Source organism: Sturnira hondurensis, unplaced genomic scaffold (genome assembly GCF_014824575.4).
Source record: "Sturnira hondurensis isolate 20B ecotype Veracruz unplaced genomic scaffold, ASM1482457v3 Scaffold0019428, whole genome shotgun sequence".
In the NCBI taxonomy this organism is placed as follows: Eukaryota; Metazoa; Chordata; class Mammalia; order Chiroptera; family Phyllostomidae; genus Sturnira; species Sturnira hondurensis.
In genome coordinates, this window is record NW_028092059.1 from 11,732,411 (window position 1) to 12,005,023 (window position 272,613).

Genomic DNA, 272,613 nt, shown 5'->3' on the forward strand with positions numbered 1-272,613 from the left:
TTGTAATCTCTCATACATTTTTCCTTAGTAATTTTACAGGCTGATCTACTAAAATACAAGAAAATAGATTAGAGGAACCCAAAGTCCTACTGCTTTTATTTTATTTTACACTGGGGAAATGGGTGAAAAGGGAGGACTGAGAACAGCTCATCATTGTGTCTAGTTTTCTATAAAGTAGAAGTCAATTAAAACCACAGGCTAATTTAGCATGATGCTTAGTTAATATTACTAACATTAATGCATTTTGTTGCCTTTGTGTTACTCAAGGAACATTTGAGAGAAGAAAATGTTTTCTTTGATGCATTTGACCCTCATTCAGTCTCTCTTCAACTGAGCTGCCATCAGCTTGGCCAAAAACACTCATTCTTTGTAGCATACGCTTCCTGACACCTTTCATTACCCAATACCCTCCTTCAGTAGTTCCCGAAACATTTTTCTACATAATCAGGTTAGGCTCACAAGTGTACATGAAAATTATATAATGATGATGAAGATTTCCTAAGAATTTACAATCTCACTGGAAAACAATGGTTACTCAGAAAAGTGTCAATTATACCATAATAAAAAACATGGATATTAAGATATGTTTTTTACCAAAGTAAAAAAAAAATATTTAGGAAGCTTAACTAGTAAGGGGTTGTGGGATGGGGTAAGGAATGAACACTGGAAAGCCAAAAGGAGTAACTGGGGCTTGTTACATTATGTAACAGGACACAAATAAGGGCATTTTCTGAACCATCAATCAACCAGTATTATATAGAGCAGAAATTAAGGGCTTAGCAATTTTATTTCCAAAGAATTCTCATTTTTTTTGCAGTAGTTAGTTAATAAGACAATAAGTCTTGTTATGGGTACTGATGGCTAGTCCATGATGCGTTTGTGTTTACAGACAGTGATCTGTAAGTGGATGTGATGAGTGGAAGTGAGTATTAGAAAAAATACTTGGGATTTTGTTGTATTCATAAAGGGTATATATTTTAGTCAGTAAACTGACTAGTCTCATCCATTAAATATAATCAATGTCTAATAATTATCAGGTGCCCTCAACTACCTAAAAATATAAGACACTTCTCAGACAGACCTAATACTTTTATCTTGCTTCATATCAAAACTTTTATTCCAATACAAAATCCAGAACCAACCATATTGGAAACTTGTAAATGCTCATTAAAAGTGAAAATTGACATTTTCAGTGTCAGATACATGATTGTATACCTGATTAAATTTGGAGGTTCCTATCTTTTCTCCCAACCTAAATTAGTTACATTATTTTAATCACTCCCTTTTTGCAGCCAACAGCTAAGTTGCTATATTGCCTGATAATAAATGTACTATAAAAGACATAAAAGACATAAAAGTTTTATGTTCAAACTACAAAGTGAACAAGTAAGAAAGTTACTGATTGTTATGTAATCTTCTCATTGATTGACAAAATTTCTTCCTGTGATGTCTACTAATCTGTTCACACCAGTCTTTAAAACTCTTAAATATTTTCAAATAATATACTTAAAATTACTCTATGAAACTAACTTAGGCTATGAAACCCAAAGCACAGGTCAGCTAAATTGAAATATGATGGGTTGTAGCTTCCTACTTCAATTAACACGAGTAAAGTGCACAAAGATTAAGTTTAAATTTAAACATCTGGTTTCTTTGAAGGTGTTCATATCTGTCTTTTTACTTAAGCCCAAGTTTAAAAATAGAAAGAAATGGAGGAAACTATTTCTTTTGGAGCAAGACTTTTACTGGATATACAGAAATAAGTGATTCCAATGTAGGAATATATTGCAACAATGTATTGGTAAATTATTAAATAAACAAACAAACAAACAAACAAACAAATAACTACAATGGTTAAAGGCAGAGCCTGACATTGACCTCTGGTAGCGTACTGTGTTGGATAAGGGAGGAAAGACCAAAAGTGTTGCAAGAATTAACCAGTATGCCTGACATGAGTCAGAGGGGTACTCCTGGGGTTTGAGTTTAAAGGTTGCTTCATGGAGGGGCTAGGGTGTATTGCTGCATAAATAAAGAATCCATTGACATGGAGTTGTTTTATCATGCCTTCTGCTGACACCCTAAAAAGGGCACTGGAGGATGGGCCAAAATGCTTTGGGTGGCACTTAGAAATTTAGACAATTTTATGCCATCACACAGCAAATTGGGAATGTCTGAGTTGCTTGGCAGACAGCAGAGGAAGGGAGACTGAGGAAAATGGGCATTCTGGATCGGCTATGTTATGTAAAGGCAGAGAAACCACCAGAGGATTATGTTTTATGGGAGGCACAAGTGACCCTTCATTCACTAGTACAATAAAAAATGTGATGGGATGAGAGACACTGACATCACTCCAAATCCAGCGCTTGCTCTCTCCTGGCAGCCATGGTGAGGATCGAAAGGGAGTCACAGGCTGCTGTGTGTTTTTAATATACACTGGGTGGTGGGGCCTCAGAGGGATAGCAGGGAACACCACTGAGCCAGGAGCCATGAACTCCAATTACCTTTATGACCAGAAAATTCAGAGGGGCCTCAAGGGGGGCCCCTCTATCATAAAGGTCTCACAGCTGTGAGAATTTGATGCCCATATTTTGGAGCTCCTAGATTTACTCTGTCATCTAGTTTTAGGATTGAGACTGTGTGTTTTGCTTTGCTAGTTTATTTACTCTATTTTTTATTGTATAATTAATTGATTTAAAAAACGATGCTGCCTCTGCTGTTATTTTCCCCAAACCCCATCAAATATTTTTAAATTATGAATCAGATTATGTCATTGTCATGTTTATAATGCTTCAATATATTTTGCAATTGAAATAATTGATAATTGTCATGCCCTATATGAACTTTATGAAATTATTCTTTCTCGATAATCCCACTTTATTTTGCACCAGTTCATTTCTCTGCTATTCATTCTCCATTGTGCCTTTTTCAGTTCGTCATATGCAACATCCCCTGGCTTAATGCCTTCACACATGCCATTATCTCAGCATATTGTGATCTTCCTTGTCTCCTCAGTCCCCAGAGAGACTTGTTCTGAACCTTGTCTGCACACACATGTGCACCACCATATATCCTTGCATAAGTATGCCCCTTTTGTTATTCCTACCCGACAAACCCATATAATCTTCCACCCCATTGTTTCCATCATTGTGCCCTGGTTTTCTACCTATTTTTATTATATTTCTCACATTTTAAAATCACGCAATTACACATTTTTACAATCTGTTTATCAGTCCCATATTGCAAAATGAAGCTCCATAAGAGTAGAGGCTGCCTGTTTCATTCGTCAGCATAAAGACATTTTTAGCACAATTCTTGGTACCTATAAGTTACTCAGTAAATATTTCTCCCACAATATAATGCCTTCCACACAGTTGGCTTAACCCTTTCCTTCCACACTACGGTTGCATTGAGAACAATTAAAACTTGCTATAAATCACAACAATCTGTGGTTCCCCTCACTTCCCACCACAGTCACAGGTCCTTGAATTGTATTCCTATGACTCCCGTTACACGTGTGTGTGTACCAGAAGCTTGTTTTTCTTTACAAGTGCAGTCAAGAAAGAGAAACACTCCAGCTTATGCTACTGCTCTTCTCCGATGGAGCTTCTCTAGGCATCACCTCTATAGCATGTCAGTGAGGACTGATGCCCCAGTGGACTATGGTCTTCTGTGAGATACCTGCAGCCACATTTCAGCCTGTTTCTGCCCTTCCTCTGCCTTTACTCAATTTGTGCAATTTCGACCTTGTTCAGAAGTTTTGTAGATACGTGCTCCCTAATTATACTCTCCTTTTCAACCACACTTATAAAACTACACATCATTCTTGTTTGAAGAATTTAAAGAACGTCACTAGGACTGGTCCAAAAACTCTGCTGAAGTGGCAACATTGGGCTTTGTCCTCCTGACCATCTTTAATGCCTTTAAATTTGTGCTCTAAGTATCCATAGCTGGGCACTTTCTCTACTACGTTTGTATGCATTCTTAGAAATTAGAATAGATTTTATTCATATTTTTGTAATATTCTTAAGTGTTTTGTTTTGGTTCTTTTTTTTGATCTTAATATTATTATAACCTAGGTCATGTCCACATCGCCACTCCTTTATTTCCTCCAAGAGAATGCAAGATCTTTAAATAAGTCTTTATTTGTACCATTCACTTTGGACTTTCCTCATGTTCCTTAACTTTGAGTGGCAGATTTGTATTTTGATCACATATAATAAGACAGTATCTCCACACATGCTTGTTGTATGGATATTGTTTTCTGTTGCATTTTAATCCACTTATAATTTGTCTTTGTGGAGTATACTTTGCAGAAAGTATAATATGCTTTCAGATGAGAGGTTCCAATCCAATGTTTCTTTTTTCTTTGTTTCCAGAAAGCTAAGAATAAATTTCAGTGCCATATGGTAGCTATTAATATATCTCAAGTGTTTAGCAACATTTACTCCTTCTGTTTTCTATAAATGTATTCTACAGTGGTCAACCAACTATTTTTTTCCTCTTAATGTCTTTTCATATATGGGATACTCAAAGTCTTCTCCAAATGGATCAGTCATAAATGACATACACACAGACATACACACAAGCACCCCTTCCCCTCACAAAAGTGCATAAGAAACTGAGTCACTGGCTACATGATAACAGCGACATTAAATGGAATAGACACCTATGTTCTTGAATAGAAAAAGAGACTTTCTGTTTCATCACATGTAGAAAATAGCACTAACTCAATTTAAATTTTATATAGGAATTATAAATACAGAGAAAATATGACCAAATTGATTATTGGATAATATGATAATTAATCTTAGTATACTAGTCAGGGCAGCAGCATTATGAAAGACAGAAGAAAAAGTAAGAAAAATATGGATCGATTTATAAGAGAAAAAGACCAATAATTAGGAAGCTTTAACTATACAAATTTTATTAGAAGAAAACAACTTAAAATAATTTTACAACCACAGTTGTTTTATCTGCACTTTTGAATTCATGTTTACTTTCTTTGTGAAGAATAGTACCAATGCAGCTGCATAATAAAGGTGAAAAAAAAAACTTTAAAGCAAGAAAAAAGAACAGAAACATTTTGTGAACCCAGACATGAAAGCCATCAAAGAAAATTCTAGTGGAGAAACACAAGATACCAGTTTCTTCAAGTCTCTATGAGACTCAAATAATTTTCATAGGCTTCATAACCTGTAAGGATCAAAGAAACTTTAGGTGTTTTGATATTCACCCTAATATTCCTACTTAATTCAATGAAAATATACATAACCAAGTACACCAAAGTTTCAATAAATTAAATTTTCAGGTACATTTATTTCTATATGTGTGTGCATGTTTTAATAAGGAGGTAGGGGGGAGCAAAAAAATCCATAATTACATGGTATACGAATCAAGATAAGTAGAATATGGCTATTCAGGGACAAAAATACATGGCTGTTTTCCTCTTTATTCATTCCCTGGAAGAACTTAGAGTTTAATCCTCTCCCTATGCTCACAATTCACTGAAATTTTCTACTCCTCTACTGCTTTATTTTCCCTTCCCACCAGAATGATACATTGATGGGTACTGTTCTTAGTCCCTAGAAACTCCCATGATGAACATCTTGTGCTCGTATCATAGATGAAAATGTCAGGAGCCAGGGATGGACCAAGCAATTTACTAATTTTTAGTTTCTCTGAAGCAAAATCATGCCGGTTTTATTCAAACTGTTCCTACATGAAACACCGCTAAAATATATGTGTCTCTTAGACCTGGGCAACAGGATGGGGATAGCCAGAGGGAATGGGGCATGGGGGTGGGGTGAAGAGCGCAAAGCGGGTAAAAATGATGGTGGAAAGAGACTTAACTTTGGGTGGAGAGCACATGCTGCAGTATGCAAATAGAGTCATACACTTGAAATCTGTAGGCTTTTAAGTACATTTTATCGATCATGCTATTATGTAGGGGCTCAGTTTGTGTTGGTCTGGCAAATGTGACTCAGCTCTGCATGGAAAACCTACAGAAGCAAAGTGGTGGGCAGTAGCCAGACATTCAAACCGAGTTTTTCTGTGGGAATCAGGCCTAGAAAATGCGTGCAGATTGTTACAGCTTGCTCTTGTTAAAACTCCATCACCCTGGTCTAAAACAACAAATGTGTATTGTCTATCTTCAAGGTAATTTCCAAAGCCTGTGTAAGTTTTCCCAAAGACAGAGCTAATCAGCTCATCTATAGCTCATGCTATTCCCCTCTGCATGTTATTTTTATTTCCTTGATCGTACCTAAAATGTAGACAATAATATTCTATGTAATAGATAATAAACCTTTCTCTGGTGTAAGACCCCAGGAAAACAATAAAAGCCTGTAAAGGCAAGGGTCGGGGCGCTCCCCCCTCGAGGGAGTGGCTGAGGCATCTATAGGCACTCTTCCCTTGAGAGAGTAGTCCTACTGTTCCCTTTTCCTCCACAGGATTGTTGTCACCTGTGCATTTGTTCTCATAGCCAGCCACAACAGGTGGACTCTGCTGGATGGAGTACGTCACACTATTACAGTTTTCCCATTTTTCTCCTTTATCCCCTCTCTGACCTGCATCCCTCAACCCTCCAGCTTTTTCCTACTTAGTTCATGTCCATGAGTCATACATATGAGGTCTTCGACTTCTCTGTTATCTATACTATTCTTAACCTCTCCCCATCTATTTTATGCCTACTAATTATGCTTCTTACTTCCTGTGCCTTTTCTCACCAGTTCTTCCACCCCCCTCCCCACTGAAAACCCTCCAGGTGATGCCCATTTCTCTGCTTCTGTTCCTGTGCTAGTTGTTGGCTTAGTTTGTTTTTGTTTTTGAGGTTCAGTTGTTGACAGTTGTGAGTTTCTTGTCATTTTACTGTTCATAGTTTTTTTTTAATATTTTATTTTTAGAGAGAGGGGACAGGAAGGAGAAAGAGTGGGAGAGAAACATCAATGTGTGGTTGCCTCTCATGTGTCCCCCACAGGGAACCTGGCCTGCAACCCAGGTATGTGCCCTGACTGGGAATCGAACCGGTAACCCTTTGCTTCACAGGCCTGCGCTCAGTCCACTGAGCTACACCAGCCAGGGCTACTGTTCATAGTTTTTTATCTTATTCTATTTCTTAGATAAGTCCCTTTAACATCTCACAAAATAAGGGCTTGGTAATAATGAACTCCTTTAACTTGACATTATCTGGGAAGTACTTTATCTGCCTTTCTATCTGCCATTCCATTCTAAATGATAGCTTTGTTGGACAGAGTAATCTTGGATGCAGGTCCTTACCTTTAATGACTTCAAGTACTTCTTTCCAGCCCCTCCTTACTACAAGGTTTCTTTTGAAAAGTCAGCTGATAGTCTTATGGGAACTCCTTTACAGATAAATGTCTGCTTTCTTCATGCTGCTTTTAAAATTATCTCTTTATCTTTAATCTTGGTTAACTTAATGATGATGTACCTTGGTGTGTTTTTCTTTGTGTCCAATTTCTTTGGGACTCTCTGGGCTTCCTGGACATTCTGGAAATTTACTGCCTTTGCTGGATTGGGGAAGTTTTTTTTCATCATGTTTTCAAATAAGTTTTTAATTTCTTGCTCTTCCTAGGACTTCTCCTTCTGGTGGCCTTATGATTCAGATGTTGGAACATTTATAAAGTTGTCCCAGAAGTTCCTCAGCCTCATTTTTTGAATTTTTGTTTCTTCATTCTGCTCTGGTTAGATGTTTATTTCTTCCTTTTGTTCCAAATCTTTGATTAGAGTCCCAGTTCCCTTCCCTTCACTGTTGGTTCCCTGTATACTTTGCTTTATTTCACTTTGGGTAGCTTTCATTTGTTCTTTCATTTTGCAACCAAGCTCAGTCATTCTGTGAGCATCCTGATTACCACTGTTTTGAACTCTGTACCAGATAGGTTGGCTATCTCCTCCTTACTTAGTTATTTTTCTGGAGTTTTAATCTGTTCTTTTATTTGGGCCATATTTTTGTCTTGGTTCACCTGTTACATTGTAAATGAAACCTGTATGTTTTTTTTTAAAAGATTATATTTATTTATCATTAGAGAAAGGAAGGGAAGGGGAGAAACATAAATGTGTGAGAGAAACATGGATCAGTTGTCTCTCACACACCCCCAGCTGGGTAACTGGCCCACAATCCAGGCATCTGCTTTGGCCAGAGGTCGAACTGGCAACCTTTCAGTTTGGAGGCCAGCACTCAGTCCACTGAGCCACACCAGCCAGGGCGAAACCTGTATGGTTTTATTAACCAATGTCACCCCTACAAATTCAATTTAAAAAATGTGAATCTGTTACTATTATTAAAGGTACCTTAAACATAACTTTACTCATATTCGGGACACACATGCAGATTAAAAGGGCACACAATTTAAAATATTCACAGTTGCAAATTGGGCTTAAAAATGGAAATGTGCATAATTATATTGTCTTTCTGGCATAATAATGGTATAATTCCTCAAAGATTAAATCTTGTTTGTAGATGAACTAAACAATAAGCTAGTGTTACCATTATGAACCTAACAGTAACACGTGGGAAGTAGGCCAATAGCATCACTCTAAACCAGCCTTAGAATTTCACAACCCTTTGAATGTCACAGATGGAAACTGTTACTCCTTCACCTGCTTGACGGAGAGATTTAATGATAAAAGTTCAGAAGCAAAATTAAAATGGAGGCAGGTAAGCCTGTCTCTGCCATATTGGCTATAATTTTTGGTTACGTAGCCATTGCAGAGGCCAGAGGTTCACACTGATCATCAGGCCATGGCAAGATGACAGTACCTTAACTCTAATAAAAATGTTGAGGAATCTACTTTACCTGAGTAAGCAAAATCTCGTATAATTCTCCTTGTAAGGAAGATCCTTTAAAAAAGGGATATGGTAAGGTTATATATATATATTATGTATATAATATAATATAATATAATATAATATAATATAATATAGATAGATATAGATATAGTGTATGTGTGTGTGTAATTTAAGATCAAACCAAGTGGAAGAAATGACTAACACTTTGTTGCTAGTTAGTTAACTTACTGTTCTTTATTTTTCTTAAATTTTTATATTATAAATCCATGTTAATTATGAAATATTCTAACAATACAAAAATTTACAAAGAGAAAAATTAAAAGCCCATCTCTTTCCCTTTCACATACATAACTAAGCCTCACTCCTGCCCTTCAGTGACCTATATACACATATAAATACATGCTACATATTTACTTTGCTTATGTACACAGGTATTATTACTACCCACAGAAAGCGAATTAAATAAATATAAATTAAATAAATATAAATATAAAATAATAAATATAAAATAAATATAAATTAAATAAATATAAATCTTATATAAATTAATAAAGAAACATAATTTTGTATTGATATAAATTATGTTGTATTATGTGTATTTCTATTTGATATTTTTAGTCAATAATACAAACACATAAAGATGAATAATTTTTTAAAGTTCTGTATAGTATTTCTTATAAAAGAGATAAGAGCATTTATTTAACTATTAGTTTATTGAATAATGTTCTTTTTATTTTAATTTTTCAGTACTATGCAAATAAGCCTGGAAAATTATATAGATATATGAATGAAGATACAGCTACCAATAGAAACACATAATGAACACACCCGTGAGTGTGTACATACAACACACACATCAGAATGTTTCCCCACCTGCCTGAAGAACACAGAAATCTCCCATTGATGTATGTCTCTTTTAATTTTTACTTCTAGCCCAATGTTTTCTATGCATATTTATTCTCTAGAATATTTATAATGTGTTTTAATATATGTGAGAAAATCTATTTTTTTATAGTTGTAGTGGTTGTTCTTATATTTGTGTTCCTCAAGATGAACTCGGAAGTTTTGCCTGGGATTACTTCTTTAGGTTATATTAGAGAACTGTTAATATTTCTCATCTCAATCTCTTAAGTCTTTTAACAACATTTTAGTCATTTCCACAAACTATTTGCATACATGTTTTCACATTTATTCCTATATATTTACAGATTTTTATGAGTTCATAAAAGTAACTTTTTCTTATAATTCTTACCTGAGCTTTGCTGCTAAATGACTTTTTAGTTTTATTAAAATAGAAACTAAACAATACCCAAAATTCTCTGGTTTGAAACTGAAAAATGAATCAAATGATTCAGCCTTAAAACACTTCTAAAAAGATGCAGGTCTTTATTGAATGACCTATGACTGCATCACAGTTATAATCAACCCCTTCCCAGCAGGTTTTAATAGATATAGAGAAGTTCACTTAAAAAATTTTAGGGTAAGAAAAAATAAACTAAAATAAGAAATAGATTGTCCAAAACAATTTTAATAAAGGTAGAATAAAGGTACCTGAGTTTAGAACTATTGTAAATATATAGTGAATGTGAACATTTAAATTGGTAAATGTATAGACATACATGAAAAGAATAGTTCAGAAACAGACCAAAACAGAGATAGCTAATGATTTGTTTTTTAAGTACAGAAGCAAATAAAAAATGTCTTTTTAACATATGATGTTGGAGTAGTTGGATATGTGCAAAAAAGAGAAACTTAAACCTCATACTTTATTTAGAAATTAATTCAAAATCAATTATTAACAGCAATCTAAAATGTACAACTAAAGAAAGAAAAGTATGTAGAGCAAACCTTTACACCCTGGGGTTAGACAAGAACTTCTTAGATTATATCAAAGTAAAAAAAAAATCACTCTGCTAAGGATACTAGTAGTAGAATGAAAAAGAATATCTGGCAAAGAATTTGCATCTAGCANTATGTATGTGTGTGTATATATATATATATATATATATATATATAATATAAACAGATATAGATATAGATATAGTGTATGTGTGTGTGTAATTTAAGATCAAACCAAGTGGAAGAAATGACTAACACTTTGTTGCTAGGTAGTTAACTTACTGTTCTTTATTTTTCTTAAATTTTTATATTATGAATCCATGTTAATTATGAAATATTCTAACAACACAAAAATTTACTAAGAGAAAAATTAAAAGCCCATCTCTTTCCCTTTCACATACATAACTAAGCCTCACTCCTGTCCTTCAGTGACCTATATACACATATCAATACATGCTACATATTTACTTTGCTTATGTACACAGGTATTATTACTACCCACAGAAAGCGAATTGTGCATTTTATATAAATTAATAAAGAAACATAATTTTGTATTGATATAAATTATGTTGTATTATGTATGTTTCTATTTAATATTTTTAGTCAATAATACAAACACATAAAGATGAATAATTTTTTAAAGTTCTGTATAGTATTTCTTATAAAAGAGATAAGAACATTTATTTAACTGTTAGTTTATTGAATAACGTTTTTTTTTATTTTAATTTTTCAGCACTACACAAATAAGCCTGGAAAATTATATAGATATATGGATGAAGATACAGCTACCAATAGAAACACATAATGAACACATCTGTGAGTGTGTACATACAACACACACATCAGAATGTTTCCCCACCTGCCTGAAGAATACAGAAATCTCCCATTGATGTATGTGTCTTTTAATTTTTACTTCTAGCCCAATGTTTTCTATGCATATTTATGCTCTAGAATATTTATAATGTATTTTAATATATGTGAGAAAATCTATTTTTTTATAGTTGTAGTGGTTGTTCTTATATTTGTGTTCCTCAAGATGAACTCAGAAGTTTTGCCTGGGATTACTTCTTTAGGTTATATTAGAGAACTGTTAATATTTCTCATCCCAATCTCTTAAGTCTTTTAACAACATTTTAGTCATTTCCACAAACTATTTGCATACATGTTTTCACGTTTATTCCTATATATTTACAGATTTTTATGTTCATAAAAGTAACTTTTTCTTATAATTCTTACCTGAGCTTTGCTGTTAAATGACTTTTTAGTTTTATTAAAATAGAAACTAAACAATACCCAAAATTCTCTGGTTTGAAACTGAAAAATGAATCAAATGATTCAGCCTTAAAGCACTTCTAAAAAGATGCAGGTCTTCATTGAATGACCTACGACTGCATCACAGTTATAATCAACCCCTTCCCAGCAGGTTTTAGTAGATATAGAGAAGTTCACTTAAAAAAATTTAGGGTAAGACAAATAAACTAAAATAAGAAATAGATTGGCCAAAACAATTTTAATAAAGGTAGAATAAAGGTACCTGAGTTTAGAACTATTGTAAATATACAGTGAATGTGAACATTTAAATTGGTAAATGTATAGACATACATGAAAAGAATAGTCCAGAAACAGACCAAAATAGAGATAGCTAATAATTTGTTTTTTAAGTACAGAAGCAAGTAAAAAATGTCTTTTTAACATATGATGTTGGAGTAGTTGGATATGTGCAAAAAAGAGAAACTTAAACCTCATACTTTATTTAGAAATTAATTCAAAATCAATTATTAACAGCAATCTAAAATGTACAACTAAAGAAAGAAAAGTATGTAGAGCAAACCTTTACACCCTGGGGTTAGACAAGAACTTCTTAGATTATATCAAAGTAAAAAAAAAATCACTCTGCTAAGGATACTAGTAGTAGAATGAAAAAGAATATCTGGCAAAGAATTTGCATCTAGCATGTATTTAAAAAAAACACTAAAAATGCCACAGTAAGAAAATAAACAGTGTAATTAAAAGTTAGACAAAAGCCTTGAATAGACACTTGACCAAAGAGCATAAATTTATTAAAGTAGCAGATAAAATAATACTTACCATCAATAGGTAGTCAAGAAGTACAAATTCATCCCCGACCCCTGACCGGTGTGGCTTGGTTGGTTGGGCATTGTCCTGCAAAGCAAAAAGTTACCAGGACATATTCCTGGTCAGGACATGTCTGGGTTGTGGATTCGGTTCCTGGTTAGGGTGCATGGGAGAGGTAACTGATGAGGGTTTCTCTCCCTCCCTTCCCTTTCTGTAAAAATAAGTAAATAAATCATTTAAAAGAAGAAATTCAAATTCAAACTATTGTAAGGTAACAGAATCATTACAATTAAATATAAATACTTAATTACTGACCATAGGAAGTGCTGGTTGGGATTCAAAGTAATGAGAACTCTCCTACATTCCAGCAAGCATGCAAAATGATACCACTGCCCTGGAAAGAAGATTGGCGATGTTTTCAGGAATTTAAATGTATGCTTACTCCATTACCCAGCAAACTCACTCTTAGGAAAGAGTGAATTTAGTCAAAAGGAATGAAAAATTGTGTTCACACAAAAACTGGTATATTATTGTTCATAACAGCTCTGTTCACAATTCTCAAAAACTGGTAACAGTTCTGATGTCTTTTCTGAGAAACTGTGGTACGTTCATACAATGGACTAGTATGCTGCAATAAAAACTAATGAACACACAATAACTTGCACAGATTTAAGAGAATTATGATGAGTGAAACAAAGCCAATCTCAAGACATTGTGTACTATATATTTCCATTTATTTGACATCCTGAAAAAGACAGAACGATAATGATGGAAAGTGATTAAGTGCTCACAACTTTAAGTGAGAAAGAGGGTGACTTCACAGGGAGAGCAGGAGAGGGTTTTGGGGGAGGCCACGGAATTGCTCTGAATTCTGATTGTGGGAGTCACGGCCACAGGAACCTATGCAGGTATTAGAATGCATAAAACTCTACACTCAAAAATGTGTTAATTAAAAAAATTAAGTTAAAGTAAATTCTAAGGAGAATGGAAAAGTACATTTTCTTCTTTTCTAAAAGATTTCCTCCTGCATAAGTTTTCACGGAGTACTTGTTCCAAAGAGTAGTTTCTTCTTATCTGCAGTTTTGTTTTTCATGGTGTCCGTTACCCAAAGTCAACCCTGATCTGAAAATATTAAGTGGAAAATTCCAGAAACAATTTATAAGCTTAAATTCTGCATAGTGTGATGAAACCTCACACAATCCCACTGCAAACCGCATGGCATGTGGATCATTTGTGTGTCTGGCACACCCATGCTCTACACACTCCCATTCCATAGTCATTTCATAGCCTCTCGGTGGTATCAGCCTGACTGTTGTGGTATCATAGTGCTCGTGTTCCAGTAACCCTTCTTCTTGTGATGTCCCCAAAGTGCAAGAGTAGTGATGCTGGCAATTTGGAGATGCTGAAGACAAGTCATAAAGTGCTTTATTTAAGTGTAAAGGTACAAGTTCTTGACTCAATAAGAAAAGAAAAAAATCATATGCAGAAGTTGCAAAGTTCCATGGTAAGAACAAATCATCTCCTTACAAAGTTGTGGAGAAAGAAAAAAATTGTGCTTTTTTTTTCATTGAACCTCAAACTAAAAGTTAAGGCCACAGTACTTAAGCTAGGAAAGGCATTAAACTTGATCATAGGCATGCATGGACAAGGCAAACATGTTATATGAAAGGTTTATACTCTCTGTGGTTTCAGGCATCCTCTGGGTCTTGGAACATGCCCCCTTCAGATAAGGGGGAGAAATCATGTTACAAAAAATTTTACTTCTATTCTTTGATATACACCTAAGTTTGGTAACTAAGGGGATGACCAAATTGTTTTACCGCTGTGAAAGGAATAAAGTGGACTTTGTGGGTGGTGGAAGAACAGGTAGCTGATGTCTTTTGAATGCCTACATACCAGGAACTTAAAATGAAAATGCGTCTCAGTTTCAAATAATGCTCCAAGAATATAGGCAACAAGTACTTTGTGGCAGACAGTGTTTTCAAAAAATAACTGTAATGATACCTCCATGTCATTCACTTTTTACCAACATCACCTTGCCATCCTCACGTCAGAAGAAGGCATCCATCTCTCCACCCCCTTAATCAAGTCTGCACAGGCCCTGTTACTGCTACAACCAATAGAATAATCGCCCACTCTTCTGTGCCAGTCCCCAACATGATTCCCAACAGCCCTGGCAACTTTTGCTTCTTGTCTTGAGGAGAATTCTGATAACTCTAAATCAACCTACTATTTCATAAAAGCCCATGGAAAAAAAACCCAAATGAGATAGATCCTCCAGCAGAGCCAAATAAACCATGGAACTCTAAGAGATAATAAATTGTTGTCACTAGGTTTGGTTAGGTTGTGATAGGAAATTAGCATGTACACCCTTTTCCCAAAGTCAAGCAGATGATTTACTCAAATAAATAAAGTAATTGTGTGATCTACAGCTAACTACACAGTTCCAGCCTATGGAAGATGTGGAAAGATCAAGAGAGAGGTATGATACCAAGTTTCAGTGGAGCGTCGTTAGTGTCCTTCCTCCTAAACCCAGGCCTACTAATGGGGGCTCCAAAGAGGCCATGCAGAGGACTTTACAAGTATTCTCAGGAATTTGGCTGGGGGGGGGGGGTGCAATAGCAAGTGGATTGCAGTAGATACATGTCTATGTTAATCCTGAGCCTAAATTCTAAAGGGCAGAAGCTCGACGCAGTGCCTTGCATCAAAGGCAGGCTGGAGGATTGTGGAAGGGAAGTTATTGCTGTCCCACCACCAAGAAGTGAAATAGTTGTTTTCTGTGCACAAAGTGCCTGAATATCTGGAGAAAGGAAGGGAGAGAGAGACAGACACTTTAAGAGCATAAAACCTGTCCCATAAATGTCTGCCAAGACCACAGTGTACCTCAGCTAACCCTAGCAAATAAGACCTTTTTATGATTCTCTATCCCTGCCCTTTTCTTCGCTTTGTCATGAAGGAGTGAGGAATGACAGTTAACGGGAGGTGGGGGCTGAGCTGGCAGATTAAAGAGAGAAGAGGCCTGTTGTGCGCTTCCTCTAACCACCCCACTTCCATCTGAACCAGGAGAGAAAGCAGATTCGAACTTTAAGTGACCTGCAAGTTTGACCATAAGGTGGAACATATATTTTAATTGCATAAATAGGAGCAGCTTTGCACCTTAAATTTCTGAAACGGGTTTTCTTTTTCATTATCTAAATTGACCATAAAAGACACAGGCCTGTCCTAGATATCACCCAAGGGTCAGAACAGATGGTGTTGACATGGAAAGAGGATGAAGTTGGTTCCTGTTCATCTTAGGAGTCCAACTTGTTTATTAGTTTGATTACAGTGTGTATGTTCTAAGGACAGTGATAAGTGATTTATTTGGCTCTCAGAAGCACCCAGTAATGTAGTCATTAAAATCTTCATGAGAAAAACTGAAGGTTGGGGAACTTCATGGCCAAAGATTTATAGTTAGGGAACCGCGATGGCACAGTCCGCGGCTGTGCTCCAGAGTCAGGTTGTGGGGCTGGTCCTTGGCTGTGGCTGTGGCACAATTTCTGTGAGCAGGACAGGGGCAGAGGACAACTGGTGAGAATGACCTTGTGTTTAAATGAAGCCTGTTCATTTTTAAGATCCTTAGTAAAATAAGTACTATTGCTCTCAAATTGAAAATCCTTTTTTTTTCAGTCTTGTGTTTATAAGAATGGTGACTCTTTCTTGAAATCTAATCATTATGTATTTTTTAAAAGAACATTAAGATAAATTAATACAAAATTTAAAATATGTAATACTTTTCTTAACCATGATGATTAGGTTTGCAATATTATGCTTTCTTTTTGTCTATATAGAACTAGTTAATGTTGCCTTTTTTGAACTATACTTCTTCTATTTTTAGAAATCTTTCTCTTTTATGTGTAACATAATAATTTTATATTTTAAAATGACCTCTCCTTATTCATAAGCTGCCTTGAAATATGTTTTATTAAAGATCACATACATCTAAGAGATAAGTGATTCCCATTAAAAAAATCTCAACATATTTTTTAGGCAGAGTAGCTTTAATGGCGCACCTTCTTGTCAGCAGGCAAAGCCTTTAAAGTTCTTTAAATCTTTTCAAATTGGAAAGATTATTTTAGTAAAAGACTTTTATTCAAAAAGTTAACTACAAAAGACAAAATAGAGGTATTCCTGAGTATTCACACGTGCCCCTGTTCATCCGAGGTAAACTTGACTTCTAAAACTTTCTTTCTTGAGAGTTGAGAATTGGAAATGAGCACATAAGTAAAATATGGAGCTCTGAGTACTAAAGAATAAGATGTTTTCTAGAAGCTAATAAAACCCTAAAAAGGAGAAAGTGGCTTTTGAAAAATAATATTCAATCCAAAATTTTGAAATTTTTGATGACTATCATTACCTGTCTTTAAAGAATCTTCTCCCTCTTCTTTATCTCCCTTCTGTTATCTGTGGTTCTCTCATATTCCCCTCTTCCTCGCATAGATCTGTTTCTTATCTATGCTTTAAGATTGTCACTCATATTAAACAGTTCCTGGTCACTGAATTTCAGTAACTGCATTAAATACATTACTAAAGATACCGTGCAGGTTTTAACTTAATTTCTTTTTATTTTAAAAAGAAATTGCGCGTTTGAATTGATTTTGAAACTTTTCTAAAGTAGCATTACAGCGTAACCATTTGGGTTGCTAATTATAAAATGTATTTATCTTACTTAACTGCTTCATGCACCCAATAACTGTAGATGGTTTATCTGTGATAACAGAAGAACAGAAAAATAAGTTATATTTGTGACATCTTTTATTCCGTCAAATAATTCTGACATTTACTTTAAAGAGCTTGATATGCTTCTCTGTGGGATAAGTTTTATAAAATCATCTTCTTCATTGACCTAATTTGCTTTTCTCTTAAATGTCACATAGATTTTTTTCCTAACACAGGATAAATATATTTTGTCTCCTAAGCAGATAAATATTTAAAAAAATCTAATCTCATTTACATACACTAATGTGTGACTAATTTAATTTTGTTAAACACAAAACACAAAAATAAAGAGCACTTTTACAATTAAAAGTTTTTAAGAACAAATGTCAAAAAGCTCCTCATCACCACTGTCTAAAAACAGAGTAAGTTCTCTTTAAACATCTTACACATTCCTGAGTTAAATTGCTGGAATATTTAGTGTTGGGGTGGTTGGTGATTAGTGGTTAGGGTAGGGTGGTTTGTGCTTAGTGTTAGGGTGGTTAGGGTGGTCTGTGAAGAATTCACAAAGAGAAGGAAGTGCAGAGAGTAAAGGTTTTATTTCAACTTTCCCAGGGGAGAGAAAAAGCTAGGCATGGTGATACGCACAAGCACTTGCATCAACACCAGCCCTGAGGGTTACAAGTTGCTTCAGTGAGGTCTCTGGGTGCAAGGTCTGGTCCTTTGGTCATTGTTGTCTGGGGTCTGGTCATTGTGGTCTGGCATGTCCTGTTTTGGGGGTTCCTGGAGCCTCAGTGCTTTCAGGGCACTTCCAGCAACTTTCTAGTCCTGAGGATAAAGGCTCATGAATCAATTAATGTCAATCATGCTTGGGGGTCTAGCCAGCTCTGGGAGAGTCCTGAGAAAGTGGTGTTTGTCCTATTACTTAGAATTAATGTGAGACAAAAAAAAAAAAAGAAGAAGAAAGGGTACTATCTGTCACTTCTCAAGCAATTGATATGAAAACATATGCTCTACTTAATTATCAGTAAATACGGGGAAAAATAAAGAAAAACAGAATTTTTTTTTTTTTACTTTTCTTCCCCCCTTAAGAAAGCTACGATAAAAAAAATAAATAAAAGCGATGACTGGGGTTGAGCTGTTACTGGGCAACAAGGAAAGGAAGATTCAGCTAAGAGGAAAGCTAAAGATCTTTACATCGTAACAAAACATTTGGGAAAACAACAGATTAGGTTAACTGAAGGCTGACAAAGTCCCTACTGAGTCTGTCGTCCTAGAAGTGGTTGGCTTTCCTTGCTGCTTTACACAAGACATTCAGAAAGCACTGAGGGGAGGGATGAAACTACCTGGTCTGCGCACAAATGGAGGACGATATAAAGCATCCAGAGCTTCAACTCTTCCCACAGTTGGAAAAGCCAATTGTTCCTGAAGACTGAAGAGTGGAAAATGAGATGGACAAAACTTGAAAAATTAAAGCGTCTTATGGGACAGGGCAATACAGTCCTCCTGTCCCCCATAAAAGGTTTGGAGCAACAACAACAATAAAAAATGCCCTTGAAAAAACACAGACAGACTTGCAATTCTGTGGCAAAATAGGATAGAATAGAGTAAAGCAAAACAAAACAAAAAATTTTTAACTTAATTTACTTTAAAAATGAAATGTATGGCCTTACCAGTCAATTCTATGATTTCAGATCTCTTCAGGTAGTTGCCACTAAGATGGCAGAGAAAGACACAGAAATGTAAAATCAGCAAAGAAATAAAACAGGCTCAAAAATATCTCCAGAGAATAATTTGAGGTATGGTTATAATTGTACAGATTTGTTTAGAAGCAGAGAAGTAAAACATTATAAATTTTTTAAATTAAACTATTTATTGAAGTATACATACATACTGAGATAGGCAAAATTATAATTGTAACTAGATGAATTTTAACAAAGTTTTAAAAATTCCTGTGTAACCAGCACCCAGAGGAAGAAAGAACATGTTACCTGTGCCACTGTAGTCTCTGTGCCCATATTTATACCAATAAAATATACTAATATTAATATTTTGAGATATATTTTAATAGATAGTTTAATATGGAGTTACTTATAACTGTCTTTCAAAAATGGAGACAACTGTATTCAAACATTAATTATAAATAACTTAAAAATACAATAAAATAAAAATGATTTTCTAATAAGTATGCTTTACCAGGAAAATTCTAAGGGTTTTCTCTGGTTTGCCTTTTTCCATATAAAGACAGTGACATTTTGTTTAAAATATATTTATTTCTTTATTTGACTAGGATGATTAGATCATTTAGACAGACTTTATAGGTATGCATCCTTTCCAGTAGAGTATGAGTTCATTTTGTTTAATATGAAGCAGATGTCTTCACTGATTCTTCCTTGTTTCTTAAAAAAAATGAAGTGAGAGTCAAAATGAAGCCCATTCATCTTAGGGAACTGTAGTGAGTGACGAGAGCTGAACAATCACCCTCATGATCTGATCATCAGCTTCTGGGCATTGCCTGTGCATATCCCTGACCTGTAGAAGAGGGTTATTCCCAAAGAATGCCGTAGATTTGCCTAGGATGAATTCTAAACTTGAATTGAGGATTGAATAAAATATGCTCTAAGCTGTCATAAATATACTTAGATTCCATATCTGTCTATTCAAAGTGTTGTTTTTAAACTTTTCTTTAAAAGTTTGTATCTATTTCATATTACACATTAAAGTACCAACAAAAATCAAAGAAGAAAACAATGTTTCTGCCCTTCTACCAAAGTATTTACATAGTCAATTCTTGGCTTTTCAATCTTTGAGTTGTGTTTGTTTTTATGATAAAATATTCAAAAATATGTTTTCATATATTTAAGTTTAAATTAAAAATTATAAAGATACAATCAAAAATTTAATTTTAACATAATTTTTAAATAAAAAGTAAATCCACATTGCTATTTCCAGAATTGTGGTTGTTTATTGACCCAGTGAAAATTATAATGTATTAGAGAATCAACTATTCTCTCAACAAAAGTAGTTAATAGTGGCATAGGCACACACAAAATTCCCTAAAGATTTGAGAATGCAAAGTAGCCTCCTGTCCTTCATAGTTGAAGGGAATTCTTTACTGAAATCAGGGAATCACATTGGATGATAACCAGTTACAGGTCATTTAATGGGCACTGAAGGCAGAGAATGATTTGGGAGTCATACACAACTCCAGTGGGTTAAAACTTTGACTCTAGTGTTCACTTGCCATTGATATCCTGTGAGCTTCCTCTGATCTTCTAAAAGTAAAATTCTCAGTGTGAAAGAAGAGTGGCAAACCTTTTATAAATGCAAGTCTGAATATTTAAAACAGCTACCCCATACCCAAATGCTAACAATTAGCAGCTGTCAGATTCGGTGTTGGAGAAGGACTAAGAAGTTAGTGTATCCCTTTGGTGCACTTTCATGAAACTCAAATCAAATACTATCAGGAGGATTTTTCACTCCTTCAAACTACAAAGAATATTTGTCGCCAGACATTTTTCACAGCTCTAATTACAGCACTGCTTTTGCAGCTCTATAATTAAGAGTGAACTACAATTTTGCTTCCTACTCTTAGCTGTAGAAAAATAAAACACAAATAAAAGAGAGTTAAAAAAAAAACTTGTTCTGAATTTAACATGGTATTTTATTTCTTTAGTCTTCAGCATAGTTGCCTCCAAAATTTTGTTGAAATCAAATTTAAGCCATCCCTATATACCTCTAGATGTCAGTCTTTAAAAATGTACGTCTACCTCAAAATGTCATCTTATGATAATGCCTATGTTTTTTTCTAGATTTCTGTGCAATCATTTTCAGTAGTTCATCTGCATGACTCAACATGCCTACAGATAAACTACTTGATTTCCTGCTTTTGTTCTCTTTCCAAAGCGTGTGAATATTTTTCTTTATTTTACAATGTTGCATATTTATATTTCAAATTAAATGTTATTTTTAGAAAATGATATGATGCTTTAGAAATTTCCCCAGCTAACTTTTGCAAATAGCTCCTAGAATCATGATTCCAGGTACAGTAGCAAACCATTATACAATTTATGATTTTCCTTTTCCCCCATATACTGCATGCTTTTACAAATTTTGGTGTAACTTCTAAATAAGCATTACTCATTTAATATGGCAACTTGGAAAGTGTTTAACTGTGCAGGTAGATCCATTAGTACTGCTTGTGCACACCTCACAACCCAGGCTGACTTTACAGAAGACATCAGAAGGCAAGTTATTTGTAGCCTCGCTGCAGTCTGGGAAAGTGACCCTTTGCACCACTTCCTGCAAACACGGGAAGCCGGAGAGCTTCTCAGCACGTCATTTTGGTATGGGTCACAATCATGCTGAAACAGGGAACCTACGTGGGGTCTCCATCAGCTGGGAGTCAACGAGTCCAACCCTTCTCCTACTTTAGTCAGACAAGGCTGCTCCAACGTCTTTCCTGTGTCCGTCACCACCCAGCCTGCCTCCTCCACCCCACATCTGCCTCACCTATCCTCCAAATTCTTGCATGGATTCATCTGCTTCCCTTTATTCTGCTCTCTTTGTCTCCTTGTCTTGCTCTTTCTCTCTTTTCTCCTCTTTCTCCTCTTTTTACTCCTTACTCTCTTCTTCTCTCTCTCTTTTCTGGTTTCCTTTCTTCGATGAAAGGAAGAATCTAGGTTTAGAAGCAAACCAAAACAGAGCAACAAAACTTTTGACTAAAAGTTTCATCTTCCTCTGTACCATGAATCTCTGAGACAAAAACTGTAATACACTATAACAAGAGCACTAGAGAAATTGTAGCAATAATAGTAGTAATAATTTTAAATTGTATATATCATGTGTCAGGCATGACCTGAGCACTTTACAGATACTAAAGCAGTTCATTCTCACAGCAATCCTGAAACCAAGGGTCCTTATCTTGATTAATTTTAACTTTAAATCCTAGCTCTAAAAATGTCTCTCAGACACCCAGCCTTTCCCTTTGAAAACCTCAAAAGCAGCAGAAGACAGTAGTCCAGACCTGACAGCTAATCATAATTTGGGCCTCTGGCCAGCTAAAGATAACATCTTGACCTAAGCTATGTTCCTGCCCCTAAGCCTTACGGTAAAGCAGCTCCCTGGCTACTTTCCCATGAGACTTGCCAGAGGGATCCTGGAAAAGACTTCAGAGCTGTGATCTCCAGACCCAAAGAAATGATTTATTACTCTTACCTCACCTCTGACCAATCATCTCCCAGCACTCCCCCAATCTCCTAACCCAAGGTGCCTTGTGATTTTTTTGCCCAGATAACCTGTAACCTACAGCCATTAGGGAGTTCAGGCTTTTGAACATTAGCTTCCAGGTGTCCAATGTGAATCTGTGTTTAGTGTTGCCTCTCCAAGTGCTGGGTGGATGAACTCTCACCGTTCTGTGACAACCCAGGGAGGTGGATGTCATCACTACCCCCTGTTACTTATGAAGAAACTGATTTACGGAGGAGTTAAGGAACTTGTCTAAGGTCAAAGAGCTGGCACATGAGGAAGCAACGGGGATTTGGTTCTCTGCTTCATATTTTTAAAAAAGAGATGATTGACCTTAAGAATCATCTAGCCCCAAACTTTGTGTAAATTCAATGTAAATATTCTCTGTAAATCTTCCAGGAAGATAATTAACTGTCCCACTCCCACTGTAAAAATATGTTTAAAAGTGGAATTTATAGTCTTGTAACTTTTAATTCTGTCTCTAATTACATTGGAGGCATTTCCATAAATGTGAGTACCAGCATAAATATCTATGTCAGTTATTATTGACAGGCCACACATAATGAAAAATAAGAACTGTGAAGGCCAGGTGGCTTTATGAAACACGTGTAGCATAAAAGTGAAAAGAGTAACAACAACAAAACCATGGAGTCTGCTAATCAGCTTTTTGTAAAATATCCTCTCTAAATATTAAGAAAAGTTTGGGGCCATCTGAAGCCATAAGGATTGGTACTTCCTGAGGTCTAATGATTGGATCAAAAAATACTTGCCCTCACAAGAACATTGAATGTATTTGGTACTTCTCAATCAGTGAACTTATTACCATTCCTTCCAGCAACTCTTATTATGCTGCTTACTGTGATTTACTGTGTTTATCTGTGTATTTCTAGATGAAAACTGCTTTGCCAGTGCCCTTACTTATCTATCACCTGTAAAATTTACATTGAGTGATTTGTAATTTTACTCTTCATTATGATGAGGATGAAGACACAGTGATACAGCTGGAATTACTGACCAGGAGCAGACAGTAAACTAGCTTTGGCTGCTCACTACCCAGCCAGGTGTCCCTCTCCTTCTTTCTCTGGGTGTCAGTTGGAGATGACATCTCAGGTTATTTTCTGATCTAATAGTCCATGATATTTTTTTCTCTATTGGAGAGTTAAAAAGTAAATAAATGTGTGTGCCTCTCCGAGAATAGGCTGCTTTTCTTATTGCATGCATTAGTGTTTGCCTCTTTTTGTTACAAGGGATGAACATTATTTAAATAAAAGCATCTATCTTGGCTCAATGAGGGGTTTGTTCTTGCTCCAGGCTGCTTATTCTAAGTTTATTCTACTTACTTAAAATATTATCAATCATGTTCACATTTTTTAACTTGAATAAATTAATATTTTATTTTTATACATATAGAGGCAGAGTATGAATGTTTCTCTGAAAAACATAGAGTCAATTTTTATTCAACACCATTAGATTACATTATCCAAAAAGAAAACCTTAGTTGAAATCCTTTTTATTTCACTGTTTACTTCAACACTGTCAATGCCAAGTGCATCACTGTTCCCTGAGAAGAGGGACTGGAATAGCTGCTGGCATAGTCTTACTCTTATTGAGAAACCCTGTTTATGTAAAAAGGTATAAACTGTGATAGTGAAAATGTATCAGCTGTTCTCTTTACAACAAATATTGTTGTAATGCTTTCATTAATTTGACCATTCAACAAATATTTATTGAGCACACAATTTCTCTTAGACTGGGATTACAGCACAAAACAAAATAGACAAAAACTATGCTTTTAGCCAAAGGTCCTGCTTTCAAATCACTCCTGTTTTAAATTGCCCACCATTTTGAATGACATGATAAAATCTCACACTGTCCATCTCTGTCCCTTCTGGGACAGCGATAATCCCTTTGAACAGCTATGCACCCTTTAGTCACTTAGCAGAGAGAGAGACAAGACATCTACATAACTTTTATTACAGTATATTGTTATAATTGTTATGTGTTGGGAACTGCTCTGCCTGGTTTCAGGAGTTGTAACTGCCCCTCATGACTAAGGCTGAGTGAATGACCTCCGAAATGCGAGACGCTAAGGAGACAAAGCTTGTCTCTGGTAGCAAGTGCTGCTTCTGCTTCATCCCCTGCCCCCAATGCATGGTTGGATAGTCAGAGATGGGTAAGGCCCCTCAGAGGGGGGGCAACCTAAGCCAGACATGATCACTTGGGAGGCCATCACGGAAGGACTTGGGGGGCTGCAACAAAGAGGGAGTGATGGACCCTCACCCCCTGGCTATTCTGACATAGCTGGAGTCCCCATTTCCATCTGGGAGAAGCACTTCCTGGCTCTAATCCACTTAAACCTGAAAACCTATGATGGGGAAGGTAGTGCAGCCCTGTCCTGGAAAGGGCGGGTTCCCTGGGGTGATCAGGCCTAAGAAAGAATATGTAAAATCCTGTGAAAACTGCTTTGTTTAGAATGCTCTTGTTTAAATGATAAGGGTCCAAGCAAGAAGTTTGTTCCTCAAAGCTTTATGGTTCTTTAGCTATGTGACCCTGACTGAGAATAAGCCCTCATAGTTCTTTGAATGCTATCTATTGTTTGAGCCTTACCTGTATTCTTGTGCAAACTAACCCAATAAAAGCCCCTTGAAGAAGGGGCTCTTGGCCCTTCTCCTTTGAGGGATCAGCCACCTATCCACCCCAGGCAGATTATGTCTTGGTAGTGTTACTTTCATCCGTGGCAAACAGGGGGACTTTGTGGGCAGTTATTCCCACAGTTATATTTTATTATTGATTATTATTGAGAAACTCTTATTGTGACTAATTTATAAACTTTATTATAGGTATGAATGTATAAGAAAAGCATTATATACATATATATATATAATATGTATATTTATATGGACTTCTGTATTATCTGTGCTATTATCTGTGGCTTCAGGCACCCACTGGATGTCTTGGCGTGTTTTCCCTGTGGATAGGGAGGTGCCGCTGTATAAATAAAGCTGCTACAAACATCTCTGTGCATATTTTTCAGTGGACTTAAGGTTTCAACTCATTTGTGTAAACACTGAAGAGCCAGATTATCAAATCATATGGTAAAAGCATGTTTACTTTTGTAAGAAACTGCCAACATGTCTTCCAAAGTGGTTGTACCATTTTGTTTTCCCATCGACAATAAATGAGAGCTCTGGTTGCTCTACATCCTAGCCAGCATTTACGGTTGTCAGGATTCCTTATTTTGACCATAGAGGTATCTCTTTGTTGTTTTCATTTGCACTTTCCTGATGACACGGGATGTGGAGTATCTTTTCATACATTTATTTACCATTTGTGTATCTTTCGTGAGATCTTTCTTTAAGGTCTTTGGCCCATATGTAAATTATGTTGTTTGTTTTATTAATTATTGAGGTTTAAGAAGTTTTGTATATTTTGGATAATGGTCCTTTATCAGCTATGTCTTTTGTAAACGTTGCTTTCCAGTTTATAACTGTCCTGTTTATAATTTGTCTTCTCATTTTCTTAGCATATTCCTGTGCAGAGCAGACATTTTCCATTTTAATGAAGTTCAGTTTATCAATTATTTCTTTCATAGATAGTGTCTTTGAATACTGCATTTAGAATGGCATTACCATACCCAAGTTCATCCAGGTTTTCTCCTATGTTGTCTTCTAAGAGTTTCATACTTTGGTGTTTTAAATTTAGACCTATGATTCATTTTGAGTTAATTTTTATGCAGGTGTAAAGTCTACATGTAGATTTATTTTCTTTTGCTTGAGTGTGTCCAGTTGTTCCAGCACAATAATGCATTTTTCATGTTTTGTTTACTTATGATTTCTACTAAGGCCTGTTAATTTAGTTGGCAAGATTTTCGGTACATTAATATGAATTGTCATTTTAATAGAAAGTAGTTTGCTGTGGACTGTATGAACTAAAACATATTTATGGGCACTTGATGATACATGTTTCAAAATAACTATAATTGATATTATATATTTCTGCATATTTGCACGTATACAGCATACTGGTTATATACACATATATATCACCTAGAAATATTTATATATGTTTGTGTTATACTAAATCTCCATTGAAAGATTTGTAAAATGATTTAAAACATTTTTCTGCGAAGTAATTTTTTTCCTTTAAAACCCTCACACAAAGCTCTAGACACAGCGTAGGCTCAATGAAGGTGAATGATTAACATCTAATCACATGCTTCTGAATGTTTGGATGATGTTTCTCTCTTAACATTGTTCAAATAAGAAATGTTTTACTGAATAATTTACCTACAAATGATTCATATGCCGCTCAGAATGTTTTTAACCTAATCTCAGACTTTTTTCTTTCACAATTAATAATAGGATTTCAGATAAAAAGAGGACAGGAAATTTTCTATCAATCATTTCCCAAGTTTTCCACCTCACAGTGTGATTATTGAATTAGAGTACACACAGGAAAGCGCTTGCAAGAGAACTACACAAATATTATTTCAGAAAGTAATATTGTTTCACAAATAATATTTCACAAATATTATTTTAGTAGATCAATTTCTACTAAATTTCAGCTTTGCCACCTACCTAGATGCATGGCTTTGAAATATCCCTACAGTGATGTCAATGTCTGGAGACTGATTTCCAAACTTTTCATTTCTTGGGCTCTTCTTGTCCTTTATGTTCCGTTTTATTATTCCTTCCTCAGGGAGAGTTTCCATGTATTAATCCCCTCTCACTATTCTCTCTCATAGAATACTATTTCCTTCTGTACATGACTTCCCAGTTTGTAGCTATATAATTTCTTAGTTGTCTTATTTGACTGTAATGTCCATAAGGCTGGTAACTCTATCACTTGTTCACCACACAACACGAATCACCAGGCCTGGCTCAGCCACTGGTCAGGTGGGAATAATTTACTTACAAAAAATTATCATAATCAAAAATGAGATTCTTTTTGTTATACTGATTTACAAGGTTGAATAAATAAAAGTTATATAATTATTTTGAGAAATTAAGGTTTAAGATGTTAATTCCCTTCTTCCTTCACTCCACCAACCACCTGCAATGTGAAGTACAAGGCACACATAGAATGCAGACGAATAAATGAATGTTTCATCATTCTGGTTTTTGGCTTAAAATTTCCGTGTGCAGTCATGAGAGAATATCAGGATTATATATAGAATACCTTTGCAGAGATGAGAGGTAGGGAGATGAGAGACGAGGCCTAGAATCAAAGCCAGACCAGTGGCCACTACTACTTGTCCCTCTTTGACCGCTCATGACTCAGGGAGGAAAGAAAAATGCCCAGAGAACAAATACCACTTAATGGGAGCTATTTCATGCACAAATGGAACACAGTCTGGTTCCTATAATCTCTTCTAGTTTGAAAACGGCTCCCTGTGCTCTTACTCAGATATGAATAACATCCATGTATCCATCCTGATCCCGTCTGGACTGTCCTCTTTGGTGGAATGCTTCTGATACGTCTGTGTGTTTTGTACCTGTGTGAACATACAGAAATTGAAAAATTTTTATATCTGTCTATAATGTCTCTAGTCTTTGAATTTATTACTGAGCCTCTTTCAAAGATATATACATCTGTGGTAGTTTTTCCTGTTAATTATCATAGAATTCTATGTCAATGTTGGAGGTTCAGAAATCTCAAGTCCTGGTATGGATTTTCCCAATTTTAGATTCAGTAGCAGAAAGAGTGAAAATGGGGGGAATCACATAAACTATTCTTGTTTGGGGAGAGCAGGGAACAATTTATAGGATTAAGACTCCACAATTAATGAAGACTGCACCCTTTTAGGGTAATTTCATCTGTCATAATCACATGCACTATTCACTAACTCTAGCTGAACATACAAAAAAGTTGTGTTTCAATTTTTATTCCTATTTATATGTTAGCAGATGTAGATATTTTAGTCAAAGTGAAATGCATAATCTCAGGCAAGGAAACATAATTATGTCCAAGAAAAGAAGATATCACTTGTGGTTTGTATAAAGACATGATACTTGTTTGAGGTGGTGGATGGTGAGATTTAATCTAGAATATCAAGCCTTGGGAGATCTCAAGAAATATATATTAAAGTAAAAATATTCTAAACCAAACAATAAATATCTGGTGCTTTCCTTTGGGGACGTACAAGCATAATACACGAAGAAGAATAGGAAGAAAGAAGGCCATAAAAATAATTTGAGTTTCAACAAGAAGGTCCTTTCACATCAAGAGAAAACGTGATAGTTGAAATAAGAAGTAAAATGGATACCTGAAAGACTCTTAGCAACGGACTTGAACAATTAAAGATTTAGTGAAATTCCTCCAACATTTATGAATCAAAGTGAGAAACAACTAGAGCAGAGGATGAGGGTGTTTTGAACAATCAAGAGATCGAGTAACAGAACCAGGTAAAGGTGACCAAACCAGAAACGCGGCTGTCCAGATAGATCAGACAGAAAAACTCCAAAAAGACTTTTCATTAAAAATGTAAAGCTCAAGGTCAAATAACAGTAGATACAAAGTTTTATAAATGTGTTGAACCTTTGATGTTACCCCCAAATGAAGCATTTAATTTTTCTGCCTGCTAACAAATGATAGTGACTCAACAATTGTTATTGAGACAAAATCAAAGTCAATACACACTTATGATCTGAGTAAAACATAATTAAAAATGCACAAGAGGAGGACACAGAAATTAATTGAAATGATAAAACTGAAAAAAAACTCTAGACTGAGACTTTGAAGATACTTTCTCACAAGTCAGTAAGCTTCATGGATTTCACTTCTTTATTTATATCATAAGTATGAATATATTGTCCTGTGTGTCCATACCAGCTTTCTTAAAATTGTGTGATCTTTGAATGAAGAATTGGGCATTTTAAGCTAGGTACTCTATAAAATTGTTACCAGCTATAATTTTATATTATTCTATATAATTATTCGTACTTAAGGGAGATAGCTGGCACAATCAAGAGGCTCAACTCATTTATTTCCATTACTTAGACATCACTGTCCTTGACTGCCTAATGTTTAATGCCTGGAAACCATCATATCATATAATTTGTTCATGTGTGTGCGTATGTTTGTGTTTTCTGGGTGAAAGGTTCAATTCATTTTTCAGTTTGAGTCTCAATATTTCAAAGATTTTTTTAAAGTTGCAAGGGTATTCCACTTTTTAAAACTTTCTTGTTTGTATAATTGAACATATTGAACATATTCATTTGCTCGGGTTAACAACTTCTTATGAAAGAATACTTATATAAGCCTTTCCATTATGTTTCCTCTACAGGTCTGTCTATCTGGACATGTAATATAAAAATTAGAGACATTTTTGCCCTGGCTGGTGTAGCTCAGTGGATTGAGCGCGGGCCGGCAAACCAGACGATCGTGGTTCGATTCCCAGTCAGGGCACATGCCTGGGTTGCAGGCCAGTTCCTGGCAGGGGCCAGTTCCCAGCAGGGAGTGCACGAGAAGCAACCATACATTGATGTTTCTCTTCCTTTCTCCTTCCCTTCCCATCTAAAGATAAATAAATAAAATATCTTTAAAAATTAGAGACATTTATCGAAGAAGATATAAGACACATGAAATATTGTACATAGAACAATGACACCTCAGTGCCCATTCAAAGTAGGCACCTTGGGACCTTACATGGTTCTCCCAATTACTATCAGCTGTCACATTAGATTTTCATTAATTTCATTGACAGTCTGAAATATCTTCACTTTAAAAAGTGATTTTAGTTTCGGGAAAAGTCAGAAGTTACAGGGTGCCACACCTGGGCTGTAAGGGGCTCAGTCACCTGGGTGATTTGATGTTTCACCAGAAAAACTCTGTATGAGATGTGATGCATGAGCAGGCATGTTATGATGGTGAAGCTGCCAGTCACCAGTTGCCCATAGCATCAGCCTTCTGATTCATCCTAATAGTTTCTACGAAGGAATGTTAAAGCTTAATGCAAAATTTGATGCAGATTAATTGCTCTACTTGCTCAGTCATTTTGAATGCAGCAGCCACACAGCACACATGCTCACTCAAAGGCATCTACTGCCCCCACTGACTAGTACAGTGAAGTCGTCATTGTTTACCCATATGCATTCCAGTCTACTTTCCTTGGCTGCCAGGTTACATGGATGTCCCACAAACTGTTCTCTTTATATTAACAACATCTGGATTTTTTCCAAATAGACCTTGTATTTACTCTGTCAAGGTCTCCCTGTCACCATGAAAAATGTGTCATATCACCTGGGGGGAAAATCACTGACAACCAGGGATATCTCTGTGAGATTGGCATGTAATTTAAACTCTGCTCTACCTAAGGTCAGTCCCTTTACTTTGGCAACAAAGAAAACGAGTTATATCAGTATGCCTGGACATAAGGTGCTTGAGATTCCCAATTTAAGCCAAAGAATTGCAACATTTTACACACAAAAAGCAAAAAAAAAAAAAAAAGTAAAGCAATAAAAGAAATAAAATAAACAAATATAAATTGAACCCCTACTATATATAAGGCACCATTTTAGATATTGACACTAACATGTAAAACCAAAATCCCTATTTATAAATTTACAATGAGTAATATAATTGTTATGGAGGTCAGACATTTTCCTGACATATTTCTTTCTATCTGCAAGCAATATGAAAAGTCAGCATGCTGAGTGACTAAAAATTTATATGTACAATATTATGGACTCAGTTCAATACAAATGTACTTATCAGAGTATGTTCATTGTGAAGAATATATTTCTAAATAGAATTAGTGCAGAATATAAATCTGAGTCCATAAAACCAAATAGAAAAGCTGTCTGGAGTGGTTAAAACCTTTCACTGTATCTTAAACATGATGTGATTTGAAAACTTCTCCCTATATTAGATTCTGAGAATTTGCTGTTTTAAGATGAAGGTCATTGTATCTACTAGGGCTTTGAAATAATATTACATTCGAGCTACTAAACAGATTTCTTCAGCACATTTATAAACGTCTTACAAACCATTTTAAGGAATCTCAAAACATTCTAGTTTTTGAGTCTTTGCACTTAGGATTTGCATGGCAAAAAGAGAAGATTAAATTTGGGTGAGAAATATTATCATCATGATTTGTTCAGTGTGAAGCTCATCTATGCCTTTCTGTACTTAATTCTACAACATGAAGAAATTCCATAATTTTCTTAGAGGGGCTGCACACATCTGCGTTCCACTTTTCATGGTACCGAATTGTCCTTGTGTTCAGAGATAATGTTACTGGATACTAAAATCAAAGAATTTAACTGAAGTTCCCTTTATAATATCTAGAACTCTCCAATGTTTCTGTAATAGCAGTACAATATTAAGAAACCGGATGGGTTTTGCTTGAGGTACCTGCCTTTATGCTTTTTAGAGAAAACTGCTCTCATCCATTTATTTTTAAACTAATCCCCATTCAAATTGTTGTATCATAAAAATATTCTCTCTGTATTTTGAAACTGGTTTTAAAGTTTAAATATTTATTTAATAAAGGAGAAAATATAAAATGAACAATGTTTGGGAGAACTGACTTAGGAAATCTTACAGATAATTCCCTGAGTGTTGAAATTTTTATAAATAATTAATTTCCCCTGTTATTTGTGGTGGTATTGCTATTGTGTGGTTGTTATTAGATATTTTTATAATGTTTGTATATTTATTTTTTAAAGAAATAAAGTTTCCATACTTATATAAGCAAATAGCACAATAATTTCTATTAATATATATTAATATTTGTTTTTTAATTAAAACTCTTACAAGGACCTCTATAAATGTAAAAGTCTATATAAAATACATTTATTTTATTTCACTTTATCATGTTGTCATCTATAACTTACTTTCTTACACTTTCATTTTAAATTATTGAGTTTTAAAATTTATATCATTCAAATCTATTATCTAAGGTTACATAAGAGTAACTGTTCTTTACAAGGGGTAAACAAACTCATCCTTAGAAACTGTGTTCTTTTTGTCAAGCTGAACTTGTATGAATAGAATTAGATGATTTATTTTTAATATATGTTGGATCGTTTCTTTAAATGTTATGTTTTAGCTGGGAGCTGACCATTACATTTTCTTGTGACATACAAACAATTGCCTAATTTCATTGTGAAAGCTGCTCTGGATTTCCAGGGAAGCAGGTTTTTTTTTTCTTTAAATATATTTTAAAATTACTGATGACATTGAGATAATTGAAGGAATAATACAAGCATAGAGACAAGCTTTCAGTTTTACCTCTTATTTCATCAAAGCAAAAGAACTCTGAAACTTAAAATTAAAAAAAATACCAATAGCTGTTAAATATTTCTCTTGAAAATAAATACCAATAGCTCTTAAATATTTTAAACAAACCTTTAAATATAGTTAAGCATGGAAAGCAAAACCAAGTATTTTCAAAGACAAGAAATATAATAGAAAAAGTTACAATTTGGTCACAAAAATTTGGGAATCAACCCCATAGTATGTTAAGATATATGGAACTAAAATCTAAATAATAACAAAAGTAATACATCTTATATACCTTCAAAATTATAAGAGAAGGTAAATAGTAGGTAGAATAAATGATGATAAAGAAAGAGGAAGAAAAAATGTATCAGAAGGTAAGGAGAAAAGTTCAGGTAACTTATCACCCCTCTTCATTCATGGGAATCATACAATAAATTTTCTAATGCAGTCATCAGAAGAAGTGCAGAACACCACCAGCAAGGTGAGAATGAGGTTGTCTAGAGGGTTAGCAGCAGATGACAAAAGTCTGCGAGCAAAACCTACGCACAGAGAAGAGAACATGCTTCTCTAAACAGAAACCAGAAGCCAGAGGCATTAAAGAAGAAGAAAAAAAAAGAAAACACGAATAATAACAGAACGATAAAACACATTTCTTTCCTAATAGAACCATCAAGAAAATCAGTAACAGGGAAAATGAATGTTGGCCAACGTGATGTATGATTAGACAAACTTACTTAAATTTTCCCTACACTCAGAGCAGCACACTCAAGAACGTGGACCCAGCTAAAGATGTTAGCACTACCTCTTGCAATGGAAATCCTAAGAGGCCACTCTCAAGAGTGCGCATGGGTGCCCGGGCCTCAGACTCAGAGAAGTGCCCATGATAGTCACACGGTGTGCTCTGCCTCAGATGCAGATGCTCCCTCAAAAATCATCTAAGTACGTTGTTATAATCAAACAGTATGGCAGAAAAAGATTACAACTCCTTACAACTTGAGAAATAGACTTCATTTTCCAAAAGTCTATGATTTACCTCCTTGTCCACAACATGTATATTGACAAAAGCAATCCCTGGTCTTTGGAGATTTCCATTTCTGTGGTCAGTACCTTAAAAAGTATCTGAGAAAAAGCAGGTGGTCAATGTGTGTGTGTTAGATGCATAAGTCTCCATTTTAGTTGGTTATAACTCCCCAACCCCCAGCTCCTTTTCCTCATCATGAAACTGGAGAACTCACAATGGAGACAGATATTCTTGGGACATTCAAAACGACTGAGGTAACAATGGACTGAAGGAAACAAACAAACAACTGTGAAAGATAACAGTGATTGTTACCAGAGGGGAAGCAGGGCAGGAGAAGGCAAAGTGGGGAAGGGGCATCAAATGTATGGTAATGGGAGGAAACTAGACTTTGGGGGTGAGTATGCAGCAGAGTGCACAGATGTCTCATTTACATGCTTATACCCCTGAAAATGACATACAGTCACTAACCAATGTCACTCCAAAAAATACTTCACCAAAATAAGAAAAGAAAAGGTGTGCAGGTCTACACACTGTACCTTGAGACCACAGCATCTTTTCCTTGGTTTCTTTCTGGAATGCCAGTGTGCACATCTTTCTCTCACCACTCCCATCAGATAGGATATCGAACTATTAATCTCTGCAAATACTGAATGTCCTATGAGTAAAAACCTCTATGCCTTGCAAATTGGAAGTCTTTCCAGAGAGAAATCAGCCTTTCTCCTCCACAGCCTGCTGGTAGGAAGCCCCACTGTTTACCCCAGAGCTCTAATGTCCCGTTCTTAAAAAGAACAGTTAAGCATCACCTGCCTTTGGGAGAAATCTGTGTGAGATCCCCAAGACTGCCCACGCGCACAGTCAATGAATGCAAAGAAATGCAGACAGCAACAGAAAACTTCAAACTCTGCTCTATCTGATAGCAACACCTGTCCGTGAAATAAAGCAAGGGTGCTATAAAAAAGTAGAAGAGAGAACACAAAGAAATGCATAATATAGACAGTTAAAATAAAAAATTGAAGGCTAACAAACTAGCACTGAGAAAATTTTCATTTCTATTTTAAGTTGAAACAAAGTAGTTGAAAAGAAAGCATGAACAAATTAGAGGATCAATGCAGAAGAACAATGTCAGAATGGGCACCATCAAACCAGCCAGCCTGCTTGGGGTTGAAACCTAGATCAAGTTACCAGGAAACTTACTTTATTATTTTCATTACACTGGGTGCCAGTTACTTTACCTGATATAAATTAGGGATAATAATAGGATATTCCTCTTATGAATGTAAGAGATTAAATGTTACTATTAGTAAAACTCCGGAGAAAGGAACTAATACATTGTGAATAGTAGTATATAGAGTTCATTACCAGCTGGTGTTTCTTCCCACCTTCACTAACCTTAATTTTCCCTAATCAGTTTAAGGTTTACTGCATTTACTATTCCTTCGGCATGGAAGCTCATGCCCTGTTTTTACCTACGTCCCTTTTTTAGCCAGAATTATTCAGTTCTGTTCAAATAGCACCCTTACAGAGAGGCAGCCCTGAACATCCTGTCTACAATATATTACCACATCTTCTCTAACTCTTTACCCAATTTTATTTTTATTTATGGCGTCTATTTCAACTAGAATTGAATTATAAATAGATCAATTTATTGGATTATTGCTTTTCTCTACAACTGGAGTATGTGTTCATGTGGCAGAAATGTTGCCAGTTGTATAAGTCCCTGACACATAGTAGGTGCTCAGCAAATATGTTTACCACAACAAAGTGTGTAGAATAAGAACTAAGGCTTTGGAATCAACCTGTTTATGTTCAAATTCTACTTCTACCATTTAGCAGCTGTTGGCAATTCACTTAACTTTCATGCCCCTCCTTTAGCAAAATTTAGATAACAGTAGCACCTATTTTTTATATTGTAATGATTCAATACATAAAAAAGACATTTTGAAATCTGTTTGACACATATTATTTATAGAAGTAGGTCATTATTGTTGCTAAAGTGTTGAGAGGATGAAAACATGAATGAATTTATGAATGAATTCATGAATGAACAGCATGGAAAAGGGGGTTTTCGTTTGTGCATTACCTTTAATTCTCTTATGAGAATCATGTTATTCTTTGTTACCTTTATTACACTCAGATATTAATTTCATCATTACAGGATATAAGGCATGTCTGTTTTTTTTCAAGCAAAGAAGAAAGTATATATGTCTTACTAAAATGCCCTTCCCACTTCTCAGTTTTCCCTGCCACCAAACATCCTGCCCTCGACCCTGAAGTTTATTTCAGCTTACTCAAAATGACAACAAGAACAGGGTAAAAATGCCAATCACAAACCCGTTAGCCGCCCGGGTTCTCCCTTCAGCACCCTGCTATACAATCGCAGAGGTGACCTTTGGTGACTTCATTGCTTTAGTCTTTTGCTTTCAGAGTTCCAGTTGTATTCAGCCAACACGAGACACTGATAGGAAGTCGGAGAAGAGAGAGCTGAAGAAGGGCAGCTGTATATCCCCCATCCGCGTTCCCAGTACCAGCAGTGTTGGTGGCTACATCCTTTAATGACCACAGCCTTGGTAGGGCTGGCTGCCCCTCTTTGGTAAACACTAAGTTCACTGGACTCCACTCCCCTTGTCCCTTCAAACCTAGGGAGGGCAAATGGCCTCCTTCAATTGTTCATCTCCGGGTGTCTCTTCATCCTAGGTTGGTGTTTGTAACCTTGCTCACAGTTTTGTAAATAGTCCCTTCATTAAATTATTTTCAGTCAAAGTCTCTTAAACACACCATATATTTCTTGTTTATTAGTCAGAAAATTATGTTCCATGAGATGTCCTGAGACGTGGCAACTCTGAAAGTGATGCTGTATCCACTGTCAGCCCTCACGGCATCAAGGTAGTGAGCATCCAGGGAAGGAGGTCATTCAGTTTCTGCTGCGTCTATAGCCTCTTTGTTTGTTTGGGGTTTCTCCTTCCTGTATTGCCAGAGGTTTCTCATAATTATCGTAAGGGGAGTGAGAGTGGGAGGAAGAGAGCCTTTCCCACTGAGCCATTTTACAAACAAGGTCTTTCCTTGATTTAGTCTATAGAATGTTCTGCTAGCCATCACTGAAAAGAAATTAAGTTTTGCTAAATTCTCAGGAGTCATTACTTCAGAATTTTAGATAACAATTTTGGGATCGACAATCACAGGGGGAAAATAACTTGGCACAGAAATGCTCAAAAACTCCTCTATCTAGACAAATTAACTTAGGTCTCTTGGGCATGCATTTTTAAGATGGAAATATCTACTCAAAGTATTCTAGCTTCAGTTTCAAAGAGAACCAGTGAAGCTACTTTGTGTTTGGATTGAACTGGTCCTGCTCCTCCCATTCACCACGTGCCTGTCTCCCCTGCACACCACTTTTTTAAGGGAAAAAGAGCTCTGGGCGTGGATAACTGATGAATCAAACCTTTGCCACTGACAGTTAATGTACTCTAAACACATGCCTATTATTTCTGTATTTCTAAGATGTCCATGTGAATTTCGAGGTGCAAAATCTTTGTTTTAGGAGCTAAAGAGTAAAATTATTTACCTGTTAATGACTGCTTATATTATTCTTGGCTAGTGTTATCTATTTATCCAAATTCGTGTTTCATCTGTTGGTGTCTTTGTAAAATATTTAACCTCTTTTGAGTATAGACACGTAATTTAATCACCAGAAAAACTAGGCTTACATATTTATTAAATAAAAGTATAAAAGAAGATATATTAATTTTGTTAACTTATGGAGGTTTTAGTTACTTCATCTTAAAAAATGGAGATCACATGGAAGGTTAGCAATAGGGGAGTGGGAGGAGAAGGGGGGAGAAGGTGCAGAGAATAAGTAGCATAGACGGTAGGTAGAAAATAGATGGGGGGAGGGCAGGAATACTATGGGAAATACGGAATCTAAAGAACTTGTGACACATGGACATGAACAAAAGGACGGGGAATGGTGGGGAAGGGGTGTGCAGGATGGAGGGGAGTGAAGGGGGAATGGGACAACTGTAATGGCATAATCAATAAAATATATTAAAATTTTTTAAAAATGAATCATTTAAAACTTTTATTTTTTTCAGTTTTTAATTTTGTTTAAAAATAATTTTACTTTTTCCACACGTAACTTTTAGTACATTTGAGATCTTTATTACTGAACCAGGGGAAAGAGAATCATACGGTTTCGTGTATGGGTGTGTGGAACCTTGGGAAAGCTCATAATGAGGCTTCAAACGGGTTGTTGTTTTGAACTCACCCTTGTTGGTTGTCATTGTTATCAGTTCCATGATGCCCCATGTTAAAACACATTAAAAACTTTTTTTTTTAATTAAGAGACTCTGGAGTACATTGGTGGGAGGAGAAAAAACAGAGTTAGAAGGAAAAAGAATACCAAGTGATAGAATATGGTCAAATACATAAAGAAGAAAGAACATGTTAACTTATAAAGCCTGCTGCAAAAATAAATGCAAAACAAGGGAAACAACTGAATTGATGGTAGAAAATCTCCTGGAATATTCCAATCGGTCACTGGTAAGTAGCATAAAGTGAGGAAGTGAGTTTGGACATCTGAACCACTTTGAGCGTTTTTTCCTTTATTTTCTAGGTGTAAAAGCCGAAAGGTGAAGAGCGCATCTGCCTTGCAAGGCTTCTGTTAGTAGGGGCTTGGTGATGGTAGGCAGCCCCGGGAGAGCTGATCAGAGGAGTCTCCTCAGCACCCGCTTTCTCTGCGGGCTCCTTGCAGTTCTACCGTCATGAACACTATTTCTACAGCTGGAAAAAAAGCAGATAATTATTAATAATAATAATAGTAAAAACCCATGAAGCTTCATAAAAAATGTAAACACTACAGTGGAGTTTATCCAGTGCCTTCTTGAAAAGAAGTTTTCAAGAAGTGACCAATGGGGGTATTCCAGGATTTTTTCCCACTGTTTATTCGGTCATTTCCCTTGTTCTGCATTTATTTTTGTAGCAGGCTTAATAAATGAACATGCTCTTCTTTCTTCTTTATGTATTTTGGCCATAGAATATTCTATGCCCAAATAATTTTTCAGACTGAGGATAAAGAAAAAAGGAGTAGAATCCTGCGTGTCTTGAATTTTTGGAGTGGGAAGACATCCAGTGTGGCTGGGAAGGAAGGCCAAGGAAGGTATGAATTTGAATGCAAAGGATAAACTTGGCTTACTTTGAATTTTACCCAAAGTGACATGATAAAACTCTGTCCCTTAGGCACATGCAACATCTGACCACCTTAAGAGGAGAAACTGCCTGAGAAAGAGAGATGGATTTATGAACTAAACAGAGTGTTAGCATGACATCTATCATTCAACAATCCTTCAGTCTCTTTATCCTAGGGAGACACGGGATCCTTAATTCAACTGCCGCTAGGCCTTCATAATAAATGTATACCACATAGTTTGTTTGCAGAACAAAAATTCCCTCATAAAAATTTTCTGCTCCTGACTCTCTGTAGAGATTTTGAAATTACCATACTAATATAAATCAATAAAGCTTGCTCACCTACTCAGAGAGACATAAGGCAGTGACATTAGTTCATTTTCCATTCTCAAAAGAAGGAAGAACTATAAAGAAAATCTTCCAAATCAACTGGACTTGATTTCGATTACTATGCTATCTGCTTTCTCAATGGTTTTATCAATTCCTGATTGAGTTGTTGAGTGTATAGTTTAAAATCTAGTTTTCACATTGCAATAGATTCTGGCAGTCTACATAGGGTCCCCAGGATGAATTACTACCACAGTCATTGTTCTACCAAATTTAGGTAATTCTGTCAAATCAACTGCTAGATTCCGATTTTCTATTTCTTCAGTCAGTGAACTATCCGACTTCAGTCCAACTGTTCTGATGTTTTGAAATTCCAACAGAAAGAATTTGAATCTGCCATAAATCGTAGGAGGTTAGCAGAAGAAGAAAACACCTGCAGCCTTGAACCAAGACTCTTAGTTATGGTATAACCTGCACAATGCTATGGAATAATGCAGGAGAATTTACTATAAAAGGAACAGATTGCAACATAAACCATAAGTCTTTAGTCCTAGAATTTTTTATGAATTCCTGAGTGCATAACTCAGTTACTTCCTGAAATAAGACTTATACACAAAGTGGAATTTAAACCATGGCAACCACCCCACACCTTAAACTTGCTTCTATTCCTATGCACTGTTTTTGGTTTGGGAAACAAACATCCATCCAGTTCCCCAATCTTCTAACAGTAAGCACTTGTAATTCTTTGTTTCATTCTAATTTCCATGTCCATTTAGACCAAGTTGCAACAGTCCTGATTCCCACATATCTCTAGAATCCAACCCCTTCCATTTTCGTTTCTACTTCTTTAGCTTGTGCCCACCTCATCTTTTACCTATAATATACTAGTGTAATCATTACGAACTGGGCCCCCTCCAAATCTCATTCCATGTCTATATGATGTTCACACTGCTTACCAGAGTGTTTTTTCAAAGAAAAAGTTAATTTAATAATATATTTTAAATAAACCTCAAATATAAAACTGTAAAGGATAGCAAGCAAATCTGGGTCCTTTCAGGATCTGGCCTGTGTCTATTTCTTTAAACATACTTATATGCATCTATACATGCCTTAATATACCACATTGTGCTAGATGAGTCATGTTTTCTTTTTCTGGTTCTTTTGCCTAGAATATTTTTTTCCCTTTTATCCAGTTAGCAAACATCTACTCATTCTTTAAGCTTCATCTCAGCTATCACTTATTCGGTCAAGCCTTCTCCTGAAAATTCCTTCCCCAGTCAGAGAAAAATGGCCCTCCCTCTTAACTTTCCAATAAATATGATCATGATTCTGTTAAATAGTATATATGCACATATAGTACTTAAATATGTACTATATTCAGTTAAATATATAGAGAGAGAACTGAAACTTTCCACATGTAAATTTCTCCCCACCAGGCTTGAGCTGTACGAAATTTAGGGATCACATCTTACTCTTCTTGGGTTTTAACACTGAGCTTCATTCATAGTAAAAGTGCCATACAATTTGTTGAGAGTAATATCTGAACTCCATACAAACTTACTGCATTTTTGCTGATACTATGGCTTTTTAGACTCAGTTCTCTTAACCATGTATGTTGTTTCAAAAATTTTTGAATATTTTCTGTGAATTTCTACATTTTAATTTCTTATTATTGTACATTTTACAAGAGTGGTAGTTTTGATGTGGAATGTTTTATGTACACAAACCCCATCATACACCAAACCTCTGCTGACTCTCAGAAGATGCTTGCTGAAGTAGCTGGATGGGGCAGTGTTAACACTCAACACTCCCAGCATCTTAAATTAGAACTAGCTCACAAGAGAGAAGTGAACTTTAAAAAGATGTGTGCCAGGGAATCATCTGGTAAGAAGTTATTTCTGGGAAGTAATGTGTGCTAATGAGAAAAAGAAGTGAAGAGAAGCGGGATGTGGTCTTTGCTATTTTCAGCTCTTTGTTTTGATTTCAGCGAGGTGTCTGTAACCCTTGCTGTGGGTACTATACAAGCTGTCTGGGGCTCACATTCTGAGAAGTGCAAATGAAATCATGCCATGCCATGGCACATGCCATGTGTGAAAATAACCTAAATCATTAACTTGAGGGTAATTGCCTCTGGAGATAGTTCTGCTAAAAACAAAAGACACAGTTCATTTTACTATTTTGGGCACACAAACCTCAAAAGCAACATGGCTGATTGAATAAACCAGCACATACGTGGCAAGCCATGAACACATCATTTTGATGGTTAGCCCCTCTGTATGTCCCGGTTTTAGAAAGACAGGGTTAGAGAACTCAAGCTTGTGGTCTGTCTAGGAAAAAAATTAAAAACTTGTAGCCTACCTTGATTAATAAAATAATAGGGGAATTTTTTCAGCCCAAAATGCGATGAGTATAAAAAAATGTCGTTTGTAGCTTTAGCCTTACAACTTTCCCTGATCAAAGTAAGAAAACCCAAGTCACTCAGTATCTTTCCATTTATCTTCCTCTTTACACTTCACAAATAAATAGTTATTGTACCTGGTTTAATATTTCATTTTGTACAATTTTGCTTCACTGCACATATTCCCCACAAATAAATAAAACACATTAGACTCTTTTCTCTCTTTACATGAAAAGCTAAATAAAAGGTAGTATCCCTTTGCCATTTCATTTTGTGACAGAATCTTTGCTATAAGTGAACACAACCCCCAAACTCACTGAAGTACAGCTAACACTTTTGTATTCAGAAACAGCCTCATCTTTTAAAGCAAAGAAATGGAATTTTCTCAGATTTACCTTCTATCATGCCAACTCTTTTGATGCCTCTTATGGAGCTCTAAAATAATTTAGTGAACTTCTTCAGTGTTATGTAGCAAATATAAGACATTTTAGGTAATTTTTTTCAGATGAGCTGTTCATTTAAGATATAAATATTACTAGTTAGAGATCTGGGATATTGATCAATAACTAATCTGCTCAATGAGTCAATAAAAATTAGCTTATTCTTGGCTGTCCTCATCTTCCCTTGAAAACAAAATCACAGGTGGATGGTGTGTTGCTGCAACAGACACTGTTGTTGTATCATTATGTCCCATGGTACTGTCATTAGATTCATAACTGTGATCTCTGTACATGGTAAAGAGCATTTCTGCTCCATTAAGTCTTGGGCAACCCTAACTTTGTTTCATCTTTTTATTAAAGTTGAAGGTGATGGAATTACTTTTTTAGTCATTCCTAATAACCAGCATACCAGCGTATTCAGGGCGGGACAAAAGTAAGTTTGTATGGAAAATAATAAAATAATGAATAAACAATAATACAAGAATAAACTGGGGTTCACATACTCACAATTGTAAACTTACTTTTGCCTCACCCTGTGTATGTATACACATAACTGGCACCTTGCAGATTATAGGGTAACTGACACAGCAGTTTGTAAGGTATGTATTGTATATTATTGCCAATTTGCATTTGCTCAAATGAGAAAACACTACAGCTCAAAATTGTGTAACTTGATAGGCATCACTAAGCACGACAGTGGTAAGCCCAAGATTTGAACAAAACCCATCTGTTTCTACTAGATCAGCACAGTCCAATATGACAGCCACTAGCCATATACTACTGAACACTTGATACATGGCTGGTTCAGATTGATACATGTGAAATTCATTTCAGGTTTTGAAAACTTGAGTTGAAATAAAAGATGTAAACTATCTTCTTAATAACTTGTATATCGTTTGCATGTTGAAATGTTAATTTTTTCCATTAGGCTAAATTATTAAAACTTACATCATCTGCCCTGGCTGATGGAGCTCAGTGGATTGAGCACGGGCCTGCGAACCACACGATCGTGGTTTGATTCCCAGTCGGGGCACATGCCTGGGTTGTGGGCCAGTTCTCAGCAGGGAACTCACGAGAGGCAACCATACATTGATGTTTCTCTCCTTCTCTCCTTCCCTTCCCCTCTAAAGATAAACAAATAAAATCTTTAAAAAAAAGAAAAAAACTTACATCATCTGCTTATTTATTTTTTAATAATGTGGCTACTAGAAAATTTTAAATTTTATATGTGGCTCACCTTTTGGCTCATGTTGTATCTGTATTTTATATCATTGTCTTAGACCATACGGTACATCTGTACAGGAAAATTCTGTTGATTTCCTACTGTCTTTTTAAAAGAAGTAAAACACTTTCCTTAAAAGTGGATTATGATTTCAGACTCACGCTTAAATATATGGTTCTTTTTTCATGTATTACAAAGACTGATCACACTTGAAAGAAATTCACTTTTACCAAGGTTGTGCTTTTCCCAGTGTAGCCCTGGAGAAACATCACACTGTGTGCTCTGTGTGGATTTCTTTGTTGTCTGAAAGGACTGTATTGTGCTATTTGATCAAGCACCACCTGTTCTGGTGCGTATTATTTGCGCTGCATAATTCTCAACACCTTGATGCTCTGCGTGACTGGACAGCTTCTCCAGATAATAAAAAATGGCTGGGATTGCATTTTCATATCGAAAGAGTGGCACATACTGAAAGAATGGAACATTGAAAAAGTTGAGCAGCTGTACTCACACTTCAGTGTATAGAGCAGTGTTGAAGGAAGCTTTGTTAAAATGATGAATTCCCAGGTTTCTGTTTCCTTTGAGCTTTACTCGGGCAGTTTGAACAGTAGGCAAATATTCGTTTTGCCAGATTTCCCAGGTGATTCTAACGTGTGTAGCCTGTAGACCACTCTCTGGGAAGCGCGTCTGTATAGAAAGGGCTGTGTGTGTACTTGGGAGCAGATAACACAAATATCTCAACAAAAGGTAAAGTTGTTCATTATCAGAATCCAGGACTTATTTTTATGGAGAATCTGCAAAATGACATTGTTATAGAGCCCCATCATGAATCAGAGTCACATTAGGAAATAGAAGCTGATCAGAAAAAGAATTTATGGATGCATTCGTGAATTTCCAATCCCTGTTTTTGTACATTCAGTAAAATTATTTTTTAATTCTTTAAAATTAAATTTTATTAACTAAAATAAAGCAGAATGACTTAAATAACTAGAAAATGCTGAAACACATTTTTATTTTTCAAACAATCTTATTTATTCACCTTTAGAGAGAGGGGAACATCAATGCGTGAGACATACATCAATCGGTTGCCTCTCACGTGCCCCTAGATGGGAACCTAGCCCGAAACCCAGCCATGTGTCCTGACTAGGAACTGAACCAGTTACCTTTTGGTTCACAGACTGGTGCTTAATCCACTGAGCCACATCAGCCAGGGCTAAAAAATATTTTTAATTCTGTAAACTTTTTACACCAATGATAGCTTAAATGGATGAATGTCTGGTAAGATCCAGTATGTAGTCTTCACTGTATCTCAAAAAAAATGTACACCCTAAGTTAGAAATCCATCAACATTCTGATATCTATTATCTGATTCAGACCATAAGGTACCTTTCAAAAAATTGAAATAAAATTGATACTTTTAAAAGATTTTATTCATTTATCTTTAGAGAGAGGGAGAGAAATATCAATGTATGGTTGCCTCTTGTGCATTCCCCTCTGGGAACTGGCCTGCAACCCAGGCACATGCCCTGACTGGGAATCGAACCACAATCCCTTAGTTTGCAGGCCCACGCTCAATCCACTGAGCTACACCAGCCAGGGCAAAATTGGTATTTTTGAAACATATCACTTCACAGTGAAATGCTTCCTCTCTCAATAGATAGAGAAGAGGGAAGGACTGTCCAGAGTCATTATATATAAATATATATATATATTGCATTTATGTTATTCTTATAATGGTCAATTATTGATCTTCTCGACCTTTGTCTTTAAATGCTATTACTTCCAAAATTCATATGAGGGTATTTCCAAAGTCCAAAGCCATCTGATCCTGCATTCTAGAGTCAGTTATTGAAGTTTTCTGTTTATTAAAAGATGTAATTGGAATATGGAACTGGCAAGGATGTGGCAAAAGTATATGATGCAATACATTTGATTGATTTCTCATAATTAAAGACCAGTACATTTAACATAAAAAATAAAGTTATTGCCTTTATATTAATAAAATTCACCAAACTATCTCCTTTTCCTTACTCATCAATCATGTCACGAGGAGCCAGTGAATACTAAAGAAAATGTATTGCAGCAATTATTTCCCCAAAAATAATTTCATTAGAATTGACTGATCACAATGCATAAAGCATCTTAGAAAGTACATGATTATGGGAAAGCCAAAGTCATGGTCTATTCCTTGCAACATATGTCTGACAAACACAATATATTCTATTTAGAACATAATGAACAGTCATTAAACAATTAGTCATAAGTAATAAAGGAGTTAATGGATAGACAAATGAATAAATACAAGTGGTGCTAAGCAGCTCTGTCAACGTTCAGGAAGTGACACATCCTCACCACGATGCTGTCTCACCAGCGAATATGAAACATTGTTCTTAGATATCAATAGCCTCTGACAAGGTTGCAGGAAGTTTTGATGGCTAGGTTTAATTTTAGTACACAGATATGTGTAAATGTATGGCATAAGCTAAAGATTTCTGTAAATTAAAAACAAAAAACAAAAACAAGAAAACAATTGCCAGCTATGGGAGTAGAACCTGAGAAATTAGGAGAATTCACTTGGTGTGTCCAAGCCACAGTAAAAAGGCCGCTAGACCACGTACAATGACAAGATGGGAATCTTTCAGCAGGTAGTTTTTTTCTGCTGGTGCAGAGGTGTGACAAATGCACACCTTAAATTCACAACTTAACATGAATTAACAGTTATACCCACCCTCCCCCCAAAATGCTGTGAAGAATTAAGACTGAAAGCATCAGGACAAAGCAAAGAAGGAAACGGAAGAACAGGGGTTCAGCATTTGAGGGCTTGTTATGTGCTACACCCTTAAATGTGCCTATTTAAACTAATTCTGACACCAGAGCTGAGTAGAGTGATACCTAACACCAGGCATTACTATAATTTTTTAGCAATGGAATTTGAGCTCCTGTATCAGCTTCTTAACCAAGCTGGATGGTAAGTAAATGGTGGAGCCAAATGTCCATTTTAATTCTTTGATCTCCTGTTCTGCGTTTTCTCATTCTGCTACCCATCCAGGAAGAATATCACTTTGCAGCCATCCGAATCATCCCTGGGGTCCCAGCCTTGGTTTTAACTTCCACCCTATGCAGAGAGCCTCTGGTGCCTTTTAATGTTATATGCCATACAGTAAGATAAATAAAGTAATCATGAATAAGAAAATGTCCTAATGTTCAATTCAAATGAACTCCGAATTCCTAAATAATGTGAAAGGTGCAAGTACAAGCAGGATGAATCTATGAAATAAATAGAGACTTTGACTTACGTAGCTGGTTTGGTACCATCTATCGTGGAAGCCACTTACTGGCTATGTCACCCACAGGAGTGACATACATTTCATCACAACAAATTAGACAGGTGAGAGAGAAATAAATAAGTAGCACTTTGGTCAGTTTCTGTAGGTTTTTCACTTTAACTATATGTATGATTTCATTCCACAGCAAGTTTGGGGTTTTGAACAATTACAGAACCCAAATAAACACTTTGGTGCCTCTAAATGATTCACATTCTATGATACTTTTGTGCCGTCACTTTAGGTCTCCAGAGAGAGAACTTACTGTACTGAAATGAAAGAGGAACGTGTAAAAGAGTACAGAATTTTATGTTAAAGAGGGAGAAAGACAAATGTTCTGAGAGGGCAAGTCCTAAACCAGTCCCATTTGGGCAGGTGAGTAAATGTACAGAACTGATGGTAGCTGATAGAAATCGGGGACCACTGGGGAGCCTTTGGGAAGAAGATGCTGCCGTGCAACAGAGACAGTGGGTCTCTGCAGGAACATTCCCGGGACTCTCGCCTGCATGCTGACTTACACTACTCTGGAACTTATCCAGGAGAGGTAACAAGACACATAATTGGTACTCCAAAAATACTGCTTGCTAAGTAAATATTTCGAATGTAGGAGGCCTTGCAAGGACCAAAGATGATATCATAAAAAAAGCACAAATTAGAATTGATCCATTTTGTGCACCTGACATCCATAAAGAAATAAAAAGCTTAATGTGGAATTTTGAAATAACTTAAAAATAACTAGAAAATATATGGGTCTTCTCAGATATATTAATTTCAGAGAGAAATCCAAAACACACACACACAAGGTGAGACAACAAAATGTTACCATTTTTGAAGATTTTTATGCTCAGACATTAGGAATTATGACATGAATTAAAATATAAATTCGTTATAATTTGCATGGGTTTACCAATCCTCATATGCAACTCCCAACACAGAGTACAACAGTATTCCCACTATGGGAACATCAAACTGCCTGGGTTTCTAGGGTGTCCCAGTGCTTGTTTTGGAATTGTTCACACACAGATTCAGATGCATTTTAATTTCCAACTCAGCCCATATGGTCACCCCATGAGCATTCAGAATAATCCCCAGGTACCTAGTCACTCAGCTCTAAAACAAAAGTGTGAGCATATCAGTTGTGTAACTTATTCACGGTCTTCAATATAGTAATTCATGAACCTCAAGGAAAATGGTAAAAACTTTTCTGAAGCTTATGACTTTCCAGTTCTCTTTAATAGCAGGATCAAAAGCTGCCTCTGCTCCCAGTGTGCGGGGCCTGCATGGTGAGAGAATGGATATTCAGAAAGGCTTTCACCACCAAACCAGGGTACAAAGCTTCCATGTGAGTAGGAGTTCAGGATCTGTTCTGTGATTTCTGTTGCTAGGCAACCGCTTCCTTTGTCTGCTCTGTTCGGAACAGTTGCTTTATTTATACTTGCTTTAAATGATGCAGATCATAATGTGAAATCATAAAAGAAAATAAAAAATATTAAAATTGTTTCATGGAATTATAATTCTGTGTGAAAACTAATGAATGTTGATGCAAATAGAGTTCCCACAAAAAACCCAAAGAACTAAAACCCACCAGTCCCATTTACCTAATACTTTTTGAATAGGCTATATAATGACTTAGAGTTAACTTCTGCTATCATCTATGACAAAGCAAAATAAAACCAAATATCTAGACAACAATTAATAAAAATATATCTTGAGGGCAATTTGCAAAAATATGTAACTTTGTTCTGCATGAAATGTTGAGATAATTTGTGGAAGATTAAAATGTGTGAAAAATAAATAAACTGAGAAACAAAGAAGGCAAAGTAAGAAGGTTAAGAAATATATATTTGTAAACCTTCCAAAATTTGAGAAACCTGGAAATGTGTTATGTAATACATTTTCCTGTAACTGTGAACTTCACAAAGTATAGGAATTAAACTGAATTTAATCTCCTTTGGTGACAAAAATCTCACCTTTAATCTATCACCCAACTTTTTAAAATGCCTCTGAATGTGTTATTTTAAAGGGGACTATTAAATGAAGCAAAAAACAGTGGCTTTCCTCTGACACTGTTGTCATTTAAATTTTGCCAATGCCTACACATTCATTGATTTTCTCATGAGTTAGTCCTTCAATTTTTCTTCACCTATTAATAACAATAAACCATCAAGTGCCCACAAGGTCCAGATATTTTAGCACTTTCCAGATCTTAAGGCAATCGATCTTCAACGCGATTGATCTTCAATTGATCTTCAAATGGCCCTATGAAGAAAGTACTTTTGTTATTACTATCCCCATTGTATAGATAGGGGAAATGAAGCACAGAGATGTAAAATACTTTTCCCAGAGGCATCCAACTACTAGGGGGCAGAACAAGGACTGAAACCCTCATTCTCCAGTGTGGATCCCATCTGCTGAGCTACTAATTTATTAACTGTGAATATTTTCCCCTGTGATATGATTTTACTATTGACTATTCTCTTTTCAAACATACTACTTGATTTGTGTTTTCATAAAACAATTAATAAAAATTAAATCAATATGTTTTGTTTCCAGCTATCTTTATTCTTAAATTTATACTGTGGGCTATAAAACATTTGAATTGGTGCATTCTAGTTACAGTTAGCCCCATCGAACATGCCACATTTGTGTCATTAATTTTTACACCCTTCCCACTGTTGACTACAATATTAAAGTCTCATATTGTTGATGTAGACTAGCTTGTCTGCATACTTATGAATGTCTTCAGGCCTTTGGTTTCTACATTATGTAAAAAAGTGTTAAATAAATAGTAATAATTAAGGACCAAACACAGGCACTGACTATATGTAAAGCCTGACCATTGATATTGTGGTAATAAAATTTTGGCTTTTACTAACATAAATTGAGGTCTCAGAATGATTTTTAAAATGCCCCCATAATTAAAAAACCTTTATTTTTTCTGACTCATTATTACTTATAGAGGAATAATTTGACAATTTTTTGAGGCAATAATAATCTGGTGTCATAAAAGTATTCGTTCGTTAAGCTTATGTCTAAATGAATCTTGAGTCCTGGACTGTGTGGCTCAATTGGTAGAAGTGTCCTCCTACAGCCAAAAGGTCGTAGGTTAAATTCCCTGTCAGGGCACGTACCTAGGCTGGGGTCTAATTCCAGCAGTATGATCCCTGGTCCAGGTGCACACAGGAGGCAACCAATCAATGTTTCTCTCACACATAAATGTTTCTCTCTCTCTCCCTCCCTTTCTCTCTAAAAGCAATAAAGAAAATGTCCTCAAGTAAGCACAAAAAAAATACAACTGAATTGATCTTGAGTTTGAGGGGATAGTATCTTATGCAGAGGCATTACTGAAAGCAGAAACAAGAAAGGGAAGTGCAGAGAGCTTTGATGCATTAGTGTGTGTTGTTTTAAAGCCAACCTTCAACAGGGGTCCCATTAGCTTTATTCCACAAGCAATTGTCTCCTGATAAATATTTAACTCCAGGTCAATTCTTCTTAAACCTTGGGTTCTAGACAAATAGAGAAGAGAGTCTCAAGAGTATATTGTTACCACATACTTCTTCATTGAATAGAGATAGAATAGCAGGACAAAGCACACCAAGAATTAGTGACCACGATGAGGGGGCATTACATTTCCTTAAGGCCTGCAATTTTTACATGATTCCATCCAATGGTATTTTGACCAAATAAACATCATCTCAATTCATTTCCAAAATTATAATTTTTATACTACAAACTCTTTTCTCTATTAATGATATACCCCAAATAAAAGTATTTGTTATTGGAATATTACCATTATTAAAGTTCTAAGAAAATTATTATTGTTCTTTAAGACAGATCTTTCAAGCACTGCACTAAGACAATAGACTGTGCCATATATAAGGTCATCTTAGCAGTTTTCAGTTTCTAAAATAATACTTAGACATATTACTGAATTTTCATATATTTATATTTTTTAATAAAAATTATTTTTAAAATACGTAGATAAAACAGATAAAAAATAAATTAAATAAAATGTTGAGCCTGTAACAAGAAGACCCTATGTGAACATGTGTAGAATTAAAATATGAACTAACAACTTCAACAATAAATATTTTTTTAGTTTACTATGATACAGAGAATACTTAGGGTTCAATCAAAGAACAGAGAAGTGTTGTACAAAAGCCTACCCTCAGATGTTACAAAGTCTCAATATTCACTTTAAAAGGAGAGGCATAGGTAAATTAAAGGGCTCGCAAGAAAGGAGAAATGAGATTTTAAATTCCTCATTTTGGAACATATATAAAGGATACATGGACAACAACTGAGAAGGGTGGAAATGGGAGGGAGGGGGGAGCAAGGGGGGGTGGGATGGGATGAGAGTAATAGACAGAAAACTGTACTTGAAAAATAATTAAATAAAAAATGGAAAAAAATAAATAAATTCCTCATTTTTTTGTAAATACTTTGAAGTTCTCATACTTGTTACTTTAGAAATTATATTTGAGTACAAGTTTCTCTCCATAACATCCCATCATAAAATTGAATGACTGCAAGCGTGACACGGGTCTCGGGAGAGTTCGGATCAGGCACGGTACTGAAATATAGCGCTGCTTCTTTGAAAAAAGACTTTCATACTTGTCTTCTGCGGTTAGATCACAGTCAGCCTGCTGAACATGAACTGGCAGGGACGTCATTTCTTACAGCAAGATGGAAAAGTTCTTTTTTTACTTAAATAAATAATAACCACAACAAAGAGGTACAAATATAATACTTATACCAAGCCCTACTCTAAGAACTTTTATATAAGGGGTCCGGGGGAAGTAAAGCCTGCTAGAATGTGGTTGGTAGGGTAATAATATGAATATAGTAATCTACAGCTTTAATTTGAACATTTCACCTAAAATGTCATATGCTGTGCTTGAGTGTGATATTGTTGTTACAGAATTACATGCTTATGATTTTGTAATAAAATATTTTGTAATAAAAGGGGCATTATTTGTGCCAGACTCTGTATATTGATTAAATTCATGTCCTACTCTATCCCCATTTTAGAGATGAGGCACAGAGCAGGTAAATAATTAGTCCAAGTTCACAGAGCTATTAACATAGTGGAGCTCGGATTAGAACCTACGCAATCTGCATCAAGAATGTCAGTGTTTACATTGATCTATACTGATTAATTTTGACTTCACATTGCCTTTCCTTCAAAGAATTAATGATAATGACTTTCTTTGAAATATTTAGTTTAATTATAATTTTCTCTATGCCAGGTACTTGCCAACTTTTTCTTAGACATTTAAAATAGAATCAAATGTGGTAGATGAGACCCATATTCTCTAAGTATAACCTGATACCATGAATTCCACTAAGATTGTGGACTGCCACCTCTGCTCAAAAGATAGGTCCACTTAAAATGAATAAACTATGTCTCTGTATTATCATACATCTTCTTGTGAAATGTCAAATTATCTTTAATTTTATAAAGCCAATTGTAGGTAAATAATAGCTGAAGTTCAAATTACAATGTCAGCAACAAAAGTACAAGATTATGATAGATATTTCAGCAAAACAAACTATGCAATACTTCTCAACCACGTGCCTCTCACAATGTGTGTGATTACACATTTGAGCACTGAACACTTACCATGAAATGCAATGCTTCTTCACATTTGTCAGACTATAATCACTGAAGATTTATAGGCAATATCTTAGTTTGCATCTTCATTTCATATTAAGTTTTTGGTATTTCTCACTTGATTTACATATATTTTCCTTTCTTCCCTTACTACAAAGCTATAATGAGAGCTCAGAGTGCAGTGAGCAGTTGTAATGGAAGAGCTCAAGCTTTTTTTGAACTCTGATTAATATAAGATTCCAGGTTGGGGAATTAAAGTAAATTAGTCTTAGACTATAAGAAATCATATCCTAGGTAATTAAAAACACAGACTATACACCTGCCTGGTATAGCTCAGTGGATTGAGCACGGGCCTGAGAACCAGAGGATTGTGGTTCGATCCCCAGTCAGGGCACATGCCTGGGTTGCAGGCCAGTTCCCAGCAGGGGACTCATGAGAGGCAACCATACATTGATATTTCTCTCCTTCTCTCCTTCCCTTTCCCTCTAAAGATAAATAAATAAATAAAATATTTTTAAAAATTAAAAAAACACACACTATACAACAATACTACAACATATCTATATTTCAGGAAACAAAACCAAAAATGATTCCAAATGGCCAATAGACTATGAATCTACTATTTGTTAGTTAAAATTACCAATAGACAAAGAGCAGGCTGACAGTGACAGCTGCGGGGTGGGGTGCTGGGGTGGAGAAATCAAACACAAAAGGAAAAGACTTGTGGATGAAGGACAACAGTGTGGTGATTACAGGGGTTGGGACAGAGATGGGTAGAGATGGAAGAGGGTTTAAGGGGGAAAATAGTAATAGAAAAAACACAATAAAAATAAAACAAAAAGTAGGTGCCCACAGAAAAATAATTACCAAAGAATTGTACTGTTATACTCAAGAGTCTTCAAGGCTAAACAACTAAATACTGAGTCAAGCAAAGATGCATTGCCTAGTTGTATTTGGAGCCATCAAAGGGCACAGGATGCCATAACATTCATCATCATTAAAAAACATTTGAAGTGCTAGATAATTAATAGCATTACACCCGTGATGAAACAAAACATCTGTCTAATTCTGGTAAAGGGCATTCAAATACATATGCGTATTTAAACTGATAGTGTTTATTGGCCCATAATGGGGCTGTGCAAATGGGGAAAATGTCACTTGTGACAGATAATAAATTCATATTAGTTGAAGTATAAGAAAAAAAATCTCATTCTGGTAAGAATGATTACATTAGAATAATTGGGCTGCCTAATGAAATGGGAGATTTCTGTCCACTTTGGTCAACTCACATTTTTTCTTTAATTATGAATTTTCCCCCTAACTGGAAAAATTAGAGGATGTATGGGTTTGTTTTAAAATATCTCTCAGTTTGCTACAGGCCAAGTCTGAGAATTTCATGCTGGTTTACGTGTGTACCACACATTTCTATAAAAACAAAAAGTTAAAACTCAATTCATAAAAATCTCTTTTTAAAATACTCTTTGATAGAAACAAAGATTTGTTTTTATCCACAGGCCAACAAATTAGACACAATTATATGGAGATCTTAGCAAAAGCGGGATTCACATTTGAAAACACAACTTTTCTGTTGTCCTCCTTGGTTATAAGCTCTGTGCCTCCAGGATTTTAAAAACTCAGTGATTAAATGATTGTGGATTAAAACCAAAGACATTTGGCACACAGAGAAGGTTTAGTGCATTGCAGGAGGTACCATTGGTAAGAACAGCAGGGGTGAGCTTTATTAAAGTGGTTTTGGCACTCTTTGTCTATAAAACTCAAGCTGCTCTTAAACATTAGTCTTAATGTAGGTTGCCTCCAAGAAATGGAATGCTTTGCAAATTTTCACAATGGAAGTTCTTGCCCTGGGCACACCAATAGTTTTCATTTGTTTGTTTGTTCATTTGGGTTTTTTTAAGGAACAGAAAAAAAATCTCCTATTTTTTTAAGTATTCTGATATTCTTTCTCTCTACATTTTATTTTTTTCTCATAAACATATGCCCCTATACTTAAATGGAAATAATAAAATTGTATATTTAAATTGTGTGATTGTGATTGCATTACATGTTTTTGTCCTGTAGCATTTGTGTGCGCAAGCTCCATATAATTTTTCAATTTTAGTTTACATTTGATACTTTACCTTTGATAACCCCATTTTGCCACAGTTAAGTCTGCTTTTAGGAGATGCTTCAAAACTTGGATGACAGCACCAGATAATACATCTAGTCAATTCCTGGCTGGGACCCAAGTGATTCTTGGTAACCTTGTAGATTGATAGGGTTCTCGTCTGATTCTCTTATGTATTCATCAGACTGAAACTGCCTGGAACTTCTAGCTTTAGCATTCTATAGCTTGCAGATTCTGGCAATGACTTTGAACGTCACTTAATGTGTTATGTGATAAGGTAAGAAAATATGTGATTAGAGAGAAGAGTGTTTGTGACAAATTCACCTTTATATCTATCTTTATGCTATGTTGATGGAGGATGATGGGAGAGCGTTTCTGATTTGTCCTGTGGATTCCTCCTAAAAAGCATTACACAGTTAAAAACTGATTTTTGAATTTGTAATAGGGAGTTTAAAACAAAAGAATTGGAATATCATCATAACATAAGGCACTTAGATAAAATTTTATAATCACATATGTTTTTAACTTTACAAAACATGAAAATTTACATCTTTTTCCAGCCTAACCCCATAAATCAAAAGAAGAAGGGACTGTAGAGTGTTTGGAAATCCATTGCTGTGAACAAGTGGGATTTAGAAGCAGTCTGTCAGCCTATGAACCGAAAAAAAAAAAAAAAACCCCACTGGCAGTTTAACAGAAATGAGACACCTGGACAACACTGGCCTGGGGTTACTAGGTCCTGCCCAGAGTTCTCCTAGCTCCACAGCTCAAAATATTTTAATCTGTATGCTAATCAAATAAAATTTTTTCTTCTGCTATTTTCTATATTCCTTAACATTTCCTAGTGCTGAACCATATTCTGATTTTGTCATCTTCATTAAAACATCCCCGTAATCCACGTGGACTTAAATGTGGTTCTACATAATGCACATCGTTTTCCCTTTGCTCATTCCTGAACTCTCACCTATCAAAGTGGACTTTCTAAATGCCCAAAACCAGCCCGTTTGGAGTTTTTAGTTTTTTGTTTTTAGTTTATGTTACCCTTTTATAAATCTTAATTTTCTTCAAAAACAGAAAAGATCACCTGTTTCTCTTCTTTTTACTTATTTCTTTGTTAAATCAGCACTACCTTGCAGTAATTACCCCATGAATTACAGTACCTTCTGTGGCTGGCACTACGCCTACCTACTGTGAGAAAGCTAATTATGGAGTTGGATTGTTCCTATTCCTGCCCCCACTCCAGGAGTTTAGAAAAGTATAGTGATCTTTTTTGTTCATGCCATGCCATCAATAAAAAGGTAACAAGCCTCTATTTGTCAGTTATACCTGAAGAATTAAAATAGTATGAGTCTTTAATTATTTGTGTCCTTAAGGGATACAAAATAGGAAACTAATGATAATTGGAAACACAAAACTACTCTTATGTGTAAGTTTTAAAGTGAGAATTAAGCCCCCTACCTTGGGGATATAAATCAATGGTGGTCAGATAAGAAGTAAATGGAAGATATAATGCATGATTATTAATTAACCATATGCTTTTTTATACAGCATCACAGGATTTATTGTGGGACATATCCAATCCCTTCATATGATACCTCAAGGTTTGACCCAACTTCCTTAACTTTTCCTAGAAGAATGGCCTTAAAAATATATCCAGTGCCATCAAGACATGATTTTAAAAAGGTAGATGTTGACTCCATCACTGCCGTAAGCATTTAAAGAGAAAAAGGCTAGACCGCAGAGACCACTGAGCAGATACACAGTTTTCATGAATTCCCTTTGAAGATGACAAACTGCACAAATGCATGATTCTTCTTTCAGCCACAAAATCCTTGTAAAATAAAATTCTAATTACACAAAAGAAATGAATATATAACAGCAAAGAGAATGTAAAAAATAGTGGTTACAATAGAACAAGATTTTTATAACTTCAAGAAGATATCAACAGGAGGCTAGTCATAATGCAAAAGGGGTGGTATCATGCAACTGTGGGAAAACAGGGGAGGATCAAGGCTCTAAACCAGCCTCTATATGTTACCAAATAGGGGTCCAAGGGGGAGTAATATTTGGCCCACCAAGGGACGCCCAAAACTGTTACGGAACACACGGTCCCTCCCAAGGACAGTATACTAATACCTACTGGGCTCATCTGTCCACCGCCAGAGTAAAGACATCTCTCAATGCCAGATTTGTGAAAGGGAAAGGCTTATTTAAAGCTATACAGACTTAAAGTAGCAACCCAATGTCCCCATTGATATATCAAAGTCCTTAAGGATAACAACAGACGCCCACAGTGCTTCCTTGTCCCCTGCCCTAATTCGGGGTACTGTATCTCAGGAAAAGAAGCACACATCTGTGTTTCAGGCCACTGGCACCGTTAGCTGTGTCACCATTCAGGCAGGATCTCCAATTAATCCAAAGTCATGTGGCACCTTCTCATGGTCCACTGGCAAAGAGTTCTTTCACTCTGCTTCCAGGCAAAGTCTCTCCTGCTTCCCAGGCCACGCAGCCAAGGGGAGCACCCCAAAGCCCCGTGGGCCTCTTCTACCAGAGCTGCAGGGGTCTGCACTCTGACCAAAAGTGCATGGTAGTCCTCTCCACCAGAAATGCGGAGAGGGTAGGGTCACCACTCTGGCAAAGCCGAGTGGTGATTCTCTGCTAAAGCCACATGGTGATTCCTCACATGGTTGCCTGGGTCCCCACTCTGCAAAAACCGCTCAGCTCTCTCTCTAATGGTTGCCGAGTCTGCGTTTAAATCCCAAGCCAGTCCTCCTTTGCAGCCCCATTTCCAACTCCTCCTACAATCAGTTACACCTGCCAGGACTCCCATATCCTCCCAGCTTTACTGGGCTGCCATAGTGAGTCTGGGCAAGTGTGGTCCCATGGTGTGGAGCCAATCAACTCTAAGCGCTCACGCAGGCGCTGTAACTCGGGGCGACCAGCGCCCAGTTACATCCTGGGTAGAAGTCATGTCCTTCTCCCTGGCTCAAAGCATGGCCACAGTTATTTAACATATCTGTGAAACCAGTTAAAAATTATAAATATGTTAAATGACCATTCCAGAGGTTAGCTATGAAACTGTTGCTATGCAAAACAGCTCTCAATGGCCCTGCTCCATTTGTCCCTTCCCCTTGGGGGGGTGTTGTGAGGACATCTTAATATTTCCTGGACACCTTGAATTCTGGACCCCATTCCAAATCCTTTTTTGTGGGACCCCCTTTGGATGTGCCCTGTTACATATGGGGTTTGGGGAAGAGACGGGGGATAGAGAACAGTGAAGTTCTGTCTGGGGGTTAGCTGCAATAGTCAAGGACGGTGTCATTAATCAGAATGAAATTGAACTTTAGCATGCTAGGGTAAACAATATTTGCCTCAAAATAATGATAAAATTGCTCTCAAATTTCAGAGGTATGTGCAAAGATTTAGCTATGATCGAGGATGTAATATAATGTTATTTGTGTGGGCAACTTTGCCCTTAAAGTCCCCTTGTTCACCACGGATAAAAGTGGAACTACCAAGATATGATCTGCTTGGGGAGAAGAGGTGGCTGATCCCTCAAAGAAGGTCCAAGAGCCACTTCCTCAAGGGGCTTTTATTGGGTTTGTTTGTATAAGAATACAGATAAAGATCAAACAATAGATAGCATTCAAAGAACTATGAGGGCTTATTCTCGGTCAGGGTCAGATAGCCCAGGAGTCATAAAACTTTGAGGAAAAAAATTCTTGCTTGGACCCTTATCATTTAAATGAAGTCATTCTAAACAAAGCAGCTTTCACAGGATTTTACATATTCTTTCTTAGGCCTGATCACCCTGGGGAACCTACCCTTTTCAGCACAGGTTTGCACGACCTTCTCCATCATAGGTTTTCAGGCTTAAGTGGATTAGATCCAGAAAGCACTTCTCCCAGACAGAAATGGGGACTTGGGCTATGTCAGAAGAGCCCGGGCATGAGGGTCCATGGCTCCCTCTTTGTCACGGTCCCCCTCCCCCAGTCCTTCCTTGATAGCCTCCCAAGAGATGGTGTCTGGCTTAGGTTGCCTCTCCTCTGAGGGGTTGCACCCATCGTAGACTAACCGACCAAGCACTGGGGGTAGGGGATGAAGCAGAGACAAGCTTTGTCTCCAAAGTGGCTCACATTCCGGAGGTCTCACACTCAGCTTTAGCCATGGGGGTAGTTACAACTCCTGAAACTAGGCAGAGAGGTTCCCAACAGTTATTTACCTTGAAAGTATAAAATTTTAATAAAAAGAGATAGGGTATGGGAAAAGGGAAGAAAAGAGAAGTTTACAGGCACTATTATTTGCATGCCTAAAATCAGGGAGTCAATAAGTACTGTAAAAAGTGGCTGAAACGAGAAATAAAAATGTAATTATAATATTTAATAAGCCCAGCGGTAAAAGACAAATACCATATGATCTCACCTTTAATAGAAACCTAAACAACAAAACAAACAAACAAGCAAAATATAACCAAAGACACTGAAATAGAGAACAGGGGGACAGTGACCAGAGGGGAGAGGAGAGGGAATTTCAGGGGAAAAGGGGGAAGGATTTACTGGAACTAGTATAAAAGACACATGGACAAAAACTAAGGGGGCTGGAAATGGGAGGGAGGTGGGAAGAACTGCGGGGGCGGGGCTGGGATGAGAGTGAAAGATAGAAAACTGTACTTGAACAACAATTAAAATAAGTAAATTAAATAATAATAATAATGATAATAATAATATTTAAAGTTATATAAGATACCAGTGCCAATAAAATAATAATATTACTATCAAACATTGAGAAGGTGAAAGAACAAAAAGGGAGAAGATCAAATGAGCTAAATCCTTAGTTTTTAAAGATACAATCAATATATTTATAGTCAGGCAGAGTTCCCTTCCCCCGCAGAGGACAAACCTACAGGCGGGAACGACAGACCCAGCCCCGACCTCCTGCAAGATGGCAAGTGCCATATCCAATGGGGGAAGCTCTGCAAAATAGGCAGGACAGGCTCAAGACCTCCCTATAGGCTGTGTATCCACAGGAGGGTCATAGCAGGAGAAATGCCAAAAGGGCCTATTTTGTACCTCTCTCAGGGAGACGAAATACACTGGTTCCTAAGGGCCGTATTCCACTGAGGTCAGCAGTGCAGGAAAATCAGAAATTGGGGCAGCAAGGGAGAATCAGGGCCCTGCCTGGCCTCAGCTAGCACACCAAGCTGCCATTAGCACCCATCAGGAAAGAGCTGACCCTCTTACACAGATTGGTCCCTCTCCTAAAATGGAGTGCTAGCTAGTTCATCCATACATTATTGGAAATAAGCTGGGACAGACCACGATGGGTGGGGCAGGGACAGGGGGAACACACCCACAACTTTCCAGTGAAGACTGAATAGTGCTTCCCAGGGAAAATCTAGGGGTATCACTTCCCAATCACAATAGAAGCCCCCTCTAGAGGCAGGTGAAGAGCAACAAGAAAAATAAAGTACCTAGGAATAAATTTAATCATGGATGTAAAAGACCTGTACTCACAAAACTACAGACAACTGAAGAAAGAAATCATGGAAGATACAAATAAATGGAAGCATATACGGTGTTCATGGACTGGGAGAATTTACATCATTAACATGTCCATACTACCCAAGACAATCTATAGATTCAATGAAATTCCTATTAAAATTCCAATGGCATTTTCACAGATATAGAACAAATATCCCCCCCCCCAAAATTACATGGAATGAAAAAGCCCCGAATAGCCTCAGCAATCCTGAAAAAAGAACAAAGCTGGAGTGATCACAATACCTGATATGAAACTATACTACAAGACCACTCTAATCAAAACAGCCTGGTACTGGAATAAGAATAGACCCATGGATCTATGGAACATAATAGAGAGTCCAAAAGTAAATCCATGTCTCTGTGGAATCTAATGAACAAAATAAACTAACAAGAAAAGTAGAACCAGAGACCCCGAAAAATAGAACAGACTGATAACTGTACAGGCAGAGGAGGAAGGGAGAATAGTGAAAGGAAGGAGAAGGGGCTAGTCAAAGAACATGTATGAATTACTCATGAACATGGACAGTGGAGAGTGGACTGACTGGGAGAAAGTGTTAGGCTGGGTGGAGGGGAGCAAAAGAGAAAAAAATATTGGGGTGACTGTAATAGAATAAACAATAAAAATAGATACAGTTTTTATAATAGATAAATATTATCTGAAGTTGATGAATTAAGAAATTGATGTAATAATGGTATCTATAATTATGGAAGAAATTAGCAGGAAAAACTAAAACAAACAACTATTAGGGTGTTGTCGCAGATAGTGTTAGTGTTGGGAAGGGAAATTTGAAAACATGATTTTAACAATAAACTCTTCTACAGTGTTATTTCATTTTTAGTACTTACTGCATTTTTTATGACAGGCTAATATAATCAGATTTATTGAACTCCTAAATTTAGATATAATGCTTCTTACACAATGAGAGCTCAGTAAAAATTTTGTCATTAATATTTTTGTTCTCTTCATTAACATTATTTTTATTTCCTTGGGTGATGAAATGGCTTGTATGGAGAAAGATAATAAATAATATATCGTGTGGTTTTATATCCTCATTGTTCTAATGAGTAAGCTGGAACTCACTACAAGAAACTAAATTCCAGAAATCGGCAACCTAAGAGCAGAAAAGTCATACTCCCACTATCCTTTGTAAAACATAAACAGAACCTAAAAAGCCTGTATTTGGACTTTTCTTACTACCATTAACAGCATCACAGGTTTGGGATTGCTCCAGGCAGAGATATAAGCTGGAAGCTGGCATTAACGCAGTGATTGTAAAGAGTTATTGCATCTCTATTAATGTCTAGTCCCTTAAGTATGATAAGGATTCAATCCATTCTGACTCATTTCATGTAATTTTTATGCAACCTACTCACAGGAAATGATGTTTTTCATACGGCTCAATGTTTTAACTTGAAATGCTTACCATATATTAAAAAAGAAATTCTGTTTTTAATACATTTTTCTATTTAAGTGTAGGAGGTTTTGATTAGAGATGACATTAATTATAAGTACAGCTAATTTAACAGATGGATGATAGTGAGATTCATTGACTCACCAGTTGAGAGAAAAATACAGGCTTAGAGGAGAATGACTATTCACAGGTCATGTATAAGCTGTGTGTTCAATATTTAAATAATCATATTTAGAATAACATTATTTTTATCAGGTAGGATATATGTATGAAAAATGTGGGTTATACTTATACCAAATTACATCATTTCAGTGATGCTAAAATAATTCATCTATATAAGGACATTGTTTCTGTGTTCATGAATGGGCCAAAAGTTAAGGCAACAATTATTTCCACAGCATCCTCTTTTAAGCTCTCTATTAATGTTGGAATTTAGCACAATAAATTAATGTTTTTTAAAACATAGTGAAATGGATGCATAAATTTATTTACACATTCTATAAACATATAATATACAATAAAGTAAAATCCTAAGATGCTTAATATTTTTTAAAGGCATATTTAATGATTTAAATAATTTTAAGGAAGTTAAAGCCTTGAGGAAGATAAAACATTAATTGAGGAGAAATGTGTGATTCTGCATATATGCTGGTAGATTAATGTATTGGTGAATATACTAAGATATCAATACTCCCTCCTAGCATATCTAAAGGATAAAGAGCGTATCTACTGCATTACTTTCATTCTCTAAACACGAAAGGGTCTCCTCTGGAAAGGACCATAGTGAACATATTTCAAAGCCTTTTATTAAATTTGCTTTGATGACTCTATCATTTTTCAGCTATGTCAAAAAAAATTTTGTTTTGTGGAATGCCTTTATATTTAATTAGTCGACTCAAATAAGATATTTAAACATTAACAAACATATTCTTGCGAGTTATTCCTCCATTAAGATTTTTAAGAAATTTGTCTCTATTTGTTGATGATTTAAGCACACACAAAATACACATTTTGTACTTCTTTGATAATCACTTTCTAATGAGGCACTACGAATCAAGTGTAATGCCTGCATCTCAGTTTAGGGTGGATTTAAGAGCAGACTGCACCATTTTATTTGTCCTGGACTGTTGAAAAAGAAAATTTAGAGAGAGTTAAGTCCTAAGTTTTGTATTCAGGTCACGTGAAATTCGAATGTTTTTCACAATGCTCTTAAGAATATATATTTTTCATTCAATTAGAATGTCTTGGGTATCAAACTAAAAACACAACAAAGGAAAAAGCTAGCTAAGTTGGATTTCATTAAAGTGAAACTCTTTTTCATTAAAGGACACTATCAAAAAGATAAAAAGGCAATCAATGAAATATGAGAATATTTCATATTTCAATGAAATGTGAAAATATTTGCAAATCATATATGTTATAAGTGATTAATATCAAGAATATACTAAAAACTCCTTCAGCTTGACAATAAGTAACCTGATTTAAAAATGTACAAAGAGCCCTGACTCGTATAGCTCAGTGGATTGAGCACAGGTCTGCAAAGCAAAGGGTTGCTGGTTCGATTCCCAGTCAGAGCACATACCTGGGTTGTGGGCCAGGTCCTCAGTAGGGGATGTGCCAGAGGCAACCACACATTGAGTTTCTCTCCCTCTCTTTCTCCTTCCCTCCCCCTCTCTCTAAAAATAAAATAAATAAAACATTTAAAAAATGTGAAAAGAGCTCAAGTTGACATTGTCCCAAAAAAGATAAAAAATGGTTAACCTATACATGAAAAGGTTCTCAACATCTCTAATTTTTGCCGAAATGCAAATCAAAATCAAAACCACAATTAGATACCACACAATGACTGATGCCCACAGCATGGGGCAAAAAAATTTAAAAATTGACAGAACTGAACAAGTGTTGGTGAAGCTGTGGAAAAATTGAAACCATGTGCTTTGCTGGTAGGAATGAAAAATAGTGCAGAAAGTGTGGAATACAATATGGCTCCTGCGAAAATTAAACAGAATTACTGTATGATACAACAATTCTACTTCTGGATATATACTTTAAATAATTAAAAACAGAAATTGAATACATATTTGTATACCAATATTCATAGAAGTGTTACACGCAATAGTCAAAGGAAGCATAGATAAACAAAATGTGGTATTTACGTACTGCAGAATATTGTTGAACCTGCAAAATGGAAGAAAATTCTGATATATGTTACAACATGAGCAAATCTTAAAGACAACATACCAAGTGAAATAAGCCATTCCTATAAGAACCAGTATTGTATGATCCCATTTTATAAGGGGCTTCCGATAGCTAAATTCATAGAAATAATATAAGTAGATTTGTGGTGGGCAAGGGATAGGGGAAGATAGCTAGTTAATGAGTAGGGAGTTTCAGTTTGGGAAGATGAAAAAGTTCAGAAGACGATGGCGGTGATGGATGCACAACAATATGAATGTACTCAATGTCACTGAATTAAACATATAAAATAGTTCAATGGTAAATTGTATGTTCTGATCATTTTAAAAATTAAAATTAAAAATGGGAAAAAACTTTAGAGGGTGTCTAAACATGATAAACATCAACTCAAGGGAACTTCTCTAAGAACATTATTTCTCACAACCTCACGTTGTACTTACTGTGGGAGTAAGGGCGAGATTCGCTCTTGGCCATGACAACATAGCTATTGTAGTTAGCACAAAATGGAAACTGTGATACAGAACTTAGAAAAAAGTTGAAATTGACCCTCTCAGAGGCTATTCTTATTTTTGAATGTTATGCATTTCTTGGCATAGAAGTCATTAAACCTGAAGAAAAGATATTTACACAGTCTAAAAATATATAAATATGAAGCATAGCAAAATCTAGTATAGATATTGCTAACTCTCGGAACACTGAATTACTAGAGCGATTTTACTTTTTTCTCTGCTGGAACGCAGCTTGAAGCCCCCAAGGGCTTTAAATTATTTCTTGTTTTCTGAACACTTCACCATTTCATAATCTAAAAAAAATCTGTTCTGCTTCATAACATTTCTCTCAAAACCTTTTAACTTATCTGGATGAAACAAAGTTGAAACATACAAAGTTGTCATCTTTCTTTTCTAGTATATTATGACAATATCCCCTGAAACAAATTATTGAACTTTACATTCCTGCCTAAACAACAATGAACAATATTTTCGTGAAAATGCTTTATTAAAATACAAATAGCATTATATAAATTGAACTGATTTTGAGTGCGCATTCAATAGTTGTGTCAAATGGATACACATTTAGCCACTAGTATAATCAAGATGCAGAAGGTTTCTATCACTGGACAGTGTTTCCCCATAACCCTGCCCAATCATTGCTAACCCAACCTGTGGCAACCAGGAAACCGCTGATCAATAGACTTGGGTTTTCTAAAGTTTCATATGTGAAAGTTTACAACATGTGTTCTTTCTATGTATGAGACCTTAAAATTGAAGAACTTTCTGGAAGCAGAAAAGATATGACAGGAGGAAAAGTCAGAGAGATTTGAGGGACCAAAGGATTTGATTTGTTGATTTAAGGATGAAGGACGTAATATGGCAGCAATTTAGGTGGCATTAAAGAGCTGAGCGAGAATCCCACCTGTCAGACAGCAAAGAAATGAGGACCTCAGTCCTACCACAACAGGAACTCAATTGTACCAGTGGTGTGAATGAGTTTAGAAGCATATTCTCCTCCAGTTAAGAACCCAGGGGAGCCAACAACCTGATTTTGGTCTTGTGAGACCAAGAACAGAGGAATTAGCTGCACTTAGCTAGGTATCTGATCTACACACTCTAAGATAATGTGAGTGGCTCAAGGCCACTAACATTTTTAGTGACTCATTACAGCAGCAATAAAACACAAATGGTAAGTAAGAAAAGAAAAAGAGATTGTACCAGTCTGCAATCCCACCAACAGTGAACTAGGGTCCTCTTTTTCCCACAACCTCTCCAGCACTTGTTGTTTGTTGCTTTGTTTATGATGGCCATTCTGCCTGGTATAAAGTGGTATCTCATTGTGGTTTTAATTTGCTTGTCTCTGATAGCTAGCGATATTGAGCATCTTTTCATGTGTCTCTGTATCCTCTGTATGTCCTCCTTGTAGAAGTGTCTGTTCAAGTCCTTTGCCCATTTTTTAATTGGGTTGCTCATCTTCTTAGAGTGGAATCGTGTAAGTTCTTTGTATATTTTGGAGATTAAACCTTTGTCTGAGGTATCACTGGCAAATGAACATGCCTTTTGACCCAGCAATTCCACTGTTAGGATTAGATCCTAAGAACCCTGAAACCCCAATCCAAAAGAACCTATGCACACCAACGTTCATTGCAGCACAATTTACAATAGCTAAGAGTTGGAAGCAACCTAGATGCCCGTCAGTAAATGAATGGATCAAAAATCTATGGTACATTTACACAATGGAATTCTATGCAGCAGAAAGAAAGAAGGAGCTCCTACCATTTGCAACATCATGGATGGAACTGGAAAGCATTATGCTGAGTGAAATAAACCAGGTGGTGAAAGAGAAATACCACATGATCTCACCTTTATCAGGAATCTAAACAACAAAACAAACAAGCAAGCAAAATATGACCAAAGACACTGAAATACAGAACAGGCTGACAGGGACCAGAGGGGAGAGGGGAGAGAATCGCAGAGGAAAAGGGGAAGTACTCACAGGAACAAGAATAGATGACACATGGACAATAACTAAGGTGGGAGGTGGAAATGAGAGGGAGGTAGGGAGCACTGGGGGGGTGGGCAAGGCTGGAAATATAGGACAGAAAACTGTACTGGAACAATAATTAAATAAATCTAAACAAAAAAGAATAAGAGAGAGAGAATTATAATTGCAGGAGTATTAAAAATAGGAGAAAAGGACAAAAATTACCAAAAAAGGGGAAAACGTGGCTCTTTAGAACACTAGTGAAAGAGAAAAACTGAGAGCAAGAATGGCTAAGAAAACAGGAAATCTAAAGGTTTTAGTAAGTTACATATGACAATGCTAAAGACTCAGACTAGTGGATATCTAGATTTATTCAATATTTATATTATATGTAAGACAGAGTGGTTTAACATAAGTTTTAAAAAAATAAATCATTGGAATAGAATGGAGTCTATAAACAGTCTTACACATATACATTGGCTGGTTTAAAATAAAGAAATATCCAGTCTAGTTTATAGGGAAAGAATAGCTTTTATCAAAAAATGAGTGTACAATCAATTAAATTTTTCTTAAAAAATGGGGAAAACCCTTTGACCATCATTTCAAATAATTCATAAAAATTAATTTGAGCCCCGGTTGGCATGGCTCAGTGGATTGTGCGTGAGCCTGTGAACCAAAGGGCCACTGGTTCGATTCCCAGTTTAGGGCACGTACCTGGGTTGCAGGCCAGGTTCCCGGAAGGGAGCACAGGAGAGGCAACCACACATTGATGTTTCCCTCTCTTTCTCTTTCCCTTCCCCTCTCTCTAAAAAAATAAATAATATTTTAAAAAATATTTTAAAAATTAATTTCAGATGGAACTTAGTCCTAAATGTTGATTTTAATGTGTGTGTGTATATATATATATATTATTAATTATGCTACTACAGTTGTCCCATAGTCTCCCCTTCATTCCCCTCCACCCTGCATACCCCTTCCCACCTGCAATCCCCCCCTTTAGTAAATGCCCATGGGTTGTACATACAATTTCTTTGGCTTCTACATTTCCTATACTATTCTTAACCTCCTCCTATCTATTTTCTACCTACCATTTATGCTATTTATTTTCTGTACCTTTCCCCCTCTCTCCCTCTCCTAATCCCCCACTGATAACCTTCAATGTGATCTCCATTTCTGTAATTCTGTACCTGTTCTACTTGTTTGCTTAGTTTTTTTGTTTGTTTGTTTGTTTTTAAGGTTTAGTTGTTGATACTTGTGAGTTTGCTGACATTTTAGTGTTCTGATTTTTTTATCTTCTTTCTCTTAGGTAAGTCACTTTAACATTTCATATAATAAGGGCTGGGTAATGATGAACTCCTTTAACTTGACCTTATCTGGGAAGCACTTTATCTACCTTCCTATTATAAATGATAGCTTTGCTGAATAGAGTAATCTTGGATGTAGGTCACTGCCTTTCATGACTTGGAATACTTCTTTCCAGCCCCTTCTTGCCTGTAAAGTCTCTTTTGAGAAATCAGCTGACAGTCCGATGGGAACTCCTTTGTAGGTAACTGTCCCCTTATCTCTTGCTGCTTCTAGAATTCTCTCCTTCATTTTAATCTTGGCTAATGTAGTTATGATGTGCCTTGGTGTGTTCCTCCTTGGGTCCAACTTCTTTGAGACTCTCTGAGCCTCCTGGACTTCCTGAAAGTCTATTTTCTTTGCCAGACTGAGGAAGTTTCCCTTCATTATTTAGACAAATAAATGTTCAATTTTTTGGTCTTCTCTTTCTGGCACCCCTATGACTCAGATGTTCGAACATTTAAAGATGTCCTTGAGGTTCCTATGCCTCTGTTCATTTTTTTGTATTCTTGTTTCTTCATTCTGTTCCAGTTGAATGTTTATTTCTTTTGTTTGCTCCCATCCGTTGATTTGAGTCTTGCTTTCCTTCCTGTCACTGTAGGTTCCCTGTAGATTTTTCTTTATTTTACATAATGTGACCTTCATTGCTGCCTGGGTCTTTTTTATGCCGTTGAAGTACCAAGTGAGTTCCTGGAGCACCCTGATAACCAGTGTTCTAAACTATGCATTTGTTAGGTTGGCTATCTCTTCATTGCTTAGCTGTATTTTTTCTGGAGCTTTGAACTGTTCTTTCATTTGAGCCATTTCCTTTTTGTCTTGGGATACCTGTTACATAGTAAGGGGTGGAACCGTGGTCACCATGGCAGGGCAACCCACGTAGCTGTCCTGTGATGCTGTATGGGGGGGAGGGGTCCGAGAGGGAAGAGTGCTGTTTTCTCTGCTCTCTGCTGGTGTTCAGTCACTTCCTCTGCTACCCACAATCAAATTGGGCTCTTCTGGTGCTAATTTCTGGGTAGGTGGGTTTGTGTACATTCTAGGACCCTGTGGGTCTCTCCAATGAACTCTCCTGTGAGGTTGGGAGTTTTTCCTGCTGCTGCGACCCCCACAGGTTTTTCTCGGTCAGAGCCTTTGAGGCTTTATTTCCTCACATTGGAACCTTGGGTTGCATGGTCTGTCTCTCTCCCCAGTTGTTTCTCCAAGCTTATCTGCACTCCAATGTCGGACTGTCTAGTCTGCCAGCTACTGCCTTGCCTACCCCTGTCCTCTAGCCTCTGCTTTGCCTTGCTTCCTCTCCAGCTGGCTGCCTGTTTCTGCTCCTCCTACCCATCCGGATGAATGTCTCTTTTTTAACTCCTTGGTTGTCACACTTCCATACAGTTTGATTTTCTGTCAGTTCCGGTTGCTTTTTGTTTTTAAATTGGTTGTTGTCCTTGTTTTGGTCATGCAAGGAGGCACAGTGTGTCTATTTATACCTCCATTTTAGCCAGAAGTCTAGCCCTAGATGTTAAAGATATCACCAAATGGTTGCTAGATTAAAATCTAGGGCAATATATTCTTCACCTTGGGATAGTAGTATAGATATTTTAAACAATATATAAAAGGTACTACCATAAAAATGGCTCTGTGTATTAAATGACAATAATAAAAAAGTGAAAAGAAAAGTCCCAAACTTGCAATAAATATACTTGAATAAATATATCCACAAGGTCTGTAGCATTCATATAATAATATGTGCAACATCATTAGTCATTAGGGAAATTAAAAGTAAAACCAGAAGATGATTATACCACATAAGAATGGCTATAATTAAAAGGACAATAAATCTGCATCTGATAGGTTGACTATCTCTTCAATGCTTAGTTCTATTTTTGGAGCTTTGATCAGTTCTTTCATTTGGGCCATCTTATCACATGCAGAGTTTGGAACACTAGCGATCAGGATGCTCATAGAAATGGCTCGCTATGGTCTCAAAACAGAAAAAAGTGAAGGTTATATAAAGTGAAATAAAGAAATATATATAGGGAACCAACAGTGATGGGAAGAAAACCAGAACTCAAATAAATGATTTGGACAAAACGAAAGAAATAAACATTCAACTGGAACAAAATGAAGAAACAAGAATTCAAAAGAATGAGAGGTTTAGGAACCTCCAGGACAATTTTAAACATTCCAACATCTAAATCATAGGAGTGACAGAAGGAGAAAAGGAGGAGCAAGAAATTAAAAACTTATTTGAACAAATAATGAAGGAGAACTTCCCCAGTCTGGTAAAGGAAATAGACTTCCAGGAAGTCCAGGAAGCTCAGTGTCTCAAAAGAGTTGGACCCAAGAATGCACATACCAAGACACAAATAATTATATTATCCAAGATTAAAGATAAGGAGAGAATCGTAAAAGCAGCAAAAGAAAAAGAGACAATTACCTGTAAAGGAGTTTCCATAAAGACTATCAGCTGACTTCTCCAAAGAAACCTTACAGACTAGAAGGGGCTGGAAAAAAGTATTCCAAGTCATGAAAGGCAAGGACCTACATCCAAGATTGCTCTCTCCAGCAAAGCTATAATTTAGAATGGAAGGGAAGATAAAGTGCTTCCCAGATAAGAACAAGTTAAAGGGATTCATCATCACCCAGCTCTTATTACATGAAATGTTAAAGGAAATTATCTGAAAAAAAAAAAGATCAAAACTATGAACAGTAAAATGTCAACATACAACTATCAACAACTAAACCTATAAAAACAAAAGCAAAAACTAAATGGGAACAGAATTACAGAAATGGAGTTCACGTGATAGGTTACCAGCAGGGAGAGGGTGAAGGGAGGATCAGGGAATAGATTCAGGGAATGAGAAGCATAAACAGTAGATACAAAATAAACAGGTGAAGGTTAAGAGTAGTATAGGAAATGAAGAAGACAAAGTGCTTTTATGTACAACCCAGAGACATGAACTAAGGGGGAGGAAAGGCTGAGGCAAGGGATTTGTAGGGAGGAGAGGAATAAAGGTGAGAGAAAATGGGATAACAATAATAGCATAATTAATAAAATATATATTTTTTAAAAATTTTAAAGGGGACAAATAATACTAAGAGTGTGACAAGGAGATAGGCATCTAAAACTCTCATGTTTCTGGCAAGAGTTCAAATTGATTCAACTACTTGGGAAATTGGGTGTATCTATATGTAAAAGTTAGTCAAGTCATACACAGATGATTGGTGTATATGTCATTTTTTCACTAACTGGTAAAAAATGCAATGTAGAAATACAAAAAGATATGACTATAAACAATACTTATAGGATAATACAGTAAACTACATAATGCAATATACTCCAAAAATACTTTGTTACTTAATCCAAGGTATTACACATTTTAAGACATAAATAAATTTTTTTGTCAATGCCATTAATTAGTGAAAGAAACTAGGTTTATGTATTGAAAGGAAAAAAATAAAAGTGTCATTATTCACATATAATGGGTTTCTTCAAGTGACATATTTTAAAACACAGAAATTCAGAACCAATTAACAAAATAATTAACAAAACTTGTGAAAATTTCAGCAATATTGTTAGCTCTAAAAATAGATATATATATAATTTGTATAATTTCATACACTATGAACTAGTTAGATAACATTTTAAATACCTAAATTGCTGTAATATGATTACAAATAAGGATATCAAATGTTATTTGATATGTTATAGGTTAAATTAATAAAATACTATTAAAAGAAATTAAAGAAGACAGTACAAAATGAGAAATACCATGTTGCATGGAAAATTGAACATTTAACATAGGAACAAAAATCTTAACATAATTTTTATGAAAATTATCAAGCTATGTAAAAGGCATGTAAAGAAACATAAGAGTGGCCATGACAAATGTGAAAGTAGCCAAGCACAAGAACTTGTTCATAAGATTTGCAAATGTATTGACTGATTAAAACTGCGTGGTTTCAGGGTAGTGGTAGCCAAATATATATTTATGCTACAAAATAGGGAGACTAGTAAAGAACACAAATTTCATGAAGATGTGGCAAAAACCGAACTCTGACTATATTAGAAGGTGGTTTTAGTGGAAGAAGTGTGAAGCATCAGCAAGGAATGGATGCATTCTTCCTATAAGACAACTTCCTAGGACAACTGGCTCTCCATATGGAGACTGAAAACGCAGATGCCTACCTCAGACCTTACTCAAAAGTAAATTCCAGATGGGTTAAGTACCTATATGTGAAAAGCAAAGCACTGAAACATTTATAAGAAAATATATAAAAAGATCTTTATGATATTGATGCAGAAAGCTTTAAAAAAGACAAACAAAATAATGCCCATAGAGTTAAGAGGAAATCCAGTCTGAGAAAAATGTTTGCAATGCATATAACTAATGCAATTTTTATAGTCGTTTTTTTTCTTTCTGGAAACACATATACACAAGAAGAGCTGTGAAGAATGTTAGGTGAAGTATTGTTTGAAATAGTGAGAAAGGGTGAAATTTGGTGCTGTACACATACATCGACATGTATGTGTGTATACACTTTATATGATGCCAATTCTACAGTTTTGAGGCATTATATTTTCTACTGACAATACAGTACTTATAAAGTGCAATGGTATTCCTTTCCCCTGTGCACAAATTCCATGTTGAAGATCCAGGATGACCAGTTATTTAGCAGGGAATTTACTTTGCTTCAAGTTTGGGTCTTTCAGTGTTTTATCATGTGCAACAGTGCTAAGTCTCTGCTAAGGTTGGGTCCATCATTTGGTTCCATCCTCCTCCTTACGGGTGGGCCCAGAGGAGACACCACCAGATGGAACAGTTCCATCAGGAGGAAGCTTCCAAGCATTTCCCTGACATGCCCCCTGTATTCTGGAGCTAAGGTTGCAGATTTTCCAGCTCTTGCTGCTGATGTTCAGATCCTTCTCTGCAGGCTGATTCTTATGAAGTCGTTGATTTTATTACACTTGTCAAGAATCTTTTGTTTGTCATCATTGTTAATTGTGCCTTGAAGTTTTACATCTTCAACAGTTGCTTTCATGTGAAATGCATAGGATTTGAGTGAAATCTTGGAAAATACCTTCTGCCACTGCTTCTTGCTTTCAGATTTGTACTTCTTAGCTTCTATATACTAGATGCCTTCCTTGCTCTTATATGTATACATATGGGTGCAAATTGTATATAGTCTCTGGGTTGAAGTAGATATAAGACTAACATATCCATATGCAAATGTATATATTCATTTACATATATTTGTTGTAAAGTCTTAAGTAGAATACTACGTGAGCTAACTAACATGATTTTTATAATACTCATTATTTAAAAGGATGCTTACTAAATACATTATAGAAAAGCAACAGAATTATGGAGAGAAAAAAGAATATATTTTTTGCTTCGTTATCTTTATTATTTTAAACTTTTTATTGTATTTTTTCCACTCACCTCTCTCATGCAACCACCAAACTGTTGTCCATGTTCATGAGTCTTTTTTTCCTTTTTGCTTGATCCCCCACCCCTAACTTACTTCCCAGAGCTGCCATCCTGCTCTCCCTCTATGAATCTGTCTGTATTTTGATTTTTAATTCAGTTTGTCCATTATGTTTCATATATAAGTGAAATCATATGGTATTTTTCATTCTCTAACTGGCTTATTTCACTTAGCATAATGTTCTTCAGGTTCATCCATACTGTCACAAAAGCTAAAATTTTCTTCTTTTTTTGGCTGAACATTATTTAACTATGTAAATGTCCCATAGTTTTTTATCCACTCATCTACTGATGGACACTTGGGCTGCGTCCATATTTTGGTGATTCTAAATATCACTGTAATGAACATAGGGGTGCCTATGTTTTTTCAAATTTGTGTTTGGGTTCCTTTGGATATATTCTCAGAAGTGGAATCCCTGGGTCAAAAAGCAGATCCATTTATAATTTTTTGAGATATTTCCATACTGCTTTCCATAGTGGTTGCACCAGTCTGCCTTTCCATCAACAGCGCAAAAGAGTTCCTCTTTCTCCACATCCTCACTAGTATTTGTTGTTTGTTGATTTATTGATGATAGCCATTCTGAAAGGTATGATAATGTATCTCATTGTGGTTTTAATTTGAATTTCTCTGATGATTAGTGACATTGAGCATCTTTCCGTATGTGTGTTGACCAGCTGTATGTCTTCTTTGGAGAAGTATCTAGTCAGGTCCTTTACCTATTTTTTTAATTTGAGTTGTTTGTTGTTTTTGGTGTTAAGTTTTGTAAGTTCTTTAAAATTTTAGATCTTAACTTATTATGGAGGCATCACTCTACCTAATATCAAAATATACTATAAAGCCATAGTAATCAAAGCAGCATTGTATTGTCATAAAGACAGACACACAGATCAGTGGAACAGAATAGAAAACCCAGGAATAAACCCACGCCTTTATAGTCAATTAATATTAGAAAGAAGAAGCAAACACATATGAGGAGCTAAGGATACTTTATTCAACAAATGGTGCTGGGAAAATGGACAGATAGGTGAAGAAAAATGAAACTAGAGCACTTTCTTATACCACAAGAATAAATTTAAAATGGATCAAAGACATAAATGTTAGACTTGAAACCATAAAATTCCTAGGAAAAAATAGACAGTAAAATTTTGGACATTGCTTGTAACAATATTTTATTTAACATATCTCCCTAGGCAAAGGAAAGAAGAAAAAATAAACAATGGTAGTACATCAAATTAAAAAGTTTTTGCAAAGCAAAAGAGACCATCAACAAAATAAAAAGAATAGACTTAAAAATCATGTGTAATATTCTACTTTCATAAAAAATTAAGTAAAAATATATATTAGCATTTGACAAGTCTATTCTGTATTTTTATTATTATTATTAATTCCCAAAATGTTCAAATAAAATACTTTGAGAGATATGCTACATCACAATATTGTCTCTGTATGTATTAAAATTTATAGTTCCTACTTTAATTGCAACTATATATACAGGGTCTATTCTGTGCAACTTTATTTATAAGGAATGAAAAATACATATAAAATGCTATCTCCATTCTAAAGGACACCATATCATTATAAGTGATAAACATAAAAGTACAAAAATAATTGACAAACAAAAATAAAATAAATGTAAAAGAATTTATAGATTCAAATAAGCTTCAAAAATATAATTTGTAAGGAAGAAGCAAGAAAAAGAAGGAAATCATGGAAGTTAATATCACTTGGGTCTATTGCAGGGTGAATGATCGAATGGAGCAGATTTTACATTCTTGAGCAGAGTGAGGAATAACCGAAGATTTAGAAAATGGCGTTAAATTAGAATGAGCCTTGAACTAGTCAGAGACATTAGTAGTGTGTATATTTCCCACATGCAAGTTTAATCTTTATAATTAAAGATTATTTGGTTGGTCCTACAAGGGATATATGTAGTTATTTTTCAGGGACTGTGATCCTTTCGTCAACTTATTGCTCTCTACAGGTTCAGACTGTTGAAGAATGACTTCAGGTTGGTCCAGAATGACAGTGATGATTCTGCCATTTAATGAGTAAATTCTGCCTAACCTTCCACTCCCCAAACCTCTTCTCATAAGAAATAAACTCTGTCTCAATGGAAGTATTAAAGGAGCTGGATGGAGATTAAAGGAGCTGGATGGAGATTATTTCAAAACAATAGCATGTAGTTGAGTTGGTAAATCGGGGTCGTCTACTGTGCTTGATTTTCTCATCTTTTCCCCCTGGGGTTTTCTGAGTTTACATCTGCTGCCCTTGGACTTTCAGTAGATCTCCCAAATAATTCCCTCACTTTCCACCCTCTTTCTAGTTCACGTAAGAAATGAATATTTTCTTATTCTCACAGAATTTTGACTCCATACCTTCCAAAGCAAGTTGTAGAAACTTTTCTCTGAAACCTCACTCTCTGATCTGGAATATGAGTTCTGTTCCTCTGGAAAGTTATTCCATTTTTAGATTGTCCATTTCTTCAACATAGTAAAAGATATATGTTATAGGGTTTTTTATATTAAGTAAATTAATACCTATTTAACACTTGTAATAGGGCCTGGCAGATGGTAAGTGCTCAGAATAACTAACTGTTTGCTCTTTTACTATGATACTTATTTCACATCTCTTCTGGTAACCTCCCACTGATACCTTCTAGGAGCACAATCAATCTATGTGCTTCTAGAATGTTAGATTGCTGCGACTCATTGCTATTCTTGCTAACAATAACATTAAGCAGGGTGTTTTACTGAAGAGCAGACTAGCTGTCTCAAAGGAGATACCCAATCCAGAACAGGAGTAGGCATTTTCTCACCACTGAAGGATAGTTGACATATTAGGCATTGATCTTGTTTGAAACTATAAAAAAGTTTTGTATCTCATTGTAGTTAATAAGACAAAAATAAGGCCTTTAGTAAAAGGTATTCTGTTACCATAGGCATGAAGAATAGGCACTGAGACTCCATTTAATTATTAAATTTCATATTAGAAAATAAAAGACAAGAAAATATTTTTAGTATAAAGAACTAGAAAAGGGAAAATGTCTATGGAAAAATCTATCCAAACTACAGATAATCAGTAGACTCTGCAAACTGAAATATACAGAAAAGATTCAACAGAAAGTTGATCTTAAATATGTGTCTGGCTACTCTCTCAAAGATCAGATTGCCTTCCTTAACACTTACAGGTGGGAAACAACTTTAACTGTTAATGGCCTGTAAGTGGTTAATTTTAATAAAATACATTTCAAATTTTCAAAGAAAATCATTGCAAAGACTTTTGATTACACAGAGTATCATTTTATTGTCTTTAACATCATATCACCACTTTTCAGATGTGCTTGCAGAGAGAAATATTCTGACTTTGCTTTGAATCTTGGTATATATAGTGTAGTTAATATTGAGATGCAAAAAGAACTACATTTCACCTTCCCCTTGTAATGCAAAATAGAAAAAAAATTCTAAATTAAATTTAGAATTATTGGTTTTAGAATATCCAATTCCTAAATAAACTTTTTGTTTTTTTATTTAAATTTTACAGTAAGAGTTGTTGGAAAGCTACCTGTTATGGTGACCAAACTGAAAAGGAAGGCTAAAATGATAAAACATTACATAACTAATTTTAAGAATCTTAATAATGAAATGCCAATAGTGATTAAAAAATTAAATAACAAAAATGCGTAGAGCGTTACCAACTAAAAGCATTTATTACACCACTGATTATTTATGATATTGTATTAAGCCTCAATAATAAAGTGTATTTAGTTACAGTGGCATCTGGTATATTGTGAGTTCCCAAAAGAAAAAAATACACTACCTATTTTTAGAATTCTCTGTAGTCTGAAATGCCATTGGTGATTGACTATAGTTATAAATAAGTAACAAGAAATGTTATACCTAATCCAATGGTCAGGGACACCTTTCCTAATTTTATAAAGACTATATTTATTTTAATTTAATACATTTTAAGTTATATCCTTGGAGTTTAACTTACATATAACAAAAACTACATTTTGTAAGTGCATGGTTCAGTGAGTTTTGCCAAATGAATGTAGTAGTGAAACCACATCATAATCAAGATATATTTTTACTGCCTCAAAAGCCCCATCATGCACTTTGCAGTCAATTCCCCCTATTCATCCCAGGCCTCTGAAAATCATTCATCTAAGTTCTGTCTTTACAGTTTTTTTTTCTTTTCCATAATGTCGTATAAATCCCAGCATAATATATGTAGCTTAATAAATCTATTTTTTCACATGGTGTAATGCTTTATTGACTCATTTATCTTGTATACATTGGTAGGTCTTTCCTTTCAATTACAAGTATTCCACTGTATAGAAATACCACATTTATTTTCCATTTGCATGTGGACAACCATGTGAATTGTTGCCAAGTTTGAAGGCATTATGAATGAAACTGCTATAGCTACTTGTGTACACATCTTGTGGACATATGTTTTCATTTACTTTGGATAAATACCCAGAAGTGGAGTTGTTGGTTCATATGTTCAGTGTATAGTTAATTTTATTAGATATTGCCAAACTTAAGTGGTGTCTCACACTGCATTCTCAAAACAATGTAGGAGAAAACAGTTGCTCAGCATCTTCATTAGAATTTGGAATTATTAGTATTTCTAAATTTAAGCATTATAGCAGGTGTGTAGAGGTAACTTTTTATGAGTTTAATCTACATTTCCTTCATGAGCAGTGTGAATTTTTATAAGTTTTTTCATAATTTATTTGCTCTCAACATACGCTCTTTGGTTCACATCTTTAGCCTTATTTTTATTGTTGTATTCAGTATTCTTCATATAAATTGGATAGAAGTCCTTATTCAGATATGTGTTGTGCAATATTTTCTGACACTCCTTAGCTTCATTTTTATTTTTTATAGTGTCTCCCGAAGATGATATAATTAATTCAGATGAAGTTTAATTAATCTTTTTCTTTTTTTATTGTTGTTCAAGTCCAGTTGTCTCCATTTTCCCCACCACATGCCCACACCTCAGACAGTCCCACCTTCCCACCCTGGATTCCCCCGACTTTGGCTTTGTCCCTGTGTCCTTTACATAAATGTTCCTTGAACGACTCTTACCCCTTTTCCATATTTTATTTGTTGTCACTCTAAGAAATTTTTGCCTAATTCAAGGTTCAAATATTTTCTCTTGTGTTTACTAAATGTTACAGTTTATGTTTATCTTTAGATCTCTTTCTTCAGGTTAATTTTGTATATAATGTGATGTAAGGTTAAAAGTATATTTCTTTTTACATGTGGAAGTCCAATAATTGCAGCACCTTTTGTTCAAAAGATCATTCATTGTCCCTTTAAATTAATTAGAACCCATTCTCAATAATAATAAATTTATATAAGCCAAGGTATTTCTGGAGTATTTCATTGATGTTTATGTCTTTTTTTTTCAAAAACACAGTGCCTTCAATTCCCTCAGCTTTGTTTTCCTGATAATGTCTTTATTTATAGTAATTTTTTAATCTGATAGTCTGTATTCTTCAATTTATTATTTTTTTAAAATTACTTTTGCTATCCTGATGATTTTCCACATAAATTTTATGATTGAGTGGTTGATTTCTACCAAAAACATCAGGAAACTTATTCAGATTGCATTGATTTTATTGCATTGATTAATTTTGGAGATAATTCAATTGCTAACTATTTTTTTCTTTCAATCACCAAACATCATACATGTTTCAATTTATTTAGGTCAGACATACATAGGCAAGCAAACAAACAAACAAGCCAACAATCTACAGCTTGCACCTTATACTGACCTTATGAAAAACTGACTCAAATACCGTATGATCTCATCTTTAATAGGAACCTAAGCAACAAAACAAACAAGCAAGCAAAAAATAACCAAAGACACTGAAATAGAGAACAGGTAGACAGTGACCAGAGGGAAGAGGGGAGGGAATTTCAGGGGGAAAAGGGGAAAGATTTAGAGGAACAATTATAAAGGACACGTGGACAACAACTAAGGGGGGTGGAAATGGGAGGAAGGTGGGTAGCACTGGGGTTTGAGCTAGGATGGGAGTAAAAGACAGAAAACTACTTGAACAACAATTAAATAAATGAATTTTAAAAAGTAAAAAAAAAACGGACTCAAAATAGATCATAGACATAAATATAAAACAAATGTTACAACTTCTAGATAAAAACATGGGACAAATCTTTAGGATACAATATAAGGGAGTGTTTTTAAACTTGAGATTAAAAAGTTCATTAAAGTACTCATAAATTGGACTTACTCAAAATTGAGAACTTTTGTTACACAAAGGTCTATGGAAAAAAATTAAAAACTACAAACAAAATGAGAGAAAATATTTTCAAACCTCAAATTGGAAAAAGGATTACTATCTCATAATTAAAAGACCTGAAGATCAGCTGTAAAAAAACGTCATTCAACTTGAAAATGAACAATATGAAAAAACATTTTTAACAGGCTTAACAAATGGCGAATAAGCACATGGACATATATTTAACGTCATTAGCCATTAGGAAAATACAAATTGAAAGCCCAGTGAGACATCACTACACACCTATCAGCATGAGTAATTTTTTTAAAGTTATAAATACAAATGCTGATGAGAAACTCTAGATAACTCACACACTGCTGATGGGAATGTAAGAGAATACCACCACTCTGTAACCTTATTTAGCAGGTTCTTAAAAAACTAAACATGCAACTATCATGCAACCCCAAACTTGTAATCCTGGATAATTATTCAATTATTCAAGAAAAGTAAAAAAATATGTTCACACAGAAATGTGTACAAAATGCTTTTAGTGATTATATTTATAGTACCTCAAAACTTGAAACAACTCAGAAGCATTTCAAGGAGTGAATAGTTAAACTGTGTTATGTCCATACATGGAATACCAATTAGCAATAATGAGAACAAGCTTCTGATACATGAAACAACTGAATACATTTCCAGAGAATTCTGGATTTTTAAAAAATCCCTAGATGTAAGTTCTTCTTATGTCCACTGACATAACATTTTGTGAAGAGGAAGCTATGGGAGTGGACAATTAGTGGTCAAGGACAGCGTGAGCACGGGCAAATGAGTGTGACTCCCAAAGGGCAACATGAAGGGTTTTGTGCTCATAGAAACATTCTGCATCTTGCCCTGGTTGGTATAGCTCAAAGGATTGAGTGTGGGTTGTGGACCAAAGGGTAGCTTGTTCAATTCCCAGTCAGGGCTTATGTCTTGGTTATGGGCCAGGTTCCCTGTGGGGGCCATGTGAGAGGCAACCACACATTGATATTTCCCTCCTTCTCTTTTTCTAAAGAGAAATTGATATTTCTCCCCCTCACTCTAAAATAAAATAAGTAAGTGCTCGCTTCGGCAGCACATATACTAAAATTGGAACGATACAGAGAAGATTAGCATGGCCCCTGAGCAAGGATGACACGCAAATTTGTGAAGCGTTCCATATTTTTAAGAACTCACATGACTTCACTCTAAGAAGACAACTAACCCAATTAAAAAATGGGGAAAGGACTTGAACAGACACTTCTGCAAGGAGGACATACAGAGGATCCAGAGACACATGAAGAGATGCTCAATATCGCTAGCTATCAGAGAGATGCAAATTAAAACTACAATGAGATACCACTTTACACCGGTGAGAATGGCTATCATAAACAAAGCAATAAACAACAAATGTTGGAGAGGGTGTGGGGAAAAGGGGACTCTGGTCCACTGTTGGTGGGATTGCAGACTGGTACAACCATTATGGAAAACAGTATGGAATTTTCTCAGAAAACTAAAATTGGACTTGCCTTTTGACCCAGCAATTCCACTGCTAGGATTGTATCCTAAGAACCCTAAAACACCAATCCCAAAGAACCTATGCACCCCAATGTTCATAGCAGCACAATTTACAATAGCCAAGAGTTGGAAGCAACCTAGGTGCCCGTCAGTAAATGAATGGATCAAAAAACTATGGTACATATACACAATGGAATTTTATGCTGCAGAAAGAAAGAAGGAGCTCCTACCTTTTGCAACAACATGGATGGAACTGGAAAGCATTATGCTGAGTGAAATAAGCCAGGTGTTGAAGGACAAATACCATATGATCTCACCTCTAACAGGAAGCTAAACAACAAAACAAACAAGCAAGCAAAATATAACCAAAGACACTGAAATAGAGAACAGGCTGACAGTGACCAGAGGGGAGAGGGGAGGGAATTTCAGGGGAAATAAGGGAGGGATTTAGAGGAACCTATATAAAGGATACATGGACAACAACTGAGAAGGGTGGAAATGGGAGCGAGGGGGGAGCATGGGGGGTGGGATGGGATGGGAGTAATAGACAGAAAACTGTACTTGAAAAATAATTAAATAAAAAAATAAAATAAGTAAAATCTTAAAAAAAAGAAATGTTCTGCATCTTGACTATATTAATGAAATTTATATTAAGCATTTACAACTATAGTATTACCATCTGTTTATTGAAGAAATATATATTAATGCATACTTATTTTTAACATATACATTTCAAGTATAACCTGAACAAGCATAAGTTTTACAGAGATATTTGACTCAAAGTTTTATAAGGCTGGATGTTTAAATTGCTAGTCTTTTGAGTGGTATTGTTAATATTATTAATAGCATCATTTATAGCAATGATATATAGCAATGAATAGCAAACTATTCAGTTTTAGCAAACATTTACTTTTCCAAACTGTTACTAACATTAACATTTATTTGATGAATACTCCTCTCCATATTTGTTCATGTTTTCTTCCAATTTTTCATTAGACATATTCCCTCAAAAGATATTGCTTAGGGAACATGTTTTAATTTTTGCAATTCATTGCAAAATTTATCTTCAGAAGCCTTCCTATCCCAAGTGTGTGAGTGTTTGCAGTTATCTAATATTAACTGAACCTCAAGAAATGGCTATTAGCCAGAAAATCCTCACTTTGAGAAGCCCAGTGCAAAATTGCTAGCTATTATTCTGATAGAGGCTAGTTGGTATTCAAGTAGTAAAATTGTTGCTCAGGTTTGAATAGTAGGGAGGGAAGTAAAAGAATGGAAAGGAAATTTACAGTGTTTAAATATGTAAGGAGAATTCAAGACAAAATGGGGTAAAATCAGTAAGTTAATGGTAGGTTGCTTTTTGCAAACAGCCAATGATTGCATTGTTTCGTTTAGGTTAATATGATACAAGTCATCAGTGTTTTATTGTCTCAAATTACCAATGTACTATACATTTTCAGCCATAGTTTTTGGAACATAATTCTGATGAATTTAATTTTGCTGCTAATTGATTCAGGTGCCAGTTTTCATTGGGCATGCCCATCTTTATTCCCCCTACACTGTCTACATGTAGCTGTAGGACTTGTGCCCTGCTTTGCTTCCTGTTTGTTACACAGGAGGCATTTTCTGAACATCTAGAGATTTTGAATGGGATGGACTTATTGTAGCTCATCAAGTCCCAGTGAAGACAGAAGACAACAAAAGAAGCGCCCTGTCTTCCAAAAAAATCATCAGGAAAAAGTCTTTGATTCTTCAAATATAATAAATATTTTTGATAAACAATCTAAAGTCTGTTATCCTTTATTTTGGATATAGCCATATAAAATGGCTGTTTTAGTGACTCAATTATTTTTTTTAATTTTTTAAATTTAATTCTTATTCAAGTACAGTTTTCTGTTTTATATTCCCAGCCCTGCCCCCACCCCGTGCTCCCCTTCTCCCTTCCATTATATAGAAATAATTTAGATAATTCTAGGCAATAAATTTAAAACATGTATGTTACCTTTATATTATTACACTTCAAAAAAAGAGGCTCATGAAAGAGATAGTGACTTGTAGCTCATGAAGTTGCAAGCATAGCGGGCTCTGGCATGCAACCTTGACTCTACCCATCCTTTTGCAACATAATGACATTAATGAGTGATGACCTCTTTAATCTTCCTTTTCCTTATCTATCAAAGGCAAAAGGACATCAGCCTTACATGGTTTTGTAATAATTAGAGATAATGCCATATATAGTGCCTGCCACCAAAGAGCTGATTAATAACTGTAATATTTATGGTGACTTCCATGAATTTGGTCCCTACCGGTTATTTCACCTAACATGCCGAATTATAATTACATACTGCATTATCTGTATCTGCCAAGTAGACAGTGAGTTCACTGTACACAGAGCCCATGTCTTATCTCTGTGTCCAACTTCTTAACACAGGGTTGTTGCTCCATAAGTATTTGCTGGATCAACTGAAAAAAAGCCCCTGAAATTATCTTATACCAGATGTAAGAATCACCATATCAATTTTAAACATATGAATAAAATGCTTATATAAGTAATTAAAGTAGCCCACAGGAATTTTATGTAATTTAACTCACTACTGAGTGTAATATTTTTAATAAATCTAATCAATGCAGCTGAAGGGTTCATTCTTTATCACTTATTCTTATTATATAGCTATCGATATCTTCAGTCTTATAAGCCAGGTTCTGATAAATGTTTCTAAATTTAATTAATGATATATGTGTGGCCAAATTTATTCAAAATTTTCTAAAACACTTTTTAGGTATCAAGAAACTAAACTGTATATTAAAAGTGATAAAATATGTATGTGTTTAAGAGTGAAAGAAGACACAGAAAAGTGATATAAATGTTTTGTGGTTTTGAATTAAAGATTTTTGACCCTGTAATAAAAAAGAGATAAAAAGAAAAATATTTAAAATTCCATATGTTACAGGAGAAAAGAAAAAATGATTTGAGTATTGAGACTCACAGAAAAGTAATCAGCCTTGACTTATTATTTCTCTTTGGTGATAACCTAGTACAGGTACAATATTGGCTAATTGATGTCAGTTATAGCTAGTTCTTCTAAACATATCTACATGCTGAGTCTCTTTGTTTATCATGTACCTACTATTTTATATAGAGTATAACATGACACATATATGTATTGTGTCAATATTATATATTAATCTAATTTATGTTTATTCAGCATATATCATTTCTTATTGCTATTATACATTGCCCACTATGAAAGGCAGAAAACTACTTGAACAACAATTTAAATAAAAATAAAAAAAATAATCAGCACATGCCCACAATCAAAGTATGAAAATTTTAAGATATTTTTCACCCTCATTTGCTTCCTTATGAGTTTGAATTTACTCATTACTTTTATCATTGTACCCCTAACTTTTCAGTGTGAGTGTATCTCTTCTATAGTCTCTTGTCTATCTGACCCCCGCCTCAAGCACCCGTTAGAACCTGTTGCTTTTCGTGAAGCAGGGCTCACAGTTCTGTCTTCCAGACCTAAGTGGGACCATAAGGTTTATACTTCTAAGGTCCTGCTATCAAGATTATTTTAGTATGTTCCGACATAGAAATGGCAGGTAGTAATCTCTCTTGTATGGCTCATCTCTGTGCATTTTTCAAGTAATCTTTTAGAGGGAAGATCATTCACCATGCTGAATATTTCAGGCTAGAAGGGAAGTTAGTGCTTTGTGTCAGTTCCACCATCTATAGAGCATCAGCCAGCTAGAAACACAGAAGTGGTTGTTTCTTCCTGTGTCCGCATTCATAGCACCCAAGCAATCATGAGGTTGAGGCAATTCTCCTACTTACGTATTTCTTAAATTCTTTTTTCTATCCCACTAGCTTCCTTTTAACCAAGGAACTGAACTTCCCTTTCTTGAATAGCTGATAGCTGCCTCAGTGGACCCTAGTACTTGTGATGACCCTTCTAGTCATCACTTCTGTCAGGGAGACTTGTCATGCAAATCACATTGTGTCATGTCCCTGCTCAAAGTCCTTCAGTGGTTCTCATCACCTGAAATAAGTTTTCATGACATGCAGAGCCTTGTCACTTGGTCCCTTTTCCCACCACTGTCATCCCCAAACTTCACAGTTATAATCACTTGTGGTTTCCATGGTACAATTCACTTTTGCAATACCATCTTGTCTCTGAAATAGTCAACCTGACTTACTCGCCAGGAAAATCTTACTCTTCTTTCAAGTCATAGATTAATGTTGCTTACTCTGTGACACTCTACATCACTCTTGCAAATCAACCTAATATTTTCGACCATCTTCCCACATCATTTTGCACAACATACTCATTATTGTTAGTGTCTTTTGCATTTTTAATTTGCACAGCTATCTTCCTACTAAACTAAACTACATATTTTTGAGGATGGGGATTAATTATTATCATCACTGTGTTACTAAGTCATATCACATATTGGGAGCTCAATGAAAATTTGTTTAGTATGTGAGTGCCTGAAGGCCCTGGGCTACTCACCACTCACATAATGATTTGATATACTAATTGCTATCTCACTGCTTAATCATGCCATGTTTCTGTTTTCACTACCCGGGAATCTGGGGGGAAAAAACCTCAGTACGAATTACCTGGTGCCACCAGCTCCTATTTCATTAGTATGAAGGACTCAGGGAGAATTAAAGTGAGAAAAGGAAACACTGCAGTACAGAGGATGTGCTGTGGAATTATGCACCTGAAACCTGTGTGAGTTTGTTAACCAGTATCACCCCGATACATTCACAGAAAAGGGAAGGAAGGAAACATGGTCACTGTTCGTGACTAACTCATATTTTTGCGAAATATCAATATAATCTATCACATATCATTTATTATTATATAATGCATAGCATTTCTAATACTTAACATTATCTAGTGCTCTGTGATTTTGAAAATTTTCTAAAAACTCTGAGTGGGTCAAATTCAATGAACCTATAGCTGCTAGAATTATTTTCATTTTATAAATTAGGGAATTGATACACAGTTGTTCTGTAGGCTGCCAAAGATGTTACAGGAAGGAAGTGAATGGGCAGGGATTCAAACCCAGGTAGTGAAGCTATAAAGGTCTGGTTTCAACCATGGCACTACATCACTCTATAATTTACTGTAGTATCAAGAGATTTTGGCTGATCTTGTTACAGAACAGAGTCAAGGGGGAACAATATACTATTACTGAAAGGACCCCCCACTAAGTTCGCTATGCCCACCACCAGAGGAAAGACATCTCTCAATGACAGAGATTTGTGAAAAGGAAAGGAAATATTTATTTAAAAGTTATACAGACTAAAGTCCTTTAGGATACCCAAAGACACACAAAGCCCTTCCTTCTCCCTCTTTCCTAGTCTGGAAGCAGGGCTCCTGGTTGGGGACTCCTGGCACCATCAGCTGTGTCACAACCATGATTTCCAGTTAATCCAAAGCCATGAGGCATCTTCTCATGGCTCACCAGCAACAGTCCTTCCACCCATTTTTTTCCAGGCAAAGTCTCTCCTGAGCCAAGTAGCAAAAGGGAGCACCCCCAAACCACATGGTCTTCACTCTCACCAAAGCTGCATGGTTCTCTCTGGACAAAGCTGTGGAGTCTGGGTTTAAATCCATGCACCAACTTCCTCTGCACCCCCATTTCCGACTCCTCTTACCATCAGTTACACCTGCCAGCATTCTTGTATTCTTCCAAGTTTACTGGGCTGCCATCATATGTCTGGGCAGGTGTGGCCCTATGTCATGGAGCCAATCATCTCCAAGATCTCATGCAGGTGTTATAACCAGAGGGAGCTGCCCCCCAATTACATCTTGGGTGGAAGTCACTTCCATCCTCCTGGCTCAAAGCATGGCCACAGCTATTTAACATATCTATGAAACCAGTTAAAGGTTATGGACATGTTAGATGACCATGCCAGAGGTTAGCTGCAAAGCTGTTGCTGTACAAAACAGCTCTGCATGTTCCTGCTCCATGTGTTCCTTCCTCCAACTCAAACCTTTGTCAGGGGGAGAAATTCTATATATTTTTCTAATGTTTCCTGCACACCTTGAGTTCTGGACCCCATTCCAAATCCCTATTTTGGGCCCTCTTCTTGGCTGCACCCTTTAATAATCTCTTTTTTAGTTTTGTCTGATGAACAGCTGGCGAGTCCACCAGGAGTTACATTCAAGAATAATTCTTTTAACCTGAAAAAAAATTAGGAAAAACATATCTGTGTATGTGTCTGGGAAAATTAGAAAGGGCTGTAGAACATAGCATGGTGTCTATCTTGGGTAAAAATTCCCCAGCAGGGACAATGAACTTGTGCTTGAGGTGTAAGGGGAGAGGAATGCTAGGCTGAATATAAAAAGCTGTTTTTACAAGAGACACAAGGCATAAACAGTTCTCTGAACTCCAGATGACAAATAGTGGGAAGATAAGCTTTTACTTCACTTCTGCACACAACACAGCATGGACTTGACCTTTCAGTACTATAAGATTGTTCTTCTAAAACAAACGTGTATAGTATACACCTGTGGCATTGTCAACATGCGGATTCAGTAGATCTGAGATTCTGTGACTTCATTCCCAAGTAATCAGCATGAGCAATCAATAAAATCACACCTTTTATAAACTTTCAATTCTTTCATAAAAGCAAACATCTAAATCATTAATGTGATGACAGAATTGTATCGTAGGAGATCTCCTCACACTTCAAGGTATAACAGCAAAAAAATCAAAGTTATTGGTTATTGTGAATTCAAAATAGAAGGCAATCATTATTTCTCTTGGGTAGAGGCATTGATGGAGAGATCATTTTTACAAGTTGTATTATAAAGGCTATATTTGGAAGACTCACTATGCTTCTCTCTTCTCTTTTATGCATGTAATGAGATGAGACAATATGTTTTCTTTTGCCAAACAAAAATCATGAATGCTTTTCCTATAGTAACAACTTTATTACCACTTTCAATGAGCCACAGGTATTGTGTGTTGAATTAAATTTGGTTCAATACAAAAAAAAAACTCTCTGGTTACTAGCTATTACTAATAGTTCAGTAGACACAATGCCAATTAACCTCCATGGTCTAAATGGAAAAGAAGTATAGGCTACATTCAAGTGTTAGAACAATGCAAAAGCCTATGCTAGAACATTGGGCCAGAAGATGGTTACAGGAGGGAAAGAAGAAGATATTAAGAAGAAAAGAAAACACATTATAATTGACAGAGTCAAATGACAATACAATATGTGTTTGTACAAGACTGTTTAAATAATGTTCATCTCACAAGCAGTAAATAAATATTTTGTTCCCTCTTTCCCATCAGTAATTCATTATTAAGAGAGATTACAGATATTTGCCTTGGACAGTAAAAGACTATCTGACATATTTCCATGCCTACTTCTGCAAATCCCTGACATGAGACGGCTAGGTTTTTGCACAAAGCAGGTCAGAATATGCCTTTCTGGGATGCTGGAGTGTAAACCGCACTGCTACAAAACTCTTTATCTAAAAATTTCCTGTTCCGGGTCCCAGCTTGGCCTCTGGTCTTTCTTTTCACAGCAGGAAAAAACGTTAACACTGTTATCTTTGCCTGAAAGAACAGATAGGACACAGCATTCAGTTCATGTTTATCCTTTAGGTTTCTTTTTAAAAATATATTTTATTGATTATGCCATTACAGTTGTCCCATATCCTTCTTTCATTCCCCTTCACCTTGCACACCTCCCCACCGCACATTTCCCCCTTTAGTTTATGTCCATGTGTCATAAGTTCTTTAGCGTCTACATTTCCCACACTACTCTTGCCTTTCCCCTGTCTTTTTTTTCCCCAGTGCCTATGCTACTTGTTTTCTGTACCTTCTCCCCCCTTCTCCTCCTCCCACTTCCCTGTTGCTAACCCTCCATGTGATCTCCATTTCTGTGGCTCTGCTCCTGATCTAGCTGCCCACTTAGTTTGGTTTTGTCACATATCAGGTAAAAAAATGAAGGCTACACTAAGTGAAATGAAGGAAAATGACCAGGGAGCCAATAGTGATGGAAAGAAAACTGGAACTCAGATCAGTGGAGTGGACCAGTAGGAAGAGAGAAACATCCAATCAGAAAAGAACGAAGAAACAAGAATTTTAAAAAATGAGGAGAGGCTTAGGAACCTCCAGGACATCTTTAAATGTTCCAACATCAGAATTATAGGGGTACCAGAAGGGGGAGAGGTAGAGCAACAAGTGGAAAACTCATTTGAACAAATAACAAAGGAGAATTTCTCCAATCTGGCAAAGGAAATAAACTCCCAGGAAGTCCAGGAAGCTCAGAGAGCCCCAAAGAAGGTGGACCCAAGGAGAAACACACCAAGGCACATCATAATTACATTACCCAAGGTTGAGATGAAGGAGAGAATTCTAGAAGCAGCAAGAGATAAGGGGACAATCACCTACTACAAAGGAGTTCCCATCAGACTGTCAGCTGATTTCTCAAAAGAGACTTTACAGGCAAGGAGGGGCTGGAAAGAAGTATTCCAAGTTATGAAAGGCAAGGACCTACATCCAAGATTGCTCTATCCAGCAAATCTTTCATTTAGAATAGAAGGGCAGAAAAAGTGTTTCTCAGATAAGGTCAAGTTGAAGGAGTTCATCATCACCAAGTTCTTATTACATGAAATGTTAAAGGGACTTATCTAAGAAAAATAAGATCCCTTAGGTTTCTTGACAGCAGATGCTCTTTAGTGCTGAGACCCTAACGTAGGGTAATATCATTCACTTTGAAAACAACTGGACTCCAACAATAACAGTCTGGAGACAATTAGAGAGATGAGAGAAGGAAAAATATGCAAAAATAGGTGGGTAGAAGTGAGGTATAAGTGAGAGTAAACTGAAAGGCAATAAATAAAGTGACTTCATTTCTTGAAGTGCAAGAAATGGAAGATTAAAAGATAATGAAACCATTAAAAATGTAAGAACTACTGTTAGGAAAAAATTCTCCAGGACCTTGTGACTGTTGATTTGTCTTTCTGACTTAATAAATCTGAGCTCAATAAAACTCCTTTTAAACAAACTTTGTTACCCAGTAAGATAAGGAAGTATTCTCTTTGATGTTTCCATAGCTTATATATATTTGATAATAATCTTAGACAATTTTGTAGATAAAAAATGCATCCAACGAATTCACAAAGGCAGATGAACATGAGACTAATAAAGAGATTTATTCACATCAAATTTACATATGATCTCTGTCATTTATTCAGAACAAGATAGTAAAAAGCTCTCATCACTAGTCCTGTTTTATTTTCAGTCCTGTTTGTGCAAATTATGCTGTATTTCCATTTCTGACAGAGTACACATTCTTCTCTTATTAACATTTTGGTACTCCATATGCTGGGTTCTCATTTGGTTGGTTGATTGGGAGAATATTTCCTTTTCTTTCTTTTAAAAATTTTATATAGTACTGTGTTGTGTTGCTTGTTTTTATTTTTTAAAAAATTGCTTCTTTTTTAAAATATATTTTCTCTCTGGACTAAATAATTAGATAAAAAGAATCCACCCCATCTGGTGAGAAGCACAATGTATAGATACGTAAGTGTGCAAAGGCCAGATTTCAGCCCCTTAGCCGAAGCACAAACCACCTAACACCATATGGCAAGGCTATTGCGGTCAGCCTAAAAATGGAGACAAATTCCAGAATCAGCTCACAACTACTGGTCCACTTATTATCCACTAATATGTTTGGTTAAAGAAACCTGACTACTTGTCCTGCCTTTGTTAGAGTGAGCAAGTGCATCTTGTTGCATCCATCAACTGCGAGAACAAATGTTGGAGACTTTCAGGGTTCCAAAGATGTTACTTTATTGGCCAAGTTTAACCTGCACAGGGGTGAACTCTCAAAGTGTCCAGTGACAGAGTGCCCGCAAGGGCTGCAAATGAGAGTCACACCTAGCGCTTACAGCTAAGTCCTTATATAGAGGCAAGCAAGCAAGTGTTGCACAGAAGCAGATGTGGCAGTTAGCTATTGGCTTACAGAGCCCGCGCACGGGAACAGGGTGGGGTCTGACTCAACTGAAAGGAAAACTTTGAAACTAAACAGATGGCAATCAACTTACAGGATGTTTGCTGGGGACGCAGGCTCCTTGGGGCTGAGACTATTTTTCTTGTTCCCAACACATCAGGACTCATGTCAGAGAAAAAGAACTTCAGTTCCTCAAATCAACAATCATTCAATCAATAAATAAAACCTCCACATAGTTACAGTTCCCTAAATAAATGACACTTTGAGATTTTCCACAAGAAAAAAAATATTATTATTTTTTTCTGATTTAGAAGGCTCATCTCTAAAAATTTATGGCAAACTTTGCTAATATAATATCCTCATGAAAAAATAGCAGTTTTCCAACAATAATTGGTTCCTATCAATGATTCTATTATTCTGTGAATTTTTCCCTTTTAAAAACATGAGATATTTTTATTTGGTAAAACAGTACTTTCTTGTTGCCCTTTTTTTGCAAGCAAATTTTTAAAAAGTTTTCTATTAGATCTGAGTCTTACTTGACATTTATCATTTAGACAAAGTTTTGGTGGCTGAGCTAGGGCTGCAAAATATGTGCGGACACTTAGATTTGTCATGTGTTGTATTAAAATTAATAGGGCAATTTCATTCTACTATGGTAGGAAATCCGGTCCATTTTCTTCCAGAATATTCAGCTGACATTTCACTAAATCCACAGCTGTCTCCCCGTATTTTTTTTGTCAGCATCTCTTGTTTGGATAAGGGCAAACACCTCCTGAATGGCAGCCTTGAGTTGTTCACGATCCATTAACAATCTATTTCCAACACAAGAGCCAGTGTGATCCTGTGACAATTTAAATGAGATTAATGCCATTTCTTAGCTCAAATTTTTCTCAATAACTTCTCACTCCATGCCAGTGAAATCCAAAATCATTAAAATATTCCTCACGTCTTCACATATCTTTCACTTACCACCACCTCCTATCCTACTACCTCACTGACTTCATCTCACCCTTCTCAATTATTCCTAGCTAAATTGTCCTTATTCTTGGAAATCAAATTGTTAAACATGTGCGTGTCTTAAGAACAAACCCACTTTCTGGAATTCTCTCCTCTAAGAGAGCTTCTGGGAGCTCCTTCAGGTCAAAGGTCACTATCTGAGTGAGGCCTTCTGTGTCCTCATCCAAGTGCTGCTCATCATCCTTCCCCTACACAGCAGTGTCACTGTCTACATACCATAAATTTTATCTACTTGTTTTGTTTATTTCTTATGTTTCCAACACTATAATATCAAGTGCATGGAATATATTTTTGTTCGTTTTGGATATTTTGTCTTCTCATGTAATATGTATTTGTTTCGGAAATACTTCATTCACTGAGCATGTACTTACTATATTGGAAATACATTGGACAAGCTACTTACTGCCTTGAGGTGTCAGTATCTTCATTTTTAATATCAGGGTGATTTTCACATGTATTCCATTGAATGTTTGTGAGGGTTAGAAGGAAGAAAATATACACTGAAGAGTTGTCTCAATGCCAGACACCTGCCAAGGGCTCCATAAAAAACAACTGCAATGGTGATGGTGAATGATAACAATTTACTATATGATTCAGAAAATACTTGGTTTGATTTGGTTTCTAAAAATACAAAAATCTAAACAAAAAATTACTGCCTAGTTTTTAAAGAGCTTGAATAATTAAGAATTGACTAGCAGGAGAAGACTCATAGTCTCAGAAGTGTTTTTCTGCCATCTTATTTCACCAGGACAGTCTATTTCAAATCTATAATTTAATTTCCTTCTCTATTTACTTCTTTATTATAATGTCCTTCCTTTATATACTGTCAAAACAAAGAAATCATTTTTGAAACAAAGGAGTCTCCTTTTACCTGATCCTGTTTCAAGCTCTGCAGTTCAAAACAGACAGGCAAATATTTGATCTTCCCAAAGCTTTGATTCTCAGTGACAATTGCAGTTTCCTGTTTCTGTTGCCAAATTGTTTCACTTCTTACTGTAACTTCTACTCACATCTTTTCCATCTCAACAGTAACAAACCACTGTCCCTTCTACACCATTGGACAATTACTTAATATACACCTACTCATTCATTTTGTTACCTTCAATTGTATGCTTTTACTCTTTTGCTGCATTGTCTAAAACATCATTTCCTAGAGAAATGGATGCAACAGCACCAGCAATTTAGTGATGTTATTTCTTTATCAATTAAGAATGCAAATGCCAAACTGGTTAAGTATTATTACTATTATGCAAGCACCTAGATCTAAAGATCATATTGATTTTGAGGTATACCATAGAAGACATTGTCTTACATGTAGTCCATGTTAATATTTCTATTGAATTTTATAATTATATTTTCTATGTCAGATTTAAAAACTTATCTCAGAAACTGAATTATGTACATGATGGCTTATTTTTTCAACAACTTTACTTAACACAATTTGAATATATACCCCCAAATAAGTTACCTTATTTGGTAACTTACCAAATTTTACCAAAATAACTTACCTTATTTTCACCCAGAAAAATAGAATTTTATAGACCACAAAATTGTTTTGCTTTAAAAAAAGTTAGTGAATTAAACATTGATCTGTTTGTGCTTTGAACATTTAATTGTGTTTGACCTCATCATGAAAAGATGTATTTGTAGATAAGTTTGTTTTAAAAGTGCTTGCTGTTTGAAAATAATTATTGAATGCAATGATTGAGTGGACTTATATGCATAGGCCTATAATCATACTAGAATATTTTCTGTAGAAAGTTTTTAAGGGGATTGAAAAGCTTAATAATTGAAGAAATAATTATTTGATACATTATTCCTTTTTAATAGGGGCATTATTATACTCTAAATATTTACGTAGAAAGTACCTCAAAAATTCAAAACATAAGGGGTAAGTAACATCTTGCTTTTGGAAAGGGGATAATAGTTTATCAATGTCGAAATTTACCATCTTCTTACAGGCTGTTTTCATGAGAAATGCGGTATCACATTTTTTGTTGAGCTTTTATAAGTTATTATCCAAATAAGTGTGTGGCCATTTTCAAATTTTAGCTTGTAAGATGTTGTTATGGCGGCAGTGGTCATGTTTTATTATTTATAGAGAGAGGCTACAGATTGGAGCTCCAGAAGCCTGGTTGTTCCATTAACCGGTTGCAGACAGAATCTGTGAAACTGCCTATGGTTCGTTCTGTCGCGTTGTCCTTTGTGAAAATGTATGTGAGAAGTTAATTTTTTTTAATTTTCCTTTTTTGTAGAACATTATTCTTGCAAGATTAATCTACATTGTCATCTGTATTCTAGTTACTTTATTTTCATTGCTTTAAAGGATTCAATTACACAGACTTGCTACAATTTATTTTCCTTTTCTACTATTGAAGGATATTTGGGTCTTTTTGTTTCTTCAATGTTGTGAGAATGCTATTGTGCATATTCTTTTACATATGCAATGGTGTAAATGTGCCTGAATTTCTTTAATGCACATACAAAGGATGGAAGATTCTAACAATAGATATAGATGCCTTTATCTTTAACACATAAGCGCATAATTTTCTGACTTTTTCCATATAAAAATAAATAAAATACTTGGTTTTCATATCACTTTGCCTACAGAGTGAACCTAAGTTCTCAGTCCAATTAAAACACAATTTCAGACCATTTAAACCGCATATTTCTGTTTAATTTTTTTCTTTTTAGGTTTGGCTATGCTTTTATGTTTGATTTTTTAAGAATAATTTATTTGGCCTTGTCTGGTGTAGCTCAATGGATTGAGCTCGGGCCTGCAAACCACACAATCAGGGTTCGATTCCCAGTTAGGGCACATGCCTGGGTTGCAGGCCAGTTCCCAGCAGGGGACTCACAAGAGGCAACCATACATTGATATTTCTCTCCTTCTCTCTTACCCTTCCCCTCTAAAGATAAGTAAATAAAATCTTTTAAAAAATCAAAAAAAGAGAATAATTTATTTAAATTGTATAATTTATTACATTTAAAAAGATACTTTAGTCACTGTCCCCGTGTTCTCTCTTTCAGTGTCTTTGATTATATTTTGCTTGCTTTTAATATGTGATGAACGTTTAGGGAAGGAATATTTTGTTTTACTTTTTCTGTTACTTCTAACTGTTTTAATGTATATATGATCATTACAATAATAGATGCAATGGGCTGTAAGTTTTTAATAATTAAATTCATAACAGCTACTGTAAAAAATAAAAATAAAAATAAAAATAAAAAGATACCCTATATTTTCATGGACAAGGATGTAACAAACAAAAAACGAGTAAAATAAAAAGTGAATAAATACATAAGGATGCAGAAAAGGTACATTTTATAATTCATATTAGAAAGAAAAATAAGCATAAGTAGAAAACCACCTCTCCTAATTACTGCTACACAGAATTACCCCCCCACCCCATAAAACTCACTTAGCATCACAAATACAATCTGACTTAAAGGTACACTCCTTTTTTTCAAATCATTTTAGAAATCTTAAAGCTTTGGTTGAACTAAAGCAAATGTAATTGGTGAGTTACCTGGAGGTTTGTGGAGTCCTACACATTTGGTGACGGCATCAGAGGACATATCCTGACAACTTCCTGTTGAACTAGAATTTGAGGGGTTCCAATTGTTGAATACTATTTGGAATTATAGTCTCGAAGGCAGACAGGAAAAAATAAATCCTTCATGTGATCCCCCTCTCCTGATGGTAATGCCTTTATGTCATCCCCACCCTTGAGTTCCTGCAGGACCTGTGGCCTACTTAAATGGAATGACTGCAGTGAGGGTGGCGGGATGCAGGTAATTATACATGTGATATATAAAAATGTGGTACCTCTCTCTTTCTCCCTACTTCTGGTTTTGAAAAAAAGGTTTCACGAATCCCATGGAAAATCCACGAGGAATTTTTCTTACTCATCTCAATCATTTTACTTCTGAGCAGTAAGTTATTATAATGCATAACGTATTATTCAAAGATAAGCAGGCCTGTATATTTCTCACCTAAGGGTGGGAGGTCAAAAGACTCAGTTTAATTAGATTTTATCAGCAAATAGCACTTAGCAGCTAATTGCATATTTAATGTTAGAAGCTATCATTGTGCTGGACTTGAAAAGAACACAGATTAATAAAAGGTTTAATGGGCTTGTATCTAAAACCTTCTGCAGAATGGCTGGAATGGCAATTGCACACCATCATTTCCTAAGGAATCTGTTTTCTTGTATCATAGTTCTAGAACAGAATCTAATATAATTCAATACTAAATATATCCTACTGGCATGGGACTATTTGGTGGATGACTATGGAAAAGCTTTGGCAAATAAAGTGTTGTTTGTTTACTGAAAAGAAATTACTTACAAGCCACAGCATGAAGCAAAATATTTGACCCATTCAGATTAGTTTACATGCCTGTTATAGAATTTCTGAATTTTCTTCATTATATTAACATTTCTCCTATAGACTCAACTAAAATTATTATATGAACCAAGTGTATCAATTATAGAAAATTATAAAATAGTCTTCCTACTGTATTAAAAGCCATCAGAGTATTTTATCTATTTTCCATATCCTGTTACCACTTACATATTATTTTGAAATCACATATATATGTGAGTGTAAGCATCTAAAATAGTGTCTTCTTTTTCTTCCCTCTCAAAACAAGAGCACAATTTCACATTTCCAACTTTCTGGAATGTGTATAAATGCATGCACATGAAAATATGTTTAGGTCATTTATTATTTTGACACTATGATATAGTTATTGTTTATGCATTGAATAGGCATAGATTCTTACACTAATTAAAGGAAGTACTTGGCTTAGTGATGTGGCAATTGAGATTTTTTAAAAACTGCTTTAAGACTGAGTTTGGCTAACTTTTTTTTTCTCATTGTCAGGCTTCTTAGTATTGTTTTTTCTTTCTTTCTTTTTTTGTTTTTGTCAAGTCAGTTGCCAGTAAGCATACCAACTACTCAGGTAAGTACAGGAGTGAATTTCTTCCTGGAAAGCATCAAAATTAAGAAATTTTTCTGACAAAAAAATTAAAAATAAACTTGAAAATGAGGCTAAAATATCTGCTATATTTATTTAAGTTTTCACTAGATATACATTAGAGTTCTATGGTGAGACTGAGTGGAGTTTGGTGTATGTAATAACCAACCTGGGCAGTAACCAACATGCTCAGATAATATATTGTATTTGTGCCTGTTTTCCCAAATATTGATTAGGGTAGTCGATTAAATTTAACTTGATTCATTTTACTTTCTATTGACATTCCAAATGATCTGGATATTTTTGGAGACACCAAGATATAGACCATTGATTGGCTATGCTTTCATTTCTTTTTCCACAGATGTAGGAAATAAATTGTAAGTTAAAATTATAAAGAAGCAACTCTGATTTATATCTCATCAAAGCTCACACAGTCCCAGGGATAAAAATGTATAGGGATTATCTATTATGACTATCAGTCTACATGTGTTTCACATGCTATACTCCTAAGTTGAAGGAAGGGTCAAAATATAAATACTTATTTCTTAAAGTAATGTCTAATAGCAATTTTTATTTGTGTGCAAGTTATAAATTATTTAAACAGTAAATCTTTAATTATTAAATGTCAAGTAATAGAAAATCTATAATATTATTTTGGATGACTCTAACTTATATGCCAACACTGGGTATTGCTTTTTAAAAATCTATATTGGATTAGAGATGAATGGGAGTTGTTACTTTGAATATGTACCTGTGTGATTGCTGTGGCTAGGACTTCCAGTTCAATGTTGAATAAGGGAGGTGAAAGCAGACATCCCTGTCTTGTTCCCAGTCTGAAGGGGAACACTTGTAGTTTTTGCCCATTGAGTGTGATGCTGACAGTGGGTTTGTCATTTATGGTCTTTATTATGTTTGGTATGTTCCCTCTATTCCCACTTTGCTGAGAGTTTTTATCAAAAATGGGTGCTGGATTTTATCAAATGTTTATTCTGCATCAGTTGATATAATCATGAGGTTTTTATTCTTTATTTTGTTTGTGGTGAATCACATTTTTTGATTCATGAATTTTTACCAACCTTGCATTCCTGGAAAAAATCCCACTCGATCATGGTGTATGATCTTTCTGATGCATTGTTGTATTTGGCTTGCTAATATTTTGTTGAGGATTTTATTGTAAAGAAAGAAGTAAAACTGTCTTTATTTGCACATGACATGATATTATACATAGAGAACCTAGAAGATTTCACTAAGAAACTACTAGAACTGATAAATGAATTCAGTAAAGCAATGGGATACAAAATTAATATCCAGAAATCACTTGCATTTTTACATGCTAATAATGAACTAACAAAAAGGGAAATTAAGAAACAATTCCATTCACAATCGCTTCAAACAGAATAAAATACCTAGGAAAAATTTAACCAAAGATATAAAAGTCCTATAATCTGAAAATTATAGGACACTGAATGAGAAAACTGAAGCAGACACAAGTAAGTAGAAGCACGACACACTGTGTTCATGGATAAGAAGAATTAACATCATTAAAATGTCCATACCCAAAGCAATCTATAATATCAAGGCAATTCTTAGCAAGATACCAATGGCATATTTCACAAAACTAGAACAAATATTCCAAAAATTTATATGGAGTCACACACACACACACACCAAAAAAACAAAAACAAAAACAAATAGCAACAGCAATCTTGAGAAAGAACAAAATTGGAAGAATCACATTACTTGATATCAAACTATACCACAAGGCCATAGTAATCAAAATAGCATGGTACTAGCATAAGAATGGGCCACAGATCAATGGAACAGAATAAAGAGTTCAGAAATAAACTTGCAACTTTATAGCCAATTAATACTTAAAAAAGTAAGCAAGAATGGGGTAAAGGTAGTTTATTCAATAAATGGTGTTGGAAAAATTGGGCAGATAGTGCTAAAAATGACTTAGATCCCCTTCTTATATGATACACAAGAGTAAATTCAAAATGGATTAAAGACTTAAATATTAGACTAGAAATTATAAAAATTATAGAAGAAAACAGGCAGTAAAATATCGGACATTTCTTATAGCAACATTTCTTCTAATACATATCTTCAAGCAACGGAAATAAAAAAAATAAACTAATGGTACTACATCAAACTAAAAAGTTTTTGCACAACAAAGGAATCCATCAACAAAATGAAAAGACAACCCACTGAATGACAGAACATATTCACCAATGATACATCTTATAAGGGGTTAATATGCAGAATTTATAAAGAATTTACAAAACCTAACACACACACACACACACACACACAATCAAATTAAAGATCGGCAAAGGACCTAATAGACACTTCTCCAAAGAGGACATACAGATGGTTAATAGACATATGAAAAGTTGTTCAATGTCACTAATCATCAAAGAAATGTCAATTAAAACTACAATGAAATATCACCTTATACCTGTCAGAATGACTATCAAAAATAAATCAACAAACAACAAGTGTTGGTGAAGATGTGCAGGAAGGAGACCCCTTGTGCACTGCCATTGGGAATGCAGACTGGTGCAGCCACTGCAAAAAGCAGTATGGAGTCACCTCAAAAAACTAAAAATGGAACTGTCTTAATGATCCAGTGATTACACTTCTGGCAACATATTTGAAGAAATCCAAAACACTAATTTGGAATAATATATGCACTCCTATGTTCACTGCAGCATTATTTACAATAACCAAGATTTGGAAGCAGTGCAAGTGTTTCTCAGTGGAGGAGTGAAAAAAAAAAGACAGAGGTATATTTGTGCAATGAAATACAACTTGGCTATACAAAAAGAAGGAAGTCTTACTCTTTGCAACAGCATGGATTGACCTTAAGAGCTTTATACTGAGTGAAATAAGCCAGTCAGAGAAAGACAAATACCATATGATTTCACTCATATGTGCAATCTAATAAATCAAATAAACTAACCAAGTAGAAACAGACTAACTGACACAGAGAACAGACTGACACTTTCAGAGGGGAGAGGGGGAAGCTGAGTGAAAAAGGTGAAGGAATTAAGCAAAAAAAAAAAACCCAAACATATACAGATGGTGATTATCAGAGGGAAACAGGGGTTGAGGGGATGTAGGAAAAGGTAGAGGGGGGATAAATGGTAAATAACAATGGAGACAACTTAGCGTGGTGAACATACAATATACAGCTGATTTATTACAGAATTGTATCCCAGAAACTTACGTAATTTTATTAATCAATGTCACCCCCAAAATTCAAAAATATATTTTTAAAAACAGCAAAGGATAACAACAAAGGTGTATATTCTACATGGTATAAAGTGATTCCATTATTCTCAAGTAAGATGAAATCTTACCTATAAAAACGGCAGATTTGACTATTTAGAAAGTATTAGTAAGGTACTGGGGAAAGCAGCCAAATAAAATACACAACCTGTGATTTGAAACTACCTTTATGGCTTAGAATAGATTATTGGTATGAATATCAGCCATTCACAGCTTGTGCTCCATTTCAACTATGACCAACGTTTTCATTCTTCCCAGAGCAAAATTATTTTCTCCAACTTGGTCATCAATAATAATTTTATCCATGAATAAATGAAAAGGTCTATGATTAATCATTACTTTCACTTGCTTTAAGAAACTGTGAATTCCTATCATGGAATAGATCTCAGTTCACCAAATTCTTCCACTGAATGTCTTCTTTGCTGTTGAATATCGACTCTGTAAGTCTGCCAGAGTGAATAGGGACTGACATTCAATGTGAGTCTTCTGTTAGTCCAAACACTGTGGCTGGAGGAGAGAGTTTCTTCACATGTCTATCCTTTCTTACACATCTTACTTAAAATACAAGTAAACTTTGGATAATTAAAAATATGAATTTAAGAATGCAATGCAATTTTGTACTATTAATTTTCTATATAAGGAAAGTGAAAGCCAATGAAGTCAAACATGTACAAGATTACTAACATACAAGTCTATGACATAATCATCTCATTCTGTGCACAAATTTTCCTTAATATATGCTTCAAAAACTGAAAAACAACAGTTGAAAATAGCTGAGGAGGAGATAAAAGTCAATGCTAACCAAGTATTTAGGAATATTTAAAAAGAAAGAAGCCATAAATCTCGTGAGACTTCACAAGTCCATTTTACAACAATGGCATATAAGTGCCATTTTTCAATTTACCCTTCTCATTCAGTCAGCCACTGAAACAAACCTTGATCAAATCACCCACTCTCACGGTCTTATCCATGGGGTCTGTGTACAATTCATTGATCAACTGGCTGAAATACAAGGGAATTTATTTTTAAAAGTAATTTGCAGGTCATAAGCATTCATATATTTTAAGTGTCTATGTGGCACAATAACATTTTTCTGCCAACAAGTATTGACACCTACTTAAGGCTAATTTACTGAAACCTAAATCCACCCTTGGTACAGGTTTAAGACCCAAGGGTGGGGTGGCTAACCAGGAAAAATGGACTTGATGTATAACATTAGGTGTAGGACATTGAAATTAAGGTTGTTATTTTCAACCTATTTCTTGAAGCACTGTTTTGTTTTGTCTTGTTTTTCCTCTTCTATGAAGAATTGTAAAATAAAACCTGGTCAGACATTTGTTCACAGACTATGACAAAAATAGATTTCCTAAAAGAATAATCAAATAATGTCTTGTTAAATATGTTTCTTCATAAACTAAGATGTAATTAAAAATGCCTGGTTTTCTTTTCAAATTCACATAAAATATACTTAGGTTTTGGAAAAATATTGTATTCAAATTACATTTTATATAAAAGGGGGTAAGAAAAGTTGGTGAATAGTGAGAATAATGACCCCCCCAAAAAAACTCCACATCTTCATCACTGCAACCAATTAATATGTTACCTTACTTGGCAAAATGGATTGGGGTATGTTAGATTAAGGACCTTGAGATGGGGGGATTATTTGGATTATCTCAGTGCGTACAATGCATTCACAATGGTCTTTAACAGTGGAAGAGAAAGCTAGAGAAGTCGGGACCAGATGTGACTATGGAACGAAGACACAGAGCGATTAACTTTAGTGGCTTGGATGATGGAAGGAGGGGTAATGAGCCAAAGAATGTGGATGGCTTCTGGAAACTGGAAAGATCAATGATATGAATTCTCTTCTGAAGCCTCCAGAAAAAAAAAATGCAGTCCTAGTGACAGTGATTCTAGCCCAGCAGGACCTATGTTACATTTCTATCTACAGACTGTAAAATCATAAATGTGTATTATTCATGCTGCTAATTTGTGGTAATTTATGGTAACAGTTATAGAAAACTAAAGCAGCTAAGCTAGCCTTTCTCTCGAAGTGGCAGACTAAATATTAGCATTTATTTCTGCTGCTTCCTAAAACACTGAAATAATAGTAGAGAAATTTTGAAGGTTTAGCAGAGCAAAGAGATTAGGAAATGAGACAGTGGCAAAAAAGCAAACAAACAAGTAAAAAAAAAAGCTTCCTTGAAAGTCTGTTTTAAAGGCACACTTTTCTTTTAAAATTAAACTCACATTGTTGATTGTTTCATAGGCTGGCAGAAAATGATGCAGGTTTATGTTTGGATGTGGGTAAAACATTGTTTACAATGTAGGATCCTAAGTACACTCGTACACTCAAGGATGGGAATCCTGTTCTACTGCTGGAGAAGGTGATTACAAGGGCTTTAGCTGGGCAATGTTATTGACCTTAAGTAAGAAGCCTAAAGATACCAACCTCAGGTAAACAGTCCAACCATGTCACTTAACATTGAAGACCAAGGTTGGACTTACCCCATTCATTTGCATGGAGCCTCAGTGATTATGTAATTGACCAATTAGAAAACAGACTCAAAATTGTATACATTAAGATACTAAAAACAGATATAATGCAGGAAGAAGACACATTTAAAAGAATTGATATGTTTATACTTTGTTGTAGGCCACCAAAAGTCTAGTTTCCTTCTGTTACCATATATTTGACCATTTACCCAATTCCCCCTCCCCATCCCCCTTTCCTTTCTGGTAACCACCATTTTATTGTCTGTATCTATGTTTGTTTTAGTTTTGTTTGTTGATCTTTTGTTTTATAGTCCACATGTGAGTGAAATAATAAAGTTTTTGTCCTTTTGAAAATAAAGACACCGTGATTAATAATTTTAAATAGTTGAGCACTCATAATATGAGAAAAAGATCCTTTAAAATGTTTATTTATTTATTTTTAGGGAGAGGGGAACAGAGGGAGAAAGACAGGGGGAAGAAACATCAATGTGTGGTTGCCTCTAGTGTGCCTCCTACTGGGGATCTGGCCTTTGACCCAGGATGTGCCCTGACTGGGAATGGATCCAGCAACCCTTTGATTCACAGGCCAGCACTCAATCCGCTGAGCCATGACAGCCAGAGCCCTTATTAAAAAACCAAATGTTTAGCTTGTAAAAAGTTATTGAAAAGTAAAACTATTAGAGAAGAAATTAAAATCTTGGCAGAGAAATGGAATCAAATAAATAGACATAAACTGAAGGGCATAAAACAAAATTAAGAATGTCTTCATGAAAGTAAAAAATACACAGCAATAACAGAGGAAGAATTATTAAGAAAACTGAAAATCAGTCTAAGATTTCCAAAAAGCAAATAATGTAAATTCTATAAAGCAAAATAGAGAAAAATAGAAGGATGCAAATAAACAATTTAAGACCTATATTGAAGGATATAAGTTTCCAGGTTGAAAAGGCATGCTTAGGCAAAACATACTGAAATTTAAGAGCAGTGAGAAAGATTAAAATATTCTAAAAATTTAAGTTTACAAGGAATTAAAAATCAGAGTGTGGTCAGACATTGAAAGCCAGAAAAGAAAAAAACAATGTCACTGAAATTTTGAAGGAAAGTGATTTCTACCCTAGACCAAACTATTAATATTAATTATGAAGAACAAATTGATTTATTTAAAAAAAGTTTTAAAAAATTTAGTACCATATTTTTTATGAGAAGCTCCTAGAAAATGTCTCATGAAAACAAAGGAGTAAACCAGGAAAGATGAAAACATATGTCCCATAAAACAGGGATTACACCCCAAGAATGCCTAGAATGGAGTTCCCTGCATGAGGAGGAAGAGATACCAACACAAGATCTCTACAGCAGACTCAAAAAATTTTGCAAGTTGAACAGGTCAGAACGCTCTGGTAGAGGAGGATAAAATTGCTCAAGTATCTAATGTGTTCGGTGAGATAATGGGAAAATACTTATACTTGGGAAAGACATTGTGGTCAAACTAATAATAAGTTTAAACATAAATAAGAAAGATAAAATAAGACAATTATCCACTCTAAAAGGGAAAAGCCATGATGGGTGAGAAAAATTATCAAAACACATAGGCTTAATTGTTTCAGCACTTAATGAAAACACTGATGATTAACCTAATTAAAACATGATACGACAGCAGTGGAAATTTTGTTGGGGTAAGGTGGGTGTGGTGGAGGCGTAGTAGGTAGCAAGGGTTGGAGAAAAAGACTGGATCTTTACTACCTCAGTTAAAAGCAAATAGATAATGTCCCCAAATAAAAAATCAAAATGAGAACAACTGTAATTGAACATCAATACTAAAAAACAAAACTAAAAAAAATTAAAACATTTTTTTAAATGGTTAGGGATTTGCATGTAAGTAACAATAGAACCACCAAGAGAGCAGGGACTTAAGTTCGTAGATTTAATTTAATTAACAAGACTAAATGGCCTATTTGAGAATGTTTTTTCAGGTGTAAAATTGGGACAGTCCTTACTATATAGAGTTGTGGAGATTCAAACAATGTGTGCAGAGCACCACACAAGTGACTGACATTTGAAGCTGGGAAAGGTTAATGGGAATGATGAATGAGATTTAGTCTAAGTAAGCAATGAGAAGATAATAGGCCCTGCCATACTTGTCTACAGCACCCATAGATCATATATAACCCAAAATTTCTGAAACACTCATGATTTCTAGACAACGTTTCAGGTAAGAAAATCAGAATTTGGAAAAAAACATTCTAGTAAATGATGAGGACCACCTTCTTTGAACTCCTCTAGGCCAGAAGCTGCAAGAACTTAGCTTTTTAAATTAATTCTGAGAGGTACCAGGGAGTTGGACGTATTACGTATCACAGAGAGCTGGTCTTCTCCAAAATTAGGAATGCACATTTTCTATGAAACTCTTAAAAATACCTGAACACTTTTTAAAAATGTGACTTAATATTTAAGCAAAAACAGGAAAACTATGTATTTGTCTGCTGTACTAACTGTGCCTTTTAAAACACTAGTTCAGCAAAGGAAAAGTTGTTCATGAAACTTGCTCCAAGAAATGCAGAATGCAAATAACATGCTTTAAATTCAGGTTCCATGTAGCTGAAGTGCCTCACAAATACAGAGCTAAAATAAAAATTAACCTCAAGGACTGAATTGTGGTGAATTAAATCATTACCTTTTAAGAGTTAAGAGTCTTATGAGAAAAACACTGAATCAAGAAATATGAATAATTAACTGTTGGAAAGTAGAAAAATAATGAGCACACTTAAAAGATTAAACCTCAATCATGTTTTGAAAGTTTAATACAGTTTTCAAGAAGCTGAAGTTTCAGTATTGAATACAAGAGTTTACATTTTTGTCAACTAAATGACCTGTACATTTAAATAATTGCAAATTGCATGCCAGGCAATGTAATTAGTTTGCTGTTAATTTGAAGATGATTATATATTATATGTGTGTGTGTGTGTGTGTGTAATCCAGGCACAACTACTGAAGTAGAGATCACAGTGTGCTGTGCAGTCAAGGTGAACTCTCTTCATAGTATAGATTGGTAGAAAATTTCATAATACAAATAGCATGTAAGACACCTTCTCCATAATCTAATTCTTCCTCCCATAGAAATAATCTGTTGTGTTTCCATCTTGTTTGGGCTCTTGAGTAATCAGACAACTAAATAATTTTACAATATTTTAAGCCACTATAAATGAATGTAAAGTGGCTTAAGAATTTTTCTGAGCTAATTAATGATAAAATATCTTTACTCTTCATTTGGTAAATATTTACATAATTATATTCACATATTGCTGGAAAGGGTGAATATTTAAAATTGAAGATAAGCATTATCAAAATAATTATATGTTTTTATTTACATCATTTTGATCAATACAATGAAATATTTTATCATAAAATGAGCTATAATATGAAAATCCCATAGAAAGAGATTATTCTGCAGTTGTTAAATAGTTATTGAGTTCAATGAACACATTACATTTGCTTTCCAACAGTTACCATATCGGTGGGCTGTACTTTTTCTTGAGTCAAGTTGACTTTTATTCTCTTTGAATTGAGCTCTTACAACTTCCTGAAGTGGGAAAACCAGAGGTTCACTTTTTATTCAGTCAGTAAAATGCATAAGTGTCTACTGAAACCATGTCATGTGCAGACTGAACAAATATCACACAAGATCAGTTTGATAAGACATCCTCCGGGCTGAAATACATGAAACTGAGATGATTTTGTTTGGAATGATCAGTGCCAAAAAAAATCAGCCAAGGGAGAAGAAAAGCAATTCTTTATTTTTATCCAAATATATTAGACTTTATCATTTAGTTAGTTTCAACAAAAACATAGAGTCACCATAAAGTATACAAACCAAGACGCTCTAAGAGTGAAAGGGAGTGCTGTAATAATTCCACAGGTGCAACGGGAAAAACAGGAACTCTCCTGGGTAAACTGGGACCTATGACCAACTTTGCAATAGGGGTTACACTGCAATTACATGCAGGAATCATACCTTTCTGATACATAAGTACTGAAAATAAAGGAACAGCATTCGCTGAGAAATGTTAACTTTGGCAACAGTGGTGTTTCTCATCATCCAGGTCTTTAAGTATCACCCCCCTCCTTAAACCACCCACCTGTTCTAAAATAATCAGTTTTTATATCATCCAGTCACTTTTTCATGTTACCCTCTTTTTCTTCTTCTAGCTTCTATCTTGACTGTCTGAAATTATCTCACTTGGATTTTTGTGTATCTCACAGCATCCCCTCCCATTCTCCTACTGATATGCATTGTTCAAATGGGCAGTGACCTCCTTTGACTTAGTCATACCCAAATCTCCCAGGAGCTAGAATTGCCTGGGTCATAAAGGACATGCAAAAAAAATGTTAAATGAATTAATGAATACATTTGGAGAGTTTACTTTTGAGCCCATATTCTCCTTGGTAGCAAAGACAAAATAACTCTCCAAATTAAAGTATGGCTCTATTCAGTTTTAAGTGTTTGGACTAAATAATCTATGCAATTTCTTCCACTGGTAATAAATATAATATGACCCCTGGACTCCCTTCTCTTTCTGCTACTATTTCATTTCTTGTATCTAGCAAAAAGGAAAGTTTGGAGACTTTTAAGGGTCATGGCAACCAGCTCTGCTCACAGTGGATGTATGCTCATTTTGCCAGTAACAATTCCCTGGTATATGTTTGCACCTACAGAATTTGGTTGATACAGAGGTAGCCAGAAGGTATTATTGTAGTCAATACAAGAATTGTGGATGTAATAATTTTCCAATAAGGAAATTATCACAAGATTGCTAAGAATGGGAAATGATGAGTGCCCAAACCAACCATTAAGGATTTAGACATTCATGCGGAGAGCTAGATTCATTATGGGCAGACTTGGATTGCAATGATCCAAACAGTTTTATATGAAAATCCATGATATTCTGATAAGGAGCACTTATAAATTTTCATAAAAATCTCTGCATTCCAAATGTTTATTTTGTAGGTGTTCTACCGAGCAGTAGTTTTGATATCCTAATGAATTATAAATATAAAACCTTAGTGTTAAAAAAATAGTACTGCTAAGATTATTTTGGTAAGCCAGGGATCCAACACACTAATAAAATCACTGTTTAACCAACCAAATAATAACAGTAAAAAACAAAAACAAAAAAAACCCCATGAATGAGTAAACTATCTTCACTTCATTTACTTTGAAATTCTCTCCAGTATAAACCAAACATTCCTTCTGAACTGAGTAACAGGTGAGGGATGGGATAGGTTCCCCAGGGGAGAAAATAAAGACTGTCCTATTACAATAAATAAAAGTCATAAGAAACTTGGAGGGAACACTCTGTAACCTGTATGAATGTCCATCTGCTGTCCTGCATACCTGAAACTAATACAAAAAAAAGTGTTGAGTGAAAATTGTGGATGAAAAATAAAAATCTTTAAAAAGCTCTGAAAAAAAGACTCCATGAGACATACATATTTAAAGCATAAATACTTAGCATCTGTTTCATTGTACTGTTATATCTCCTCAAGATAAGTTATTGGTTTTTAAAATGACAGAAGATTTAGAAACAAAGTAAAAAGTGAATGATTTTGAAACAGGGACCATTAATTGTGTAATTTCACACAGGCTCTCATATATTCAACATAACTCGGCTACTGACTATCACAATGACTCAGCATTTGTTCAGAGCTCATATTTGTGTTAGATCATATAGAAAACAGATATCCAGAGTTTAATTAGTCCAGGAGAGGACCAATTCCCAAATTAATCTATGTTTCTTTCCCCCCAGTACAAGCAAGTTTCAAAAATTATAAAAGTTTTCAGCATATTGATATGCTTTAAAATTTATGAGTTAAATATATTTTTGCAGGGCCATAAATAGCACAGACTTGTGGGACTTCCTCTTATAAAATACGATTGAAAACCTTCCATTGAAAACCTTAAACAGCAAAAAACATTAAATCAGATTTTAAAATGACAAATAATTTAAGGCTAAAATATTTGGTATTAATAATTAATGCCAGTAGCCTTCCTAGCATATTAAATAAACATGCACAATAACTACAACTTTGAACAAAACATCACAATTTTATCAGATATATATGTATGTATGCATGTGTGTTCATATGTCTGTATAAGTATATCTGTATATACTTACACACACATATACACAGTTTTATCGCCCTGAAAGGTATCCACTCATGTTTGGCTTAATACATACGTATGTTAGAAATGTCGTGGAGAGTACCACTCCTTTAAATATATATATATATTTTTTCCAGAATATACAATATAAATATACCATATATAAATCATGCCATAAAACTAAATGCAAAATTTGCACATTATTGCATGCATGATGTGATAATACATGCCCGTTAATAAGAATTTCCTTATGATGTTCTCCCTTCACAACTTTTGCTTTCTGCACAGTAGCAAGACGTGGGAAGAAAGGGTTCTCAAATAAGCATATCTGACTTCAGGGGGTGGAATTTTTTAATTTTCAGACTCCTTAGAGGGGATTACCTCATCAGCCAAATATTAGATTATTACTAACTCAAACAGTAAATAATGCCTATGGTGGTGTTTGTTATGTGAATCGATCTGAGTTCATTTTTCTTAATTTGGCTGGAAGATTCCCTTCCATCCTGGATGCTCCCCCAGCCATCTTTTGAAGCTTTGGTGGCAAATCCGCCACTGACTGGCTCATGGGATCAGACAACATCTTGGTGGTTTTAGATACCAGTTTTTCTTCCGAGTTACCAGGAACTGAGCTTATTCGTTGAAGTTTCATGGGCAAATCTCCCAAGCTGTAGGCTTTTTCTGAAGTTGTAGAACTCATCCTCAAGAGTTTTTTTGGAAAGTCTTCTCTTCCAGTAATTTTCTGCAGCTTAGATGGAAGTTTTGTACTAATGTCTTCTAGTCCATCTAAGCAATCCACCGAATTATGCCTTTCTCTGCTGTTAGTTATGGCAGGTGCTATTAAAGGGGATGACATGAGAAGCATTTCCTCCTGTTCTTTCACACTGTAAGGGGGGGTGGGGACTTCAAATGTTGCATGAAACTGGGAGTAATCAACTTTAAAGAATCCTTCTTCTAAGGAAATCACAGGAAAAAAACGATGACCCCAAAGAACTTCATCTTCAGTGTATGATGTTCGAGCTTGACAAGTCATCCCTACAAGCAGAAAGAAAATCCTTAAAAAATTATGCATAGTGGAAGCACAAGTAAAGCCAGTTAGAACTAAGGAATTTATCTTGCTTTTTTATTTAAGATTTGGACTTTGATCTGAGTAGAATGAGTAATAGTATATGTTAAAAGTTTTCATATAAGTTGATAGTTTAGAGGCATATACTTTCTTCCAATGAAAAACTCAGGGCACTAGTACTTTCACATTTAGAGGGTAATACATTAGAAGCATAACTGATTCTTTATTTAATGAGAAACCAAAATAAAAGGGCACTGAATGCCAACATATGTGTCTCTATAAGGTGACAAGGAGAAATCACAATCATTCTCCATCTTTCAAAAAATAATGTGACACGAAACAAAACTGCCTTTGAATCCAAACACTGCCATGATATAAAATTAAGAAAGATACCTCACTGAGCATTATTTTCCTATTCCGTTGAGTAAAGCAAGAAAAATAACGCCTGTGACACAGGACTGCTGTTGAGCATAAAATATAATAATGTACAGTTTGCTCTTAATAAATGACAACAAAGACAACACAAGTATTTGCTAAATACATAGAAGTTGAAAATACTTCTATGTTGGATAATGCCTTTTTCCTACTGAGTAGTAAGTATACATACAATACTGAGAATAAATACACAATTAAAAATCATATTAAGCATAAATCCTTTACTGATTCTTTCCAAACTCATGCTTTATATCATTATCAGTTACCTATACCAAAAAATATTATTACCACTTGTAATACTGTATTTTTTGAGAAAGCTATTAAAGAAACACATAGAAAACAAATGCCTGTCATATCTCAGGCACTGTTAGGTGTTTGCTCTAATCCTCAGTGTCATCACAATATGAAAAGACTCTTATGTCCATTTTTAAATCAGGAACATACTGCTCAGAGAGATTAAGTCTTTTGACTTGGGAACAGATCTAGGAACCTGTAGGGGAAAAAAGCTGTATTATTTTAATTTCTGGGTTGTTTTTGTTTATATTTTGCCATGCTTGTCTTTACTCTTTTGTTAGAAACCCAAATCTAAACAATCTATCAATTTAACTACTACAGTGGAAATCTGATAGTGACCAAATACTAGCCTTGATGATAAATATTATATCAGGAATAGCCACCAGAAATATTTATACATAATAATATTACTTTAAAAACTACTCTGTCATATGTTTAGACATACACGCTGTGACACTATATATTTTCAAACAACCTTCTAGTCTCAGACTAAATATGCCATGAGAAAAAAGTAAATATTGTCACTCATTCAAAAAAAATATATTCCTGATATATTTACTTGGTGTTATTTTGAGAATTATAAAGATTCAGCAAAACACCTAGAATAAAAAACAAATAGTCCTGCCTACTGATATAAAATATTAAACATAAAACTGATAACATAATTATGAATTATTTTAAATTTAATTTTTACTGTCTTTTTCCGTGCTCATTTAGCCCCCTCGTAGCCCTGCCCCTCAGCAATCACCACACTGTTGTCCCCGTGCATGACTCCTTCCTCCCTTTTCAATTTATCTTAAAAAGCATCCACTAAGCACACACAGGGTCTGGCAGAAGTAAGGCCTGCTTGAGTGTGGTTGGTCGGTTAATAATATGGGTATAGTGATTTATAGTTTTAATTCGAACATTTCACTTAATGTCATATGGTATGCTTCAGTGTGATATTGTTATGTTACAGAATTACATGCTTATGATTTTGTCATAAAAAAGTGTGCAATAAAAAGGGGCATTGTTTGTGCTGGACCCTTTGTAAATATACCTCACATATATTGAGAGTGGAAGTTTAGATCATGAATTTGTTCAATTATTTCTAACAATAAACACTGAAGGAAAATTTAAATCCTATTCCCATCTTAGCCCATTTAATTTTAGTGACTTTTTATTCACATTAAGAAAAATATAAAGTTAAAAAGCATAATTCTGTTCCTATTATTTACCATGATACCATAACACAGATGGACCAGAAAATGGGGACAATAAAAATGCGTAAAATTATTATGGTGCTTAGGGTGCAATGACATCTACAGTGGAAAGAACTTATTCCAAATGTTTGCTCACATAAATACGTCTGTAGGCACTGTTGCTAAAATGCTAATCAATGTTTTTGACTAAAGTAAGGTGGAGATTTTATTCTACTACATGTAATGACTTTTACTTAATTCCATACCAAACTAATACTTGTGAAGCAACATCTTTATATAATTAAAAATTATATGAATCTGGCTATCAATTTTGCTACTAAATATCTTGTCAAAATGATCTAAAACTCTCTGAATCTCCATTTTCTCTTTTACAAAATACCCTTATAACATTGTTGAGAATTTAGGGTAAGTACAAATGTATTGAACAGTGCTGGGCATGTAGGCAATGCTCGGGGAATAAGGACTGCTGTTTTCATCACGCTGTAGTAACCACTTGCAATTCCTACTCTTCCTGAAAATTAGAGACATTAAATTAGTATAAAGAAAAATTCTGATATATTAGTCATTTGTCTCATTCGAGAAATATAGAAAATTGAATTGAAAATCACTAGATATCAGATAGCAAGCATTTTTAAAATGGTAAACACTCAAAACATTTTATAATATATACAAATATATTACTTATATTTCCAACATTTAGGACTACTCAATATTTTCCACCTAAGAGACTACGTGTGGAATGTTAGGAGTATTAAAAAGGCCTGAAGGAAGCTGAGTGGTTAAATTTATTATAATACATGGGTATCTCTACCAAGAATATTTGCAAGCATTTTTAACCGTTTGTTTTTCTACTATTCCTTTTACTCTTTTATTAGATGTCAGTACACAAATATTAGACATTTCCACTTTAGCAACATCACATAGTATCTATATACATGGTTTCACCTCTGAATACTACTGTGCAGTGAACCTATGGATACCGATATGAAAGCCTTAGAATGTGGATAACAGGAAAACATGTCTGATGGTCAATATGCAGCGTAGGCAGTGCGCTAACACAACATGTAATTGATCGACTACTTATTACAAAAATGACCCCAAACTGATGTTAAAAAAACAGATTTCAATTGAGATGACTTAAAGTAAACATAATTATGTTTTCTAAGAACATGCATATATCATAGTGTTCTTCCCTCTATAATGTTATTTTTTATTTCTTGTTTTAATCCAAATTATTTTAAAATAATCTATGCTTGTATTCCTAATTGCAAATGCCATTGGAATCAACATAAATGGAGGTAAATAGCACTGTTCAAAGGTTACTATATGATTGCAACTCTTAACTGGCATTGCAACTATTTGCGTGTTTTAACCAGATTCCAGACTTGAACAAATGTGATGAAAATCAACACGAGCTCATCTCTGTGGAAACGGGCAGAGCAACAGATGTTGCTACTGAAAATAGCTGGGACTTTTGAATCCTCAGATGAAAAACATTTTGTGAAAAAATATTATTCTGTACACTGATTCATGGATAAACCAGCTATATATTACTGTTTAATCTAATTTATTCCAGCATCAATGTGTCAATGTAAAATGACAGAAGCAGTGTAGTGTAACCTCTTCCTTTTGGACTTTTCCTTTACTGATTCTGCCTTTATACCATGCTATTCTGCCCATCTCTTTAACTGAATTGAATGTTCATTCAAATAAGAACCCTGAAAGCTTTTTAAGTGAACATGACAAAATGAGTTCTATCTGACAAGTTCTTAGTTAAGCTTTCAGAATACTGCTAACTCATTATGTCTTGGTCAGGGATGGTACATATGTCACCTACACAAGGTGAATAGGAGATGGATACAAGATAACCAGGCCAAGGTGAATGTTTGAATTTGGTGAAACTACCAAATAATCAGTAACTTCTACACATAGGAGGCTTATCTTAACCTTACTATAGAAATTGCCAAGTGATAGGCAAAGCCTGGGAGTGGGGAGAAGGAGGGTGGAAGTAGAGGGGGGGAGAAAGAGAAAGAGAGAATTCTCCTATAATAGTGGTTGTGTTCTAAGATGTGTGTATTAAATAAATAAAAGTGGGAAAAGAGCAAGTGTCCTACAATTAAGTCATGTAATAATAATAATAGATAATATTTCTATAGGGCTTACTATGTGCCAAACGTCTTTCTAAGAACTTTTTACATGTTATCTTGGATCTTCACAACTGTGTAAATTAAGGCCTGGTTTCACTGGTATCACATGGATATTGTGAAGATAAATTAAATTAATTAACATACACAAATTGCATGCACAATAAATATCAAACATTTTCTTCCAGAGAGTCCTAAAATATAGGCTATATGACTATAAATTTTATTTTAACACACAGTCACACCCCCACACTCAACTGCTAAATTCAGCCAAATAATACATTGTTTTTATTCCTTAAATCTATCCTCTTTATTTTTTCTTCAAATGGGCAGTGGTTTCTATAACTAAACTGACTAATAATAGCTGGGCATGCATAGCCTGTGCTATATTACAAAGTAATTTTCGAAACCACTCTGTGTATTGCTCTAAGGATTACTGAATAAGGTCTGTAGCTGTTTCTTCCCTAATGTGCTTCCAAAATTTCACCCATTGCCCAAAATATAATAACCGTAACGCTTACTTGGCATGCTTTGCATGGTCACTATGGAGTTGCACTGAGTTGAACCCAAATTTAAAGTATAAACTTTTAGAGAAAGCATATGATGTTATATTTCAAAAACCTCAGTTATGAAACATAAAGACATTGCATACACCACTGTTTAATAACACTAAGGTTGTGGCACCAGGCACCTCTGGGATACAGGTTGCAAAGCTATTAAGATTATATATGCTTCCAGAAACTTCAGTTTTCAAATAGATGGAATTCCTTTAGAACTCAACATATTCTGCTCAGGTAGACATTTAGAGAGGAATAGGAATTTCTAGCATTTGGGCAACCTGGTATTATCCTCTACTACTTACAAGCACTTGGTCTTACAATGTGATCTCATATACCAGTTTGCCATTATTCCTTAATCTAGGTCAAATAATTCTAAAAATAAAAATTAAATAAATAATAAAGAAGGAAAACCTGATTTTAGTTGTTAAAAAATAAACTGTCAAGAGATATAGCAATAGCTATTTCAGATGGAATACTTTAGGTTTCTAAATTCTCAGAAAGAAAGAAAGAAAAGAAAGCAAAAGAAAGAAAAGTCAATTTTTCACCATGACCACTAGAACATGTTAGACTCCCCAAAATGAACGCAAGTCTAGGTGCTATGAGGGTCAATTACAGGTAGGATATCTGGCAGGGAATTCATGCTCATACTGATAAAAATTCAGGTCTGTCCAGAAAAAGTCTAGCTATTGTTAATATGATGAGAATGGTTTGTGCAAAACTGATGGTACCTGGCAGCCACAGAGAGTGGACTAAAATGGGCATGTGTGAACAATGACAATTTCACTGCTCTAGTCAGTGGGGATGACAGATACCATTGAGTAAGCATGTGCACTGTGTGGCCATCGCGTTCCAAATGACTGAGTGAGTAGACCAACAAATCTGCATTAAATTTTATATTAAGCTTGAACATTCCGCAGCAGAAGGAGGAATGATTCCAATGACTCAGAAGGCTGCAGCTATGAGCAACTGGTGACTGACAGCTTCATCACAACTACATGCCGGCTCATGTATCACGTCTAATGAAAAGTATTTTGGTGAAACATCAAATCACCCAGGTGATTCCACCCTGCTATAGCCCAGATTTGGTGCCCCGTGACTTCTGGCTTTTCCAAAAACTAAAGTCACCTTTTAAAGGGAAGAGATTTCAGACCTTCAGTGAGGTTCAAGAAAATACAGCAGAGCAGCTGATGATGACTGGGAGAACTGTGTGAGGTCCTAAGGCACCTAATATGAAGGAGACTGAGGCGTCACTGCCCTATGCACAATGTTTTTTGTTATCTTGTACCATCTTTAATAAATGTGTTTATTTTTCATATTACATGGCTGGATACCTTCTGGACAACCATCATATATTTGAAATACTCAAGTAATATTAAGCAAAAGAACATGGACTTTGAATATAAACAATATTGTTACTGTTTTAATCATACATTTTTAGTAAGACCTTGGTCATATTAATTAAGTTTTCTGAACATTGACTGAGATAAAATATGGATAGTAAGGACTTCCACCAAGATGGAGGCATAGGTGGGAACACTGTACCTCCCCTCACAACCAAGTTTAAAGTCAACAAAATTTCAGTAACCAAAACACAGCCAAAACACAGAAAATTGAACTATGCGGATGTCTGACAACAACAAACCATTCAACCAGGCCGGTAAGAGGGGCGGAGCCAGCAGCAGAGCAGGGGTTCGTTTGGAAATATCTCCTGACCCAGGTGTGTAGGCAGCCATGGTGGGTCCCAGGTGTGGGGTAGCAACATGCGGACCCAGTGAGGGTGCAAGGTGGCAGGCTGACTGCTGTCACACATTCGAGCACAAATAAAGCAGTGAAGGAGCAAGCAGTGAGACAGACCACGCAAGCCCCAGTGGCGGGAAGCAGCAGAGTGAACCACCATTGCCCCTCTCTGACCCCACCCCCACATACAGCGTTACAACCCAGCGACTAAGTTGCCCCACCCTGGTGAACACCTAGGGCTATGTTCCTCAGACGTAAGAGGCAAGAACAGACCAAAACATTATGGCTCAAGAACTCAAAGCCCCAGAGCTGATAACTCTAAGTGACCAAGAAATAACCAACCTATCAGATGCACAGTTCAAAATACTGGTGATCAGGATGCTCACAGAACTGGTCGATTTTAGTCACAAATTAAAGGAACAAATGAAGGCTAGCCTAATTGAAATGAAGGGAAATGCACAGGAAACCAATAGTGATGGAGAGGAAACTGGGACTCAAATCAAGGGAGTGGACCGGAAGGAAGAAACAACCAAACAGAAAAGTACGAAGAAACAAGAATTCAAAAAAATGAGGAGAGGCTTAGGAACCTCCAGGACATCTTTAAACAGTCCAACATCCAAATTATAGGGGTATCAGAAGGGGAAGCAAAAGAGCAAGTGGAAAAGTTATTTGAACAAATAATAAAGGAGAACTCCCCCAATCTGGCAAAGGAAATAGACTTCCAGGAAGTCCAGGAAGCTCAGAGAGTCCCAAAGAAGTTGGACCCAAGAAGGAACACACCAAGGCACATCATAATTACATTAGCCAAGATTAAAATGAAGGAGAGAATTCTAGAAGCACAAGAGATAAGGGGACAGTCACCTACAAAGGAGTTCTCATCAGACCATCAGTAGATTTCTCAAAAGAGACCTTACAGGCAAGAAGGGGCTGGAAAGAAGTATTCCAAGGCATGAAATCCAAAGACCTACAGCCAAGATTGCTCTATTCAGCAAAGCTTTCATTTAGAATGGAAGGATAAATAAAGTACTTCTCAGATAAGATCAAATTCAAGGAGTTCATCATCACCAAGCCCTTATTATATGAAATGTTAAAGGGACTTATGTAAGAAAAAGAAGATAAAAAAATGAACAGTGAAAGGAGAGCAAACTCACAGTTATTAACAACCTAAAACAAAAGCAAAGTAAGAGGACAGCTAGATCAGGAGCAGAACCATAGAAATGAAGATCACATGGAGAGTTAGCAACAGGGGAGTGGGAGGAGGAGAAGGGGGAGAAGGTACAGAGAATAAGTAGCATAGACAGTGGGTAGAAAATAGGGGGGAGGGCAAGAATAGTAGGGGAAATATAGAAACTAAAGAACTTGAGACACATGGACATAAACTAAAGAGGGGGAATGGTAGGGGAGGAGGTGTGCAGGGTGGAAGGGAATTAAGGGGGAGAATTAGAACAACTGTAATGGCATAATCAATAAAATGTATTTAAAAATATGGATAGTAATAAGGGAAATAATTTGTAACTTATAGGTTAATACAGTAATAAATGATACATTATACTTAATGATTCTACCATATTACTTGGTAAAAATATAGAGGTTCAACAATTGGTAACTATCATCTATTATTATTATTGGGGTTCCAATTATTAAAAGGTCATCTTAGCTATATGTCAATTCTTTAGTGACCAGCTCCTTTTTTAGAATCAACCCAAAGCAAGTGAAATATTGTTCATCTTGTTAAATTCTATTAATTTGATACAAACCATATTATCTATATTTATCTGAATGAAGAAAGGTCTGTTAATACACACATTATGAACTGAGTCAAGTATAGCATTGTCAGTCTGATCTGCCCTGCAGGAATCTGACCAACTTTACAGTAGCAATTACTTTTCTCAAAATATAATTAACTTCTGCTTCAGTACCTTCCGCTCTCCACTCTCACTTCATATAAATATGGCAGAATTTTCCCAGTACACTTTCAACTGATTATCTTTCATTTAAAAATGAAAAAAAAGTCCATTTTTAGCACATCTTTTTTCTTTTCCTTCAAAGTATCTATAAAAACACATTTTCTTGCATTGTCAATCATAGAACTGAAACTATAGCAACCTAAGTTCATTCATGCTATTGTTTTCTCCTATAAAGATATGACTTTTAGCTTCCCAAATACCTTAATGGTTTAGATATAATGTAATTTAGTTACTGTTAAAGAATAGCCAATATTATAAGAATGACACAAGAAAAGATATTTTTTGGAGGAAAAATGTAATACATTTCTAGCTTCGAATAAAAGAGAACATTTTCAGACAACACTTTAGAACATGATTCCGAGTCACAGAGAAGAAAGCCTATTTTTAATATTGTCTGAAGCAATAACACACCTGTCAACTTTTAAAAAATATTACATATAAATTACAGCAATTAAATGCTTACATTAATCCCTGTTTGTAAAATATACTCCTAAAATGTTGCTTTGAATATAATTGATAACCATGTTGTATAGTGTTATGGTTGAAACAAGCTGAAATTCACAGGTTGAAATATTTTTTTAAATATTTTATTTATTTATCTTTAGAGGGGAAGGGAAGGAGAGAAGAAGAGAAACATCAATGTACGGTTGCTTCTCATGCATCCCCTGCTGGGAACTGGCCCCTGCCAGGAACTGGCCTGCAACCCAGGCATGTGCCCTGACTGGGAATCAAACCGCAATCGTCTGGTTCACAGGCCTGCACTCAATTCACTGAGCTACACCAGCCAGGGCATGAAATCTAACCACTCATATGATGGTGTTAGAATGTGAAGTCAAGTGAATTTTGAACTGTGTGATATTTCAATAAAATGAATAAAGTTAAACAAGAAATAATAAACCCCCAAATTACTAGCACACTTTCTTAGTTTCTTAAAAATCTAGTTGTAAGTTACCATTACAATTTTATCTCTTCAAAACCCTTAACAATAATAAACACAACACTTAGTAAAAAAATATATGCTAGGTCCTGAGTGTTTTCCAGTATGTCCATTATTATATAATTTTCTCCACCACTCTATAAAGTTAGGTACTATTCTTTTTCTCACATAATAGATAACAATACTGACATATCAGGAAAGGGAATATCTTGTCCAATGCATGACAAGAGATGGCTGTAGACAGATATAAACTCAAGCCCTCAATTCCAGAGCCAGTGATTTTTTTAACTTCTATGCTCTTGTGTTTCTGTTTTCTTGAATAGACAACTGTCCCATTATTAACTACTGTTTTCCATGCACATTACATGGCCCATGCTATTTCAACTGCTTTGAATATACTCTTCCATTTCTCCAACTGTTGACATAAATCCTCATATTCAAAGTTCAGAATTCACATCATTAATTCTATGAAGTCTTTCCTGACTTTTATATTTTAATATATTGGCTTATAAATACATCATATTGTGAAACACGCACGTGTACATACACAGGCACACACCCACATCCCTCACCATCTGGATACTGTACATATCTAAATGGCATACATAATTAAATTAAATCACTAATAATACTTAACACTTATCAATTTATGAAACATCTTCATTCTGCCAGGCACTCTTTTAGGACTGAATTATAAGGCACTTTGGCAAGGAAAAAAAGGATGAACTTCTCAACCTCCATGTTTGAACTTCATCTTGAAAATATATAGTACCTAGCCACACAGTCCATAGCCACAAGGTGAGAAAAACACATTCTGAGGTGGCAAAAGGCATTTATACATCTTTTGTTGTACAAAGATACAATCGGTTGTACCTGAATTTAGGATAGAGTTCCTATTTGTTCCCTCATTGTGGTTAAAAAAGCATATTGCATTAGAATAAGCCCCTTAAAAGGGCTCGTATCCCCCCTGGTATCTCTAGTATACAACATCGTGCCAGGTATTAGATGCTTAAAGAACTCTTGGGGTGGAGGAATGGAGGACAATGAAGAGGGGGAAGGTTAAAATGTCTGCTCAGGAGAAGTCAATTTCTACCCATGTTAGTAATCTATTCACCACCAGGAGTGATTGTCACTAACAAGGGAGATAATTATTAATGAAATAGGCCACTGTAATATGTCCAATTTATTTTTTCTATGCTATTAAGGTAATGATTTACTAATTAGTTCAAATCATGAGAACTCCAAAATCATCTTTGAGACATCTATATTAAAAGCGTATTTTGATTAGTGAAGTAGGGTAGATATTATAAAAATAAATTACATATGATCACTCTGTAAAATATGAATGACGCTTACACAAAGAACCAAAACACATTTGCCAGTAAACTGCATTTAAAGATAACCAGTCAGTTTATAATTTCACTTTTGTAGTTATATACCAATGGATGTATTGTCTACACACATTTACTGGAGCAGTTAGACTTATCTGCACTTAACTATTAAATCACATGATAATTAAATTAATTGGACATTATGATACACTTGCATACTTGACCTCTGGTTAAATCTAAACTTCTGAAAAAAATTCTATCCCTCATGTAATTATAACTGACCACCTTATAAAAAGTAGTAGATCCATTTTTACCTGAATGTTTAAAACTTGGTTTCACTTAATTCACGAGGCTTACTTTTTATATAGGTTACTACATCTTTTTCAATCACAAGCTATAGCTATTTTTAACATCTTCTTTGGCAGAAATTCAAATACATTTTGTCTGCTTTCTGGCTTAGAACGGAGTCTGAATAAATATTTGCAATTCAGCAGTTGTTCTGGTCCTATGACTTGCAGTAAAAGGTCAGAGAATACTTCTTCTAATTTTGCTATTAAAGTTATTTATAGAGCTTAAACAAAAACTAAAGTCCCTACAATTTTATGGGAACTATTACTGAGTGTCATTTTTTAAGGTGTGAAAATGCCACATCACAGCAATAATCAAAAATATATGATATTTTAGCACATCTATTTTAAAAGAAAAGTAATTGGTTTAAACATGTATATACAAGTCTTACGAAAGAATTTAATTGTCTGCCATCATAAACAGGTATTTAAAAGTCAGTCTATTAAGAGTTTCCCAAATTATGTAATTTCTTATATCCATAGTTAGTATTTTAATTTACTTCAATAAAAAACACTTAAACAATAAAGTCAGAGATATAAAAACACTGAGGAAATGCTAAGGAACACAGCATATGAAATGCAAATAGTAGCTTCCTTAAATCTGACACTTGAAGAGAGCAAATTATAATGAAACTCTGTAAATTTATGCTAAAATATAGTTCAACTAGTAAGGCACTGTAGTAGATTTTCTCCCAGGTTTTAAATGATAAATGGTCTCTCAACAAGCATTCTGTTAATGCAGAGAGCCGAGATCTGAGGGTAAAATTCTCAACTGGCCTGGTGACCTTCTGGAGAAATCTTAACATATATATCTTTGCAGAATTTTATGTCATTTGCAAAGAGAATTATCTATACCATATAGATTATAATAAGATATGTAATATATAAAGCTATGCATTAATATTAGAACATTTCTTAATATTACAAAAACAATACAACCAAGGTCTAAACCAGTGTAAGGGGGAAAAAGGCAGTTGAGTTAATCCAAGTTGAGTTAACTTGGAAAATTAGAAATCAAACTTTCTGGCCAGATGTCCACTTGGGAATTATAAATAAAATTAATAACTGGTAAAGAGCAGACTCATTTCCTGGCCATATATATCCTGAAGTGTCAATTTTTATTTTCTTTTTATGATCAGATGCTACATTTTTTTCTATTCTATCATTTTTAACAAATGTTTTGAGCAACATATGCAAATAAGGACTAGAAAAAGAGCAAAATGTAATTCAGTTACTTTACTACAAGTGGTATTTTACTCTGCCTAATAAACATTCCAGAAGTTAATGAAATAATATTTTATTTGATTGACCTAAAAAATATGTGACCTGTGTTTAAGTAAATCCTCTTTCATACATAATGACATAAAAGTATCCAACATTATTTTGAGACTAAATTCATGTCTTTATTTAATCACCTTCTACAGAAAAAAATGACTTCATTTACATTTAGGGGATAAGTCAAGAATAACAGAAATACTTTAAGTGAAATGAAAAGAAGAAATATTTGAGATAATAATTTTTTAAAAATGGAAATGAAAACTGATTGATAGAATAATTGAGTAAGTTTTATTTCAGACATATTATTATACCGTAATGTATATAATACATAATACTAATATAATCTAATGTATACAGACATACATTCTAGAGGCAATGCAAAAATATTTAAATAAATTATTTAGTTTTCAAAATCTCTGTGGAATAGTTATGTCTTTTTTTCAAATGACAAGCTTTTACCTAAAAAAGTGAGTAAAAGATCCAAATGGAAACTTTACCAAAGAAGATGTACAAATTGCCATTAATTATATGGAAAGATGCTTCACATCATATGTTGTCCGAGTACTGAAAATGAAAGCAGTATGGAACCACTAACTGGAATCACTGACAACAATAAATGCTGGCAAGGATGTGGAACAATAGAAACTCTCATTCATTTTTGGTGCAAATGCCAAATGGCACAGCCATTTTGTGGTTTCTTATAAAACTAAACGTGTTATTACTGTACGATCTAGCAACTGAGCTTTTTGGAATTTACCTGAATTAGTTGAAAATTTATGTCCACACAAAAATCTGAACACAAATGTTTATTGCAACTTTATGCATATTTTCCAAAACTAGAAGCAATGAAAATGTCCTTCAATAGGTCAATGGATAAATATACTAGTGTATATCAGTACAATGGAATGTTATTCAATGATAAAAAGAAACGAGCTATGAGGCCATGAAAAAAGACATGAAGTAATCTTAAATGTGTATTACTAAGTGAAGGAAGCAAATTTGAAAATGCTACAGACTGCACAATTTCAACTATGTGACATGCTGAGGAAGGCAAGGATGGGGCCTAAAAAGATCAGTGATAACCAAACTTTGGGATGAATAGATGGCACATGGGATTTTTAGGACAGTGAAACTATTTTGTATAACAGTATAATAGTGGATGCGTGTCATCACCCATTTGTCAAAACTCAGAATGCATAACTCAAAAGGTGAATCTAATGTAAGCTACGGACTTATGCTGCTGGTGATGTGCACTTACTTGATTGATTGTAATGAATGAAGGACACTGGGGCTTAACATGATGGTGAGGGAAGCTGTGTTGGGGAGATGATAGGAATTCTGTACTTCCTGCTCAATTTTACTGTCAGCTTAAAATAGCACTAAAAATAAAATTACTGATAAAACTATAAATGAAAAAGTCTAAAAAAATGAAAACAAAAAAGCAAGTCTCCAAAGAAGGTAAATAATGTGCTCAAGGCCTCATAGCTAGTTTGTAAGTGATAGAGTGGTTTGCTTCTGTTTTTTTGGAGTTAACTATTCAGGCTTTTAAGAACCCGTATATGTACTTACAAGTTACATTCCGTTTCACTATGCTGTAAAAGTAGACCTAGGGTCATTGACACATAAACAGTGAAAGAAAACCTATCGATACATAAATTTATCACCAAATCTGTTTTCTTCTCTACTAATTTCTAAATTTTGATTATGATTCATAAATCCATGGCATTTTCAATTTTTAAAAAATTATTTTAAGAAAATTACTTTTATGAGTAGAATGAGAATTCACCATATTTTGTTGTTCTTAAACAATAACCTACCTTGTTCTTAACTTTGTATTCTAAACACCCTGCTCATCACATCAAGCAATGTACAGCCTATCAACCTAAGTGCAAATAGGCACACCTGTTTGCTGTGCCTTTATTTTATTTCCATTTTTTAAATTTTATAAATAAATGGAGGCAAGAAATAGGTATATTTTCTTTTTTAATATTTTTATTATTTATCTTGTAGAGAGAGGGAAGGAGAGAGGGAGAGAAATATCAATGTATGGTTGCCTCTCACATGTCCCCCGCTGGGAACTGGCCTACAACCCAGGCATGTGCCCTGACTGGGAACCGAACCATGATGCTTTGGTTCCCAGGCCCGTGCTCAATCCACTGAGCTACACCAGCCAGGGCGAAATAGGTATATTTTCTATGTGGTCTAATGTCATGTCATGTCTAATGCCCTCTCATGTTGGCTTCACCTGGTTATATATATAGGCCATCAAGCTCTTTTTAATCTGTCTGCTTCTTCTGTCAAGTAATGACCTCTTTTCTAAGTATCTGAACATCAATTCTTTAAGTACATATAATATCTAATAAATGGTAGAAAAGTAGATCTTACAGTAAATACTATTATATAAGGTTTAAGCCCTGGCTGGTGTAGCTCAGTGGATTGAGTGAAGGCTGCGAAACAAAGGGTCACTGGTTTGATTCCCAGCCAGGGCACATGCTTGGGTTGTAGGCCAGGTCCCCAGTAGGGGGTGTACAAGAGGCAAACACACGTTGATACTTCTCTCCCTCTCTCCTTCCCTTCCCCTCTCTCTAAAAATAAATAAATAAAATCTTTTTAAAAAGATTTAAATCAAGGTCATTTTGAGCATATGCTAGGATCTTAGTGGAGAAATGTTTCTATCATCGTAAAAGTAAGGGAAAAGTATATTTATTATTGTTCAAGAGAAACAGAAAGTAAACATTCAACTTCAATCTGCCAGAGGTAGCAGTAACATGATATTTATGAGGCTTAAGTTTCAAGGGCCTTCACTAGCAAAGGTCTTTTCCATTTTCATCCATTAGATTTCATAATGCTGTACTCTTTGCTTCTTCCTTAAAGAGAACTCTGAATTCTGAAAGCATTCATCCATACCTAGAAGTGTGCCTGCAGGGTGCAACCACCTGGGAGCAAAGCAAGGTTCCGAACTCAGACTGCAGGCACCTTGGTGAGACTGTTTTACAATTCATCTATTCTTGCTGTTGATTAACTTGGGAAGGAGATTATACGCTCTGTATACCTTTTACAGGCATTCCCTAGTTCACCCCAAGTCCACATTTCATCCATAGAAATTGCCATCAAGCACTATTTCTTAACCTGATGTCATGCTCCATCACCCCGAAGCTAGTACAGAAAAGAGCCTTCCATAGCACCTGGAAATTATCTTGACTAAGAGAACTTCTACACAATTACCATTCTTCTTTTTCATAGAAGACTCAGTAAATGTTGGCAATTATTACTGCTACCATTAAAACTTTAGTATTTACACTTAGGGACCAAGTTATTATTATTCGAAACTGTTTCTATTAGTGAAAATTTACCTTTTTCTCATTTCTTTGGAATGCTAAAATCCTCTATCAGACAAGGAATATTCGGTGCTGTGCATTGAGAAAAATTTGTACTATCATGTGAAAAGAAATGTGTTACCCTACTCAGCAGTGGGTAACTGATGTGTTTTATCTCAGGTTGCAACTGCATGATAACATTTTGCAGAAATCACTTTGACTGCTCTGTGGAGAAAAGTATGTGATCAAGGCAGACCGAAGTGAGTCCAGCAGTCGGGAAGGTGAGGTAAAAGACAATGATCACACAAGTGGCTGTGAAAATGCATCAAAAAGATATTTATTTAAGAGGTGGATGTAACAGAACTTGACAACTGATTGGCTTTAGAGAAGGAGAAAGACTGGCAACCAACAATTTCTTATTGTGAGGATGATAAAGATGAACACACCATGAAATTTTACTTGTACTTCTCATAAGAAAGGGAAGATAAAAATAGTAAATTAAATCACACTCTTTTGTTTTCTGAACTTTCAAATTAAATTTGTCGGACAGTTTTGTACCCTCATGCCTGTCAATTTACAGTCCTAGCAGCCAGCATGAGAAAAATAGCCATCTCCGTGCAGCCATGAACGAAGAACAATTACTTCACCCCACACTGTCTCTTCATTCTGCTAAGCTCAAAGGAATTGTTATGACCAAAATGTCACCTCCAATCTCGTTTCTATATCTGGCATTCATTCCATTAATTACAGCTTCTTTGTTTTGCTCCTGCTCTGCTGACAGTGCACTCCCTGGCTGGGGCTCAGCCAACTAATCAGATTAAAGAAATACATGATGTGCATCTTAATGCAATTGTTTCTCCAAGGCTCCTTTCTGAACACAAAAGTATCAATAATCTTGCAGTGATTTAATGATGTTGAAATATAGTTTTAATGGAACCCATTAACTTTCCATAATTAATAGGGATCTGTTGGAATGCAGCCATTATTCAGTATTCTTTTTCCAGGAATATGAGAGCAAAATAGGAAAAGAAAGTGTACCTCATTAAGGACTCTGGTGAGACAAAGAATTATGTTTATTGTAAGCTGAATAACCTTGTGGTCTGAATAGTGCAATTAAAGAAACTAAGAATAATCTGAGTTAGAGAAGTCTTAGGAAATGTAATCTAAAACACTAACTTGCATCAAAGAGAAAAGTGAGGTACAGAGGACTGGCCTCCTGTACAGGTGCCAGCATTATCTGTGTTTATATTTACAACAGCTTTGCTTATAGATGACATCCACACAGAAAACTAAATCGGGAACATAGGCTCATTGACCAAATAGTTTGAATACTATCTAAATCTGGGCTTTAAAATGCAGAGAGTTGTGATCTTGTCCAGTTATCTAGATCAATTTACTTCTCGGTGTGAATTGCGTTACATTCTGGATAGCCTTGTATTTTAATTAATAGCTCAGGTTGTCATTAGAATATGTGAAGGGAAGAGCCATCTATCTCTTTCTCTACTGCCATTTAGAAATAATATTTGTATTTCAGTCCTTCAGTTCTAGGTTACAGCCTATGCTGAGACCCTATTAGCTATTATCAACCTCTGCTTAATTAGGACAAGGAGGCAAGTAACAGAACTAAGATGGTGAATGAAAGGATACTATTGTGGAGGAGTTTTTAAAGTTTTCTCATCTAGATCTAAATATTATATAAAATGTATCATACATGCAAGCATACCTGGCCTAACATATTTTTGGTATAGTGAATTGGTTAAATAAATTTTATTTTTCCACTGTCTTTTGTTTGAAAACAAACTAAATATTTTACCCCTAAATCTATCTAGCAACATAGAGCAAAAGTTCTTGATTTGGAAAGACTGTAAGATTTTACATGTCCAAAAGCATGGACGAGAAGAGAGAGTAACAAGAGATTTCTCACCTCTCTTCAAGGGAGCAGCTTGGGAGTCAAGCTTATGCCTAACTTGCGCTTCACTTTGGAACAGAACAGAGCATCCCTTTTCACCTGAGCTAAGAGCCTACACTAACTGCTGCTCTCATTGCCACCCCCATATTGACATCTCTCATCCCTGATGGTACTAAAATCCACTGATTACTTCAAATCCCCTGACCAGTCTTGACTAATCATCACCCAGAAATGCCAGCACTCCTCCCCAGTCTGGTCAATTGAGGCTCTTAAACATATTGGAAGCTCCCTACTCAGCTTTCGCTGCTCCTGGCATTTGGGAACTACCCTTCCTTGACTGGCTGTCCTTGCCTGTGGGAGGTTGGCGAGGCTGAGATCACCACAGGTCCCAAAAGCCTATCTACAACATTTAGTACATCTTCAAAACATTTGAGCAGGGTTTTCGAGGCACAGGTGCAGGGGGTTTTCATATGACAGCTCGCGTACATGGAACCTATGTACCCTGTGATCTTGTGGAAACCATGCTTTATAAATTTAAAATGTAGGTGATAATAGATCAGTAGTTAGCAGTGAGTTGTAAGAATTAAGTCACTGCAGCCTGGCTGCTTGTTTAATGTTCTAGGACTAACTTTTAGCATGCCTACAATGCAAACGTCAAACTTGGGTTACCTAAAGGTGTTAGCTTGTGTTAATTAAAGGTAATAAAGTATAGAAATGCATTAAAAATCATGTTCCTGAATCTCACATACCATTATGCTCTACTAACACACATTATTTCAGTATATATGTTATATATATGAAATATAATGTGCTATTAGACTTCTGATAGAAGTCTACTTATATTTTATAAAATCTGAATCTACTTATATTTTATAAAATCTGAATTAGTCACTGAAAATATATTGCTCTCTTCAGAATCTAATCATTAGCTCATTAGATTCATTTGTAGAACAAAATTACTTATTATGTTTACAATGAACTATACGACTACAAAATGAGCTTATATTTCTAAATCTCTATTAAGACACCAAATTAGAATATATCATTCTAAATATAGCTAATATATTGTATAGTTAATACAGTCAGGCATCTTCCAGTATTTCTGGTGGCCTTGGTTCCAGGAGCCCTGCAAACACCAAAATCCCTGGATGCTGGTCTCTTACACAGAATGGTATAGTATTTGTACATGGCCTGCCACATCCCCTGGTGTACTATAAATCATCTCTAGACTACTTATAATACCTAATACAATGTAAATGTTATGTACATGGTTGTTATCATGTGTTATTTAGTGAATAATGACAAAAAAGGTCTGCACTCATTTAGAACAGATGTGACCTGTTCTAAATACATCGTACACATCAGCAATGACATAACTTTGCTTTAGAATATTTCTGAACCGCAGTTGATTAAATCTGAGGATGTGAAGCCCATGGATACTGAGGGCCAACTGTGTGGTAAAGCCTGCTGAAGAGTGAAACCTTTAAAATGCACTTGTTTAAATAATTTTGATAATCTTCTGGACATTTATAAAAAGCATCTTTTCAATCTGGTTTCCCTTCCCCATCCATTCTTTGCCCTTCAAATATCGCTATCCTGGGAGAGTTCTAGAAATTTGGATCCCGCTATAAATTGAATGTCAAGCAGAGGTCATCACTAGAGAGGAGAAATGGTTTCTTCCCATTCGCCAAGCAGAGGCAGTGTCACTTACATGGAGTAGCTGTTTAGCAGAAAATCCCCCAAGTTGGTTTAGGAAAAATATCAAAATTCTTATGAGAAATTCCTGGGTTAGAGTACTGAGCCAAAGAATGTTGATGGCTTTTAACAACGTACAGTTCAAAAGGAATGGGGCCCTCTGAGAGCTCCTTTGATTGAAGTATAATGTATGTCTATATCTATCTATCTACCTATCTATAGATCTACCTATTAAGAATCCAAATAAAAGCCTATACCTAAAACCTTTTGCCTTTAGGAGTTTTTTCTCAGCAAATCAAAAAGAATATAAATTAGTTAAAATAAAAAATGAAAAATGAAAACCTATATATTTATGTAATCTTATCAGAATGAAAAAATGAAACAAATTAAGAACATATTTATTAAGCTAGAAGGAGTAAAGAATTTGATTTGGCAAAAAGTTGGCATCTTAGCAAACCTTTTATTAACAAGAAAGGGAATGTGGATCTAGGAGGATTGGTTAAACATATACATAAAGGAGGTCAAAATACGCACCCTCTAGCCTGCACTTGAACATGAATGTATGTGAAATGCTTCAAGACCCCTTTTTCAAACAGTAACTACAGTTATATGCAAGTTTATTAAGTTCAAAGTTCTGTTAAGTTCTGTTAAATACAGTGTACCAGCTTTAAATGAAAATAAAACTGCAGAAAATATTCCCCTATACAAACGTATGTGTATACACACACCTATCGATACATATGCACATACATTCATATATACATACACACATACATACACACATAGGCAGTGTTATCCCCAAACTAAAATGTCTGGTCAAAACACGCGTGATGGCAGGGACGCTCCCTGTGCCCACTGCACCGCACTCCGCAGCATGTGGAGCAAGTTGTGTTGCCCGGACTCATAATATTCACTCTAAATACCCTGCTTCTCAGGATGTTCTTGTCAAAGGAAAGCATCCCAAAATGGTCATGTATATTTATTTCTAGCTCAATATAAAATTAGCTTTCACATTCTGTCTGAAAAGCAAATTTTCATAACTTTTAACAAAGTATTTGTGTGAAAATAGTAAAGGCTTTTTACCCACATTAAGTTAAATCAGCAAAACTTCATGAACCAACACTAATATATTCACAAAATTCAGTTTCATACAAGTAAAAAGAAAATAACATAAGGGTTCAAACGTCTACAGTACTTTATAAGTACCTCAAATCATTCAGAGGGCAAGGTTAACATTTCAGAAAAAAAATCTGGTTTTGGCCAAAAGCTATGTTCTCTGAATTGTTCTTCATGGACTTTCTCACATACCCCATTGGTCAAAGACTATCTTTTATTTGTCTCTGCCTTTTCTAATAATTAGAAAAGTCTAGTGCGTACTTGGCCCTTAATAAACAATTCATGGATCTTGAGTAGCAAGTTAATAAGTGCCCATGGATAACACGGGACATCAGTCAGAGCCTCGATCAGCCTCCTATTCCCTCACACTCCCCTGCAGGTTAAATTAATATGCACCATGCCTACCCTATAAGACCAATAATATGAGAGAAGTGTTACTGAAGATTTTTACCAACAAAGCAAATAGGGAATTCACATAAGGTAATTTTAGTACTGATCTTTATTTATTAAAATTTCCATCCCAGCCATATATTCTTGGTAAAATGCAAATGTATGATTAAGCTCCTTGTACTAAATGATTGCTAATAAAAAATCTTACCCAGGTCCCTGGGGCCCTGGACCTTCAATCCTGTGCCTAAGTCCTTGAAATTGCTACCTGTTACCTAACATATCTCCAGATAATGTTACACCATTAACACAAACATTCATATATTTAGGTATTGAGAACTATACTAAGGACTGAATATAAATTAGTGACCCAAATAAGTGTAATTCCTATTCTAGTAGACACACGAGTCTAGGAAAGAATAGATTTTTAAACACAATATTTCATCAAGGTATGATAAATTTTATTGCAGGCCCTTTTGGTACACAAAACTGATGCATTCACACTACTCATGAGAAGTCAGAAAAATGTGAGGTTTCCCAAGGTAGGTAAAGAAAGAGTAAGTTGGGAGGAGGACTGTTCCAGGCCAAGAGATCGGCATACAAGAGGGGAAACCAGCTCTGGCTGGTGTAGCTCAGTGGACTGAGCGCGGGCCTGCGAATCAGAGGATCGCAGCTCAATTCTGAGTCAGGGCACATGCCTGGGTTGCAGGCCAGTTCCCAGCAGGGGACGCACTCGAGGCAACCACACATTGATGTTTCTCTCCCTCTCTCCTTCCCTTCCCCTCTAAAGATAAATAGGTAATTTTTTTTTTAAAAGAGGGGAAATCAGAAAACCCTCAAGTATATATTGAAGAAAACCAGTTATGGACAAAGAAAACACAGACTACAAAATAGAAGGAAGACTTGAGACATCAAAAAAGTGACAACGACCAGGTCACAGGAAATCATGAAGCCACAGCATGCAGATTAAACTTTAAGAAAAATATGTAGGCATAGAGAGATTTTAAATGTATTACATATCTAGCCAGGGATCACTTCCCTTATGGATTTATTTTATTGGGTTAGCCAAAAAGTTTGTATTTTTTCCTATGAACTAAAAGACATATTTTTAATTTTCACCAATAATGTTATTGATTTAGATATTTTGGGTATGCTGGCTGTCTCCTGTGTTGTATAACATTGATTGTTCTCAATTAATGTCTTGATTTGATTGCTATCAACATTAACTAGTTTACCCAACTGTGGAGCAATATCCGGTGAGAAATCTTCAGCAAAAAACTTTGCAAACCACTTTTGACACATTTGATCAATCACAGCACCTTCTCCATACACTGCATAAATCTTTTTTTGTATTTCATCATGTTTCTTTAAATAACAAAACATAATATCCCTAGACTTTTGCATATTTTCTTCCATCTTCTATATTAAAATGGCTACACAAAAATTAACCAATTTTGATAAGTTTTTTTAATGCATGCTGATATGATAGATGTCACAATACAACCTAACCAAATTGTTTTGAATAAAATTAAAGACAACTAAGAGTTAGACAAGGCCCCTTTCAGAAAAAAAAAAAAACAATAAACTTTTTGGCCGACCCATTTCCTTTCAAAGTTTTCTTTTACATAGCCTCTGGGCAAGGCCAATTTCCTGTGAAGGGATTTCAGGTGTGCTTTATAGGATCCCTTTTCTGAAGACTGTTGTTACAGTAGTTGTTGGCCTGCATCCCATGATGTTAGCTAGATACGTGTTTCTTACATAAGCTATCTTGTAGTTAAACAATCCTTCATACTGTTTGTGGAACATCCTTTTCTTGTGGTCATATTTGGCTTTTTGGTGTCCTTGCATGAGAATTTATAATTGTGGTCAATTTTGTATGGTTTAAAAATAGTTTTCCCCATTCTGTAAATGCATTTACACTTTTCTCAATAAGAAGAGTATCTTAAGCTTTGTATAGATTACTCATTGTTTTTTTTTAAGATTTTATTTATTTATCTTTAGAGTGGAAGGGAAGGACAGGAGAGAAATATCAATGTATGGTTGCCTCTCGTGGGTCCCCTGTGGGGAACTGGCCTGCAACCCAAGCATGTGCCCTGACTGGGAATCAAACCGAGATCGTCTGCTTCACGGGCCCGTGCTCAATCCACTGAGCTATAGCAGCCAGGGAAACTACTCATTGGTTTTACTTCAGTTGCAGAGTCCTGCTGAACACTCGACTTTTAAATTACTTTGCAAGAACTAAAATTTTGTAACTTTGTAACTTTGCAATTTTAAGCACTTAAATCTTCTTAAGCACTTTGTAACAGTGTAACTTTGCAATTTTAAGCACTCAAATCTTTGTTGCAATGAAAAGCTGCTCATTAATATTTAAGGAGACTAACATGAGTATATTGAGAAACATTAAGACAAATAATATTATAGTAATATAATCTCAAGTATAGGATAATTTAAAGCCAAGCAGATTTTTTTCAAATTTACCTCTCTTTAAAACCAAAGCAAATAAGCCAAATACTGTACACCAACAGTGTACAGTACTACCTCAAGAAGGTGGCAGCCCTTCCAGTAATCCACTCATTCATTCAACAATTATATGACGAGCACTTCCTTAATGCCAACAGTAAAAGGAAATGAGAACAAGGAAAATTAAATGCCATAAACCCATGACTCCATAAAGATCATAGTCCCATATAGAAGACAGAATTATAAATAAATACATCAAAAAAGTAATATGAATAAATAATATATATATATATATATATATATACACACACACATATATATATATTGAGGTAACAAAATAATCTAATCCATATGAGGCATTGGGTTTGAGTTGAAGAACACCACTCAAGGAGCCTAAATAGCAATGAGAAAAAAATAAAAATTAAATTAAAAAAGAGGAAGCACTATAGGAAGTAAGCTTGAAATGCACATGCAATTTATATGATTGAGAAGGGCAACGTGAGGCAAAGAATGGATATATTCGAGGGCTAATGAAGGCAGTGAGATTTCAGACAGGAGATTAGGTGAGAGGATGTAGGCATTAGGATCGATGGGATCACCGCATTAGACTTTTGAAAAATATTTGCTTTTTCCTCAAAATACTGAGGGAAAAAGACTGACTAAATAAAACTATGTGTTATTGCTGGACTTTGGTCACTAACAAGATAGAAGAAGAAAGAATGTTGGAAGTTTCTACGGCATCTCACTCCTCTTTATTGTACCCTGACCTTTTCCCACTTCTCTGTACTGATTCTGTATCAGTGTTAACGGTTTCTGGTTGTGTCATTGTTTTTTACCTGTCAGTTATTAATCATATATTTACACTAATGTGTTGTAGTATATAAAAATCAACTAGGTATTGCATATGTGTGATTCACACACTATATTTTTGTTACTAGTTTACCAATATTATTTTGCAATGTAAATTACTAGAATCATCTGTAAAGTCCAAGATCTTTAAGAAATTAATATCATGGTATTATGTACTCATTAAAATAACGTCTTTCATATTAGAAAAAATACAAATTCTAGTATTTTCAAAAAATACCTAATTTCAAATTTACCTTAAAGACTCAACTACTACTTAGTCAAGTTAAAAATAATTATAACTATAGTATAACAGATTGCTTTTCTATTATACCAGATTTAAAAATTTTACTCTTTATTGATATGCTATACACTCAAATGTGGAAACTTTTAGAAAATGGATTTTTATTTTAATAATTTAATCAATTATATATATATATATATTTAAAATTACCTTATTAGCATAATACTTAAAATAATGATTCATTTACTTGGAGAAATTAGGATTTTACTCTTATAATCTGATAGGTGTGTACTGTTTTCATTCAAACAAAGTGTTCAATATTACAGAAAAATCCTCAGAAATTGTGCTACATAGTTTCAGCTGTACTGGTAAAGTTGGCTCCAGCTCATCCTGTGAATGAAACAAAGGCAAAGACAGATACCTGTTTGGCATAGGATGGACACATTATCACGGATTCAATTCTTCCAGTATACACCACATTCACTATTTCATTTTGCTTAGGAGAGGAACTGAATAAAGCACATTTATGTGCTATCCTAGGTATTTAGAGCTGCTGAAATGCTCTGATAGTTCAAGATAATTATGAGGCATATGGAGCAGAGATGAAAGCATTATGAATACCTCCATTAATATTGTAGATTAAATTTCACATATTAAAATATGTGATCATTTATAAATGACTATTTTATCTCAGATATTTGAAAAACCTGTTTAGTTTCATTTGCAAACATCTGCATATACCATACTCCAAACCCAAATAATGGAGTCAGAAAAATAATACTCTTCTACCCTGTTTTTTTTTATGTTTTTGTGAAGAACAACATCATTAAGTTTTACAAGTATACCGTAGGTAGTGAACAGCGACAGTGGCACTCTGAGGTCTTCTAAGTCTAAAAATAAGAAGGCAGCATGAATGCAGCCTTTGGTGTATTTCTGCTGTCAGACAAATGCATATTTTCTCTTTCTTCTTTGAAAAAGTTTTGATACTAGCATTTTCATTCAGTCACTGTAGGCTTCTGAGGCAAGTTTTGCTTCCTTTAAATGCGAAAGCCATCCTTAGGAAGCTGTAATATATAACTAATAAAATCTTGTTTATTTTACTCTGCAGAAAATGATTCATAGATAACTTGATGTTGAAGAGGTACTGGTAAAAATTTTTAAACAAAATTTCCACCTTCTAAAGTTTTGTAATACATTAATTTTTAAGAGTCAACTGCCTACTAATCTATCCATAAAAATAATGTAATTCAAGGAAATAGAGTGTATATGTGTTTTTCTCTTGTATTCAGACTATTGATTTCTCAGTACCATTTTCACACACACACACAATCTTAAGCTCTTTGAAGAATTGGCTCATTCAAGATCTTGGATAAGAAGGCACAAGATGAGACTCTTATGACATATTGTACCAAAAAACTGACAGTCTAACAAAATTGTGTAAAAAGGATGCAGGAACCAGGGTGATCTGGTTAGTGCTGATGAAAGATGAAGAATTTCAGCACACAAAAAAAGATGAGTGTAATTTATAGAAACAATGAATGTATAAAAATCATGAGCTCATAATAACACTCTAAAAATTTTCCAACAAAGATATATAGATATAGACATAAAGAGAGATAATGTGCTCAAGAAAAATGAAAGAAAAATAAAATCACTGATTTTCATCGGAGGTAGCTGGAAAATCAAACCTTTACTATAAATATTAGTGATTAATGGAAGAAAGTTAAAGTTCAGGTTGTTATAGACTGCATTTTGTCCCTCTAAGGGACAAAGATCAAGCCAAGGAAAGAACCTTAAAAGAAAACAAATCTACAGACATCTCAGTCTTGGACTTTCAGCTTCTAGAACCCTTTAAGAGTGTTTTAAAGCCATCTGGTGGGTGGTCATTTGTCATAGTAGTCCACCATCTTACAATCCCAAATGAGATAAATAATTCAGGCAACAATTATCAATGAATATTAAAATCATAAGGAAAAGCATCGGTAGAAAATTTTACAATACAAGAACCTAGCCATGACCCATGATTCCAGAGGATTTTTTAATTAAATGTATTGGGGTGACATTAGTTAATAAAATTATGTAGGTTTCAAGTGTGCATTTCTATGATACATTCTGTGTATTTCATTGTGTGCCCAGAACCCAAAGTCAAATCATCTTCCATCACTATATATTTGGCTTTACCCTTTATCAGCCCCCATCCCTATTTCCTCTGGTAACCATTGTACTGTTGCCTGTGTCTATGAGTTTTCGATCTATATCCTACATAGAAATGAAATCCTTAGTATTTAGTTTTACTGATTCACTCCTTTTGCTTAGCATAATATTCTCAAAGTCCATCCATGTTGTCACAGATGGCAGTATTTCATCTTTTCTTAATGCTGAGTAGTATTCCTTGTATGGAATACAAGTCAGCCCTAAGAGTGTATATGTACAATCTGTTATTTATTCAGTCCTCCATCAAAAGATACTTTGGTTGTTTCTATGTCTTGGCCACCCTAAATAGTACTGCATAAATCTTTGTGAATAAATGTTTTCAAGTTTTTTCAGATACAGACCCAGAAGAGACATTGCTGGGACATATAGTAATTCTATTCTTAATTTTTAAAAGATTTTATTTATTTATTTTTAGACAGAGTGTAAGGGTGGGAGAAAAGGAGGAGAGAAACTCAATGTGTGGTTCCCTATCACACCACCGCCTACTGGGGACCTGGCCCGCAACCCAGGTGTGTGTCCTAGATTGGGAATCAAACCAGGAACCCTTTGGTTTGCAGACCAGTGCTCAATCCACTAAGTCACACCAGCCAGGGCTCTATTCTTAATTTTTTGAGGAACCACCATATTATTCTCCACAGCGGCTGTATCGATTTACATTCCCACCAGGGATTTCTAAGACTGAGGAAGGATATGTTGTTCCCTCATGACTTAGAACTACCCAGAGTCATACATGGAATGGTAAAAACACACTTTTAAAAAAATCTTAGTCTGCTGAAACTGCCAGAAGAAAATACCACAGACTGAGTGGCACAAACAACAGAAATGTATTTTCTCAATTCTGGAGGCTAGAAGTCCTACATCGGCCAATTCAGTTCCTGAGGAGCATTCGCTTGCCAACAGTCAATATTCTTTTTTTAAATATTTTATTTATTTATTTTTAGAGGGGAAGGGAAGGAGAGAGGGAAACAAATATCAGTGTATGGTTGCCTCTGGTGTGTCCCCTGCTGGGAACTGGCCTGCAACCCAGGCATGTGCCCTGACTGGGAATCGAACAGTGATCCTTTGGTTCACAGGCCCGCACTCAATCCACTGAGCTACACCAGCCAGGGCAACAGTCAACATTCTTGATAAGGCTTCCCATGACCTTTCCTCTAAGAGCCACCAATCTTACTGAACTAGGGCCCTACCCTTATGATCTCCTTTAACTTGTCTAAAGAACCTGTCTCCAAACAGTCACATTAATGGTTTAGACTACAACATATGAATTTAGAAGAGGGACAAAATTCAGTCCATGGCATATGACAACGGAATATTTGTTCTAAGCCTTCCTGCACCACAAAGGGGGTACAAACATCTCTAAATGGTCAAGTGTGGCTCAGCATTTTCATAGAAATTCCGCAAAGAGATTTCTACTAGAACACAAGGAGAAGACAATTATACAAAAAAAAAAAAAAGATTATCTCAGTTGCTGACATAAAGCACAGGAATTTCTTAGGTGATTAATAAATATGACTTTACTTAACGAAGTTTTTACCTTTCCTGAGTTATCTTGCTGCCCACATGTTGAATCTCAATTGCATCAATGCAAAATGTGTATGAGGTGTGGGCTGTTTATAATGTATAGAAACAAATGGAGAATAAAACAAAGGTTAAAATAAGAAAAAAAGCATAAAATTAAAGGGGAAAAGATTTAGCAATTAAAAAGCATTTTCTAATAATGAAATTTATTAAAGGAAGGTAAGATCTCCTGGGGGAAGTATTATAGTCTTGTGGACCAAGTCATTTCAAATAGATTAAATAAAATAATCAAAAATGGCATTAAGAAAAGAGTCCCCCATGAGAAAGATAGGAATAGGATGTTGATTAGATAATCTAATAGAGCTTTCCTTTAAATTTCCATGGTTCTAAAATTCTATGAGATTTTTGACAGTTTGATCACCCAGTAGAGAGAATTTAATTTCATTTTTATGACATATCTAATAGGTGAACAGCAGTGATCATGAAAGCCTGGCCCAGCTTGCTCTCTAGGGCTCAAATTTATGGCACAGCACTAACTACAGCTCTCACATGTACCTCAATGAAACCAATAATTACCAAGTAATCCCTGCACAGAGTTTCCATCAGACGGTTAAGGCTCACATCAGCACTGTTAATGTAGAATTATTGAAATTTAAATCAGAAGTGTTTATCCAACACTGTGATGAGACAAAGTGATCTGAGACTGCTTATCATGACTAAGGTTGCTGATTGCAGGTTATTATTAGAATAAATAAGGAATATGAAATTAATGGGGAGAAAACCAAACACTGGTACTTATTACGAAGGAAAAGAAAAAGGTTCTATTTTGAATTCAATGAATGCACTAAAATGGTTGAGTTACTCTCTTGTTTCCTCGGATTAATCACTTTTATAACTGAGGATTGGCATGTGTCTGACATAAAACACAATGCCTCGGGGACACCTGACTTCAGGAAAGCAAAAGCAAAGCCCTGAGCTGTCTAAAATTTCTCACAACACTTTTATCTTTTAAATATGAAACTATTATTATTGATTAAAAAGAGAAATTGCAATGAGGATAAAAGAGCTAACTCTGAATTATTCTTTAAAAGTATATTACAAAACATCTCTGCAAAATAGTTATTCACACTTATTTGAAAATATTATCCCAGGGAAATATTTTTTAACAAGACTTACATAAATTGGAAGTTTAATGGTAAAGTTATTTACTATGACATTTGCTGATATACTCACAATTTCTTATTTATTACCTTATAAACCAAAGTTATAAAACATATTGCTGATAGTCTGCCAACATGTAATTATTTACCTTTATTAAACATGTGTATAACTCATAGTCAATTGTTAATGCTTTTATGCTTTCAACAGTTCACATATTTTTAATAATATTTTTGGGTGTCTTTTACTTTCCAACTAGAAAATGACCTCTTTTGACTTAAGGATCTTATTCATCCTTATATAACACTGGGCAAAATACAGTGTGTGTACATACACACACACACACATATATATCAAGCATCCCCAAATATGTATTATATAAAAGGGAAAATTAAAAACAAGACAAAGCAAAACAAACTATGATTTTTAAAAAAATCAGTGATAACTATTTGATAGTGTGAAAATCATTCTTTAAATAATAATTTTTAAAAACTTTAAGTCTCAACAATCAATATTCCCTTTCATATACTATCATGGCTTACAATTTTTACTCACTGTAGCTACTTTTATAAAGAAATTTTTGTTTGATTATGTTAACTTATTCTTTTTATTTTTTAAAGGTTTTATTTATTTTTATCTTCAGAGGGGAAGTAAAGGAGAGAGGGAGAGAAATATCAGTGTACGGTTGCCTCTCATGTGCCCCTTGCTGGGAACTGGCCTGCAACTCAGGCATGTGTCCTGACTGGGAATCGAACCACAATCCTCTGGTTCGCAGGCCCGCACTCAATCCACTGAGCTACACCAGCCAGGGCTATGTTAACTTACTCTTTACATTAAACCATACTCTGAATTTCTCATAAAAGATTCCTCCATTATTTCAAATATAAATAATGAGAATCTTCTTCATGCCATCCGTCATGAAACTTATGTTTCACATATTGGGCATCAAGGAACACCTCCCTGATGGGCAAATGCGTAAATAGAATGANTTTTAAAGGTTTTATTTATTTTTATCTTCAGAGGGGAAGTAAAGGAGAGAGGGAGAGAAATATCAGTGTATGGTTGCCTCTCATGTGCCCCTTGCTGGGAACTGGCCTGCAACTCAGGCATGTGTCCTGACTGGGAATCGAACCACAATCCTCTGGTTCACAGGCCCGCACTCAATCCGCTGAGCTACACCAGCCAGGGCTATGTTAACTTACTCTTTACATTAAACCATATTCTGAATTTCTCATAAAAGATTCCTCCATTATTTCAAATATAAATAATGAGAATCTTCTTCATGCCATCCGTCATGAAACTTATGTTTCACATATTGGGCATCAAGGAACACCTCCCTGATGGGCAAATGCGTAAATAGAATGAGCAATGTAAATTGTGAAAATATCTGGCGGAATAGGATTTCAGCAGAAGGACAGTAAACACAAAGCCTCTGAGGTGGGTGCAAACTTGATGAGTACGGGCAGCAATAGGGAATCCAGGGTGACTGAAGAGCAGGCAGTGAGACAATGAACACTGAGCACTGAGTCAGGGCAGCTGTTCTGATAGGCCTTATAGACTGAAGGAAGGAGCACAGGGTATCGGGAAGACAGCTGGGAAGGGCATCTCTCCCTAGTCAAAATGTATGAGCTCCTCATGCATAAGCCTATGCAGAAGTACAGATAAGGTCAGCAGTGGAATGACTCATACATTTCCATCTGTCCAGCATTGATTCTTTCTGGTGAATGTGGGCATGTGTAACAAACCTATAAATAAATTACAAAAAAGGACACTGTTGAAAGCTGGCTTTACGATCAATACAAATGTCTAATGCAGTGTCTGTTTTTTTTTTTAAGAGGAGATAAAATAAAGAACTGAATGAGTATAGTAAAACTTGCGATTACCAATTATTAATATATGTATTTGAGACAGAATTAGCTGTGAGGGTTTTTTTTTAATTCCCTGTGTATTTTTTTAAATCCCTGTGTAATTCACAGAAGAATTAATAACCATGTGTGTTCACCTTTTTAGAACTAAATTAAATTCAAGATATATACTAAATGAGATGAGAAGTGAAAAAAGATAAAGAAAATTGTTTATATAGAAATATGGCTTAAAGGGTATGTTTATATTGAATAGAAATAAAACAAATCAGGCAGTTCACGCTTTCATCTCTGTCTAACTCTGGGGGCAGCAGCAACTATTCCCACACATTCCACGAGCCATAAATAGACAAGCCCTGCTTCTGTGCAAGTCACGGTGCCTGCTTTAACTGTCTACCTATTTATGGCCGTGATCTTTTCCAGAACTGATCTCTGGCTCTTCAAGTATTTCGTTAAATTACCCATTTTACAATAAATCCTGCTGTTCTGTTATTCTTAGGATTTAAGAATGATCCTAAAATGTTCCTGAAGGCCTTAGACAGCCTGTCTACTAAGATAATTATAGAAAAGGATTTAAAAAGTGAGTAAAAGTAGTTCTATCAACCTAATATAAAGAGAGTTCCTCTCAACATATTTTATGTTTATACTCTACAAAGACACTGAGCTATGCTATTATTATACCTATACCCTTTATTAGGCGCTATGTATTTGAAAGCTTTGCTGGTTATTCATAGCATTACATTGGTTCCCTGGGGATGGAGTTGGTGTTATCTTCTGTTGAAAGTCATACAAGTGCAAAACAGGAGAAATAATTAGATAGAGGTAAAAAAAAGAAAGCAATACTTTTAGAAAAATGTGTTTAGGAAATAATCTTGACAGAAGTTTTAAGGAAGTAATGACAGGGTAAGAGAGAAAGTGATAAAACTAGAATGGATGGCATTATTTAGTTAAAGGGACAGGTAGTAATTGCCCAGTTGTTCAATGAGTGGCCAATATGTAAGCAGCATACCCAGTTGATTAACATACCCATTTAAAAAGCTGAAAGTTGTGAATATTTATCTGGGTCATATAAACCCAACTTTGGTACACAGTATTATAGGGAAAATGCATTTATCTCTGACACTGTAGGAGCGTAATACATTGTTCTTTATGTGTCAGGAAACACCAGTTGACACCATCAGAGTTTGTAGCTCAAGCCCTCCCCCATCCCTTCTATCCTGTGCCTAGGGCAAACTGGCTGAATTTATAAGAGCAATAACAAGAGTTACAGGTTTTAATTTCTAATGTTAAATTTCACTCAGTGTACTAGCTAATATAAACATCAAAAACATGTTATTTCATATTTTGATGAGCAAATTACAAAACTGATCTTGAATAATAATAAACTAGCATATCTACCTAAACCTATGCTCTATCAAAATTCACTAAAGTGGGCAAAAATATGTAAGAAAAAGGAAAAATATGAATTAAACTTTGGATCTTCATAGAAGTAACTTCTGCCAAATAGAAAGTGGAAAGAACCGGGCAATGGAAAGGTGACTCTGATCCATGATTCCTTGTATGATGAAAAATCTGGTTTAGGAAAAGAGTGGAGCATATCTCAGAGAACCATGAATACTTGTTCTATCTTGGGGAGGCCCTGGGCAGTGGATTCTTATCAGCTCCTCTTCAGGTAGGGGCTTCAGAGGGCTTCCTGTTGTTTGCACTTGGAAAAGACCTCTGTGCCAGTCAGAAAGTAGAGCATGGCTGCAGGCTGGTTAGTAATGAGGGCAAATAGGCTAGGAAAAAAAAAACGGATGACTGCCCCTACTGACTACTAACTATACAAGAGAAACTCTTTAGCCATTCAACATGGTACTTAGGAGTGTGAGTTCCAGCTTCTTACTGGCTGTGTGACCTGGGTTGATAGTTAACATCAATTCCTGCATCTGCACACTGGAATCATCATCATTATAATAATAAAACTTTGAGGCTGCTGCTTGGATTCGTGGAGACACTAAACGTAAAACACTAACATAAAGCACACAGGAAGTGCTCAATAAAAGTGACTTCACTGGCAGAGACTCCAAAAGCATATGGAATCAGTTTAAAGCCACCACCCTCTCATTTCTAGTACATTCAACACAACCTGTCATTTAACACCTACCACGTCTCCGATCTCTTTGGACCATGCATTCCAGAAGATTTGGAAGGAGTGGGGGAGCAGATGTCCCCAAACCACACTTCTTCCCCACACAACTCTGAGTGAGTACACCATGACATTTTCCCACTCAAGTCCCTCACCTGAAACCAGCTAAGCTAGGTTCAAATGAGCTATTATTTGTAGTGTGCTTAGAGTAATACTTGGTATATATTAAGTATACAATAAATGTAATGCACATACAAAGGTGGAGAAAGTTGTCCAGGCTTTATGCCACACAGGAACGAATCCAGTTATCTTATTTCCACTCTGCATAAGAGAACTCAGGAGGCATCACAACAATATACTCTGATAACCTCCAAGTTGGAACAGTGAAAGGACAACCCATGAGCAATGGCAAATCAACTGTCTTTAGGCTGACAAAATTTCATAAGAATCTGAGACCAAGCACTTGCTAGGAAAAAAATAGTTTAAATGTTTAGATCTCAGGCTTTATCTATCATAGTTTCTTTTTACTAATCTTGTAAGTCACTTAGTCACACCGAACTCAAATAAACATTTAAATTATATTTTCATCTAAATGATTTGGTTTTACATTTTATGTTTCAATTCGTATGGACTTTAGCATATTTTAAACATTTTTCAAATGGTAAACAGGTGTTCTAGTACCATTTTATGATTATTTTAAAAATAACTATTGATTTGCAAAGCCAAATTTGTAAATTTGTTGAGACGAGACAATTTGTGGAGGCAAGACAAGCTGAATCTATTTCCAGGTCCTCTGCTTTAACTGTTGTGTCTATTCTTATGATAGTATTAAGTACTGATCTCTTAATTCATAAATTGCTTTAATAATCACCCCTCATAGTATGTTATCTAGTGAGACAGGTTTTTTAATATGCCATTATCTTGCCTGTTTTCCTTGACAATATTTCTCTCACACATTGATATTCTCTCCCTCTCTTTTTCCGCCCTTCTCCTCTCTAAAGATAAATAAAATAGTTTTAATATTCTTACAAAGGTATGAAAACTTGTATAAATTAGGTATGCAATGCTAGTTCTTTGAGTACTAAACAAAAATGAGATATCATTATGAATAAGACACTAGTCTACAAAATGTAAGAGTTCTTTATGAGTACATAGTCAAAATGGCTTTCAGTTTCAGTTCAAAATTCATAAATGAACATACACAATGGACCCCTCTGCTTCTGATGAAAACTGGTAAAAAAAAAAAAGAAAAAGAAAAAACTCAAAGTTTTCTGTGGTGGAATTTGCCCACACACACACACACACACACACACACACACACACAGACCAACCCTAACTACTCTTTGTCAATCCAACGTCACTTATTCTCAGTCTTGTATGAGTGTTTCTGATAAATGCTTTCGTAGACAATTCATTTAGTCTCTCAGTTTGGTAATTAACTTGATGATCTCAAGAAATTTGCTAAATCTCTATCCTTGTCATTTTCACAGCAGTGCTGTAGGTAAGATCATTCCCTCCTCTTCCTGATATTTAGTCTGTTGAAGTTTTCCTTTCTCAAAGGGATTGGGGAAATCCCTCTCGCTTGGTCTCACTCATTTAATTTGTTGATACCAGAAAAATGAACTGAGTGATCTATCAAGAGCTGCAGGTTTTCTTCCTGCTGCCTCTCCTTTGTCAGGTGGTAAGGTGTCCCCCCATCCTGCACAGGGTTACCTGCTGTGACTCGGGCTGTTTATATCTAAGGAAATAAGCTGGCTGGTAGCAAGAAGCTATTGCTATTGCAATCTGCTCAGCCAACCCTACTGGCTAACAACTTACCCATGTCCCCTCTGACAGTGATGTACTTTTTGTCACAAAGACCACCCACGACTCAGCCAACTGTTAATGTATTCAGTGGACACTTGATGCCTCTTCATGCTTAAATGATCCTGTATTAAGAAGTGGACTGATCTTTAAAAAACAAACACACATGAAAAAAAATTGTCTGACTCCACCTCACCTACCTTGCCCTGATTCGCACAGTTCAATAAAGGCAGCCTGGTCACTAAATGTAGCTCTTTCCCCAAAATAGTTCTTTTCTTGGCCAAGTCCTGGGTAATGATCAGGACCACAGGAGTGAGGAGTTATATAAACCTATTTTAAAACTTTGGTGCCAACTAATCCATTCTCAACACGATGTTTTTTCCCCCAACCACAGCCTCAGACCAGCCTGGCAGGTACTCCTTGTTTGGCAGCCTGGCCAAAAGGTACCCTATGGAATTCAAACTTATTCAGCCATCTGGATCCCATGTTGGGTTGATGTGGTCCTGATATCATAAAGATAATAATCACTTAGTTGAGTATACTGCCTGCTCGGTCCATGACAGAGACCAATGTGAGGCAAGGTGATGGGTTAATATATCTCAACAAATGTCATTAATACGTCCTTATCCTTCTTGTATCTGACATTCTTGATTAAAGTTCTGGATGCATGGAGATGCTGATTAGAGAACGCTGACTTTGTTAGAGTACAGGGAGAGTAACAACTCCAGCATCTGGCAAAGGAATACCTTAAAAACCAAGAGGCACATAGCAGAGAGGGAAATCAATGATCTTTTGTCTTTCAAGACACTGTGGAGAAAAACATTCCATCAGTTATAGTCCACCAAAGGGTGGTAAGCTATTTCAATTTAAATAACTCCTAAATCTGTTATTCCACACTAAGGGGTGGAGACCATTTCTTGACCACCGGTCTCAATAACTTTACCCAGAAGTTAATCAGAAGTGTTCGGGGGGGGTGGGGCGGTGGCTTCAGCTCCTGCAGTGCCCATGCACAATGCCTATCAGCACCTCTAAGTGTCTTCCTATTACCATTCTCATCTCTATCACTGGGTCATTCCCTGGAATGGATGAGGGCCACCTGGCAGGTGTGTAGACAAATATTATTGGTCAGACTGCCCTCAGGCAATTCCTCTGAATACACAGGCTGAACTAGAACTGGGGAACCTAAGACTCAGCAGTTGGCCTGGAGACCAATCGGAGGTACGGTTAACCTGCGTCTCCTGCCTGATGTAGGTCATACGTGGAGTGAACAACAATTTGCGGGACTGTTATGGAAGACAGTCTTTTACTACACACCCCCCTTTCGGACCAAGGTGGGACTTGTGCAGTCCTAATGCATTGCTGTTCTTGAATTAATTCTTCTTAAAAAGTGGGGATTGATCAGGTGTCTGAGTCTAGGACCCTGGGGATCACGGTGGAAGTCAATTCGGAAGTCAATTCAGTTGGTTCCATCTGCTGCTCCATCCAGTGGAATCTTATTGATGGTGATCTTCACTAAATGTTGTATGAGGCAAATTGAGCTATTTATACATTTAGCCTCTGTTGATAAGATTAATCAGAATAGTCCACAGAGTAGCACACTCATGTGAAAATTTGAGTTTGGTTAAAAACAGGTAGAGGGCTAAGGGGTGGTTGTTTTCAGATCCAGCCTGCCAGGGCTCTGAACCTCCCTGCATATCCCTACCGAGTGTGCTGGACTACAAAGCTCATTCATCTCCTGATACTGAACAGTTTTTCTAGCAAGCCACATAAGCAACAAAGTAGGCCAGGTCCACCAGAGTGTGATAACCATGTCACTGCCTGCTCTCCAGTGTAAAGGGGATCTGCTTTTTTGTTTATTTGCGCTAATGTTTGCTGCTTGCTCAGAAAGTACTTGGCCCTGGGTTCCTCAGCTGGGAACCAAACCCACTGCCTGTGCCGCATCTACCTGGACCCACTGCACGGCCGCGGAAGGACTCGGGAGCCAAGCAGGACCAAGAAAATGCTGATGCTTATGCTGTTTGCTGTGCCCTGAGTAATAAAGCGCTTTGTCTCTGACTGAAGGGTCTTGTGTCCTCTGTCAGCTGGCATGTAATGGTGGCCAACTGACACGGTGGCTTGTGAGCAGGATAATCAAATCTCAGAACCTTCATAGTTCACAGAAAACCAACATGCACATTGAATGGGATGTAATTTTATTCTACTTAAGCATTTCTTAACTATCTTCCAAAAATCTTTTAACATACTCTTATAATTAATAAAATGAACGCTAGCTAGAAAGAAGCTGGACTAAGATTTGAACTAGGCAGGATGAATGCAGAGAATGTTTTCAACTATTCTCCTATATTTTTCTATATGTTGATATAGTTTTTTAAAATTGGAACATTTTGCATTTTATTTTCTATATCTTCCAAGTCCATTTCGTGTAATTTTGTTTAGAATTCATTAAACATCAGATTTTTCAGTTTTATTTTCTAAACTGGTAATTACTTCATCTTAATTTGACGAATCTAATCATCTTTCTCTTTAATTTGTATTTAAATGTAAATGTTTTTAAAAACTAACTGTGACATGCCCATGTTACACATCATCTGCTATCTTCTGAATATAACAAACCGTTAAGAGTTTGATCCCGCATTGGAAAAATAATTTAAAGCCATTATTACCAAAGTCCTTTAACTGAAAAGTTCCGCAAATATAGAGGCAAGAGTTTACAAAGTAAAAATAAAACCTTTAAGTTACTTTGTTCTAAATTATAATTAATAGGATGTGCTGGCTTTAAAATCATCCCTGTACAACCATTTACTAATTAACCTGCAGGAGAAAAACCACGAATTTATAAATCATTTCAAAGTGTTATTGAAATGTTTTCTGAAACATAAAAGGAAAAAACATGACTTATAGATTTTATGTATGAGTGTAAAGCAAGTCAAATTTACAAGATTTTTGCTTCATCTCAATCCAAGTTCTACTTCTTCTCAAGTTTTTTTATCCTACCCAGTTAATTACACCATTTAAAAAAAATATTTTATTTATTTTTTTAGAGAGAAAGGGAGGGAGGAAGACATGAGAGAGAAACATCAACTGTTTGCCTCTCAAATCCACCGTGACAGGGGACCAAACCTGCAACCCAGGCGTGTTTCCTGACTGGGAATGAAACCTGTGGCATTTTGATTCACGGGACAACACCCAACCAACTGAGCCACACAAGTCAGGGCCATTTATACGAGCATTTTAACAACTGACCTACCCCAGACTGAGGGCAGGCACCAGTTTACTGAGAATACATAAAAGATATCTGTCCCAAATTCCCATTACTTTCTTTTAGCCCTCTCTTCAGTTGCTAGGTATTTATACAAAATATTACACTTCTACCCCCAATTTTAAAAATTTTCACTAGTTATTAAATCTACATCCTTTGCACAAACACCTATAGATTGTGACTTTTCCCTTACACACATATTCTGATGACTGAATGAACTTTTTAGGAACATTTGTTAGTCCTTCGAAATACTCCTGAGGTCTCCATCTAAAGTTGAATTCATCTTGATCTATCTCTTTAGTTCCTCTAATTATATTTTCTTTTTGTCAACTTTAAAGACAATTTTAAATTATGTTTCTTATCCATGTGTTCTAAAATTTGATTTTGAAATAAACTTCTAGAACATAATTCATCTGTAACTTAGGTAATTTCTATAATTTCATATTAATATATAGAAAAACTTAAATGATATAATAATGAAAATGGACAACGCATAAATATTTCATATTACAGATTAAGTCTAATGTTTATAGTAATTAGGAACACGTCAAATATCGACAAGCATTTTTCCAGTTGGGAATATGGCTTTGAGTCAGACTGACCAATACTTCAGCATCAATACCATCAGCCTTTGTATGTGAACATGGATAAACTCCTTACCTCCCTCTCTCTTGGGTTATTCATCAATAAAATGTGGATAAATCCTACTTCACAGGGTTGGATCCTATATATATGGCACCTTGCCTGGTACCTGGCTATTATCACAGTGGTTTCAGTAAATCTGAGCTTTTTTATGATGAGAAATTTAGCAGAAAGCTTATCATGAGGATATGATGGAATATGGCTTCTCTTTCATTCTTTTACTCACTTGACCACTTCTCCACATCACAAGAATGTGAAAAATCTGCTAAACAACTGGGAGATACAATAGTTTTGCAGATACAGACAGTAGAGAAAGACAAAGGAAAGTTTGTGTGACGAACAAGCAAAGAAAGTGACACTGTATGAGAATGAGCTCTACGATAAACTTACTCCATTAGATTTTTAACAAAAACAGACACTGATTAGTTATGTTAAAACCCCTGGCACTATTTGCCCAGGGATATCCCACACTCCTGTGCCCTGCAGTTTACTCACCTTCATGGGGATGTCTTCTGTGCCGCACACGGAGCTGTGCTATTTTCATGTATCATCTTTCATTGTGTCTGAATCTGCCCTTTGAAGCAGGTATTATTTTCACTATTTTAAAAATTAAAACAATACTAAAAAATAAAACATATAGAAAAAATCATAGCCAAAAGTATTCTAGGACTCATAATTTTGAAATAGCTGTCAGTACCCTGAAATCTTTCCTAGAAATATAAAGTGTTTGTAAAAATAACCTTGAATCCATAATTCAGAATGGATTGAAATAGAAAGATACTATCACAGCTCTTATATATTTTAGCCTTAATTATGCTTTTTAAAAATTTTTTCCTTTAGCTTAAAAAATAAAACATTGTATTTCTGTGGCAAGGACATCATTATTATTCATCTACCACCTAATTATCAGTGTGTATTCATTTTATATTACACTTTAGCTCAAATTCAGTTTTAATCTTGGCTACATTTCACAAGCTATCTTTATTTCTATATGCACCTTGTCAACAAAAAGTTCTAATTAACTTTTTTCATTGTGATTTCAAATCCATGACAGAGGGAAAAAAGTTAGCATACTTCCACATAAAAGTATGTTAATAGTCAGAATTTAAGTCCTAGGTTTTTAAAGCTGTGATTAGAGATTAATCTAATTCAGAGATGAAAGATAAAATCATGATTAAGAACATGCAATAAAGATATTCTTAGTCCTCCTCTGAAGCTCTCCATTTGCTCAGAAATACTATGGAAATACACAACTGCAAAAATGGGCCATATTAACCCAAACTGTATGTGAGATAACAAAACAGACTTGGAAGAAACCAGCACACCAGGCAGCCAAAACCATGTTCAAGGTCCCTTGTCCAAGCTATACTGAGCCCTACCTCCCCATGTGACCACCTCTTTTCCATCCCCATCAGAACTTTGTGCTTCTCTGTAGATACCTGAAAGACAAAAAGGCTGGAGGCACAGCTTTCTGTGCCTCCACAGAAAAAGAGGAGAGCTATTGTCCAAAACCACCCTTTAAAACCCTGGAAACCTCACATAATGGGTACCAGGTTCTTTCATCAAAGACACATATGAACAGCTACATATTACCCCTAACTCTGGACTACAGTCAGAATCAACTAGCCAGAGCAGGAGAATATCTCAAGACTCTAGAGATCCAAACTACCTTAGTACATACTGAGAAAACTGAGCAAGGCTAATTTTTTAAATTCCAAATGTAGTGTGAAAGGGGAGATATTCCAGGACCCTGGCACAGATGTCTCACTTTCTCATTGACTCTGTACTAACCAGCCCTTTTAAAATTATAAGCCACTCCACACTTGATCCTACTGTGCTCCTTTATAAATTCTTAGCACCTGCTAAAATGCTATATAATTTTTATATATTATGACTAGAATGTTATTCAATGATAATTCTAAAGAACAGAAGACAGTGCCTGACACATATTAGGTATCGATTCAGTGTTAATTTTGTTAAGCAGTGAAGTGCCTAGGAAGGGAAGAGAAGACAAGTTAAAAACACAGGAAGAAGTATCAGGCCCCAAGAACCTGCACTTGGAGAAGAACCAAATATGTGGTTGGAACGACAGACTGGGGACCAATAACGACTGTTTTCAGTCCAACAGGAAGAGGTATGAACCATTCAAAATCTAAACCCTATTGTCTCTACAACTGTCTCTAGACTTAAAATAAGAGCCCCTTCTTATTCTTTGACCTTAGTCTACCATTGCAATCACATTTCTGGTTCTTCTCCAAGTGAGAAGGAAGAAGAAGTCAATGGTATAGCTTTCCAACTGCCTGAGGGGAGAGAGAGTATTTGAACCCATTCAACAGCTGGCTTCTCTATTCCTCCTTCCTTCCACACCACCCTGCACAAATTCATAGAATTATATATAGAATTCTTGAAGACCCACCATCTTACGTGTTCAACCCTGTTCCTCTTCCGTCCCTACACACATACATACACAAACATGCACGCACACACACACACACACACACACACCACATAGTCTGTTCTTCAGCCACAGCAATTCTGTTCACCATTATAATGTCCAATGGAAGATACATGGTCAAACTTCATAGGTTAAATATTTTAATCATATCGACTCTTTCCAATTACATCTAAAATTCAGTGCTGTCACAATCAAAATCTCAGGTCTTTTTTTAAAGAATTTGTCATGTCGATTCTAAAATCTATATGGAAGAAAAACTTCAAGAACAGTCAACATATTTCAAAGAAAGTAGAATAATAAGAAAGAACTAGCCTTTCTTGATATCTAGAAAAGTTTGCAGAGATTAATAGTGTAGTTTCAGTGTAGAAATAAATTAATTAAAAAGGATTAAGTTGGTAAATATTGAAACCTGAGCATTGTTACAATTTCATTTAATATTTTTTTAAAGTAGAGACATCTTAAATGTTCTATCTAAGGGGAATAGTTAAAGAAATCACTGTATATGCCATAAAGTATTATAGATAGGAAAGAATGTCTATAATATAACTTAAAAAAAGAAAGTTAAAATATATATACATAATATGTATAAATATATGTATGTATGAACATATAAAATATGCATGCATGTATAATATATAATATGCTGCCATTTCATAAAATAATAATACTACAGGCAGCAACAATAACAAAACCAAATGTTTTTGTTAAAAACATCAGACAGTACGCTAAATTGTGAACAGTGACGTTTCACCTTTTATTATGTATAGTTCTGTGTTACAAAACATTTTTAAAAAGAAACATATTTCATATTTTACTTTTATAATTATATGTATATTTGTACATGCATCGTGGTATCAAATTTAAGGCTATTAGAAAATACCCAGTATCTAAGTCTCACATCCACTTTTTCAAATATATTAATGTTCAATTTATAAATGAGAAAAGAAGTTGAAAGATGATCCATCAAATGGAATTGGAATGCTGAAACATCAGAAAAGTGATAGCTGTCTTATATGACAAACAACTAGAACACTACATGATACCTTTTGTATGTTTCAGTAATTGCTCGAAGATGTCAATAACAGTAAGATTGTTGTAGAGACAAGGAATCCAAACATCTAGTTCGAAGCTCTTTCTCCTCTCACATCTACTCAGGTGAGCCCTTTGCTAGACGCTACTCAACCTCTAGGTGCCACAGCTTTTTGGTCAGCAAAACTACAATGAGTTTGAGAAAGGATCTAAACACACAAACTTAGCCAGCTGTAGCCACAAATTCTGAAGCAAATATTTTGAAAAAAATTCTACTTTTAAAAGAATGGTTTAGCCCTGGCTGGAGTAGCTTAGTAGATTGAGCTCGGACTTGCGAACCAGACAATCGCGGTTCGATTCCCAATCAGAGCACATGCCTGGGTTGCAGGCCAGTTCCCAGCAAGGGATGCACGAGAGGCAACCATACAACATTTCTCTCCCTTTCTCCTTCTCTTCCCCTCTAAAGATAAATAAATAAAATCTTAAAAAAAATAAAAATAAAAGAATGGTTTACACAGTTGAATGTATAGTGCCTCCAAATAATTATGTTCTGTGACTTAAGTTCCCATGTAAATTGAAAATAATAAAGAGCATTAAAACTAACATGGTAGCCCTGGCTGGTGTAGCTCAGTGGATTGAGCATGGGCCTGCAAACCAGAGGATCAAGGGTCAATTCCTAGTCAGGGCACATGCCTGGGTTGCAGGCTGGTTCCCAGCAGGGGACTCACGAGAGGCAACCATACATTGATATTTCTCTCCCTCTCTCCTTCCCATCCCCTCTAAAAGATAAATAAATAGAAAATCTTTAAAAAAACTAATGAGGTAATCACTCAGTAACCTACTTTAAATAGTGTTTGCAACAAGCCATTCAACTCTGTTATACAGTATGTTTTAAATAATTATTATCACAAAGAAAACTTTAAAAGATCATTTGAATTGTGGCTCAAAAATTAATAAGCAACACAGATGTCTGTATTAGTTTTTCAAGTGATGAATGCTTTGCCTGCATTGATTGAAAAACATACCCCATAATCCCCAACTCAGTAATGACTAAAAGGTGTCATTTTACTGAATATAGTGATTAGTGTTTAAAAAACACAAAACAAGTCATGATGTGAAAGTGTCAGCCAGGTCACTCAGAGAGAGGATGGTAAAGGCAGGTAACTGAGGTACTTATACATTGTCTAGACCACATAACTGCAAAAAGCTGTATTTTCACTTTTGTATGAAGATACTTTTTATAAATGTTTCAGAAACTTTAAATGCTAAAACTTATTTTTCTTACCGAGTGTCTATTTTTCACTATTTTTCATTTGCATTTCATTATGCATTTCATGCATAACTATTTTTCACTGAGTGTCTACCTGGCTTCGCAACCCTACTTTTCTGACTGTATCTCCTGAGTGTCATTTCTAGAATGAGCTTCTCTATGGTACATCTTGTACTTTATCTAGACTTCAATTCCTTAAGATAACCTCGAATGATTATATAATTTAGCACTGAGTCAGAATCTCTATTGACTTTTAATGTGGCGTGATGTTTAACCTACCACCCACGTCATTATGTAAGTGACAGTAGCAGAAAGGCCAATGGGAGGTGAACCCTGTGATTTAGCAACAAACAACAATGGTCTAGGGCAGAAAATTTTCAACAGTGTGCTACGGCACACTGGTGCACCCAAGAAACTTTAAAACATGCAATACCTGACTATTTAGTCAGGGCCACTGATCTCTTTTCCCTTAGACTGTCAAATACCAAAATGACAACAGACAACCAAACAATAGCCATTCGGTATGAATGAATCAATATTATACCTATTTTTCATCAGATCAGCAAAAATCCATTTTTGGGTGTACTGCAGAATTTTAGTAATTAGTTTACGTGTGCCATGAGATGAAAACAGTTGAAAATAGCTGCTCTGGGGTTTTGTAAATTAGTCTGCAAGGATATTTTAAAGGATGTCTTTCTCCTAGTGTTTGAGTGACTGTCATTCACACTCCAGTGGGGAAATCAAATTCCTCGAAATCCAATTTCCCAGGTAGAAATCCAATTCTCCAAGTCTTCCCTTGCTCTGTAATGATGCTTTGGGCTCCACACTGATTTAACAGGAAGGTAAAAAAGAAAAGCCTCTCTCAAAGAAATACAAAAATAAAACACCAGATCTTCTTTAATGACTCCCAAAACTCCTGCTTTTCAAGTGTATATAAGACAAAAATACCACTTAGAATTTCTTTCATCTAGAAAGATAACAAATCAATGTGAAGCACTAAAAAGAAAGAATTTCAGCCTAGTAGATTGGCATTAGACTGCTAAATTAAAATGTACTTAATTAGCTACAATACTTGAACATTTTAAATATGAAAAAAGTTATGTATAAAGATAGTAAAACATGAGTTTTAGCATTTAAACTTTTTGAAACACAAAAATCAAAATGAATACTTTATATTAGAATAGTGAAATAGCCATGAGAAATTAAATTTAAAGTACTGATTGCCCACTAAATGTGAAGCACCATATATACAAAATATCCACACACATATATGTAAATATATATGTACATGTCTATATACAAACACATGCAATATACATACACATTTACTATATTTATTTATATAATTTCAGCCTCAAAGTAATAATTTTACCTATTTTCAATTTTCTAGGTGAGAATTTCAGTGTTTATGATCTCTAATTTTATAAAACACTCTTTTTCCTTTAAAACTGTGCAAAATAGATAACAATTGTACACCAAATCCATTTAACTGGACTATGAGAAAGTCAACATAACAAGTTTCCTTAGGCATAGAACAAAAGGAAAAGCTAACAAAACTGAAACAGGTTCTACACAGATGAAACCAACGTTTTTAAGATCTAAGTCTGAACATAATTTAGTAACGATTCATGGAGTCAGAGCTATTTACTGAAGGGCATTGATTTGTGACAAAGAACATGCACACTCATGTTCAACAATAAATTCCCACTTACTAAACTTAAAATATAGGCTTCATGGAAACGATAATGGGAAATTATGGTTGTTCAAAAGTGAATTCTTCAAAATGGTACATTCAATCAGTTTATTCCAGGATACTTGTAAATATTACTAAGACAATAGCCTTCCTTCATGAAGCTTCTTTAGCATCCTCAGTATTTCTCCCTTATTATTGCAGGTGTGCCTTTCACTTATTCTGGGTTTTCTGATGGCTGTACCATTGTTTATACACATTTCATACTGTTACACAGTGGCTGCTATACACAGGGTCCAGCAGAAGCAACACCTGCTTGGGCGTGGTTGGTATGGTAATAATATAGGTCTAATAATTTATAGTCTTCATATAAACATTTCATCCAAATTATCATACGGTGTGCTTGAGTGTGATATCGTTGTTCAGAATTACATTCTTACAATTCTGTAATTAAAAAAGAGGCATTATTTGCGCTGGACCCTACAGTTTGGGTATAATCATCCTTTGATGAGAAAGCACTAGGAATTTTTTTTTTTTTACTTACATCTATTAAAATACCTACCATGTGCCAAGCATTGTACCCATATCAATAAAAGGAGGTACTAGATTACCTTTGACTGAAAAGGACGAAGTTTAAGATTTGATTTATTTATTACTTAATAATAAATTACTTATTTATTATCCACACTATTTAGTGCTTCACGTAAATGAAAATATTCAACAAAAGTAATGATCCCACTGTTCATAAATGAAATTCAGTATGAATTTGAGGGCAAGATGCTCTTTGGTGGGCTAATCCCCTTTGCTGGGGAAATGAAAAGGGGGAATTTAGCTGTGAGTGCTCTTCTCTATGTATTTATTCCTGGATTTCTATTCCTCCCCTCAGTCATACTGCAACATATTTCACACGGCTTTAACTTGGAACAAACACCAACTTCAAAATTCAATTTGCAGAACATTAAAAATAGACTGAATATATCATGACAAATCAAATGTTTTGAAATAACACTGTTGGCAAGGTGGCTTTTACTTAAAATTGAAAATGTTAACATTTTGCAAGAAGGTGAATTTTGGGGGGCAGATATGTTTTAAAGAACATTGAAAGGAAATACTATATAAGAACAGAAGTTTCAAAAGTAAGATCAGCTCTTAAAGGAAACAAAAACATGAAAAAGAAATGACAACAAAATATGTATTATTTCCTCTCTGACGGCAACAACTCGATCTGTACAACAGCTTCCTAGCATTAAGGCAATAGAAATTCTTATGCAATAGCCCAAGATATAAAATTATAGCATATATTAATGTAATTTTCCAGCTAGATTTCAAATGTCAGCTACCAATTCAGCAAAAGCAAACTTTCCTCACTGGTTGGCTTTGAGAAGTCGCCAGACACATCCACTGTACATTGCTGAAAGTGAACACTGACAATCCCTGAAAATAACACAGCATTTGTTTCGGCGGGGGGTGGGGGGAGGCGGAAATAAAAACTACCATAACAATTGGGCTCAGAATTGGCAATATGAGTGTCTAGAGACATTCAATCTAATTACTTATGTTTAATCCATAGTCATATCTTGCGGTACTAGTCACTCATTTATTCTTTCAACCAACCAATATTTGTTGGGTGCCAGGTCCCTTGTACTAGTTAGGTTTTAGTATTAGAGTTTAGTTACCAGTCTCTGGAAACTTAAACCCCAGCCCAGCTTCTGTGTGTATGTGTGTGTGTTTAAAATAACTATAGATTGGCCCATACCTGGCAAAGCTAAACTTTGATAAATATGAAAGCTAAACATGATAAATATTATATGATGCAATGCTCTCATTCAGAAGCTGTGTATTTACAGGTTTCAAACCACAGGTACTGCTTTATGAAATCACTTTAGAACACTTCATGTGCGTAAAGAATATAAAAGAATATTGAGGACCATTTAGTCTCAGTAAGTCATGTCACGCAATCACATTTTTTGAATTTTTATGGCATAGTCCTGGAAATTGTATTTTTTAAAAGGCATTAAAAGGCAGAACATTCCATACTACTGTTCATGGTTTTCATCTGTTAAGACACATGCCTGCATTTTCCAACTTTCACCATAAGTTGATAATAAGCATATGTTTAGAAGGTATAATCCTGATAAAGTTGATGCAGTTGCCTTTGATTATTCAAAATTGTTCCAAGTTGTCAGGGGATATTTCCCAGGAATCAAACAGAGGTGGCAAACAGCGGATCACAAGTACTAGACTTCCTCAAAAAGCAGAAAAAATACAGTCCAAACTCAGCAATATAATTCTTATGACCTGAACTTGCATTTTTCATTAAGTTCTTTATTTCCCCCCAAACTTGAAGTCTATTACTTTCCAGTACAACACAAATCCTTAGAAACTGTACTCTATTCTGAAGAAAAGAATCCTGAATCAGCCTGGTGCCTGTTTATTCTTTTCCCATGAAACTGACCATTCTAAGAAGTGGTGTCTAATGCTCCGTGTACTACAACTCTGGATTTTCCTTCCAAATAAAAGTACTGTATTTCTAACTTCCTTCTGAAGATTTATGCTAGGGGTTTGTGATGAAGATTTCCTTTTCCCTTTTCCTAAATCCATAATCTTTACTTATAATCCCAAAAACAACTGTGTCCAGAAGACACGTTGCCACTAGACTGGGTTGAGGTGTGGGTGAAAGCACAATAAATTAAGCTAATATTTTTAAGTAGGATAGTCATGTCTCTAGCAACATACAAATAACTAAAATTTAAATAAATCAACAAAGAAAACCATTCTGTGAAGTCACAAAATCTCTGTCTTTAGCCTTGCCTATGACCAAAATACAGAATAATTCTTCAGGACAATACAATCACTTAGTGATTGACTGACTCAAAAATCTACATTCCTCCGAGTAGGACTTTCTCAGAGTTTTACGCTACCTAAGCATGCAAGATACGGGAAGGAGATCTAGCAGCCAGAGGGTTCCCATGGAAATAACTGTGTAAGCTAACAAGATAAATTGTCATAGCTTCCTGCAGTCTCACAGGAGGCACGGAACTCCTGTATCAGGGGCAATAAACTTGATTACAGCAAAATCAGAAGCAGAAGTATCAGTATTGTTGAACCAGCATAGCTGCTTCCCTGAGCTCCCAATCCCGGAAGCTCACCCAACAATCTACATGGGACTTATAAGTGCAGTGAGATATGTCACCAGAAACCCTGAGGTTAGGGGACCCCTTCTTTTACAGCAAGTCATAAGCAAGATCCCTCTGTTCTGCCCACGGGGAGACCAAAGATAGCTCAAGATTAAACGATACATTGTTGAGACGCATTTCCTCGCTTTTAGGAATCACCTGCTGCATAAACAATCCTGCAAAAGGACATAGGTAAAGGAGAGGTTGTGCATAGTCTGCCAGGCATGTAGTACCACAGGTAAACCACGGTGGGCTGGCTTGCAACATATCTGAAAACTGTTTGATGTGTACCCCCAATTGGGAAGCTCCTAACTATAAACAACAACAAAGGGAAAACAGTTGAAGAACAAACAATCCACTTGACATCTACTTTGCCTCTGAAGATGCTGCAGGAAGACTGGGATTTTATTTGTTTTTTTGAGCAAATGTATTACCAGGGCCTAATACAAAACCTGAACCACAATAGGGGCTTAATGTATTTTTCTTGATTCAATAAATAAATTCTGTTTGCCTGTGAACTTGTCTCATTCTATTAGGCATCTTGCTCATTAACCACTTGGATTTGTATTTGGTGTATTTTGATCTTGAATCACCATTCTTGGCTATATATATATTTTTTTCTGTTAACTTATTAAAGGTTTTCTAGTCTCTGTTTTGTCATCCTGGTCCCCAGACTCTTTAACTGCCTGCCCTTTACCTACCTCAAAATGATTATATCATGAGGCTAATCCCGCTCTCCACGTCTGCGCCTCCTTATCTCCTTTCCTAGAGGTTCCGACACCTGTCCATATGGGTTAAAAGGGCAACTTAAAAATCTAGCCAAACCATCCACTAGCTCTGTTAAGTCAGGCAGGTGTCATAATCTTTCTTGAATTCACATTCAATGGTGAGAATAATAGAATCCACCTTATAAGAATCAGCCCTGAACAGTGTTGCTCAGTGGGTTGGAGCGTCGTCCTGTAACCGAAAGGTTGCAGGTTTGATCCCCACTCTGGGCACACACCATCCTGGGTCTGGGATTGCATGGGAGGCAGACAGCTGATGTTTCTCTCTCTCTCTCCATTACTCTCTTCTTTCTTGTCCCTCCAAAAACTATGAAAAACAGTTCTCAGGTGAAGATTTAAAAAAAACAATCTACTTCATAAAAGTGAAATGAGATCATGCATATGTAAACCAGTTTGAAGAACTGGCTGGACTCAGAAGAGTTTGACAAGGAATTAAAAACTCTATTATTGTTGATTTTTAACATTATAGCCTTCCAAGTAAACTTTGAAGTACCCTTTGTCCCCTTAGACATTTAACAAGTGGCTCTTATAGTATGTATTTAAGCGACTAAAATTTTAATTTTAAGCAATTAAAATTTCAATGCTTTTCCAGATCACCAAAACCAACAAATTCCAAAGGTGGACAAAAGGGGCAAGGCATTCCTTTTCCTTCTGGAATTCTTCCCTTCCTCCTCTAAGCACCACTTCTTGGCTAAGCGGCACCGACTCCTCTTAGCCTCTATCATTAAATATTTTCTACTGCCCAGATTGTAGGGGAGGAGATGGACTGTGAGGATAAGATAAAGTCGTACTTAACTAAGGCTGTTGAGATCCAAATACTCATTATCTCTATTGGGATAAATTCTTGAGTTCACCAAAGATCACACCCCACTCCCTGAGGTCTCACATTCCCCATTCCTCTACAGAAAGGTCAAAACCTGTCTAGCAAACCTCTCGGGACCCTCACTCACCTCCTGAAAAACACTCCATACAGCTTCTTTCTGCTATGATCACCACAACCATTAGAGGTACATGTATTTGAAAACATTGGCCTTCTTATTGGGAAAACATCTAAAAATCTCCAAAATCTTAGTCATTAAAAATAAGGAAACATTCTTAAATTCTACGATAAACTTAAAAAATCTATTTGATTTTATTAAGGACATGGGTAACTTCCTTCAAAGCATTTAACCTCAAACCCAAACCACAGTAATGATAAGAGACAAGCCAAATGGTTAAACATTAATGTCTGTATCATCATACTTTACTCATCATTCATTTGGGAAACCTCAGAGCAATTTCAGAGTGTCAGATTCAGGACAAGTATGTAAAAGGAAAGCAAGTGGAGGAGATAATTGAAGTTCATGTAACAATATAATTAGGAAATCATCAAAAATGTCAGAAGAGGGTAGATGTTCTGTTTGCTGTCTGCTGCCCTATTTCCACAGTAATTTGGTTGTCAGAGCAAGATTTACTCAAGTTAAACTCTGCTGTACACACGACTGCATTGCCAGTGATGGCAAAATAGACATCCTAGGATATCTTTTCATTTCCCTGTATTCCTTTTAATAATTTGGCCAACCTGTGTTGATAGTTGTGCTATTTTTTTGATTTCTGTGGAAATAATATTTTCATACATGTCTGACATGAAGTTGGAAGCCGAGATCATGCACCCAACACCTCGCCCTGTGAGACTGGTACTTAGGAAACATATCAGATGGGCTGTCTTGCCCTTTTCCTACATGTCATAAAACAGCAGCTTGTTGTCAATCACACTCAATGGTACTTGATTTCTATGACTTTCTCAAACATTATAAAGTATTATTAATATTATTCTTATTAGATATCCCTGGTCACATTAGTGTTGATATTGTATACCTTTATTTTGCTTCAAATGATTTCTGTTGCAATTCCTTATTCTTCCCATCACACCTTCCTTAAAATTTCTTCTTCTACCTACGTACTAACCTTTGAATATCCAAAGCTTATTTGGGTACTTTAGTATCAAAATTACACATTTTTTCACAGAATCTCAGCAAAACTTTTAGATACTAGATGACAATTTGAAATACATGGGTGAAAACATGTATCTACAAATGTCGAGGACAAAGGATGAAGGAAATTTATATATATATATAAGTAAATTATATATATATATATATATATATATATATATATTTTATGGCTACATTTTTGCTTGTCTAGGGAGAGTTTATGTTTTAATAAATAAGAAATATTTGACATTTGAAATAGACAACCATATGCTTTGACTATTTCAAAGCACTTTTGAATGCACTATTTCAGTAGTCAGAGTGGACTGCCACATCTATTCCTTCATGTGTATTAAAAACATAAAATGTAAAGTCAGTATTTTTCAAAGAAACTAACTTGTTTCTGAGCTTCTTTAGCTCCTCTAGTTAGCTCCCATTAAAGCCCCCGAGAAAGTAAATTTACACAATTCAGATTCCTAAAGTAACTATCCTTAGCATTTTCTTCCTATAAAATGCCCATGATATTCCAACGAACAAAGTTAATTCAAAGAGATGGTGGGTTTAATTTCCCCTGAGGCCACTGTCTTCTTCACTTGAATTTTAGCCTGATTACTATTAGGCCCTAGGTACATGGTAACTTCCTGGGCTTGATGTTGGAAAAAGAACCTAATTCTCAAATATCCTTGTGCTTTTCTTATTGCAATATTATACAGCTAAGAAAAATTTAAGTCATCAAATATCTGAACTTTAAGCAAATTAAGGACTATGAAATCAATACAACACAGAGCAACTAATACTAGCCAAAGTTAGTACTAACAAATTTTTGACCACCTGGTAAGGTTTTCTCAAACCTCAAATCAAACTTCAGAATAAGAATTACAATAATTCTGAATCAAGCACAGATGATACAGTTCCCTTTAGAACTCTCATATCCACACACAAGCAAATTTTTGGTAATTTTCTTTTTTCTACGTTCTCCTTTTTTTGTGCAGCATGCTACCTTACTTATTAAATAGTATCCTTTCCAATATGACTAGTAGGTCTCATATGAATTGAAACACACCTCAAACTCACATAGTGACATTCTTTCACCCATTTAAAAAACTATAATAATATTAATAGCAGCAACATAAATATAGTTGAAGTCAACATGAATAAGAAAACACAACAAAACATCCATTTACACACAAGAAGACTCTTTAATATTAATACCAATAAAGAAGTGATGTTAATATTAATATTAATATCCAATAAAGAAGTGATATCCAAGAAGAATCACTTCTTATGAAAAATTAAAATATTGCCATTTTTCTCAATTACAGTAGTACACAAACTCAATTCAAATTCTGGAGCACCTGACGTCTGTGGTAGACACCAGGGCCACCCATTTAGCTCATCAGTTTGTATATAAGCAAACTCTTTCAGCCAAAAAGTAACTGGATACAATAATTTGCAATGATTTTTGTTAGTTTCTTCATTATATCTTTCCCATCTTTCCATTTTTCAGGTGCATATAGTAGATGAGATTAGTGTAGATTATACTTACCTTATGGATCAGTAAAATATGGGTCTGTGCTTATTCTCTTCTTACTCTCTCTGATTGGCCTCCTTTTCTCTATCTTAAATACTGGTTATCATCAAGGATGTGTTCAAACATACGTTCTCATCTCACTTTTCATGCATTCTATGGTGATACCAGCTACTATCCATTTAAGTTTCTAAACTAATGAAATGTGTGTGGATGAATGCCTAGTCTCTTCCTGAACAATTCCCTCTCTAGTCAAGGAGTTTGGGACCAAATAACACAAGTGAAAGTTAGCTTATATTACAAGAAAGAGTAACATTATTATCATAAAAAATAATAAATCCCACCCTGGCTGTTGTGGGCCAGTGGATTGAGTGCCAGCCTGCAAACCAAAAGGTCGCCCCTCTAAGCGACTTCTCCATCGAAGAATACTTCTCTATAATCACAATGCCTGCGAGCAATATGGAGCTCTTACATTACCGCAAAACACCCAAAATTTAACATACTTCAAATCATTGACAGGTCAAATAAACATAAAAACAGCTTAAAAGGCACAAGAAATTATTCGCCCATTTCAGAACATTTGTTGGCAGGCAAAAGGACAAAACAGTCTATCCAGCAGGATAGACCAGTTCATCATTTGTTGACAGATTTAATAAAAACACTGAATAAAAGCAATTGATATCGTGAAGTCTTCACTGAGCTCCTACCAAGTATAAGGGATGCATAGTAGGAGAAACGAAGTCACGGATGTACTCCATATTTACAGCATTGACCTCTACATGCATTAGGTACATCTACAGTTAATAAATTAAAGAGCTCAAGAAAATAAGAAGCATCCAAATGTTGATTTTCCCCCATAAGATCTATTTTTATCTTATTATGTGATCAGTAGCCAAAAAGCAAGGCTCTTGGAAGCCAAGATCTTGCATGCTATTGGATTCAATCTATCATTTCAGTAATTAAAATGCACTTTACTTAAGTACAAATTCTACTCTTCACGGGTAATTCTTGTATCTGTACTTTTCTCTCAATGTGTGTTGCTCTTGTTTTGCTTTTTAGATTTTTTTTTTCCTATCAGCAAAAGACTAAAATTCCAAAGCTCAGACTTCTTGGGAAAGGTTGTGGATAATGGTTTGGTGCTAACATATCACTTGTAGTTGTCATATAAATAATTAAGCACAAGATGGTAGAGAAAAAGTTATAGATGTAAGGTTTATTCATGTTCCAGGGGTGAATTAATTTCTTAGTGCTGCTTTAACAAAATACCACAAACTTTGCTTAAAATAAATTTACTTCCTTATAGTTCTGTAATCAAAAATCCAAAATAGGTCTCTCTGGGCTAAAATTAAGGTGCTGGTTGGGTTCCATTCCTTTTTGGAGACTCGAAAGAAGAGGTCCAGTTCCTAGCTTTTCCTTCCTTCTAAAGACTGCCTTCGTTCCGTGGTCCACAGCCCCCTTCCATCCCCAAAGCCAGCGTTGGCCAGTTGAGTCTTTCTTACAGTTCATCACTCTGGCACTGAGTCTTCTGCTCTCTCTTCCACATTTAAGGACACACCTCTGGATTACACTGGGCCCAGCCAGATTCGAGCATACTCTTCCTAATTTAATGTCAGCTCATTAGCAACCTTAATTGCATCTACTATTTTATTTCCCCTTTGCCATAATTAGAGCTTCTGGGAGTTTTATATATGATCACCTTTTCAGGGGAACAAAGTATTATTCTGTCTACCACAGGAGGCCATTCTTTCTTTGATATTTGGAAATAATTCAAATCAATCTTTCTGCTCAATTAAAAAAAACCCCGAGGAAGCCCTGGCTGGTTTGGCTCAGTGGATTGAGCACGGGCCTGTGAACCAGAGGATCGTGGTTCGATTGCCAGTCAGGGCACATGCCTGGGTTGCAGGCTGGTTCCCTGCAGGCCAACTCCCAGCAGGGGACCCACGAAAGGCAACCATACATGGATGTTTCTCTCTGTCTCCTACCCCTCTAAAGATAAATAAATAAATAAAATTTTAAAAAAAAGCAATTAAAAAAAAAAAAACCCCGAGGGATAGTTTCTAAAAAGTGTGTATAATATATATGCATAACACACACCCACACACTCACACACATATATAAATCAGGAATACCATAACCACAGGTTTGCTACACCCCATGCCTGAGAGACTGGCACTCAGGTACCCTTCACTGGGCCCACCCCCTCTCACTCCCGCCAACACACTGGACCAACAGTCAGGTTCCTCTGCTTCCTCCCCACCACTATTGCCTTGATCTGAACCTCATCTCTTTTTCCCTTCCCTATTCCTATTGACTATTAACAATATTTCCCTCTTTTAACACCCTTCATACTGATGACAGTCAATTTCTAGGATGCTCATTCTATTATTTTTCTCTGATTAAAATTGCTGCATGGTTCTCCATCAACTACAAGATAAAATTAAGTCATTTGACAAAAGCATTTGTCTCAGTATCTAGCAGTCATATAATCTGAAACACATAATTCTCTCTCACAACGTGCACACACATGCATGCACACACCCCTTTCCTCTCCTCTTCACTCTTCCTGTCTCTCTTCTCTGCCTGGGATTTGATCCTTTCAGGGCAAGGAGACTATAATTATCATATCTGAATCTACTCAATGTGTAACTAAGGCTTATTGCAGGCACTTAAGTATTTGTGAAACAAAAGTTATTATTTTATTATACATTGTACATTATATATAGTTTATTATTATTATTGTTATTATTAGTTTGCCTATCACAAGAAAATTGACTTTTTCTCATAGGACAACAGTGCCGGGGCATGTTTTGAAACCATAGAACATAAAATTCCAATACCTCATCATAAAAGAGTCATATGCTTTGGAAATCTGATTTGGGGATCTAACTTGGTAATATCCTAACTAGTACATTATTTGGATGTTGCACATTCTATCAGTTCTAAGAACTGACCTGACAAGTCACAAGTGGTTAAAAGTCCACTGGGTTGCTTGTGGGAGTTCCCATGTTAGAGAAGCAAGTATCTTGAGCAACTTCAGTTTCCTAAGCATCACCTAGTGTTGTGTCTTATCAATAATTATCTTGCACAAAGTCTGCAAAAATCAATTCCAGGCTAGAGTTAAGTAATTTCAAACCAACAGAGTTATATGTCTCCAATCATTCTGCATTCAATCAATCCCCAAACTGTACAATACAATGAATGGTCAATATATGAGAGTGCCCCCCAAACCAAATTATCTTCTAGAGGGTGAGCCCGTTGTAAGGTTCTACTGAACTCATCTTTATCAGTGTACCAGCTGGTGTTGTTATGAGAAGCTATATTCAGCTTCAGCGAATTTTTCTGAACACTCTTTCAATGCATTTGCCCATTGCATGATGGATGATTTATGAACGCACCTGCTCATACTTTGCTGAGTATTCAGCAGTTTTTGATCAAAAACATCAAGACTACCATGCTCTACATTTCTTATTCACCTGATTTCCCCCTGAGCAACTTTTCTTTTGCTTCCCCGGATGAATAAAGTCCTCAAATGAAAACATTACTGATGTGGAAGAGGTGAATAAAAAACAGCAGAAGCACTAAAAAGCATAAAAATTGAGGGGTTCAAAAACTGTTTTGAGCAGTGGAAAAAACATCTCCATGGGTGTATTGCGTCGAATGGAGAGTACTTTGAAGGTGACTGAAGTTTAAACATGTAACAATAAATACACAATTTTTGAAACTGTACTTGAAAAATAATTAAATTAAAAAAATTTGAAAATAAATAAATAAATAAATACACAATTTTTATAAATAAATTCTTTTTGATCCCCTCTTATTATAGTCTTTCTTTGCACTGCAGAAGAATATAATAAACCATTAATGAATTAGTAATATTTTTTTTCATTTCAGAAGCAGTACATTGGGAACCTCCTTTTTGTCATTCACCCTCTTATGGGATTTATACATATTTAAGCCTTATGACACCTCATTGAGAGGAATATTATTATCTCTTTCACACAAAAGAAACTAAAGCTTAAGATGTTATACTAGCCCCTTGCTGCTATGATCACAAAGCTTTAAACTGCCCCAGTGACTAAGCCCATGCTCTTCAACTGTGAACTTCTCAACTTACTCATAATCCTAAGAAAAAACAATTAAAATAAACCTCTCCCTGACCACAGAAAAGGAAGAGAAAGGAAAATATTCCCCAATCTCAAATACATAGGCATTATACATTATGTATCTCAAATACAATATTGCTTCCCAAATAGGCCTACACATACATATTATGATGAGTAAGTAAATCAATATAATAATGAAAATGATCTAAGTTCCTAAAGCTATTATATTGTTTACATGTTTGCATAGTACTTAATTGTCTTAAGAAAAAACTGTCTAACTATAAAAATGTCATTATAATGTTTAATAGGCTAGAAGTTTGAAAGAAACTGTTTAAAATCAACAACACAAAAGTAATACTGCAGAAAATGCCTCCTATTCTAGAGATTTCAGTGTAGTAGCAAAAAAATTACCAAAAACTACATCATTTATTCTATAAAGAGTTTCAAAGGACAATTTAATTTGTTCCTTTGTTTTGGCCTTTACATGTCTCAGTTCCATACATTAATCTTGGAAACAGAATGTTAAGCAGAATCTGAGACTTATCATTAACTCTATTGTAATAAAAAACAAAATGAACTATTACTTAATATATTTATTAGAAATTTATTTATTTCAAAATATAGTTTCTTCAGCAAAAATACAAAATAAATCTTTAATTTTGAAAATTTTGAAGAAACCTTTAAGTTTAAGGAATCAAAGTGTACAGGCAGACATGAGGTTCTTCAATAAAGATTTAGAAGACAGCACAATTTTACTGGTATCGAACCTCATCATCTTTCTTTTGTATCTGTTTATATTTCTACTTTGTGAATCATAATTGGGAAAATGAATCAATGAACAAATGGGGAATATCCACTACTTGGGATGCAGAAGACAGAGTTTGTAGATGAAGTGGTCCATTGAGTTATTTTTGGTTCTTCCCCATGGAAGGTCAATCATTAAAGCTCCATCTTTATGTCCACAATTTATCTCCGAATGGCTACCATAAAGCCCATCTCCTTTCTGTACTCAGTTTTTTTTGTCTATTTGGTCTCTAAATCAAATTGGGTCAATTGACTTAGAATAACTGAAGTTGAAAAATTCACCATGTTTATATTATATTAAAATATCTTTTAAGCCTTTGAAAAAAACATCACTGAAGAATGAACTTCAAAAGGAATAAATATTTAAAAAGTTAAGACACTCCCAAAGCCCCATATATTTACACAGAATATATTAAACAGTGTTCTGTGATTACTGATTCAATTTTCCAATGCCCTACACTATGAAAACCTATAAAACGTATCAGTTTACAAGGAGGGTATGGAAGAGGAAGTAAATTTTAAATAAAAATGAAAAAACAGAATTTGACAAAATGACAGAACACAGGAAGATCAGTTATGATTTTACAGAATTGTTGCTGGTTATACAGCTTGCACTGGGTCAGTGAATTTTGACAGCGAAGTCAATCTGTCTAAACCAAAATACGTACATGATATTCACGAAAAAAATAATAATTTTCTTGAGTTTGACACACACACGCACACATTCAAAAACCAAGCCCAGGAGTATGAAGTTGTTACAAGACCTATTACAAATCAATCCATACATTCTCAATGAAAACTGAAAAGACTCCACTTACAAAAAAGTATTTTATTCATGTGTACTATGTATAAAGAGGTATTTTCAGGCTGAATTTACTATTTTTATCCATCAGACAAATTTAGCTCATTCTCCAAATGCATCTTTCCAATTCATGACTTTTTCCCTTAAAATATTTATTTATTTTTAGAGAAAGGGGAAGGGAAGGAGAAAAAGAGGGAGAGAAGCATCAGTGTGTGGTTGCCTCTCGCACGCCCCCTACTGGGGATCTGGCCCACAAACCAGGCATATTCCCTGACTTCGTTGGAACTCACTCAAACTGGCAATTGTTTGGTTCACAGGCCTGCGCTCAATCCAGAGCTACCACCAGCCAGGGCCAATTCATGACTTTTTTTGAGTGTGTGTATGTGAAAATTAGTTGAAGAGACTTCTGGAAAAACATTTTTTCGAACATTTAGTAACTGAGTGATAAAAGTGTGATGTCATTTTAAAATAGAACACTAATATAATTCTACTTTTCAGATACTCTTAGTTCCAGATATGTAGGTTTTTTTCTATTTATTGACAATGTATTTTAAGAAAATGAAAATACAAGACAACAGGTAATGCATTTTCAATAGTCTTGTGAAATATTGCTAAATATTTAGGACTGTCATCTTGTTCCAGGATTAACATCATTTAATGATGTTATTTTTTTTTTACTGACATTATACACACACACACACACACACATATACACCATACCTTCAGTGGAACTAAGACATTAATTCAACATAATCAATAATAAATTTTTAAAGTACTTATATAGTTTTACTAAATCATATTATACACATATGATCATGTAATTAAAAGAATGTTTCTTATAGTAAGTATGAGACAATTCAAAGAATGGAACAGACCTGTTATACTAAATATTGTGGTTTGAAAATCACCTTAAAATGTCAGAAACTTTCGGCTTTAAATATACTAAATTTAATTAGTTTATAAATTACTTCATTACAATATCAATAAATTATTACACTTGTAGGTCTTTAACATGACCAGTGGGGAACATTTACTTTAGTTTAAGCTCCTTCACCATCTATTCTACGAGTTTCCAGGCAAAGAGGGAAGATGAGAAAGGAAACCCTGAGAGGTGACAAGCAGAAGCACCAAGAATACCTTCTCCTGAACTCGTATTAAAAATGCTCATGGTCTGAAAAATAAAGAAGCTACTATGAATTGCAAAATGAAATAAGATAAAAAGCAAACTCAGTATGTTGGGAGAAATTTTTGTCTGCCCCACAGACAAATCAAGTTTACCTAAATTTTGTTATCTCCCTCCCTCCTGGTAATTTTCCCTTCTCAGAAGGTTGCCCTTGTCTAAGATCTTGTACTTTCAATTGTCTATACAATTACTTATGCCCAAATCATTTAGGAGAAAAGTTTTGTAAAGTTGCAAATATAGATATGTTGAGTTTCCTTGACTTTAAACTGAATCGTGTGTTACATAATGACATTGATCAAAATGTTTTCTAAAATCAATTAGTATACTTAATGAAAGTATTATTTGACCATTGCTGATATTTACTTATCTCATCAAATGTGTTCTAAATTCAATCTTTAATATTTTAGCAGTTTGTGACATTTAGGAAAGGAAAAAATAGACACTTATACATCAAGGAAACAGCAAACACAGAAAAAGACAGATACCAAGTTGGGTGGAGTAAACAACACTGGTACAGGAATACGATCCAGACTCACAGGTGAGCAAATGATCTTCTGCAAAAGACTTGTTCCTGTGTAGCAAAATAAAGTGGCCAAGCTTCTTTCAAGTGATTTTTTAAAAACTCAGAAAGATAAAAATTTCTGTGATACTCAAAAATTTTAAGGAAGACAACTGTTTTATGATACAAGAAATACAAGTTAGCAATCATTAAGTTCAATAGAAGAGGTTAAAAAAGAGGAATGGTTGCATTGGGTTTATCTGATATTCTATTTGATTTTTTTAACTTTTCATATGCCACTGACATGCAATATTATACGTTTCAGGTGTGCAGCGTAGTGATTAGACATTTACGTAACTTGCAAAGTGACCACCCTTGTATGTCTAGTAGGCATCTAATACCACTACAATGTTATTGACTATTTTCCTTATGTTGTACTTTATATCTTCATGACTGTTTCTATAACTGAAAATGTGTACATCTTAATACTTTCACTGTTTTTTTTTACTCATCCTAATGTCTTCCTCCCAACTGGCAGCCATCAATTTATTCTTTGTATCTATGAGTTTGATCCACTTTGTTTATTCATTTATTTTGTTTTTTATTCCACATATAAATAAAATTACATGGCATTTACTTTTCTCTGTCTAAATTTAATAAAAAGTGCTGAATTATTATATTGCCATTACAAAAGCTATAAATAAGTGACATGCTAAAAGACTAATTGTTTAAAAATAACTTCAAATTACCTTTTCCCCTTTCTTACATTTTCAGAATCAGAATTTTTACACATATTAACAGAATTCATTCTGCATGCTATTTATAATACTGGTAATTTTCAGTGGAGTGCTTTGTGTCCATCAGCTATTAAATAATAGTTTCTACCTAATCAAGCCATTTCATCCAAACACTTGCCCACTTATTACTACAGTTAATTTCTAGAAACAAATAACTGCTCTACAGAAATATATTCCCCGTGATGGTAAATTTAAATAATTAATCCTAAAAGGAGTCAAAGATGAAAGAAATTATAACTCCAGTTCTGAATATAAAATACTAAGCCAATCAACGATCTTACTTTGTATATTTGTATTATTGGTGAATAATAAAGATAGTAATGCATATAAATGTCTGATGCAAATTACTAAACTTAGCCTCATGATCATAAGTCGCTACATTAAAACACTGAAGTAATGCAAGTGAACAAGAGGTATCAGTAAGTGTTGCCTTCTTTATGCAAATGCTGTTAAATCAGTCTTGCAGATGAAATGAATCAGAGTTTACAGGCATGGAAATTAGTTTCTATTTAAGAAACTAGTTCTATTCTATAAAATCCTTTAAAACACTTGTCCTGGACTAGTGAGGTGGGTTTTTTTCCATTTTGAGAATATATGTCAATTCAAAAATTATGTGCTGGAAGCAAATTATGATTCATAAATGATAACTGGTCTACTTGGAAATTATTAAAATACTAAAGTATTACTGACTAAAATTTTTAAACTTAATAAAATAGGAGACTAATATCCATCTTTTGACTTAACATGTCAAAACTACCTTTGATGACTCTTTTTTGCAGCTCACTGGGATGCCAAAAATGGAAACGTGAACTCTTAGAAAAAGAGAGAATTAAAGAAAAACACTCTAGCAATTGCTCATTGGTGGTATTAATAATTGTATAGTAAGAGTAAAAATAGTTGAAAACTAATGAATTTGTATCTAAAAAATCATTCTGACAAAATATTAAAGAAATAATGTCACATTTAATAATGACTTACACAAATATTTTTATCGGTATAATTTATATATTAAGACATGCTCTCAAGTATGAAAATTAGACATTCAATCACTTTAATAACCCTTCAAAACTTCTAAAAGTACAGAAAGGAAAAATGTGCAACCAAAAATGTGCTAGGCCTGAATTATTAATATAACATTGATATACATAACACCAGTGATATCCAAGTCAGAAATAAAGACATTACTTGAAATGTGACTTCCTATTACTATAGCACAGTGGCTCTTGACAGGTGGAAGAGAAAGTGAGTTTGGCAGCACTGTGGCTGTGCTCAAAACTCAAAAGTATTCCAAAGATTTGAGTTTATCTCTGGACTATAAAATCTCTCCTCAAGTCCTGGTTACCTAATATTCTAAAGCTGCCCTTAAACTACCTCGGAATTCCTGTTTTCACAATTGCACTTAAGTCAACCAATTAGCAAAACAGCCCATGGTTCAAAGCTATGACAGATTCAACAACTGTCCTGCAGGCACACACTCGTGAACTTCATATTTTGGTGCTTATCTCAGCAGGTATCAAAAAGAAAGCAACCCCATGTCACAGTTAGGGGAAATACAGTAAAGCATTCAGGGAGGTACTTTTGTTGAAAGCAAAGACTAAATGCATTAAAATAAATAAAGCAATTAATATAAATAATAAATTAATTTCAATACTTAAAATATGCTGTTTCCCCATATTAAACATGATACCTTTTCATGGAAGGTCTCTTCTTAGGTTCCAGGATGCTTAATTCAGTTAACTGCTTTGTCTCAATGTATTCACTGAAATTTGCCTCCCTACCTCTTAAGGATTTTCACAGATTAATAACAAAGTAAATTTAAACTTGAAGTTTAAAATTAAAATATCATTATAATGTAATATTGAGTTAGTAGAAGTATTTTTGAGGAAAAAATCATTACACTTGGTCAAGCTTTCTAAGCTTTTCGACCCTGACATTAGAAAAAGCAAGAAGGTTTGGAAAGGTTGTCACTGCCCACAGAATCAGGCTTACGAGAAATAACCTCTGAAGACAGAAGGTAAACAATTAATAATTCAGAATAATCCTCAACTTTCAGACTTTTCTGACTGAATGGATAAAATCAAATGTTGTAGACATGATTGTACTTGCTGCAGTACATTTGTTTTCCCACCAATCAGGGGAAATTACAGGAAAAGTAAGAGACTAAGGTCACCATCATTCTGTCAAAAATCATTCTTCAATAATAATATCAACTGTTAATGTAAATTTTCTATTCATTGTGATTCAGCCCTTTCAAATTCCATGATGTGCTCTTATTACTCACCAATTGCACACTGCGATTTTTATTCAAAAAGTATGCAACAAATGAAAAAAAATGAACTGAGATAAAGAAAGTGTTACTTATAATCATTCAAGCCTTTACTTCTTGTTCCTTTTCTTTTTTCCAATATACTACTCCCAGGGAGAACTTAAATGTAAGGAGATAAAGATGATTTTGTATATAAAATACCAACAAAAAAAACCCTACATCTATGAAAACAATTAGAAAAATATTTACATCTGTCTAGATTTCTCCATAAATTCAAATGTTCATGACAGATGACTGGTAATGTCAATGCTGGCTTCCAGTCTCACTCCAAGCCAGTCCTCTTTCTTAGTGTCAATTTACGTATCTTCAGCATCTTGAAACAGGATCTTTCATTTTGGTCTCTGCATCTGTTTCCAGCACACATGGAACTACACATCCACAACCCCACGTGATTTCTCTGATCAATCCGAAACCTAAACCAGAATAATTCACCCTAGTGTATTAATGAGTAATGAGTAATGAGTACTAGGAACGTACTAGCAACGAGTCTAGTAATGAGTATTAGTACTAGTAATGAGTACTAGTAATGAGTCTCCCTTTGTGTGAAGCTACACTAATGCTGTCCTTCAAGTTCCTTATCTAGTTAATTGTATAGCCCATTTTTCTAGGATCAACTCCTCCTCCAAGGATCAGGAACCAACCACTGACATCAATGTAAGGCTATGGTCCTGTTTTCCATCAATATAGTCTAGAGCCTACATTCTACTTGTCTTTTGGACAGTGTCTGCTCCTTTTCCAAAATATTCTAAGCAAGCTGGAAATATCTGATACCAATTGTAATAAACACCACTGCTTGATGACTGACGAGTTCCACCTTTTGGAACATATCACCTCTCAACTCCCATGGCTGGGTCTATCTTATTCTGCCCGCCTCACTTCTGTCTTCTCTGCTCCTCCATATTAGCTCCCAACTTGCCTATGGATTCCTTTTCAATGGCATTAGATTTTCTCAGTACCACTTCATATTTATAAACTAATTTCCCAATATTCTGTCTTGTATTTTTATGCTCTCATTTTTAACACCTGAATATTAGATATGCTTGTACCTCATCTCATGCATGTGAGATATAGATCCAAATTTTTCTTTTTCAGATATAACTCTTCACTTGTCCTAACATCATTTATAGAAGAACCCTGTATTTTGTGGGGAATTCAATCACTAGTTATTATTTTTCCTTTTTTCATTTTCTCAACAAGTTAGTTTTAACAACAAAATTTAAAATCATCTTCTTGTGACTTACAGTTTCATGGAAGGAAATTTAACATTTTACCTATCACAGTTTTATCACACAAATCAAATTCTGCTGGCATGTTGGCCCTTTCAAAATGATGGTTTCGGTATTTTGTTCTAAAACAAATGTCATGCAGACACTACAGCAGGGAATGACGAAACTGCTTTTGATAAACAGGCTAATGAAAATCATAGCACCTTTGTAGATCCTTATGATCTCTAACCTCCCTCTGACCCAATACCCTTCCCAATAAACCATACTAACAAATAAATAATAGTTTAGAAATAATCAATAGTAGCATAAATAAAGTAGACAAAAGACAGCTTCCTTAAATCAGAAAATCATGTAATTAGCAATGATACAAAATGATCAAAATACTGCATATAATATGTCTTTAAAACACTGTGGTCAAAAAGAAAGATAAAAAGGAAAAAAATAGAGCCAAAACTCCTATATCTCAGTTCCTTAAATCCTACAAATACGCTGCTTTCAGATTCAAAGAGCTGTGTGAGATCAGAATTTGGGACTGAGACATGAATTCACTAATTTTTCCAAGAAGTCTCAGTGGTAAATTTTTGTACCAAAAATTTTTAATTGTTGTTCAAGTACAGTGGTCTCCATTTTCCCCCATCAGTCCCCCCCACCTCAGCCCTCCCCATCTCCTACCCTCGATCCTAGCCCCCTTTGGTTTTGTCCATGTGTCCTTTATAGTTGTTCCTGAAAACCCTCCCCTTTCCTCCCCATTATCCCCTCCCACCTCCCCTCTGGTTACTGTCAGTTTGTTCTTTATTTCAGTGCCTCTGGTTTTAATGTACTTGCTTCTTTGTTTCGTTAATTAGGTTCCAGCGGTAAAAATTCTTAACAAATTAGAATGTGTACACAACTCGGGAATCTCAGAGAGAGTGTTGGGAGAGCAGTGAAATACATGGATGTGAACTGAGGGGAGGATATGTGAAAGCAAAAGAAGCTTTTTCTTTGTTTTTGGTAAATATGCTCAATTCTGAGAATTGTAGAATGTTGAATTTCTTCTAAATGACATACTTATCTTCTCAGTTACCATGTGAAACTCATTTTGAATTTAATCTATCATTATAGTACATTTCCAGAACCAGTAATAATACAAGTATGATATAATCACCTTATTAAAAATTATTTTAAAAATCTAAATTTTACTGAAAATTTCTGCATTGAAACTATCAATGGATAAATTATATTGATGAGCAAAGCTATTAAGAGTTGCAGGAGTCACAGTTTCCCTTTTATGCATCTCTGCAGCTAATACATGTAACCACAGAATCCTGGAAGTGGTATGTAGAGTCCGTTACAAATGTAAAAATATCCCAGCAATTAAATAGGCTTCAGGTTATAAGCTAAAATAAATTCGATTTAATTACAATGGCATTTATGCACTCTGTGGCACAATTCAGCAAAAATCATTGAAAAAGCAAGCACAACGCGGGTGGAGTTTAATGAATGAAAGTGATAGTTAAAGCCTATTCCAAATGAATTCCTATAAGAGGCTTATCTAGTATAGCCAAGATATTAACAATCTGTGAGGAGTTTGGTAACCCTCTGACAGATACAATGATAAGGTCTAACATACTGAAGATAATAGCTTAGTTTCAGCTTTAACAAGCAAACAGCTCCTATGAGTGTAAATAAAAAGTGTAAATGATAATGGATAATGGATAAATTGTCTTCTTTCTATTTTGAAACCTAAAAAATCCTCTAGAGTCAGTCCCAATATTTTTGAGATTTGAGCTTTAGCATAATGGCAGGAGAAAATCTGCAACCTATATCAATCTAAATTTTTATCATACACCCTTTAAAAATCACAATAATGCATTATGTTATAAATATATGACACACCTCTTAAAATGTTACTGCTTATATAGGGAACTAGAAATTAGTGTCTATCAAAAGCAAATGTCTAGATGTCTAGAATGGAAATGGTTAAATTGGTTAAATGCAAACATTTCCAAGCTCTGTCCTCATTGGTTCTTTACTGCCTCAGTGAAGTTTGTCATTGGTCTCTTAGCCAAAAGAATACTTGCCAAGTAGTTAGGTTCAAACCACTTACTAACCATTTATTTCCTTAACAATTTGGTGGTCGTTTAAAAAATACTAGCACAAATAAAAACAAAAACAATACTGCATTTCATGTTTAAATACCCACAGTCACTTACTAAATGGCATGTGCTCACCTATTTGACACTATACCATGCCTCAAATCCTGGAATCAGTTTGAACATCATCAACCCAATCTTCTGTTCCACATTAATTTTTCTTATGGTAGTTGCTTTGTATCACAGCAACTGTCAAAAACCTAACTACACAAGACAGGAAATCATCAAGAGTATCAGAATGCAGCCTAGTTTTGCAACTGAAATAACTATAGCGAGTAGTTTGCAAGGTTGTTACCATATTTTTCTTTTCTCATTATTGTTCAGTTACTGTTGTCCCCATTTTTCCCCATTAATCTCCCCCATCCTACCGCCTCACCCTCCACTTTCAATCCTCCCCCCATTGTCCTTATCCATGGGTCCTTTGTACATGTTCCTTGGCTTAACCTTTCCCCTCCTTCCCCCTACTATCCTCTTCTCACCCCACCTCTGGTCATTGTCAGTTTGTTCTTTATTTCCATGTCTCTGGTTCTGTTTTGCTTGCTTGTTTGTTTTGTTGGCTAGGTTCCACTTATAGGTGAAATCACATGGTATTTGTCTTTCACCACCTGATTTCTTTCACTTAGTGTAATACTCTCCAGTTCCATGTTCAAAATATTTTACAACCTTTGTAAAGGGGCAAAATCACTGGGGGCACCTTGGTACATGGTTTGGGAATCAAGGTGCCAAAATTTATTTCAATGATAATAACAAAACAGTTTGGGGATGCTAATGATTGCAAAGTATCACTAATTTCAAAATCATTAATTTTATATAGCATGAAATAAATAGAACCATATAACAACAGGTCATTAATTTTACAAATGCATACTGAGTGCCAGCTATATGCAAGGCAGTAGGATTATAGTACAAAACCAGGCACTAGACTGGCCAAAAATATGGAGTCTAATAATACTGAGTATCATGTAGGGTATGTTTTTTATAGAGTTCATGAATATAGTTGCTAAGGTATAAAATGAAGCACTGCTTTGGAGAAGAATTTGGCAATGTGTTACAGTACTTAGAAAATCTGTTGATGTGCATTCACTACTACCCAGTATTACTTTTAGCAGTTCTGTAGCCTTGCAAAATTCTGCCTTCTCTAAAAAAAAACCTTCTAAAATGATATTCAGTTCAGCAAGGGCTTGTAGTAATTAACACTGAAAACAAGCAATCCATTGGTAATATATGATGAATGAATATTCTATTCATACCATCAAAGGCTTCAGAGCTACTAAATACATAAATAGCATCTAAGGTTTCAAAACATACAATAAAGTTAAAAATAAAAACAAGTTGAAAATTATTTTACCTACATTTTAGAAATAGAAAAATCAACATTTATTTATATGAATGAATACAAATATGAAAATAAAAACTGTGCAATGTATTAATACATGTCATTTCAGAATAAAATTTCACTTGGGGAAGGGAAGAAGTAAAAATTAGATTTTAGTGATTTGTGTTTTTAAAACATAAAACCTGAAAAAAATATTCCCAAATGTAAACAACTGTTAAATTTTAGATAGTGAAAACACAAATGTTTCTTCATACCTATACATTTAAAATATTTTGCACACAAAATTAATTTGAATTAAAATTAATACAAAGAAGGTCTGTTAGGTACGTTGCAAAAAAGAACCATCTCAAAGAGCAAATAAGTAGACTTCTAGAACTATGTTGATATCAAAAATGCAACATCCTTCTGGTGTAGCTGAGATAATCCTCAGTCCAAACACTAGACTGAGGTGCCCATTCATCTCTACAAGGACTGCGAATCGACATTAATGTCCCAGCATTGTGAGTTTGTTCCAAGGTTCAATTCTATTCCACATAAACCTGGACTTTACAGCTGTGACACTCACTATGGCCTGGCTACGGACATGAACATTATAAATGGGCATTTAATGACGGGATTAGAAGCACCATCTGTTCATGAGTCAGCAAAACCAGAAAATTTCCATTGTCAGTTTCAATTCTTTGCTTATGAAATTTGTTTGTACTGTTGTCTGGGTTTTCTAGGACAAACCCAGGAGTCCAATCAACATTACGAGCTGCAAATATGAAGTCACTAAGCATAATGCCCTAAAGGAAAAGCTAAAAAATAAGCTGTCAAGACAAATACTTGAAAAGTACCCTTTTCTTTAAATCGGACTCCTGAATACTTAAACTGTCTGCCTGCATATCCAGTTACTATTTAATCCAACAAAGGGATCAGTATTTGATTCAGGTCAGAAAAGAAGCTTTTCCCCATAACACATTTTTTCTGTTGTCCAAGATTGCAGTTCATCCGGAGACATTGAACATTAGTACACAAAAGTACTTGGTTTAGACACAGCTCTTACATGAAGACTTTGCATGTTTTGTGTTTTTAATTTGCAATGAGCTAAATCTCACCTCTCTAGAAGTCAACCCTTAGTATAAATTCTGAATGAATTCTGACCAAGTGCCATTCTCCTCACACTAAACACAATCTTTGTTCTGGAATTCTGAGGAAATACAACCAAAAGTCCAGCAATGTACTCAGCCTAAATGTAAAACATAATTATCATGAAATTCTCTATTGTCAAGAGATGAGGCACCTTATTGAGTCAATGTTCCATAACATTGAAACATTAGTCTTATTTAGATTATGTTCAATAAGATTGAAATGCTGGGTATTTTTCTAATTTTTAAGGGCAGAATTTCTACAGATGCCATCAAGATTAAAATTAAGCTCACAAACAGAATGAAGTACCTGTGTCTTTTACTTCACACTATATGATAGGATCTCATATGGGGAAGAAAAAAAGCCAAATTTGCACATTAGTAAAGTTGGGAGATATAGAGAAGAATGTAAGAGGGAAAATGGCAGAGTTTACTCAGTTGAGTGAAAATTGTATTTTACGCTCCATTCCTACATTTGATAGTCTAAAAGCACTATTTCTGATAAGGGAACAACCTGAACCAGCTGTTGCAATACTAAACCATCTTCCTTAAAATATTCACTTCGCTTATCACGCTGCTCTACTGCCCACAAATACGAAATCAGCAGCTTTTCTTAGTTTCCCATCTAAAAAGAGCCAAAAAAGAAAGAGAGAAATGGAAAGAACATTCTGTCGCTTTCAAATATATCTTGATTTATATGTCTGACTTATAATTTTATTCATTACTATCTCATATTTCACTATGAAAACTCACATTTGCTGTGAAAATATTTATATAATTCTTTGACATTTGGAAGTACCTTTCAAATTTATTATTAATGTATTTCTAATGGCCTGTGAAGCTATTGTCATCATTTTTCTTTTTACATATTTAACTTGAAGAATACAGAAGCCTAGACACGTTAAGCTCTATCATTTTTCTAAGACCATATAGTTCCCCAGAGTATATCCAAGTCAAAATCCTCTCACATATATCTCGTGCTCTTTCTACTCTAAATCTCTTGGATGTTAAATTTCACAAATTTACTTTTTCCCTCTATACTGAAGTATATTGAAAGGATCATTTTTCTCCTATGACACATAACACATTTAATTAAAATGTCCCTATGAAAATATCACTACCTATAGAACCAGCTTTATAGAACTCAATATATAGATTTCCTCTATATAAAATATGAATTTATTGATATTCACTGAATTATCAAATATGAGTTATTACATAATCAGGCTAGAGAATATCAGGGCTTAAATATGTAAAACAGTGATGTTTTGGAAATAAAATAACATGCATAAAATTGGTTAACATAGAACTTTGCATATAAGAGGTGATTAATATATTTGATAATGCTATAGTCATCATCATTATTTCATATATGTATATATAAAATATACATATATGATAGCTCTTTCTGGTAATGGAATCCAACCCTACTGTATGTATACAAAATGAAAAATGTATGAAACTTTCATCTACATCTAAACATAAAATTCTTATTGATATGACATGAGGAAGACATCATTTAAATCCTAGGACTGGCAAAATACTACTAATAAAAAAACATGTACTAGGTATGCTGTTTACATAAAAATATAAACCTGCCTGGAAATCTAGGAAACATGATGTAAAAATGCTGAAGACTATCAAAATGAAAGCAAAATAGAACATCTTGCAAGTGACATCTTTGGGGGCAAACTGTATGGAAGGACAATGGTATACTTAAAACATAGAGGAATTTGTGATAGAAACTTCCAGATTTTTATATCTCTATAAACTGTCCCTAATTTGTATAAAGAAACACAAGGTAAGTTTAATTAACTTAATGTTAGAGAGCTAGTGAAAGCCACAGCCAAATTCCAAATCCAAACTATCCAATCTATAGCCTTAACCTTTAGATGGATTTGTTAGAATTTTTACATTCCTGTTGTGTAACTTTATTTCTATGTAAACTTAGAAACAATAAAGACTGTGTTAGTCTATATTCAACATAAACAATTAGAAAAGACAGGTCTGTGACAAAAATGTAAGTGAGAACCTTAGAACAAATTCTCACAGGTTTTATGAACATAAAATGCTGACCATGATGAAAAGCAACTAAGTATACTGTCATAAAAATTATTTGAATTTGCATACTTTTTGTGGCCACATATATTCACAAGGATTCGTAAACTTATTTGGCATGAATATTTTAGGCAGAATAACATTAGTAAATGCATTATTAGATTAAATAAATAACTAACTACAAAATTTAGCAACAAAACTCAAAATAAACCTATGCATCAAAACTTGTCAAAATTACTCAGTGAATTGAGCGCGGGCCTGCGAACCAGAGGATCGCAGTTCGATTCCCAGTCAGGGCACATGCCTGGGTTGCAGGCCAGTTCCTGGCAGGGGACACACGGTATATTGTGTGTTTCTGGCAGAGGCAAACATACACTGATATTTCTCTCCCTCCTTCCCTTCCCCTCTAAAAATAAATAAGTAAAATAAAATAAAAACTTGTCAAAATTAAAACTAGGTAATATTTTGAATTTAATGAAAAAATAAGAATTAGTATTCTAAGCTTTCATCTGAAGAAACTAAAAAAAATATATGATAAGTCAACCATAAAACGTAGTAGAAGGAATGAGGAACACAACTAAGAAGTCAATAACAAATGTAATAGACACAGAAGAGAAAATCTCAATAAAGTTAAAAGCTTACATTTTGAAAACTTTTAAATGTAGAAAATTCTCAAGCAAGACTGATGAACAGAAATGTAGACATACACATTACCAATTATAGAAATGAATAAAGAGGCATCATGATAAAGGCTAAATATTAAAAAAATATTATAAACACCACTGCATCAATAAATTTGACAATTAGAATAAATAGTAAATTCCTTAGAAACGCAACTGACCAAAATTGATAGAACTAAAAATAGAAAATATGGATAGTGCTATGCCAAATAACAAAAGATTGGACTTGCAGCTAAAACCTGATATGACCTAAATGGCCTTCAAAAGATGAACAAAGAAAAGTGGTGCACTGTATGTATACCTAGAGGCCAGGATAGGTTTACAGTTGCTCATATTGAAAATTATACAACAATTAATAAATAATAATAGAAAATAAACTGTTCCATGTACTCACAACTGTAAATCTACTTTTTGCCCCACCATGTATGTGTGTGTGTGTATATATATACACATGTATATATATATATATAATGGGATATTATTCAGCCATAAAAATGGAAATCCTGCCATTTGCAACAACACAGATGACAATGTAGGGAATTACACTAAGTATTGAAATAAGCCAACTATAAAGAAACAGAATAAAATGATGGTTGCCATGGACCAGGGGCAGGGAAGAAAATGGGCTGATATAAGTCAAAAGGTACAAACTTTCAGTTCTGAGGATCTAATATACAGCATAGTGAGTACAGTACATAATGTGGGATTACACACTTTAAGTTGCTGAAAGTAGATGGTAAGCATTCTCAACAAGGAAAATATCAAAAATAGTTTATAAATATCAATGAAAAGTCTGAAGTAAACTCTAAATCAAATGTACCATTATATAGAAGAATATATACCACATATGAAAGTGTTTATTGAAGTTAATTTTATTCAAGGTTTATTGAAGGAATGGTAGGTTGATTAAATACCTAACAATCAATATAAAATAGTACACTAATAGAATGAAGAAAAAATGACCCTTCAAAGAATGCAAAAATAACATTTGATAAAAGTCAACACATTCATAAAACAAACCAGGAATAGAAAAAATTTCATTCATGGTTGCAATTTTTCTATAAACCCAACACTGTTTTAAAATAAAAGTTTATTTTTAAAAGATACTTTTGGGTCAGTCCTCACTGATAGTAGCATAGGTAAATGTGATACTTGAATCCTCCCACAACCACATTAAAAGTAATATTAAACTAGAGAACAACTACCACACAGAACTGCCTGAAACCTAGCTGAACAGGAGTCTTCAAACTAAGCATATAAAGAAGCCAGGAGAGGCAGAGATTAAGAAGGGCTGAGCCAACACCCACACGTGGTGGGAAAAATCATGAGGAATATCTGAGCTGTGGAGGTCCTCCCTGAGGAACAAGGGGTCCCAGGTCCACATCAAGCCCCCTAGTCCAGGGTTCCAGTGCTAGGAAGAGAATTTCCCATAACTTCTGGCTACAAAATCCACAAGTGATTGTGGCTGAATGGCATGGAGGGCTTCTGGAGTTCCAGACATTCCTCTTACAGGCCCTCTCCTAAAGGTCCCCCACACGAACTTACTCAGATTCATTCGGTCTGAGCTCCAGTGCTGGGGCAGCAGCTCGAAAGGCAGCAGGGGCATATGGGGAGAAAATGAACTCCTGATACCAAGAACAGAGCTAGAGGGGTAGCTGTGACCCAGGCCGAAGTGCTAGCAGAAGTCATTGTTCCTTTTCTGAATAATAAAATGTCAATAAATGCATATTTATCAACAATTATTTTAAATGAAACTGGATGAAATGCTCCAATCAGAAGACATATGGAGGTTGAACAGAAAACAAAACAAAACCCTTACATATGCTATGTATAAAGATTCATTTCAGCTCAAAAGACACACACAGAGTGAAATTACAGTGATGAAAAAATATTTTTCTTGAAAACAAAAACAAACAAAACCAGCTGGGGTAGCAATACTAATAATAGACAAAACAGATTTTGAAACAATGACTATATAACAAGAGACAAAGCGAGACCTAGCAGTTCCATTTCTGGCTATTTATCGGAAGAACCCCCAAACATGAAATAAAAAGGCATATATATTCACTTGTTCATGGAAGCATTACTAACAATGGCAAAGATATGGGAGTTACTTACATGTCTATCAACAGGTAAATGGATAAAGAAGTAGGGCATGTATACAACAGAATATGACTCAGCCACAAAAAAAGAATGAAATCTTGCCATCTGTAACAACATGGACGGGACTAGAGAGTACTGTGCTCAGAAAAGTAAGTCAGACAGAGAAAGACAAATGCCAGATGATTTCACTTATATGTAGAATCTAAAATATAAAATAAAATAAAAAGTAAATGAACAAGCAGAACAGAAACAGATTCCCAGACACAGAGGAAATTGGTGGTTGCCATATGGGTAGGGGGTTGGGAGTTTCGATAAAACAGGCAACAGGATTTAGAAGTACAAATTGGTAGTTATACAATAGTAATGATAAAGCACAGCATAGGGAATATACTCAATAATATTGTAATAAGTATGTATGTAGTCAGATGGACACTAGATTTACTGGGGTAATAACTTAGTAAGCTATATAATGTCTAATCACTGAGTTATACCTTGAAATTAATATAATATAATAGATATCATATAATAGAAACATAAAAATTATTTAAAGTCAAACAAAAAGAATAATGGAGTTAATGATAATTTTTTCGTTCTGAAAATTATACTATAGTTAAGAAAGTTATTAACATCAGAGTTCTGGTCAAGATGGAGGCATAGGTAGAAACCCTTTGCTTTCTTGCACAACCAAAAGAAGGATAACAACCAATCTAAAACCAATAAACAACCAGAAGTGTCAGAAAATCAAATTGCATGGAGCTCTGACAACCAAGGAATTAAAGAAGCAGTCAGCCAGAACAACCAGGCCGACAGTACTGCAGTGCAGCAAGGAAGGTGGCCCCGCCCTGGTGAATGCCTCAGGCCCCATCCTCTCACAAGTTAACAGGTGAGCTGAGACAAAGAAATATGCCCAAATAAAGAACAGAGCAAAGTTTCAGAAAGAGAGCTAAGTGATGAGGAGATAGGCCACTTATCTGGTGGGCAGTTTAGAGCCCTGGTAATCAAAATACTCACAGAACTGACTGAGTTTGGTGGAAAAATGAAAAAACAAATGAAAGGTATCCAAAGTGAAATAAAGCAAAATTATTCAGGGAACTAACAGCAAAAGGAAGAAAACCAGGACTCAAGCAATGATTTTGAACAAAAGGTAGAAATAAACATTCAACTGGAACAGAATGAAGAAACAAGAATTCAAAAAAAAATGANAATTAACAGGTGTGCTGAGACAAAGAAATATGCCCAAATAAAGAACAGAGCAAAGTTTCAGAAAGAGAGCTAAGTGATGAGGAGATAGGCCACTTATCTGGTGGACAGTTTAGAGCCCTAGTAATCAAAATACTCACAGAACTGACTGAGTTTGGTGGAAAAATGAAAAAACAAATGAAAGGTATCCAAAGTGAAATAAAGCAAAATTATTCAGGGAACTAACAGCAAAAGGAAGAAAACCAGGACTCAAGCAATGATTTTGAACAAAAGGTAGAAATAAACATTCAACTGGAACAGAATGAAGAAACAAGAATTCAAAAAAAAATGAAGAGAGGCTGAGTAACCTCTGGGACAACTTGAAACATTCCAATATCCAAATTATAGGGGCGCCAGAAGGAGAAAAACAACAGCAAGAAATTGAAAACTTGTTTGAACAAATAATGAAGAAAAACTTCCCCAATTTGTCCAAGGAAATAGATTTCCAGAAAGACCATGAAGCCCAGAGAGTCCCCAAAAAGTTGGGCCCAATGAGGAACACACCAAGGTACATCATCATTAAGTCACCCAAGATTAAAAATAAAGAGAATCTTAAAAACAGCAAAAGAAAAGGAGAAAGTTACCTACAAAAGAGTAACCATAAGACTATCAGCTGATTTCTCAAAAGCAAGAAGGGACTGGAAAGAAAATGGAAACAAGTATTCAAAGTCATGAAAGGCAAGGACCTAAACCCAAGATTACTCTATCCAGCAAAGCTATCATTTAGAATGAAAGTGCAGATAAAGTGTTTCCCAGATAGGTCAAGTTACAGGAGTTCATCATCAGTAAGCCATTATTATATGAAATGTTAAAGAGACTTATCTAAGAAAAAGAAGATAAAAAATATGAACAGTAAAATGACAATAAACTCACAACTATCAACAAATGAACCTAAAAGACAAAAAAATGAAAACAAAAACTAAGCAAACATCTAGAACAGGAACAGAATCAGAAAAATGGACATCACATGGAGAGATTTCAGTGGGGAGGGGTAAGGGATCATTTGGGGAGGGGGGGGGTCCAGGGAAGAAAAAGCATAATTAGTAGGCATAAAATAGATGGGGAGAGATAAAAAATGGTGTAGGAAACAGAGAACTCAAATAACTTATATGTACAACACATGAACATGAACTGGTGGGGAGAATGCTGAAGGGTTAGGGGTACAGGGAGGAGAGGGGAGAAAAGGGGAGAAATTGGGAAAACTGTAATAGCATAATCAGTAAAATACACTTTAAAAAGAAAGTTATTAACATCAAGAGAAACTGGGTGAAGTGTAAATGAGAATTTTCCATATTATGTAACTTTTCTGTTAATGTAGTATCGTCTCAAAATAAAAGTTTTTTAAATGAAAGAATAAGGCAAATGTTATAGCTAAATGAGCATCTATGTATCACACAATTAAATGTATAATTTTTGGAAATATCATATGTGTGATATTTAAAAATACCATATTATTAATGCCAAAAGTGTTTTCTCTTCCCTATACCAACAGTGGCTTTGGAAATCTCTTCCACCTCCATTCTTTCAAAGTTGTCTGTTACACCATATTTTCAAAATGCATTTTTAAAACTGTGAGTAAGAGTCATCCACATGGTTTAAACAATCGAAACAAAAATATCTACACTTTGGAATGTACTTTGCTAATTCAGAATAAATATAAACAATTTCCCAATGGAAACTAAAACTTGGATGAAGGACAGGTATTTATGCTGTAGTGCTAAGATCGAGAACAAATTCTACAACTAAGAGGAGTTCTTACTGTCTTAAATCTGGACAAAGGATACAATAAATAAACAACAAATAAAATAAAGTATACATTTTTCCTAATCTTAGTGACAACACAATTTTGACAAGCAATGTGCCATGCTGTTTCTAAATGGCTTCAAATCAGAAATGCTGCCATTAATAAATATTTCTACAATTCATTTATTGGGAACATAATTAGTTTAAGCTGCATTGAAGCTAATAGGAGGTGTCATATTGTTGTCCTTTGACCTAATAATTATAGTTTTAGCAAACCATCACAAAGAAATATTTCAATTGCTGAAAAAGGCTTGCTACAAAAACAACAGTCATTACAAAATTTGTGCGCAGTAAGAGAGACTTTAGGGTCATCATCTGACATCAGTCATAATACCAACCAAATAGGAGTGCTCTCTTAAGCAAATAACTAGTAGAAGGGACTTCCAGCCAAGATAGAAGCATAGGTAGATACACTGTGCCTCCATGCACAAGCAAAAGGAGGACAACAACATATTTAAAAACAGAAAACAACCAGAAATGACAGAAAATCACAGTGTATGGAAGTCTGACAACCAAGGAGTTAAAGAAGACACATTCATCCAGACCGGTAGGAGGGGCAGAGGCAGGCAGCTGGGCAGAGCGGACACAGGCAAGGCAGTGGCTGGAGGATTGGGGGTAGGCAAGGTGGCAGCTAGTGGACTTGGCAGTCCCACATTTTTGTGCAGGCAAACTGTAAAGAACAACTGGATAGCAAGACAGATAGTTCAACCTGGTGTGGGGAAATAAAGTCTCAAAACCTACGACTGAAAAAACACGTGGAGTTTGAGGCAGCAAGAGAAACTCTCAGCCTTACAGTTGAGTTAGTTGGAGAGACCCACAGGGTCCTAGAACCTACAGAAACCCACCCACCAGGGAATCAGCACCAGAAAGGCTTAATTTACTTATGAGTAGCGGTGTAAGTGACTGAAAGCTGGCCGAGAGCTGAACAAGTGGCACTGTTCCCTCTGGGACCCCTCCCCCACATACAACATCACAACACAGTGATGTGGTTATCTCACCCTGGTGAATACTGCTCTGCTCTGCCTCTTACTACATAACGGGATGCCAAAACAAACAAACAAAAAATGGCCCAAATGAAAAAAACAGATCAAAGCTCCAGAAAAAACACAACTAAGCAATGAAGAGATAGCCAACCTAACAGATACACAGTTCAAAACACTGGTAATCAGGGCGCTCACAGAATTGGTTGAATTTGGTCACTAAGTAGAGGAAAAAGTGAAAGCTATGCAAAGTGAAATGAAGGAAAATGTACAGGGAACCAATAGTGACAGGAAGGAAACCGGGACTCAAATCAACAATTTGGCCCAGAAGGAAGAAATAAACATTCAACCAGAACAGAATGAGGAAACAAAAATTCAAAAAAAAAATGAAGAGAGGCTTAGGAACTTCCAGGACCACTTTAAACATTCCAACATCTGAATCACAGGGGTGCCAGAAGGGGAAGAAGAAGAGCAAGAAATTGAAAACATATTTGAACAAATAATGAATGAAAAAAAAATAATGAATGAAAAAAACTTTCCCAATCTGGCCAAGGAAATGGACTTCCAGGAAGTCCAGGGAGCTCAGAGAGTCCCAAAGAAGTTGGACCCAAGGAAGCACACACCGAGGCACATCATCATTATATTACCCAAGATTAAAGAGAAGGGGAGAATCTTAAAAGCAGCAAGAGAAAAGGAGACAGTTACCTACAAAGGAGAGCCTATGACTGTCAGCTGATTTCTCAAAAGAGACCTTACAGGCAAGAAGGAGCTGGAAACAAGTATTCAAAGTCATGAAAGACAAGGACCTATATCCAAGATTACTCTAACCAGCAAAGCCATCATTTAGAATAGAAAGGCAGATAAAGTGCTTCCCAGAAAAGGTCAAGTTAAAGGAGTTCATCATCACCAAGCCCTTATTATATGAAGTGTTAAAGGGACTTCTGTAAGAAAAAGATCAAGAACACTAAAATCACAGCAAACTTACAACTATCAACAAATGAAACCTAAAAACAAAAACAAAACAAACTAAGCAAACAACCAGAATAGGAACAGAATCACAAAAATGAAGATCACATGGAGCGTTATCAGTGGAGAAGGGGTGGGGGGGGGAAATGGGGGAAAAGGTACAGGGAGTAAGTACCATAAATGGTAGGGAGAAAATAGAAGGGGGAGGTTAAGAATAGTATAGGAAATGGAGAAGCCAAAGAACTTATATATACAATCCACAGACATGAACTGGGGGGTTAGGGGAAATGCAGGTGGGTGAGGGTGTGAAGGGTGGAAAGGAATAAAGGGGAAGAAATGGGACAACTGTAATAGCATGATCAATAAAATACATTGAAATAACATACAAAAAGCTGCTGAAAATTACTTGTACTAATTTGGTTGATTATAGCTATTAAATGTTTTAGACATAATGTGAAATAAGTCATAGCTTCTTTCTGACTTCCACTCATTTGTTTACTCTAATCATGATGTGGTTCTGTATAAAAGTTTTAATTTGCAGCTAGTCCTATTATTAATAGCTTCCTTTACTTATTCTCAGTTCTGTATATTAATGTTCAATAGTTTAATGAAATCCCAAACTCCCTAACACTTCACGTCTCACTGGAACAGTTATTATCATGACTTTACAGCTGAGGATACCAAAGGCTAGAGAGTTTTGAGGATTTACATAGGCTCTTAGAAGAAGGAAATATTTGAGAAATGTTTGGTCCTAACAAATAATAGGTACAGGTTCCAGCACAAATAACACCACTTTTTTATTATAGAATCCTTTATTACAATATCATAAGTATGTAATTCTTTAACATAACAATATTGAACTCAAGCACACCATATGGCATTTTAGATGAAATATTCAAATTATAACTATAAATTATTATACCCATGTTATTACCCTACCAACCACACTCAAGCAGGCATTGTTTCTGCCAGATCCTATATTTGATCAACTCTAGGAACTTACACATAGTAAGTATTCAAGAAAGAATAGTGATTAACTGTTACTGTGTTCATCATTATCAAATAAAATTTCATGTTTCCTATTACTATAGCTAAGGATATACCAAATAAATTATTTTTTAATTAACTATTATTTTACATCATAAAATTCAGCTTTTTTTCAGTTATAGTTGGCATATTATACTTGTCTCAAGTATACAACATAGTATATAGATATTTATAAAACTTGCAAAGTGATCACCCACCTGACATCATATGTAGTAATTACAATATTATTGACTATAGTCTCTATACTGTGTTTTACATGCTGCTGTTTTTATGGCTGTGAATTTGTACTTCTTAATTCCCATCACCTTTCCACCTGTTCCCCCACCCACAAGGTTTAGTTTTAAATAAATATTTCTCCATTTTTCACATTTTTATATCCTTCTACTAAGCTTCATACTTTTTGTGTATCTTCTGCACTACTTTACGTATTTATTCATATGTATTCTGAAGTTTATTTGGTAGCTTTTGTTGTTATGTATGATCTTGATTTTTTTCACCACAGTCGCTAATCAGCTACAGCTGCTATTGCATAGGAAAAATACTGATTTTTGTTGTAATACTTTGATAATGACAATAGTGCATTCTAAAAGTTAACCTCAATCTGATTACACTGAAGAGTTTTTCTGTATTCAAAAAAAAATTAAAGATTTTTCTTTATTTTTAAAGAGAGAGGAAGAGAAGGAGAAAGAGAGGAAGAGAAACATCAATGTGTGGTTGCCTCTCTCATTCCTCCTACTGGGGGCTTGGCCCAAAACCCAGGAAAGTGCCCTGACTGGGACTTGAACCAGTGACCCTTAGCTTTGCAGGCCAGCACTCAATTCACTGAACTATGCCAACAAGGACCAAGAATATTTTTTTATTCTTCACTCAGGATAACATCAAGGTATTTCACTTGTATGGATAGTTATAAGAAGAGATTAATTGAAATAAAAATAAAAGAAGTTATATTTCTTTAAATAAGTGAAAAGTAATTTTAATAGATGTGATTCACTGGCTTGTGTTCCCCAATATCACATATTAAAGCCCCAACTCACCCCACCACCGCAAAACGTGACTGTACTTCAAGAGACAGGCTCTTCAAAGGGGTAAATTAAAATGAGACCATGGGTGGGTCCTGCTCCTCCATGACAGTTGTCACAGGAAGAGAAAACAGGGCAGGCACACACAGAGAAAAGACCATGAGAAGCCATGGAGAGAAAATGCCCATGGATAAGCTGAGAAAAGACAGCTCAGAAGAAAACAACTTGGCTGATACCTTGATCTTGATCTTCTAGCATCCAGAACTATGACAAAATAAATTTGTGGTTTTTCAGGCACTTGGTCTGTGGCACTTTGTTAAGGCAGCCCTAGCAAAAGGGCATAATACAAGCAAACAAGTGTCTTTTTTCTCCCTGGCAGTTACAATTCTATAATTTCATTATATATTGTAAGAAATAATTTTAGTTTTTCAACCCCTTACAGAGAAATTTAATAAATAAACAGAAAGAAGCACATAATGAAGATATATATTATAGTTCAATGGATGCTAATTATACAGGGTATGTTTTTTCACCTGAAGAAACATTTAAGGTAAATGTAAAGTTTAAATGGAAACATCACATATTTAGGAAAATTACAAAGTTCTAAATAACCTATCTTAAAATGGTAATTAGGAAATATTCTTATATTTAAAGAGAAAAATGATCATAAAATTTGTGAGATAGAGTTATAGGTTTCCTTAGGGAGATTTGTACCTTAGAGAGATATTTATATTATATACCTAAAAAGAAAAAAATATTGAATGTCAATAGGCTATACCAGTAATTTTCAACCAGTGTGCTGCAAGAAGTTTTAGAACATGCAATACCTGACCTTTTTTCCCTTAGATTGTAAAAAGAAAAACAAACAAACAAAAAAAAAAACCAGCCAACACAATAGTCTTCTGTGTGAATGAATCAAAAGTGTACCTACTTTAGTCACATCAGCAAAAATAATATTTTCTGGTGTGTCACAGAACTTTAGTAGTTTATGTGTGCCGTGAGATGAAAAAAGTTGAAAATCACTGGCCTAAACTTTTATCACAAAAAATTTAAATACATTCAAATGTTATAATTTTTGAGTAATATTAATCATTAAGTTTTTTTCTATTGTAATGATCATATACAAAGCTCAATTTGCCATGTCCCAATTACAGATTTTCAAAGTTTATTTGAAGAAAAATAATTTCTTATCAGAAGGTAAAAGTGAAAAATAGTTCACCTGACTGGTATGGCTCATGGGTTGGGTGTTATCCCGCACACCAAAAGGTCAGCGGTTCAATCCTGGTCAGGGCACATGCGTGGGTTTCGGGCCAGGTCTCCAGTTGAGAGTGTGCAAGAGGCAACTGATCAACATTTTTCTTGCACATCGATTTCTCTCTCTCTCTCTTAGTCTTTTCTGACTAGAAAGTATATATATATTTATGAAGATTTCTGTTATCACTCTAGATACTTAACTTACACCTTTTCTTATTCTACTCATGATCTTTGGAGAAAAGTGTTGCAATGAAGGGGCGGACAGAAAAAGCCTCTGGTGAATAACAAATCCACTAGGGTAAAGCAAAGCCAAGTCCTTAGTTATGTCTTATGATAAAGCTGTGTAAGAAACACAGGCAGCTATGAGATAGAAGATAAAATGGTAACAGTGTTTTTGTTGTTGCTCCTTCTGTGATTGGCTACTCCTTTATGCCTAGCTGCCCCCAAACAAAGGAATTATGCCACAATTCAGAATCTAGTTCAATAAATGGTATAATTTCATGCAAAGTTAATAGAATGTCATATATAAAGAATTCTAATCAGTTTTGGAATGAGTCACTGCTGTATTAAGTAACAACAAAGCATGAAATGTATAAAAGTTCCATAATTTACACAAATGTGTTTCAAAAGTTTGTTTAGTATAAATATTTTAATTATATTAGCAGTAATTAGTACTATTATAATTAATACTATTATAAATTAACAGAGCTTATGACCAAACTCTATAGATACTGAAGCTAAAATGAAGGTCTTGTTAATTAATCACCTGATTAAGCATAGCAGTAAAATATGTGTTCAAATAAATATAAAGAATTTCTTAACATAAACCTATTTAATTTATATTTTCCATAGTATTTATATAGTTGTACAGTTTAATATTGTTCAAAAGAAAATATGAGTAAAATTTTCACAATTTTCAGTCTATACAAAGGTAGGTAAGTGAATATGTATTTAGTGGTAATTATGTAGGCACCTCCCCTTCCTTAGAAATAACCTGTTCTGGTTTTACAGATGAGAGAAATAAGTATCAGAGAAGTCATGTTCCTTTTCCAAGATTATAAAACTAAGTGATAAAACCTGTAATTCAAGCACATTTAAAATACAAAGGAGCAAAGATGAAATATCTTGCAGTACAACCCTCTGAGGTGAGTTACATTCTTACTGAGTTCAATGATTAGAAGTTCTGTCTATGCAACATTATGACAATCAGATGCATCCATTTTTTTTTTTTTTTTTTTTTTGCTTATTTGTCACAGCAAACCTATAGAATGCTGAGACTGACAGAGAACTGGGTTGCCATCCTCGGGACTGGCGAGCTAACTACCGTCGTGAAACATGCTAGGGCAGGTCCCCTGAGACTTCTGGGCAAATCCAACTTTTCCATGGACAAAGATATCTGAGAAAACTCATTTTGGGGAGTCACTTGGTATCACCCACATACATTTGTAAGGTCCCTTCATTTGTCAATGGATCTATTACTTAGTGTTCAGTGGTTAAATTTCTAAATGATAATTTATACAAAATTAATAGCTTCTATAGGAACTGCTTTACCTCTCTGTATTGACACAGTTCACCCCACGAGGCCCCATTCCAACCAAAAATAAAGGCACTCACACTACTTATTCCGTGCATCTAGTAACTTTAAAAAATGAAATGAGAATGACCCCTGCTAACATCAAATAATGAAAACATTAAAAGCTCTTCATTGCAATGAGTCTGGTCAGTAGAATTTTGAGAAGCGTTTCACAAGCCACTTCATTTATCACCATCATCCTAAGGAAAAGTCAAGTAGCTGACAGATCATTGTTACTATGTCCCTATCTACAGTACCTTTACCAAACGTCTAATCTCCTATCACATGAAACAATGTATGATTCCTAGTATGCGTATCAGTCTTCCCGCTGACAGTTAAACTTAAAAAAAAAAAAAGAAAAAACCTGGATTTTATCACTGCTTCTTGAGCATGCAAGCTATTACCTAATTTCCTAATACATCTCACTGAAGAGCACTTTAGGTTTCTAAACAATCTGTCAATCACTGTATGACTAATCATTTTCAATTCACTCACATTTATTCCACACTAGATCTCACAACTGGGTGAGTTTGGTTCCCAGAGAGAGGACAAAGGGCACCACACCAGGCATTGTAGAAATGTCACATAGAACTGCTTCCTCACTCTCTCTCACTAGAGGGTATCATATGCCATAAACATTTTAAAGAAAAAAATCCAACCTGTAACAAAGAACCATATATAACTTTCTTTTTTCTTTTTTCTGTACGTTCACTTTTAAAGGGGACTGTCAAGGTGATCTATCATACTCTAAGATACCAACATATTTTTGATTTTTACAGAAACTTTATTTGAAAGGTCACTATATCTCTAACACCTGAAAAAGCAAGAGCAAAAATTAGGGAGGAAACTAATCAAAGTATTTCAAATGGACTACAAAATATGAGTCACATAATTTTAAAGACACATTGCTTAATAGATATATAGGCAATAAGCATAAATTTGGTTCATGAGTGGCATTCAAAAAGAAGTAATATTTCCTAACTTTTTCAAAAATCAAACTCTAATATGGTTTATTTTTACTTGTCACATAGGAATGACAGAAGATTCTTAGTGATGTATTATATTTTGGGGTGGAAAGCGGTAGAGATAAGGACCCTCAATGATCTCTAGGGACTCACTAGAGTCTCGGGAAGACACATTTGTCCAGAAAGCTTGGAGAATAACTTTGGGTTTAATGAGAACTGGTTAGTGTGGAGATGCTGCCTGATCAAGCCCCACATAGTTTATTTAAGATGACCCGCCTCCCTGCCTTGGGCACTGCGATCTTTCATCTATTTCCCAAAATCATGGTCCGTGGTATTGGGGTCCCAGTAGTCACACTTCACTCCATTAAACATCAGGCCTTCATCTACAGGAGCTTTGTGGGGTTCTGGCCTCAAAGTGTTACGATTTCTGAGACACAGCTTTGTGCACATTTCTCTTGAGAAACTACTTCATGTTGGGCTATTTGTCTTTTTGAAATTAAAGCAATAACCTCTCCTTTCTCTTTTCTGGAACAGGCATGAAATTGAGAAGCTATTTCCTTGACTGCAAGTGTATGGGGAGGGACAGTGTGAGGACACCTCAGACTTCTCGAAACATTAATGTTGTGTCCCACCACCCTCTCCATCCCGCTTTCCAGAACAGGGGTAGAAACAGATTAGGGTTAGGCCTCTCTAACCGGTCCACAGTAACAACAACAAAAAAAGTTGGACACTTGTTTTCTTCTTAAAAATATCCTTTGTTATACAGGAGTGTTATAAAAATATATCTATAAGCAAAAAGATAAAAAGTGAAGAATACTAACTAAATTTTCTCAATTTCCCCTTCAATAATTGTTTTATCTCTTACAACTTTTCTTTTGTAAATAATTCTACAAGAAACATTGTTGCCCTGATCACAGTGATAAATGATAAAAGGAGTAATTGCTAACAGCTCAAAAAGTATAAGTTTTATTGTGACAAGTAAAATGCTGATTTCTCAAGGAAGGCATTAATTTCAATTCATTTCTTACCTAAGACTATAAAGTACAACTCAAAAGTAGTTTACACAATGAAAAAGTACTCCAAGTTCAGTACGTGCCACTTATTGTACAAATGTAATGACCTGGGGCTTCTTTGTTCTTTCAATAGCAACAGCAGGAAGTAGTTCCCCTGTTAGAAGTTTGTATTTTCATTTTACAACAGGCACAGTAGACTAGATTATACTGCTAAGATCTGAGCAACGTGCTGTTCTGCTCATTTAGATAAAAGCCTTGTCCATTTCATTGTGGTGTAATAACTGAGGGAACACATTTCACAAATGATTTTCCAGGAAGTTACAGCAAAAAAAGAAAAAAGAAAAAAAAAACAAGAAATAAGTTTAAGGCCTGTCTGTTCATTTCTTATGTTGCTTTAGGAACCTTTATGAACTATCTTGTGCTCACAGTGATCCTTTTTCAAAATAAATATATTTCACATATATATATATTATATAAATGTTATGTGTGCATATATATATATATATACACTACCAGTAATGGTAATGGAAATTATATTATTGCATGTCTTTATTATCTTAGCACATATGTGTCTAAGAATCAAAATGCCATAAATTTCCCTAGGAAGTAACCAGCTAATAGATTGTATTTATTTTTTTATATAAAATAAATTCCAGAGGGACTTCTAGTTCTGGGAAGTTGGAACAGATATACTTGTTTCTCCAGTTAAATATAACTAAAATCTCAAGACATTATATATAAAGCAAATATAAGATTGAAAGCTGAAGAAACAAAGGCAAAATGACAGGAACTTTCAGTCCACTAGGAAATTAATGGTAATTAATTTACTGGGTTTTCTCTTGACCTCACATTTTCCAGACTTGAAGCAAAGAACTGAAAACCAAGAAATGCCAATGGGCACAGATAAAAAAAATAAGCCTCATCAAAAGCCTGTTCTCTAGACAAAGGAAAGAAAAAATGGCAGTCCAACAAGACAGAAAACTTTTAAGCTATGATCACTTCGCTCTGCTCAAATACTAGAAAAAAATCTTTTGTCATACCCACCGACACCAGCACATGTCAAGTGCGTAATGCCCCTTCACCCGGGGTACTCCAACTCTCCCACCACCGTGGTCTTGGAGAAGGCTGAGGAGTGGCCACCCACCCCACCCCGCTGTGCCAGTGAAGACCACGTGGGAAGTCTGGACTTCCACTCCCAACTGGCAGTGACAAGGTGCCTTCCTTACTCCTGCTGTGAAAATTGTCGGAGGGAACTTACAAGAGGCAAAACTTTCTCCAGTAACTAAGCCACTCCCTTCTACCCATAGACTCAGTGGAGGCCACCTGGAGAGCAGCACATTGGCATTTTCACACCACCTGGCCAGAGAAGTATCAGCGGAGGCCTCCTGGGGGGACAGAATTCCCAACTGTGTGTGGCAGGAAGGAGTAGACTCCAAGGTCAGTGGAGGCTAACTCCCCCCTCCCTTTCCCAGCACTCAAGCAGTGCTAGAGGAAGCCAGCTAAATCAGAGGTGTTGGGTAAGATCCAGAGTCTCCTAAAAGGAGCAGTAGCCATTAGACAAGAGTGTCCACATGTTTAACTCATATTCAATGTAGTGCTGAAAGTTTATGGTATGATAAAATAAAATAAAATTCTGTCTCCTCGGAAATAAAAAAATGAATAAAACTGTGGCTATTCACAGAAAAAATGATTTTCTATGCAGATTTTTAAAAAATCTATCCAAAAATAAAATAAAAGTTTACTATTTCAGCAAGGTTACAGGTATGTCTCTGTCCATTCAGGCTGCTAAACCGGAGTTACCAGAGACTGGCTGGCTTATACACAAACAGACATGTATCTATCACGATTGTGGAAGCTGGGAAGTCTGGGATTCAGTCACTAGCAGTATTATTGTCTGCTGAGGGCCTGCTTCCTGGTTCATGGATGACTATTATTTCGTGTCTCCTCACATGGCAGAAAGCAAGGAAGCTGTCTGGGGTCTCTTTTGAATGTGTGTTAATCCAGTTCATTAGGGTTTCACCTTTGTGACTTCATTACCTTGCAAAAGCCCCAGCCCCAAATTCCATGGTGTTGGGAGGTAGGTTCCAACACATGCATTTGGGAGGACATAAACAGTCCGTATTAAGGCAGAATATAAATATAAATATTTTAAAAATCAATTTTACTTAGAAATAAACCTCACAAAACATGCACAGAAGTTATATGTTTAAATTACAAGTTGTTGGCAGAACAAATCAAAGAAAACAAAATACACATAAATAAAGACATACATTGTTCCTTGACTGCAAGACTCAAAATAGTAAAGATGACAATTATTCCTCAAATTAATCTACAGGTTTAAAAATTCATATAAATATCCAAACAATATTGTTCATAAATGTAAACAATATTATTGTATAATTCATATGGAAATATAAGTAACTAGAATAAATAAAATAACAATGAAAAAGGAAAGCAAGTTGGAAGAATTGGTCTGCCAGATTTCAAGATTTATTATGTAGCTACAGTAACAAGAATGGGCTAGGACAAGTCTTATACTTGACACCATGGCACAATTCATAGACGCAAACACTGATAAACTAAACCTCATCAAAATTAAAAACTTTTGCTTTACAAAAACTCTATGAAAAAGATAGAAAGATGAGCAAGAGACTGAGTGAGAATATCTGAAAACTACATATCTAACAAGACTGTGCAGAATATGTAAAAAACTTTAAAAACTCAACAATTAAAAATGCAATTAGAACATGGATAGAAATTTCTAGGAAAATAGATGGCAAATAAGCCTCCTCCAAAATAAGTTATCATTAGCTATTAGGGAAATGTAAATTAAAACCACAATGAGACACCTGTAGCAATGGTTAAAATAAAAATTATGTAGCCCTGGCTGGTGTAGCTCAGTGGACTGAGCGCGGGCCTGCAAACCACACAATCACGGTTCGATTCCCAGTCAGGGCACATGCCTGGGTTGCAGGCCAGTTCCCAGGAGGGGACTCACAAGAGGGAATCATACGTTGATATTTCTCTCCTTCTTTCCTTCCCTTCCTCTCTAAAGATAAATAAGTAAATAAATAAAAACTGTGTAAACACCAATACTGTAGCAAGGAGGCAGAGACTGAGTCACTCGTCCACTGCTGGTGGGAATGCAAATGGTATATTCTGGAAAACAGATTGGCATTCTCTTTAAAAACTAAACACACAACTACCATACATCCCAGAAATTGGGCTCTTGTTCATCCAGAGAAATGAAAAACATACATTCACATGTACATGATGTTTACAGAAGCTTTATTTATAATAGGCAAGAAATAGAAATAATTCAGCTATCATTGAAAGGATAATTGTGCATACAAGGTGTGCTAAACTGAAACTACAGGATTGTACTCAGCAACACAAAGGAACACACTATTGATGCAGGTAACAATCTGAATGAATGTCCAGAGAACTAGGCTGAGTGAAAAGAAATCCCTAGATGTCACATAGTGTATAGTACAATTTATGTGATAATCTTGAAATAACAAAATCAGAGAATTAGATACCATTTAACAGTTGCCAGGTGTTGAGGGAAAGGTGGGTGGGGGTGAGAAGTAGGTTCACCTATAAACTAGTAGAATGAGCAGTCCAGCCGATGATGGAAGTGTTCTCTGCCTTGACTGTTCCAGGGTCAGAATCCGGCTGTGATACTGTACTGTATGGAGTTCAGCAAGAGGTTACCATCAGGGGAAATGAGGCAAAAGGTACATGGGATCTCTATTATCTCTCAAAAGTGGGTGAGAATTAACAGTGATCTCAAAATCGAAGTGTAAGTAATACTATTAAGACTCCAAAATGTTAACTGACTGAAATTTGTAGGAAAGAATCCCTGAGCTCTGGCTTCTGAGTTATTTGGCCTGAGTTAATCAGAAGGAGACTGTAATACAGAGTTAAAACAAAAGCTTTAAATGAAAGAAGTGATCAGAAAGCAGGGGTCAACTGGTTCTAAAATGGGAAGATCAATCAGAAGAAACATCCAAGTCCAGAGACAAGGTCAAGAATAGAAGATCTTAGCCAAAGGTCAAACTAAAAACTTCAGATTCTCTGCCTGTACTACAGGAAAGGTAGAAAGTCTGAGAAAATTTCACTCTGTCTTGAAGGATTTTAAAGTGTATTAAGAACACAATTACACAAGACAGTTTACTAAAAATAATACCACTATGAACAAGTAAGTTCAAGGGTCAACAAGTCTGCGGTATGTGACTTGCTCCACCACTTACTAAGTACGTGTCTTTGGGCACGTTTCTTAACTTCTTTGAGATGCTTAACTTCTCAGCATCTTCATGGATAAAACTAGAATATTTTAAACAAATAATGATTATTGTAAAAAAGTTTAAAAAATCAAATCTAAATTGAAGTAAATATTAGAGAGGAAAAATATCAGGCTATAAGCTCCTTGATTAAAGCTTTTTAAAATTTATTTATTTTTAGACATAGGGGAGAGGAGGGAGAAATTGAGAGAGAGAAACATTAATGAGTGAGAGAAATACCAATTGGTTGCTTCCCACACGCACCCCAATGGGGGACAGAACTGCAACCTGGGCGTGCGCCCTGGCCAGAACAGAACCAGAAACCCTTGCCTTGCAGCATGTGTTCAACCAACTGAAGCATATGGGTCAGGGCCAAGGCTTACTGGTTTTTTTCTACAAATTCAATTGCCTTGTAATCTTAAAATATTAACACCTGCACTAATCAATTTCCATCCTAAAATATAATTTTGTAAATGGCAAATGTGTTTTTTTTCTTATTGCTCTAAATAATGCTTTTGAAATTCATGAGTTTGCCCAGATCCACATCTTTCAGACTCAGCATAATTGAACTTGAAATGTATATTGACCTTCCTAATGAAAATATCAGATAGAGTTCCATTACAAATTTGAATAATAAATTTATAGGAAAACTGTCTTTTGGAGGCATCATCATAATTGTAGGGCAGTTAACTAACAGAGTTCTTCATTTTAACTCCAAGTTCAATACTACAACGCATGAAAGAGGTATTCATGTTAACTTTCAAGCCCTTCTATAAATACACATATAACATTTATATATAAATATATAACAGGCATACTTACATTATTTTATATCTATTTATAGTAGGTTCATTGTTATTAAAATATAGTTTTATTGTCATATACACAACTATATGTGTATATAAATACCTTCTATAGATCACTTTAGCAAAAATGAAACTATTCTAAAATATATAGTAACAATTAATTATAAAGTATAATCATAAATAATTTAATGCACTCAGAAATGCAAAAAAAACAGTGAATGCATTTGAGTGTTTTTCATGAAAGCAATGTTATTTTGGAAAACCATGAGTCATCTAAAGATACGATTACACAATATATCTATGTATTTTTCTTAGAAACCTATGTAATCGGAAATCTATAATTTAAATTTAGCCCATTGTGATTTTAATTTCACAAGTTTAAAAGTAAGTTTAATAGAACCAACAGATGATATATATGCATTGTATCTTAAGAGTAGCAAACTTCAATTTCACAATCATAATAAACATTCTTCAACTTTACTTAATTTGTTGTTGATACCAGCATTGATGTTCATTTTTATTCCCCAAGAGCCATTTGCAGTGTTCTCTCCCTTCTCTACCTTTCTACCCAGCCACCCGTCCATCCATCCACCCGTATCTATATTTCTCTTCCTCTCTCTAATTAAGCTCCCCAATAATTTGTCAATTTTTGTGTTCATTTGAAACAATAAGATATCAGATTTAAAATTCAGTTTTCCCTTCTACTTTGGGGATAAAAGATTCAATATTTTTCTGTTTTACTTTTCAATAGTTTCCTTTACTTATGTAGTTTTATTTAATTGCTCTTTTTTATTTTAAGTTCAGTTTATTTTTGTCTTTTTCTACTAGCTAATAGATCATCACTAAGGCTACAAATTTAATTTCTTGACTTCATCATTTTGAATCACTGCTTAAATTCTGCTTGAATTATTTTTAACTCAAAATTTCTTTAAATGAATTGTTGCTTGTTTAAATTTTTAGATATCCTAATTTAAAATAAAATTCCTGAGATATAGATTGGGAACAGACCTATGAAGAAAATATCCTTAAAAAGAAATATACATATATATATATATATATATATACACACACACATACATATATGTATATGTATATATATATCCTTTTGCTGTGAATTTCTATTTTTATTTCATGGTGGCAAGAAATGTGACAAATATGAGAATGAATTTTGGAAATATTTTGCGATATTCTCCATGATCTCGTATGGATAAAAGGCATATTTAACCACATATATTGAACATTTGCAATTCTCCTATAAATCTATAAAAAGTTACTCTCAGTACTGTAGTCACTACACAACACATCTAGTAATTCAAATTTACCAGTCTTTGTGAATTATATCCCACTTCAATTTTGTTGTTGTTCATATATTGCTTTTGACATGAATATGGTGTCACTGTAGATTTGCCAAATTGCCATTGTATTTATACATATTTTTAAATTAATTTGTTTATTTTTGAGTCTACCGACTAAAAGATTTCAGCACTAACTTCCAGCAGCCTGCACATCTTAACAATTGTTTTTTGTTTGTTTGTTTTTAATTTACTGCATTAGTCTCTAAGTTACATATTACCTGATTTTAAAAAACCATCCTATTTCTTTAGCCTGGTATATCTCTGCTTACCCATTCACTTCATTCTCTAGCTTACTTTCTCTGTCATTTTAAGCACCATAGAGCTGGGTTTGAAAGAGCCCCTTTCAAGCAGAACATTTACCTCAGGTTTATACACATGAAATCCTAAAGTTTCAGGATTATGCATGTCTCAGTCTACACTAATACCATCTTCCCCCCAAACCCAAACCAGCAAATTCTCACCTCTGCTAAACACCTGTTCTCTCAGGTTTCTATGGGTTACAACCGTTGAAGCCAGCAGAATGGTAGAGGGGCCAGGTGGACCGACTCTTTACCAGACNCACTACAGAGCTGGGTTTGAAAGAGCCCCTTTCAAGCAGAACATTTACCTCAGGTTTATACACATGAAATCCTAAAGTTTCAGGATTATGCATGTCTCAGTCCACACTAATACCATCTTCCCCCCAAACCCAAACCAGCAAATTCTCACCTCTGCTAAACACCTGTTCTCTCAGGTTTCTATGGGTTACAACCGTTGAAGCCAGCAGAATGGTAGAGGGGCCAGGTGGACCGACTCTTTACCAGACTGTCTTCCAGTATCTCTGTACACCTTTTTCTCTAAAGGGAATGATTTCTGCAACTTCATAGTGGGCAATGTCTCCTTGCGCTGAAGCAAATTTTAGTTCCAATTTTTGTATTTCAGATTTCTCTGCTCCAGTATCTCCCTCACTGCAGTGTATTGGTTTAACATATTCCAGAAATTCAGCAAAATGTCTTATCTACTGATTGTATCCTTTCCTGCTTCCCAGGATTCTTATGGACTCATGTCTTTGCACTTACAAATTTTAATAAATTTGGGGAAGGGAGATAACTCATATGTTTCACCTGCCATCTTAAACCTGAAGTCAATATACTAAGTCCTATTTTTAGCTATGAGTGGCCACATAAATATTTGATTTTTTTACTCAAGTTTCCATTTAAGTGTACCTACATCCACAGCAGAAGATTTGAATGAAGAAATGACCGTCTCCTGATAAGAAAACAACCCACTTCTGATCATTTTAATACAAATGTTTTCTTGTCTCCTATTTCAAGAAACACTTCCCCCACCACCACCCCACAAAAAATAGACTAAGGTCTAAAAAGAAGAAAAACTTCCATTGAAATATAACACTGGAAAATCACACAGCAAAGCTAAACAAAATATTTTTTCTCTGTAACATGAGTTAAAATGTATCAGGGACATGAGGCACAAAAGGACTCCGCAGTGTAAGTACATTCTGGAGACACTCAAAGGGTGCATCACACTGGCCTGAATTCATACTGAAAGAGTTCGTCGTATCTCAGATGTAACATTAGCTAGTGTGTGGCTTTGCAGAGGTTACTTAACGTCTCTGAAAGTCAGGTTCATCAACTGTAAAATGTGATGACAGCAGCTCCCTCATAAGGTAACGAACGATTTAAATAATACATGAAAACACTTAAAATCAGGACTAACACATAGTAATTACTCAAAAAGATTTACTAAGATTATTAACAGCTGTTTCTCAGAAAGTACGGATGCAGTACTGCCCAGAGACACAGACTAAATATCCTCTCAACGTTAATATAAGTTACAAGATTTCCCAGAAACCTACACAATAGTGAGTAAAAGAGAAAGCTATTTGGTGCTTAGCACAAACATTCAAGAAAAATTGACTGAAGTGCTTTCTCTTGACCTATTTGCAATGTGCATGATTTTCTGTCTGGCACAATGCAGAACGAGAACTTATCGATTCTGCCAATATAAAACTTGCAGTTTGGATTTCACGTCATGGGCCACGGTAAAATGATTCTGTATGGATTTTATTTGAGAAATGTGTCATTTTTGATTATATAAAACTTTCACCCAAAATACATACATACATATATATATATATGTATATATATATATATAAGAGATTTTAAAAAGTCAATGCTAAAGCTGACTCTTTAAAAGCAAAAACTCACCATCTGTAGCAGGAGGACTTCATAAAACCCAGGGGTGTCTTCTTACCCAACTGTCAACACTGGGAAACACGCCAAGGCGACAGATGCTAAAATTGGAAAGTCTCATCTAGGGTCTGATATGAGAGTTTTATAATTTCTCTCAAAAAAAGCATCAGTCACCACAATGGCAACAAAGTACTAAGGAAAAAACAAAAGTACCCTCCTTAGTGAGAAATGGCTTTCATTTGATAATTATGCCACTAAAATTCTAATAACAACAATGAACATATTGGTTTGTGGGATGGGAGGTAACATCTGTGTTGAACTAGTTTCCAAGAGACCAGGCAGTATTTTTTTTTCCATCACTGGCAACAATAGGGAACATACGATCAATCAGCAAAGTAATAACAGAAACAATTACTGAAAATAATTTCCAATGACAGTGCAGAACTGAAGGACAACAAGGAGAAAATATCTCCCCTATTTTAACAATACACTGACAAAGATCTGACTATGAAAACTAATACCTTAAAAATAACATTCAGCATTAAAAATGAAAAACAATCTACAATTAATACCCTTCCACCAGTGGTCTATTGTCCAGAACCAGAGATATCCTTCAGTAGAGCGTATTTCATGCTCACTCAGCATTGCTGAATTTGCATTTCTCACTCCAATTAGATTTTCACATGTATTGGGAAAGAAATTAGGTGTTCAGGATTTCAGAGTCTTCAGCTGTTTCACACCCAAGCTGAATCTGAAAATGTACTTGCTGACTACAGCTTTGGACCCGAGAGGAGAGCTTGCGCACTCAGAGGGAGCCAGACAGGTAACGGGAGCGAGTGAAGGTGGCTGTGTGAGGCCAGGAACGTGGAGAGAGAAGGCCCCAGGACCAGAGCTCAGACGCTGTTCAACTACGAAGCAAGCCAGGTATTGTCAATCTCATTTTTCAAGAGAATTTTAAAAAATCCATACTTCTATTCAAAATAGTCAAGTTATATTAAGTATAGTTCAAAAATCAAGCATTATTCATAAACTACGGGTACGATATACATCAATAAACTAAATCCAACACAGAGATTACCAAAATGGCAATCTCTGATGGGTCTCCATTACAATTAAACTTCATAATAGTAAGAATAGTTGTTTTGATATGCCCCCCAAACCATATAACATTTTATTTAAAGATAACGTTGATGATTTGCAAAGTCTGTTGTTTTTATATACGAGAAATCTAAAGTGGCTCAGAAAAATTGGACTATAAAGCTTTATCCAGCAACCCCCTAATATCAAAAGTAATAGATCACGCAAGAAATAAAAACTAAAATGAGAATAAAAATAGCAGTGATTTGCTTTATTTCTAAAAGGTAAGAGAACAATATAAATTTCCATTTGTGTTTTTGGTGACGTATTCAGTGTTTCAAAGGAAATTAAAATCAGTAACAAGGACTGTGCTTTGATGAGACATGAGCCACTAAATGCAACTCTAATGAAAGAGACTCAAATAAATATATCCTCCTTTCTCTTACTCTATGAGTAAAACCAAATAACGACAAATCTAAATAGAAAAATGAATAAAAATGAATAAAAGGAGTGTAAGAGGTGAATATTTTACCACTTTCAACTTCCATATCACTCCAGTAAACTTTTGTTGTCCACTTTTATTTCATTTCATGCTAAGGCAATTTGACATGGAGATTTTTCTTTCCATCAGCCAGTCTTTGCCACTCCTACCCCTCACTGCTTCACATTTCTAGTCACACAGAAGAAAACTCATACACATCTGTTTATAACACAATGCCATCTTAGTCTGTTGCCAAACACAAACAAAAGTGCTGAATTATTTTCAAAACAGAAAACTAAAGGTAGAAAGATCATATCTGTCAAAATATTTATGGCAAATTATATCATCAACTTTTACCCTGACCACTCTTCTTTTTTGTCTATTCTTTCCAACACTAAATCTTATTTATTTGTTTTTAAAGAGAGGGAAGGGAGGGAGAAGGAGAGGGAGAGAAATACTGATGTGGGAGAGAAACATCAATCAGTTGCCTCTCGCACATGCCTGGACCAGGACCAAACCAACAACCTAGGCATGTGCCCTCTCTTGAAATGCAACCAGAGACCTTTTGCTGTGCGAGATGATGCTCAACCAACCAAGCCGCACTGGTCGGGACACCAACACCCATTGAACATACACATTGTTAACTCTGAGGATTATAAATGGCATTAGAATAAGTTAGCCCAGGATGGCCACAAGCAGAGTTCAATGTTAGATCTTTTGATTTGGTTTTGTTGATTTTTGCTCAGGACTAGTGACTCCCTGTCTCTTTCTTGCACTCTAAAAGGGCAAGATAAGATGACAAGAATCTTTGTGTGTCTATTAGTTTTGAAATAGGCTCAGACTCTGGCCATTAAAATAACCTGTATCAAGAGCTGTAATAATTAAATTTATAATTTATTATATCAACCAATACATGATCAACTCACAAGCATTATATAAAGTATAGAGCAACAAGAGAGAAAGGGGAAGGAGTATAGGAGACAAACTGCAAGTATGATTCAAAAGACAGTAAGTTTCCAAAAATAATGAATGACACAATGAATTATACACTTTGCCCTGGGACATTAATAGAAATATGTCAGCCTTTTACTAAAAGTCAAGAATTATAACAAACTTCAAAACTGAATTTAATACATATTTTACTATATCAAATTACAGGAATAAAACTTAAATTGCTTAGCCAAGCCATAATAGCTTTCTATAAAGCAGTCCAAAATTAAAATATCTCAGTTCTCTTTTGTTTCTTCTAAAAGATATTATGGGGGAGTGGGGAATAAAAATATGCAAACTGTAACTTTCTTCAGAATTTTTTATATTCTGCAGGAAATAAATATTAAAATGGTAATTTAAGCTATCTATGATAACAGAAGAGAAAAATAAATTTTCAGAATGATTGTCAATGTCTCTATATACTCCTGGTTTTATTTTTTCACTTGGATTTCTTAGTATTCCAGAACATTTTGTATTAACATCAATAATTCAAGCAAATTTAATTAACCACATTCTAGATGAAAACAAATATAGAATTTTATTAAGCGCATGTGCAGTTTTTTTCCTTCATGTTTGGAGAAAAGCTGCCACATAATTGAACCTTTCCTTACCAGATAAAGCTAATTTACAATCAGGTGGTTTGTGTCAGTAAGAACACAGATTAATACATTCCTTACAGTGACCTGGAGACAGACCCACAAGGGGGTGCAAAGTCCAGGAAGCTAAAGCCCTTGCTATTACTTGACTGAACATAACTGGAACTTGTTTGTTTGTTTTTTTTTTAATCAATGTATGGTTGCTTTTTGTGCATCCCCTGCTGGGAGTTGGCCTGCAGGGAACTGGCCTGCAACCCAGGCATGTGCCCTGACTGGGAATTGAACTGCGATCCTCTGGTTCGCAGGCCTGTGCTCAGTCCACTGAGCTACACCAGCCAGGGCTGAAACTTGTTTATTGAGCAGCCTGAACTTACTGTGGACAGAAACTAGCTTCGTTTTTCTCTGTTTCTGTCTTTGAATTCATTTTGTGGGATCTTTATTCTTCAATTAATGATGACATCTCAAGTCACAGATAATCTTTCTGCTATAGAATAATTCCTCAAAGGGTAATTACAATTTACTTTTACAACTAAATGGCTCAATCTTGTGTGAAATCAAACTTCAATCTGAAGTTTAACTTTTTTCCACGCCGTATCAATGGTCTGATCTGCCACTCTCCTATCCCTAACCCTAACCCTCACCCTTCTTTTCTCATCTGCTGCTCTGCAAAATCGAAAAGGGCAGTGGAAGTAGGGAGTAGAGGTAAAGGGGGAAATACTGGTACCTCTCTCGTTCTATCTTGTTTGCCTTTTTCTCCATTCCAGCAACCATTAGTGGTGGGTTCTTTATAGGATGTGCACAGGTGTGTATGTGTTATGAGGCAGTTTACAATTTCCATCCTTAGTAGTTCACTAATTCATTTGGGGGGGAGGGGAATGTGGGTGGACTGTAATGACTTCTTTCTCAGATCCTGACCACAGGGAATCGTCCCAGAGTTTCTTAACCTAAGGTGTCTTCTCCCCCCCGCAGGCAGCGAGTGCTCTAGGGCCGGATTCCCCTCAGGACAGAGGGGAACATTAGCTCACGGCAACCAAAGCATCTTTGCCAAAAGCTGAATGCATTAGCTGTTTTCAGTCCCGTAGAATTCTGCCGTCTCAAATATCTCTAGTAAACTTCCATGAATTCAGCAAGTCGGGAGCAAATTTGAATTTATATTAGAGATGGGTTCATCGTAAAGGTAAGAGGACTAAACACAGGGTCAACTCCTTCCAAACAGGTCCCTTAGCAACGCATTCATACAATCAAATAGTTTGTAAAATTTTCAAAAGTAACATGAAGTTTAATGTAATCAACCTGCATATGATACAAGCTTTAAACCCCACAAAACTGGATCTTCTCTATATGCACTAATATGCACCAGACTTCAAGAGGAACAAACAAATCAGCTTCTCAGAGGGAGTCTCACTAGGATTTCTCCTCTTCAGTCTTCTGTGAAGATAGGGTGGAGAAGTGTCCCAGGAAAGCAAACTCTCCAATATATCAGCACACCCTTCAGTAATAATTCCAAACAATACCCTTCCAAATGGCAGTGGGGATTAATAGTCACTGAACCAGTTTTGCTATCTTTTTGAAAGTCCTACATAAACCTAGGCAGCATCTTTTTATAATGTGAGGCCCTTATGACTCAGTAATTTTGTCCTTGGTGCTTCAACCTTAAAATTCAAGATAAAAAGGCATTTACATGTAACAATAAAATGAGAGCATCCACCTGAGACAAGGTGGGTATCGCTGACTCAGGCTTCTTCCTTCATCAAAAAGTCTCAACTTAAAATAAAAATGATGAAAATACTCAGGAGGAGACATTTATTTCTTATTTTATATTCTTAAGAGGGAAATATTGTTTCCCTTCAAGGCAACTTGAATGTAAAGTTGACCATTCACTAAAATACTTATTATATCTCAATGAAAAGTGAAATTCTAGAGATTAAATATGCAGAAGGTAAAAACTTGTGTCTTTTAAATTTAAAATTTTAGTTTATGCAGAGTAAAAAACCTCTTATGAATTAGGTTTAAGGGTAGATAGTCAATTCAAACATAGTAATTTAAAAAGTAACAATTTAATTATATAATTAAAAAAAAAGGTAAAATAGAACTTGCCAGACATAGAATCTCTTTCAGTATTCTAAATTGGTGTTTGCCATTGCTAAACTGGCTGGTTTAATCTCTAAATCTGTATAATGCAAGGTGGATTTTGAAAACAAAATGTATCCATAACAATAGGTTAAATCATAAATCAATGCTAAAGTTTTTTTTTAAAGATTTTATTTATTTATCTTTAGAGAGGAAGGGAAGGAGAGGAAGAAACATCAATGTATGGTTGCCTCTCAAGAGCCCCCTGTTGGGAACTGTCCTGCAACCCAGGCATGTGCCCTGACTGGGAATCGAACCGCGATCCTGTGGTTCACAGGCCCGCGCTCAATCCACTGAGCTACACCAGCCAGGGCAATGCTAAAGTTTTTATTTGTTTGCATTTTCTTACGTTGTGCTGGGCAACTTGGTTTCTGTTTCCTAGAAGCCAATAAATATCTAAATTACATATTTTCCACTTTTAAAATAATTCACTGATAAAAGCTAAGTATGTTATTGTACTCTCCTACCTGGATGAATTCCTAGTGCTTTCAAGTGATCCCTACATAAAGCGTGGTTTTGAATGGTATCTTGCCAGATAGTTTTTAGCAGGCCCAGAGCTCCATTTTGAATCTTGATGGGCAGTGAGATATGCAAAGAAGGCAGAAATGAAACAGCTAATGGGCTACTTGGGATGCTAGCCTGGCATGTTGTCCAGGAAAAACTTTAAACCAAGTAGAGATACAAAGGAAAAAAAGGGATTAAAGTCACAAGTCTTTTGAATCCTGTTACAAAATATGACTCTCTAAGATATTTGTATGTTTCTGAAGAATCCATTGAAGTCCGCAATTGCCTTTTATTTATCCAAACACCAATGGGTAAGCAAAATACGGACAGCCATTAAGTAAAGGAAGCAAGGGTTGTAAAATACAAAAACCCACAAATGCTATGCTAATTAGTAAAAATCGCAAATCCCATAGCACCAAAATAGACCTAGGATACCAAGGACACTTAGAAATTTAAAACACAAAGATAAACAGAATCAGACAGGGCACAAACCCCACTTTTCACAGTTTCATAATGGCAGGAAAAAAATGAATAAGTTGTACTCCTAGAGCTATTTTAGCTATTGAATAAGGTATCTTGGCTTCTCTCACAAGATTTAAGTGGAAACCTTGACACATAAATAGCAAGTTATTCTCAGATTGTTTCCTAATCTACAAATATGAGAAAATAACACCTAACTCATGGGAAGGTTATGACTAACAAAAGATGCATTTTAACATGTTTAGCCTCTTTCCCACACGTTATAATCAATGTACAGTAAATATACTAGTGTTGTATGTCGGTAGAGCGTTATAATAATTTTTTGCTATACAAACACTCACTAAAATGAATTAGCATTTTTATCTTGAAAAATTCACTTATTAACAAAACAAAAATGCCTGGGCTGACTCAGGCAGTTCCATACACACACACACACACACACACACACACACACACACATGCACACAATTATTCCATTTGAAAAAGTACTGACAGGCCAAATCTTACTTTTTCATTTTTTTCCAAAGTAAAATTTGTTCTATTACTCTTTTAAAAGGTAATTTCAATGACAACAATTATATAAGATAGTAAAATATAAATACAATAATTAATCTTGTAAACAAAAATTGCCATTTACCTACATTACAAAGAGACCCAAAGAAATATGTGGCTTATTCAGAACAACTATGTATTTTAGAGAATAGTTTCTTTTTAACTAACTAGGTAAAACCCAGTAAACTACCATAGTTGTTATTTTGGCAAAAAGAAAAAAAAGAGGAGGCAATTTTAACATAAAAATATTTATTTTATAATTTTGACTTTCTAAAAGTGTTGAGAATCCCACTACCCTGTTGAGAACTCTACTAAACGAGCTATCTAAAAATCTTCACAATCCGGCAACCTCATCTCTTCCTTTGTGCCCCGTGTACAAGGGCACATACAAAACTTTCCCCAAATCATCATTCCTTCAAGCCTTTGCTCCTGGTGCTGGGTAAGATCCTCTTCACCTTTCAAAATCCTAGTAAAGGAACATTTCGTATGAATAGGCTGCCTCAAACTCAGGAGGAGCATTTAATCATACCTTCCTCTAAAGAGTACTTCTTTATTCCACATCCTTCTATTATTATATAATTCACAACTAGTTGGAATGAATTACACACATTTTTCTTTTTAGAAACAAATGTGCTAAATTATTTTTTAAATGCAATTTCAAGTTTTGGTAAACTCATTGTACCATAGCTTATTAAGTAGGTAATAATTGTAGCTTATTGGAGGATGTGGCCTACAATATATTGTAGATAAAAAAAATCTACTAAAATAATATTTTTAATCTGTGATGAGATTCAAACAGAATATGTTTAAGAGAAAAGAGCTCCTTGTATGAATGCACAATTAAGGAAAGAATAAAATTGAGTATTTGTATGATATTTTATATGGGCTTTAACGTTTATAGGTGCAAAAACAATGAGGCAGTGAAAACAGCTTATGCTGCTTTCTTTCTTTATACCTCATCCTTATTTCACATCAAAAAGTAGTGTAGGTTGGTTATTTGGGTAAAAATCAAAATGCTAGATAGAATAATTTTCATACTTCTTCTACCACTAATTTTTCCTACTTTATATTAGCTTTAATAGGAAAAATATGAAACTCTTTATTATTGGCATTTTAAAGTTAAGTAGGTGAAATTTCACTTAAAAACAATGCTTTTCGCCCTGGCTGGTGTAGCTCAGTGGATTGAGCGTGGGCCTGTGAACCAGGCAATCACGGTTCGATTCCCAGTCAGGGCACATGCCTGGGCTGCAGGCCAGTTCCCCACAGGGGCCAGTTCCCCTCAGGGGCCAGTCCCCAGCAGGGGACGCATGAGAAGCAACCATACATTGATGTTTCTCTTCCTCCCTCCTTCCCTTCCCCTCTAAAGACAAATAAATAAAATACTTAAAAAAACAATGCTTTTCATTATATTGCTTTATTAAAATAACTTTTAAAACTTGGCTAAGCAAAGGCTTCCTTTTTTCTGACATTTTCTATTCCCCCATCCCATTATTCTTATAAAAAGAAAATCTTTATTTAATCCAATAAATTATGCACAGCTAAAATTATTTAGTTCCTAAAACTCTTCCAGTTGGGGCAAGGGACTAGGAAGAAGATTCCGACCAATACAATAGAGAATTTCCAAATGTCCTTTCCCGAACCTAACGCAAAAGCCTCCTCGGGAGAAAGCGCCATTGGGCTTCTTTCCCCTACTTCCTGCTTGAAACTCTGAAGTGATGCCTAAAGGGACAGCAGCGTCATGACAACCAGCAGGAAAGACAAATGTTAAAGACAGCAAAGCAGGAAGTCAGGAGGAGTCTGGTCTTCAACAACATCCTTGAGCAGCTGGACCCGCCTGACTGCCTGTTTAGGAACATCTTGTTATAGATGAAAAATAAACCTCGAGTCATATTTTCTACTCTTGGCAAGCAAATACATACCTAATTTATACAATATTATTTGGGAGAAAACATACTGCAAATATAAATCAAGCTTTCTGCTTTAAAAATATGTCATTACAATTTGTTTTATAATAAAATAGTAATCATTCCTATTCATTCTGTTTTTAAAAACTTATTTATATAGTGCATTCTGCTGTAGATATGTACCGTAGGTCTCCAGTCCTTTCTTCTCATTGATGGTGAGAAGTCACAGTAATTAACTTTTTTGTCAGTCATTGTAGGCCAATGCAATGCTTTATTGGTGATGGTTTATGACATAGTTTATTAAGGTACTGAAAAAAAGCTTTTAAAAAAGCACAACAAAATGAAAAAAGAAAGGCCTAACTCGATTAGGAGCTAAACATATAGCTATTAATAAACTAAGACCTAAGAGGAATAGTCTGAACAGTGAATATTACATTTGGTCAATGGGCCAGTGGAAAAGGAACTTAATTAAATTACCACAGCTTACTCAGTTATGGAAAAGCCCCTTACTCTTGTTAGTTCCTTATGACATTTTATAGCATTTAAAATGAAAGAACATGTAAATTTTTTGTACCTGGCAAAGCTAATAGTAAAAACTATAAATTTTTAATGTGATCCTTCCAAACTGACATTAATACAATATTTAATGGAATCATGCTTATCAAGGAAAAATCTTGTGACACAGAGGAAGACTTCTTTTCTGATATTCACTAATAAAATCACATTATGACTTCACATCAAAGTCCATCCTTCACCAACAGTTTTAAGAATTAGTATAAGGAATATAGTGTATATTACATATGCTGATACTTTAGTCTTCCAAAATGAATTAAACTAAGAGTTTTGGAATATTGATGATTTTGATCACAACAATAATAATTCATAATATTTATTGATTGAAATTTAAATACTAGATGATATACTCACTCTACTATCTTATTTTGATATTATTCATTTAATTCCCCCTCCTCAAAAAAGAAAGGTAAAATTTCTACCTCCATTGTCCATATGAGTTTACCAAGGCAAAAAGGAATTAATCAATTTGTCCAGAATTATGCAAATAATAAGTGGTCCATAGAATCTAAAACCAGGAAATCTGATCTCAAAGTCTATAATCACTGTGTGTGCTAATTCTCTTAAATTCAACAGCCCAAACTTCTGTAACCCCAACATGTTTTTAAGCTAGTGGATTGAAATGTCATATAACACATTCTTCTACAGGTAAGTCAACTTTGCAAAAACTGGCTCATTTTATTAAGGGCGACATATTTGCTCCAGTGGTTTCAGGAACCAACTACATAAATTTCCAGAAAGTGAAGTCAAATCTGCAATAAATTATAAGGGATGGTTTATTTTAACATCACTAAAGTTTTGAAAACATGGTATTTTAGGTATTACCCTTACTAAATGACATCAATAAAAAGTAGTCCAGGCCTTTATATAACTACCCCAGCATTAGAGCAGAATATTTATAAATACAAGAAGATTATCACATAACATGGTAGATAAAAGTAAGCTATTTCTACAAAAAATATAAAAAAGTCAAGTGGTTTTGCTGCCTATAAATACACTATCATAAGAAAAATGAGGACACAATGAATAACCAAGGATGTATCTTCACTGAAAATATTTTCCAAATGACACAAAAATACAATTAGAATTTTGACACAACCATAAGAATTAAAGAAATATAATTGAGGAATAATGACAAATAAAATACTAATAAGATGAGAAAATCATGGTTAAACCAATCTCATTCATCAAGATCACTGTATTTACATATATGGCACTTAATAATTTCATAAAGTATATAATTTTTTGCCTTAGCAAAAACTAGGACAAGAAACATTACTTACATATTTTATTTTTAAAATATATTTTTTATTTATTTTTAGAGAGAGGGGAAGGGAAGGAGAAAGAGTGGGAGAGAAACATCAATGAGTGGTTGCCTCTCATGTGTCCCCTACTGGGGACCTGGCCTGCAACCCAGGCATGTGCCCTGACTAGGAATGGAACCGGTGACCCTTTGCTTCACAGGCCCACGCTCAACCCACTGAGCTACACCAGCCAGGGCTACTCATATATTTTAAATAAGAAACTTTTACTAAAGCATGTAATTTGACTTAGCAAAGACAACATGGCCAGTTAACGGCAGAACTGGATTCGACCTCAGCATTCTCTCTACCTCAGCCATGCAAATATAGGCTACTTACAGTGCCATTTAAAAATTTAAGACCATGTATAACCTCTTAGCTCAAGGCATTTTCAGTATAATCAAACTGTTAACGTGAGAAACCATAGAAACCATGTAAACACTGGAAGATACTGCTTTCAAATAAGTTTAGTTTATACTCTTTCCATAAATTATTTTTCAAGTTATTGGTAGATCTGTGTGGGTTACATCAAATAGTTAATTAAAATGTTAAGAATATTGTCAAGAACTAGTGAAATAAAATTTGACAAAAAATTAATCAAATATTTTAAAGAAAAAATACTAGAAGTAGAAGCTTGAAAATTCATGTTTTTAAGTAGGTGGTGGAGGAGTAGGAGTGGGGGTGAGGGGGGTAAAAAGTGAAAATCAATGAGTTTGGAAACATTTTCTTACACAGGACTTCTATTCTGCAGCACATATTTGAATTCTTGGGATAATTTAGAGACATAAGTGGAGAAAATATATTACTGTTTTCTAAAAAAAGGAAATTAAAAAAAAATATTGCCAAAACACACAGGTAGTTGGTGGAGGATGCAAGACATGAAAAGTAGAAAGTAACAGAAGACAAATATCCAACAGAGAATTTTTAGGAGAGGAAGAAATACCAGAAAATAAACATTCATTGCCCAACTAGTAAATAATAGTGTGAGAATGTGATCAATTTGAAGGATTTGATTTTCAAAAAACAAAAGACTATAGTTGATATTATTACCAATGAAGTTATATTTCTTGGAAGATTTCTGAATGTCTAAGAAAATTATTTTTTAATGAACCATTACACAGCAGAATAATATACCAAAGGAAACATTAAAAGTTCACACAAGTCATTAAAAATTCTTCAGGGTCAAATAACATTTCATGTCTCAGCTCTGCATTAAAGGTGTATGTGTAGCTTAAAAATAAAATGTAATATTTAAAATAAAATATAACTTATGTTTATAAATAATGTGAGATAAAACATTACATGTATAATGTTAACAGTAATACAGAATTTACCTTTCTCCACTGTACGAGATTTTATTCTCCCAGCCTCCTAAAACCCTCTTTTTCCAACGTAAAACCACGTTATATTGGGGCATGGCAAAGTGAATGCAGAAAGGCCATAAACCCACTCCTATGGCCCATAACTGCTGTCACAATTCATGAAATGAAATTCATACAGGGAGATCCGGAGTGCATCGCTGGGGAGAAAGGAGAGGCCCTGGGCAGCCCAGGAGGGGCTGTGTTCCCAGAGGGAAGGACAGGTCCCAAGAAAATACTGGAGGCAACAAACTGATGGCCTGGGCTGCTAGTGTGGCCACAGTGGATTTCCCTACCTTCAGGTACAGAGTAAACAAGCCTGCAAGTGGCTGTGTCACGTTGCCCTGGCAACCAACAGAGCTAGCCTGGTGCCTGGCTGCAAGAGGAGGGAGTCTGCTTGCTGGAGGATGGCCAGGACGATTGACAGAGGAAATAGAAACCCTCCTACTCCCCTCCAGAACATGGTAGCATCAAGAGGTGCAGACCTGACAGACCAGAGGCAGCAAACACAAGGCCGGAGGGCCAAATCCAGCCCTCCACCTTGTTTTATCTGGCCCAGCACCTTGTTTCTGCTGGGTGGAAGCCCCAAGCTCTTACTTAACTGTTAAGTAGTTACACTTGTACAGTCCTAAAATTACATTTGGCCCTTTGAAGGCAACTGTGAGGCTGATGTTGCACGCCTGCCCTACCGGTGAAAATGAGTTCGACACCTAGTCACTAGCCTGACGAAAAGATGGATTGGCTAAGGCAGTTGGACACTTCCACAGCACAAGGAATTTGGGGTCCAGATTTTTAAAAAGTCAGGGCACAGACTTACTCCTTCTCCTTTCCCTCACTTGCCCCATCAGGACCCAGCTCACCGGGGCCAAGTCCCACGTGCTGGGCCATGCCCTGGGAGCATGCCCCACAGAGGCATTTTCCAAGCTGCACAGACAGGCCAGGACTACACCCCTGTCTTCCTCTGAGATCCGCGCACAGATGAACACATGGACTGAGCACTCACCAGCCCCAGGGGCTGGGACAGCCTCAGAGGAAAGCCTGCGAATGGGGCCCCTGCATGACAGGCTGCAGCATGTGGCAGTGGCTCCCAGCCCCTGGTATGGGAAGCAGCCACAGCTTGTTGAAGTGACAGAAGCTTAGAGCACAAGCACACTGCAGGGAGGGAGCCTGAAGCTGGAGGGCAGCCTGCTTAGCAGCCTCATGTTCTAGAAGGACAAATGGGGATGGAGCAGAGGTTTCGGAACACTGTTTCTGGTTTTGGGAGGAGCTGGGTTTTGTCTGTGTGAGATTGGCATGGAGTGGTGGAGCCCGTGCTCCCCCAAACTGTGCAACATTTTAATAAAGATCTTTTTTCCTTCCCACCGATCTGTGTTTTATGCTTGTGTTCAGCTGTAGGCAGTCCAACCCCACTTTTTAAGTAACAAAATGTGTCAGGGAAGGCATTTTCAACAGCTTATGCGCTATGCTTTTTTCTAATGCTTGCAGAGTAGGAACCACTGTATGAGCAGGAAATGTGTAACAACTCAGACTGACCTCGGTGACACACAGAAAGAAAATCCTTGAGCCATTAAAAAAATTGACTTATCTATACCTTTTTTTCCCAAATCAGTTTGAAATATACTTTAACCAAATGTACGCTAACCAAATATGGGACAGAATTTACCAATCTTTACTGAAGTAAGTTATTCCTATGACAGCACAAATCAAAATAACAATAATAGTGGTAGCTCTTTATTATCCTTCAGTATGCTCAGCAGAAGGCACACACACACTGACATTTTGTAATTTCAGGCAATCCTAGCATCTTATTAAATAGACAGTGTCACTAACAATATCATCTCCATGACCATAAAATGTGTCATTTAATTTTAACATATCAAATTTCTGAGATTTTACTTTTTCTTCAGTCATAACTTTATTCCTTTAAAAAATTTAAAAGACAAGTGGGGCATGACTCAAAGTGCTCTCTAGAACTTAATTTCAAACTATAGAGTGCACATGTATAATTAAATGATTTTAAATACCTTCACAGATTTCTTCTAAAAAAGGTTGAAAACTCTAATTTTAATCGGACACTTTATTTTCATATCACTGTTTCTTTAAAAGATTGTGTTTTGAAGACAGATATTCTAAATATTTAATACTTTTTAAAAAATTAATTATAGCAACAAATTCTGGTTTAAAATAATAATTAAGGGCTATTTACTTTTACTGAAGCACATCTAATCTGATTTATAAATGTACTTACCACGTCAATGTAAAGCATGTTTCAAAAGCAAAATGAACTTAAATTATATTCATTTAACCCATGTCTCCTCTTGCAGGAGAGACAAAATGAACACAGAGCACAACAAAATGAGACAACAATGTTACATACACTATTGTTAGTTCACCACTACTGTCCATAGACCTTAAGTACCAATCAGGTCATAACACTCTCCTGCTCGGAGACCTGTAGTAGCTTCTCTTGGGACTAATAATTGAAGTTCTGGCACTCAAGGCTGCCCTATACCTTTCCCACCTTACCTTTCTGCCTTCTCCACATTATATATCATACTCTTCAGTCCAAGTCTGAATTTAGAAACTCTTCTGCTACTTATTCTCTTCATTTTTGCATCCTTAAGCCTGCACTTTCACCGGATTAAATACCTCTTCTTCATCTTCAGCCTTCAAACTTCATTAAGGGCAAAATTAAATTTTATTTAATTCAAGTTTTCAATATGTGTTCCCTAGCAGCCTAGCCAAAAGTGGAGCCTGCTTCCAGGAACTTCCACTTGCGACCTCTCATCTAAATTCCTGCCATCACACCTTAGTGATTGACCCACTTCCAGTTTTTCCCCATTTCATACTTTCTCCAAAGTCAGCCAGAGTAATTTTTTATCATAACATGTAACTGTGATCATGTCATTCTCATGCTTAAAATCCGTGACTCTCCATTGCGTATAACAATTAAGTGCAAACACATAATACATTAAAAAGTGCTACATTCTCCCATCTTTACTCTTCCACTACCAACTGCTGCAATTCCTTCTTTCCCCATTACCTCATACATACTCTACCTCTAGCCCTAGGACTGTCATTCAATACCTTAAAGGTAGCAAGTTTTCTCTTTCTTCTGTACTCTGGGTCTTCTAACTCTGTTCACTGTTCCAACAATACTCTTTCCATCTTTCTTTGCCTGGCTAACTCCCACTTATCTTCCTAAGCCTAGATTGTGTCCACCATACATCTTTCAGTCTCATGGCATATGCCCTAATCTACATCACTCATCACTGCTTATGTAAGTGGGTTTTTTTGTTCTGTCACTGGATTATGAATTTTGCTGACTGGGAACCACTGAGTTTTTTATTCACCATTGTGTATCCAATGCCTGGCATTGTGCTTTATATAGAGAGGTTGCTTAATTCTTATTTATTAAAAGTATGGATATCTCAATAACCACCATTCTTTTGATATTTGCTCAGAAAAGGACTTTTTGATGTTGTTCAAGACCAGGCCTATTATTAAGGCATTAATCTATTGACTGGCACCCCTCTCTGCTCAGGTAGGTAACTAGCTGATCTGATATTAAACTTAGACCCAAGTAACAGAAAGAAAAAAAATCATTGCCATTTCTTAACAGACTAGAGTCTTCATGACCATACATTGTGTTAAGGTAAGTGAGCAAGAAATGTATTTAAATAAATAAAAATTTGTTGGTAATAAGCAGAATATCAGAATAACACTCAAAGCACAAAATCATGTTCAAGTATTTTGCCAATTGGTTTTGAAAAAATGGGCAAGTATTTTATCTCACAGATTTTAGTTTGCATGTCCAACAAACAGAGGCTTTGATTAGATTATCATTAAAGTACATTTTATCTCCATATTTCTATCATTCTAATTCTATTATTGAATCAGGTGACAACTAAGATTCAAAACTGATAAATGTGTTTTTTTTTCTTCCTCTCAACTCTTTCTGGTTGTGACAATACTATGGCTTCTACAGCAAAGAAAATAAAGAAGCATGCTCTTTCAAAGGTAAAGTAGAATATGGTATTTTACCAAGCACATCCAAGAGAGGAAAGACATCATATCCTAAGTAAATCACAGATTCGACTAAAATACAATACATCAACTGGTATCTGTACCACCGATCTGACATAACCTGAAACATAGGAAGCACTCAGTAAGGGTTAGGTCCCTTCCTTTGCTGGCAATTCAGACACATTTTAAAGATAAGCTAAATTCAGCTTGTTAGATGGAATTAAAAAATTTTCAGTAACTACATTGAAAACACTGGATAGACATAAAAAATTCAAAATCAAAATACATCCTCATTTTTAGCAAATTAGCCTTAAAAACTTCAGGCATCTGAACCTCTTCATAAGGAATGATTCAGAGACATGGCCATTCTACAATTTACAGGTTATAAAATACTAAAGCCTTCCCTAAATGAAGAGACTAAGCTATATAAGTTTAATACCTCTGATTTTCCTTTAATGTACAAAAATTAAAATGGACAGTAATGAAGCACATTTGAAAAAAAGGACACTGAGAGAAATTGTGGAGCAAAGCAAAACCAGAAAGAAACAGATAACACATGTTAAAACATTTTTGGAACTGATAATGCTAATCTGAATAAACACACATATATAAAGAGACTGCATCATTTTCTCTCTACATTCTCTGAGCAGTGCTGCCAAGTACGGAAGGATTGGAGCCATTTCTGGGAAACTGCTGAATCAGGAGTGTGAGTCAGAAAGTAAACCCTTAGCGCAGAAAAAATACTAAAAAAAGTGCTGATAGCTCATCCACAAACAGACATGCATTCAGTTCATAAGGTCCATGCCTTCTCTAGTCAACAAGGCACCATGCCCTCTCCCCTTTCCAAACTCACCCCTTCATATTGCGTATTTGGAAGAAAGTTTCTCTTCCAAGGGGACAAATTTTACCTGTATTCCAATGTTGAGGTAAAGCACTGACTTGGTACTGCTGTGTCTCTAAAACTAATGGCACATTTTCTAAGTTAAATGATAAAAGTATTACAATAAAAATAAAACAAAATAAAATAAAGGTCTTAAAATGTTAAAAAATAACTTAGAGACATATGAAAAAATTGCTTGGCAGTCATGTAAGGGAGACTAAGAAGCCCTTTCTCCAAAAGCCTTTGATATATAATCACCCTTGGCATGGTCTATGCACTGCTCTTCTCTGAAGTTAGCAGCAGAAGTGGGTCATACCTAAAGCTACCCTCAGGCTTACGAGGATATCTTTGGCACAATAGGTGCAGCAAATGCACCCCACATACAATTAGCGCAAGGTGATGCTCAAGGCTAAGTCACCCTTGGACAACAAGGAATTGATCGTTCTCCTTCCTCCCGTGCCCCAAGAAAAGATCTTCCCAATGTTGTGCTACTCCATCACCACCATTAATAAGTATTACAGTGCCACAGTTTATAAAATAACTTCACGCTTATCTCATTTGACATTTATTTTCTAAAGCAATAGTAACAACAGCAGCAATAATTTCCTACTTGAATTTCAGTTCTAAGCATTCCTGTATGAGCTGAATGGGTTAATGACCTGAGCTCTTCTCGACAGTGCCTAAGGCATAGAAACAACAAAATAATAATTAATCAAAGCAGAACACTGTTAAATTGGGCCTAGGATCTTTATTTGTCAAGATGAGCTCACTCTATCTAGATCTCAAATCATACTCATTGTGATCTCCTACTAAAAGCATATTTCTGTGTAATCTCTGCAACCTCCACAAACTTTAACTCAGGGGAAAAAAGCCCTCAATGAGTTTAGCTGAATTGACTAATAGCCTTAGTTAGCCTTAGTATAAAATCATGAAAATTGTCTCTCTGAACTTTTCAGTAAGCATAATGGTATGCCCTCCTATGGAATGGTAAATAACCACACAGAGTGTTCTGGTCTAATGCATGTGCAGCAATTTCAATGAACAGAATTCTCTGCATCAGTGAATGGTACTAACATCCTTGTTTGGCATTTATATTACATCTTCACACAATGTTCCACAATAGCTGTTACATCTTGTTCTTGGTTATGATGATGAATAGCAACGCATTTTAATTCATACTCCTGATTTCCACTCTTTTCTACCCATGTTAATTGGCATTTGGCTACATTGATCAGCACAGTCTGAATTGAAATAAATAGCTTCATCTCTGAAGACTTCAGATATTTAAAGAACTATGATATCTTTCATTTTTTATCATGTGTCAGTGTGGTAGATTAGGCCAAAATATTGCCTTTGAGTAATTAATTCAATAAATATTGGTGGCTTTCATAGTTGCTGAATTGAAGAGTTCTCAAACGTGAATGTTCTTAATAAGAATCACCTGGGTGCTTTTTAAAATGCAAATTTCCTGGGCCATAAACACCAGACATTTTAACACTATAATTCTAAGCAAGGACACAGAGGTCAGAATTTTAATAAGCATCCCACAGGTCCCAGGTAGTCCCAGGGTCTCACTTTGACAATCTCTAAAAATTAGTCAAAGTTCCTTGTCATTGAGCTATGCCACATCTTAACCAAAATTTTTCAATTACAATTCCCCTATGCCTGCATTTAACAATTAACCAGATTATTCGTAGGTTTGTTGACATCTTTTAGTCATATCAGCCATAAGCAAGATTTTGACAAATACAGTGTCAATGTTCTCCAACCTACCTCACTCCAGTTGTTTACCCTACCAACCTCCTACACGAAGAAATGAGAAACTTCCTTCCTCAGATGCTAAAGATTGTACTAATTAAATATTCTATAAAAGATAGCAATGAAAATAATAGAGAAAATCATGTAAGTGAATATATTCTTTTTATGTCTTTTCAAGACAATGTTGACAAAAAGTAGGAAATTGGTGGATTAACACCCATCATGAGTTTGAAAGACCTATCCCACTATAAATAATGCACACTTATCAGTGAACCTGAAACAGGCATGTAGGAAGGTTTCACTGACAGCCTTGGACTAAGTAGGGTGACCAGCCATCCCAGTCTTTCCAGAACTCTTGATTTTTTAGCACTGAAAGCCTCAAACCCAAAAAAAGCTTTCAGTCTCAGGGCAACCAAGATGATTGACCACCCTATTTCATACCTCAATATTTAGGCATTAACTTTTTAAATCTGTTGAAAATTCTACAATGACCCATCAAAAAGAAAATGATAGTGTAGAATCTTATTTAGGAATTGCTCATAAAAATTGTGTAGATTTAAAAGGATCAACAACCCTCCAAAAATTGTTTCATTTTTACTCAAAAAATAATTGAAAATGTATCTCTAGTAGAGCGGAAAAAAATCACAATTAGGAAGCAATAAACATTTAACAAATATAATAAAAGTTACTGGGAGGAAGTACTTTGAGATTTTTAATATATATGCCCATGTGTCATGGACTTTTGTCTGATAAGATGTAAACTCTTGTGAAACAGCAACAATTACTTTAAAACGTAGCATCAATGTGGGCAAAAACAGGAAAACCAGAGGGATAAACAAAATGCCCCTGACTTAGGCTCTGGCTACAAGCATGAGAAGCTCACAGCTAATGACTCAGAGCTGCAATGAGGAAGGATGAATACAATTTCTAATGGGCAGGAGAGTGCAACCTCATTTACCATCACACTAGGGGGTTTGTTGATCACTACCTTCTGACGAATCACCACCTGATTAATTAGTTAATAAAGCTAAATATTGTAGAATCATTCATGGAGGAAAATGATAAGCTCATCTCAATTATGCACAAGTTAAGCTTCTGCTGTGTTCTACTCATTAGACAATTCCAATGTTTTTTCTCTAGTAAAAAGAGTCAATGGCTTGTTCGTGCTTTCTTCTTTATTTTTCTCAATTTCTTTTGATTCTTTGGGTGTCTTGGCTTCTTTTAAATAGCCTGTGGAACTTCAGAGGGAAGAATCCTGAGGCCTTTTTTCCTATTCCTATTTAATCATAAGTTAACAGCTTCAAACCAGAGGTTTTTTTCATTATTTTCAACAATCACATAGTTGCAGAACCAGACAGTTTCATGCAGGACCCAATTACCTCTGATCTGGCCTATTGTAACAGCCTAATAACTGGTCTGTCTCCGGTCTCAGCCCCACTCAATCCATCCTCCACCTGCTGCTAGAGGGATCTTTCTGTCTAGTAAATACGATGATGGCCTTCTTCTGCTTCAAATCATGCAAGGGCTTTATTGCTTGAAGAATTAGGTGCAAATTATGACTCAGTGATAAGCTCATCTCTAGCCAGTTCCCCTCCACCTCTTCTATGTTCTGACCATACCAAATTATGTGACTCTCCTAACAAAATAAATTCTCATTGGCAGCCTCTCTGGCCAGAACACCCAGCTCCCCTGACCCTGCTGATGAGCTGCTGTTTCTTCTTCCTGTCTCAGCTCCTGCCATGCCCTTCAGGAGACCCTTCTCAGCCTTTTTAAGAACAAATCCATTGGGCACCATTATTTTAGGCCCTTATGCTAGCCTGACATATGCCTTTGTGAGTACATATGGCTAATACTAATTTTAGCTCAACTCTTTTTCTCCCTCTGGACTATGGACTTCCTCCTTAATCATCTCTGTACTATCTCACACCTAATATAACAGACAATAAACAAGCGTGTATTATTTTACTTCCTATAAGATACAACTGGTAACTTTGAAAGCAAGCTAATAAAATAGAGAAGTCTATTAAAAATCAATTAAATTTTTCAAGTTTATCTGAAGCTGACATAAAGCACATATAAGATAAGAATGATAAAATTATACATGTATACTGCACAAAGAAAATAATTTGATGGAGTATATTGACTATTAGGGACATGATTTATCACAACTGTGCTAATTCTACAAGCAATTTATGGATAAAAAATTGCAAGCAAAGTAAGCAATATTAACTGAGAATTCATGAAATAAAACCTATAAACAAATTGAGTAATTTCAATTTCACTAATAATTGAAAAGAAAAAAACAATGTCCAACTGGCCAAAATAAAAATAATTATAATATCCCTTGTTGGCAAGGGATGAGGAAATGGGCACCTTCATGTATCACTGTAAATTGCTACAACCTTCTAGATAGCAACTCTAATATATAACCCAAAACCCAACAGATTCACATGCTCCTGAGAAATTTCATCTCTAAGAGTTTATATAAAATATTAAAGTTGTAAAGGTGGTACATAAATTAAAACTCTAAGACTATTTACCTTATTTTAAAAGGAAATGACTAAAAATCTCAGACTAGGAGATAGGTAATAAAAATTAAGATAGATTCATATATTAGCAAACAATATGGGCATTAAAACTAATGATGCAGAATTACAATTTGTCATGAAAGGTGTTAACACTATATTCTACAATAAAGCAAGTTCTAAAACAGTACATGTGGTACAATAACAATATTCACATAATACAGTTGCCAAAAGGTTGATGTGATCAATGTTTACAATACAGTAGTTGAAATTAAAAGTAAACTTTTTATTTTGCATACTTCTATTTTTCAATTTTGAGCATGTATTTAATAGCCCTTTCATTGTAAAAACAGTTTTTTAAAGTGAGTTTTTAAATAAAAACACACGGCCTAACGTACCCAAGGAAGAGTGAATAAAATACGGCAGCTAATGTGCCATGTGAGAGAAGATGAATGCTATCCTAGGCAGTGAAAATGTATTTACCGCAGACACCAGAGTCAAGAGTGAGCACCACTGAATGGACATTACAGGAGGAAGAGCAGACTAATTTTCTCAGGGAGAAATACGAGCACTTAGTTATGGCAGTCATTATAGGTTTCTGAGCACAGGTATATCATGAAAGTAGTGTTGTAAGCAATTTGCCAAGCAGTAGTGTGCAATCTGCATATAAGCAGACATCTAGAGACAGGATCCACTCCTGGGATGACTGCTGTGATTTAGAAGTACATTATGTGAGCTGAAAGAGGAAGAGTTAAATTGAGAGACTTTGCAAACTAAGAGAGAGGAACAGCCAGGTACACTGGTCCTTCGGAGTATTTACTGACACCTCTACCTGGAATGCCCTTTTCCTAGGCGTTTTCCTTGCTGTGTTTGGATCCAAATGCCACCCTCCCAATCCCTACACTTAGGGAGATTAGCCCTCCCTGATCTCCCTATACTTCCAATCCCTCTTGACTTGCTTTGTTTTTGTTCCACAGCACTCATTACTTTCTCACATTCTCAATGTTTTGGGTTCATTTTGTTATTGGTTTCCTACATACAGCATATATGTAGCCAGAGGGGAAAGAAGGTAGAGGATGGGGAAGTGGGCAAAAGGAGATCAGATATATCATAACTGAAGGAAACTAGGCTTTGGGTGGGGAGCAGGAAATAGAGGACCTGGATACTGAATTATAATCTTATAGAGCTGAAAATTATATTGCATCATTAACCAATGTTACCCCAATAAATTGAATTTAAAATAATTAAAAAGAATACATGTACCGCCAGGGCAGCAATTTCATTTTGCTAATTAATATGTCCCCTGCGGTCTAGGATAGTGTGGATCCTGTAATAGATGTTCAACAGATATTTGTGAAACAGGACAAATTAATAGGACATAAAGAGAGAGGGGTGGTGGGGGAGAAGTCTGGGATAAAATTGCAATCTCTTATAGAGACAAACTCTGCCAATGAGGATGTAATTTGAAAGTCAGCTGATAACTTGGGTGTTTGGACAAATTGACTCTGGAGTAAGATGTCCTGAAAATGAATAGCAACTATTAATATAAGACTGTCGTTTGTGAGAGGGTCCATAAGCTGGAGTTAAAAGGAAGAGTGGACTTGTGAGCACTTTGTGAATTCATTTTTTTAAAAGGCAGGTAGCTAGAGTCTAAGGAAAAGAAGAAAAGGGCAGAGATGTAGGAGAGAGGAGTAGGAAGGAGCAGCAGTGCAGTGCATAAGAAGTAACTAGAAAACATAAATTAAAGAGTGAGGGACAATGTGGTGTCTCAGAATCCAAGAACAGCCTTGCAAATAACATGACCAATAATGAGACTGCGTATTTTTTTCTTGCAGAAAGGACTGCAAATGTTTGAAAGCAAGTATAACCAGTGGGATTTTAAGTATTATGTATGGTAAGGATGGGAGTTTGACTCACAACATAACTAGCTATAAGAGATGGTTTCAGAAAAGAATAAAGATGCTCTCTTCCACAGACACTAAGAAAGAAAAAAGAAAACTATGAGAAAAGGGTTAATGAGAGTAAAAATGTATAAAATTGAAGTGTTACATTCTTTTGATAGAATAGGTGGAAAGACGATATGCCGAGTAAGGGATAGAACAGCTGGGACTGGGGGCATGGAAGGAGAAAAGGGTCCAAAATAGCTCCCCTGGCGAAAGAGCCTGGGAGTACAGAGAAGACAATTAAAAAGACTGCCAAATGGCAGCAGAGAGCAGATTGAAGTTTGAAAGCATCCAGTTCTAATGAGCCAAATCTGCAATGCTGTTTGCCTCTAGCAGCGCTCTCTCTCCTGGGAGAAGAAGCAAAGAGAGCAAAAGTTAGAGGCAACCTGTATTTAGTAATTGGCTGGATGAGCAAATAAGAAAAGGTTATTAATAAAGAGGCAAATATTGTGTTCCTTGTTGGCAGCGAAAATCCAACTCATTTGAAGCAAGGAGGACCACAATGGATGAGTCTGATCACTGAGAAGTATTTCCAAGGGAGGCGGGAAAGTAATTATTGTGACTCCTGAGCTGAAAACTAAAACTTTCCAGGAAATTAGAAAGCTTCTAATCCCTCAACTCCCCTTCCCCCCACCCCAACCACTCCTGCTAAAACTATAGGAATGAAAAGAATCAAAAACTAAATGAAAGATTTATTTAGAAGATTCTTGTCAGCACACTGCTGAAGTGAACAATTGTGTATGTGTGTCCATGTGTGTGTGTGCACATGTGTGTGCTGGGGGTAAGTGGGGATGATGGAGACACTACCATCAATGCAACAAAAAGTGGCACTATCTAAAGTTTTATTCATTTCCAACACATTTGGGATCACTCATTTTTAAATAAACAGCTTGCAGAAAAAGTAATTCTGGTTTTTTTTGTTATATACAGTTTAAGATTACTACATTATTACTTTCATCTAAATGCAGGCCTTGCTTTCTAAGCAAACCTTAACGCTTCTTGCTGGTGCAATGCAATCACCACAGTGCAGAGGCAGCCCTTCCACCTCTCTGACTTCTCACCAACTCCGCAAATTTTCCATCTGCTCCAACCAGCTCTCCCTTCTTTTAGTTCTTGGAATCAGCCAGGCTAGTTCTCAGCGCAGGGCCTCGGCACCCCAGCTTTCAGCAGGCATGCCCTGTTCTCCCTCCAGGCAGGTCCAGGAGTTCCTTCTTGACCCTCAGGTCTCTGCTTAGGTGTCACCTCCTCAGAGATGCTGTCCCCAATCTTAGGATATACTCTTTTTTCCCCACCACCTTGTTTTGTTTTTTATTCCTAACACACGTTTATCTAATAATATCTTGCATACTTGTGTTGTTATGTGGTCTGCCTCCTCCAATTAGAACGTCACCTCCAAAAGAAAAGGGATTCTGCCTGTCTTGGTCGCCACTATATCGCCAGCATTTCAAATACTTCCGCGCACACAGTATACATCCAAGTACTTGTCTAATGAATGAGTAAATCATAAAAAAATAGTAATTTAATGATAAATATGATAGAAAGTTACCTAAAGTAAATATTCACAAGATTGTGTTACAAAAAGCAAAAGGGGTAAAAATGGTATTGTAAATATCTCAAAATATCCCAAAGGATCTTATCTGTCTTCTTCTAAGCAATAAATATTATGAGAAAGTAAAATTTATTGAGAGTGAAAAAAGAGGAGGAAACATCCTTAAAATTGAATTTACATAAATATCACTAAGATGAGAAATGATCAAATGGACATAAAAATGTTTTTGTTACTTTTACCAGGCCCAAAGAGGTCTGAAAATATAGGCGTATTTTGGAGTATTTGAACAGTGTGGGATTTTAATTAGAGTAAATGTGAAAACAAAGTATTGAATACATTTTTCATGAAATAATTTCTATAAATTGTGTGTATGAAGGTTTTGCTCTTTGTCTTGCTATATTAGATCTAGAAAATAAGCTTAATTTAGAGGTTATAAGGAAGCAGATTTTAATCTCTTCTTCAAAAAAAGGAAATCTCTAAATAAGAAATTCAGTCTCCATTCAAGTTTTCATCTTTTCTGTGAAAAGTATTTTCTGCCAATTCATTACATTGGTGGTGCTGTTCTGTTTTAAAAGGGAGGTGGAAGGAAGGATTGTAGCAAAACCTATAGTCCTAAGAAAAAATTTCATATTAAAAAACTTCTAATACTTTATATAAGACATTACATATTAACCATGATCCTTTGAAACATGAAGACATGCAGGTTACATCAGTAATACATCGGTAAACGTAAAAAACAACCTGCTTCAATATTCCCATAAGAGGCCCATGTAGAAGTCAAAACTCAAAAGAATTAATAAAGTAACTTCAGACAAATCCAATATGAGAGACATCCTACAAAATACCTGTCCTGTACTCTCCAAGTATGTCAAGGTCAAGAACATAGAGTAAGATTGCAAAACTATTCCATCTTGAGACTAATAATACAAGCAAACAAATGATGGGTATACTCCTGTGAAACCAGGGGAGGAAAGAGCTATTATTCAAATTACTAGGAGATCTAGTGACACTTGAACATGGACTGAGAGCTAAGTAGTTATAATTGTACCACTGTTAAATTTCCTGATTTTTAAAACTGCATTGTGATTTTTAGGGAAATGTTCTCATTCTTAAGAAAGAAACACAAACTAGAGATAAATAGGAAAAATGAATGAATAGATAGATTGGTGGGTGGAACTAACGAAAGACTTTTAAGGCCATCAAGTGAAACAGAAACTTCACTAATGTCAGTGACTAGAATAATAAAAAGCAATTGGTAGGTTATAAGCAAGTATGTGAAGATAGAAGCATATATTATAAGAAATAAACCAATTAAAATGGCAGTATCTATTGTTTAAGTTCTAATAATATATTATTACATCAATAAATAAGATGACTAAAAATTGTAATTAAAACATAAGATTTTAAAATCAAAAGCCTTTGTAAAATTGATTGCATTTTTATGATTATATGGCATCTTAGAAATTCACTATGGCTTTATTTAAATTTTAAGCTTAAAAACTAAATAAAGGACTTAAACCATAAAATAGTCTGCAGAAATCAAATTTCAGCCGTAGATTGATGAGTTAAATATGTATTCACTAGCCCTGGCTGGTGTGGCTCAGTGGATTCAGTGCCGGCCTGGGAACAAGAGTCGCTGGTTCGATTCACAAGCACACGCCTGAGTTGTGGACCAGGTCCCCAGTTGGAGGTGCAAGAGAGGCACCCACACATTGAAATTTCCCTCTCTTTCTCCCTCACTTCTCCCTTTCTGAAAATAAATAAATTAAATCTTAAAAAACAACAATAATAACACCAAATAAAAATAGTTTGCTTTTAAAAATAATATGTACTTACTATTCTTAAAAATCTTAGTTTTTTTAAATATTTTATTTTATTTTTTTTTTTAGAGAGAGGGCAAGGGAGGGAGAAACAAGTGGAGAGAAACATCGATGTGAGAGAAAGACTGACTGACTGCTTCTCACACACACCACCCCAACCAGGGACCAAACCTGCAACCCAGGCATGTGCCCTGATCAGAAACTGAACCAGCAACCTTTCACTTCATAGGATGACAACCAACTGAGCCACAATGGTCAGGGCAAAAATCTTTAATTACTATAATAAAATGCTAGAATATGACAAGCAGTTTCAAGGTGGTTACTATATGATTCTTACTTTAAAGAGAAACAAAAGAAGCTTATAGAGATTAAATATCTGGCCCAAATTTCAAATACGTGTTATGTGACACATGTGGGAAAATTACACTGTCTTCTCCCTGCTCCTTGGACAAAGCTTTCTACCAACGGGATGAATATTTGTGTAAAATTTCTCACCTTGGCATGAAGCTTGAATGTTTCCATGCTACTCTCAGTAATACTATAGTTTATACATATTAATTAGCATTTTAAGACTGTTAAAATAATATTGGTTAAAAGTAGAGAACTAAAATATTTTTTGCTTTCGCATTATTTGTAAGAAGAGTAAACTCAATTGAGGTATGCATATATATACATATATATGTTTATAATCATGTTGATATTATATTATTTGTCTCAGACACCTATGAGGTTCCAAACCAACCAGGCAATGCTTAGACTCCAAACAATATACTCTGATTTATTGTTTCTTTCCTTTTGTCAAGAGTAGCCAATTATATTTGGGATATACCAATATTACTTTGCAAATTAGCAAATTAACATACAGCATGCAGCTTATCCCAAAGCAGAAAAAGAAAAGCAGCCTTTAAAAACGTTTTGGTCAAGGTTCAGCTGGGGAAATCTACTGACCCACTTTGAAATTAAAATGCTGCTTTAGCACATATGCCCACACACGCATGTGCACACACACAGAGGAAATTTTCCACTGAGGTTGCACATAGCAGCATATCAAAGCTCTATCAATGACAGCCTGAATCACCATCCCTCCCCTAGGCAAGAACGTGCGTGCCGAGTTCAGGCTGCTCACTAATTATGCTGAATGTACTTTAACCTTAAGTCTATAAACAAAAATTGTGATTATGGAAAATCCAAGATCTTAATAAAAACAAAACATCATAATCGTTTTTAAGAAGACGTGTCAGGTGCCTTTTGCTTTTTTGCAGTGAGTGCTCCTGAGTTAATGTTACAGCTGTCATCATCACCACACTCAATCTTCATATTAAAAGTCGTATCAATTTAATATTATGAGAAATGAGGCAAGTCATTGCTTTCACCACCGTGAACAAGAAATTTAACACAATTCATGACAAGTCTTGTGCATATAATATCATGTCATTATGAAATAAAGAAACTGGGTGGCATATCTATGCTCTTACTCACCAGTTGTTTCCACAATGCCTTCTAGGATGACGACAATCTCGAACTGTTCGCTTTGCATGCTTCGCTGGGATAGGTCGTAAAAGGGGCTTTTGGCATCGATCACGTGGCAAATCGTGAGGGGGGAAACAAGAAAAAGTTGATCTGCCCCTGTACTAAAACCTACATCCAGTTCAAGTTGATCAAGGGGAAGGAACTCACCCTCAGGTGTCTGCCGAGACTAGATAAGCACACAGAGAAAGAGAAGAAATCACCACTTGTACTGAAATTTTCAAGGCACTCCAACAGTAATTTACATCATTGCCAACATTCTGCACTATCAATCATCTGAAACAAACTCCAGACAAATCATTCTGCAGCTATAGTCTGGCAAATGGGCCGAAATCCCACACAGCTCATGTGAAACATCCATGCATTATTTATAATATACGACTTACTATAATTACCATTTCCTAACTCATGAGCTTTGGAGAAATGCCTAGTCCAACAATGGCTGCTAGCACAAACTGTGCAATTGAATGTACGTGCTACTGCTTGACATAAATCACTGCTTGGTAACTCATTGAAGCCCAGAATTTTTCTCGCAAAGCAAATAAGCAGGCGATTCTTATGGAGTTTGTTAAAGCTGAAAAAGTTTGGTCATAGTTTAAAAAGAGATTTACTTCATTATTACAAAGCAAAACTTAATAAATTATTTTCCAGAACTCTTGAAAAGTAACAAAGTTTACTTGTTTAGCTTGCATGCTAAACTCTGAAAGAAAATTAAGTATAACTATTTAAAATTAGCAAGCCATGAAAATAAACCTATGTTCTTTCTTTTCTAGTCATTTTCATTTTATCCTCTTATCTGTTACTCATAAGGATCATGTATAAATAAATATTAAAGTTTGTATAATGATGTTGATACAATAAAGGATATATTAAAAAGTTACATACAGAAAAATTTATTTGGTGTCAGGTTGGGTGGCTTGCTGTTTGTCAAATTGGGCTTGGAAATATCCAATATATTTTAACAGGCTCTTTGCAAAGCTAATTCAATAAACAAAACAGAATTTGTAACAGATCTGTCCAAAGAAGTGGTAGTTTGAAGAAAAAATCCTTACTCTCAAAATTCTAAAAAATACATTGGCTTTTTAACGTGGAGTAAATGACTATGAAAACACCCAGAAATGTGGTTTAGCAAGATGTCCTCCATGGCAAAACAAGACCAAGAATTTCAAATTGGAGGGGGATCGTTAAGGCAGCAATTGCTATAGAGTCTGGACAGCCAAATCAATCAATTACAGAGACTACCTTGTCATTAATGAGACTCAGAAATTTTACCTGTATAGAAAAAAGATCCAATGAAAACACTGAGAATATTTTTTCTCTACCTTGTGAATAGTTCATTTTTTACAAAGACAAAGACAAGATTACTGATAAGAAAAAAATCCATGGAAAATCCTAAAAGTGCAAAAATAAAAACAGTACCTCTACCAACCAATGTTAGGTAAAGCTAGGTATTTCTAAGCAAAGGAGTCGCTTATGTTTCTAAACCTATCCTTCCTTAATCATTAAAGTACAGATGAGACCAGCATCTTTCCAACCACACCGTTGTATAACAAGTATTGACTCATATAACACAGTAAAAAGCCAAAATTGAAGCAAATAGAAATGAAAACAAAACCCTGCCTCCTTGCTCTCTCACCTACGAAGAAACAGGTGCTATATAAACACAAGGTGGTGTTCCGACCATTGTAATTAATGAACAAATGGTTCATTACTAACTAGTCTAAGCTCAGCATTTTCAGTACTCAATGAAGGTATTCGGAAAAATAATTCTTTCAAAACTCAATTTCCTATTTGTTTAAAAAATAATTTTCCCCAAAGGAGGTATATTTTTCTAATAATGATATATGTACCTCAAAATTAAAGTTCATCTTCCTTTTATATATTTACACACATATATATTATGTATTTATGCCTATGCTTCATTCTAAAAGCCTTCAACTAAGCCACTAACTTTTACACTCCCTGATCATCCAACAGCTTATGGGAAGAAGTGGCCCAGAAACAGGCAGCCTATGAGAAGAATTGCAACCTAGAGTAAAAAACACTATGTCTTTAGCAAAGCAGTTAATTCCTAGAAAGGTAATTTAAACTTAAATACACATGAACACGCTCTATTAAAACTCCATATACCTTCTGACATGAAAACAATCTGTCCTATGTTCTCAGACTTACAGCTAACCCCACCACCCTCACAGCTTTATGTGCTATCCAAGTCTTGATAAGAAAAAGTTGACAGCTATATGTATTACGTGACACTTTGGCTAAAGTGTAACACTGCATCTCTTCAGAAGTTGTTTTCCATGTTCATATACTTTTCAACTAAGTGAAATTCCCTGCACATTCATTGAAACTATTTCTCAGTGAATACTATCTAATTTACCCTTCCTTTAAAGGACTCTGAGACACTACAGACAGCCACAGTTTTATCTCTCAGATCTTTATTTAGGCCATGACATATTTCAACTGTATATATGTATTACCTCCCTGATTTTTGTTTGCTTCTTCTACTCTGTAATAGACTGAGAGCTTATAAATCACTGTAAATTAAATAGGACACTTTTCTATTATAAGAATGAAGGATGTGGTTTTAGTGTGGAAGACACTTAATGTCGTGGGGTTGTTTAAAGTCTGAGCTGCAGGTTAGAGCAAGGTTATATCATCAGTGCTCAACCAAATTTGTATGATGCTCCAGAAGCCTACATGTGCCTATACAACCACAGTACATTTTCAGAGGCATACACTTCTACTCTAGGCTTACAAGAAATTCTAACCTAGGTTTTTCTAATTCTGATGCAATTCCAGAGTTTTCTGGTGCAAAGGGGAAAAATGCTCAGTTAGTTTTAAGTCTCTTGACTTGCATAAGCAGGAGAGAACTTTTGTTCAAGGAACTGTGATACACACATGTATAAGAAAAGAAAAAAAGAGGAGTTCTATATGCACCTTTATAAAATTAAATCATGATCTTTACCTTGAGTATATAACTCAGTAGCATTGATATTGTATCAGTTCCTGATTTTCTTACTTACCTATCAATTACCTTATTTGTCCAGAAATTTTGCTAACAGACATAAGAAATGTTAGATAAGATCTAATTTAACCTTTATTATGTTATCTTAATAATGTTGATATAAGAAGAAATCTTCCATTTATAGAACAATTTGTTGATGGTCCAAATTATCTCTAGTTCTATAAACCTCCTAATTTCAAATAGAACACAGGACCATAACTACTTTCTAAATAAAAATGTGTAAGCAGGTATGATGGAAATCAACAATCACTCAAAACAATAGCTAAAGATGGGGATTAATGCAGTAAATTATTGAATTTCTAAAGCCTGGATAACTCAAGTTGATTTCCATTGATGAAATAATCACTTAGAATCACAAAGTTATTGAATGAATAAGAAAGTATAAAGCGATAGAAGGAAATTTATTTATAAAAAATTGGTAATTCCTAGAAGTTTAGAACATAATTTAAAAACACTGGAACTGGAGGTAGATTTAATATAACTTTTATTTTCAATTGAATTGAAATTGGAGAAGGCAATAAAGATTTTTCTGCTATTTGAAAGGCTTTCTGGTTGACTGAATTATAACAAATGTTGGGTACTAAGAGAGAAATCAAAGAAATCTAGTTTGTTTTCCCTTATTGTATAAAAAATTTATAATTAGAATATCATGGATTTTTTAGTGAATTTGTACAATTTAGGTTGCAAAAATAATTTCTAAGTTATATTTCCTGAGGAAAATATTGCTATTTAACAGCAGCACTTCTATTATACACATTTTAAATTATATGCAAATAAACGTGTAGAATTTAAGACTTGTTCCTCACTTTATATTCACGGGTAGGTACTTATTTCAAAGAAGCAGCTAATGTCAAATGACTTTGAACTGAGAGTCCAAAAGAGGCCTACAAGATAATTAACTACAAATCTTCCTACCAGTAGAAAGGATTTAAGTCACAGATGCTTAGAAGAGATTCTCATGACATTCCCTTATCATGTACTCTACTTTCGTATTACAAATGGAAAATTCTTGAGTGCTTGTTCAAAAATGCATGCATGTGCACACACACACACACACACACACACAACTAGGATACACATTTAGCTCTGCCGTGGCATGAGCAGATCCACATTTGGCCATCCTCCTTCTGGGAGGTCTGTGACAAGTTGTCCACACTTATTTAGCAAGAACACACTTCTATACAATCAGGATCCTTGCTACCTTTGTCCCATCTCTCTAACCTGCACTCTGCTCTAATTATAACCATTGTGCTTTTTCCTAGTTCCAGGGGAGGCTCAGGAGATTATGAATAAAGCATTTAATCACTAACATCTGGCCCACGAGATTTATCTCTATCGCATTCTGAGGCTTGATCCATACCCCATCACCTCCCACAAGTTTCTACTGCAGAAAGGCACTGAGGGCCAGTGGTCAGGAAAGGGCAAGAAAGAAAAGGAAACCAGGCACAGCTGGAGAGGGGAAAATCATTCTTGCCTACCATCTCCCCATGATTTTCCCCACAATAATTTCACTTCTCTTCTTTAAATGTGTGTGTGTGTTCAATATATGCTGAAGTCAGGAAGAAAATACATGGAATGAGGTCAGAGTATCTCTGGAAGCTCAAATTAGGAACTGAGCCAAAAGGCCAGTACCAGCATAAAGAACAAAAAAAAAAAAAATGCCTTGTGACTCAAAGCAGTTCTGACAATGGTTTTGGGAATCAGACCAAAATTAAAGTCTGGTAGAGACGTGTGTGGATGATAATTTCGTCTGGACCATCTACAGTTAAAGCCCACATTTTTTGACTCCTTAAGCTTACTGTTCCATCAATATCAGCTGGAAAAAACTATGACAAACATCAAATCTGAAATAAAGAATTTTAATGCTATGCTTCTTATCTCATCAAAATATGTCCACTTTATAAAAAGAAAGTACCTCAAGGCATGCAAAATAGTTTGTGTTGTAATAATTTATGTGAGAGTTTTATACCATTCAAATGAAAGAACAACTTTATAATTCCTCGGAAGTCTTTTATAGAATTTATAATAACTGTGGACAGAATTTGTATCTTAAATCACATTTCCCTCCTACTCACAAACACTTTCAAGTTCATCAGATGCTTTTGGCTGCTTCTCTTTATCATTTCTCCTGTCCTACTGCTGTTTATTTATGGGTCTTTATGTCCCTTATTTCTGTTCACACTGTATTCTCTGAGTACAAGCTACTCTGTACTTTTCATTATTATATTAAAAATAAAGAACAAAAGCAAACAAAACAACCCATTACTACTATTTTTAAAAATAATAACAATGATAGATTTTAAAAGGGACACAAGTTCTATGTCTATTGGAATCATTGTACTTGTGTCAGAGAATGGAAAACTGGACTAAATAAGAATTACATATTTTTACAAAGTAATAATCTATGTAAAAAAATCACCCACATTATAAAATAGAGTTCCAAGCACTTTGGGAGACTTAGCTCTAGACTCTTTGAGTATTTTTATTAACAACTCATATGATGATCAGAAAAAAATTGTTTTTGTGATAGATAATTATTTGTGGCTTTAATTTTTTAAGAAGTTAGCTAATTATCTCAAGATTTAAGCTAAAGTGCAAATTACCCTAGCTCAATCAGTGAAAAGAGTCAATCATACAAAATAAGGTCATCCAAAGTCAAAAGCATGATTGCATTTAAGTGCAAAGTATGAAATGAAGACACACTAATAAAGACATGAAAAAAAATCTAGGAATCATATGTCCAGAAATCATTGTGGTTAAAGGTCTAACGCAACATTAGGACATACGAAGAGGGTGAAGAGTTTACTAGTTTTTCAGACAATAATTTTGGTTTTTATTGCATCTTCACTTGTGCAATTTATATGAGAAAACCAGGTAGCAGCCAATTGTGCATATCCATAAATATTAAGAATTTCCATGTGAGTACAAAAATAATGTATGTGATGTACTAGAAGGTAGTTGCCCACCACTGCTGCTCAGTAAGTGAAAGTTAAGGGCGACAGAGCTGGTCTCCCAGGACAGAAAGACGATCTGCAATAAATAACAATATAAAGAAATAAAATTACACTTTCATGAGAAAAATCTCTTCGAATCTCTTTATTTTAAAATAAAGATCCAACAATAGTTGATTTTATGTTTACTTTATGTAAATTAGGATTAACTGAGTGCCTATATGTCATACGTATATGATGACCAGTGAATAATAAATGTATAAATTCTTGAATAATATATCAAAGAATATGATTTCGATTTCCCTTAACAAGATGTAAATCTGGGTAATCAACCTGTAGCACTAGATTTGTAGAAAGGAGTAAGTGAAATTTCTGAATCCTTTATACCCAACAGTAAATAACAAGTTCAGCTTTCAGCCATTAATTTCAACTTCCTAATCCGGGCATTTTTATTACAACTTTCAACTAGACAATATATTAACTTAATAGGACTATCCTATTCATTAGTCCCTTTATTTTAGGTTAAAAAGAAAAAGAAGACAAATAAAATGAATTGAAAATTCTAATAAAAATTCAACATGTAGACAAAAGAGGAAAAATAGAACATTCATCTCAAAAGAGATGATGAACTTACACATTTTAATGTAAAAATAACTTCATATTATATTCTTTATTTTTTATTTAGTTTTTCCTTTTTTATTTTCTAAGGACAAATAGGACCAACTACTCCAGGCATAACACTGGAAAACCTATATTTGAATATAGAAATAAATTTCAGTATTTGCAAGCTTAGAGGACAAGAAGAGTGTTGAAATAAAATTTGCTTTCATATAATTGTGAATAACAATTAAAAACTGCAGAAAAGTTATTTTAAAAAACTTTCATTAAAACTTCAAGAATTGAAAAATCTACACATGGAAATTTTTATAGTAGCAAGGATTAGAAAGTTATACCCATGCTCTTAAATCTTCCCCAAAATAGAAAATGCCTTATAGTCATTAAATATATTTTATATTAATACTGAAAAATAAAATTTTATTCAACAAATGAAAAAAACCACAATAGAAATATAAAGTAGGGCAAAAGTAGGTTTACAGTTGTTTGTATGAAAAAATACAATAATCAATAATGCAAAAGTAAACACTGTTTCACACACAACTGAAAACTTACTTTTGCCCAACCCTGTACAAATTAAATTAGGCAACAGGAATAACACACATAAACTACAATTGGTACCATTAAATACAATGGGGTTGGGTTCCTTAAAATCCTGTTTATTTCTCTGTATTAAGGACACATAAATCTTATATTTAAAATGTCAAAGAGGGGTTTTAGGAGAAAATTAAATATGTGCAGAAATATACACCCATTTCTAACAAAACATGACTCCTTTTTAATAAAGTCTAAGGAAACTGTAAAAACCTATGAGAATTCATTTCCATTGCCAAGGCTACACTCTGAACAAACTAGACTCACCATTTGGCTGAAGGGCTGCAACTACTCAACTCCCTGCTTCACAAAATGCAAGAGAGAATTTCACCATCAGTTTGTTTAAGTATAAATTGACACAACATGTCAATCATTTTAACTTCTAGCAATGATAGCTTCCTGACAAATCCAAAGCAAAGAATTTAATAGGAATATCTTATACGTTACTTTAATTAGATATTATTGTTTTTATCACCTTGTGTTGATATAGCACCTTAATCCAAATTTGCCAACACTATACATGTTTTATTTTTATTGTTCAGTCAGGACATTCCTTCAGGTGTATGTGGTACATGGCCCTATGCATAGAAATCATTATCAGTGTTCTGAGCCCCTGTAGAGACTAAATAATTCAGATTCATTGTACCTGAAAGGGGGGTTTGTGGGGGGAGGACAGAACCAAAACAAACAGGAAAAAAACACTGGTATGTAGATTAATGCTAATTATTGCTGGCTTTGTTAAAATAAAATTTAATAAACTCTAAAAACATCTAAAATACATTGGCTTGAAAGAATATTTGCTTTCCAAATGAGTTTATATGTTTGAAAACCCTGAGAACAGAATGTAAACCGATCTTTAAAGTCTAATTTTAAATTCCCAATAGACCAATCAATATGGTAATCTACTCCTTCGATAAGAATCTACAAAGTGACACATAAGCATGGATTCCTTGACAGAGACTTCTGCACTGTGCTAACAAAGTGTTTCTCTCTTTGCAGTGGGCCTAATATCTCAGAGAGAGAGATTATGCGTCTTACTCTATTCATAGAAACAAGCACGCACAGCAAACGCCGCTGCGATGAACCCGTCTACAACACGACCGTTTCACCTGCCCCAGGCAACTCCTTCAGTTTAAACAGTGGGCAATATGCCAAGTTAAATTTTTAAAAATGTATGCAGCTCATCGAAGTTAATTATACAAAATGTAATCTGTTCCAGTTATTTATTTATTGCAATCTTCATGAACATACTCATCGGAATCAGTCGGAAAATTGTTCCGCTCTGCCATGCGAACTTTAGTTTATACACTGTCCACAGCACAGTAAATATGCACAGGATGTGGAACGGCAGGACAGCTGAACTGCTGTGATTCTAACCACTTACTAAACCACATGGGCAAGAGTCCTCAGGGTACGATCTCATACATGAACAATGAAAAGACCCAAGGGCCAAACTTTTTAAGAGCACATTGGGTCACTTTCAATTACAACAGATGCTGAGATTGTGTAAAACAATATGTACTTGTAGCGTGGAAGTTGAAATTTCAAAAGCAAAAACCTAAGCGTATATATTTCTCGGATTTTAATTTTATTAATGCTCAATTCCGAAATTGGTTCTTTATGAAACCTGAGATAAATTTTCAAGAAGATTTTCTTTCAGGTTATCTGTTTTAAATGTATAAACACAGGAAAACTGCCTAAGGTAAATCCCTCAAAACCAGGAATTGTAAATAACACATAGGGAACCGGTGTTGCATCTTGCTTCCAGACTCTAACTGCGTGAATGATCAGGGTGGGCTTCTCTCCCTGTTTGTAGCAGTGCCCTCTAACGACTAGATGAACCTTGCTTTAGTAACCACTCCAGGTGCAACTTGTTTGAGCATCCACACCGCTGATGGTAGGGAAGCAATCTTCTTTAATGGATGCTGAAAAGCTTCAAGTGAAATCTGTAATTGACAAAGGCTTCATAGAAATAGGCGGTTGAGAATAAAATTAACAAGAGGCTCTACAGGAAAAGCACTCAGGCTTTCACAAAATACTTCTCTAGGAAAATATTTAGTAAAAATGAGAAATCTAAAGAACCAGGTGTTGTTTCTTCCATTTTATTAACTTCAGGTCTGCGTGCTCATTAAAAACATGACCATAGATAGACTCAATGTTATTGGGTGAAGAGGAATATTGCTGATATTACTGGGCACGGCGGGGAGTGGGGGGTGGGGGCGGCTGGACAATAAAGGAAGGAAGACAAGCCCTAAGTAGAAATTTGGGGTAGGTTCAGCACCTATTTCTTTAAAATCAAAGGTGCTCAGTTTTCATAAGCCAGATTTAATGAAACGAAGTATTGACAATAACGCAAAAGAGTTCTAAAGAGCAAACCAACAAGGGTGAGGCAGAAAACAGGGCAGGCTCATTTATTTACCTTTGGCCTCCAGGAAACGCCACCACACCTTAGGTGTCACTAGTCCAGAAAGCGATACCAGCACAGTAGAATGGTGGATATAAATAAGAGCACCGGGTGAGTGGGAAAATAACAGTAGAGTCCACTGTGCTTTCTTTGCTCAAGCGTCCAGCTTCGCCCTCCCCAAAGGAAGTTTACCTGTGGCAAAAGGTAAGACTAGGGGGCTGGGGTGGTTCTCAGGTTGGAGGGTTGGCGGTTGCCAGGTGGGGAAGGGGGCGGGTCGCACTTACTTTGAGTAGCTTGCAGCGGATCTGCGCGGAGACCATGTGGCTGTTGCGCAGGTTACCCACCCGGAACATAAGCGTGAGTTTTCCGTCCCTCATGGAAATCACCGCGTGCTCACTAAACATAAGGGTCTCCGCGCGCTTCTTAGGCTGGGACATCTTGATGAACATGCAGCCAATGAGGAAGGCGTCCACGATGGAGCCGAGGATGGACTGGAAGAGGAAGAGGATAATGCCCTCGGGGCACTTGTCGGTGATGTAGCGGTAGCCATAGCCGATGGTGGCCTCGGTCTCGATGAAGAAGAGGAAGGCAGAGGGGAAGTTGTAGACATTGGCCACGCAGGGTGTGTAGTTGCCGACATGGGCTTTGTTTAGGTCGCCCCGAGTGTAGGCGATCACCCACCACATGGACGCCATGAAGAGCCAGGCCACGGTGTAGGTGAGGATGAAGATGAAAAGGTTCCAGCGCCACTTGAGGTCCACCAGGGTGGTGAAGAGATCCGAGAGGTAGCGACTCGTCTCGCTGCCCAGGTTGCCGTGCTGTACATTGCACCGGCCGTTCTTGTCCACGAACCGCTGCCGCTTCTTCTTGGGCACAAGCTGCTGCGGGCCCTGGCCCGGCCCCTGGGGCTGCAAGCCCGAGCCGCTGGACGAGGTGGTTACTACCTGGTAATCGTCCCCAAATTTCCTTCGGAGTGCAGACATAATACGGAGGGGCGAGCCAGATTCAAACGCGAAGTGAAGGCGCAGGAGCCGAGCGCTGCAAACCAGCACCAATAAGTAGGTGGGGGCGGGGGAGAAAGGGGGGACAAAAAGCGAGCGCGCCTGGGTTGGGGGGCGCACCCGGCAGGTGGCCGCGGTCTCTGCAGACGCCTCTGCTCCCCTGGGACGGAGGCTTTCCTCCAAGCTGAGTCTTAAAAAAAGTGTTCTCCCGCGCTCAGGGCTGGAGGGATGCAAAGACCACAAGCGCAATTTTGCCTCCAAGCTTTTCGAGGCTTCTCTTTTCTCCCCCCACCACAGGCATCCCGGGCCACCTCTTGCCTTCCCCCAGCCCTACTGACTATCCTGCAGCACTCCTAAACTGACTCTTTTAAGATTTATAGTTGACAAGCGAGTTCCACGCCACCTGACAACTCGCCAGGCTGCCGAAGCTTCGCTACCTGCTTGGACCAGACCCTCCCCCCCCTCCCCGCTGTTCCCGGATCGCCCGCCCCCCTCCCCACCCCGGGGCTGCTCTTGGCTGCCCCCAGCACTCCCGCTTCCTATCTTTTAGCCAAAATCCCTCCCAAAGGCATGTTTGCCGAGGATTAGTGCAACACCCACTGCCCACGCCCGCTTCAGACTCCAGAGACCTGTCCGCCTGGCGTCCGCCTGCCGCTGAATTTCCGTGGGCGCCACCAGGTCCCTCCAGCGGACCCTCAAGGGCCCCAGGCCGCCCCCGCTTGCAGCGGAGAGGCGGCGGTGCAAGAAACCAGAGCACTCACCCCGCTGGTGACGGCGCAACGGGCTGCAGGGGCAGCCTGGCCTCGCACCCAACGCTCAGGGCTGTTTTCCTCGCCCCCACTTTTCCTGCTGTACCACGATGGAGGTGCCAATGCAGGTCCCTCTAGGTCCGAAATTTCCAGAGGGCACGAAGCTGCCCCCGCCAGAAGGATCCTGGAGCCCCGGGCACAAACTGATCTGGGCGCGGGACTTGGGGGTTCCTAGGTGCCGTGCTCTCCCAGCAAGCGACAGTGGCACTGCTGTAAGGGGTTTGAGCCTCAGCGCCCGGTCACTTTCAGGTTAAATAGTAGTGCCACTCCAGCTCGTCCTCTGCTTCCCTGTGCTTTCCCGTGCTTCTCCCTTCTTCGGTTTCCCTACTCCCGGTCCGTGCCTCGGTGGCCCAGGTAAAAGACGCCTGGCGGCGGCGGGAGCGACTGGAGAGCGGTGTCTGTGCTGGTGCGTGTGATCAGCTGCAGAGCCGCGCTAGCCCCGCCTGTCCCTGCCTTCTCCCGCTGTTCCACCAGCCTGAATTGCACCTCCGCGCCTCAGTTGAGCCTGCAGTGTCTGGCAGCTCAAGAAAAAAACAGCCCCTCCAGCCACAAGCGACTTTCAGTGGGCTCCCAAACACCAGCCAACACTTTTTCGCCCTTCTCTGCATTAGGTAGAAAGCCCTCAACAAGCAGTAAATGCTGCTCTCTGAAAGCAAAGGAGTACAGTGAGTCTATATCTAGGGCTCTTATTTAAATGGATGCCTGGATTTAGGGTACATCACAGAGACCCCAACTTAGCTCCAAGATAAGCATGTTTGGAACTTAAAGCTGCAAGTAGCTATGGGAGGGCCTTAGGATGGGAATAGAAAGGAGAAGATACACTCATAGGAAAGCACATAATCTTTCCTGAAGATGGCTCTATTAAAAAAGTTTCAGCATGTCCAGAGTTAATGTATGGCTGTACTTAAGGGAAGAAGCCTGGATTTTAATGGCCCAGGCTTGGCAGTTAACTTAATGGAGGGGCAAAGGGCAGAACTAGCTAATATGGTGCCCATGTGTAAAATACCAGCTTATTTACCACACATCATGTTTGTTTTAAAAATGCCGTAGTATCTTGTGGCATATTCATTGCATTCAGTCCATTCAGTACAGTTTTATAAAATGGATTTTGCTGGAAAAATCATCAAATTCTGATATTATTATACCAAAGGGCTGTGATAAGTCTCCTAAGCAAAGGAAAGTAAAGACATAATCACTCTACTGATTCTCTGTTTGCAGGCATTCTCCTCTACCTGTCTGCCCCTAAACCCTAATGCAAGCAAGCACGCATCACCTTTGCAGACATAAGCCGGGACTCTGACCAACCGCTTCAGTTAAAGCAGCTACTCAGAGTTACAGACTCTTCTGTGGGCTGGCTGGTAAGAGGTCAGGACCTCCCTGTGAGCCCTTAGAGTTACATAACAGGGGAAAGTGACACCATGGAAAGTGGAAACTGCTCTGGGCCTCGAATCGGAAGGCCTGATTTGTGTTCTGGCCCTTCTACTCACAAACTGTATGACTTTGAGCAAGTAGCTAAGAACTGTGGGCCCCAGCGCTCTTCTCTGAAAAATTGGGAGTTTCAACATATTCCCAAAGGTGCTATGGAAAAAGAGAATGAGTGTGGTTTTATTAACTACTTTTGCTGTGAGGGATGTTATCTACTGGACTGTGAAAATGCAATAAAGCCAAGAAGATATTAGAAATGAGTTTTTGGAGCTGGTCTCATCTGGTGAACTAACACATTGCATGGGTATTGTCCTCTCATCCCTGAATGCTTTCTCCCTAACTCACATTGCTCTTGCCAGGTGGGTTTCTGAAACCCACGGAAGTGTAATCCTCATCTTCTTACCTTGGTGCTGTATGTTTCCTCTTTATGGAATGTGCTTGCCCTGCTAATTCATGTTGCTGGCTCCTTCTTTTGTTCAGCTCAAGCGCATCCTCCCAGGGAGATTTTCATTAGCCCAGGTGCTTCCTATAACATCCGCTGAGTTCATATTCTTACAGCACTTTTTTCCCCTAGATGAAGCGGTCTTCATTTTTTTTGGTGTTCTTCACCCCTTACATCACAGTCCAGTCTCTACAAGAGCAAGAACCTTGTCTCTCATGTGCACTGCTCTGTCCCCAACACCTAGAGCATAGTCTGTCATAGACTTGGTCCACAAAAAAATATTTGTTGGATCAATAACATGTACGGATCCACACCACTCAAAACTCTGTTGAAACTCTCTCCGAGTAATACAAAATTAAAAGTTATCATTAAATCGGGTCACATACATGATTTAATATAAAAGAACATGTAAATAAAAAGGTAATACTTCCTTGCTTCTTAAGTAAAGTTGATATTCAATCAGTTGCCAAGTTCTTTCCATTGTACCACTGGAGTATCTCTCACATGAGTTTCCCTGCCCCTTTAAAAAATGCTACTATCTTCAAATCCTCATTTTATTTTAGTCCAGTAATGAATGATTTTCTTACCTAGAGTCCTTCACTCCTTCAAACTGTCCTAGATGGTATTATGGGATCTATTTCCTTAGAATCATAAAGGTTTAGCAAAGAAAGGGAAACCAAAGAGTTTTCTAATTATTTCACTTGATTATTCACTTATAAGCCTTTAAATATTCCAACTTAAAAAAAAACTTTTCTATGAAAAACCTTGCCATTTTTCAGCAACCAAATTTATAAACAAATAACTTTATTCTTAAAAGACATAGTCTAATGCAATCCTCTCATTTACCAAATAAGAAAATTGAGGTTAGAAAGAGAATGTAAGTTGCTCAAGGTTAGAGTTGGTAAGTGGAAACTTTGAGATTTGAACCCAGAACAATGTACCTCCAGAACCCGGGTGCCCTGTCGCCCCTTACCAGTACGTAGAGAGAATCTAGGAGTTCTCATTCATAACCAGAGTCTTCCTCCACTACATCATGCTTATCACGTAGGTTGAGATCTTAGGTCCTCCAAAATATGCCTAACTAACCTATGTTCCCAAATTATCTGCTGCCTTCCCTTCAATATGGGCGATACTCCAGCCAACTTTGCTACTGATTTCCCAAACATGCCTTACATTAACATCATTTGCTCAATTTCTTTCTTGTCTCTTAAGTACGCTTTCTATCCCTGCAAATTCCAAATCAGCATCATTAGTGAATGAAATCATTTCTTCAGCTTTTTTATTCAAGTGACACCTCCCTCATGGAACTTTACCTTATGCTTCCACTAACAGAAATCTCATTTCCCTAAATTTGTCATATGGCTTTTTAAAAAGTTTCTAACCTGTATTTGAGCTCAGAATACAACAGGATTTCTTCTAAAAACATCCTGAGCACCCACCTCATAATATTTTGTACCATTTAGTACTCCAGTTATCCAAGTTTGCCTTGCATATGGTAAGTATATACTACATTTTCAAAGAGAACTAAAACTTACTGAGCCTGCTTTAATGTTCTGGGCAGCAGGCTTAGTGCTTGGAACTTTACAGTTAGTGTTTCCATTGCAGAGCTGGAAAAACAGTAGAACGGTCATTTCAAACCCCATCTGCCCCCTTTGAAGGTCCTTATTCTTTTAAAGAAATAGTTAGTGCTGCCTGATGTGTTAAATAGTTTTTCAGGATGCCATCATGTCACACTTTAAACGTGACTGAGCCTTGACCTATCTGTGGCGTTACGTCTAACTCCTAGGAATAGTTCAAGATGAACCCAACTCATCTTCCCCTGTCAGGACAGCTGCTTTCACGGTGAGGTTCTGGAGGGCAGCCAGCCCCACGGTGCCAAAGCCAGGCGGGGTGTGTGGGGAATGAATGACAGAAGGCCACCTAATCAGGTGCTGTCTGATACACTGAAGCGAAATACTGTAACAGCCTGGGTCAAAGGCAGGAGAGGCATGCTAGTTCAGCCAGAGCAACAAGGCCAGGAAAATGTGGAAAACATAACTACAGAATATGCGATTGTTTGGAGTCTAACATGTAGAGATAGGGTGGTAGGTTGTAAACAAACTATCATCCAGATCCGAGAGGGAAGGGGAGAGGAAATCAAAGCTATATTTACCAACAAACTCAGTTAAGAACAAGCTATGTTTTCAGTGTGTCCAAAATTAGTAACATCATGAAATATAGAACTTTGAAGATAAAGGATATAATGCTGTGTTTTAACACTAAAAAGGCATGATTTTGCACATGCACTCACCCTATTATATAACTAAACAGTGTGAGGAAAAGAGTACATTTAATGTAAAAGAAAAAAAAAAAACCTCTGCCCTTGAGAAGTCCAAACTTTAAAAATCACTTAATCGGCCAACTGTGAAAAAAGCAAGGCTTTGAACCTCTCAGTGTACCTGGAGTCCGTCCTCTCATCATTCACTGTTGTCACTGTGGTTCCTGCCATGTGACAGTCTACCTGACCAGAAATATTAATTGCTTTCGGTGGAAATGGTATTACATTGAACACTCCTTTACTCCTGATCTTCCCATTCTCCAAAGTACAATAAAGAGATGGGAAGGCCTGGGGATCTGAAGCTCTTAGCTTCAAAAGCCAATACGTTCCCATTGCTACCATAAGTTCTGCTATAACTGGGAAGAGGTCACTCTTTGAAATTCTATAAGCAATTTTGGGCAATAGAATGGTGTTTCTTTTTTTTAACCCTCATAAAAAAGGAATACTGAATTTATTTTCTCTCTCTTTCTGTCTCTCTCTCTTGAAGAAGAAGAAGAGAAATGAAAAGGAGAAATCTGTTTGAGACTTGATTGTGCAGACTAGAGAACAGAGTCATTGCCCCACGGTGTCAGATGACTCATCCAGACCTTAATCCTGGCTCCAAATCCCAGCCTGTGCCTGGGAATTCAAAGAAAAGCAAAATGCCTTTGTCACTCGGAGGCCATTTATTTAGCAGGGTTTTCCTATGTTAAACCTTCTCTTTACTCCGGTTAATGGAAGTACTCTGGTTAATGAAAGAATAGGGCTTTTAAAAAAGTGTTCCAGAGCTCAACATCTGTTAACAAAAAAATAATTGTTTTTATCAGACCCAAGGGTTGATTGGCAAAACATCAGGGAAAAATTTCCTGTCCTTTCCATGGCAGTTGAAGTTATACTTCTAAGGATTTTTCCCCTGGGAGCACCAGCGAAATACCAGATGTCAAAATATGGACAAGAATGTTGTTTAGTTCAGTTAAACAGACACCTAATGTGCACAAACCAAGTGGTTTACCTTGGTCAAGGGCTGTGCAAGTCAGAAATGATGATGACACCATCTCGCCAAAATATATTTACAACAACAATAATAATTAATACAATGTGGTAAGCACCAAAAGGAAGAGATGGCTTTATTAAGATCTAGAAGTGCAAGTCTCTTTAAGAAATACTCCTCCAGCCCTGGCTGGCATAGTTCAGTGGATTGAGCGCGGGCCTGGGAACCACACGACCACGGTTCGATTCCCAGTCAGGGCACATGCCTGGGTTGCAGGCCAGTTCCCAGCAGGAGACTCACGAGAGGCAACCATACATTGATGTTTCTCTCCCTCTCTCCTTCCCTTCCCCTCTAAAGATAAATAAATAAAATCTTAAAAAAAAAGAAATACTCCTCCAGCTAATGTAAATTTTTCCTAATACTTATCATATCAGAATCACATATTGGTAAGCGTTGTTGCCTCTATCCAAATGACTTTATTTTGGAAATCTGAAGATAGTTTTCATGACAAGGTTTCTAAGAGGTAAGATTTCTACATAATTAGAAAAAGATAAGATATAATTTGTACTCATTGAACATTACAAATACGTATTAAAATACTAGAAGAAAAATACAAATAGCATTTTTGGAAGTGGTAAATCTGTCACTCTAATTTTCTGTTGCAGAATATATAAAAAGATGGGAATCATTTCCCACTACTGAAATATAATAATTTGAATTTCATAATTTAAAAAATGTTTGAAAAGACTGACAGGTTGTGTCAGTTCACTTTATCTGGGAAGCAGGCACTGAGACGAAGCTAGGGAGGCAAAAGGTTTGTTAGTGGGTAATACACATGAAAGATAAGAAGGAGAGGGACGGGATGGAGGAGACAGAACTTTAGTCTGTGATACTGATCTGACACCAACTCAAGGAAACGAAAGGAAAGTTAGGAGGAGGCAGAATTCAGTACGGAAACACTCAGACTGGGAGGCAAATTTGATAGTCTTGATCAATTCAATGGGAAGCTCCAGAGCAGAAGTTACCCATTAAAATATTATCACATTGGGCTGAGATGGCTCTGTCCTAAGGTGCCTACTGAGTTGTCATTGGCAGTGGGTCGTTCTTAGAAGAAAACGACCTTAGCTCAATGCTGTATCAGATTGGGAAAGATGCTGTCGCTGGACACCATCAGTTAAATACACACCTTCCAGCCAAAAGGCAAGTTCTTCGTGAAGTGAGATCAAGTGGCGTACCTCTATGGCTGTCGGACAGAGCAGAATTCTGAGTGAAAGTGGTATTTATCGGAGTCTCAGCAGAAGATTTGAGACAAATCTATGAAAATACTAGTATACTCTAACCAACTGATTATAAATGTGTGTTTAGTAATTTCAGTTTTGTCCTGGTACCATTGGATAAATCTCTCTCTCGCATCCTGATCTTGCCTTTGATTATAGTCTGCCAAAGGGTTAGAATATATTTATACATTTTATTTCTTCTAGAAATTTCCAATACTGAGGCTGCATTAAGACTGCATGGAGGAGAGGGAGAGATGGGGGAATGGAGCAGTTGGGCTATAGGACTTGGGAGGGGGATAATGGAGAAGCCATAAAGCACAAAAGGCCCTGGATGGCAAAGGGATGAAGAACAGAACTCAAAGGGTGTTTCATGGCGAGTAATCCAGATGAGAAAGGAAAGGAGACCAATGAGTAGAATTTTCTGAAATCTTATTACCCTGTTTATATTTCCTAGCTATGCATTACAATCACTTCATACATCCACCCCAGATGTTGAAATAATTATGAATTCTGACAGCACAGCTAAGATTGGGAAACAGGGGTCTGTGGAAACTTTAGGCCTATCAATAGAGGAGCTTTCCCAGGAACAGTCACAAGGGAGTACCATTTAACTCTTTCCCCTTTCTAATGATCCCTCATCCATTGGCATCAAAGAGAGACAGTTGGGATGAGGAAAACTGGGTGCCCTCTACTCTCACAAATCACCAGAGTCCAACGTGTGCACACAGATTTCAGGTGACAGGGGGTCTTCCTCTCACTGGAAAAGCATCTGGGCACAGCAAGACCCATTGTGGGTTGACTGTAGCTTAATCTAGTCCTACCACTCACTGTCAAAAATAATAAATGCGTACGAAGGAAGCTGGGGCCACTGAATTGTAAAGCCCATAAATGTTTTGATATTTTCTTATTAATAGTGTGTTTTTGTGCTTTCTGTGCATGTGAGACTGAATGTAAAAATTTTGTCTTTATAATCTTTCTTCACTATTATATATCATACTTTCCTGAGTTAGCAAAGAGCAAAAGGAAGAGAAGGAGGAAGAAGGGAAGAAAAAAAAAGGAAAAGCACTAAAAACAATATTCTCACAGAGACTACCAATAAACCAGTGGAGAAGTACATCANTGAGATTTTCTTATCAATAGTGTGTTTTTGTGCTTTCTGTGCATGTGAGACTGAATGTAAAAATTTTGTCTTTATAATCTTTCTTCACTATTATATATCATACTTTCCTGAGTTAGCAAAGAGCAAAAGGAAGAGAAGGAGGAAGAAGGGAAGAAAAAAAAAGGAAAAGCACTAAAAACAATATTCTCACAGAGACTACCAATAAACCAGTGGAGAAGTACATCACTGGTGAAACTGTGTGGCCACACTGGCAGAGAGCCAAACTAGGATTGGCCATTTGCTTTATATACTACATGGTTGCTTGGAGAAGGAAAAGCAAAGAATTGCAGAAATAAAGGCAAGAACCATTAGAAACTGAGACATCATTTTTATACATGTATTTATAGAATGCTTCCCAGTTTTTATATTGTACACAATAATTTTCACTTAGATGTTTTCATTCCAAAGAAGATAATTGCTTGGAGTTCACCCACTTTACTGATTACCCAGGAGTCCACAGCTCATCTTCATATCCCCAATGAGATTGTGAAAGAGGCCCTAAAGATTAGTTCAGGGGTGGAGTGGGAATGCACTAAAACTCTCCACTTTTTAGTTGTGTGGTTCCATTTACAAAGTGAGTGCTTAGGCAATTCAATTGAGTCAGTAGCAATTATTGTTCAGAACTGATCTGAGAGTAAAAATTCATTCATGGAGTGCTTCTACCTATTTATTATGACCCCAAAGATAATATTGTGGCTCTAGAAACATTTTGGTATTAACTTAATAGTTAAATGTAATAATTCTCTAAAGTGCTCTTTTTTCCTCTCACATCTCTGTCTACTAATTGGAAAGTCTATTCTCCAAACAGAGCTTTGAGGATTGACAGGTTTTTAAAAAACAAGAGGATTTCTCTATTACTGAGAGTGGATGGAAGTTAGCATTCCATTAAGCATGTAATATAAAGAAGTGTCTTGCTGTTTAACATTTACATTTATGTGTTGTTTTTGTTTTGCACCAAGGTGAAAGACTAAAGAAATAGAAATGTACTCTGATATGACCAAATAACAAGTTACTTTCCTATATATGTAAAAAGACTCTTCAGTGAGCTGTTTATTTTTTTAGCAATTTAAGAAAGAGTAGAGGCATAATCACTAGTGAAGTGGGGAGGAGAAAGTTGAAAGAGGGAGGTCAAGACCCAGTTTTAGCTTTCAGTCCACTGCAAATTCTTTTTTGCATTCTGTGAGGCTGGAGTTGCTGCTGATGAAATGACCTCACATTGTCTGTCAATGTCAGGATTCAGACATCACCAAGTAAACCCTTGTGTCAAAATGTCTCCTAGTAATTATTTATGCTTCTTGACAACACCAATGAATGACAAGGCTACCTCTATGGCTGGAAAAGGTTGCATACCAATTGTTAGAGAAAACATAGATGAAGGGCAATGTAGTCATTAGAATTCATTGAAATGATGCCATTAAATTAGATATGTTACCCGTGGCCAACACAGCAAATGCTACTTCAATTCTCCTGAAAGAAGAAATATTGAGTAAACAATTTAATGCAAAGCACTTAATAATTAACATGCATTCCTGAATGCTGTCAAATAGGTAGTCAGACTGAAAGAGAAGCATCATTTAATTTTCTCCTTTATTTGTCCATTGTTTCACAATATCTCTTCTGGAACTGAATTTAGAGTCCACATTTTTAGAAGAGACTAAAATTACTAATGGAGTTTGAATAACACAAACAACTCTAACAACATAGCAATAAAGTCTTTGTAATATTCTATAGAGTGACTAAGGTAGTCATCTCCTTAGTTGTACTTGAATTCCATATTGTCCTGTTCCAAACCTACTCAGGGAGTAAGAAAGGGCATAGACACTGATCAATGAAGCAAAAACCTGAATTGTGAAAATATTTATCAAATCAGTACAATTTGCAAGGTAGTTATAAATCTATTATTGCAAATTTTAAATAATAAACAATAACTAAAATGTACTATTTTGTTAAGAATAACATCCCACTCTGTTAATCATACTAACGTGTACTAACACATGCGTTGCTCACAACGGGATGCAAAGTTACCTAAATCACTATGGCTTTTAGAATCATGATTAAGCCTTCTGATGCTGCCCAGGATTGTTGAAGCAAGATTCCTTGCTTTGAACATTCTGGTCATATGATGTTAGGCAACTTGCTAACTAACCTCTCTGTGCTTGAATTTTCTTATTATTAAAATGACATAGAAATAACATCTAATTCTATGAGGTAGTTTGTGAGAATTAAATGAGGGCACATAAAGCACAGAGCATGGCACAAAACATTTTCTTTTCTTTTAAGATTTTATTTATTAATTTTTAGAGACAGGGGAACGGAGGGGGGAAAACAGGCAAAGAAGTACAAATGTGTTGTTTCTTCTCATGCGCCCCCTACTGGAAATTGGGCCTGCAACCCAGGCACGTGCCCTGACTGGGAATCAAACCAGCAATGCTTTGCTTCACAGACTGGGGACTCAATCCATTGAGACACACCAGCCAGGGCTGGCACAGAATATTTTCAAAGTCAGTGAAAAACTGACTAATAATATCTAATATTTCCATTCTACTTTATAATATCATAGGCTCATAATTTACAAACTCTGCTCTCTCAACTCAGCAGAAGTAAGAATGTGCTTGATTTTATTTCCTTGACTCCCATTTTTATTAATGTTGGCTGTGTCAGAGGTTACCCTACACAAGGTCTGCTCTTTGTGCTCTGGTAAGTGTTTTCACTCTCTCCTATTTTGACACCAGTGACCATGAATGGGAGGATGAATCCACTTACCATCCCATTTCACCCTCCACCTACCACCAGTTCACATCCATACCCTGGAAGAGCTCACCTTTTATATATTTAAAAAAAAAGAATCGGCTTCTTATTTGTCTAATAAAAATACACCCCTAATCACTCTCAACAACGAAACTACTACTAAAAGCAAAAAAAACAACCTGCTTTATTTTTTTCTGTAATGAAATGGTGAATGCTATATTCACCAAAAACACTTCTTATTGAAATGCCAGTGTTTGGACTCACTCTGGTACGTCTGGAAATGGATGGAGCTATTTTAAGGTGAGACCTCAAGAATTCCTTGTTACTCATGTAAGGGAAAAAGAAGTACAAGAGGGAAAGAAAAAAAAGTTGAGAGTGGCATCGGCACTGGGATGAGAGACCTGTTACTCTGGCAGGTGACTCCTCAGCTCTCTTCGAAATTCACAAAATTCATCAGTCTGATGGTTGTTTTTGAAGCCAGTGAAGTACCTGGAATTCACATTCACCTTAATAAAAGGTACCACCAGAGTACTTGCAGGTGTTGAAACACAGAGATGCAGAGAGAAATAATTCCTCAGACAAAATTCAGCTCTGGATTGGATAGAGCCATAAGGTTCAAATCAATTTTTAATTTTTCTGTGAGAGGCAGTGAAGCTCCTAGTTTTTTTTTTTTAGGTTCATTTAAAAAATTTTTTCTCGTTGCAGACAAAAGAATGTCCAGCCTAAGATAAAGTCTATTTTTTATCGTGGTTCAAATACAGTTGTCTCCATTTCCCTGCCACCACTCTCCCCCTATCCACTCCCACCTCTCTCCTTCAAATCCACCCACCTTTGGCTTTGTCCATGGGTCCTTTATACATGTTCCTTGACAACTTTTACCCTTCTTTACCCTGTTATTTCCTTCCTGCCTCCCCTCTGGTTACTGTCAGTTTCTTCTTTATGTCAGTGTCTCTGGTTCTATTTTGCTTGCTTATTTGTTTTGTTGATTAGGTTCCACTTATACGTGAGATCATAGAGTATTTGTCTTTCACCACCTGGCTTATTTCACTTAGCATAATGCTCTCCAGTTCCATCCATGCTGTTACAAAGGGCAGGAGATCCTTCTTTCTTTCTGCTGTGTAATATTCTATTGTGTACATGTACCATAGTCTTTTGATCCACTCATTTACTGATGGGCACTTAGGTTGCTTCCAGCTTCTGGCTATTATAAATAATGCTGCTATGAACATTGGGGGATGCATAGGATTTTTGAAGTATGCTTCAGGATTCTTAGGGTATAATCACAGTGGAATCACAGTGGAATTGGTAGGTCAAAGGAACTTCCATTTTTAGTTTTTTTGAGGCAATTCTATACTGTTTTCCACAGTGGTTGCACCAGTCTGCATTCCCACCAACAGTGTACTAGGGTTCCCTTTTCTCCACAACATCTCCAGTATTTGTAGTTTGTTGATTCATTTATGATGACCACTCTGACTAATGTGAAGTGGTATCTTACTGTGGTTTCAGTTTGCATCTCTCTAATGGATAAAATCTTGAAGATAAAGTCTTAAAGAGCTTGTTTGAGAACTCCTGGCCAAGGAGGCATAGGTAGACAAATTTTGCCACCTCGCACAACCAAAAGAAGGACAATAACAAATTTAAAAGCAAACAAACCAAAAATACCAACCAGAACTGCCAGAAAAAATCAAACTGTATGGAAATTTGACAACCAAGGAGTTAAAGAAGAGACCTTCATTCAGACTGGTAGGAGGGATGGAAATAGGCAACTGGGGAGGAGAGGACATGAGGCAAAGCTGCATCTGGAGGACTGGGCAGGGGAGATGGCAGCTGGTAGACCAGGCAGTCCCATATTTGCATGTGAATAACTGGAAAGAAAAACTGGGGAGTGAGACAGACCATGTAACTCAGGGTTCCAGCATGGGGAAATAAAACCTCAAAATCTCTGGCAGTAAAAACCTGTGGTGGTTGCAGCAGCAAGATAAACTCCCAGCCTCACAGGAGAGTTCATTGGAGAGACCCATAGGGTCCTAGAACGTACACAAACTCACCCACCCTGGAATCAGCACCAGAAGGGCCAAATTTGTTTCTGGGTATCAGGGGAAGTGACTGAAAGCTGGCAGAGAGCCCAGCAAGTGTTATTGTTCCCTCTTGGACCCCTCCCCTACATGACAGCAGCAAAATGCAGCAACCTGGGCTGCACCGCCCTCGCAAGTACCTAAAGGCTCCACCCCTTACAAAGTAACAGCTGTGCCAAGACAAAAAAAAAAATTGGTCCTGATGAAAGAACAGATCAAAGCTCCAAGATTGAAACTAAGCAATGAAGAGATAGCCAATTTATCAGATACAGAGTTCAAAACACGGGTAATCAGCATACTCACAGAAATGGTTGGGTATTGTCACAAAATGAAGGAAAATGTGAAGGCTATGAAAAGCAAAATAAAGGAAAATGTACAGGAAACCAACAGTGAAGTGAAGGAAACCAGGACTCAAATCAATGGTTTAGAACTGAAGGAAGAAAGAAGCATTCAACCAGAACAGAATGAAAAAACAAGAATTAAAAAAAAAAGAAGAAGAAGAAAGACTTAGGAACCTCCAGGACAATTTTAAACATTCCAAAATTCAAATCATAGGGGTTCCAGAAGAAAAAAAGGAAGAGCAAGAAATTGAAAACTTATTTGAACAAATAATGAAGAAAAACTTCCCTGATCTGGCTTACAGGAAGTCCAGGAAGCTCAGAGAGTCCCAAAGAAGTCGAACCCAAGGAAGCAGACACCAAAGCACATCATAATTATATTAACCTAGATTAGAGAGAAGTAGAGAATCTTAAAAGCTGCAAGAGAAAAGGAGACAGTTATCTACAAAGAAGTTCCCATAAGACAATCAGCTGATTTCTCAAAAGAGACCTTGCAGGCAAGAAGGGGCTGGAAAAAAGTGTTCAAAGTCATGAAATCCAAGGCCCTAACATCCAAGATTACTCTATTCAGCAAAGCTATCATTTAGAATGTAAGGGCAGATAAAGTGTTTCCCAGATAAGGTCAAGTTAAAGGAGTTCATCACTAAGCCCTTATTATATGAAGTGTTAAAGGGTCTTATCTAAGGAAAAGAAGAAGCTCAAAAAATATGAAGAGTAAAATTACAATATACTCACAACTATCAATAACAGAACCTAAAACAAAATAAAATAAACTAAAATAAGCAAACAACTAGAAAAGGAGCAGGAAAAAAATGGGATAACTGTAATAGGATAATCAATAAAATATATTAAAGAACATTTTTAAAAGTCTTTAAGAGCTTTTAAGCCAAAATAATGTTTGAGCCAAAATAATGACAATTGTCAGACGCAAAACCTCAATGAATTGAGAAAATGACCCAGAGAAAGACAATTTTGCAGCTTATGCAGCTTGTTTTACACATTAGATCCAGAGGAATGAGGATCATGGAACCCACTGGGGGAGATTATAGGGGTGGGAGAAAGCCAAGAGGGGAAATCAATAGGATTGAATAAAGGACAAAACTGAGAGACATGTATTTCTTTTAATTTAGTTCATACGGGATAGTTTAGTATGTGGCCCCTTTTTTTGTCCACAGTTTCCCCTTTTTTTGTCATAATTAATCCTAAGGATGCATTCAAGACCAGCCTTTTGATTAGGTAATGTGGTCTCACAATACTAGGAAGGCTCATTCCTAGGAAGTCTTAGTGTCCTGCTAAATGGTGGAGCATGGGGGATGGGGCAAGACCAGAACCTTGAATGGAAGTAAAAAGCTGAATTTTTCTCAAAAGGGAAAAGCAGGTAAGTGGGAGACAATCAGGTTTTATGAGCATTTATTAAGAAATAAAGGAAAGAAAAACTTCTAGATCGTTTCTAACCTGAGAGCTATCACGATCCAAGTTTTGCTGTTTTTATTTTGCATTAAGCATCTACTTATAGTCTAAGGGCATGACATGCAGCCGTTTGTTTTTCACAATCTAGTGATGAGATGGGTTTCCATGTACTGGTAGTGTCCTTGAGATGGTGGCATTTGGATAAAATCTAATTACCACACTTCAAATGGATCTAAAGGAAGTGGAAACTGTCCTTGGAACATGTGGAATGATTTTTCCAGAGTTGTATTTGGACAGATAGAACAACTGCTATACACTTTATGAGCCACAGTAAGAGAAGTTTTCCAGTAATATTGTTTAGGCCATTAAATCATTTTTTCAGGACTCCAGTGCATTAGCTCATGTACATGTTGAAGTACAAGTGATAGGACATTGGTTTCTTCCTGCATCTAAACCATATCTGTTTGTCTCAGTCAAAGATTTCCCATTTTCGTTGTGAGATCTTCTTTTCTTCTTCTGTAGCTATCTGTTGGAGCTGCAAAAGACACTCTTTTATTGATTTAATAAGGAGCAGAGAGCGGTCTGGGGCCTGGACAATGCAGCTGCGCAATGCTGCCTGTCTAGCTGCAGAGTCAGCTGAGCGATTTCCTGCTGCTTCCATGGTGGCAGCATTGGAAGGCTGTGGAATTTTGATCATTAACAATTTTTTTCAGTTTCTGTAGGGCACCTAATAATTGTGAAACCTGTTTTTTATCTTTTTCTGGGGTGCCTGATAACTTAAGAAGACTTGCTGCTTCCACAACATTCCAAAGTCATTCAGGATTAATTAGTAGTTCATCTTTAGATATTAGATAACCAAAGTACTTTACTTGGACAAAACTGAAACAGAACGTGTCCTTTGAGATCTTTTGTGCCTCTATGGCCACCTGTCCCTCTACGTACCACAAATAGGTACATTTGTGTCCTCTTGGGAGTCTGATATGTCCTAGAGCATAAAAGTAAACCATATACATATTGGGTTAAAATAGATTTTTTGGAAAATTTAACATCATATATTCCTAGGGCATTACTGTCCAGGTAGACTTCCAATATTTCCATGTGAAAGAAAAGGGGTATTTACTGTTTTTTTTTTCAGAAATGCTGAAAAAGCACCATGTAAATTTATTGCTGAAAAATATTAGCAGTTCACAGAAATAGCTGATAATAGGGTATGTGGATTTGGAACCACAGAATGTCTGGGAATAACTATTTTACTTATAGCTGTGAGATCCTGTACAAATCTCCATCTCTTCCTATTGGAATTCTGGTATCTTTACTGGAAGAACAAGAGAATTATTGGGGCTTGTGAATGGAATTATAAGCTTCCTTATACACTAACTTTCAATAATGGGCTTAATTCCAGCTAGTACATCAGGTTTTAAGGGATGTTGATGAATATCGGGTAAAGTCAGAGTAGTGTCAATGGTTATTTATTAGGAGTGCCTGACATATTCTTGCAAATTCTGTACTGAAAAAGACCCAAAGTTGCATTGGAACATCATGTAACAAACATTTAATCAGCCTCAAGATTAGTTTTCTTGTGGGTTTTTCTTTAAAATTATTGTTTTCCCAATTGGTTCAATATCTGATTCATTTAGCTATAAATACACTTCAGTCTTCTGGAAAAAGGATGTGGACATCACTGGTTTTAAGAAAGTCTTGCTTTATCATGTGAATTGGAAAAGATTTGACCAGCCTCATAACATTCCCTGGTTAGAAAGGAACAAGTTCTGACCTAAAAACAGACTAGTTGATTAGATACACCTACAATCTATACAGAAGCCTTATTTTGAGGAAGAGGGCAATTTAGCTGTGTAGGACTAAGAATAGGTAAAGTAGTCCCAGTATCTATAAGGGCTTTAATAATTTACACTTTACAATTTAGATTTCTCCTGAAGTATTAGTAAGGGGAAAGGGGAATGTCTCTCACAGTCCTCATAGCAGTTCTGCGCTTGCTTCTGCTGGTTTTCTTTTTCTAATTCTCATTTTATTTTTCTACAGTCCTGCTTAAGGCAACCTAACTTTTTATATTAAGGGCGGACTCCTCTCTACCCTTGTCTAAGAGACCTTTAGAGAAGTCTGACCTGATGGCTTAATTGCTGAAGCTGTAGGTTCATGATTGTGGCAGCTTTGTCTTTTTCTCTCATTTGAATAGTTTTAGATCAAATCAGCCAGAATTGCTAGTTCACTAGTCCCTGTAGTTGGCTAGTTTAATGTATGTTGTTTAATCAGAGTTATAAATTCTTTATCTAGTCTTTCTAAAAATGTCAAGTTTAGTAAGAGATCATTTTGATGATCCTTAAAACTGTCTGGAGACAGACCTGAGTATTGTTCGAAAGTTTTTTTGTAACGTTCAAAGAAATCAAAGACTGGTTTATCAGGCTCTCATTTAGATTGCTGGTTTGGCTCACCCTATTTCCCAGGGGAAAACCTCAGGTGTTGCTTAGTGAAGCCTGTGGGCCAATTCCCTGCATTTTTCTCAATTGGCCTGTCTCTCTCTGCTTTCTCCTTTTAGGGGGAGGGGTTGCATTTTTTATTTTTATATTTTAATTACAGCTAACTTTCAATATTATTTTGTGTTGGTTTCAGGTGTACAGAGTAGTGCTTAGACAATCATTATCCTTCACATAGTGTTCTCCCAATATTTGCCATACACACCTGGCATCATACATAGTTATCACAATATTATTGGCTGTAGTCCCTATGCCGTACTTTACATCCCCATGACTATTATTTAACTATCAGTCTGTACTAAATCCCTTCACCTCTTTTACCCAGTTCCTAGATCCCAGCTCCGTGTCTATAAGTCTGTTTCAGTTTTTTTGTTTATTTTGTTCTTTAGGTTCCACATATGAGTGAAATCACATGGTATTTGTCTTTCTCTGACGGCCAATTCACCGAGTAAACATACCCTCTAGGTCCATCCATGCTGCCACAGATGGTAAGATTTCAGTTTTTATGGCTGAGTAATGTACCATTGCACATATGTATCACAACTTTTTTTATGCCTCTTTCTGTTTTAACACATCCTCTGTAGGAGTTTCACAGTGAACCTTATTTATTAATTTTGTTGCTTTGCCCTTAGAAACTAGTAGGTGTTCATTGGAATAGATCAGAATAGCAAGGGTCGCTCATATTTTCTAACAGTTAAATCAAATTCCTTGGCAAACCCATCAGTGTCCTGGAAAAGTGTGGTGAAAACTTGCAGTACGTTCCTTAATTCTGTTCTAGTCCTAGGAATGTGTACATTTGCTGGCTCCCCTCTGCCTGAGATCAGCTTTTCTCCAAAAGGAGCTGCCAGAATTTCTGTGGTTTTTTTCCCTAGTCTATTCTGGTCTAGTTTTCTATTCTGAGCGTCCCCTAGGTCAGCAGGGAGCCGTGGTGGAGGAGGCGGAGGAGAAAGAAGGGGAGGAGGAAGGGAACATAAGTCCAGACAACAAAGTAAAGGGTACAGCAGGGCAGTGGAGAAGAGGGGGAATGGGGAGTTGGCATTGAGCAACTTTGGAAACCTTTTTTAGCCTAAACACAATCTCTAGAATTTTCTTATTAACTTCATGGAGAGAAGAAAGTCTCTCTGTTCTCCATGTCAGAGGCTTCTATTTGCCAACGGAGAGGAGCCTCTCATTCAGTTTGACGTTAGAGCTGGCTTTTCTTTGTTTTCTTACAGCTTTCTTTATTTTCACACACAAAAATAAAATAAAGTAAAATTAGGTGTCAAAAGAATTCATTTACGTCATCTTAACTTAAAAATATTTAGAGTTAACTCCCCATTTGTGTAGGTAGTTGCAAGTAAAGGCTTCCTATGTGTTGCACATTTGCAGGAGTACGAATGGGGCTAGAGCCTCGGAGCTTGTCATCCTTGGAGGCATGGTTTCCTGTATTAATTTTAGTTTTCTTTTGAGATTTCAGAGTCTCAACAAATTTCTAGAGATATTGTGTAGTGGGTTGAAGTGTGCTGCCTAGGGGTTGAGCTCTAAGGGGCTCTCCCCTCCAGAGTCACTTTAACCTTCTCACTTGTCTCGGATTCTCGCCCCAGCTATCTAACACATCCATGAGGACTCAGAGTGCCAGGTGGCCAACTTTTATGTGCACGTCCCCAGATAAGTCAGTTGTTTAACTGCAGTTGTTTGGAGTTCCCTATAGGGCCCTGCTCATTTCAAGGAGTACCCTCAAACATCTCCACATAAATCTTAGTCACCTAAGAACACTGAAAATTCAAGCTGGCAGAAGTAAATGCCCTTATCTTCAGAGCTGAACGAGTTCAGAATCTCCTTTGTCATGCAAAAAGTTTTGCTCAGACTTGCAGTAAGTAGTTCCAATTGAAAAACCAAAATTAAAAACCAGTCACCCACTTTTTTCTTCTGTCCATGAGTTATCTCAGCCCTTATCTTTAGCCTGGGTTGTCTCAAACTTTAACCTTTAGTGACACCTTGAAGTTTTATTTTATTTTAGCTTTGTTTTTAAGAAAAATTCAAAGAAATTCGGACCCTCCTACCTTAAAACAGGAAGATCTGGAATTCCAAAATAATTCATCAGGTTCACACAATGCGAAGCCAGGAGCTGGTGTGGCACAGTGGGCCTCTGTTGATACCTAGCACGGGGTCTGGATCTTCAGGGTGGTCCTGGGTGGGCTTCCACAGAACCCTGTCTACTGCACCCAGTGTATGCCAGTGAAGGAATGTCCAGCCTAGGGAAAACTCTTATAAGAGTTTATTTGAGTCAAAATGATGACAATTGTTGGAGGCGAAATCTCAGTGAATTGAGAAAATGCTGGGAAGAGTGACAGCTTTGCAGCTTATTTTATACATTATAATCAAAAATAGACACACGAGGAGGGTTACATGAAATCCATTGGTGGGAGGTTAAGAGGCAGGAGAAGGTAAAGTGGGGAAATCTCTGGGACTGGATAAAGAGCAAAACTGAGAGACATACTTCTTTTACAATGGTGGACACAGGATAGTTCACAATTAACATTCACAGAACAAAGACCTGGTATCCGTGGTATCCAGGGAAACAAGATAACATTGAGGGTTCTGGGGTTTGCCCCAGTGGGAGATTTGCCCCGAGGGGCCTGGTAAAGTAGATTACTCTGGCGTTTCAAGGGTCTGTTATCTTAGATGTAAAAAGATGTTAAACAATCTCACTCGAGGTAAAGAAAGATTGAAGTGACAGGCCCAGGATGTCACTAGTGAGCATGATACACTTTCAGCTAGAAATATTTATGTTCAGACTGTTCCTGTGGTTACTTTCGGTCCCCCATGCAGGCAGTCCTCCCCTCAGTTTGCACGTGTAGCGTGAGGCAAAGAGCCTGAGGCTGCACCGACTCAGCTGAGTCAGTGCCAGTGTTAACCTTTCATTGTGCTCTGTGTGGGCTACAAAATGACACACTGAGAAAAGAGCATCCTGGAACCCAGAGACAGGGGCGGGCCAGGCTAGTGAAATGATGTGCAAATAATCTAGAAACACTAGCAGAATACTTCAAATAATGACTTCAATAGCTAAACTTATCTGACATAATAATGCACATTTAAATTAGTGCTATTTAAAGGCAAATAACTGTAGTATGAAATCTGTCAGTGATACATCAATTCAACATGTCTTTCAGACAGTATGAAAGGCTGTAACTTCAAGGTATGATTCAAATAAAGACAAAAAACTATATATCTATATCCTGAGTATATATACATATCCTGAGAAACATCTTTTTACCCACATTCTAGAGCAAGAGAATCTCATTTTTCTAAAGCAAAGATGCTTACAAATAATGTGTTAATTTTATGCAACTGTTTTCATGACAGGGTGGGGAGAAAAAATTGTATTGAAGGTGTGTTTTCCAGAACTGCATGTTTTTCATCATCTATTTGCAAAAAGTTAGAATTGATTGCATGTATATCAGAGTTACTATTCATAATTACCAATGCTGATACTCATAACCTTAAGCATCTTTTAGGACTGTGAGTGGAGGTAAGGGAAAATAAAATTCTTAAACTCACTCTTAAAAAGAAAGCTTGTGAGAGAGGAAAACTAAGATAGGTAAAGCAAAGCTATCCCTGTTAAATCTGGGTTGGGGCACAGAAATTCACTAACTCAGACCTTCCCTTCCCTCTCATGGTATACCCAGAATAACAGAGAAAACTGAAGGGCTCTGAGAGGCATAGTCCACCCTTCATAACTTTCTGGAATTTAAAAGATAGAATGGAAGAGATATGGGGTGCGGAAGAGGTGCCCACTGTATCTCAAACTGTGTACACTCCCAGGATTCTCTCCCATTTGGATGAATGATGAAGCCAACCTAGTAAAAATGAATTCCTTGAGAGACATGAAAGCCTCATGAAAGACAATTCATTCCTTAGCAGGGAAGAGAGAATGGGGCAAGATACTAGTAACAAAGCCTTAGTCAAGAAGGATGAGTAATCCTGGAATAGGTTACCTGTCATACAAATGTCTCTCATCCAGGCACTAATCGTCTAATATAATGCGTGAATCTTACTAATGTACAGGTGTGACAAAGGGTTTATAGGATTCTAAATTTAAAAAGAATAGGCTGCTTAATTAAAAATTCTGTGGGAAAAAATGTTAGGTATAAGCAGCCTTGTCGGAGACTATTAACAATGTAGGGGAGAGTTATCTTGAGAAAGCTTAGTCTCTGAACTTTGGGGCATGCAAAGAACACCTGGTCTAGTTGCTGTGGGATGAGATGGACTTGATTTGTGTCTCAGGATAGAAGAGGAAGGAAATTCCACAGCTGGAGAGTGAAAAGCCCAGAGCGGACATCATACAAAAGAGTCCTCTTTTTGTGGTGCTTTCCATGCCTTGAGAAGAGGCAGAGCAGGAAAAAGGAAAAAAAAAATCAAAGTTCCTTGATCAAACCTAGACTGATAGATCAAAAACAGTGAGAGACCACCAGGAGGCCCTCCAAAAATGAATAGGACAGTAGCAGTTCCATGAATTGACAGCAAAAATGCAGAACACGTGGCAATGAAAATTAACCACATAGAACAAGATTGTGTAATCTTTACTCTTTCAAGTTTTAAGGAAATAGTTGATCAAATTCCTTCCCCACTCATCTCCAGAGTCAGTACTTGTCCTTTCCTGAAATATCCAAGTCATTCTGCATTGTGCTAAGTAGAGGTCCATGGCCCTTTGGGGCTCCCATGTACATTTCCAGTATGGATACCTTACCAGAGACTAGATGCGTGAGTTGCCCACTTTTCTTCTTTTGTGTTAAAAGCTGGTGCTACAAGACAAATAAAGATGGGAAGTTACAATGGAATCACTAGGAATAGCATTGCTTAGAAGGGTAATCCATCTTGGAATCACTGGAAGTTACTTTCCTGAGGCACAACAAAAGGCCATCGCCTCAGTATGGTAAAGGATGTAGCCCTATGTGGATGAGAAATCAGATAATGGAAGTCATGTGTCCTGGGTTCATGAGGTGGCAGAGAGCTGGCTTCTGCCCTGAACCCAGTGTTCATGGTACTAGAATGATCTTCCCAGGGTGGTAGCCAAATGATAAGGAAATCTAAGTCACTAGAACTGGAACTTGGGGTAGAAAACTCAGTCTCTCCCCCAGGTGCACTCCAGATGCAAAAGACAGGTTGTTTGCAACTCCAATGCTCTCCACTGCTGGAGTTCACTATAGCCTGACTTTCATTGTCTCACTTGTGAATTGACAAAGAATTGAAAAGCTTGAGCCTCGAGGGCATTAGCCTCTTAATTGAAGATTTTTCCTTTGAAAAATGTTTTGAGTGTTCTTTTTGATAAACCTTGGAGTTACCTTGCCGGTGCCCTCCAAATGGTCAGTGGACCATGCAGGCTGCCTACAACTAAGCCCTCCTGACTTTGGGTGTACATCTCCTGTCTCCTTTGCTTTCCTAGGAGGAGCACCCCTGGGTCTTTTCTAAAGGCAGATCCACAGGCAGCTCCACTCCCCACAGGTACTTTGCCCTACCAAGTACAGCTTGCTCCCAATGAAAGCCTTCTTATCCAGCTCCCTCAACAGTTCTGTCCACCTTTAGCTCTGCTTTATGCCTTCCAGGTGTGATTCAGGCTTTGTTCCAGTGTCCCTCAAGCTCCAGGGAATTCATGTCAAGCTTTCCAAAATATTCCCTTGAAATTCCTTCCATTTGGCTTTCTCGTTCTTATTTTCTAATGGACAGATATAAGAAAAACTCGGTAATCTGTTAAATTTTTACAAAGCAATTCTCAGCTTTGTAAGCCTCAAATAAATCTTTGGTTTCTTATCTTTAGCTGAAAATGGCTAATGGAACAATGTCAGTTGAACCAATTTCATAGTCATTAAGCATGTCCCAAAGAGGTCTGGCACTTAATTTTAGAAATGTAAGGACTCGGTAACTGTTGCCTTGTTCATGACTTTTAAGATCTGTAACAAATGAAACACAGCTATAAATTTAATAACATTAGACATGAATCACATTACACAGTAATCACATTATACATTGATAACATTATGCATTAACAGAAGGAAGATCATTTTTAAAATAATGTGGAAAGAACTCATATTAAAATGTGTTATACAATTGTAATATGTTATGTAACTCTAAAGAGAAATCAGCAGAACATATTATACACCCAGAAACCCACCTGATAAACTCATACATCATAAGAGAACTCTAAACCAGTGAGACAAGAATGGGTTCTTAGTAGATGTCATTGAGTCATTGAGATGTCATTGATGTCATTGCTATTGAGTGATTCTTAGCTTTGGATTTAGGGAAAGTAGATCCTAAGACAATGGTTTAGGGCATGCTCCTTAATTAGGGAGTACAATCCCAGGGAACAAGAGCAAAGGAAAGTAGAATGAGGCAAGGAAGGAGGAAATCAATGGAGGATGCAGGGATTGAGTCGTCTGCTCCGCTGCAGAAGACCGTTTCTAAGAGGCAGTCTTTGCTTCTCATGGCCACCTTGTGGAGCCAAAAGGAAGAAAAATGGATTTTAACCAGCCTTCCCCACCCATCTGTTATTGGTTGGTCAAAAACATGTGTCAAGCAGATTAATTACTCCAGTTTTCTCAACACACACACACTCACACACTGCCATTGAGCAGGAACTGTGGCCTTTCACTCCTCCGAATCAATATGGAAGCCTTTGGACAGAGGGCACAAGGTTTGTGTGGTGACGCTGGTCACAGTATATTCCTAGTTAGTCTTGGAAAGAGAAACTTGGGTTACAGCAAGTTAAACAGGTCAGAGAGAAGAGTTGAACAAAACCTTTTTGAAGTGGTACATACCTGAAACAAACAAACAAAAAAATGTTTAAATGGAAAAAGGGCATAAACTTGAACTTACATGGTACATTTTATCCTGCATTTATTTTGCAATAAAAATAATAAAGAAATAAATATAGAAAATGAAATATCAAATAGAAGGTGATGTTCATGCATATTTAACATTTCTAAAGAAGAGCTTCTAAGCATGCCAGCAGTGAAGGAGACTGCAAAGGAAAAGAAAATGGCAATGGAAGTCCAAATTCTGCAGTAGTGAATGCAACATTCATGCATGAATTGAATTGCCTCCCTTTCTTATCATCTACAACAAGACCTTCTGCTTGTCCCTGAATGCTTTTGCAGTGCTTCTCTTGGTCTTTTCCAAGAAGTTTCTCTCATTAGGTTGTCTCAGCCAAATGTCTGTCCTGTTTCTGTTTCCTTCTGACTCTGTGTGCTCTTGGAATATTCTTGTCCACACTATCTATAGCTGATGACTTCCAAATCTATTTGTCAGCCCTGATTTCTTTTGATTTCCACACCGTATTTCTGCCTCCAACTGCATATGCCCATGTTGTTCTTATACAGGCATACCAAACTTTTAAATGGATTCAAATATAAAATCGATCCCTGCTTTCCCAGGTGTTACTAGAATTACCATCCACGCCATGTCTTAAGGCAGAAATCTTAGAGTCATCTTTGCCTCTCCCTTCTTTCTCCCTTCCCCACATTCAACCTGTTAGCTTTCCTTGTCAGTTCTTTCTTGCAATGTTTCTCAAAGCTGGCCTGTCTTCTCTAATTCCACTGTGAGTCCTTTAGTTCAGAAACTCAGATTACTCATCAGAAACATTGCAATAGCTTCCCATCTGTTCTTTTTCTCACCAGGCGCTCCTCACCATAGTCCCTCCACCGTATTCCTGCCAAGTGATATTCCCAAAAGCATTTTAATTGATCATGCCCTTATCCTGATTTAAAACGTCTTCTTGTTCCCACTTCTCACAGTAAGATTGTGGTATTTACGAAGAATAATTGTTTTAACCTTGAGTTTACCTAGAAGGCAGATATATAAATCTCAATCCTTTGCATCATAACCTTTGGGTCTCTATTTAACATGTAGATCATAGTTATGCAATTTATTTATTTATATATTTGGAAATTCCAAATTGTGCCCCCTCTCAGAATTATTTATATTTGTATGCCCCAGATCACATTTCCTAGAATAGAGAAGGATCTCAAAAAATGGTTGTTTTTGAATAAATAATTAAAGACAACAACTACTAAATTAATATCTTCCCAAATATGTTCCAGAAGTATGTTAAATAATGTCATATAAAAATATGTTGTGTAGAAAAACTAGTTTTAAACATTTCAGAAAACAAATTAATTTTCTTTACTGGAGTACTGCTCAGAAAATTTGATGTCCTTTATTGCATGTTATGAGTCTTCAGAAAAGCAAAGTACTATGAAACATTCACTGAACTTTTTGACTACTCAATCCCATTTGAAATGAGCAGTGTCCCAAGGAAATGATTTTGAAAATGCTTTTATATACATATTCACTAATTCACTATAATAGGATAATAAAGATGGCTTTTGTCATGTAAAAAATTCTTCAGGACATATAAAGGTCCCCAAACTATAGTTTTGTTATCATTAAATTTAGAATATTTTGCTCTGGCTGGTGTACCTCAGTGGATTGAGCATGGGCTGGGAACCGAGGGATGACTGGTTCGATTCCCAGTCAGGGAATATGCCTGTGTTGCAGGCCAGGTCCCCAGTGGGGACCACATGAGAGGCAACAACACACTGATGTTTCTCTCCCTCTCTTTCTCCCTCCCTTCCTTCTCTCTAAAAATGAATAAATAAAATAGAATAAATAAATAAATAAATAAATAAATAAATAAATTTTGAATATTTTGTAAGGCAGGTAAAAGAAACTTAGAACAAGTTTACTTTTTTTCAGTGCCACTCTAAGCTAATATCATAGAAGATGTTCAAATCCGCATAGCAACAACAATAATAAATAAAAGGTCATGTCTTTTTTCTGGATTGTACTCATATCTTTCATGAGACAATTGGCTCAAGCCCCTGAGAACTCAGGGCAATGCTTATAATGAAAAGTGGGCATATTGATCATTATTTTGTATCCAAAAGCCCCACAAATAATCCAAGGGAATAATAGTAACTACCATATTAGGTTATTTCAGAAGAAACACAATTTAATTAGCCTCAAATATTACTAAGTAGAAAAATGATTTGCTATATGTAGTAAGAGGCAACTTCTGATTCCATTAACCTATATGGGGACCCAGGAGGCTTTATCAAATTTTCCTTGTATTTATTATGCTAGTGATCCACAAGTTAACAGATAACACTTTACATACTTGCCTTCGATTATAACAGTCTATTAAAAGGCTATATGAAGGAACGTGCACAAACAAGGTGTGATGGCTAAGTTTATGTGTCACCTGAACCATGGTGTCCAGATACTTGGTCCAACATTATTCCAGATGTTCTTGTTTTTGGATGAGACTTTCATTTAGCTGGTGGAGTTTGAGTAACGCAGACAGCCCACTATCCCCTGAGTGAGCCTTGTGAAATCAGTTAACTAGAATGCAAGAGTAAAGTCTGCCCTCCCACCTGAGCAAACAGAAATTCTCCAATAGATTACCTTCAACCTTCATATGCAAAAGTGGTTCTTCATATCTTGCCAGCAAGACTACTTTTAAAATCAAACTACAACTCCCATTGGTCTCTAACCTGCCAGCCTCCTCCATCTGATTTTGGACTTGCCAAGCCTCTATAAGAATGAGAGCCAATTCTTTAAAATAAAGAAATGAGTCGATGACTGACTGAATGAGTACATGAATGCATGTCCTGCTGGTTCTTTTCTCAGTAGACTCTTGGTTGATACACAGGAGGAAACCATGGCAGTAATTACACAATCGCTCTAGTCCCGACCTTCCTCAAGCCAGTTTATAGAACTCCTATTGATGGATCCATCAGGACTGTATAATTTTCTGGGAATCCAATTACCATTTGCTCCTCTACCTATCACTCCCCCCTCTATAGCTGGTTAAACCAACCAGACTGTGTTCTTTGAACATCAGAAATAAAATTGAGACAGTAAAATTAATCCTCCTTGAGGTACAGAAATTTGAAAATCCCACTTACTTATTATAATTTGAAGTTAAGGTTCAGAATCACGAATCCAGGACCTTATGTGGCATACCAGGACTAGTGGTCTGCTTGTTTGTGTCCTTTTGTTTTTAATTCTAGGAGTCACAGAAAGCCACTAAAAGTCCTTAAATAGAAGAGTGACCTTCACAGATCTGAGTTTTTTATATGCTCATTCTGTTAGCTAGGAGAGAATGAACTGGGTGAAGAGGGGGAAGTACAGATGTACACGATTAAGTGACTGGGGTGAGGGAAGTAGCAGCGAAGAATGAAATGCTGATCGGTTCAAGGTATGTCAGGAGATGAGACTTAGAGGAAACGATCAATTAGCTGTTTGTGTATAGACACTAGAAAGAGTGAGGTGCTCGGAGTTGACTCTTAGGTTTCTACAGGCCACGAATGATGGCAACAAGATGCTTGCATTTACTAAATAGGAAACAGTGCGAGGAGACCAAGATTTGAATTCCATCTTGGGTGTCTGAGTTTGAAATGCAAGTTGAGGATACACATACAGAGGATACAGATATGAATTTGGGAGTGAGCATCACTCTGACAACCTCTGTATGCCCTCCTCTCTGGTAACATTAGTTTCGGGCACTACAAATTAGAAAAAGTCTGAATTAGAAAAAAATGTGAAATTTTGCAGTAGAAATATTTCTTAAACTTATTTTATGTTTGGCCAAGACTTGTTTCTTTTAACTGTGCTTAAGATACTGTATTGTTGGGTCTGAGAGGAGAAATAAGAGAGAAGTAAAGTTTCTAAATGATCCTTCAAATAATTTTTTAATTTTTTTTGTTCTGCTCAGAACTTGAGATCACAATTAATAAGCAGTCCCTGGTAGCATATAAAGTCAATATTAATACAGCTCTAGTCATTTCAATAAAGTGTCTTTTACTATTATTTAAGATATTAATAAATTTATATATATATATATGATTTATCCTTGATATTAGAAAATATGTCTAAATGCTATCTGACATCTCCAGGGAACTGTTTTGTTTTGCTTTGTTTTGACTCCAGGTTTTACTCCTACGATGAATTTGGCATCAGTGACCATGACATCGGAGAACTATAGATGACAAGTGCACAGTAGTCACCAAAAGTTACCCAGAAGTCATCAGCGGTGCCTCTGTGAGAAAAACTGAGTTTCCCACCCAAATATTCACTCTCTCAGGGCTTGGCATCTCTCAGGTATGGGTCCTATAACCGCTCATCTCTAAAGTTAACAGTGCCATGCACGCAGGCACACAATTGGTGAACGGCAGTCAAAGACAGGCTGGCTTTCTTTTAGCAAACACATTTTCACCAAAAGAGTAAATAAAAGATATTGACAGCTTATTCACATATCAGCAACACATGAAAAACAAGGCAAAGAAAAACCTAATTATACCTGTAAATGAAATAATTTATAATTAAGAGGTTTATTTATTTGTTCTTCTAGGTCAAAGAGATTAAATATGTTTAATTACCATCTATTTATAGCACAGCAACTAACACATACTCATTATAAAATGGAAAAGTTCAGACCAATAGTGAAATATCAACACCAGTGAAAGAGAGTAAAGACCTCATACTCACAAATATCAAACTATTTGACATCCATTTTTAACACTAGAATTGCATTACACCACTCAAGGGTTACCTGTGGAAGGAACTAATCAGGCTGTCATTTAACGAAGACTCATCGGTTAGGAACATTGGCTGGCAACCCACACTTCTCGGCATCGGGCACAGTGATCCGCAGAGGCCCTCAACATTGCAGTTGTTAACGATTTTGAGTATCTCTCCTGGGCCTCCCTAAGCCATTGTTGGCTCAAACCTGGAGAAATAGTTATACCTTATCAAAGAGATGTAGCTAATCCAAAATGATACATGGTATGAAAAGCATTCATTTTTGGCTTTGAAATGTATTTTCATATTAACATTTGCATGTGTGTCTGATGTTCTGAGAAATTACTCTAGAGAGATTAATGAAGCTGTACTGTGAAGACTGGACTTAAGAGAGCTGGGAAACTCTCCAGCTTTCTCTTCGTTCTGCTTCCCTGCTGAACTCCTTTTTGGCACCCACTCCCTCACGGCACAAAGAAAAGCTAAATGTCTTTGAGAATAATGTCAGTCCTTGTAGAATGAGAGATGAGAGTCTGAGTACCACAGAGGGTTTTTTTTTTGCAACAGGCAATGCAGATATTTTTAAAATTATAATATATTCATTGATTATAACTTCAGTATGTACTTTTTCCAACCTATCCTTTTCCAATTGTCCCTGATTTTTATTTAGAAACCCTAGTGCTTCTAAGGAAATTGGCTTCTCTCCCAGCTTCAGGTGTAGATAATGTGACCTGGGCATCCTCCAAGCTTCAGGTGTGGGAATGTGACCTTGACTCAGTAAAATCCCATTCCTTTCATTACAGTCATGGGGTTCAGACACGAATATTCCTTCTAAGCTGCAGTAACAATCAAACCTAACATCTTTGAAGTGCTGCACCTGGGCTTCCTTCCCTTAGATCCGCACTTTC

The 272,613-nt window shown here is 35.9% G+C and overlaps 1 protein-coding gene and 1 non-coding gene across 2 annotated transcripts; one reads left to right on the forward strand and one right to left on the reverse strand.

Annotated features, from left to right (window-relative positions):
* The first annotated feature begins 80,328 nt into the window (after positions 1-80,328).
* LOC118974459 (U6 spliceosomal RNA) lies at positions 80,329-80,435 on the forward strand. Its single transcript, XR_005063906.1, has one exon. It is a non-coding gene; the product is annotated as a U6 spliceosomal RNA (small nuclear RNA).
* Positions 80,436-106,055: 25,620 nt separating this feature from the next.
* Positions 106,056-243,128, reverse strand: KCNJ3 (potassium inwardly rectifying channel subfamily J member 3). Its single transcript, XM_037027827.1, has 3 exons — positions 241,971-243,128; positions 232,047-232,263; positions 106,056-109,725 (listed from the first exon to the last, which is right to left on the reverse strand). Exons 1-3 carry the CDS (start codon positions 242,667-242,669, stop codon positions 109,139-109,141), a joined length of 1,503 nt encoding a protein of 500 aa, XP_036883722.1. The 5' UTR covers positions 242,670-243,128; the 3' UTR covers positions 106,056-109,138.
* Positions 243,129-272,613: the final 29,485 nt, after the last annotated feature.

Coding starts and splice junctions, on each gene's coding strand:
- KCNJ3 (XM_037027827.1), bottom strand. CDS start 242,669: ATGTCTGCACTCCGAAGGAAATTTGGGGACGATTACCAGGTAGTAACC. Junction 232,264..241,970: donor TCCGCTGCAAGCTACTCAAA/GTAAGTGCGACC, acceptor GTGCTTATCTAG/TCTCGGCAGACACCTGAGGG. Junction 109,726..232,046: donor AGGCATTGTGGAAACAACTG/GTGAGTAAGAGC, acceptor TTCTGCTTGTAG/GGATGACTTGTCAAGCTCGA.